The following is a 219,534-nucleotide window of genomic DNA, read 5'->3' as shown; positions in this document are numbered from 1 at the left end:
CCCCCGGCTGGGCGCTTCCCCTCCCGGGCTCCAGCTGCGCTGGGGAAGCGCCGGCCGGGGGCGCAGGGTCTGGGGGCTGCCCGGCAAACCGTGAAGCCGGTAGCGCTCAGGCTTTGGGCAGCCCCTATGCCTCCGAACCCTGCGCCCCCAGCCGGGCACTTCCCCTCCCGGGCTCCGGCGGAGCAGAGCAGCTGGAGCCGGGGAGGAGAAGTGCCTGGCCGGCGGCTCGGGGTCCGGAGGCAGGGGGGGCTGCCCGAAGCCGGTAGCGCTGGCTCGGGCAGCTCGGCTCTTAAAGTCTGAGAGGGGAGGAGCGGAGCAGAGCAGCCGCGGGAGGGGAAGTGCCCGGCCGGCATTTTCCCGGACATATTTGGCTTTTCGGCAATTCCCCCTGGACGGGGGTTTGATTGCCGAAAAGCAGGACATGTCCGGGAAAAACTGGACGTATGGTAACCCTACCTCTCCCCCTTTACAACTAACGAGTGCCTCAGGGGCACTCAGTGGGAGCAGAACCTGCACCTTCCAGCCATACCGTGAGCAGTTCCTTGCAAGAGTGCAAGAGAGGATCTTTGTGTCCCCACCCGGGGCTGACAAGGGCGACCCTTGGTTATTCTTTTGATTCTGTTAATGAGAACAATGCTTGCTTTGCAATAAATCTATCACATCCTGATTTTCTTTCCTCTGAATACATTTCAACAGTGAATCAGATTTTTTTTTAAACCACCTTGCCCTGTATCTACATATAGAAAAAGCTTGGGGTAAAAATACAAATGAAATCATTATTGCTATAGAGAGGAGGGGGAAATATTTTCACTTTGCACTAAGTCCTAAGCAGTTGGCACTCTATAAATCATACATTAGCATCAAGAGTAATTATAGAATTTGAAGCTGCTTCTTGTAAACATTCAAAAGTAGCTGCTGTTATTACAAGGTAAAGTCTAAAGTCACAGAGAAATTGCAGAAGTACTTTATAACACCTGGCCTTGAGGATATAGGTATTGTCATAGAACAACAGAAAAACAATCCATCTAATCTGGTACCCTGCTTCATGCAGCTACCTATTATTGTTAAATCTGTACTGTATTCTAATCTATATAGGTCTTATGCTGCGCTCATCATTGTAGCATCTGAGCGCCTTCCAGTAGTGCATTAAGCAATATGACTAACACATGTCACGTGTCTGTTCTCTCATCCCCTCTCCAGGGGGAGAAGTACGTACAGTGAAGTGGTCTAGATTTATTTTTTTAATATTTACACACACACACGCGCACGCATGTGCGCGTGTTGGTATATGTTTATGTTAGGGAAAGTCAGGTCAAAGAGATTCACCTTGCATAGGTTTGTGAGGGTCCTTAGTTCCTGGGGGAGTTCATTCCACAGTCTTGGGCTGCCCCCAAGAAAGCTCTGTCACCTGCACAGGTGAGCTTTACCTTTATTGTAGCAAGTTATGTTGTGCCAGTAGCACCAAGAAGCCCCATTGTGCTGAGCACTGAACAGATACTAAAACCCTCTTTCAAAGACTTTACAGTGCAGGACTAACTGTAATAATGTTTCAGGTGAAAGTGATTTCCCCACCCTTTTCCAAACATATCTGGCCAATTGTGCAATATGATAGGGATGGGGACATTCTTTTCTGATATCAGATTATGATCTGCTCATGTCCTGAAGCATGAGGATTTATAAAGCTTGTAATTTTTATTCTAGCTAGTGTAATTTAGTGTAATTCTCCTTATTTATGGCTCTAATCCTTTGACTCTTACTAAGCTATTTACCTCAATTATAGCCTAGGGCAATGACTTCCACTTTTTAATTATCCACCACCAAAAAAAAAAAAAGTTGACTTTTATTCATTGCTTATTTGTTACTAGCAACTCAAACCCAAATTCTAGTGGTTTTGAGTGCTTTTGAAAATTCCACCCTTTCTTAAAAATAATTACACAGCCATCATTTAGATAGGAGTTAGAATTGGAAATGTTTTAGGACCAAACAGCATGATCTGCAACCTCTTTACATGATCCTGCATGGAAAAAGTATTGTAAAGAGTGTAGCTTTTGTTACCAGGCAGTATATTCCTCACCGTGCTGTATAATTCCATGCTCCAACAGTCTACGGCCAAGTTGTTCTGCCTCAGTCCTTGTTGTGACTTCTCCTTCCTGGATCAGCCACTCAATCAACTCAGAAGCCATGACGGTCCGTTCATACTTGACTCCCTCCTCTTCCCTGGCTTGTAAAAGTGTGTTCTCAGAATTCATCAGCCTGCCACGGAAGGAAAAAAAATATATGGGGAAAGTAGTTCTTCAGAAAGCAATTCCTGATCCATTTTTCGCAGTCATTAGTACTAAGCACACAGATGCAACTTTTTATTATCCGACACAGTTCTTAATTATAAACAGTTCTTAATTATAAACTGGCATGTGGAAAACTAAAAACGAATAAAAACATGCTCAGGCTAATCACGAAAAACTGGGCATTGCAAGTCAGAAAGCCAAAGGGGCTATTAACAGACGTCTAAGGAGTCTTGAAACAGATATTGTGAAATAAACTTACAAAAAAATAACTGTTGCAGGGTTTTGGATACACATTTATAAAACTGAAAACACTTTTCCTTAGCAATACTTGCCTTTGCTATTTGAGGAACTTGTTTTATGAAGTTGAACTAACCACAGCTGTCTTTCTGTTAGGTCCTCCATTGCTTATTAGCGTCACTGAGAACATTCAAGGCACTAGTGTACTAGGATATATTAGTTACCTTGTGTTCTCTCTGTGAGCCAGCTACTTTGCTTGAAAGATATCAAACTTTGTTGTTCCTCTATTTTTAAATTACTTCCTATTTGTTATTATTTATAGCACAGCAGTGCCATGAGGCCCCAGACCATGACTGTGCTGGACACTATACAAATGCATGAGAGCCCCTACATTGAAACGCTTACAGTCTAAACAGTATTGGTTACAAAGTGGTGAGGGTTTTGTAACAAAACAAAAAGATGGTAATCAGAATCCAGAAAATGTTCCCCACACAAGGAGGATCATTTTAAATGGAGGCCAATTTATTTTTATATCAAAACGTGTACCCAAACATTCAGAGGAAAGCGTCCTACGATGTTGTGTTTTCCCCCCTTTGAACACAATCAAGTTAATACCATTTTCATGATTGCCTCACCCTACAGGAAATGTTTTCTATTTGATATTACTAAAAAGTTACAGTCTAGAACCTATTTGTAAATGAACTTATGACAGGTAAGACTGAATTTCAGCACTGTGTAAAATGCCATGCAGAGTGCACTGGAAACATCGACAACTTTGTTTATTAACTAAAGTGAAATGAAGACAGTGGCTGATCAAAGCGTAACTTCATCGCTCCATCATGGTGCCTCAGTGTTCACCTGAAAGTACTGGGCAATTCAGCACTTGGTCTTTTAAGGTATGTCCACACTGCAATAAAGACCAGCATAGCTGCAGAGGGCGTGGTTCAGCTGATTTGGACTCTCGGAGCTCAGGCTATGGGGTTAAAAACTGCAGCATTCAGGCTTGGGCTGGAGCCCAGGTCTGAAACCCTGCAATGGAAGTAGATCTCAGAAACCGAACCCAAATGTCTACATGGCAAAAATGTCTACGTGACTTTGTACTGCGGGTTATTTTACTGCAGTGTAGACCACAGGCACCCTTTAAAAACAATCCCTATACCTTTTTGTACAACTGCATAGTAAGTTGGGAAGGAAGGATAGCCCAGTGGTTAGGGCGTAGCCTTGGTATTGGATTCAATTGCCTGCTCTCCCACAGACTTCCTGTGAATTTGGGCAAGTCACTTAGGCCCAGATTCTCAAAGGTAAGCACCTAACTTCCATTGAATTGAATGGGAGTTAAGCACCCCTTTGAGCATGTGAACCTTTAACTCTCTGTGCCTCAGATCCCCTTATGTAACAAGGGGATAATAGCACTTCATTCATCCTTAGCTCTATTTATGCAGGTGTGCATTGCAGCATGGACTGCCTGATAACTACATGATCTTTAAAGGGACTTGTGGCCTGATTTTCGAGGGCCAAGCTAAGCGTGTGCAGCATTTCTCAGGATCAGCATAACAATCCTCCTGAATCACTCTACAACCAGCCAATTGGAGATGTTACAACACAATTATCCTGGAACCGCTTAAGCTTTTTGCCCTTCTGGTCACAAATCAGAATGAGTTTCATTTCTAGCTAATCTGAAGGGACACAACTATACATTAGATATATATTGATGTTACTGATTTTATACTCCCTTCAAATAACTAGGTCTAGATTGGTAAACAAGCTTAGCTCTGATATCATGTGGAAGATATCACTATGGCGTACAATAAAACTCAGGAGCGGTGAAAGCTTCCTAAGAGTTGGGGGAGGCCATCGGTGCCTGCGTAGTGGCCCTGCCCCCTATGATGCCCCTTCTCCCCAAGACACCACTCCCCACTCACTCCTCTCCACCCCGTCCCACCCATCGCTCACACTTATGGCCAGTAAAAGTGATGGGGCCCTGGCCCTCTGCCCCCTTCATTCCAGCACCCCTGATAACACTTGTGTTGGAAGGACACTAGATACATTACATCACCTCATCTGGGGAGATGTTTAGAATTAATTAATGGGGGCATCAAAAAGTGATGGCGTAGGAAGATAGGGAGAAAGCTCATTTAAAAACGACAATGGTTTAAGCAGTTGATCAGATGGACCCTGATCCTACTATTTCATGTCTAAAGGATTTATCCTACTGTCTTGAATGGGAGTTAGCTGGAACCCTTAATCTATTGGCCAGACAACCAGTCAGCAAAGCTATAGGTTAAGACCAGTGTTAAACTACATGGTCACAGTTGTGAACTGGTGGCAGATCAAGTGAACTGTTATACATTTTCTTGTGCCCCTGCCAAACCTTTTGAGCTGAGTAAGAATTGACACAAGAAAACTTAGCTGAATTCAGGGACAAACCCAAAAGCAGGTGTGACATTCCGGGGTGCAAGCCATACCAGTGAGGGGCGGAGTCATCACCGGCCCTGTAATCTGGCATGCCCTGCAATGCCTTGCTGCTGGAGCTCCCAACCTGGATGACTCACAAACAGCCACCAGCATGCAGGGGCTACTCAGTGACTATGTGTAAGTGCAGCCTGCCAGCAGCACTTGGCTTACCCTCTGGCTTTTACCAGCCTTGGTTACTTCTGAAGGGTGACCTCAACACGCTTCCAGTCCTGGATTTTCCCCAAACAATGTATGTTCTGTACTGTCCAGCCCTCTCTTGGATAGCCAGAGATATTAGGTCCACTGTCCCTTTAAGGGAGCAATACATAACTTGCCACCTTAAATGGAGTTACCCAGACAATTTAATTTAAATGCACAGGATTAGTTTCAATTAAAGCATCAAACAAGTTTATTTAACTACAAAGAGATAGGTTTGAAGTAAGTACAAGAAACGAAGCATAAAAGTTAGAAATGGTTACAAGAAAAATGAAGATAAAATGCTTCCTAGTGCCTAAGTTAACAAACTATACTTGATTCAAATTAAAGTCCTTATCACATCTAACAGCATTGCTGATCAAAATCTTCAGGTCCAGACTCCTCCCCCCAAAGTACAATGGCTATTTCTTTGATCTTCTTAGGTGCAAGGAGGGAGATGGACAGAGAGAGAGATAATTTGATTGCCCCTCACTTTGATAGCTCAGACCCCCTCAAAGTTTTTTTCAGTTGAAAGTAAGGAGACATGGTGTCTGGTGGGGGTGTGTGTGTGCTAAGTTGTTTATTAAGATGCAGATCTGTTTATTCCTGCCTCCTTTCCTTGCCAAAGAAAGTCACTTGATAGCTGATGACCCATCAGCTTTGATGACACCTGGCGAGATGTCAACTTGTCCTTTGACTTTGAGAAACAGGTTTACCCACTCCCCAGACTTGTCTGGTAAATGCACTTCAGACATGATTTCATCTTATGCTTATAAGTTCACATATAATGTTGTTACATGTTTTACCATCATATTATTGACCAATGAGTTATTAGTTTTCAAATGATACCTTACAAGATATATTCTGTACAAAGATTATGACAATAGTGTATAGGGGTGCATTCTGTCACAGCAGTAACATAACAACACAAGGAATAAGATGCAGAGCATGCAGACCACTTGTACATTTACATAGTCATTCTTCCTTGCAGGTATTTTGTTTTTTCAAATACAGTTAAGCAAGTTTTAGCTCTTGAACGCATAGTCTGGCTACATCCAGTACAGAAGGAACTCTGAAGGAGCATCTTCAGCCATGCTTTGCTCAGCCTATATATATCACACACACACACACACACAACAAGCAACCGAGCCTTTTCAAACCAGCTGTTGCATGGGAATTGGTTGCCCAGGCTTTGCAGGAACCAAATAGAAATTCTTTACAAAGTCTTTGTTAATTGTTCTTACATGTATATATAATTATTGTGTCTGGATGATTAAAGAGGCAGACAGAAACATTCCTGCAAGAGAGATACTAATGACTGAATTTACAGGGACACAAAAGAATCTGGAAAAATATCAAGTGAAAAAAACTCAGCTTGACATTTCACACCATTCTCCCTGAGCCCAGAATAGAACTGCTAAGGATTCAAATTTATGAACAAGCAGACATGACAAATTGACAGTTTAACAAATTCAGAAATAAGATTGTCAGCTAGTGTAAGTCACCGTAACTCCTCTGACTTCAAAGGAAATAAACCAATTTACAGCAGCTGAGGATATGGACCCTTATCAGCCAAATTTAAAATAGGTTTAAGGTGTTTGGAGACAAAAAGACATCTTTTAAAAATTGGAAGTCAAATCCTAGTGAGAAAAATAGAAAGGAGCATAAATTCTGGCAGGTCAAGTGTAAAAGTATAAATTGGCAGGCCAAAAGAGTATTTGAAGAGCAGCTAGCAAAAGACACAAGCACTATCAGCCTTCTTTTTTTAAATACATCAGAAGCAGGAAGCTTGCAAAACAAGTAGTGGGGCCACTGGATGATCGAGGTACTAAAGGAGCATTCGAGGAAGTCATGGCCGTTGCAGAGACACTAAATGAATTCTTTACATCCATCTTCACTGCAGATGTGAGGTAAATTCCCACACCTGAGCCATTCTTTTTAGATGACAAATCTGCTGAATTGTCCCAGATTGAGTGTCAATAGAGACAGTTTTGGAACAAACTGATAAATTAAATAGTAATAAGTCACTAGGACCAGACGGTATTCACCCAAGAGTTCTGAAGGAACTAATATATGAAATTGTAGAACCACTAACTGTGGTTTGTAACCTATCACTTAAATCATGTTCTTTACCAGATGACTGGCAGATAGCTAATGTGGCGCCAATGTTTAAAAATGGCTGCAAAGGTAATCCTGGCAATTACCAGTCAGTAAGCCTAAATTCAGTACCAGACAAATTGACTGAAACTATAGTAAAGAAAAGAATGATCAGACCGATAGATGAACAGAATATGTTAGGAATGAGACAACATGGCTTTTGTAAAGGGAAATCATGCCCCACCAATCTATTAGAATTATTTGATAGTGTCAACAAGCATGTAGACATGGGTGATCTAGTTGATATAATATACTTTAATATTAATATATATATATATCTCATAGAATTGGAAGGGACCCTGAAGGGTCATTGAATCCAGCCCCATCTTCACTAGCAGGACCAAGTACTGATTTTGCCCCAGATCCCTAAGTGGCCCCTTCAAGGATTGAACTCACAACGCTGGGTTTAGCAGGCCAATGCTCAAACCACTGAGCTATCCCTCCCCCTCCTGACTTAGACTTTCTGGAAGTTGTTGACAAGGTTCCTCTCCAAAGGCTCTTAAGCAAAGAAGTCATGGTATAAAAGGGAAGGTCCTCTCATGGAGCAGTAACTGGTTAAAAGACAGGAAACAAAGGGTAAAAATAAATGGACAGTTTTCACAATGCAGAGAGATAAATAGTGGGTTCCCTCTGAGATCTGTACTTTGACCTGTGCTTTTCAACATATTCATAAATGATCTGGGGGAAAAAAAGCAGACTGCGAAGCATTACAAAGGAATCTCACAAAATTGGGTGAATTGGTAACAAAATGGCAGATGAAATTCAAATGTTGATAAATGCAAAGTAATGCACACTGGAAAACATAATCCCAATTATACATATAAAATGATAGGATCTAACTTAGCTGCTACCCCTCAAGAAAGAGATCTTGGAGTCATTGTGGATAGTTCTCTGAAAACGTCTGCTCAATGTGCAGCGTAGGCAAAAAAACTAACAGAACATTAGGAACCATTAGGAAAGGGATAGATAATAAGAAAGAAAATATCAAAATGCCACTATATAAATCAATGGTACACCCACACCTTGACTACTGCATGCAGTTCTGGTCACATCTCAAAAAAGATATTAGAATTGGAAAAGGAACAGAGAAGGGCAATAAAAGTGATTAAGGGTACAGCTTCCATAAGAGGAGAGAATAAAAAGACTGGGACTATTCATCTTGGAAAAGAGACGACTAAGAGGGAATATGATACAGGTCTATAAAATCATGAATGATGTGGAGCAAGTGAATAAGGAAGTGTTATTTACTCCTTCACATAACACAAGATCCAGGAGTCTTAATAGACAGCAGATTTAAAACAAACGGAAGTACTTTTTCACACAATGCGCAGTCAATCTGTGGAACTCATTGCCAGGAGATGTTGTGAAGGCCAAATCTATAACGGGGTTTAAAAAAGAATTAGATAAATTCACGGTGGATAGGTCCACCAACGGCTATTAGCCAAAATGGTCAGTGATGCAATTCCATGCTCTGGGTGTCCCTAGCCTCTGATTGCCAGAAGCTGGGAATGAATGAAAGGGGATGGATCACTCAATGATTGCCTGTTCTGTTCATTCCCTCTGAAGCACCTGGCATTGGCCACTGTTGGAAGACAGGATATTGGGCCAGATGGACCACTGGTCTGACCCAGTATGGCTGTTCTTATGTATAAAAGAGACAACTAAGGGGGAATATGATAGAGGTCTATAAAATCATGACTGGTTTGGAGAAAGTGAATAAGGAAGTGTTATTTATTTCTTGACATAACACACGAACCAGGGTCACCTGATGAAATTAATAGCCAGCACATTTAAAACAAACATAAGGAAGTACTTCTTCACATAATGCACTGTCAACTTGTGGAACTTGTTGCCAGGGGATGTTGTAAAGGACAACAACAAAATAACTGAGTTCAAAAAAGAATTAGATACGTTCATGGAGGATAGGTCCATCAATGGTTATTAGCCAAGATGGTCAGGGATGCAACCCCAGGCTCTGGGTGTCCCTAAACCTGTGAGTGCTAGAAGCTGGGACTGGACAACAGGGAACAGATCACTCGCTGATTGCTCTGTTCTGTTCATTCCAGCTGAAGCATTTAGCATTGGCCAGTCAGAAGACAAGATACTGGGGTAGATGGACCATTAGTCTGATCTAGTATGGCCATTTTTATGTTCTTATGGAATGCAGACAGCTGACAGATTTCCTCACCAAATAGTTGCTAAACCAACAAGAGGTGATGCCATTTTAGATTTGGTATTGGTGAGTAGTGAGGACCTCATAGAAGAACTGGTTGTAGAGGACAGCCTTTGTTTGACTGATCATGAATTAATCCAGTTTACACTCCTGGATCCAGCCTTAGAGGTTTTTAAGGCCCAGTTTGACAAAGCCCTGGCTGGGATGATTTAATTGAGGCTGGTCCTACTTTGAGCAGGGGGTTGGACTAGGTGACCTTCTGAGGTCTCTTCCAACCCTAATCTTCTATGATTCTATGAAACTAAATGGAACGATAAACAAAAATAGACCTGAAACAAGGATCTTTGATTTCAAAAGAGCTAACTTTAACAAATTAAGGAAATCGGTTAGGGAAGAGGACTGGACTGAAGAACTCAAGAATTTGAATGTGGAGGAGGCTTGGAATTACTTTAAGTCAAAGTTGCAAAAGCTATCTGAAGCCTGCATCCCCAGAAAGGGGGGGGGGGGGGGGGAATTGTAGAGAGGGGTTGCAGACCAAGCTGGATGAGCAAGCATCTCAAAGCAGAAAGCCTACAAGGAATGGAAGATGGGAGGGATCAGCAAGGAACGCTACCTCTTGGTGGTCAGAAAGTGACAAAGGGATAAAGTGAGAACTGCCAAAAGCCAAGCAGAGTTAGACCTTGCAAAGGGAATTAAAGCCAACAGTAAAAGGTTCTATAGCCATAAGAAGAAAACAGGAAAGAAGAAGTGGGACCACTAAGCACTGTGGATGGGGTGGGGATTAAAGGTTTTCTAGGCGTGGCCCAACACCTAAACAAATACTTTGATTAAGTTTTTAATGAGGCTAATGAAGATCTAAGGGGTAGTGGCAGGAAGGCTAATGGCAATGAGGATATAGAGGTAGAAATTACCACATCCAAGGTGGAAGTCAAACTCAAACAGCTTAATGGGACTAAATCGGGGGGGGCTGGATAATCTCTATCCAAGAATATTAAAGGAATTGGTATATGAAATTGCAAGACCAATAGCAAGGATTTTTAATTAATCTGAAAATTCTGAGGTCGTACCCTATGACTGGAAAATAGCTAATATTGTTCCTATTTTTAAGAAAGGGAAAAAAAGTGATCCAGGAAACTGCAGGCCTGTTAGTTTGACCTCAGTTGTATGCAAGATATTGCAACAAATTTTGAAAGAGAAAGTAGTTAAGGATATCGAGATGAACTATAATTCGGATAAAATACAATAAAAAGGTAGATCGTGCCAGACAAACCTGATCTCCTTCTTTGAGGAGATAATGGATTTTTTAGACAAAGGACATGCAGTAGATCTAATCTACCTGGATTTGATAAGACATTTGATAGAGTTCCACATGGGAAATTGTTAGTTAAATTGGAGAAGATGGGGATTAATATGAGAACTGAAAGGTGGATAAGGAACTGGCTAAAGGGGAGACTACAATGGGTTATACTGAAAGATTGTCAGGCTGGAGAGAGGTTACTAGTGGAGTTCCTCAGGGATCAGTCTTATTTAACATTTTTATTAGTGACCTTGTCACAAAAAGTGAGAGAGTGCTAATAAAATTTGCAAATGACACAAAGTTGAGAGGTATAGCCAATACGGAGAAGGGCCGGAATATCATACAAGAAGATCTGGATGACCTGGTAAATTGGAGTAATAGAAATAGGATGAAATTTATTAGTGCAAAGTGCAAGGTCATGCATTTAGGGACTAACAACAAGAATTTTTGCTCTAAGCTGGGGACTTATCAGTTGGAAGTGACAGAGGAGGATAAAGACCTGGGTGTACTGGTTGATCACACGATGACTGTGAGCTGTCAATGTGATGTGGCCATGAAAAAAGCTAATGCAGTCCTAGGATGCATCATGTGAGGTATTTCCAGTAGAGACAAGAAAGCGTTAGTATCATTACACAAAGCCCTGGTGAGACCTCATCAGGAGTACTATGTGCAATCCTGGTCTCCCATGTTGAAGAAAAGATGAATTCAAACTGGAACAGGTGCAGAGAAGGGAACCTAGGAGTTACAGTGAACGAGAAGCTGGATATGAGTCAACGGTGTGCCCTTGTTGCCAAGCATTTTGGGCTGTATAAGTAGGGGCATTGCCAGCAGATCAAGGGATGTGATCATTCCCCTCTATTCAACATTGGTGAGGCCTCATCTGGAGTACTGTGTCCGTTTTGGGCCCCACACTACAAGAAGGATTTGGGAAAATTGGAAAGAGTCCAGCGGAGGACAACAAAAATGATTAGGGGTCTGGAGCATATGACTTATGAGGAGAGACTGAGGGAACTGGGATTGTTTAGTCTACAGAAGAGAAGAATGAGGGGGGATTTGATAGCTGCTTTCAACTACCTGAAAGGGGGTTCCAAAGAGGATGGATCTAGACTGTTCTCAGTGGTACCAGATGACAGAACAAGGAGTAATGGTCTCAAGTTCAGTGGGGGAAGTTTAGGTTGGATATTAGGAAAAACTTTTTCACTAGGAAGATGGTGAAGCACTGGAATGCGTTACCTAGGTAGGTGGTGGAATCTCCTTCCTTAGAGGTTTTTAAGGTCAGGCTTGACAAAGCCCTGGCTGGGATGATTTAGTTGGGAATTGGTCCTGCTTTGAGCAGGGGGTTGGACTAGATGACCTCCTGATGTCCCTTCCAACCTGATATTCTATGATTCTATGATACTAGGATGATCCGAGGAACGGCAAACCTACCTTAGGAGAGGAGGCTCAAAGAGCTTGGCTTGTTTAGCCTAATCAAAAGAAGGCTGAGGGGAGATATGATTGCTCTCAATAAATACATCAAAGGGATAAATATCAGGTAGGGAGGGGAGTTATTAAAGTTAAGCACCAATGTGGACACAAGAACAAATGGCTATATACCTGCCATCAACACGTTTAGGCTTGAAATTAGATGAAGATTTCTAACCATCAGAGGAGTGAAGTTCTGGAACAGCATCCCAAAGGGAGCAAAAAACCTAACTAGCTTCAAGACTGAGCTTGATAAGTTTATGGAGGGGATGGTATGATGGGGCTGCCCACTATGGCATGTGGCCCATCAGCGACTGCCAGTAGCAAATATCTCCAAAGGCTGGAGATGGGACACTAGATGGGGAGGGCTCTGAGTCACTACAGAGAATTCTTTCCCAGGTATCTGCCTGGTGGGTCTTGCCCACATGCTCAGGGTCTAACTCACAGGCACCAACTTTCATTTTACTGGGTGGGTGCTCCACCCCTCACCCCGTGCTGACCCCACTCTGCTCCTTCCCCAAAACACTACCCTCGTTCTGCCTCTTCCTGCCCCCTCTCCGCCCCCTCCTCTCAGCACCTCCTGCCCACCATTGAACAGATAATTGGTTGAGGTCAAATTGGTTGAGGTCAGATTGGCTGAGACTGGGGGGTGGGGGGGGAGGGCGGGTTGCCTTCCTCTGCAGCATGGAGCATGGATCACTTGCAGTTTACACAACTGTGAATGGCGAATTCTCTGTACTTGAAGTCTTTAAAGTAACTCAGCCAGAGGTTAGGGGTTTATTTCAGGAGTGGGTGAGGTTCTGTGGCCTGCACTGTACAGGAGGTCAGACTAGATGATCACGATGTTCCCTTCTGAAAGTCGATGACTCTATGAGACTCCCAGTCTTAAGTTTAAACCAGGCTTTATTTCCCCTTAGAACAAATGAAGAGCAGCACACACTTATAAGAGGAATGCTACATAGAGGAGTGGTTTTTCAGTAGAGCTGGCCGAATAATTTGGTGTGATTATGTTTTATGATGAATTTAGACCTTTTTTTCTGTTGGTAAATTGTTCATGAATGGTCTTTAATTCTGATACATTATGATTCACTATAATTGTCCAAAGAGTTTGTGCAGACAAGCTTCAGCACTCTCCATTATTTTCTTCCAATATTCTGTTATTTGTCGTGTAAGATTGGTCACTTCAGACTCATTAAGTTGTTTCTGCTCCCTGATTGGAGGACTGGAACTTTGTAAACAAGAAAGCAATGAATGGCTAGCAAATAACCAATAGTGAATAATGAGTCCTTTTGTTCTCATCCAGATATATGTGCTCATACAGGATGAAATTTACTCCATCTCCTTCTAAGGATTGAGAGATCAGCTCTCAGTGCTTCTGTGTCAGATATAGGAGGTATTCACCTTAAATCAAAAGATACATCTTGAAACCTTCTTGCTGAATGAATCAATTTTGTTGTTCATGCAGCAACTTGCTTATCGTCTTAATTCACGTTCCTCATAAATAATCCACTGAAGGGACAAATCTGCATGTGATGACAGTAGATATTTTTTGGCAAGCACAAGCTGTCCAGGATTCTGAATATTAATGGTGCTCTCATTCAACAGAGGGAGGAGGAGAGAATAATATTTCAATGCACTAACTCCAACTAGCCAAATGAAAGTTAACCAAATACCAACAGATCTTTGACACTGATTTTTAAAAACGGTAATACTAAAATGTGCGTGTGACGCATGGCTAGAAAGGGTTAAACATCCTGCAAAAAAAATTATTTCCCCACATGTCTTCTGTGGGTTATTTATTTTGCAGGATGACGCAAGGGTCTGATGAAGTGGGCATTCACCCACGAAAGCTTATGCTCCAATACTTCTGTTAGTCTTAAAGGTGCCACAGGACCCTCTGTTGCTTCTTTCAGGTAGAGAAGACCTATGAGGTGATGTTATCCAGTCCATCCCCCCAGCCAATGCAGGACTGTTCCTTACAATATATTTTCTAGTGTGTTGTCCAGTTTATTTTAAATTGTCACAGGCACTGAGTTTCAGCAACCTTCAAAATTTTATATATGATATGTGAGCAGAGAAGCTGCATTTACAAATGACTGTTCTATATGTCAGTTTAACCCTTCTTCTGGTAATTTGACAATTCTGTCTTTTAAATATGACAAAACACTCATCATCAGCCTTTCAACTCATGCATGTCCTTATTTGTGTAATAAGGCTGCAGTAAAGAAATGCCTACACTACACAACTATTCATACTCTATATCTAAGCACTTATAATACCTCTACAACTCTAGAACTTCGCTTCCTGGGGGGATTCAATAGGTACATATTATTTTACAGCACCTCTCATCACAAAGCACTTTATAAACGTATCACCAATGAAATATATCTATATCTGTATTTGGGGTGGAGAGTGGTAGCTAGTACACAGCAGACAGTAGAGGAAGAAGAAAAAGAAATTTTAGCTAAGCACATTGCAGCAAAGACTATTTTAAAAAGTGCCATAGGACCTAGGACTCGGATCATGCAGACCAGCTAGGCCCTTGGTTTTTAAGTTCTCAGCTGAAACAGCCCACACAACTAACTGTAAGTATATCTGCTTATCTAAAGGGCTGAGCTAATTCTGCCAAGATTCAAATCTGGGACCAGCCACTCCAGGCACCGCAAAACTGATGCCAACTGCTAAGCCATTCCCTCCAGAAATAAGGTACCACCTGATTTTTTTTCCTACGGCACATAAGAAATAGTTGCCATTGCCAGGAAGTATTCTACAGAAAAAACTTAAACATTAAACATTATACCTGCAGTAAAACAGTCTTTGTAAAGCCGTGATACAGGACTAGGGTTGCTAGGTGCCATTAAAAGTCCGGTTGGCAGCGCAGCAGGGCTAAGGCAGGCTCCCTGTCTGCCCTGGGTCCGCGTGGCTCCCGGAAGCAGCAGGATGTCCCCCACTCTGGCTCCCACACATAGAGGCACCCAGGGGGTTCCGCACACTGCTCCCACCCCAGGCACCGGCTCTGCAGCTCACATTGGCTGGGAACCGCACTCAATTGGGGCTGCAGGGCGACACCTGAGGACGGGGCAGCACGCAGAGGCATCTGGCCATGCCTCTGTGTAGGAGCCGGAGGGGGGACATGCCGCTGCTTCCAGGAGCTGCTTGAGGTAAGCATCACCCAGAGCCTGTATCCCTCATCCCCTCCCACACTCCAACCCCCTGCCCCAGCCCTGATCCCCCTCCAGCCCTCCGAACCTCTCAGTCCCAGCCAGGAGCCCCCTCCTGCACCCCAAACTCCTAATCCCCAGCCCCACTGTGGAGCCCGCACCCCCAGCTGGAGCCCTTATCCCCCCGGCACCTCAATCTCCTGTCCCTGCCCGGTGGGAAAAAAAGCGAGTGAGTGAGGGTGGGGAGAGCGAGTGACAGAGGGAGGGGGTGGTGGAGTGAGCAGGGGAGGGGCCTCGGAGCGGGGTGGGGCAGGAGTGGGGCCTTGGATGAGGGGTGGGGCAAGGCAAGGGTGTTTGGTTTTGTGCGAGTAGAAAGCTGGCAACCCTATACAGAACAGAGGCACTAAGGCATTTTGCTAAGTCAGAAACTTTGGATCACTATTCAGAAAAAACATCTGCTTAGTCATATTTCTCCCTTAAACAGTACAATTCATATCTTTCCTTTTTGATCACCATAATTAGAACAAGGAAATGGAGAATCAAAGCACATTGCTTTGTTGTTGAGCAATGGCCCAAGAAGCTTAGGCCAAAATTTTCAAACTCTGTTGATTAAATAGAGGCCCCACAAATTGTATTTAAAGAACCTAAATAAATTTATGGTGCCTAACTTGAGATACTCGAGTTTCAAAATGTGAATCTTTTCTCTAACCAGTGAGCTTTCCTGTATATTTTCTAAATCTAAAAAGAGTCCACAGAATATAATTGGAACCTAACGACAAAGCACTGTTTCTGTGAAGAACACCACATCATATCGTTAGGCCTTTTGGTGAGGATTAAGAGTTGCATTGGCTTAGCATCTGATATTTTTTTCTGTCAGGGGACTGTGTGCTGTCCTTTATTATTAATTATTTAACTATTATTCAGTGCTTGTAATGCACTAGGTGATTTACAGAGCACATACAAGACAGGGGGCCAGATTCTAAACTGGTACAAATCAGCATCACTCCATTGACTTTGTACCAGCTGAGACTCTAACCTGTGGTCTCTGCCCTGAACAACTCACAATCTAGGAATAGGCAAAAAATGACAAGTGATGCCAGATGGGGCGGGGGAGAGGGATTTGGTGGATGGGTGAAGGGTAACTAGTACAATGTGATTGCATTGGTGCATGCTTCATGGAAGTTAGGTATTTTTTATTTATTCTGATACCATAATTTGGATCTGAAGTGTCTAGGCCACTGCATGACTTGTTTTTTGAGGGAGTAAAGAAGAGAAACCTTGATAGAGGGATGGATTCTGGACCTTTCCCAACTCTACCAACTATGATCCCAAAAATAATTCACATAAATGTTTTTATTAGCTGTTTCTGCTGCCCTCTACAAGGCTTTGAAGAAACAGAATAAAAATGTGAGCTTCTGAGGTGTCTGTATTCCACTGTTTTCCTGAGTTCCAAAGCTAAATTCCAAGTTGCAACTTCTAAATCTGGCCACAACAGTGAAATCTCACAGTTCTCCTCTATCTGAGAAAACAATCTCGAGTGGTCAATTACTGTATTCAAAATAGAGTTTGCCCTGTAATTTGCTTCTTCTTTCAATTAAAAATCAAAGACATTTCTGTTCTGGCTTCTGTATGTCAAAGAAGTTTTGACAAAAAGCAATAAAAGGAAGACATTCATAGTCGAAAGTCCTCCTCTAAATAGGAAAAACAGGACAACTCCACATGGTGCATAGATGACAAAGCATAAGGGCTTGTTTACAGGCTGCACCCCAAATTGTTCCCTCCACCCAACCCTGCATGCACATGTAGCCAGGGCTGGATTACCCAATAGGCAGACTAAGCACGTGCTTAGGGCACCAGCAAAGCAGGGGGGGCACCAAAAAAAATATATATTTTTAAATTTGATATTTCAAAAAAAGCATCGAAGTAGTCATCATGGGAAAAATCAGAACTTTGGTAGACTTCCTTACACTCCACTACACACTCTTCCCCCTTTTTCTGTTCTCTTTTTATTACTTATCCCCACCTAACCCAGGAGGGCGTCCTACTAACATAGATTGAAATAACGCGAGGAAATCAGATCCTGTCACGTACTGCAATAAATTTATGTTTTATTATTGATATATTCTTCTGAGTTATACCTACTTGATTTGTTTTTTTCTTTCTTTCATATTATATATATATATACATATATACATACATACATACATAAAAATAGTGTACGTTGTATAATTTGTTTTGTTTTTTATAAGTTCAGATAACTGAGATAAGGGGCAGGATGAAACATAACCAACTGAGTGGAGCACAGAAACCTAAACTGGCAGAACAAAAAACAAGTGAAATTTTCCAAAATCTTCCAAAGCTGACATCATTTTTCAAAGCGAATCCATCAGAAGCAACATCTTCTCTCAGTAGCACAGACATCGTTCCAAAACCTGTAGGAGTTTCAGAGACTGACCCTTCTTCTATTGGTGAAACAAACACCAGTCCAGAACATGTGGATGTGTCAGAGACTGTAACTGATCATCGTACTCCTGGTGGTAAAACAGATATTGTTCTAGAAGATGTGGATGTGTCAGAGACTGAACCTGCTCATGCTGTAAATAATAGGAGAAAAGATCCTGGTCTGTGGATTGATTTCAGTACCGATAATGTAGCTTACTGGATAGATCATGGACCAAATGACTGTCAACACCACACTGGACCATTTGAGAAATCACGTCGGACTTTTACCAATGGCAAACAAACAAGATATTGTCCACAAAAAATATTTTTTGGCATGAAAGCGAATGGTGAGAAATACACTCGAGAATGGCTACTGTATTCACCATCAACAGGGTCTGTGTACTGTTTTGTTTGCAAACTTTTTGCATATAAACCTTCGACATCCCAGTTTGCTGCAGATGGATTTAGTGATTGGCAGAATACTGTTTTAATTGAACAACATGAAAATAGCACTACTCACAGAGATTCAATGTTGACATATTTAAATCGAAGACAGGGCTTTGGATTGACACAAAAATGGGAAGAACAAATTAAAGGGGAGCGTGAATACTGGCAACATGTCTTGCAGCGTGTTATAGCTGTTATTCAAACATTAGCTGAATGTGGTCTGCCTTTCCGGGGATCAATGGCACATTTGGATCATTGCAGAATGGAAATTTCTTGGGATTGTTGGAGCTTGTGGCTCAGTTTGACCCATTTTTAGCAGGCCCTATCTCCAAATATGGGAATGCTGGCAAAGGTAACCCATTATACTTATCCAAGACAATATGTGATGAACTCATTGGTCTAATGAGTGACAAAGTTCGTTTAGCTATTGTGGATGAAATAAGTACTGCTGGGTACTTCAGTTTATCTGTTGACGCTACACCTGATCTTTCACATATTGAGCAGTTGAGTATTGTACTAAGATATGTGTCTCCCACAGATGGAAAAACCAGTTGAATGATTTATAACATTCCTCAATTTGAAAAGCCACACTGGTGAAGAAATGGCAAATCAAGTACTGCGTTATCTGTGCCAAGTTTGCAAAACAGATTTCTCAAAGTGCAGAGGTCAAGCTTATGACAACGCTGCCAACATGTCAGGGCATTATCAAGGATTGCAGAAGAGGCTTTTAGAAAGAACAAATATGCCATATTCATACCATGTGCTGCACACTCTCTCCATCTTGTGGGCTGCAGTGCTGTTGATTGTTGTCCGGTGGCAGTAAGGTTTTTCTCAACAGTCCAGTTACTTTATACATTTTTCTCTGCCTCAACACACCAATGGGCAGTTCTTAAAACATATTTGGGCAATGATCACGTGTTGAAATCTCTTTCTAATACTCGCTGGGAGGCACATGCAGTGGCAACAAGTGCAATTCTGGAGTCCTACTCAAAGATCGTGGATGCTTTAGAAAGTATAGCTGGAGACCAATCACAAAGGGGAGAAACTATACGAGAGGCAGAAAACATTGCAAACAAGATGCAAGAACTAGAGTTTGTATTCATGTTGACCATGTGGAATGAAATTTTACAACACTTTTACCACACAAGTCAAGCTCTCCAAGAAAAAGAATTGGATCTGAAAACATGTGCAGACCTCTGTCAATCATTAGCAGACCACTTACACACTTTGAGAAATGATTTTGAAAGATTTGAAGACATATCAAAAGATATCTTGCCTGATACTAACTACAAAGAAGCCCAGTCCCGCAAGTGAATCAGGAAAAAACAAGCAAATGATAGCAGTGCAACAGAAACAGCATTGAATCCTAGAGACAAATTTCGCGTATTTACTTACTACACTATAATTGATACACTTGAAGCTCATATGAAGAGGAGAGGTGAAGTGTACAAAGAAATATCAAGTAGATTTTCTTTTCTAAATGATATGAACTTATCTGACGAACAATATTCACAAGGTTCCCAAAAGCTAGTTGACTCATACCCTGTTGATTTGAACATGAATCTCTGTGGAGAAGTACGGCAGTTCCACTGTTATATGCGCGCAAAGTTTAATGAAACAGGAAAAATGAAATTCAGTCACATTGATCTTCATGACACAATATTGAAAGACGGAATACAATGTGAATTTCCAAATGTAGAGCTCGCACTTCGTATTTTTCTAACATTGATGATTACTAATTGCTCCGCAGAACGCTCTTTTTCTCAGCTGAAACGAATAAAAAACCCTCAGAGAACAACGTGTCAGGACAGACTTGATTCACTTTCCCTTTTGTGTATGGAAGCGGACATGCTTCATCGAGTCAGCTTCGATGAACTTATCCAGAATTTTGCAATTAGAAAATCTAGAAAGAAGCTATTTTAATTTCAGCATATATGTAAGTTTTGTGTCATTTCGAAAAATAAAATTTTATTTTATGGTATAATATTGTTTTTATTTTGAATTACATATGGGGGGGCACCATAATCCTTTCATTGCTTAGGGCCTCTAAAGGTCTTAAACCGGCACTGCATGCAGCTATGAAGTGTCTCCATGTCTCCTGTCTTACCTCTGGCTCGCAGCTGACACAAAGACCGTACTGCCCTCACCCGCCACAACCTCCCCAGTTCCCTGGTGGCTTTGCCTCTCTCCTGACCAAGTTCCTAGTCACACTTCACCTCTCATATCTTTAGGGTTTCTGTCCATTTACAATGTTAGCTGCTGTCACAAACTGCTACTCAGCATGCACTGCTCCGGAGGACGACTGCTCTGATACAAACTGTAGGGCAAGTAAGTGCTTCAGAGGAGTTGCCAGCTACTCTCCCTGCAGCATGGCAGTAAAGTTAACCTCCTACTGAGGATTTGGCAGGTTCTCCCATCCTTGTTGATCCTTTGCCTCTCCCTTTGGGTGCTTCCCACTACTCCTCCACTGCCCTCTTCCTCTGCAGGCCAAGCAGAAGGAGGGACAGCTATTTGGAGATTCTTTAGCCCCTTGGGCATGTAAGTACAGCTGGAGTTGCTGGAATGGGGTTTATGCTAATGGAGTTTTTGTTCTTGCCTTTAATAGCTTTCTCTGTATGAACTTTTCATTTAAAACTTTATTCTAGCAGGGAAACAATACTGATGCAACACAAAGTGAACACAAAAACAACAAGGAGTCCGGCGGCACCTTAAAGACTAACAGATCTATTTGGGCATAAGCTTTCTTAAGAAGTGAGGTTTTTTACCCACGAAAGCTTATGACCAAATAAATCTGTTAGTCTTTAAGGTGCCACCGGACTCCTTTTTGGTTTTGTAGATACAGACTAACATGGCTACCCCCTTATAAAGTGAACACAGTGGCTCACATGGCTGCTTACGCTTGTTCCTTAAAGGTATCTAGGCACCTAACTCTTATTGCAATTGAGTGCCTAAATACTTCTGAGGATCTGGGCCTTGCTGCCCTAGGTAATCACATGTATACTGCCTGACAGCTGGAGTCAGTCTGGAATAATACTTCAAGCATCTGAATAAATAAATCGTCTGTTCACACTTTCGCACAATCAATGACAACATTTTATTCATTCTGCCTGAAACTACCATGTTACAACCCCCTGTGCCTTGAATGAATTAAATTAATTCTACAGTGGACAATCTGGTTAAACTTCTCAGTTATTTGACCCAAGTAATCCAGTGGGATATCCAGAATCTCAGTGTAACCATCTGTTTCAACTCTTAATTAAACGTTCTGGACTGCTTTTGTAACTTGTTTTAATATAATCTTTCTTCTGTGGAAATAGTGGAGGCTGACTCAGTGAAGATTAGTTTTTCTTGTTAGCTAAAATTAGGTCTACTATTAAGGCCACAATCTGACAGTTTTAAGTCCCAGGTTTACACTTTTAAATGCCAAATCAGCCATTATTTATTATGTGATAGTGTGCAAAGGCTCCAGTGAGAATCGGAGCCTCATCATATTGGGGACTATTCAAGCATTTACAATTCAAGACAGGAGGACTTGCAATCTAATGTGAAACAAGATGCTACAAGGAAGCTAATACAGTCAACATGCTATGGTTTTGCATACAACATACTTCTCATATAGCCTCTGTCCTCTCATGAACACCTTCACCTCGTTATCCAGTGGCAATGTTCCATCATCTTTCCTAAACCGGTAGAAAAGTTTGACATCCTTGAATTCCTTATGCTCATCACAAACTGAAACATAAAATAAGTGACATCAGAAATGATCACACTTATGTTAGAGACCTAACACAATCAGAACAAGATACCAATCATCACTAGTGAACTTAAAAACAGAATAGGCATATGCAGAGCATAGTCCTGCCTCCTCCGCCCCAAAATTGTTTATTGTACAAATATGTCCCCACACATAAAAGGCTGAATGGTATCTCTTGGAATCCAAACTTTTAGATAATTATCCAAATAGAATCTCTAATATTTTGTAGCCTGCCAGCCATTCATTTCAATGGATGCTGCAATATCAATGCATAGCGAAAGACACCTATCTGGCAAAACCTTGTGATTTTGCACCCTCAGCAAGTTCGCGGATGACACTAAACTGCGGGGAGAGGTAGATATGCTGGAGGGTAGGGATAGGGTCCAGAGTGACCTAGACAAACTGGAGGATTGAGCCAAAAGAATCTGATGAGGTTCAACAAGGACAAGTGCAGAGTCCTTCACTTAGGTCAGAAGAATCCCATGCACCTCTACAGGCTGGGGACCAACTGGCTAAGCGGCAGTTCTGCAGAAAAGGACCTGGGGATTACAATGGATGAGAAGCTGGATATGAGTCAGCAGTGTGCCCTTGTTGCCAAGAAGGCTAACGGAATATTGGGCTGCATTAGTAGGAGCACTGCCAGCAGATTGAGGGAAGTGATTATTCCCCTCTATTCGGCACTAGTGAGGCCACATCTGGAGTATCGCGTCCAGTTTTGGCCCCCCACTACAGAAAGGATGTGGACAAAGTGGAGAGAGTCCAGCGGAGGGCAACAAAAATGATCAGGGGCCTGGGGCACATGACTTACAAAGAGAGGCTGAGGGAACTGGACTTGTTTTGTCTGCAGAAGAGAAGAGCGAGGGGGGATTTGTTAGCAGCTTTCAACTATCTAAAGGCGGGTTCCAAAGAGGATGGAGCTCGGCTGTTCTCAGTGGTGGCAGATGACAGAACAAGGAGCAATGGTCTCAAGTTGCAGTGGGAGAGGTCTAGGTTAATATTAGGAAACACTGTTTCACTGGGAGGGTGGTGAAGCACTGGAATGGGTTACGTAGGGAAGTTGTGGAATCTCCATTTGTAGAGGTTTTTAAGGCCCAACTTGACATAGCACTGGCTGGGACGATTTAGTTGGTGTTGGTCCTGCTTCTTACCAAAGGGTTGGACTAGATACCTCCTGAGGTCTCTTCCAACCCTAATCTTCTATGATTCTATGATTAAATCAGGTGTCTCCTAAAAACCTGAATCAGTAATTTCAGGATTGGCTAACAATGACTGTCACTTGCATTAATCCAGGCCTGGATCAAGCTAACCTTACACTTGTTGCAAAGACACATAATAAAGTCTAAGATTCACTGTATAATCTTCCTTCTCCACTTCTCAAATTGCTCTGCCATGCCAGCTGGGGAGTCAGAGAGGCAATGGGGAATGTATTGAGAGCTAGGAAACATTTTTAGGGGAATAGTTGATGAAAGTCTTGTTAAATTGGAGAGGGTGGACTGAAATGAGCTCCAACTAAGACAGAGATAAAGTGGGGGACAGTCCAATCAAACTGTTATCACCACAGAGCTCTCAGTCAGCATGCACAGACTCATACTCCACCCCATATGGCACTAGTGCATGAGCATTAAACATTACATTACCGTTTTAACTTACTACTGGTGGCATAAGAGGCCCCTATGGAACCTGGCTTACTAGGCTATCTGAACTTGTCCTACATCAGAGCATGCTTGAAACAGTTGCATTAACTTTGAAGCCAATGAATGAAAATCCTTGAAAATAGCAATTTTGTACTTAATTTTTTTAACATCTTTTTTTGTCAAGGACTCCTGCCATTGCTTGTTGACTCACCTGGCTGGAAGGAGCGGGCTGGGATTATGTTCTGAGGTGGAAAACATTTTAAAGTTTTATTAAAGATTTAAACAAACTTTCACATATTAAGTTTCCATTGCTCAATTAAATTAAGTTACTCTGACTTCCATGTAAACTATTCACTGACATTTCTTCAATAGAGGATAAAGCAATTGGCATTTGGAGCCCCTATAATTACTTTGTATCTGTTCTTTAATTATCTACCTCAATTCCCAGGTTCCATAAAGACCCAGAATTTTAATTTCTGAATCAAGCAGAATGTGTAGTAGTGGCACACATTTCATCTGCATACTATCCCTTTAATTAAGGTATTGTTTATGCATTGCTGACAGTTGCAGCAGTGCTTGCACACTTACAGGTGTCTCTGGAGAAAGTCAACTTGTCAATTACAAAAGTTCCTCTAATCCCTCTTATAAAGAGATGGGAAAATTGCAATTTCATATGTTGACTTTTTAACTGGACAACACTGTGCACTTGAAACAAAGGGCTTGATTTGCCACGGACTTGTACATTGTAGTCATTTTGCACTTATACTTTACACAGGTGTAAAATGAGTATATAAACATCACTATTGTGATTTGATAGTGGTTTGTGTCCACATTTCACAAATAATGCATGTAACTTCCAATACATCATTATTCTAGAACTGAAGCCACAGGGTCACCATGATACAGAACAAGAGAAAAGGTACAGAACAGCTTCAGTTTATAAAGAAAGGATGTTACATTTAACATGTCTCACTACAGTCACTTCATTCACTAAAGGAGAAATCCTCCCCTCCAGCAGCCCCAAGTCCAGGTAGTTAGGTGTTAGCATATAGAGGAGTTCTTACAGACAACAGAATCCCTGTCTGCTGCAGGAAAGTATGAGGTGCAGCCGCTCTTTAGCCACTAAGGCAACAGTGTTGTCTGAAGCAACTACATCCCACTTTACAGAGGGAGATGGACAATGGACCTGAGTAGTCATGGCTCTGCAGGCTGCACCCTTACATCTCTATTAGTGACCCTGTACACTGGCATATATGGGAGTCCCCATGGAGCAGAGATATGCAGGGCACAGGGTGTAAGGACCCCCTTTTCCACGGGAATGCCCGAACCCTGCCTCACTCACATAGAGCAGAATAATCAGGGGCCTTCTTCAACTGCAGAAGCAGGGTCAGGAGTTACCAGGGCCGGCTCCAGGCACCAGCAGAGCAAGCACGTGCCTGGGGCGGCACATGCTAAGGGGCGGCATTCCATCCATTCTTGGGGCGGAGAGTCTGAGCAGCGTTTTTTTTTTTTTTTTTTTTTTGTGCACTTTGACAGTTCGGGCGGCAGCAGTCCAAGTGTTTTTTTTTTTTTTTTTTGCTTGGGGTGGCAAAAATGGTAGAGCCGGCCCTGGGAGTTACCCTTGATTGCATCACAGTTATCAAGAAAGAAATGAAAATAATTGTGGCTGCTGCTGTTTCACTCACCATGATGGATAATGCTGCGATCCAATAATTTCTGCACCAGTTTAATCGCTGTCTCTCTGTCTGAGGCCTCTTTGCGATCAATCAGCCAGTCAATCAATTCTTTGGCAACAAAACAGTTTGGATATGTCTTGAGATGATGCCTTCGATCTTTAATTACCTTTTCTTCATGCAGTCTGAGCCTGTGGGGCAAATCACATTATTAATAACCTTTGCAGAGAATCTATATAACCAGAGGAGGAAAGGACTCCTTCATATGTAACATGTTAGGGTCTGACTGCCACACAATTCACATATACCCCAATAAATCTTATGCCTAATTATAAAAAGTTATAGTGGCAAGTCTGTTGAAAGGCAGAGAATACAAACACAAATTGGCAACTGACCATTTTCATTTTCAGCTGGGGAAAGAAAGCAAAGCAGAAAAGAAACAATATCAAAGATCATTTTAAACCCAGCATATGGAGAATTTTCAGTTCCAGTGGAAAACACACAGGAGGAGAAGCAGATGTAATTCTCAGTATAATCTGCTAAACACATGAACGCATGCCCTAGTGTGTCAATAAAATTAAATGTTAACACTTTGGCGTGAGCTGAGACTAATTCTCGCACATTACCTTTAATATGCTTGACATTACTGTATTATTTTGGGAAAGCTCACTGCCAAAGATTCGTTAACCCCACTCGGTAGACTCAGCTGCAGTTTCTTTGTGGTGCCGTTCTTTTAACTTCCACTGGTTATGGAGCTACATTTTCTCAAAGCTACATACTAGGTACGGGGCTTGCCATTTAGAAGTCAGCATCTAGACCGTTTCCACACAACACGGTCTAACACTCAGCAGCTACTTTCTTTTCTATGGGAAACTGATCTCAGCAACTGGCAATGGAGGAGCTTCAGTATCAGAGCTGTGACAGCTGCAAAATCCCACCCACCATTTTGAAAGCAAACCCAGCAATTGCTTCTTACACATTTCGTATGGGTGGCAAAAAGCCCATGTGGGAGTATCTGGACTGACCACAGAAAGTAGAGGTTTTTAAGATCAGTAGCTTTATGATTAGTCATTTTCCCAAATTATCGTAACTGATCATTATTTTATATTTATCTATTTTATTTATTACAGAACAACAGGCAGAGATTTTGTAGAAGTTAACTGCATTTTTATTTATTACGTTTTACTTTTAATGAATAATTTTACTGATAACTACTGAATTTTTTATAGTGCCATTTATCCATAACAAATATGAAGAAAGCACAGGAACCACTCTATAGAGCACATCACGGCGGGGGGAGGGGGGGGGGAGAGGAAATCTTGAGCTCCTATTGCAAAGACTTACACACATATGTAACTTTATGTGCTATGAGTGAAATTCTGGTTCCACTGAAATCAATGGACGTGTTGCCATTTACTTTGATGGCTCCAAAATTTCACCCTAGGAATAGTCCCATTGACTTCAGTGGGGCTCTGGGCAGGCACAGAGGGGCTGTCCTCAGGAAACAAGTAGCCTAAAAAGACAGAATAGTTTAAAGTACTGCCGCATGTACAAATCAATGCTATATGAACAACAGTTATTCCTGACTAACTAATCTAGTCTAAAATATTTATATGGCCCCCAGTATAGCAGGACATCACAACCTTTAACGTATTTATCCTCAAAATGCCCCTGGGAGCTAGGGCAGTGCTATTATCCCTATTTACAGATGGAAACTGAGGCACAGAGAGACTAGGTGACTTGTCTAAGGTCACACAGGAAGTCTGTGGCCAAGTAGGGAACTGAACCTGGGTCGCCAGAGTAGGGCCCTAACCACTAGTACATCCTTCCTCTCAGTGTGATATTAGTATGCCCTAGCATCACACTATTTCCTTTTGAAACCCACAAAAGGCAAGTAAGTCAGCTGAGGATGTTATTGATGCCATTACTGGGTCACAGACAAGACTTAAATAAGCCTTTTACCTAAAACCATCCACAAATAGTAATGTAGCAACTTTTCTGATTTGCAGTATTTATCCTCAAACTAGATTGCTCCCCATCCCCCAACTACACAGTATGGATTAAAAGGCAACTTTACAAACACTATCAAAATGAATACTTTTAAGTTAAAAACAACATACAAATCAAAGTAGCGTATTTATAACAAAACCCACTGACAGTAAATACAGTAAGCTACAATATGTCTTTGCTTTCAGCTATGATACTTTCCAGCTGCACAGTAACAACTGTCATCTTGCTTTGAAGAAAAAGCCTGCACTTTTTATTTAAAGACCCTGGAATTATCAGTGTTCTTTGTCCATTTTGTAAGCTACATAGTCATCTGAAAGTACAATACTGAAACAGCATCAATATATCTATATGTACAGAGTGGGTTTGATCACCCTTTCATTTCTATTGATATCAAAGTAAATGGACGGAGTTACACCGGCATAAAAGGAGAATCAGGCTCTGACAATTCTTTGCACCTACATAAGGTTTGATATGAGTTAAAAGGGCACTAGTATCAAGGTTGGTACAGTGTTCCCCAAGCAAGAGTCAGCATTTACCCACAAGTATCAAATGGGAATGGGAAATAACTGTTATTCCAGACATCACATTATGTGACAAGTGTCTCAAACCTCTCTTTCCCAAGGAGGGGGTGGGGAAATTATTTGTACTACTTCTGGGCCTAATTGGCTTGGGGTGTGACACCAGAAAGGGAACCCAACCCACCTGCATAGCAATGTATAGCACTACCATTAAGCCACAGAGTAGCTAGCCCACTACTCTGACCCTCCTATATGCTCCTAACTGAATAGAACAAAATAAAGACATTTAAAAAAAAGACCTAGTGTTAATCATGATGTATAAGCCCCATATACATTTACTGCATCTATTTTTAATTACACAGAGCAGATGTTTGGACTCTGGCATTCTGAAACTGTTTCAGTGTTCAGCCCTGTGGATCAAGAACACAAGCATGGTTTCTCTAGCTAAGTAGCTATAAAAAGAATTGCTCAAGACCTACTTAGCAACAGGTTTGATTCACAAAGCAAAGCTCACTCATCAAACTTAATGAAGGTGGGGGAATCTTGATTCCAGAGGCCTTTGAAGAGTGATCTAAGAGTCGCGTACGGTCTAGCCACTTATACTTTGCAACTCGACTGTAACTACCACAAGAAACCAGCCTTCCTCATAGTATTAGAGTATCACACAAATGTAATTCCTCACATTACTCAAGATGGCATTAAGGACATTTTGTACTGGGGGCCACATTCTGCCCTATTTGAAGAAAAAAGTGAGAGCATTTCCGCAGATCTCTGAAACTAACAGGACAGTAAAAAGCATATACTATAGTCAGCCCTTTGAAATTCACATCTGTATGCATTTATCATAGTCAAGCTTCCAGCAAATATACACTGTATTTAACATTTACATATTTGCACGTATAAGTCTTTGCTTGCACATTTGTCTGTCTTATGCTAATCCAGAACAATCTGTCATTTCCTTACCAGGCAAAACATGGACTGGCAGAGCAACCATAATTAGCATTACTTAAAGGAAAAACTGAACTTTTAGGTTGAGAAACCAAAAACTAGACACTAACTCCCTGGGAAGAAACCACTCCTAGTAGCATTTGTCCATTAAGTTTTCTATTAGGGAAATTGTCCATTCTGAGGTTGTCACAGTTCAGGGCAACTGCACCTGTATTCCCCCCTCACTTCCCCATGATCCCCCAAGGGCACCTACTCTAGGCTCCCGACTCTCCAACTGTCAGCTCTCTTGGGCAGAAAACTGCGTCTCTCTCCCTCCTGACCAGGGTTTTTTCAGATGCACAGCTCCCTGACTATACAGTAATATCCCCAGCAAGCCCGACTGCTTAAAAGGCCAGCACCTGCAATTTGCCTTCTCTCCAGAGACTATGAATTACAATTCATCATAGAGCTCTTTCTAAAAAAGCACATTTATTCTTAAGGTGAAAGGATTACAGAGAAAGCATATTAAAAACAATAAAAGAACCTAGATGCATGCTAAAAAGCCTACCAGAGGTCATTCATCAATCTTATGAGGTTCCTTCCAACCCTTCCACAAGGATTGGAGCGCTCCCCCACCCCCTTGAACAGAAGGTCCTGTCTGTATGCTGTATCAGAAAGAAGGCTCTGAGTCAGTTTAAACCCAGGCTATTTATCCAAAAGTCATAGAAACATAGAAGATTAGAGTTGGAAGAGACCTTAGGAGGACATCTAGTCCAATCCCCTGCTCAAAGCAGGACCAATACCAACTAAATCATCCCAACCAAGGCTTTATCAAGCCAGGCCTTAAAAACCTCTAAGGATGGAGATTCCACCACCTCCCTAGCTAACTCATTCCAGTGCTTCACCACCCTCCTAGTCAAATAGTTTTTCCTAATATCCAACCTAAACCTCCCCCACTGCAACTTGAGATGATTGCTTCTTGTTCTGTCATCTGGCACCACTGAGAACAGCCAAGCTCCATCCTCTTTGGAACCCCCCTTCAGGTAGTTGAAGGATGCTATCAAATCCCACCTCACTCTTCTCTTCTGCAGACAAAACAAGCCCAGTTCCCTCAGCCTCTCCTCATAAGTCACGTGCCCCAGCCCCCTAATCACTTCCGTTGCCCTCCGCTGGACTCTCTCCAATTTGTCCACATCCTTTCTGTAGTGGGGGCCCAAAACTGGACACAATACTCCAGATGTGGCCTCACCAGAGCCGAATAGAGAGGAATAATCACTTCCCTTGATCTGCTGGCAATGCTCCTACTAATGCAGCCCAAGGGCACACTGTTGACTCATATCCAGCTTCTCATCCACTGTAATCCCCAGGTCCTTTTTTGCAGAACTACCGCTTAGCCAGTCGGTCCCCAGCCTGTAGCAGTGCATGGGATTCTTCCATCCTAAATGCAGGACTCTGCACTTGTCCTTGTTGAACCTCAGCAGAGTCTTTTGGCCCAATCCTCCAATTTGTCTAGGTCACTCTGGACCCTATCCCTTTCCTCCATTGTATCTACCTCTCCCCCCAGCTCTGTGTGGAAAGTCCTTCCTTTGTCTGCCAGTCTCTGGAGAATCTAGTTTGAACTAGCATATGTGAGCATCCCCAGGAAGCGGTACCTTTTTGGGGGAGGGAGGAGCACACAACTTTGCTGATTTGCCTTTAATCCCCACCCACTGTTTTTAGTTCCTGGAGGAGCTGTGGTAGCCCTCCCCCATGGAGTCGAACACAGTCATACATAAAACATTCATTTAAAACAGTGGACCCCAAAGATACTGAATAGGGTTGCAACAGCTGTCACATCTCCCACCTAGAGAGGCTACATTTAATCCCAGACCACAATAATACATAAACAATACAATAAGGTCTTTCAAGGATATTGCAGGAAAATTGCCATATATGTCGCACAGGTTTCTTTCACCTTTCTTTGAAACAACTGGCAAGGAGGCTGATTGGTCCTCCAGCACTTCCCATGTTGTCAGTGTAGCACTTCCTACATAGTCACTACACTTATCCCAGCAAAGCTCTGGCATTGTACAATTTGGTTCTGATATGCTTATTTCAGACAAAAGCATTTGAGGAAGTTTTGTATCATTCTGACCCCACTTCATTTTCACCAGATCAGGCCTCTTTTGCAGACATCCCATCACATAGCGTAAGACCTGTGTGTGGCCGTAGAACTGCAAACTTTTTAAACAGCAAAAACCCCAGTGAATGAATAGTTTACTGCTCAGTCTCTTACTAATTATTAATTATTTCCTAGTGTTCACCAATGTGCTAGCTAGGAGCTTCAGAGAAACTGCACAGAAAACAGGTTCCTGCCCCAAAAGAGCTTAAAATCTACTGACCCAGACCTGCAAACACTTACTGCTTTGTGTAGTGCTTACTACAGTGAATAGTCCCATTGGTTTCTATGTGACTACTCATGTTAGCAAGTGTTTGTAGGATGAGATTCAAAAGACGGACTTGGCAGAAAAGTGAGGACACAAGGAGGGGAAGGGATTATTCATTATTCATCATTTAACTCTTTATATGCTTTTGTAAACTTAAAATTGGCACCATATAACACCATGTCTTCCTTAGAAATTAACAGATAAATACTGGGTGGATCAGGTTTGCTCTGGGATTGCACCAGCTTCTCCTGTCATAAAACCCAGTGCAGGTTTCAGAGTGCTAGAATGTCTGCCAAGCAAAGAAGCTGCACTGGAGTAAAGCAGGGTCAAAATCTCTTTTCTGCCAGGGATGGCTGGGTTTTGGGAACAAAGCTGCCCAAATAGTGGGACATGCTAGACAAGAAGAGAAGAGGGTGTAGCAAGGGCAGCCAGAGACACTGGTTCAGCACCCTCCCTCAATGACTCCTAAACAGCAGTGCAAGTAGGGCGGTACGGTACGCCTTACCAGCAAGGTATTTATAGCTGGTATGGCATACCAGAAAGACATAGGAGGAGCAGAACGTGGGGCTGAGTGGCCTCAGGCCGGCAGCTCCTCCAGTGCATCTGTACCGACCCCAGACCTTCCATGTAGGGTCTCCTCTGTCTCTACAGCAGCCCCGCCGGAGGACAGGGCTGGGGGCGGTACAGCCACGCTGGAGGAGCTGCAAACATTCTGCTCCTTTCCCTGCTGCATTTCCTGGAAGAGCCCTGAACCACAGAGCTCTCCCGGGAACTGCAACGGGGAAAGGAGCAGAACATGGGGCCACTGGGCGGCCCCACACTGGCAGCTCCTCCAGCACCGCTGTACCACCCCCAGCCTTGTCCCCCACCCCCAGTCCTGTTCTCTGGCAGGGCTGCTGTACAGGTGAAGGAGACCCTGCATAAAAGGGCTTGGGTGGTAGAGCCACGCCGGAGGAGTTGCTGGCCTGAGGTCACCCAGCAGCCCCACATTCTGCTCCTTTCACCGCTGCAGTTCTAAAGTCTCCAGTGCAGTAGGAGGAGGACAGAGCCCCTCTTCCCCCCCCCCCAGCCCCCGGTAAGGGGGCTGGATCATGGGGAGGGGACGGGGAGAGCATGAGGGTCCCAGGCTGGGGGTGGGGAAGGGAGGAGTCACGTGGAAGGTCATGTGAGGAGGTCACATGCCTCCCATTAGCTGCTGCCCCCCTCATACTGGTAAGAAATAGATTCCACTTGCACCACTGCTCCTAAAGAGCCCCAGTGAAAGACAAAACTGCCCCTCTCCAGATAGAAGCAATACCTAAATATTATAGTTTTAGTCTATTTAAACCCTTACTCTCCCTCTCTCTTCCCAGCCAAAAAAATGTCGGTCAGTGAAAATATAAACATTGCACATAGAGGCCTAGGTGAAGGTATTCTGGAAATGCAATGCTTATCGCCTAGGACAAGCATTTCCACACAGGCCTGCCAATTCTCAGCAACTAACCACTGACACTTTCCAGCTACGTGTTCGTCTTTCTATTTATGCCTCAGCTATGAGACTATGTAGTTCTGATACCCGATACTCATAGCAGCTAGAACAGTCTTGAAACCAGTGGGTTACACTAGAAACTGGACGAAGATATTTCTGGTAGTATGTGTGGCAGGGAGGAAATTCTGTCCCCTGAAATAAACATTTTAAAGGTTGTCTTTAAAGCACCTTCTGAAATCAGTTCCGCTCATCATGCCTGTCTCTAATTTATGTAGGTAGCCATGTCGGCAATGTGGGAAGAAGGTGCCACGATACAGAGACAACCTTAGAGGGACTTTAAATAAGTGGCCTCAGGGGACACTAAAGAGGAAAAGACATTCATGTCTCCTACCAAAAAAGCTGCAACGTACCAATGCTTCTGTGACCTTAAATCAGTCACTGGTGTAGGGTGACCAGAAGTCCCGATTTTATAGGGACAGTCCTGATTTTGGGGTCTTTTTCTTATATAGGCTACTATTACTCCCTACCCCCGTCCCGATTTTTCACATTTGCTGTCTGGTCACCCTACACTGGTGTGGTCTGTTTTGGGGCGGGGAGTGGCCTTTTGGAGGAGGGGTGGAAATTAGTAAATTCTTTAAGTTTAGAAGATAACTAAGCCTTGATCCTCCAACTGACTGTGCACAATTACACCCACATGGTGCTCTACTGACTCCAACAGACTCAGTGCAGGCTCAGCGCCCAATCAATACGCAGTTCCGAGCCTAGACTTGGAATCACACAGTTTTCTCCTCGAGATGGGCTCAGACTAGAGCCACAAATTCAGTCTCACAGATTCGAATCTGAGCACCGCCACAAAGTAAGGAGATTTGGACCTGGGGTTTTCATTTGAGCCATTATGAAGCTAGCTAGAGGCCACTTACAAAATCTGGATCCTGAGCCAGGTTTGGATTTTGAAGATTTCCAAGGTAACAGAGCTGATTAATTTGGGCCCAATCTCTGCTTTTTACTTATGACAGTCGAGCATAATGTTAACCCGCAAGGCTGACCTATTAAACAACTAAAGTAACTAAGTCTTCATATAACTTTTATACCTGCTATGTAGACGTCCTGGGCCTGGGTAGGCACTGCATAGGGCTTGGTGCTGTAAGGGGAATGAGTGCGCTTGGCTTCCACTAGAGTCAATGGGCCTGTTTCTCCACTGCCTTTCACTGTGCACAGTCATTTGCACCTGTGCAAAGTGAGCATAAGAAGCCATCAAATCAGAATTATAGTGTTGATCTCTCTTTTCCACAAGTGTAAATGACCAACCACACAAGGGACAAGTCAGTAGAGAATCAGACCCAGTCGAATTAACATCGTTGAGCAGCTGATAGGAGGTGCTCAACACTTGCATGATCAGACAGAGTTACATTTCTAGTTATTTTCTCTTGCTTGCGATCCTTCCATGTCAGTGAAGCTAATGATCTCCCTGCCTACCACTATGCCAGTACATTTTCATCGTTTTCTTAAAGAAAATTTATGCTGAAAACTCAACCATCTCCAACTTGGTATTGGGAACCGTAGCCTAGTCTCGTTGGGGCACAAGAAGTTATAATACTGGCTTTTACACAGTGGGCCACATAGGAACCACAAAATGCAGGCAATTTTTTTTTAACCTACCCCTTGTCAGAAGGAAAATGGAAGCTCACCTGCCTAACTCCTCTTTTTTGTGTGTGTGTGTTAGTGAAAGTTATCAGGTGATGGCAGAAATCACCTGAAGTTCCCTTCCTTTATTCACAAACCAGGTTCGTTAGATGGTAGTACCTAGTCAGTTGAAGCCTCACTGAACCTTGCTTGTGGATGGATAAAGGAAGAGACCTACATATGGTTCCTATGTTCCCCTGATAACTTTCACTAGCACCACACTAAAAAAAAAAGGGGAATTTTTATATATATATATGAGAGTTGAGCTAGGTGCAATAATGCATCTGGATCAAGGCCAGGATCACACTGCCACATGGATCCCTGGACAGGATTGATAAATTGTTTCGTTGAGGCCAAGGCTGTCTTTGTTTATGTCTCATGCAACACTGAGCAGCTCATTCTTGGTGCTTAATAAATAGTATTTATGGAAATTAAGCTCTGGCTTGCAGTTGCAAGCAGAGATATTTTAGAAGTCAGACCAATCAGGAAGCAGGGAAGTCTGGTGTATTTTGTCAGACAACAGCCAGCTCTTCAGAGCATTTTTACAGCTATTCTGTGTCAGGTGTTGTCATAACTATAAAGGGAAGGGTAACAGCTCTCCTGTGTACAGTACTATAAAATCCCTCCTGGCCAGAGACTCCAAAATCCTTTTCCCTGTAAAGAGTTAAGAAGCTCAGGTAACCTGGCTGACACCTGACCCAAAGGACCAATAAGGGGACAAGATACTTTCAAATCTTGGGGGGGGGGGTGTGAAGGCTTTTGTTTGTGCTCTTTGTTTGGGGAGTTGTTCACTCTTGGGACTGAGAGGGACCAGACATCAATCCAGGTTCTCCAAATCTTTCTGAACAAGTCTCTCATATTTCAAACTTGTAAGTAAACAGCCAGGCAAGGGTGTTAGTTTATCTTTGTTTTCTAAACTTGTAAATGTACCTTTTACTAGAGTGTTTATCTCTGTTTGCTGTACTTTGAACCTAAGGCTAGAGGGAGGTCCTCTGACCTCTTTAAGTTTGATTACCCTGTAAAGTTATTTTCCATCCTGATTTTACAGAGATGATGTTTACCTTTTTCTTTAATTAAAAGCCTTCTTTTTAAGAACCTGATTGATTTTTCCTTGTTTTTAGATCCAAGGGGGTTGGATCTGTATTCACCAGGGAATTGGTGAAGGTCTCTCAAGGCTACCCAGGGAAGGGAATTAGCTTTGGGATGGTGGCAGCGGACCAGATCTAAGCTGGTAGTTAAGCTTAGAAGTTTCATGCAGGCCCCCACATTTGTACCCTAAAGTTCAAAGTGGGGAAGCAGCCTTGACAGGTGTGCAAAGAGAAAAAAATATTCTTTGTCACTCAGGCTACGTCCTCACTACGGGGGGCGGAGGGGGTGTCGATTTAAGATATGCAAATTCAGCTCCGTGAATAGCGTAGCTGAATTCGACGTATCGGAGCCGACTTACCCCGCTGTGAGGATGGCGGCAAATCGACCTCCGCGGCTCCCCCGTCGACGGCGCTTACTCCTACCTCTGCTGGTGGAGTACAAGCGTCGATTCGGGGATCAATTGTCGCGTCCCGACGAGACGCAATAATTCGATCCCCGAGAGATCGATTTCTACCCGCCGATTCAGGCTGGTAGCGTAGACGTAGCCTCAGTCACTCTTCGCCTCAAAGAGCTGAAGTCATTGGCTGGTTACAAATTAAGAATTCTGTTAAGAATTACTGTTGAAAAAAGAAAAGATAAGCCACAGAAAGTGTGTCTTTCTAGTCCAGCGTATGAAAAGAAGCAGAAATTCAGATGAAGACTTCAAGGGCCTGATTCCCCACTCCATTACACCAATTTTATTCTGGTGTAACTTCACTGATTTTATTAAACTGATATAACAGAGTAGATAATCAAATTAAGTTCAGCCAGCTCAGGGCAGAGTCTGCCCTGGTGTAACACCAACAAATTCAACTAAGTTACACTTGGAATGAATTTGGCCCCTTATTAACAAAAACATGGACAAGATATTTAGGCCCTGATCCAGCAAAGCATTTAAGCACACGCTGAACTTCTAGCACAGAAGTAGGTCAGTTGAAGTCAATGGGACTACCTTGTCTCTTTCACCAACAAAAGTTGGTTCAATAAAAGGAAAAGTATTGTAATTTTAAAATGCACACCTAAAAAAAATAGGGAGCAATCTTATTCACAGACTTTTCTATGACGTTCTTCACCACAGTATCCGGGCACCTCACACACACAGATGGATTTAGTGTAATACCACTGCTGTGATAGAGGGAAACTGAGGCACAGATGGATTTAGGGGCTAGACCTCTCCCCCGGACTTAGGAAGCCCATGAAAGGGCAAGGTACAATTGAATTCCCTGCACCTAAGAGAGTGGTTTTGTCTCCGGTGCCTTCCCCTCCTTTCACATCTTCCCCATCAACATGGCTTTTCCTGTTGCCTCACATACAAATGCATCTCCCATTGTGTTCTGGCTTTCCCAATACTTGATTTACATCAGAGAGATAGGTGGGGGAGGTACTATCTTTTATTGGACCAACTTCTGTTGGTGAAAGAGACATGCTTTCGAGCTTACACAGAGCTCTTCTTTGGAAACTGGAAACATACTCAGACTGCTACAGAGAAATACAAGAGGTGGAACAGATTGTTTAGCATAAGTAGTTAACACATATTTCAAGTGGACCTTGAATGGTCCCTTGAAATATGTAACTACTTATGCTAAACATTCTGTTCCACCTCTTGTATTTCTCTGTAGCATTCTGTATAAGCTCAAAAGCTTGTTTCTCTCACAAACAGAAGTTGGTCCAATAAAAGATATTACCTCACCCACTTTGTCTCTCTAATATCTTGGGTCTGACATGGCTGCAACAACACTGCATACATCAGAGACATAGGCAGACTGGCAAATCAACATTCCTTTGTCTTGAACAAACTTGTTAATCAACTGTGCCTGGTTACATGGTTTAAACATTTTTAGTATAGAAATATAACAATTTACCTATCAACCATACATACAACGTGCAAAGCTTATAATAACCAGTTTAATATAAGCTTTCATTTGATACCTCCCACAACATTATTCATAGGTAAATACTATGACAGCAATGTGATAGGTGTAATGAGTTTGTCAGACCTGATAGCAGTTCACTACTCTGTGTCAGCAGCTAATGGGCCTCTATGTCACAGGGTCCATTCCCACATCAGCCAGTTTGGAAGAGGGTGAGTGTGTATATGCTACATTCCTGAAGGGTGAGTAGCAGGCTGTGTATTCCCTCAGGCAGCGGGAGAAAGGAGTGGATGGAAGGTGTCTCCTCCCACTGTCTCTCTGTGGAGAGGTGCAGCTCCACACTACCCCTAAAGCAGGGCTGTGTTGAACAGGCACAATCTAGCCCTAAGTGATTTGCCCAAAGTTCCATAGGAAAACTGGTGTAGAACTGGGATTAGAATCCCTATCAGGTCTTAATTGCAAGACCATCCTTCCTCTTTAAATACACTTCTGTCTGAGCAAGAGGTAAACAATAAAAAGACCACTGCTAGTACTTGCTCCTGGGCAGAAAATGAATGATGGAAGAAGTAGCCAGATCTTCAAAAGCATGTTATCTAATTTGGGGAAATGTTTTTTCTCCCACCCAGTTTCAAAGACTGTAACAACAGTCAAAAGATATTCATATTACAACAGTAGTTAAGACTAGATTATTTTATGTCAGATTTACCTTTATACCCAGGCAGAACTCTATTTCATGTTTCATGACCTTCTCATAAACAAACTACGGAAATGCAACTTAGATGGAGCTACTATAAGGTGGGTGCATAACTGGTTGGAAAACCATTCCTAGAGAGTAGTTATCAGTGGTTCACAGTCATGCTGGAAGGGCATAACGAATGGGGTCCCACAGGGATCAGTTCTGGGTCTGGTTCTGTTCAATATCTTCATCAATGATTTAGATAATGGCATATAGAGTACACCTATGAAGTTTGCAGGTGGTACCAAACTGGGAGGGTTTGCAAGTGCTTTGGAGGATAGGATTATAATTCAAAACGATCTGGACAAACTGGAAAAATGGTCTGAAGTAAATAGGATGAAATTCAATACGGACAAATGCAAAGTACTCCTCTTAGGAAGGAACAATCAGTTGCACACATACAAAATGGGAAATGACTGCCTACGAAGGAGTACTGTGGAAAGGGATCTGGGGGTCATAGTGGACCACAAGCTAAATATGAGTCAACAGTGTGACACTGTTGCAAAAAAAGCAAACATCATTCTGGGATGGATTAGCAGGAGTGTTGTATGCAAGACACGAGAAGTAATTCTTCCGCTCTTCTCCATGCTGATTAGGCCTCAACTGTACTATTGTGTCCAATTCTGGTCGCCATATTTCAGGAAAAATTGGACAAATTGGAGAAAGTCCAGAGAAGAGCAACAAAAATGATTAAAGGTCTAGAAAACGTGACCTATGAGGGAAGATTGAAAATATTGGTTTGTTTAGTCTGGAAAAGAGAAGACAGAGGGGACATGATAACAGTTTTCAAGTAAATAAAAAGTTGTTACAAGAAGGGAGAAAAATTGTTCTTATCCTCTGAGGACAGGACAAGAATCAATAGGCTTAAATTGCAGCAAGGGAGGCTTAGGTTGGACATTAGGAAAAACTTCTTAATTGTCAGGGTGGTTAAGCACTGGAATAAATTGCCTAGAGAGGTTGTGGAATCTCCATCATTGGAGATTTTTAAGAGCACGTTAGACAAACACCTGTCAGGGATGGTCTAGATAATACTTAGTCCTGCCATGAGTGCAGGGGACTGGACTAGATGACCTCTCAATGTCCTTTCCAGTCCTATGATTCTATGTTAGTAAACTACTTTATTATACAATGAGTATTTTTGTTTAGCAGAAACATTTAATCACCACCTGACAGACAGGAGTACTAGTAATAAAAATAATTATTTGATGTACTACAGATAGCAATTAGGACTTTATAGGTTTTATATGAGAAACTATAATTTGAGGTTTTCTACTCTCATAACAGTACAAATGATTCTTTTAAAAAAGCGTTAGTAAAATGGTAGAGATATCTTAAAATGATGGTATGTACAATATTCTTACAGCAGGTCACATGTTGCAACAAAACCATCTATTGACGGTGCATCGTATTTTTGTTTGCAACTGACATTCTAGATGAAATAGTTATATTTTCCATGTTTAATTTGGCTGCAGTTATTAGATTTTATATTAATTTCAGAGGATACTGTTAAAGATGTAAAGCAAAGAAATTACCTACCAGGACAACTATTCTATATTAAAATACTTGTATGGGACAGATAATGCTGAGTGCCTCTTGCAAGATGCAAAGCAATCTCATCTCTCATAGACTTTTACACCTTGCATGGTTGGATCTTATGTGTCTAAACTTTAAAAAGAATGTTGCAAAACTGGAGGCCTCTCAAAGAAGAGCCAGAAGAATGATCTAAGGTCAAGAATACATTCCTGGCTGTCATAGACCTAAAGACCCCCATTTAGTTAGTTTAGCAAATTGGTGACTTGATCACATTCTTCAAGTACTTCCACAGAGAAAAGATCTCTTATTTTAGGGAGCTCTTGAAGTGATCAGATCCAATGGCTGAAAGTTAAACTTAGGGGAAACAAGTCAAACTGAAAATATGATGCAACTTTTTAAGCAGTGAGGGTAATCAGCCATTGGAACTGATTACCAAGGAAAGTGGCTCACGCATCACCACGTTGAACTAAATTGACATGTGGAGTAGAGTGCTATTTAATGGGGGTATAAATATTGGAATCTGGCCTTTGAAAGCTTTACATCCAGACTGGATACCTTTCTATAAGCTATGCTGCATGTCCTCCTCAAGTTATTGGGCTTGGTAGTGTCCTTATAGTAGGGAAGAAAAAATCCTTCCATTGCATGATTTACTGGGTGAAATTCTCTGACCTGTGGTATGCAGGGCTCAGACTAAATAATCACAATGGTCCTTCTAGCCTTAAAATCTGGGCATTTATGCATATTAATGCTATCTCTTCCCACCTTAGCTCATATGCATAGCCACTTATTTTGCATGAGGACTGAAAATTTGTTTTTAATTATTCCTGCAGCAGATTTTGACCTGAATTATTAACATAAAGGTTGGTGCTGATTGGACATCTAACATAGTGAATGCCAAAGAAAATGAGGTAGGATCAGAGGCTAAAATAGAGAAAGAACAAGTTAAAAATTACTTAGACAAATTAGACGTCTTCAAGTCACCAGGACCTGATGAAATACATTCTAGAATACTCAAGGAGCTGATTGAGGAGATATCTGAGCCACTAGCGATTTGGTCTGAAAAGTCATGGAAGATGGCAGAGATTCCAGAAGACTGGAAAAGGACAAATATAGTGCCAATCAGCTTAACTTCTGTACCCAGAAAAATAATGGAGCAAATAACTAAGCAATCAATTTGCAAACATCTAGAAGATAATAAGGTTATACGTAACAGTCAGCATGGATTTGTCAGGAACAAATCATGTCAAACCAACCTGATAGCTTTCTTTGACAGGGTAACAAGATTTGCGGATGGGGGAAAGCGATAGACGTGGTATATATTTACTATAGCTTTAGTAAAGCTTTTGATACGATCTTGCATGACTTTCTCATAAACAAATTAGGGAAATGCAACCCAGATGGAGCTACTATAAGGTGGGTGCATAACCAGTTGGAAAACCGTTCCCAGAGAGTAGTTATCAGTCATTCACAGTCATGCTGGAAGGGCATAACGAGTGGGGTCCCACAGGGATCAGTTCTGGGTGTGGCCCTGTTCAATATCTTCATCAATGATTTAGGCCTTGTCTACACTACGAGAGTAGTTCGATTTTACTTAAATCGAATATTTGGAATCGATATTGCAAAGTCGAACGTGTGTGTCCACACTAAGGACAGTAATTCGACTTTGTGAGTCCACACTAACGGGGAAAGCGTCGACATTGGAAGCGGTGCACTGTGGGCAGCTATCCCACAGTTCCCGCAGTCCCCGCTGCCCATTGGAATTCTGGGTCGAGCCACCAATGCCTTCTGGGTAAAAAAATGTGTCGAGGGTGCTTTTGGGTAACTGTCGTCATCCATCCATCACTCACTCCCGCCCTCCCTCCCTCCCTGAAAGCGCCGGCGGGAAATCATTTCGCGCACTTTTCAAGTCATTGACAGCGCGGACGCCACAGCACTGTGAGCATGGAGCCCACTGCAACCATCGCTGCAGTTGTGGCCGCTCTCAACGCCTCGCAGCTTATCATACAGGTTGCCCTGAGGCAGATGCAGAAAAGTCAGGCGAGGAGGCTACGTCAACGCGGTGATGGCCTGAAGTGTGAGAGTAGCACAGACCTCTCAGAAAGCAGGGGACCCAGCGCCGAGGACATCACGGTGGCAATGGGTCATGTTGATGCCGTGGAACGGCGATTCTGGGCACGGGAAACAAGCACTGAGTGGTGGGACCGCATAGTGCTGCAGGTCTGGGATGAATCACAGTGGCTGCGAAACTTCCGCATGCGGAAGGGAACTTTCCTTGAACTTTGTGAGTTGCTGTCCCCTGCCCTGAAGCGCAATGACACCCGGATGCGACCAGCCCTGACTGTCCATAAGCGAGTGGCCATAGCCCTCTGGAAGCTTGCAACGCCTGACAGCTACCGGTCAGTCGCGAGCCAGTTTGGGGTGGGCAAATCTACCGTGGGGGTTGTTGTGATGCAAGTAGCCAAGGCAATCGTTGATGTACTGCTGCCAAAGGTAGTGACCCTGGGAAACTTGGAGGCGATCATAGATGGCTTCGCAGCGATGGGATTCCCAAACTGCGGTGGGGCCATAGATGGAACTCACATCCCTATCCTGGCACCGGACCACCAGGCCAGCCAGTACATTAACAGAAAGGGCTACTTTTCCATGGTGCTGCAAGCACTGGTGGACCACAGGGGACGTTTTACCAACATCTACGTGGGATGGCCGGGCAAGGTTCATGACGCTCGTGTTTTCAGGAACTCTGGTCTGTTTAGACGGCTGCAGCAAGGTATTTACTTCCCGGACCACAAAATAACTGTTGGGGATGTGCAGATGCCTATAGTCATCCTCGGGGACCCAGCCTACCCGCTAATGCCCTGGCTCATGAAGCCCTATACAGGTGCCCTGGACACTGAAAAAGAACTCTTCAACTACCGGCTGAGCAAGTGCAGAATGGTGGTGGAGTGTGCTTTTGGACGTCTCAAGGGGAGATGGAGAAGCTTGATGACTCGCTGTGATCTCAGCGAAACCAATATCCCCATTGTTATAGCAGCTTGCTGTGTGCTCCACAATCTCTGTGAGAGCAAGGGGGAGACCTTTATGGCGGGGTGGGAGGTTGAGGAAATTAGCCTGGCTGCTGATTACTCACAGCCAGACAGCCGGGCGATTAGAAGAGACCAGCGGGAAGCGCTGTGCATCCGGGAGGCTTTGAAAGCAAAGTTCCTGAGTGAGCAGGGTAACCTGTGACTTTCTAATTTTGTGTACAGAGAAGCCTTCACCCCACTTCCAACACACGTTTCAAAATAAAAATAGTTCTACTTTGTTAAAGCACACCGTTTTCTTTAATACTGTTTTCGCGGGAATTTTTTAAAACTGGGACGCAGACTGTGGTGCGGAGCGGGTGTAGTGTAGTCGCGCGAATGCAGCTTCTAAACTGAAGGACTGACAGGCTCCGGTGCGGTGGGATGGTTCTTTCAACGGAGCCTGTCACCCCTCCTGATAGGGACTGTGTGTATGGGGGTACTATGTGACTTTGTGGCGGGGGGGGACGCTTACAGATCCCCTGCTGTGTGGCTCTGTGATCCTGCCTAAGGACCGCCGCTTCAGATCTCTAACTGCCCTCCCGTGCCACAAAGTCACAGAGCAACCCACCTCCCACCACATAACATGAAAAGAACCTCCCAGACTAACCAGGGTAAGTAGTCACTGCATCACTGCACTATGTATGTGCCCTGCTGCTGTGCCTGCCCCCGACTATGTACCCTGCCAAAGGTGACTGTCCTGTCCAATTACCAACCCCCTTTCCCCCCCTCCTCCAAAAGAACATGATGGAAACAGTAGTTAACAGAAACATATTTTTTATTAACAACTACACAGGGGACTGGGAAGTGAAACTTGGACGGGGGCTTGTGTCAGGCGGGAAGGAAAGAACTTGTCAAACTTTGGGGACTGAGAGCCTTCTGCTGCTCGAGCTCTCTGCAGGGGTGCAGTGAGAGTTAGCAGGGACTCTGCCGCCTCTCCTTCTGTGCACTTTGGGTGAAGGGAGTATGGGACTTGGTGGCGGGGGAGGGCGGTTAGAGATGGACTGCAGCGGGGCTCTGTCCTCCTGCCTCCGTTCCTGCAGAACATCCACAAGGCGCCGGAGCGTGTCCGTTTGCTCCCTCAGTAGTCCAAGCAGGGTTTGAGTCGCCTGCTGGTCTTCCTGACGCCACCTCTCCTCCCGATCCATGTTGGCTTGGTGCATTTGGGACAAGTTCTCCCGCCACTGGGTCTGCTGTGCTGCCTGGGCTCGGGAGCAGGCTATAAGCTCTGAGAACATGTCCTCCCGTGTCCTCTTCTTCTTATGCCTAATCCTCCCTAGCCTCTGGGAGTGTGATGACAGGCTAGGTTGTGAGACAGTCGCAGATGGGGCTGTGGGAATGGGAAAAAGGGAGTGAATTCCTCAGAAAGATAAATGTAGTTGTGAACAAAGAACATAGTCTTTCTCTGTGAACAGGACCATGCACAGCACCTATCACATGCGCACTCAGCACAAGGTCGAATTCTCGGCCTTCGCATTCACTGTCTGTGGTTTTGCAGAGCACTTTTGAGAACCCTGTCAGGACAACGGAATTTCTGTTGCAGGCAGACATGGTAAGCCGTAGATTCGTGGCAGCTTAAAACTTTAATATTAGCAATGGCCTCATTTCACATTGAAATCAATGTCGGTCCCTGCTGCCAGCAATCCGGCAAGCAGGAAGTTTGCTCCTGTCCCACACCCTCGCGGCTGTCCCCGGGAACGATCCCTTTCGGCTGACCCTTTCCCGCCTCCACCGCGTGGCTGCAAACCAGCCAACACTAATAACATTCCCCTACCTCATTCAAAGCAGGTCTTCATGAGCGACATCACCCTCATGAGGATCTCTGAGAGCGACAGACAGAGAATGCTCCGGGAAAGCCTCCAAAGACCAGGGCCGTATGCCGCCATGCTGTGCCAAGCAATGATTCCGGAGTACTTGCTAGTCTCGTGGCGCGGCAACGTGTCCTACTACGGAGGACCCAATAAGGCCGCTCTCCCCAAGAACCTAATGCAGCGGATTTCAAATTACCTGCAGGAGAGCTTCCTTGAGATGTCCCAGGAGGATTTCTGCTCCATCCCCGGACATATAGGCCGCATCTTACTGTAGCTGCAGTAGCAGGGACTACACAGTAGAGCGGCTTGGGCAGGACAATCATGCAAAACCGGACATTGCTAGATTTTTTTGAAATACTTGCACTGCCCATGACTGAACCGTTAAGTTATTCAAAGTAATCATGAGAAACCCATTTTTTACATTGTTAATAATCATGTTCTGTTACAAATAAATGTTTAGATGTTTACAACACTTACTGGATGATCCTTCACCAGATTCTGTGTCCGGGGTAACGGCTGGGGAGGGTTGGTAGGGGATCTCTGTAAGGGTGATGAAGAGATCCTGGCTGTCGGGGAAATCAGCGTTGTGAGCGCTGTCGACTGCCTCGTCCTCCTCATCTCCTTCCTCATCTTCCCCGTCCGCTAACATGTCCGAGGATCCGGCCGTGGACACTATCCCATCCTCAGAGTCCACAGTCAGTGGTGGGGTAGTGGTGGCGGCCGCACCGAGGATGGAATGCAGTGCCTCGTAGAAACGGGATGTCTGGGGATGGGATCCGGAGCGTCCGTTTGCCTCTTTGGTCTTCTGGTAGCCTTGCCTCAGCTCCTTGATTTTCACGCGGCACTGCGTTACATCCCGGCTGTATCCTCTCTCTGCCATGTCTTTAGAGATCTTCTCATAGATCTTTGCATTCCGTCTTTTGGATCGCAGCTCGGAAAGCACGGACTCATCGCCCCACACAGCGATGAGATCCAAGACTTCCCGATCAGTCCATGCTGGGGCCCTCTTTCTATTCTGAGATTGCACTGCCATCAGTGCTGGAGAGCTCTGCATCGTTGCCAGTGCTGCTGAGCTCGCCACGATGTCCAGACAGGAAATGAGATTCAAACTGGCCAGACAGGAAAAGGAATTCAAATTCAAATTTTCCCGGGGCTTTTCCTGTGTGGCTGGTCAGAGCATCCGAGCTCGTACTGCTGTCCAGAGCGTCAACAGAGTGGTGCACTGTGGGATAGCTCCCGGAGCTATTAACGTCGATTTCCATCCACACCTAGCCTAATTCGACATGGCCATGTCGAATTTAGCGCTACTCCCCTCGTCGGGGAGGAGTACAGAAGTCGAATTAAAGAGACCTCTATGTCGAACTAAATACCTTCGCGGTGTGGACGGGTGCAGGGTTAATTCGATGTAACGGCGCTAACTTCGACATAAACGCCTAGTGTAGACCAGGCCTTAGATAATGGCATAGAGAGTACACCTATAAAGTTTGTGGACGATACTAAGCTGGGAGGGATTGAAAGTGCTTTGGATAAGATTATAATTCAAAATGATCTGGACAAACTGGAGAAATGGTCTGAAGTAAATAGGATGAAATCCTCAATAGGACAAATGCAAAGTACTCCACTTAGGAAGGAACAATCAGTTGCACACATACAAAATGGGAAATGACTGCCTAGAAAGGAATACTGTGGAAAGGGATCTGAGAGTCATAGTGGACCACAAGCTAAATATGAGTCAACAGTGTAACACTGTTGCAAAAAAAAGTGAACATCATTCTGGGATGTATTAGCAGGAATGGTGTAAGCAAGACACGAGAAGTAATTCTTCTGCTCTACTCCATGCTGATTAGGCCTCAATTGTGTTCAGTTCTGGTCGCCACATTTCAGGAAAAATGTGGACAAATTGGAGAAAGTCCAGAAAAGAGCAACAAAAATTATTAAAGGTCTAGAAAACATGATCTATGAGGTAAGATTAAAAATATTGGGTTTGTTTAGTCTGGAAAAAAGAAGACTGAGAGGGGACATAACAGTTTTCAAGTACATAACAGGTCGTTGCAAGGAGGAGGGAGAAAATTGTTCTTCTTAGCCTTTGAGGATAGGAGAAGAAGCAATGGGCTTAAATTGCAGCAAGGGAGGTTTAGGATGGACATTAGGAAAAACTTCCTAACTGTCAGGGTGTTAGGGTTAATAAACTGGAATAAATTGCCTAGGGAGGTTGTGGAATCTCCATCATTGGAGATTTTTAAGAGCAGGTTAGACAAACACCTATCGGGGATGATCTAGTTAATACTTATTCCTGCCATGAGTGCAGGGGACTGGACTAGATGACCTCTCGAGGTCCCTTTCAGTCCTATGATTCTATATGATTCTATTTCAACATGGGACAGCAAACTAGGTAGTCATGTTATGGTCCTTTTAAATTTCACTTAGCTATTATGTTTGCTTATGAAAGAATTGTTTTGATAAGTTACAAGTCAGAATGGTTTTTCTGTGAAAGCCTTACGCACCTACTGAAGAGAAGAGATCAGCCAATGTCCCTTAATGTTTCATTATAAGTGCTAAATAACAAGGAAGAAAATTAATCACTTTCTGTAGAGAAACTGAGAAATACCTTGGAGAACTATTGATTGTACCAGACTACACTACATTGCTTCCAAATGCATTTATGCTAAATGGCAACAATGACTTGACTCAGGAGATTCTGCAGCATCAAATCTTTTGTTTTCTTTTTTGGTAGAATCACTTTTTCTCTTTCTTCAAATACTTCCAAACGACAAAACCGATGCTATCTGCTTTACGTGGGTTTCCTTCATCAAGCCTTGATCCTGCAAGCACAAAAGCATGTGAAGTTGAGAGGGACTACTCAAGTGCATGAAGTTACTCACATGCTTGGGATGCACAGAATCAGGGTCTTAACTTACACAAAACTTCATCTTTGAGAAAAAATGTGTTAATAAAAATTCCAGTTAAGACTTTGAGGTTTTCAAACCTACTTAAAGGTTTTCACTTTAAATCACACACAAAAAACCCCAAACAGGCAAGGTTGTGTGCAAGCTCAGCACTTTCCCTTCACCTGATTAGTGATATGAATGTGTACACAACTGTTGAGTAACCACTTATGAATCATGACAGCTTCCCTTTGCCAACCAGCTATCAAGGATTTTGTCTGGCTTGATCAGAACTTGTTAAATGTTCACAAGAGGACTAGCTTTAGAAAGATAAGAAGCATTTCCCCACCACTCCTTGTAATTAAATGGAAATGTTCCTTTACAAAAGCGTGCACAGAAAAATTTTGCCTGTTCTATTGAACAACGTGCCCTCCTTCTCCAGCAGTGTCAATGGAGATGTTGTCTAAGGCCAGAGCTAAACTACAGACCTATAACGGTATAACTACATCACTCAGGGGTGTGAATAATCCACACCCCTGAGGAACACAGTTATACAGACCTAACCCCCCACCCCGTGTAGACGGGAGAGCTTCTCCTCCAAACATAGCTACCACCTCTCGGGGAGGTGGATTAACTATACCAATAGGAGAAGCTCTTCTATCAGCACAGAAGTATCTTCACTTAAGCACTGTGGTGGCACAGCTGCATCAGTGCAGCTGTGCTGATGCAGCATTTTAAGTCTAGATCTGCCCTAAGCCTATGTCCTTGCCACTCATCATTCTGGGTGAAATGGACCCTCCTCACACACAGGAGAGCTAAGTGAGTAGGTGTCCTATCTTGGGGAAGTAAATGCAGAAACAGGTACACGGTAAATGTAAATGCAGAAACAGGTAATGCTGTTTTATTAGCAGAACTCAAGCATCCCGCTTCTTACTCTGAGTCCCAGCACCTGAGTCCCATCCAACAGTGTCGGGGTGCTTAGATTACAAGAATATGCTGGCCTTAAAGGGAACATCATTACAATGGATTTTCTGCCTGGAACTATGGAGAGGTCTGAATTTACTCACCAACATATAGGCAGGTCATGGGGCACCTCTGCAGCTGCTACTCCAGTCCCTGCACTAGGAAGGGGCAAAAAATTCACTTTACATATTCACGGTCAAAGGTTTGTGGTCGGTGACGGCATGACCCTGCCCCCGCTCCTACTTCTACCACGTCATAAGCAGTGATGGTCTAGAGCCTCTGAATACAAGAATGCTCACTCTCCTTTGCGCCCACTCGGCAACTGCCCACCCAGAACTGTTAGAATTCCTCTGCTTTGGGACGTTTCCAGGGCCCCTACATGCTTGAGTGAATTTCTCTCTTGGTGCTTATTTTACTTCCTCTTGAATGTGTTGTGCAATCTCCTCTTCCTGCCTCTTTGCCTAGTACTTCGATTCCCAGGAGTACAATAGTTACTGGCCTTTTACTTATAACTCAGATGTTCCAAAATGTAACAGAAACGGAATCAACAAGAAGGCTATTATTAGCATTTTATTCTACACAATTTAAGCTGCTTCAGTTGTTTTTTGAGTTAGAGATGAACGAAAAGAAATCCTATAAAACTGTTAATTTTTTCATTTAGTGCAACTCCATCCCCTTTAAGTCACTTATTTTCCAAACATCAAGTATATTCAAGCAGTTTGTCTTTCAAATGCCCCTTTGATCAATTTACAAAGATTTTCTATAAAATCTAAAATCAACAGAAAAATCCTATGATTTTATTCCCTGCTACAAACATGTGGCCTCCTCCTGGGCACCTCCTCAGGGCAACCCTGCAGGTGGTGCCTCACCTCAGTTTCCCTCTTGATTCCTCAAATAAACTCAGTACAGCCTTCAGACTATATAAATAGCCCTATTTGCAGGGGAATTCATTACCAAAAATCACACTACCATAAACCAGAGCTGCTGTCCCCTACCCAGTCCAAATAGTACATTCATCCCAACAGCAAAAACACCAAGTTCGGCTCCAGCATCTCTCACCACAACTCACCCCAGTGTCTCTCAGCATACCTCCCTCCAGTTCCCAGGTAGGCTCCAGCATCTCTTGCCACACCTCACTCCAGTTCCCAGGTACAGCTCCAGTGTCTCTCATCACACTTCACCCCAGTCCCAGTGTATCTCACCATACCTGACCCCAGTTCCCAGGTACTGCTCCAGTGTCTCTCACCACACCTCAACTCAGCTCCTCTCTAGCTGAGGTGTTTCACTACACTGTTTCCTCCCCACGTATGGTTACAACTTTTGCAGAGACCTCACTGGGCTCATCCCTGCACCATTCCTCAGTCTTCAGGCCTCTCTGGCTTCAGCCCTCCAGCGCAGAGAGCCAGCAGGCATCTCCATCTGCTACTCTCAGCCTTCAGGCCTCTCTGGCCTGGGAAAGTCTGCAGGTGACCCCCTTCCTCTCTCACCATCTTGATCTGGCTCCATGGCTCAACTAGGGAATTTTCACCACTCCTTCCTCCTTAAAGCTCTCAGCCCGCCTCCGCCCTTTCTCGGAGCTCTCATGACTCTCCATTTCTTAACCGGGAGTAATAATCTCTCTCCCCCTCTCTTAAGATTCTGGACTCTGGATTCTAAACTTGACTTCCAAGCTTCTGAATTTTCATTTATCAATCCCAGGGGCAGCCTCTCACCCTGCTCACTACATCAAACTAGCTGCACCAAACAGGAAAGCTGAGTCCAATTTCATGTAAGAGGCAAGCTACCCTGTTACACCTAGAAATTCTAAAAGATACATTTAAAAAGGGGCCTTGTTTCAATTTAATCATTCTTCTTAAGTGTTTGCACCCCAACCACTGCAGCATTATGCTAAGGGTTGACAGCCAGAAAGGGAAACTGGACTAGTCTAGTTGTACTTTGCAAGCTATGAACAAAAAAACAACATAATAATAGGCAGAGTCTCATTTTTAAATTTCTCTCAATAATCTAAGGCTCCCTCCCAAATAGATTATGTGATGTGTCTTTTGAAGTGGGATAACACGTTGGGTAATTCAGCCATCTCCTTCCCACAACAGTAATAGGAGCATGAACAGCAGCTACTTTTCATAGTATATTTTACTAAGCAGTGCGTGGAATACTTGAGATTGTGGTTGAAAGTCACCTCTCTGCACGCAAAGCCAGATCTGCAAAGTTTTGAGAGCAAAGGATTTCCCATACCAACCTGCTGCAGTGCAGCCCCTCTGTGACCGCAATGTCCTTCTGTGGTGATTTTGGGCCCTTGGATCCATTGGTCTTGTAGTGCGGGCAAGAGCAGTGGTTACAGAGGAGCAGGTGGGTTGCACTGAGGTAAGTGCTCTATTTGTAATAATAAAAAGTGACACAGATAGTCAGCACTACTTCTGCCTGTATTAAGATCTACAGGCCTTCCAGCACACATCAGCCCTCCCCGCAACAGCTCTCACTGTGCTGGACTTTGAGGACTGGCACAAAGCCCCTCCCTAACGTGGCCACTTTGCCTTAGATTAATAGAATCCAAGGCCACAAGGGACCATTGTGATCATCTAGTCGGACTTCCTGTACAACACAGGCCATAGAACTTCCCTAGAGCATACCTCCTTCCTCCTTGATCCCTTTGTCTTCATGAAATGGCATTACAGGCCTTCAGTGACATGGTGGACCTTTCAAAAGCCCTCCGAGGACTGGGGTGAGCTGCAGTGTTGCCACTTCTCATGATTTTATCATGAAACTCACAATATCTGGGGTGAAATCCTGGCCCCATGGATGTCAATGAGAATTTTGCCACTGACTTCCATGGGACGAGGATTTCACCCTTGGTGTTTTTCTTAAAGCTCCAGCTTCTGGAATCGAGCGATTGCATAAGAATCTCAGCTTTCATTTAAAATAAATAAATAAGTTTCTAACCCTCATGGTCACAGAGAAAAGCCTGAAAATGTGAAACAAGTGCACTCTATCTTCCTACCATAGTTACATGGCTCCTATCACCATAATATCTGAACACCTCATAATCATTATCATTATAACACCTCTGTGAGATAGCGAAATACTATTATCCCCATTTTACAGCTGGAGAACTGAGGCACTGAAATGAAATGACTTGCCATAGATCACACAAGAAGTCTGTAGCAGAGCAGAAAATTGTCTCTCGAGTCCGTGGCTAGTGTCCTAACCATAGTACCTTCCTTCCTCTCAATCCTAAAGGCTGAGAATCAGAAGGCAAATAAAAATAACGCAAAATTTAGTTTTAAAAATCTCATGATTTTTAATCCAAGATCATGATTTTAGGGCCTGACTCATTATTTTTAAATAATGGGTTGCGAATACTAGAGTTGCATTCTACGGGGATAAAGTAGGGTTGCCAATTCTGACTGAAGCTATTCCGGGAGATTTTTTCCCCCCCCCCAACATGACAATGTAATTTTCTTAAAAAATCCTATTAAAATCTCCTGGATTGCTTTCAATAGTCACCAGGAGATCGATGGCGATTCTGGGAAACTGCAGGTCAATCCTGGAGGGTTGGCAACCCTAGGATAGAGTCATATCTCGTACCAGGGCTCCCATTCACTGCTCAAATGTATATATGGGCAAAATTGGGCTCTTTCTTTTGTTCACTGTGAATTTTAAGTTGACATTTTCATCACCTTGACAGCTTAGAACAGGCAACAGTGATGATGGTAGTTACCTCATATTATGGAGAAAATAAAAGATGTTTCTGGTCACAAAAATCCACTAAATAATTTAGCCTCATCTATTTTTCCTGAATGACTTTATAATACTCTTTTTATGTTACCCAAATGGTGCTAATTTTTAAAGTCGTTTAATTTCTATGTCAGTTCCTTCTTCAGGCTTCTGTACTCAATGTTCCCACACAATGCATTCGGTGTGTGTACGATTTAATGCTACTTTTCGTTTTTTATACCTAAGTGTCTCTTTTTGCACTGACCAGGCAGCAAATATATCAGCTCAGGTTCTCCCTTCCCACTAAAGTAAATTACTCACAGCCAGCTGCTGAGCTCATTCAGTTGAATCCTTAGAAGTCAAGAAGCAACTAACTGCTTCCTATGCCATGAAATTATATTCTACACTCAATAACAAATGTGGGTAATAATCAGCTGGATGGATAATTTATACAATTATTATGATCTTGATTGAAATTGTTCTACATACTTGCAGAATCACTGCTGTGAATAATCATTGGCGTATAGCTCTTCAAAAGCAATTGACATTATTTGATATTCTAAATTTGAACAACTTTTATTGGTTTCTCTTCCCTGACTGGGTTAGCACAAAGTCTAGAATCAGGTTTCTGAGGCAAACACCATTTCAAATTCAAAATTTGCTTCCTCTGAATATTCTGTAAGTCATTTAAATTAAATTAATTCAATTAAAATTCACTGTTTCCATGATGTGTATTATAATTATGTGTTAGGTTTTTCTGGTACAGCTGCACTGACAATGTGCAAGGCTCTGTGCAAAACCAGGAATACACAGTCCCTGCTCCAATGTACTTGCATCCCTTAAAAACAAGAGATACTTACAAAGGGAGAAAGAAAGGAATACAATATGCAAACACTATTTTAAAGAAATCTTGTCAATACATTCACTTGGTAGACTATAAACAGGAGGGAAAAGGCAAAAGGGATGCAAACATATACAAAGCAAATGTGGTTACAAATTGAGATGAACACTAATGGAAATGTTGTGACAGAATTCACCAGCTCTAGTGGCCTTAACAAGAGGAGACAGTGAAATGTAATAAACAAACAACTGTCTTGGATCCCAAGACAAATGTGGCACTAGAGAATGGTTTACACAAACCAAGTAAAAACCACATAATAACCATAAAGGGTAAATATGTCAAAGCTGATCATGTTGAAACTGTTTATAAAGTGAAGGATTCCAGGGGCCATGTGGATTCTTCCTGCATAACATCTCTGACAGAGGAAGAGCTTTTCCTCTCCATCCACCCCACTAAAATTCTGATCTAGATGCTCATCATTTGATGTCTCAAGGCTTTTCTCTTTTCTACCCTTGAGAAACGCAAACTTGCCCAGCTCACAACCATTCAAAGACAAAGATAATTTCCTGGCTAGTCATTTTGACCATGTCACCCCTCTGTTTACATCCCTCCACTTGCTCTCCCTGCTCCCTCCCATCAAACACAAACTATTTATCTTCACTTCCAAAGCCATTCACAGCCTATCCCCACCTTCGCCTATTATCTTTCTATTGCCGTGATACCTACAAAAAACTTAATAACAGGCAACAGGTGTGCTGACATGCTGAGCAGCACTGTCTCCGAGTTTCCTTATTCCTTCTCCTGTTTGTCTGTATCTACCAGTTGTTTCTTGTCTTCTCTACTTGTAGTCTCTCTGGGGTGGAGACAATCTTTTTGTTTTGTGTTTGTGCAGCACCTAGCAGTGTCCGGGCTACACACTACCACAATACAAATTAATAATAATAAATTTCAAGTAGAGACAGAAACAATTTTAAAAGTAGCTAATTTGCAGAAACACATTTTGCTGAATAATCCATGTTTCCTTCCCTCATGCCATTTCTTCTTCCTGACTTTCTACCTCCTCATTCCCAGCATTGCTGTGTTAGACACAAGAAAGAGTTTTAATGCCTAAAGTTTCACTACCAGTAACAGACATGGATACCACACTGTGAGTGATTCTAGCACCTCATGTTGTCCTGAGGATGGCTAAAATTGCTTACATTTGTGCATTTGTAAAAAGTGCCAACATTTACAGTTTAATTATGGCTTTAACATCTGTGCCTCAGTCTTCCCATCTGTAAAATAAGGAAAATAGTACTTACTTATCTACCAGAGTTATTAGGATGATTAACTAATACTTCTAAAATACTAATGAGGGGAAAGATACTATATAAGTGCAAAGTATACTGATATAACATAAACCTTCTGAAAGCCTGAGTCTGTGATCAGTTTCATAATTTTTGAAATTTAAATTCCAGGAAAGGGTCACATATTAAAGACCTGATTCTCCACTGCCTTGCACTTTGTACAGCCATTTATACATGTGCAAAGTGAGTGTGAAATGTTATCACTTTGATTTGGTACACAGCATTGAAGAATCAAAAAAGAATCAAGCCTCTGATATTTAAAACTCAGCCTTCCTATTTGTGCTTCCTTAATTTTCAGGCCTAGTCAGGTACTTTTTCAGTTATTTGAAAGTACATTTGTTGTCACTGGGATGGCCAAGGATCTGAATGCACCTGCTGGGTGAGGCATTGTTAAAAACAGGCCAGAAGTCATTGCAAAATTATATTGTTAGAAGTTCTGAAAAGAATTTTACACTTTGGAGTTGTGTTTTTATATGGATGGAGGCCTCTGATGAATCAGTTACGTAGTTTGTACAACATAGTTTTCAGCACCTATGAAATGGAAAAGTCAATATTTGCCCCTCCTTTTGTATTATATCCTGGAAAGATACAGTAGAAACTTTGACTAAGAGAGATGTTAGACTTGTTTGTATGTAAATAGCTTTGCTCATTGTGTCCTAAGGGCCAACCTATCTTGCCATACCACATGTTGGATTTCAAGATCAACTTTATTTTTAAAAACTGTTGGACTGGAGTCTGAAAATGCTTTATGTTTAAGACTGGACATCCTCATGGTGCCATGGTGCCACTGTTTTGCAGTGTAGCCACATCCTCGGAACCAAATCCTATCTATCCCCAAACAAGGAGGGACCCATCTGAGGCAGCAGGAATAAGATTTGGGGTGCCCACCCAGTGGTGCAGATTGCTTAAGCGTCCCTAAACCCAGCTCTATGAGGTCTCCTTCATTGTCTCTGCTGGGTTGTGGTGGGAACAAGGAGCCTTACTAAGGCAGAGGGGCAAGGCTAGTGGGTCTAAATGGCAGAACAGCCACAGGATATCGCCCTCTGAGAAGTCGGGTGTAAAAGCAGCAGTGGTGAGTGAAGCCTCAGAGCTGCTTTGCAGTTATTGCTCTAACCCTGCCTACCCTTCTGGGGCCCAAACGGTGGATTCACCAAGCTCAGCCAGTCCAGTATGGTGTGGGGGAGAGAGGATTTGTCTTGTAAATGAGACTCTTGCACCTTTAGTGCAGCTATTTTCATATATTCATTCAACTATTAAAACTTTGCTCAATGTTACAGAAAGCCAAACTTTGGATCACAACTCTTCGATTGGTTATTTGCATAGAGTCTCTGCTGAGACAGATTTTAACTGTAACCCTGCTCTAAATTGATGAGATTTCTCTCTTGGGTGAGCAGGGCTAATTTCATTTCTCTCTGTTGGAACCTTCCTTGCTTTCCCTCCTCCACTCACTCTTTCTGTGCAGAGTTCCCAACTATTGGAGGGTAAGAGGTATCTATGTTATGTCAGTTACCAATCCAAACAGCAGCAGCACTTCTTTCCTCTCTGGGTTGCCATCTCTTTTCCTACCCCAAATCTCTCTAATTTTACATAAATCTCTCTCTTTCCACAGTTGGATAGTCATATCTTTCTTTATTCTCAAACCTCCTTGGATTTCCTGTGTTTCTCCCTGCTGACACCCTTAGTGTCTGTGTGTCATCTTTCCCGTTTCCCTTTGTTTCCATGCATCTCATTCCCCTTCCTTGTTTCAGAGTTTCCCAGAAATGAAGGAGCATGATTGCATATTATTATCCCCATAATATCGCACAATAGCACTTTTCTGGCAGCGCAGGACTGTCTAGATTAAAATATTTTATTTTTCTTTAGATCTAAATTCAGTTTCACTTGGCTGTGGCCACTGCTACTGTGCAGGAACATAAGCATAGTCATGCTGCAGATATTTATCCTCAAGGGCTTTGGAAAATATGGGATTTCAATACACGGTTCAAACCCCTCCTCTCCCAAGTTAGTAGCAAAACCTGACTTTATTTTAAGTATTCATGAATTTGATTAATATTTAAATTTAAAGAAAATTGCAGAGACCTTGAGAGAGAAGCTAAATATTTAAAGAGTAATATATACAAAAAGAAATAAATTACATAAAAACGATGGTAGGATTACACAGTTACAGTTTTGGGAGAGCTTTAATATAATGCAAAAATTAAAGTCCCTAAAGCAAAATAATCTTGGCTACGTTATCCAGTACATATTGAAGTAAATGTGGTTACAGAGCTATAACTAGGAATGCAATTTAGATCATGTTTAATTTGTAGTACATACACTATTTAAAAGCCTAAATGGATAGCTTGAATTGTATATTCTTGTTTACAAAGAAAAATATGAATAAAAGGTAGTGCACGTATGGAAGTTAGTATTTCTGCAAAGATCTTAACTGTTGCATTTCCTGACATTATTAACATTGCAAGCTAATGTTATGTTTATGTAGGCTTTTTTGGCATTCAATCTTCTAGGGTGCTATTATAGAGTGTACAATTCCTGGAAGCTCAGGTACACTTCTTGAAACCACCACATGAACTAATTCTGCCTTGCTGTTGGCTCTTAACTTTGGCCCTCCCGTTCCCTGTACCAGCCCTCCAATAACTCAGTCTCCCCCACAACAGTATTTATTCAAATGCATAATTATACATTCAAAGTGCTTGGGCTTTGCACTCCAGAACAGACTGGGGTCTACAGACACCAGGATATTTGTTCCAAAAGGAGGAAATGCCCAGACTAGTCCCGGACAACTTTCAGCCAATCCAGGAGTGGAGGCCAATCCACCTCCTTCCTAGTTTCATGGTGTTCTCCTCACCTCATCCATTCAAAAAAATTCTACCATGGTCTCCAGCTCCGGTGATGTGAAAGGGGGAACTGGGAGAGGGAGTTCTTGTCAGAGCATTGCGCACAGAGCTTCCCCACCCATCCTGATACCTATGAGACAACCTCTGAAGTGCTACACCTGGGAGACCCACTCTGCTGTTTCAGACTCCCACCTAATTAGGCCTTGTGTGCCTGTTTCTATAGGGTAAAGATGGGTCTACAATCAGTGAACAAGAGAGGCTGCTGGACACCACCACAATAAGGTAATGATAACGTGTCATATGCCTACCTCTGCAAACTGCCCACGCCAAAAAACACTGCAGTGGGAGAATGAGTAAAGAGCCCAGCATACAAGAAATGGCAAAGCCAGGCTGCCTGAGCAGTGTTACTTCTGCCCTCAGTGCATGGGCATGATTATTACTTGATCTTCAATTCCTTGATAATAGGGTATTTCTCAAACAAAATATAAATAAATATACATGCATTTTAACAGTCTTGCTACACACATGTAGCTTCCTGTAGCTGTGTTGATTGAAAGAAAATTGTTGTTTTCTACATGGTGGCTGTAATTATTAAAACACATGTCTTAGCATATTAAAGGTCTAATAGCGTGAGCTACAGAAGTGCCGAACATTAACTCACTCCATTTAAGTCAATGAGAGCTGCAGACCCCCAGGACCTTTCAAAATCAAACCATACATCAATAAAGACATATGGAACCATAATGTTACTAAAAATACTATAAGTGTACAACAAAGAAGAACTTGAAAAGGGTGGAAATACACATACCTCCTTCATGATGAATATTTATGCCACAAACTAAATGTTACCCTTTTCTCTACTATGGTGCATACATGCTTGCTCAATAGTGCCCTGGCTCTGGAGACAGTGGCTTCAGGATAGCTCAAGAGCTTATAAATAAGAGGAATATAAAAATTTAGGTCACCACAATGTCATAGAAGGAAAGTGGTTAAATGTTATTGAAGTTACACCTACTCCAGAGTTTACTTTTCTAGATCATTGGCAAATTTTAGTAAGCAACCAGATAGGTGTGGGTTCAGATATTCTAATGTTTCTCATTACTCCGTGGGCCAACTATGGCCCACGTACACTAAGGACACAAAGCATGAGAAAACAAGGGGCCTGTGGACTGGAAAAAGACTACCTGTCAGGGATTTGGCAATGGTAAACCATTATTGAACTCATCCTGTGCAGAAGGGCAAGACAGCAGACAGGTATGACTTGTCAGAGAGCGCATGTATGCAGCCAGGGAGCAATATAAGACCCCAGAACACGTTCACTAAAATAAAGGACCCACCTATTGAAGCAGCTTTTTGTTGCCAGAGGAAAGGTAATTTGTAAACTAAGTTATCATGAGGATAGCTATATTGTTGGAAACAAAAAACTCACAGCAACCGTGACACCCTAATCCCTTCTCAAAACAATGTTGAAATTAACATGATTCATTGCCACCTACTGGGACATACATAATTTAGGACCAGATCCTGAAGTTCTTATTCAGGCAAAACTCCCATTGACTTCAATTGTATTACATATTAATACAACTATATATTCTGATTATTAAATTTCTTTAAACCTGACTAACACTGTCCAAACTATAACTAGTAAAGGCTATGATACCCTCCCCCAGAGAAACCCATCTTACTAGGAAATCCGGTGACATACACTTCACATAGTTGCCTACCCGGAGATGCATTGGGACCCTAGTGAGGAGGCAGGTTTGCAGCTTCCAAACCCCAGTCCTGTAGAAGGCTGGACCCTCTGCACTGCTCCTCTGGGCCTCCTTCCAACTGAGATCATGGTTTCTTCAGGAGCTATGCTCCCATTGGTCATGCATTCTTGCAGCAGTAATTTAGTCAGATATTTGCTTAGATAGCCACTACTTCTAAAAGTAGAAGGAACTATTGGGTCCTAAACGGTTATTATTATAGCTAATAAAGGTACGTGGCATGACCCACCATCACCTTATACATCCACAAAAATTTTTAATGAAGTTATTTCAAATATGTGAATAAAGTCACACACACTGATCTGGTTTACAAATAAACCAAGAGTATAATTATAAACACCTAATTTTCATAGGGTTTTTTTTGCATACCTGTACCCTGTACCCCTCTTGTGTTTTCCTTTTATTCTGTCACGCCTGAGGTATGCAGTCATCTAAGTTCCTGCTAAGGTGCACGCCTGTACAGCCACTCAGGATGCCATGACAGGCCGCGCACTTAACTCCTCCAGCCCCGGAGCGGCTGCGGCAGGGAGAGGCGCCCCTCCTGCAGCCCCAGCCCAGGTGTTGCTGTGGGGAAAGAGGTCTGGGGGGGAGGGAGTCCTCTTTCCCCAGCCCCACCCCAAAGCCCGCAACCCCAACCAGAGCACTCGCCCCCTTGCTCCTCAACCCAGCCCTGAGCCCCAGCCCTCAGCCCCCTTCCACTCTCCAAGCCCCTCCGCCCTACCCCTGCCACCCATCATCTCCATATTGGTGCACATAGCAAAATTAATTCTGCACACGGATGCGAAAAATCAGAGGGAACACTGGCAGTCATCCTGAAGTATCCCATGCATCTGAAGAAGTGAGGTTTTTTACTCACTAAAGCTTATGCACAAATAAATCTGTTAGTCTTTAAGGTGCCACCACACTCCTTGTTGTTTTTGTGGATACAGACTAACACGGCTACCCCCTGATCCTGAAGTATGTAGCACTTACTCATACACATTTTATCCACATAATCACTAGTCACTAAATCATCTCCTCTAAGATCTTATGTAATGTTTGTAAGCATCACTAAGAATTGACTACAGTATGTTTCTTCAGAATCTGTTTTTATTGTAATTTTCTAGCATCAGTTTGTCTGTTCTATACACATCTATAATACCTTTATTGTAATATCTTCCTCTTTGAGGCAACCAGGCAAGTTGTTTATATACTTCTCTTAGATGGGAAAAGAAAAGGAAACCACAAATATACCATTGGCCAAAACTTGTCTACCACCCCGTTTGCTACCATATATTGGCGGCCCTTATTTTCTGAAACAAAACGTGCAGCTAACAAACTTATTCTGTTGCCCAGATGATCTAGACAGTGAAAAAATAAGACACAAATATTTGTATCAGAGGGGGATACAAATTCAGAGATAAACCTAGGCCCGAATCCTGGAATCAGATTTCACAAGAGTGGATCCTTCCATCCATGTGGATCCCCATTGATTTATAGGGGTACAGACTGTCTTTATTTTCTCTGGTAGCATCATGTAAAAATAAGTAACATATTATTACTATAGCAGGATGGCTTGCCCCATGGGCTGGAGAACCTGCAGGTAAGCCAGCCCTGATTACAGAATGAGCCCCATCTATATAGATGCTACAGGGAGCAAAAGGGCTCCTGCAGGACCCCAAGTCAGCAGGAGGGAAATTCAGGAATCTGCAGGGAATGTTTATTTAAGAAGCCCTTTGAGGGGAAAATCATTGGCAGGTAGGGTGACCAGGTGTCTGTTTTTTGACTGGAACACCCGGTCGAAAAGGGATTCTGGAGGCTCTGCTGACCAGGCCATTGACTGTCTGGTTGGCAGCGCTGCAGAGTGGGGCTGGCAGGCTCCCTGCTAGCCTCCATGCCGCGCAGCTCCTGGGAAAAAGCGGCATGTCCCCACTCCAGCTTATACACATAGGGGCAGCCAGGGGATTCTGCACGCTGCCCCTGCCCTAAGCACCATCCCCGCAGCTCCCATTGGCCAGGAACTGTGGCCAATGGGAACTGTGGGGGCAGCGCCTGCAGACAGGGCAGCACACAGAGCCGCCTGGCCGTGCCGTTGCGTAGCAGCCAGAGGGGGGACATGCCGCTGCTTCCAGGAGCTGCCTGGGGTAAGCTCCCGGAAGGACCACTTTTCACACACACCCCTGCGCCCCAGACCTGATCCCCCTCCTGCCCTCCAAACCCATCAATCCCAGCCCAGAACACCCTCCTGCACCCCAAACTCCTCATCCCCAATCACACCCCAGAGCCTGCACCCCCAGCTAGAGCCCCACCCCATATCCCAACCCCCACTCCAGCCCAGAGCCCCTTCCCACGCCCTGTACCCCTCAGCTCCAACCCCCCAGCCCAGAGCCCCTCCTGAACCCTAAGCCCACCCACCCCTGGCCCCACCCGAGAGCCCACACCCCCAGCTGGAGCCCTCACCCCCTTTTGCATCCCAAGCCACTGCCTCAGCCTGGAGCCCCCTCCTGCACTCCACCCCCCCTCCCCGCGAGCCAGCCCAGTGAAAATGAGCAAATGAGTGAGGGTGGGGAGAGTGAGTGACAGAGGGATGGGGGAATGGAGTGAGCAGGGGGCAGGGGAAGGGTGGTCGGTTTTGTGCGAGTAAAAAGTTGGCAACTCTATTGGCAGGGCACCACCACAGCAGCACCCCTGGCCATAATGGGTGCATGGGAGGTGGCTGACCCCACTACAACTTCTGCAGCAATGGTGAGGCGAGTCTCCAAGGGCCAGATTTTTAAACATATTTAGGTGCATAAAGGTGCAGAGGGGTGCCTAGTGGCATTTTCAAGAGAGCCTAACTCAGTGGTTCTCAAACTTTTATACTGGTGACCCCTTTCACATAACAAGCCTCTGAGTGTGACCCCCCTAATAAATTAAAAACACTTTTTTATATAGTTAACACCATTATAAATGCTGGAGGCAAAGCGGGGTCAGAGGTGGAGGCTGACAACTTGTGACTCCCCCATTTAATAACCTCGTGACCCCTGAGGGGTCCCGACCTCCAGTTTGAGAACCCTGACCTAACTCCTATTGCCTATCTGCCTCTTTAAGCACTTAAGTACCTTTAAAAACTTGGCCCCAACAGCTGAAGCTAAGATTCCTAAGCTAATTCCTAAGAAAATGTATACATACCAGTTTAGAATAAGAACCAAAACCCATGAGCCAGATCTTCATCTGATGCAAATCAGCAATGCTTCACTTACTCTGGAACTACACCAATTTAAACCAGCTGAGGATCTGACCAGCATAAGTAACCTAAAAAAATAACTACTAGCTATGAAAATGTCTTCTGAACTAGCATCTTAAAACTGAAGAGGATTCCTAAACATTCTGCTTTAGTGGTAATTACACCTCTACCATGATATAACGCTGTCCTCGGGAGCCAAAAAATCTTACCGCGTTATAGGTGAAACCGCGTTATATTGAACTTGCTTTGATCCACCAGAGTGCGCAGCCCAACCCCCCCGGAGCACTGCTTTACTGCATTATATCCGAATTCGTGTTATATGGGTCATGTTATATCGAGGTAGCAGAGTATTTTCTTAGTTTAACTGCCATCGACATACAAATTTAAAATACAAACTGATCTTAGTAATAACCATTAGTCTGAATATTTGACTTCGATTGAGATGAAATCAAGGAACTTTGGTTCTCATCTGAACAGCTCCCAGATCAAGCAACGTTTTCAAAATTATGAATGAAAAATGTTAAACCAGCATTTTAAATGATTTGCTGAAAATTTGAAGAAAACTTCTGGCATACTGCTATTACGTCTTTCTGATTATACCACTATCATACAATCGTCTGTATTTCCTGAATCACAAGTTATATTAACAGTGAGAATTGGGAAGCTTTACAATTTTCTTCTTTATTGCTCTGTGATATGCATAGGAATTTGGTCAACTGATCCAAAATTTAAAAAAAAAAAAAAACCCTATAAAAAACGGGCTGTGTTAGACCCAAAGTCTTTCAGCATTATTCAAAGAGACTAAAAAACCCTGGATCTTAATGGAGGTTTATTCTATCCATCTAACTTAATCATTTTATAGTGCCAATCATATTTGACACACTGGACCAGAAATCTATTAAAATCTGATTTTAATTATTATTCCTCTTCTGGTTTTGCCTTTTAAAACCTCTTGGCTGACTTGCTGTCACCTTCCCCAGAGTCCTCAGATAGTACAGCTATGACCAAATTAGAAGACCCTAACCAGAATGGAATAGAAAGCTGCCCCTGGACTGTAGCAGTCTCAGTAACTATTACAAGGAATGATAGATAACTCATTATCCCAGGCCTGCAATACTATTTACATATAGCCCAATTCCTAGCTGAAACAGCAGAGCTGAGCAGCTGTGACAGGCTGAAAGCAGGAGTTTGTAAGAATCTAATTGAAGCACACACAAAAACCCTTCATTTCCCAAATGTGTGTGGTTTAGCAGGTCTGACAGAGGTATGTGTGTGCACCGATAATTTGGGTTTAGAGAGGGTGAGGCACACAAGTTCACAGAGGTTGCAGTTCTGATTCTACCGTCACTTACGTCAGGTTTACACCATTGACATCAGTGGAGTTACTTCTGCTTTACACCAGTGGGAGACCAGAATCAGACCCTACAGGATTGCACCTGTGCAACCGACAGCAAAATTTGAGCCATTGATTTAAATGGAGTTAATCCAGATTTACACCGCTGTGAAGTAAATGCTGCCCATTTAACAGCAATTTCCTTAAAAACAGGGGCAAAGGAGTTTCCCCTTTTTAGGGTGACCAGACAGCAAGTGTGAAAAGTCAGGACGGGGGTGGGCGGTAATAGGAGCCTATATAAGAAAAAGACCCCAAAATCGGGACTGTTCCTATAAAATCGGGATATCTGGTCACCCTACCCCTTTTAGAGTCTGTAGCAATGTTTGAGCGGGAGGAAGGAGCCATCTCCTACCGTAGCTGCTCCCCAGTGAGCAGGACCTCAGCCATGTGCTCCAGTTCAGCCGCCTTCTGCTGCATGCTGCCCATGTCCTCCTCCATCGCTGCCAGCCTGCCGGGGACATACAACACAACAGGGCTAAGGGAGGCTGCAGCTCTCAGCACTGGATGACGGGGCTGGTTTATTATGCTTGTTAAATGACAACGAGGTTAGGTTAAATGACAACATAAATACATCCCAACCCCTCCCCCACCCCTGTTAAAATCCCCTTCCTTCCCTAAACAGATCCTTAATCTGCACCGCACACATCTTAAAGGGAACATTTCAGCCCAGTTCCAGTCTCCTGCAGGCTATGCCCCGTTTTAATTAAGTCCCATCGATCGGTTAGTTTGATTGCGTTTCCCAGCGCTGCAAAGCGGCATGGGTGATTTTTAGTTTGCAGCACATCGCTGCATGGCTACTGGTCTGGCTTCTCCGAACAGCGAGCTGAGCTTTTAAACTCCCGCATGCAATTTATTTTTGACAGCTCAAAGGAAACACGCTTTCTACTCAGCTTCCCGACCCTTTGCAAAAAGCCTTTCTGAGGAGACGGACTTCCCCGTCTGCTTATTTCCAGGGACACTGCGCCACTGCCAGTTGCTAACAGAAGAGCCACGCCTCACTTTCGCTTACCTTTGTGCGGGTCACCTTTCCCTTGTGGAGATAACGACAGATCCCACCAATTTCCTTGTTACTGTGTCACAGCCAGAGAGAGAGACACATGGTTGCAGCAGCAGCAGCAGGTCCAGCCAAGGCAGCAGCGTCCCCCTCTGTCTAGCACATTGCTCGCTACTACTTCTCCAGCATGGAAGAGACTGAATGTCACAGCCAAAGCCGTAGCAGCCAAGGTTGGGGGGCGGAGGGGGGAGAGAGGGGAGGCCCTATGCTTATCACAAGCGACCTTTGAGACAGCAGCGTGCAGCCCAAGCTGCCGAGCAAGAGCAGAGGTGCTCTGAGGACTCACGATACAGCTAACACAGCCTCCCCTGCTCCCCACCCTCTTGCAAGGAAAACTCCAGCTGTTCCTGTCCTCACTCCACACAGAGTTTTTCCTTCCTGCATTTCTTTCTCTACAACAATTAAAAATAAGTGTGTGTGGGGGGGAGAGCAGAAAAAATAGATTGATCCTTTAGAACCAAATTCCCCCTGCCCTACTCTAATTTTGCCTTGACCCCTTGTAGTGAGTGCAGAGCTCCCAGTGTGATCCTCCTCCTAAATCACCCTAGACTTTTCCTTCTGAGGCTCCCGCAGCTAGTGTTTCTTTCCCTTGCTCAGTATAGGGGTCTTTAGTGTCAGAAGGAAATGGAGAAAGAAGAAACCCAGCCAAGAGTGCAGAATTGTGCTAGTCTGTGCTGCAGTACCTGGCAGAAAGTACAGCCCTGCTCCGGTTGCACAGAATGTATCTTGGCAACTGTTCTTGGGTATTTGCAAAGAGGAATCGGAGTCCAAATTCTGAGCACTTCGGCCTAAAATCTCTAGCACTTTGTATTCCTGGTCACCTGTTAGGTAAACTCTAAGTGGGGTATTCATCAGAAACAGCTCCCCACTCCCAGTTCTTTGCATCCTCAGTCAAAAGAGGGTGCTAAATTCCAACAGGTACAGAGAAACCCACAGAAACTTCCCACATGGGAAACAGATTTCAAGTGCACCTATAGTGTATCTTGCAGAGTTTGCTTTCACCCCATTCACTTAGGGTTGCCAACTTTCTAATTGCACAAAAAGGAACACCCTTTCCCTGCCACCCCGAGGCCCCACCCTCCATCACTCGCTCTCCCCCACCCTCACTCACTTTCACTGGACTGGGGGCTGGGGTGAGGGCTCCAGCTGGGGGTGCAGGCTCTGGGGTAGGGCTTAGGGATTTGGGGTGCAGGAGGGGGCTCCTGGCATGGGCCAAGGGGTTTGGAGTGCAGAAGGGGGTGCAGGCTCTGGGAGGGTGCTCAGGGCTAGGGGAAGGGGATGGGGTCTGTGAGGGAGTTTGGGTGCAGGAGGGGGTTCTGACCTGGGGTAGGGGGTTGGGGTGCAGGTGGGGGTGTGGTATCTGGAAGGGAGTTAGAGTACGGGGGGTTCTGACCTGGGGCAGGGGGTTTGGGGTGCGGACTCCAGCTGGGCAGCGCTTACTTCAGGCAGCTTCCAGTCAGTGATGCAGCAGGGCTAAGGCAGGCTTCCAGAAATAGTCGGCATGTCCGGCCCCTAAGCGGAGGCACAGCCAGGCGGCTCTACGCTATGTGTGCTGCCCATGCCTGCAGGTGTTGCCCACACAGCTCCCATTGGCTGTGGTTTCCAGCCAATGGGAGCTGCGGAGCTAGCACTGGGGCAGCACGCTGAATCATAGAATATCAGGGATGGAAGGGACCTCAGGAGGCCATCTAGTCCAACCCCCTGCTCAAAGCAGGACCAATCCCCAACTAAATCATCCCAGCCAGGACTTTGTCAAGCCTGACCTTAAAAACCTCTAAGGAAGGAGATTCTACCACCTCCCTAGGTAACACATTCCAGTGCTTCACCATCCTCCTTGTGAAAAAGTTTTTCCTAATATCCAACCTAAACTTCCCCCACTGCAACTTGAGACCATTACTCCTTGTTCTGTCATCTGGTACCACTGAGAACAGTCTAGAGCCATCCTCTTTGGAACCCCCTTTCAGGTAGTTGAAAGCAGCTATCAAATCTCGCCCCCCCCCCTCATTCTTCTCTTCTGTAGACTAAACAATCCCAGTTCCCTCAGCCTCTCCTCATAAGTCATGTGCTACAGCCCCCCCCCAATCATTTTTGTTGCTCTCCCCTGGACTGTTTCCAATTTCTCCACATCCTTCCTGTAGCATGGGGCCCAAAACTGGACACAGTACTCCAGATGAGGTCTCACCAGTGTTGAATAGAGAGGAATGATCACATCCCTGAATCTGCTGGCAAGGCCCCTACTTATACAGCCCAAAATGCCATTAGACTTCTTGGCAACAAGGGCACACTGTCGACTCATATCCAGCTTCTCGTCCACTGTAACCCCTAGGTCCTTTTCTACAGAACTGCTGCCTAGCCATTCGGTCCCTAGTCTGTAGCAGTGCATGGGATTCTTCCGTCCTAAGTGCAGGACTCGGCCCTTGTCCTTGTTGAACCTCATCAGATTTATTTTGGCCCAATCCTCTAATTTCTCTAGATCCCTCTGTATGCTATCCGTACCCTCCAGTATACCTACCACTCCTCCCAGTTTAGCGTCTGTTGTCAGTGGCTACCGGTGTGATGCTCTGCTCTTGTTCGATGATGATAACAGTTGGCTGCGTCCATGTTCCCTCTGTGTGCTGCCCCAGTTCTGCACAGATAGCTGACATAGCAAACCCCAGGAGAACCCCCAAACACCACATACTCTAGTAAGGTACGAAGGAACGCGAGCCAGGTTTATTGTCAAACGAAGCACAGTAATAGTTTCCCGTGGACTCTACAAAACATACTATGAATTTGTGCTCCCTTGCAATGGACCGGCTCAGTCAGTGGCGGGACTTTCCACTGCCCCCTATGCCTGACAGTCTGGCCCCTACTTTTATACAGTTACAGGACAGATTACTCATTCCTATTGACGTATTGAAGTACAGCCTCTTTACTCATTGGGGGCTGTCTCCCTCTTTGATTATGTTGGTTCAAACAAACCTATCCATCATGTTGTCCTTTTGACCCTGTCTTTAAGATGCACCTGCCTGTTCCTTGTTAGCTCTGTGGAGAGTCCTGATGCCATCTTAGCACAAGTTCCTCTTATTAGCACTTATGTGTGGATGCACCTGCTTCTAACAACTCTCTTCTCACCAACTTCTGTGAGTAGGGCCTGCCTCTGGCTCACAGCCCAACTTTTGCTTAGCAGTGCCTGGAAGTACTTTGCTTCAGGCCTCAGACTGGGCCTTTGATACAAGAGTTTATGTTTCCGGGCCTCATCTTATTACAGCATCATCTGCAAACTTGCTGAGGGTGCAGTCCATGCCATCCTCCAGATCATTAATGAAGATCTTGAACAAAACCGGCCCCAGGACCGACCCTTGGGGCACTCCGTTTGATATTGGTTGCTTCCCTGGTTGCCCCTGTGCCTAGGGGCCGAACATGCTGGCCACTTCCGGGTAGCTGTACAGAGCCAGAACAGGCAGGGAGCCTGCCTTAGCCCCCCTGCATCACCAACTGGACTTAACAGCTGCTGTCGAAAACCAGACAGCTGGCAACCCTACACTCACCCAGTAGTGTCCATGCCCCAGAGGGAGACATGACTTTGGGAATTTCACCATTGAAGCCTGACAATGCTTCATATGTAAATACTCTATACAAATTTCACCTGAATGCTCTTTAGTTACATGATGATATTACTTTTTATTCAAGCCCACTTTGGGAAGATGAACTGGGCAGTGTATATTTTGGTTTCTTACATTTTCATAAATTCATAGAGTTCCAGGCCATAATGAACCATTTTGATCATCTAGTTTGACCTCCTGCATAAAGAATTTCACTCCGTAATTCCTGCATCAAAGCCATATAGTGTGGTTGAGCTAGAGCATATTTCAAAAGAATATTACTTATTCTAAATTACAGAGCATTTCTGTGTAAGATGTGTATTTGGCTGAATTCTTTTTTTTTAAACTTAGAAATCAAGGAGAACGTCATTTTCTGTTCAGTAGTTGCATTTTTGTGTGTGTACACCTGACATCCAGTTTATCACTTGTTAGACGTGTAAATTGAAAATTCTTACACTACATATAGAATATTACTGCATGGATGGGAAAGGTCTGAGGATATCATGTTAGAGTGCATCCTACTAAATATATATTCTAACATTATGCATTTGTGTAATTTCCTCAAAATTCTAAAAGGGTAAATGTTTAAGTAATATGTGACACTGGGATTAACCAACTAGCTTCACCCTGCAAACAAGAAACTCAGAACACTAATTAAGAATCAAACTTTGATTAAGAACTTGAGTATCACCTATCAAAGGAGGGGGTTATTTTCACACAGGCAGTAGTGGATACTGCTTTGCACTCTTTCTTACTTTCACCATCAGCTCTAGGGGTTGGCGTGAGTGGGCATATGTACAATCAGTCTTGGGGAAAGCTCAGAATGATGAACACAAGTTCCAGGCACATAGATAGAACAGGTAGAGATCCACAGGTGGCACTGTGGCAGAAAGTGCAACAGATGGGAGTGGTGTGATAAGTAGAGCAACTTTTTTTAAATACTGTTCAAGGAATACCGTTTTGCAAACATTTGTTAGTCTGTGACTTTCTCACAAAGTGATGGTTACAAATATTCATGTATTTGTCATTTCTGCTATGTGATTAGTCATGTGAGTCACATAATATTGTTTCTCTTTCCCCTGAGTGGATGACTACAGCTACATCAAGACAATGACAGAACAAACCATTAAGGCCTTGATTATTTAATGGAAAGGATGGGAGAGCTCTTTAGAGAGAAAAGGCATCAGATAAGTAAGGTTGAGGAATTTTTAAACCATTTTAGTTTTTCCTCTCTTCTTTTTCCACAAGAGCAAGCATTATGTGGACTTCAGATTTTTAAATACCTGGTTCCTCCCTCATCGAGGGAGACAGAAAAATATAAACCAAATGTGTGGCTTTTCAGCTTTATTTTTATTTTAGCACTGATAAAAAAATCCCCAAAAACCACACAAAAAAAAACCCACACACACAGGCTTATTTGCAAAGAATACAGTCACCTATCATTGTCTCATAGCTGGCTAATTTTTCAAGTTCCAGGGGTCTGGCTGGGTATTGTCAACTCTCCCCTCCTCATTTCATACTGAATATAATACTTTTTTCCCCTTGCTCAGATTGCATTTATTGGTGTTCATTTGTTATAACCTCCAAAACATTGTTAAGACAATATAGTTTTCCCACTAAACAAGTCCAAACTAGTCAGACACATCAGTGCCTATGTGATTAAAAGAATGGAACAGATCAGGTTTTTAGGCCAAGCTGTTTTAGACATGTGACAAACCACAGGAAAAGTTAGGAAACTTTCAAACCGAGAAACTGGCTCATTTTAAACTTCCCTATCTCTAAAATATACTTTATAAGATCAAAGTTCTTGCAAAGTTCATCAATAGCAGATGACAATTTAAATCTTGTGCTGATTTGTTATCTTTTTGCAAAGTTAGAATTGGGGTCCTAGTTATTTAAATTCTTACACTTCACCCCCTCAGCATGGTAGTATCTGAGCTCTGATTGAAATAGAGCTTTGACAGGAAAGATAGTTTGATCGCTAGCTGTGTAGCAAGGAGTGTCTAGCCATAAAATAGATATGTATGTATATTAGCAAGGCATGTACTTTTTATATTATCAATTAACTAGTATTATATGATACTTAATTTTCACAGAGGCTGCAAATGGTGATAAATTTCAGAAAAGTGGCAAAATACTACACGTTGATCCAAAATTGCAGGACAGAGATACAGAGTGTATATGTATGTTTTATACTGATGCTCTTGAACTTTTAGAGGCAGATTGTCAGCTGATTACATGCTATTTTCATATTAACATGACTTCACAGTGTTTATATTGTTGTGAATATCACTAATTAGATTAACTGACAGGAAAATGTGTTTAATCTATTAATAGGTTAGAAAAAATAATGGTTTAGTTGGGATAAACCTGATAGAGACTTCTTAAAACTGAATATGCTATAAATATGATTTCACTGCTATTGACTGCTTTGCAAAGTAGATGGAAGGCTTTTCCAATGAAGAAGAAAGCTACATCTTTAAGTGTGCAAAAACTAACCAATTTGGTTGATCCAGTACATATTCACTGATCAAGGTAAAGGATTTTTTTATGAAGCAGCATTATAGAAACCTATTCTAACCTTATAGTAAATTAATAATGTGGCTTAGCAATAATACATCATGTAAAAATCATGTTTTGCAGACATTTTCTGAAGTGACTGCTGGTATCTGACATTTTATTACAAAACAAACTCTATCCTCCTTCCCATGTTGATGAGTGACACGCTAGTCCATGCCATACCGATTATCTTGACTACTATGACCTCTTCATCACTAGTTTTCCTGATACTCATATTTTTACCCCTCTGTCAATCCAAAATGTAGCAGCCACATATTCCTGGCCTGTTTATAAGATAGTTACTTTGCTTTTTGAAGCATTCCACTGGACTCCCCTTATCCATAGACCAAGTTTAAATTACTACTCAGCCTTGCCTTCAAGCAGCTGTGTCCAAACGTTTCCATTCTCTCTTTGCTCTGCCAATTATACGACTTGTTTCTTCCACTCATGTCTTCATACCACACTGCATTAAAAATGATCTCCCAAATCCAGAAAGTCAAGGAAATCAGACACATCAGAAAGCAGTCTGCCAAATATTGGGGAGATGCCTTAGAAATAGGGCCCTACCAAATTCACAACTCTTAAAAAAAAAAAAAAAAAAAAAAACCACACACATCATGGACCATGAAATGTGGTCTCCCTCGTGAAATGTGGTCTTGTGTACTTTTACCCTATACTATACAGATTTCATGGGGAGGACCAATGTTTCTCAAACTGGAGGTCCCGACCCAAAAGGATGTTGCGGGGCGGATTAGCCACTGGGTGGAAGGAGCATAGGCCGAGAGGCCCTGGCTACCAGGGTGGGGGAAGCCCCTGCGCCCCAACTCGGCTCTGCGGCAGCAGTGCTGGGCTGTGGAAGCCCCCCCCCCCCCAGTGGCCTCTGTTCCTGGCAACAGCTGCAGAATGCAGGAAGCGCTGCCCCTTCCCCAGTGGCCCCCAACCCCATCTGCAGCCATGGAATGGGGAAACACCCCCTCTCCCCATGGCCCCAGATCCCCTCCCCAGCAGAAGCCAGCTAGATGGGGACAGCCCCCCCCCCCCGTGACCCTCATCCCCACCAGAGCAAGCCCCTGTGCCCAACCTGCTCTCTGGCAGAAGTGCTGAGTGGAAGAAGCCTCAGTGCCCCAACCCTGGTCCCCCACAGAAGTGTGGGAGGTGACAGGGGAAGTCCCATCACCCAGACTCCCACTGCCGCCCTGGGACTGGAGAAGCTCTTACTCCCTGCTGCGGCCCTGGAGCCATGGTGTGGTGACAAAGCTTCTCTGGTCTTGAACCCACTGTTGGGGGAGGCAGAAAGGAGCAAAAGGGGTGTTGGGGCTGCAGTGGGGGGATGGAATGCAGGGCACCCTGGAAGAAACAGGGACAGGCCCCGGGGAAAGGGATGGGACGGTGGGTGGGGGCACAAGCTGAAGGGAGGAATGGGGTCAGGGCCACAGGCAGAAGGGATGGAATGGGCCCCCCACTTGCTCCACCCCACAGCCCCAGGAAACCCTAATCCACCTGTGTGTATGGTGGGAGGAGGGGGAGAGAGAGGGTCACAATATTATTGTCGGGGGGCCATGGTATTGCTACCGTTACTTCTGCACTCCCTTCAGAACTGGGTGGCTGGAGACCAGTGGCTGTTGGCTAGGAACCCAGCTCTGAAGCAGCGCCCTGCCAGTAGCAGCATGGAAGTAAGGAAGGTGATAAAGGAGGCATCGTAGGGTATCACCTTCCTTACTTCCATGCTGCTGCTGGCAAGGAGCTGCTTCAGAGCTAGGCTCCCGGTTAGCAGCTGCTACTCTCTTGCTGCCGGCTCTGAAGGCAATGCCACCTGCAGCAGCAGCCCAGAAGTAAGGGTGCGTAGCAAGGTGCACACTCACTGCCACAGCACCTCCTGCTGGTTACCTCAGGAATTAGCTCTTCCAGCTCCAGAGCACTTTCTGCTGGCCGGTGTCTGTCTCTCCTGCTGTCACTACTGGTCTTACCATTGGCATCAGTGTAAGCCCCATGTCCCCCCTGGCCCATAGTGCCCCTTCTCTGGGGTACTGCCCCACAGCAGTACCTCCACACTCAGGGGTTCTTCCCTCCCCAGGGGAACCCCCAATCCCACCTTGCCTCAATGACCTACTGCCAGTCTTCATTTAGCCCCATCCCTCAGGGGCAAACTGCAGTCTAAAGTGGCCACTCATCAGCAACAAGAGGGTTGGACCAGCTGCCTCTTCCTTCCTTGGCTGCTTCCCCACAGACCCAGTACCGCCTCAGGCCTTGGAAGCAAAGTCTCAACCTGGGAGTATGCCAGGCTGGAGCTCCTTAGCTCTTCCCAGCACTGCTTTGTCCAAGGTACCCCCTTCTGCTTGCAGGCAGCCAATCTTTCCCTCTTCAAAGCTGAAGAGAGACTGGCAGTCTTTTGGCCCTGAAGCCCTTTTATAGGGCCCAGCCTTGCCCTGATTGGCTACTTCCCAGCCTTCTCTGATTGGCTCTCAGCCCCAGCCCTCTCCAAGGGCTGGCTTTTAATCCTTTCTGAGACAGAGCGGGGTGGCTGCCCTGTTACAGCATGGCTGTGATGGGTTGGGTCACAGAAACCGCCTTGGGACTGCCACCTGATGTGCTGAAACTACCTCTGAGCCTGTTTTTCCTGCCAGCTTGGGACTTCAGTACCTTGCCTGGTTGTGCCAGACAGGCAAGCCTGCTACAAACTCAGACCCAGGTCTGAACCACATCCCCCAAAAGCTTCAGGCTTAACTGAAAACAGCTTAAGAAGTGCTCCTGTCTCCAACACCCAGATACCCAGTTCCCAATGGGATCCAAACCCCAAATAAATCCGTTTTACTCTCCATAAAGCTTATACAGGGTAAACTCATAAATTGTCCGCCCTCTATAACACTGATAGAGAGATATGCACAGCTGTTTGCTCCCCCAGGAATTAATTACTTGCTCTGGGTTAATTAATAAGTAAAAAGTGGGCAAGTCACATGTCCATGCATGACTTAGTTCTCTATAGGAACGTTCCCAGGAAAGCTCAGATTTGGATAGGCGTCTATCAAAGTCTATTGTCAAACTAAGTGTTTCTTGATTGGGCAGTTACTGAGAATAGTCTTTTCTCAAGAAGCTGACTAAATGCTTCACTGAGGCTACTTAAGATCAAACAAGTACACAGCCAATATTCATAATTTCGAATACAAAAATGATATATGCATACAAATAGGATGAATACATGCAGAAGAACATAACCTTTGCAAAGATATGTTACATGGCATATCTAGCATAAAACATATTCCAGTTATGTCATATTTACACTCATACGCATATTTCTATAAAGCATTATGGGGTGCAACATCACAGTGGCAATAGTAAGACCCCCCTACAATAGTAAGACCCCCCCTTGCGACCACCTCCACACAACGCCCTTTTGGGTCAGGACCCTTACAGTTACAACACCGTGAAATTTCAGATTTAAATATCTGAAATCATGAAATTTATGATTTTTAAAATCCTATGACTGTGAAATTGACCAAAATAGACTGTGAATTTGGTAGGACCCTACTTAGAACATTTGAGGATATTGTACAATTGCCCAGATGTGTTTTTCTCTGACTATGTTTATCTGATAGTGACTATATTCAATCTGTTATGACTTGTTCAATCTGGATATACAATTTTGGTTTTTGAGGAGCAGGGAGCTTGGTGGGATGCCAGCCAAACAGCTGCTGCCATGATATGTGAAATCACAGTCCAGCTCTTTTATTAAAGAAAACGATAAGCGACAGCCATAAGCAAACAGCATTCCACAAAGCTAGAGTTTCAGCTTTGTCTCCCTAATTTACCAAACAGGGATCATTCCCTGTCTTTAACTCTATTCAGCACAGAGACATCTAGAGGCGGAATAGTATGCTAGACATAAAAATATCACTAGTTGCTAGTGGCATCTGGTGGTACAGCATAGTCTTGCAGGATGTAAATTTTGTCACCAGGTTGTGGGGAGAGGTTAGTAACTCTTTAGTTACTCCTAGTTCCAAGCGTAATTCTGAGCTCACTTGCACATACTCATGTGTAGCCATGGTAGCACGTCTGTGTGAAGTACATACCCACAGGGTTCAGGGGGGTTTATACCTGGCATGGCTAGTCCATGTCACTGCTGATTGTTCAGTGCTGCCCGTGCTACCCTGACTACACTACTATTTTTAGCACACTAGCTCATTGAGCTAGTGTAGGGTTACCATATTTTGAGCGTCCAAAAAGAGGACATTCCACGGGCCCAGGCCCTGCCCCAACTCCACCCCTTCCCCAAAGTCCCCGCCCCAACTCCGCCCCCTCCCCTGCTTCCCGCGAACATTTGATTCGTGGGAAGCCTGAAGCAGGCAGCAGGTAAGCTGGGTGGGGGGAGGAGGCGCGGCCCAGTCTGGCCCCCCCAACCAAGCGGCTCCCTCCGGCCCTGGCCCCGGCCCCGGCCCCGGCGTCTCCAGCCTGGCTCGGCTCGGGCCCTGGGGTGCAGGCCTGGGCCAGCCCCCGGCCGAGCACCCCCAGCCCGCCCAGCACCCCCGGCCCAGCCCAGCACTGCCGGCCCGGCCCCGGCCCCCGGCCCAGCACCGCTGGCCCGGCCCTGGCTCCCGGCCCAGCACCGCCGGCCTGGCCCCCAGCCCCGGCCCCCAGCCCGGCACCCCCGACCCCCGGCCCAGCACCCCCGGCCCAGCGGCCCCGGCCCAGCACCGCCGGCCCCGGCCCCGGCCCAGCACCCCCTGCCCCGCATGTCCCTATTTTCCCGGACATGTTTGGCTTTTTGGAATTTCCCCCAGGACGGGGATTTGAGGCCCAAAAAGCCAGACATGTCCGGGAAAATCCGGACGTATGGTAACCCTAAGCTAGTGCAAGTATTTCCATGGAAAGTGGGAGTCACACCTCCAGCTCCATGTGTAGACATACCCTCAGAACGAATGGGGTCAGTCAATGCTATTAAGACAATATCCACCAGCGTCTATTCTTTTTGGCCTATGGTGCAAGTTTGTGTCCAGGTCTGGGTGGGCAAAACAATTATAAATGTCCAGCTGTTTATTTGGTCAAAAGGTAGTTTAGGGTCAGAATAACTGGTCATAGCCAATCCTTTACCACAAAAATTACAATTTCATCCCTTCCTGTTGTTGCTATTATCTGTTTAAGGTTGGTAACTGAAGTTGTAGCCTTATAAAACATCCTTATTTTATGAGGTATCTTTTTTTCAAGTGGCCCCTGGGGATACATCACTGTGCATAATTTAAAGTGCTAAATATAAAAAATGCTCTTAGCAGCAGCATGCATACAATTTGTTATCACAAGTGTTTATTCAAGTATGTACAACCTACTTAAAGAGAGGGGTTACTTGTATTTGCACCCCCATGGTCCAAAGCCATCTTATTGGATGATGGGTAGGAGAAAAGGGGCATAATTAGGAGCTGTCTTTTAGATTGGCACCTGTCTGCCAGGAGGCCAGCAGAAGAATAGATCTTCCCCAGAGGGAAATTAAAACAGCCAGGGAGGGCTAATAGGCTTTAAGCCACCTGCAAGTAGTAGAACACTGGGGTTATTTACATTAAACACAAGTGAGCACTTATATTAGGTGAGCTTTTGCCCCAATTCACTGAGTTGCTTTTTAAAAAAATATATTTGTCAAATAAATTGTTTTTACTACGTATGTGTTAAATCAGTCTGCCGCCATGTAGTTATTTTTAGAAGCTAGCTAGGAAGGGAAATGTAAATTAGAGATTTGTTATTTGATGTTCAAAGTGGGGCAGAGGGGAAGGATGGTGGTAAGTGAGGTTCTTTTATGAGAGGAATCTTTAAGAAACATGGAAGTATTATGTTGGGAGTTCAGTGAAACCTCATTGAAGCTAATGGGCTTAACAGCCACTCTTCATTCAGGATAAATGTAAGAATCAAATAAGCTCCTTTTGGAATAAGATAGCTGAAACTCAGGAGCGACCACACAAAACACAGGGCACATGCAAAGCTAGTTAAGAATTGAGCTATGTGGACAGAGGGGTTTCACTGGAGGGCTGAATGCAAACGCAGAGGGCTGCGTATTGTTTTTGGTGGAACTGTGTGCACGCGCACAGGCAGCGAGAAGAGAACACAACAGAAGCAGACAAAGAAGGCAGGCAGAAGCCAAAGACAGCCAAAATCACACTTGTAGCATGATGCTAGGACAGACCGCTTTTGGGATAGAGTGCGGGCTGGCTGGCAAAGAGGTTTGGAATATTGAGCAAAGAAACTGCCTCCTGTTGATTGATTCCTAGTGCATTCAGAGAAACATGACTTTTTACATTCTTTGTAAATAAATAGGATTGCATCAAAGAAATACCTGACTCCATCATCAATAGGGCCCTACCAAATTCAGTCCATTTTGGTCAATTTCACAGTCATAAGATTTTAAAATTTCAAAATTTTATTATTTCATCTATTTAAATTTGAAATGTCACAGTTGTAATTTTAGGGGTCCTGACTCAAAAAGGAGTTGGGTGGGGGGGTTCCTCAAAGTTATTGTAAGGGCGGGGGTTGTGGTATTGTTCCTCTTATTTCTGCAGTGCTGCTGGCGGTGGCACTGCCTTCAGAGCTGGGCAGCTGAATTGCTGCAGGCCAGGAGCCCAGCTCTGAAGACAGAGCCACGCCAGCAGTAGCGCAGAAGTAAGGATTGCATGGTATGGGATAGTATTGCCACCCTTACTTCTGCACTGCTGCTGGCGGGGTGCCACTTTCAGAGCTATGCACCCTGCCAATAGCCACCATCTCTGGCCACCAGCCACCACACTCCGGCCACCCAGCTCTGAAGGCAGCGCAGAAGTAAGGGAGGCAATTCTATAGCCCCCCTAAAATAACCTTGCAACCTCCCTGCAACTCCCTTTTGGGTCAGAGCCCTCAATTTGAAAAGCATTGGTCTCCCCCATGAAATCTGTATAGTATAGGGTTAAAGCACCCAAAAGACTAGATTTCAAGTTGGGAGACCAGATGTGTCCACGACACATTTTTCATGGCGTATAACCATGAGTTTGGTAGGGCCCTAATCATCATTTTTTCCTAAACTCCTCCTAAAGGAAACAAGCTGCAAGATACTGAACTGGCTAACTGCTTGGGTCACAACGGGTAACAGAGGCTATAGAAGACTGGAGTTTCTTACCTGAATAAAGTTTCCTATTTCATTGTATCTTTTCTGTTCTGAGAACAACTTGCAACTAGGAGTGTTTGGCCAGCACTTCCTGGTCTCATAGCCCAGTTAGAGGTTTACTGGGGAGTTACAGACTGACAGAAATTTAATAGAACAAGCCTACAAAACAAGATTGGTACTGCATTGTGTTATGCTTTTTCCTTTAAAAAGGATCTGATCAATCCTTCTCTCTGTTATTTTTTTAGTATCACCCTTAATTTGTGTGATGATCTATTACAGTGGTTTTCAACCTCTGGTCTGTAGGCTATGTCAAAGGGGTCTGCGTCTCCATTTGAAATTTTGTAGGGGTCTTCAAATGAAAAAAGGTTGAAAATCACTGATATATTACAACACAGTGTTGGTGTCATTAGGCATAACCCTAGGTAACTTGGGAGGGTGGAAGACCACGAGTGTCAATGAAGCCTTCCTGCACTAGGCCTAAATGAACCAAACATCTTCCATGTTTAAACTCTAATCGACCTCAAAAGCCAGATGCAGAAATTGGAATGTGTAACTGCCAGTTATCAGGTGCAACAGGCTGCATACCAGTGCCAAGCGGTAATAATGAGGCCTGCATACTTCTGGCTGAAAGGCAAAATAACAAATCAAAGGAAAGGGACAAGATAATAATTCCAAGAGAAGTTACTAACAAGCTGGACTTATAGCTGCCAAGATGATTTAATTGCTTAAATGTAATTGTTTGCTAGTTGCTTAATATAAACTATTATAGGAGGAGGGGGGGGGGATGAAGGGAAAAGCCTAGCTGCAAAAAGAATAAAAAGGGAAAACTGCTTGTCTCAGTGTGCTTGATCTGAGACGTGCCAGTCTCCTTGCACTGCTTTGAGATCTCAAATAAACTTTGATTGCTTCTCCACGCTGGTGTGTTCATTGGCACGAAGCACACCGGGCAACAAACCCCGCTGTTGCTTTCCTCGGGCACTCTGTGCCAACAGCAGTCTTGGCGTCCCTGGGTGGGCTCGAGGCTGAAATTTAGCCTTGCCCGGACCCCTCTCGGAGGTCGACGGATTGCGGCGACGACCGACGCCCAGCACGCACCGGTGACTTCATCGGGGGCCTCGGCGGAGACGCAGTTTGGTCGACCCCAGAGGGCACAACGGTGCAACGCGCTCGTACAGTGGAGAAGCAGCTGCGGGTGACGGTGGGGAACCGATCCCGTGGATAGGGCAACGGTGTGAAAACGGACCCTTGGATAAGGTAGGAACAGTCCAGTGGGGACTTTACCTGTTTTGATCTGGGGACGCCCAGTGTCTTCCTAGGGTATGGGGCAGGGACAGAGTACTTTAGGCAGGGCATGGTGTACACCCTTAGAATGCATTCTGGTGAACTGGAAAGTGTTTGAATCGGATCCATTGACTAAAAGTAAACTGAAAAGGTTCTGTACAGTAGACTGGCCTCAGTACCAGCTGGAGGACCAGGAAAGGTGGCCACCGGAAGGATCACATAATTATAATACGATCCTTCAATTACTTCTGTTTTGTCAGCGAACGGTAAATGGAATGAACATATGTATGTACAGTTGTTTATGTTGCTAAGAGATAGGTCAGATCTTTTGCAGAGGTGTAATTTAACCCCGGCAGGACCGGCAGTGGCTAATGTTAGTCCTTCGAACCCCTCCCCGGTTGTGATGGCAGAGCCGGTGTCCCCTTCGGCTCCAACACCCCCACCCTATAAAGACAAGGTGCCTCAGGTCCCAGAGATTGCTCCCTCAGTGGGATTCTATCCATTGATTACTGAGACTCGGATAGCCCGTCCTGGAACAGACAACCGCCCGGCCACTACTATGCAGGTCTATACACATGTACCTTTTAACCCAGTCGACCTAGCAGCCTTTAAGGCACAGGCAGGGGAATTCTCCACGAACCCAAGCAAGTTTATCCCGGTGTTTGAGGGGTGCCTGGCTAGCCATAAGCCTGACTGGGATGATTGTAATGTCCTTATGCGGACCCTGCTGTCTGAGGTGGAGTGTAATCAGGTCATGTCAAAGGCACGGGAGGAGGCACAGAATGCGTGGATAATGACCCTTGCAATTGAGCCCTCAGCCATGCAAGCCCCAGAATGGAGCCAGTGGGAGGAGCAGGTATATTCTCTGGTATGGGCATCCAGGGTCCCAGGAAAAGCAGCCCATCAACCCCCCGTTAATGTTCAGCTCTTGCCTGGAAAAGGTCCGGTGTGAATTAAGCAGTATCTGATCAAAAGGGAAGCCAGAGAGGGACTGCAGGAGACTATAGACCAGTTCCTAAAGTACGGGGTACTTCGAGAATGCCAGTCAGCTTGGAACACTCCCATCTTGCCTGTACAAAAGCCCAATAGCACATATCGGCTGGTCCAGGACCTGAGGGCGGTTAATGAACGGGTTAAGACTCTGCACCCCCTTGTTCCCAACCCGTATACACTGTTGGCCTCTATAGGGGGCAGTACACCCATTTTTCGGTCCTAGATTTAAAGGACGCTTTCTTCACGATTCCGGTTGACACCCAATCTCAGGAGATTTTCTCTTTCGAGTGGGAGGACAAGAGAAGGGTTAAAAAGCAGCTTTGCTGGACAGTGTTGGCCCAGGGATTTAAAAATTCCCCCACCCTTTTCGGCCAGGCCCTGGCCAGAGACTTGGAGGAGTGGGACAATGAGGACAAGGTCCTCCTCCTGCAATACGTAGATGACTTGTTAATTGCCACTGTGGGTTTAACCCCTTGCCTTAAAGCCACTGTGAGCCTCTTGAACGTTGTTGGACTCAGAGGATATCGGGTAGCACAGAGTAAGGCTCAGATTGCCCTCCCAGAAGTACAGTACTTAGGATTCCACATAAGGCAGGGGGAGTGTCAGCTTTCAAACGAAAGGAAGGAAGCTATCTGTCAAATTCCTATCCCAAGCAATCGTAAACGGCTCAGGGCATTTCTGGGCATGGCAGGTTTCTGCAGAATATGGATCCCAAAGTTTGGACTGTGGGCTAAACGCTTCTACGAATGCATTAAGGGAGTGGATCACGACCCCTTTCACTGATCCTCAGAAGCCAACAAGGCATTTAAGGTTTTAAAAAGGAAACTGATGGAAGCCCCAGCCCTGGGAGTGCTTACTCAGTTATTAGGCACCTGGAAACGTCCCGTGGCTTCTTATCTCAGTACATGTGCTCTCTGTCTGCTGTCCTCTGTTCTCTCCACAGGTATACCAGAGCTTTGCAGCCTGTCCTGCTGGATGCCCTGTCCACTCCCTGCAACCAGGTGACTCCGTTCTCGTTCGTACCTGGAAGGACGAGCCTCTCCAAGAGAAGTGGAAGGGACCCCACACCGTCCTGCTGGTCTCTCACACAGCAGCAAAGGTTGAGGGACACAAAAACTGGATCTATCACTCTTGTCTAAAAGCAGTGCCCGCTCCTGAACAGTGGACCATCCAGCCTACGGAAAAGACTGCCAGCGATGACCTGGGACTTAAACTGTTATTCAAAAGACAATAAGGTCTGCTGGGAATGCCCTGTGACCTCTTTGGACAGTCGCAGCACACTCCCCGCGAAAACTCTGAGCATTGGTTGTGTTTACTTTCACAGGGCCGGCCTAACCTGGTGGCCTGGTCCCTTTTGCTTTTAGTCTGCCTGCTATTGGTAATTGTTATTTTGTGGGTATTTGGGGAATTGTAATTGTTAGACTCCAGGATCAAATGCCCAAAATGGAAACAGGTCCAGGGTCTGCCACTGTGTTACTCTTTGCCATAGGGGCACTCCTCTCATTGACTCCCGTTTCCCCCCAGGCACATGCGGGATGGAGAAAAATCCCTATCAACTTAGAAACAAATACGTATGAGGCCCTGAAGGTTTGCTTTGCCCAAGAGTTTAACCTCTCTAACTGCTGGGTAAGCTCCCAAATCCCGCACCACGCGGCAGGGTTACCTTGGAGGGTGGTCCCCCAAAATTGGTCAGATATCTGCTGGGAATGGTTCAGTAGAGGAAAAAAATACCTCGGGTACCCCCTTGTTGCAAAACTGTACCACTGAATCCTAGTATGCATTAAGGGACGACCCCTGGAAGCCGCAGGCCAACTCAAGGGGAAAGCAGTGGATGTGTTATTCCTTGACTTTGGCAAAGCTTTTGATACGGTCTCCCACAGTATTCTTGCCGCCAAGTTAAAGAAGTATGGGCTGGATGAATGGACTGTAAGGTGGATAGAAAGCTGGCTAGATCGTCGGGCTCAACGGGTAGTGATCAATGGCTCCATGTCTAGTTGGCAGCCGGTTTCAAGCGGAGTGCCCCAAGGGTCGGTCCTGGGGCCGGTTTTGTTTAATATCTTTATTAATGATCTGGAGGATGGTGTGGACTGCACTCTCAGCAAGTTTGCAGATGACACTAAACTAGGAGGCGTGGTAGATACACTAGAGGGTAGGGATCGGATACAGAGGGACCTAGACAAATTAGAGGATTGGGCCGAAAAAAACCTGATGAGTCCTGCACTTAGGACGGAAGAATCCCATGCACTGCTACAGACTAGGGACCGAATGGCTAGGTAGCAGTTCTGCAGAAAAGGACCTAGGGGTCACAGTGGACGAGAAGCTGGATATGAGTCAACAGTGTGCTCTTGTTGCCAAGAAGGCTAACGGCATTTTGGGCTGTATAAGTAGGGGCATTGCCAGCAGATCGAGGAACGTGATCGTTCCCCTTTATTCGACATTGGTGAGGCCTCATCTGGAATACTGTGTCCAGTTTTGGGCGCCCCACACTACAAGAAGGATGTGGAAAAATTGGAAAGAGTCCAGCGGAGGGCAACAAAAATGATTAGGGGTCTGGAGCACATGACTTATGAGGAGAGGCTGAGGGAACTGGGATTGTTTAGTCTCCAGCAGAGAAGAATGAGGGGGGATTTGATAGCAGCCTTCAACTACCTGAAGGGGGGTTCCAAAGAGGATGGAGCTCGGCTGTTCTCAGTGGTGGCAGATGACAGAACAAGGAGCAATGGTCTCAAGTTGCAGTGGGGGAGGTCCAGGTTGGATATCAGGAAAAACTATTTCACTAGGAGGGTGGTGAAACACTGGAATGCGTTACCTAGGGAGGTGGTGGAGTCTCCTTCCTTGGAGGTTTTTAAGGCCCGGCTTGACAAAGCCCTGGCTGGGATGATTTAGCTGGGAATTGGTCCTGCTTTGAGCAGGGGGTTGGACTAGATGACCTCTTGAGGTCCCTTCCAACTCTGATATTCTATGATTCAACACATCTCCCTTCCCCTATTAGGCTGCGGCCAGTGGCCCCCGGGTTGGTGTGCTATCGACAGTTCAAGTCTACCAATCACACCTGGCCCGCTGGAAATAACACCTGTCAGTATTATTTATCCCCTGACAATGACGCTTCCATCCCTGTCTATGTTAACGGCAAATCCGACTCTACCGCCCGGTTCGTACCATTTAGTGACACCCAAACAAGTAGGTGAAGTAGCGGTTATAATGGCTTGGTAGGGAATGGCCACTCCTTTTACATTTGCGGTACCTCTGCCTGTAAGTGGCTACCGCATCAGTGGTATGGAAGCTGCTATCTAGGATATCTTGCCCCTCCCCTTCGTGTCCTCCCTAAACTGCCCCCTGGCCGCCCCAGACAGCGTAGATCTTTGTATGCCATCCCAGAGCCCATTACGGAAGGAGACAGGTTGGGTATGATCCTCCTCCCATCCTATGGGGTGGGACGGCTGGCTCAATTTTATCGTAGGCTCTCTATGTTTCTCACCAAGTTCACCAATTAAATCTTGGCCATAGAGAAAAGCCTTAACTCAGAACTTTACCAGCTCTGGTTCCTGTCCCTGCAAAACAGACAAGCCTTTGATTATGTTTTAGCCTCCCAGGGCGGGGTGTGTGCCCTTATTGGGAGTGAATGTTATATTTATGTCCCGGAAAACTCACAGGACATTAACAAGCACATCCTGTCGGCCGAACAGGCTTTCGAGCAGTGGAAGGCCCAGGAAAGGGAACCCACGGTTTTCGATTCCCTTTGGAGTTGGTTGCCTGACCTGGGAGGACTGGGGGTGGCCTTGTGCGTCTCCTCCTCACAGGTGTGGTACTGTGCCTGGTCACCCTCCTCCTGATCGCTTGTTTTAAAATGCTCCTCCATAAGCTTTGTGCCCCCCATTCCCCAAAAGTCCCGACATGCCCTCTCAGAACCTGAGATTTCGCTCACCACGGCCTTTCAAAGGAGATGTTGGTGTTAATGACGACAGCAAAACAACTTCTGTTGTTTGTTGCTGGAAGGGCCTCACCAGTGTCGTGGTTATTTTGCCTGCTTTGTAATTTTGATTTTCAGGGATTCAGCCCATCAGAGCCATGACCGCTGCCCACGGTGATCAGAAAATGTCTCCACCTTGCTACCGTTAATTGTGGTTAGGTCCCTCACATGGCGTGTGACTCCAAATAGGAATCAAAAGGCAGTCAACAAACAGCTGCTCCCCTTGTACAGGAGTCTAACAAGGGGACAGGGGGGGGTTGTACCAACTCCCCTAAGCTCAGGGCCCCCCAAAACATCTGTGTCAATGAAGTGCAATGGGAGGCAGTGAGGCCAAAGGGAACACAATGGGTTGGGGGCCGCATTTCTCTGGTGCCCTTTTCTGTTACAGATTATGACTTCGCAGGGAAACAGGAGCTCAGGGACAGAGCTAGCTTGAGAACCATCTGCATGTACATGAGAACAGCCATACTCGGTCAGACCAAAGGTCCAGCTAGCCCAGTATCCTGTTTCTGACAGTGGCCAATGCCCGCCCGAGAGGGAATGAACAGAACAGGCAATCATCAAGTGAGTCATTCTGTCACCCAATCCCAGCTTCTGCAGGGAACCTCCCTGCAGCTAAAGGGGAAAGCCGGGGAGATGAGCACAGGGCAGCACTCCTCTTAGGGAGGAGGCAGCAGGATGGGGGAAGCTCTTTCCCCTTTACTCCTCACACCTCAACTCCACCGCCCGCACCTGCTCTGCAGGGGGTATTAGTGCGTGAACCAGAGAATCGCTGGAATCCAAGTCGCGCACGCGCGTTTGTCCTTCCCCAACCAGAGGCTAGGGGAAGCGCTCGCGCTCATTCTTGCACCTTCTCATCTAGACACTGCCTCACGCCTCTAACCCCCTTCTCGCGCACTAGGGGTCACGTGACTCTTCGTAGGGCTCTCTCCCTCTTCATGGCCCCGCCCAAGCGCGGCGCGTGGAGGGGGTTGTGTTTTAGCGCGCGCGCTTTTGGAAGCGTTTGCCGCGCGCCGCTGGCCCGTCCCTTGGAGCGGGGAGCCCGGCGCTGGGCAGGATGCGGAGCCGCGAGGAGGTGGAGGCCACGCTGCATATCGCGAAGCTGAACCCGGCGGAGCTGCTGCCGCCCGTGCACTGCCTCAGCTTCGGCCCCCGCGCCAGCGCCGCAGAGTGCTGCCTGCTGCAGCTGGAGCCGGGCCTTTGCGCCGCGCTGGAGGCGGGGCACAGGTGCGGAAGTGGCCCGGCCCGGGACTGCGGGACTCACGGGGGACCGGGCTTGCAGCGCCCCCTGGCGGGCGGGCAGGAACGATGGGGATGGGGAGGTTGCCGGGCCCTTGTCATTCGATCGTGCAACCGGGGGGGGGGTGATGAAGGGGCAGATCACAGTTAAAATGGATCTGTACAATTTGCCGAACTGAAAGCCTCCCTGCGCCCCCTGCACATCTTGGCTGGGCGGAGTTTAAATGTATATTTTTCATTTATATATGGGTTAAAATGTGAAATGATCAGTTTTTGGATCCCTAGAACATATCTGTTTCCCATGTATAGCACAATTAAATAAAACGTGGCTCTCAACTTCTAAACATTTCTGCCTGGGAATAGTTCTTTTGAGCGCAATAGGACTGTTCATGAAGCGCATACGTGTGTGAACCACATTTGTTTTTTGTGGTTCTGGGTAGTTTCTTTTGGTTGAAACAATGGGATGTATTCTGGTTTTAGGGGTCATAGAGGACTCTGGAGCATGGAGCCCTGGGAGAAAGTGTGAGTGACTTGGGGGTTGTGGTTGGTAAAAGGTTTGAAAACCCCTTCATTTGACTACAGTTGTCCTCTAAGGCAGGGGTTCTCGACCTTTTTCTTTCTGAGAACCCCCCAACTTGCTATAAAAACTCCACACAGCCCAGCTGTACCCCCACCCCTGTTTTTCTGTATATAAAAGCCAGCATTAGGGGGTAGCAAACAGGGCACTTGTCACGGGCCCCATGAAGCTAAGATGCTCAGGCTTTGGCTGAAGTGGCTTTGGCTTTCTGCCCTGGGCCTCAGTGAATCTAATGCTGATCCTGCTTGGAGGACCTCCTGAAACCTGATCGAGGCCCCCTGAGAACTGCTGTTCTAAGGCAAAAGTGTAAGAAAATGTTAAAAATCATATGTAAGCAGAATTTTTTTCTGAACAACATTCAAAGTTACACTGTTAGTAGGTCTGGGATTTTTTTTAGAGGAGTAGTTGTTGTTCCATTACCCAGTGGCCTGAATTAAGCTGGGAGTGATTGGGACTTCAGTGTGGCCTTGGTCATGTATATGAACTTGCAGGATCAAGATTTAAAAGATAAGAAAGTGGGTGAAATGAGCAAGAGGTGTGGGAAGAAGGAAGGGGTAACAGTAATGTGATTAAATGAACTGTATGTCACAGCTTGTAGATCTGATATTCCAATTGGTAGCAGTAGTCATAATAACTGCAACTTGCCACCTGGTTAGCAATACTTTTAATGTATTTGAAATGTTATGTCATCTGTAAATAAAGATGAGTATTCCTTTGCTATTTTTGCATTTAAAAACAAGAACTTTTTTTTTTTTTTCAGCCTAGTGATCCGTGGTGAAAAAGATGAACAAGCTGTGCTGTGCAGTAAAGATAAAACTTATGATATGAAAATAGCAGATACTTCAAATATGTTGCTGTTTATCCCTGGCTGTAAAACTCCAGAACAGCTGCTTGCAGATCAAGCATCGTGTAATATCATTCACACCCAGGTATAGTCTTTTGTTTCCTTATCGTCTGTTTTTCACATTAGTGTTACATCTAAGGTGCATGTTATTATAGTGTCTTACAATTGCAAATGATCAGCATGAGTGTATTAACATAAAACTTATCTATCATGGCTTCAGTTATCTGTTTAATAGATCCACGCATAAAGTCTATTTTTGGTGGTGCAGTAAGTACTCATGGTGCTTAGTAACTTGAAAGAATAGATATATTCTTCTTCACTCAAGTGAGCTGTCTTAAATATAAGACACAAAGAGCAAATTGACACTTTTTACATTAGTAGAGTGCCTGTTTAAATAGCCTACCCTGAAAGGCAGATTGTGCTGCACTTTCTTAGTTCCATAGTCTAACAAAAAATCTTGAAAGATGACTCTTCTATCCTAACTGTTGCATCTCAAAAGATTCTGTGGGATGGAGGATTTTAGAATTATGAGTTTAAAGAATTCATTGTTTCTGCCCCTTTGAAGCAAATATAATCAAATTTTCCTAAAAATGGTTAGGAAAATATTATCATTTGCTCTTAATTTTGTGCAGTGGGTATAATGACATCACTAAGGAGGAGTCACCCTCCTTCTCCAGTCCTAGAACAATCAAAAACATCATTTATTCCACAAAGTCCGCAGTTCTGCTGGTAGGAAAAAGTCCATTCAAAACAAAGTAGATTAACAAGAAAGTAATATTTCTCCTCCTTCAGTCTTGCTATGTTCTGTAATTATTTAAGTCACATGCACCAAGATAACTTTCTGTCAAATCACTTTTGGTTTTTTTGGGTTGGGATCTTTCCTAAGACTCTCCCAAACATGTTGTAGTATATAGTTATATTGCTTAGATAGCAAACTCTTTGTGGGAGGTACTTTCTTTTTGTTATGTGTGCATAGTGCTAACCATAATGGGGTTGGGGCTGGTAAGTGCTACCATAATACAAATAAGAAGATAAATTACCTTTCTTCTGGAAGCAGTATGGATAGGCTTATGCATCAGTCCAAAGAGATGATCACTCAGGAGCAAGCACTCCCTTTCAAAGGGTCTGAGCATTCTGCTATGTTTGTCCAGGGTGAGCAACTAGCTCTGGCTATGAACTCACATGTGTTAGCGTATTTTTCTACTGCTAAATGACCAGGAATATCTTCTTCTTTGAGAGATTTGAAAAGAAATGAAAAATAAGCACAGAAAAAAGACCCAAATGTTGTAGTTATTCTGCTTGTGTAATTGCCATTGCATGTGAAAAGAGCTGGAGAACAGAGGTCATAAACTAATATTTATTTAAATAAACTAATAGGGAAAAACTATAAACAAAAAAAAAAAAAGGTCTAAGATTTCCAAACAGAATTTGGAGACAGCATTTTGTATCTAGGCTGCTTTCTTGAATAGTAGTGTTTTGGGTTTTTTAATTGACAATCTAGCTTCAATAGTTAAAAGGACAATTTAAAAAAAAAATTTTTTACTTAAAAATCAAATTTGATAGAACATCTTTAAAATCCTGACTTTTTAAAATACATTAAAAAAAAAAATACTGAGCTTTTCTGTTACTCCAGCTGTTAACTTTTTCATATAGGGGTAGGGGCTGGATCTGAGAGCAATACCACTAAATGAGCTTGCAGCCTGCTGTGCCTTCCCCATTCTGTGCTCACACCTGTCTGATGGCCTCTTCACAGCAGAGCATTGACTAAGGCCGCCTATCAAATGAACTCTCAGTAGGACTTTTGGGGGATGCCCAAGGTATGCTTTAGAGATGTACCAATGCACCCTGATCTTCCTCTGAAGATCCTAGTGAGTTTAGAAGATTGGAGGCCTTGTATCAATTACACCTTTGCTTTTGGTTCTCTCTCTGTGGTAGATTAGGGAATGAAGGCAGTTCTTCTGTCGGTTGCCCCATTCAGCTTCTGTCATGTCCTGTCTCTGAATAGATATCTTGGCTCCAAACCCTGCCATGGTGTCACTGGTAAACCTCTTTTCCAGGGCCTGGGGAAAATAAGTGAGCAGTATTTTTAACAATGACCTCTGGGCACACTTAGTGCATGTACCTGGCTTACATAGCTGTGTAGCGAACATCATCTTTCCCAAGATGCATGTTTAATGAAGTAATGAGTCATAGCTCCCTTTGTTCCTCATTCATTGTGTAGTAAAATATCGATTAACTAGGAGTTCAAGAATATGGGAAATAATTGGAAAGATGAGAGAAGGAGAATAAAAAGATGGCTTGTGGAGAGCAGCAAGACTGAGCTATTAAGAAGAAAAGAACAGATGTTGGAAGGGGTGAAATTGACAGGTCTTTAAATTATCCTGCCATTAGCAGGTATTGTCCATATGTAGAGACCAGCTGGTTTCTTTCTCATGTAGATAGGTATGCTTTTATTACTGAACTACAGACTTCTAACTCTTATTACCAATAATGGACTTCAGTGCAGAGAATATTTCTGCCTACTCTTCTTTAGAAAAGAGAAATAATCTCTTAATAAAAATCTTGATTTTATTTTTTTTTACGTGACCTCTGTAAAATTCATTGCCAATTATTCTTTGCAAGTTACTTTGGCTGACAGTGTTAAATTAAACAAGTCACTGAACATTTAATTTCTTTTTGTAGGTTGCTGGTTTCTCCAATAATTACTGGGAATTAAGGAAATGTCGACCTAAACTAAAGAAACTAAAGAAACTTCTAATGGAAAATCCTTATGAAGGGCCAGACAGTGAGAGAGAGAAAGCTCTGACTGACTCAAAGGTAAGCCTGTTAAGTAAATCACTTCCTTATTTTTACTTTTCCTTTGTAATTGGTAATGATCTAAAAGTCTAGTAAAGCTACATTCTTAACTAGAAAAAATACCTTTGCTCCCAGTTTCACTTAATTATGCAGAACTGTGCACTTGTACACAGTCCTGCTCTGAGCTGCTTTTTCTCCCTGCTTGAGACAGCCTGGCATGCTAGCCTACTCAGGAATTGCTAGCAGTGTTACTGGCTGCAGTCAGTAGGCTGTTTGCCTGATGGTACACAGAAGAAAAACAAAAGTAGTGAGAAGAGACGAAGTCTTCCTTTTTTGTGTAGACTAGAGCGTGGTTTTCAAACTGTGGGTTGCGACCCAGAACTGGGTCGCGGTGGCTCTGGTCAGCACCGCTGACTAGGCCGTTAAAAGTCCCGTTGGTAGTTGTCACGGAGTATTGGGGGACTCAGGGCCCTGCACCCCCGGCTTTCTGCGATTCACCATGACTCTCAGCCAGCCAGTAAAGCAGAAGGTTTATTTGGACNGCTTTCTGCGATTCACCATGACTCTCAGCCAGCCAGTAAAGCAGAAGGTTTATTTGGATGACAGGAATACAGTCCAAGACAGGTTTTGCAGGCCCAGACAACAGGGCCCCCCTCAGTTAGGTCCAGCTTGGGGTCCCAGGGCATGCCAGCCCACCCCCCTTTGGGGGTCAGAGCCATCTCTGCCTCCCAGCCATCTCTCCAGCCTGCTTCCAGCACTCCCCCTTCAGCGACCCCTCCCACAGCCTTTTTTCAGTTTCCCGGGCCCCGGAGTCACCTGATCTCCAACCCCCTCCTGGGTTTTCATGTTACAAGCTTAGGTATGTTCCCTTGGGCCGACTCCCATCCTCCGATGCAGACCATCCTAGTCACACTCCCCTGTCAGCATTCCCACACCCCAGCAAGAACGGTACCAGTTCGTCACAGTAGTGCTGCCCATCTAAGGCAGGCTAGTTCCTACCTGTTCTGACACCGCGCTGCGCTCCGGAAGCGGCCAGCAGCAGGTCCGGTTCCTAGGCAGGGGGGCCATGGGGCTCCGCACACTGCACCTGCCCCGAGCACCAGCTCTGCACTCCATTTCCCGGCCAATGAGAGCTGGCAGGGAGGGTGTGCCTGCAGGTGAGAGCCTTGTGGAGCAGCTTAAGTGTTTCGGCCTAGGAGCCGGACCTGCTGCTGGCCACTTCCGGGGCGCAGCGCGGTCCACAGTGCCAGGATAGGCAGGAAGGCTGCCTTAGCTCCCATGCTGCGCTGCTGACCGGGAGCTGCCACAGGTAAGCCCGTGCCCCACCTGCGCACCTCAATCCCCTACCCCAGCCCTGAGCCCTTCCTCCCCCCAAACCCAGAGCCCCTTCCTGCAAAGCCCTCATCCCTGGCCCCATCCCAGAGCCTGCATCCCCAGCCCAGAGTCCTGACCCCCCTCCCACAGCCCAGCCCAGAGCCCCCTCCCACAGCCTAATCCCTTCATTCCCAGCTCCACTGGGTCATGGGCATCAACAATTTTCTTCAACTAAAAAAGTTTGAAAACCATTTGACTAGAGGGTGGTGAGAAGAATTACTGTCCCCTTCCTGCAGGGGAAAGACTTCTGCACTAAGCCAGCAAAATGAAGCCAGAAAGTTGGGGAGCGGGCTGACTGGCAACGTCCATTTTGAAGTTTTAAGGAACTGGCTCTCTAAATCCCCCAAATGTTATGTGCCTATCAGGTGTAGTGGCTTTCCCCAGTTACTTGTGCTTCTTGTGACTTCATCTCTTACCCTATGTAAAAGACACTCACCACTAAGGAAAGGGAAGTAAAATGATATAGGAAGGAAGAGAAGTAGAATAGGAAGGGTGATACGGTGGAAGTGGAGGGAGAAATGGTTGAGATTACTCCCAAGGCAAATGTAATTACAGATCTGTCCTGCCACTGATGGGTTTTATTTTGTTATTAACATGCAAGTTCTGCCTTCATAAAAGCCAGTTCAGACATCAAGAATGAGATATATGAATCATCTGACCTAAAATATAAGGCAGGTCTTGAGGAAATATTAAGTAAAGATGGAGTAAAATACAGTTTCTGAACATTTACATATGATCTATTAGCTTCAAAACTAGTCAGCTAACTTACATTTGCATGATAATGCAAATATCCTTTCAAATACTAATGCTCAAAGGTAACATCTAAGACTTCTCTGCATTTAAAAGAAAATACTTCTAACATGTCTGTTTTGTCTATCTTCTGAATTTTGGTCGGAAGATAGAATAGTAAAGGAATGAAAATGTTTTTTTTTTTTTTTTTTTTTTTTTTTTAAACATAAGATTCTTAACTGTTACAGATAACACTGTGGAACTTTAAATTAGAATCTAAGTTCCCTAGGAGGAGAGGCTACACCTTGCTATGGGCGCTGATTCTGACTGGAGCCCCTAGATGCCACCACAATAGAAGTGATGATATGAATTTTTGCTATGCTCCTTGTTTACTCATTGCATTTCTCTTGGCATGGGCAACTAACAAGTGATTGTTTGTTTGTTTGTTTTGTTTTTTTCCCCCTCTGCATGAAAATGAGCAATTCAGTAGATTATAGGAAACTCATGTTTTCATAACACAGTATACTGCTAAAGTGTTTGTTACCTATATTCACTCAACATTTAAATATTTCACTGCTGAAGTAAAACAGCGGATGTTTAGTATCCAAGTACAGCAGCACTAAACGAGTGTGAGGCAGAGAGTGAAGAATACTGTTGCCAGTGAAATTACAGTAAAATTTAGACAGAATAAATGACCTAAGATATAACTTGCTTAAAACACTTGAGTTAATATATCTACTTTTACATAGAAATCCCAGACTTCTTAACGAGCATTAGTGGTCTGGATTTCGGTGTTGCATCTCATCTGAAAGACAGCATATCCAGCAGTGCATTGCTCTCAAACACCGTTTTATAGGACATTTATTCAATTCTAACTCTGAGAGTTTTGTTTCATCTGCTAAACTGCCAATAACATTTCCTGAAGTGCCTGGGCGTAGCTTGGAGGTCACCTATTGAAGTATTGACATAGTCCCAACACTGCTGAGTTTGTGAGATCTCATGGTACTACAGCATGCATCCTAATAGAAAAGGAAGGAAGCATGGAAGAGAAAAAAGCAATCACCAGGAAAGAAGAGAAATATAGAGGAAAAGAGAAAAAATTTTTATCCCAAAATTAAGATGGTGTCCACCAAAGTTAGTGGTGGTTTGCTATTTTGCCTTCTCATAGTCTGCCAGATTACTATACTTAAGATGAATCAATTCATTCCTGCCAGGAATTTTTTTTAAAACAAAAACTTAAGTATTAGCTTAAATATTAGATGTGCCTTTTAAAAAAAATGTAAAGGCATAACAAAGACAAACCTGGTGAGGTGTGTTTTGGGGAATCAAGTAGAACATGTTTGTCAATTATTTGGACCGATGTGAAGCAACTTATTTTGCTGACAACAATAATTGAGATAACTCATTCACATTTCAGAATTTGTTTTGCCTAATTTAAACCTGCTTGAATATTGTAAATTTCAAAGTGACTGTCCTCTACAGAGGGGGAATGAAAAGCAAATGGGTACCTTACATAGGATGCCCACTTGAGCTAGTCTGACTTCTGGAGGTAGTCTTATATCACTAGTACATGGTGCAAAGGCTTCCTTTAATTAGAAAGAATGTTATTTTTTAAAAAAATTTAATGATCTTTGGAGAAACTAGTTTAAATTGCAGGAAAAGATTATTTGCAAATTTGAATTAGTGTGGTAAATTTAAGAGACTTCAAAACTCTGCAAAACCCAAGCCTCCACTGTGTTCTTCCATCCCTGTTCTAAATAATGTTTATCTTCATCATAGTTATACAAGGTAATATTTACTTCAATTTAGCTTTAGCAAGGGTTGAAGGTAATGCTCTTTTTCTTCTTGCATGTTGCAGTATACAATGGAAGACTTGCTAGATCGGATTCAAGCGAGTGAGGAGGAAATACTGCATCAGTTGCAGGTTATAAATGCCTGTAAAATTGAAGGTATTTGTCCCTATAGGTAGGATATGTATTATTTTGTAGCATAATACATGGGGTCAACTTAGTGAGGAATGCATGAAAGTAATGGTCTCTGCAGTGCTTTGTATAGCTTTCTCCTGAAATGTCTATAGTATCTTCCAATGTTTTATGTGGGAGTCAAAGGAGTTAATTGCTTTATTTGACTCCAAACAGTCACAACATGAAAGGCAGGCAGATAGGCATGTATAGTGGGTTGAGAATACCTGCCACTATTGTTAGTAGTTCTCAAATGCTTTAATATTTTGGATCACAGAATATTAAAAATTCTTATTAACTACATCCCTGTTCAATGGTATAACATCTCTGTAACAACTGTGTAGTAGTTGATTTACATAGAAAAGTAACTAAGTATTTTGATCTCCTTGAAAAATTTAATCACACTGGTCTCTGCTCCATTCTACTATTCTGTTCCTTTTTCTCCTCTTGTTAAATGTTATTTAAATAACCTTTTAAGAGCTTGGTGTTCTGTTTGTGCCTTGAAAGGGAGCTGAGACTCAGGTATGAGAATCCTGAAAGATATTTTCAGAGAAGCAGAATTACAAAGTATTATTACGTATTTCTTCTGTTTGGCAGGATATTGGCGGGTTCTAGAATTTGATTATGAGATGAAACTTCTGAATCATGTGACTCAACTAATAGATTCTGAATCTTGGTCTTTTAGCAAGGTTCCTTTAAGTATCTGTCTTCAAGAACTTGGACCCCTGGAACCCAAGTAAGTATCTTTTTGTTTCTTTGTGCTTAAAGCACTAGAAAACAATTTACTGTTACCCATATTCATCATCATTAGTATTTGCACTTACCATACAGGAGTCCTATAATATAACTATATTCAACTAACAGTGCTGAAGATTAGAAGTTCTTTGACTCTGTAAAACATAAATCCATTTCACCTTCAAGGTACAGCCCTGCTCTGAGGTCAGTGTGGAGCTGCACTGGCTCATAGTTTGGAACACATTCATTGCTACAACCTACTTGGGACGGAAGGGATGCACTTACCCTCATGCCCACTCTAAATGCTTCTGGCCAGCTTTGTTGCCTGGTATGTAGGTGGGACAGGGCTATGGCCTGTCTCCTCATGTTTTGCAGGAATCTTTTGTCCCATAGAGGAGCAGTCCTTTTATAAAGGGAGTATGTGGGCTGCACTTGTGTCCCTTGCTGAGCATGGGGCACAATGAGGGCTTCTTGTACCCTTTTTTCCCCTCCCACCATTTATGTGCTCAAGGGGAGCATAGCATGGGCCTGAGTAATTTTATGCAGTAAAGGTGTGACATATCAGGTCTGGTTAGACTAATCTCTGTTCCCTGATCACTGTCACATACCATGGGTCAGGATTACAAAAGATCCTACTCCAGTCTCGTGGCAGGCATAAGTATCCACTGATTGCAGTGACTACTGTTAAAATATACACTGACACAACAGCTAAAGTGCTGTTCACTCTATTGTACGTGCTGCTTGTACTCATTACTTAAGTGGCAAACGGCTGCCCATGGTGGAATACCATTCAGGAAGCATGGCAAACCAAAAATGTGTGGTGGGTACCTCCTGCATAATCATTTTGTATTAAGCACTGGTACTTCTGGTAGTATAATGCTATATTTGAATAAATATCAGTGATCATATTAATAGAATAGTATTACAATATTTACAGGCCATTCCATTCAAATTACAAGGCTATTGAATTGTGCTTAACGACTGAGGCTTTATAAATTTTTGTTGAACTTCATTTAGAGGAAAAAAACCCATACTGACATTTTGCTTTTATCCAAAATCTGCAAAGTAGTACAAGTTAGGCTATAATTTGATGCAACCAGTCCATAAAATACCTTTTATTAATACGTTATACATAACTGCAGTGCTTTGTGAAACTCTGTTTGTGATGCTTTTTACCAGTGAAAAATGAGGGAAGGCAAGAGTGTATCTTCCTTCCTTCTGCATCTCCTCAAAGCACATGGGGAGTGGGTACTAGGGAGGCAGGGGAAGGTGAAGTTGCTGGGGTAGTGGACTGAACCACGGCACATCCCATCCCCTATTGTCTTTCCTGCTTTTGCCTTGCCTTTCCCGTCCCTGTTTCAGTGTGTTAGTGGGAGGGAGGAAGGTATTTATAGTGGTTTTTTTTAATGATTGTACGCTAATTAACTTTATAGAATACATTTTTTTCAAACTGTATTCCTTTGCCATGAATCTGAAATGCATAAAAGTAGATTTTAAAGTTTAACTTTTTCTTTCAGAGAAATGATAGAACATATTCTTTTAAGTTATGGAATGAAATATACTGATGAAGGTAAGTTATGGCACTGATGCATTTATTAAGAAAGGAAGGTTAATAATTAATAAATTATGTAACTAAAATAACAAAGTGTAGGAGAGTAGGGAGGCCAACACTGAGCTAAGAAATGTTTAGGCTGATTATCGTGGAAAATTTCCATAACAGTGAGGTCTACTAAACTGTGGGATAGGGAAACTAGTGTCATTAGAGAAAAATCATGAATTAACAGAGAGGTACCTGAGATAAGCTAGTAGATCTTTCCAATTCATAATTTCTGTGATTGAGTTTAAATGTGTTGCACAGCATTAAAGAACTTTTTTTCTGATGAATTTTGTTATCCAGGCATTTGAATTAACTTGTGTAGTAGGGTACAGTGGCTCTTAAAGGGCTCCAGGCCCAACATGAGTGTTTCTGATTTCAGACCATTATGTGGGGTTGGAATGAGTGTTGGGAAAGGCAGAGCTATAGAAGGCACTCTACTTGCGTAAGCTGAGACCAGGGAAGTAGCAAGACCTGGTGTGGAGCTCTCCACTAAAGGCGTTGGGAATGGCGCTATGGCAGCAGTGACTGTTGGGATATCTCTAGACAAGGAGCATGGAAGGGGTTGGTTGGTTTGAGCCCAAGGAAGTGGCTTGGAAGTCTGTGAGAGGACCTGAATGCAAGAGGAGCTTGGGAAGGGAGAAGGTGAAGCAGCTAAGCTTGAGACCCAGGGTTTGCACGTATTCTTTTTTTTTTTTAATGGGCTTTGGACTAGGTCTTTCAGAGATGGGAGAAAGTGCACCTCGCCCTCTTTGCTACCCTGTATCAAGGGAGAAGACCAGGTGATACAGACCTTGGGGAAGTGAAAGGACTACTGAACTGTTTAGCTCAGAGAGTGCAAACAGCTGTTTTGATATCAGACTTGCATAAACAAGAGTGAAAGAGATGGGGGTGGAGGGTAAAAGGACTGTTTCACCTGAGGAGGGTGCAGGTCTATTGATGTTAGTCCTGATCAACAGGGCTAAAAGCTGCGGCCAGGAGAGGACTAAGGATGCACTTGTTTCTGTTCTGACTCTTGTTTACCTGGGAAGGGAGGGGACTTTAGTTTAACCAGAGGGTAAACTTAGGCACAAATTACCCTGCCAAGAGGGGGAGACTGCAGAACAGCGGGGAAACTTGGGGCACAGAAATATCCTGATACCAATGCAGGTAAGAACCTGTAAGTGTAATTTTTTTTCCCTTTACAGATGAAGTTTATTTTGAAATGAATGCAGATAAAATATGCACAGCTACAGCACAAATGCTCTTGCAAAATGCAGTTAAATTCAATCTAGCTGAGTTTCAAGAAGTATGGCAACAAAGTGTCCCTGAAGGGCTGACGACAAGGCTGGATCAGCTCAAGGTAAAAACTAAACTAGTGGATTTGGTTTCATGTATTAGCAGGATGTTCTTACTGCTACATTGTGTAGGACTTGTATATGAATCATGAACAACCAGCTTATTTTTTATTTCAACAGTATTTGCCAGCAGCTGAAAGAAGCATCTTGGTCCTGTATTAAAGCATTTATGAGGTGTTTCCTGTAAAGTGAAACTGCCTAAGACCTCCGCAGTGTAGGAGCATGAGTGTGCTCTTCTAGCTGTCTCCCTAAACCTGATACGCATAGCTATAGAGGAAAAATTTCAAATCTAGAGTCTATTACTATCAATATGGACAGAACTAGAAGTCCAACATACTGTAGAACAGCCTTTAATGATGCTAGCATGCTGCAACCAATATAAATTTTGTTGACGATGGTAGTGGGATATCAAGTCGTGTATGTTTACACGCTCCTCTCCCTTAAGGGATGTGAGAACTACCTCCTTCATGATGGGCCCCATTGTGAAGGCTTCCATTTTGCTTTTAGTATTGCTACTCCTTGTACAGTTTTGGGATTAAAAATACTGAAATAAATGGCAATAGTAACACAAATTGATATGCCAAGAGATGGGAGGTTTGATCATGTTTTCTGTGTTAAAATTTGTATCATCTTATTGTTGTCCCTATAGGGTTTGGCTCTGTTGGATAGACACTCAAGACCAGAGACTATCTTCTTGCTAAAAGTAGAAGAGTTGCCTGAGGATAACCAGGAAAGGTTCAACAGGCTATTTACCATTCGGGAAAAGTGGACAGAAGCAGATATTGCCCCATATATTCAGTAAGTAGTTCACTACTAAGCATAATACTGTTTTAAAGTACAGTAAGTACATAAAGATTTGCATAGCACTTGTAGTATATACTTGGTTGCATCATGGACAACTATAGCTGATAAAACCTTAAACTGCTAGATTTTTCTCGCAAATTCTACATGAGTAAAATATACTTACAGTATAGTCATTCAGAAGTATTATCTGTATTTCGTGAATGTGAATATTGAGGGTGAAATCCTGGGCCCCATTGAACTAAATGGAAGTTTTGTATTGATTTTGGACAATTCTACCCCACTGAAGTCAAAGGATAAAAAGCAAAAAGTTAAACTGTCTTCCAGTAGACCTTTTTTTTTCTCCCTTTAGTAACACTTTGTGACCCATACACATGAGCTGTCTTGAAATCAAATTCTTAACTGGAAGTTATATAACTCAACTTTTCTCTTGCAGATTATTAAGAGAGTGAATTCACACTGGGTGTTGAACCACACTCTGGAGAAAGGACAGCCAGGCTAGTGGAAGATGAAGGGATCAGAAGAGCATAGTCAGGAAATATTTAAAATGAGGGGAAATTGAAAGAAGATTATCAGCAAATATTTATGACTTTAGAGAAAAGGCTAAAAAACATCAACTTTCCTTTATACGTCATATCTCCCAAATTAGTTTTTTTTTTTAAAAGTCAGTAAAATCAGACTTGATTCCAGAACCATACTCCAGTAGTACCTCTCATGTTTCATCCTTTCCCTTGTTCAAAATTGACTTAACACTCACATAATCCAGTCAAGTTTTGGGCCTTGTTGGGCTAAGCAATGTACAAGCAGACACGCTTGGTTTGACATGATCTTTGCCTCAGAGCTTTGAGCCAAATTCTGCTGTTCAGAGTAAAATTTAAGTAACTCCATTGACTCAGACTTGGTCTAAACGTATCAGTACAGCTATGTCCATGAGGGGTGTTGAAAAAAACCTACACCCCTGACCAACATAGCCATGCCAATTCCCAGTATAGATACAGCTATGTCAACGGAAGAGTGTTTTTTGTTGACATAGCTAACATAATTCAGGAAGGTGGTGTATCTACATTGACAGAAAACCCCAATGTCATCTGAGTTTATACTATGGGACTATGCTGATATAGCTATGACGGCATGGACTCTGGAGTGTAAACAGCTATACTGGTGTAATGGAGAACAGAATTAGGCTTTTGCCTTTTTAGATTGTAAGTTATTCAAGGTAGGAACCATCTTTGTGTTTTGTAAAGCACGTAGTATACTTTTGGGAGTTACATAAATGCAGCAGCTATGCCGAGGTATGAATTTTAGATGATTGAAAGCATTTTGGGAGAAGCACACCAATAGCTTATTAACAAACACTCTAACCAGGCTGATTGCTACGTTAGGAAAACCGGTTACTGAAACAGTTTGTACTCAATCCTGAAATAGTTTGTTCTGATAACCTTTTTTTTTTTTTTAAAGTTGAAGCATGTTTTCACCACTATTTTTTTTCTCTCCAGAGACTTATGTGCAGAAAAGCAAACAGTAGCTGCACTTCTGACCAAATATGCTCGCTCTTCCATGCAGAATGGTGTCAAAGTTTATAACTCTAGAAGACCCATCTCATAACAAGAAACAACCTTATTTAAGAATCAAGAATATGTCAAGGAATAACAACTGGTGGTGTTCATACCAAAATTATTTGTAATTATGTAGCAATATCAACTAATTTGAAATGTCACTGTTGTGAAAGATCTGTCAGCTTAAAAAAAAAAGTACAGTACTGTACACCAAAGACAGTGGAATTCTTTATTATTTTAGATCTTTGTGGAAATAATTACTGTACCAAAATCTAAAAACACACATTGCTGGAATCTAGTTTCCACCATTTAACCAGAAAGACTTACAAATTTGTTTATATTGAACTGAAATTTGTAGTTTGTCTTAAAAATCTAGAAGCAAAATAAACTCTATCCTTACTTTACTTGCCCTTCGTTTGTGCAAATATTTGCACACACTTTTTTCTTAAGTCTGCTGATACGTTAGTGAAGTCCAATAGAAAATTACAGAGAAGACTATTGCTTCTACACAGCAGTCGTTTCCCCCACCCCATTTATCTTGTAAAAGCAGTCTACGTCCAGTGACAGTACTGAATATAGTATTTCAAAAACAAAGTGGAATGCTTGGTTTGTTTGCTATAACAACTGAACTGTCAGAGCGTATTAGTTACCAACAAGCAATATTAGTGTTTTGAGCTGTGTGTGTAAAATGAGAAGTTTGGCCTTATAGGTGAATTACTCATTTCCACTGTGGGCTACAAGTCAGGCCTTTGGAAGGTGGTCCTTCTGGTTCGTGTCTTTGAATGTGGATAACATGAAACAGAATTATGAGGCACTTAATGTTCTGGGTTCTTGACAATTTAATAGTATTGGCAAAATTGCCTTAAGTTACATAATGCTAAGAGGATGCCTCAAATTACTCAGACGTCTTATGGACTCAGCAACTTTTTCTGTAACCTGCCCTTCACCACTGGAATATTGTCAACCTAAAATTAATATACCAGAAGGCTTACATTTTTAAAAGTGGTAAATTAAACTGTTTGTAGTAGTATACTGCACATCTAGCATACGAGAACCCTAAAAAAAGTTTCTGCAACATTTCCACCCAAATGTAAATATTTTTGAAATGTAGAGCTGTGAAGCACATACTCTTTGTAATGTTGCCAAATTAAATTTTGTAAAGGCTTTTTATAACTGGATTTCCATTTGTCATTTATTAGTAACCCTGTGCACCCCAGTTTGCTATTTGACAGCTTTGCAAATCTCACTCTTAAATGGAAATATTATTGTAATACTTTAGGTTGCTTGCTATTTAAAATTTGAATGCACATAAGGCATTACATATACATGTGGAAGACTACCCGATGGTTAATGTGCCAATGAGTGGGGAAGGAGGACAAAAGAGGAACAAACATGCTATAAAATAACCTGGTTTAACCCTTAAAAGAGGGTATACTTAGCCTTCGAATTCTAATGTAAGAGCTGAAACTCCAGCGCCACCACCTTGCTGTTGTCAGCTTGTTTTTTTTGTTTTTAAATTGAAGGACAGTCTTTCCATTTTGCTAGAATATCCCCAACATAATATGGATGCCAAAAGGCCTTAGTGAACAATAAATCACATTCTCCACAAACTGAGTCTTCAGGGCAGAATTTGGGGACTCTGTTTCAAGAACTATATACCCTAATTGTTAGGCTAGTGAAGCAGGAGTGTGGGCTTTTTTTTGTTTTTTCTTTCCATCAGGGGCTGAGCAGTGTGTGCCCCAGGAGTCCCAACTTTTGTTCCTTCCTCTCAGGAATATATTCATTCAATAATATTCATTGTCAGCTGACTTTTTAATAAGACTATAATGTACTTGCTCATCAGTTTTAGCAGACTGCCAAACAGGAAACAAGCTGTGTTTTGGTGTCAAAACAATCCTGGATTTGGAAAGAGGAAGTTGAAGAGATGGTAGAATAAAGATTTCAGTAACACCTTAGGTCAGGGCTGGTCAACGTGCGGCTCTTCAGAAGTTAATATGCAGCTCCTTATATAGACACCGACTCCAGGGCTGGAGCTACAGGTACCAACTTTCCAATGTGCCGGGGGTGCTCCCTGTTCAACCCCTGGCTCTGCCCCTTCCCACCCCCGAGCCTGCTGTGCCCTCGCTCCTCCCTCCCAGAGCCTCCTGCACACCACAAAACAGCTGATCGGAAAGTGGGGGGAGGGGGGAGGCACTGATCAGTGGGGCTGCTGACATTACTGTGGCTCTTTGGCAATTTACACTAGTAAATTCTGGCTCCTTCTCAGGCTCAGGTTGGCCACCCCTGCCTTAGAGGCAACAGCTTTCATCCTAAACTCATGGAAACAGACAAAGAGCTTACTGGGAACGTAACTAAAGTGTGAAGAAACTTTTAGTGTCACTTCTAGGAAAAAAAATAAGGGGGACATGCTTTTAATGAACTCCTTTTGTACTTTAGCACAGCAGCTTTGTCCAGTAGCATAATACTTAATATAATGGAGAGAATTTCACATGTTCACAAATAGACCACACACTACACTGCTCACTACTGCACCTCAAGGACTAGATGTACTATTACATGAGTAGATGAAGACTGGGGCTATGCAGCAGGGGCTTGAATGAAATCCACAATACATGTATTTCTTTTTTTCAAATTTAGAGATAAGTGAGCTGTATATTACACATGTAGATGTTTGTACAGCTTCCTATAGCAATTTACCTAGTCTGTCTCAGCCCTCATATACAACAGTCATTATTCACATGTGGGGTTTTATTTGAATCAAATATGTACACTAGATTTTGGTGATTAATCCACCATTCTCAAACGTTAACTATTGCTATGACTGCAGGAAAATCAGCTTTCCATTGACTACTCATCAGTTTGTCTTATCTTTCCTTGAACACTTCCAGTGATTGCTATTATATAGCCTCCCTCCTTGAGTTATCCTCTTAAGTACTTTTTAGACTAAGTTCCCCAAACCCACTCAGTTATGAGGACAGCATATGATAGCAAAAATACATACGCAAAAGCCATTCCCTTCCTTGTCAATTGCATTTGTATCTCATTCTGCTGTGATCACTTGATCCACTCTTTTTTGCTATAGTATAGGCTTACTTTAAAAATTACTCAAATGTTATACGACAGAATTCTATTAGTAGGTTGGCTGTAAAAAATAGTCAACTATGTTTCTAAAATTAATTGCTTCCATGTATTTTAAGGTGGAGCAAGTATAAAGAAAGACAGCTACCCAAGTGAGATTTGTACATTTTATGAATTGTAAGGAATTGTGAACATTTTAAAAAATTATCACTTGTAAATAAAGGAGTTGTAACTGAACATTGCACAATATAATACTTCCATGAACTGTTGCTAAGATACTATAATACAATATATAATATAGTTTATCCATGTAACACAGCCAGAGGCTAACAAGCAATCTTTGTGACATGACTGCACATGGATATACCTATAACCGGAGATTAAAATGGCATTAAATACAGTGGTAGGAATTTGTTTCTTACAAACAAGGTTTGGCAGTCATATGCTCAGATACGGATTTAGTTGCCAAACTAAGCATCCTAATTTGACAACTCTGACTATTTGATGTACATGCTATCATGACAGGCAGTTTCGTGAATTTAATTCTGTTAAGTAAAACTTGTCCCATTCAGTGTAGTGGGATAGTTCCGTATAATGCGATCAGCACAGAAAAATGCACAAACCAGACGCTCCATTCTTTGTGCAGGCTAAACTCCCTATGGAAGATGAGTTAGTTTAGACCTTTTTGAGCATATCAAAATGATAGTTTCAAAGTTACAGACTGAAAGTGAATAAATACACAAGTTAGTCATCCTAGAAATAATAGGTTCCTCACACTAGTTGAATGTCAGGCTCTGAGTGCCTTTCTGAGTGGAGATGGGAGTTAGGCGAGGAGGAGGGTCTGTCACTAAGTTATGCATATAAAACACAGCATTGGGAGAGTCTGACATTAAGAGGATGGGAAGAAGCAGCCATTGTCATTAGGCAGGATCAGAAGGGAATGAAATTGTTCTTCTTCGAGTGCTTGCTCATATCCATTCCATTAGGTGTGCGCGCGCCGCGTGCACGATCGTCGGAAGATTTTCTACCCTAGCAACACCGGCGGGTCGGCTGTGGAGCCCCCTAGAGTGGCGCCTTCATGGCGCTGAATATATATATACCCCAGCCGACCCGGCGCCCCCTCAGTTCCTTCTTACCGCCCCTGACGGTCGTTGGAACTGTGGAGCGCGGCGTAGCTGTTCTCCACTCTCCCTAGCTTACTTGATCATTCAGAGTTATAGTTATAGTTGTAGTTCTAGTGTTTATAGTTAAATAGTTTTTAAAGTTGTTATAGTTGTATTGTAGTTCAGGGGGTTAAGGGGGTCGTCTCCCCCTTTCTCCCCCGGCCGCGGGCCCGGGCTCATGCCCAACGCTCCCGGCTTCAAGCAGTGCGCCTCCTGCGCTAAGCCTATGCCAACGAGCGACCCGCACGACTCCTGTTTGAAGTGCCTGGGAGAGTCCCACCAAACAGACAAATGCAAGATCTGTAAGGCCTTCAAACCAAGAACCAAGAAGGAGCGGGACTTTCGGCTCAGGCAACTCCTAATGGAGGCGGCACTTAGCCCGGACACTCCTTCCACGGGCCAGACTCCGGCGCCTAGCACTTCGGTGCGCAGTGCCCCGGCGGCACCGGCTATGACGACCACGCGAGTGGCGTCAGACAAGCCTCCCCGGCACCGGACCTCGTCGGCACCGCAAACACAGCAAGTGCCGCGGCGCCGGTCATTATCCCCAGGGCATAAAAAAGCCCATAAGACGGGGACGTCCGCGCCGAAGACGCCGGCTCCCCCAGTGCCGGGGGTAGAGCCGCGTCCGCCGATGGAGCATCGGAAACAGGCTCCTCCAGCACCGTCGACTCCGGCGCCGAGGCCGTCGAGTCCGGTGCAAATAGCGTCTCCACCGAGGCCGGCGGTGATACAGTGTCTCCCGTCGACTCCAGAGACCTTCGCGGCGGCGAGAGACTTGATAGCTCTCACGGAGCCGGCACCGCCTCAACCACCGGCACCGACTGCACCGTTGACTCGCCCGGTACAGTCAAGAGGGAAACCTGCCTTGATGCGCCCTCCATCACAAGGGCTGGAACCTCGGCGCCGATCCAGGTCCCGAAGCAGGTCCCCACGCCGCTCGCAGTCCCGGCACCGAACGTCTCGGCACCGGTCGTACTCGCGGTCAAGATCTTCTTCGCGGCACCGCTCTACGTCTCGGCACCGATATGATCGTCGGCACCGGTCAACGTCGAGACGTAGTTCTCGGCACCGCCACGCTCGACGCTCGACGCCGAGGGGCCGATCCCGGCACCGGGCATACTCTAGGTCCTCGTCGAGGTCCAGATCCGATTCCCGGCACCGACGAGGTCATCGGCACCGGTCGCGGTCCCGGCACCGATCGCCGGCACCGCACAGAGATAGATCATCTCCGGACCGGCACCGTGCGGCACCGCAGACCACGGGGATCATTCCATCTTTCACGGCACCGCCATGGCCGTCAAGATCAGCGTCTCGATCCTCAGAGGACCTGTCGAGATCGGCATACCCCCCTCAGGGGCAGGCCGAGGAACGAGACTTGGGCCATTGGCAGGAGAGGGCAGAGGACCACCCTCATGGACCATCTCACTGGTCGTTTTGGACCCCGTGGGCGTACCACCAGGAGCAAGGGGCTTCGTTACCATCGACCTCTCGCTCGGGTCACTCGGTCAGAAGGGCCCCAGAATCCACCATCTCTCGGCCTCCGCCTGGAGGCGTAGAGGCTTCTGTGTCCACACCACCCGACACCGTGGACCCAAGTGCAGGTGACGCTCCGACCCAAGACCAGGGGGACCGGGACCCCCCCTTGGATCCACTACCACCGGAGGCGTCCTCCTCCTCCTCTCCGGATGAGGCAGTGGCGGGCACTTCATGCACGGGTCCCCCTCCGATAGATCTTCGGGCTCACCAGGATCTCCTGCGCAGGATGGCCCGTAACATGGACCTGCAGACGGAGGAGATAGTGGAGGTGCACGACCCGATCGTGAATATCCTTGGATCGGATGCCCCATCGAGGGTGGCGTTACCCTTGATCCGCACGATCCAAACGAACGCGGATACGATATGGCAGACTCCTGCCTCCATTCCACCCACAGCGAGAGGGGTGGAAAGGAAATACTTTGTCCCATCTAAGGACTATGGGTACTTGTACACACACCCCCAACCGTGTTCACTGGTGGTGGAATCAGTGAATGCACGAGAGCGCCACGGCCAGCAGGCTGCAGCGCCAAAATCAAAAGAGGCTAAGCGGCTTGATCTGTTCGGCCGTAAGGTTTACTCAGCCGGAGGGCTACAACTTAGAGCGGCGAATCAACAAGCGCTACTGAGCCGCTACAATTTCAACTCCTGGAACTCTATGGGGAAGTTTAAGGAGTTGATTCCCCAAGAGTCCAGGGAAGAGTTTGGAGCCATGGTTGAGGAGGGTAAGAAGGTGGCTCGGACCTCCTTACAGGCCTCCCTGGACATAGCGGACTCGGCCGCAAGGACCCTGGCCACAGGTATCGCTATGCGCAGGACCTCCTGGCTCCAAGTTTCGGGTTTGCCCCCTGAATTACAGCAGACCCTACAGGATTTGCCCTTTGAAGGACAGGGGCTGTTCTCGGAGAAGACGGACTCTCGATTGCAGAGCCTCAAAGACTCCAGGACAATCATGCGCTCCTTGGGGATGCATGTTGCGGGTCCCCAGCGCAGACCATTTAGGCCCCAGCCTCAACGTTTTTACCCCCCTCCACCTCGTCAGAGACAGGACCCTGCCAGAAGGCGAGGGCGAGGTGGTAGGAGAAGATGGGCTGGCCCTCAACCCGGTCAGAACCAAGGGCCACCAAGACCACCTTCAGGTCCTAGACAGAACTTTTGAAGGTGCGGTCGAGGACGGCGCCCCAGTCATCCCCCAGGATCCAGCTCCCTCCTTTCGGGATCGCCTCTCCCACTTCCACCGTGCTTGGTCCCTTATAACTTCGGACCGTTGGGTCCTCCGCACGGTGGAGAGGGGATACGCTATCCAGTTTTCTGCTATCCCCCCCTCCCCCCCCCCTTCCCCGTCCCTCTTCAGGGACCCTTCTCACGAGCAACTTCTTATACAGGAGGTTTCTACGCTCCTGGCCATGGGGGCCATAGAGGAGGTTCCGATAGAGTTAAGGGGCAGGGGATTTTATTCCCGTTACTTCCTGATCCCCAAGTCCAAAGGAGGTCTGCGGCCCATCTTGGACTTGCGCGGACTCAACAAATTCGTAGTAAAGTTGAAGTTCCGCATGGTCTCTTTGGGGGCCATTATCCCTTCCCTCGATCCTGGAGACTGGTTCGCCGCCCTCGACATGAAAGACGCATACTTTCACATCGCAATTTACCCGCCTCACAGACGCTTCCTGCGATTCGTGGTAAACACGGTGCACTACCAATTTGCAGTCCTTCCCTTCGGCCTATCCTCGGCCCCAAGAGTGTTCACGAAATGTATGGCTGTCGTGGCAGCGTACCTTCGTCGGCAAGGGATACAGGTGTTCCCGTACCTAGACGACTGGCTGGTGCGCGGTCGCACCAAGGAGCAAGTTCAAGCTCACGTCCACAGAATAGTGCACACATTCAACGAGTTGGGCATCCTACTCAACAAGGACAAATCCACTCTAGAACCTACCCAGAGAATAGAATTCATCGGCGCAGTTCTAGACTCCAGACGTGCACAAGCCATCCTGCCAGACAACCGCTTTGGCACCATCACGAACCTCATTCAAGGGCTCAAGGCCTTCCCAACTACCACGGTGAGGTCGTGCCTTACCCTGCTGGGTCACATGGCTTCCTGCACGTACGTAACCAGGCATGCCAGACTTCGGCTTCGCCCACTTCAAACCTGGGTGTCATCAATATACCGTCCACATCGGGACAGCCTGAACATGGTGGTCACGGTCCCGAACTCGGTCCTGGCCTCCCTCACCTGGTGGCTAGATCACAATGTGGTCTGCGAGGGGATGCCATTTCACGCCCCACAACCCTCTCTGCACCTGGTCACAGACGCGTCATCTCTGGGTTGGGGCGCCCATCTCAACGAACACCATACCCAGGGCCTGTGGACTGCATCCCAGTTAGCCCTGCACATCAATGTTCGGGAACTGATGGCGGTACGCCTGGCGTGCCAGGCATTCCTCAATCTCCTACGTGGCCGCTGTGTGTTAGTTCTCATCGACAACACCACGGCCATGTTTTACATCAACAAGCAAGGAGGAGCACGTTCGTCAATTCTATGCCAAGAGGCCATTCGCCTGTGGGACTTCTGCATCGCCCACTCAATCCATCTCACGGCATCGTTCCTCCCTGGAGTCCAGAACACTCTAGCGGACCGACTCAGCAGGTCCTTCCAAACGCACGAGTGGTCTATCCGTCCGGACATCATACATTCCATCTTCCAGAGGTGGGGGTTTCCCCAGATAGACCTGTTTGCATCTCGAGACAACAGGAAGTGCCACGTGTTCTGCTCCCTACAAGGTCGAGCTCCGGGCTCCCTCTCGGACGCCTTTCTGCTTCCCTGGAAAGACCACCTGTTTTATGCCTTCCCTCCGTTTCCTCTGGTCCACAAGGTACTGCTCAAACTGCGCAGAGACCAGGCACGGGTAATTCTGATCGCTCCTGCGTGGCCGAGACAACATTGGTACACCACACTGTTGGAGCTCTCGGTTCAGACACCGATCCCGCTTCCGTTGGATCCGGATCTCATCTCTCAGGACCACGGCCGGTTGCGTCACCCCGACCTCCAATCACTCCACCTCACGGCGTGGCTGCTCCATGGTTCACCCAGGCAGAGCAGCAATGCTCGCACTCTGTGCAACAGATTCTACTGAGCAGTAGGAAGCCCTCAACACGGACCACGTACCTGGCCAAATGGAAGCGGTTCTCCTGTTGGTGCGAACAACGAGCCACATCCCCGTTGCAGGCACCCATTCCCCTCATTTTGGACTATCTCCTCTCCCTAAAACAACAGGGGTTGGCGATTTCCTCAATTAGAGTTCACCTGGCCGCTATATCGGCCTTTCACCCAGGGGAACTCGCGTCCTCGGTATTCTCTAACCCGATGGTCGTTAGATTCCTCAAGGGCTTAGACCGGACGTACCCTCAACAACGTCAGCCCGTCCCGACGTGGGACCTCAACCTGGTTCTCTCCAAGCTCACAGGTCCTCCATTCGAACCACTAGCCACCTGTTCACTTTTGTACCTGTCCTGGAAGACAGCCTTCCTCGTAGCCATCACCTCAGCAAGGCGAGTTTCTGAACTCAGGGCGCTTACATCCGAGCCCCCTTATACAGTTTTCCATAAGGATAAAGTGCAGCTTCGTCCACATCCTGCCTTTCTCCCTAAGGTGGTTTCTCCATTTCATATCAACCAGGACATATTTCTCCCGGTCTTTTATCCCAAACCACATGCCACTCGCCAGGATCAACGTTTGCATTCCCTGGACGTACGAAGGGCCCTGGCCTTCTATATTGACCGCACAAAGCACTTTAGAAAGACGACGCAACTCTTCGTTGCAGTGGCCGACCGAATGAAAGGCTCACCGGTCTCCTCACAACGCCTATCCTCCTGGATTACGTCTTGCATCCGGACTTGCTATGACCTGGCAGGTGTCTCAGCACCGCACCTCACCGCTCACTCCACGAGGGCCCAAGCCTCCTCGACTGCTTTCCTGGCACATGTTCCGATACAGGACATTTGTAGAGCGGCGGTTTGGTCATCAGTCCACACGTTTACAGCTCACTATGCACTAGTGCAGCAGTCCAGGGACGATGCTGCATTCGGATCAGCGGTTTTGCACACAGCAATGTCTCACTCCGACCCCACCACCTAAGTTGGGCTTGGGAGTCACCTAATGGAATGGATATGAGCAAGCACTCGAAGAAGAAAAGACGGTTACTCACCGTTGTAACTGTTGTTCTTCGAGATGTGTTGCTCATATCCATTCCAAACCCGCCCCCCGTCCCCACTGTCGGAGTAGCCGGCAAGAAGGAACTGAGGGGGCGCCGGGTCGGCTGGGGTATATATTCAGCGCCATGAAGGCGCCACTCTAGGGGGCTCCACAGCCGACCCGCCGGTGTTGCTAGGGTAGAAAATCTTCCGACGATCGTGCACGCGGCGCGCGCACACCTAATGGAATGGATATGAGCAACACATCTCGAAGAACAACAGTTACAACGGTGAGTAACCGTCTTTTTTACAGCCTTGACTTAAATGTCCATGATGAAGAGGAAAAAGCTGCAGATACGACAAGGAATTAACAATACCTTTTACTAACTATTGATCATGAGATTTTACACAAACTATACAGCCGAAGCCAGCTCTGGGAATTAAGGTTAGTGTTTGTCCAAAAACGTATTAGGAGCCAAGTTTCACTACAGGATTAGTTCCCATCAGGCTCCCTGTGGAGAGTTGGCCACTACTGCAATTTTATCACATCTTACCATTAGAGCTGGTCAAAACAAATGGAGCCTACCCCCTTCCCCAGTGGAAAACTGCAACAAACAAAACTGTTTCATCTAAATCTTCAATGGAATATTGATAATTTAGCAGAAATACAAGAACAAATATTTCAGCTAAAAATCTAAAACATTTCAGTTTGGTGCCTCATTCTCCCATTTAGGGTGACCAGACAGCAAATGTGAAAAATCGGGACGGGGTGGGGAGTAATAGCAGCCTATATAAGAAAAAGACCTCAAAATTGGGACTGTCCCTATAAAATCGGGACATCTGGTCACCCTACTCCCATTTGCCATAGGCCAGACGCCTGGTCAGATTACATCTTTCATGATACAACAGCAGCCTCCTCTCTTGGAGGGGGAGGGCTGCACACCATGGAAGATGCAGGTCAGCCAACCAGCCCAGAGAAAACAGGACGTGAAAGGTCAGAACTACAACTCCCACGAGGCAGTGCGGCAGTAAGTCCAAATATTTCGTTTTTCAGGTGTTCATTTTTAAGTCTTCCCCGCAACGCAAAGCCAACACCTTTTGCAAAAACCAAAACCAAAAAAACAACCACAACCCACCCCGAGAAAAAAAAACAAATTTAGTAAAAAGAGTCACAAAATAGTTCTTCCCCACTGCAAACGTTTTTGCTGAATAAGTCACCCACCTTACTTGGACGGTGGAAATGAGGCATCGCCTAACACAGATTTCCACCCTCTCCAGTGGGGCACAGCCAAGCTGCCCAGTGCTCGGTGGATAAGGAACTGGGCAGGAAATGGTGTGAGACGCGCGTGGGAGGAAAGGGGGAGAGGGGTCCCACAGCCTGTCCCTGCACAGCACATTCCTGCTTCCCTGCCTCCATCCCTTACCAAGCCACCACCAGGCGCGCGGGGCACAAACACTGCGCACGCGCCTCCCCGAATCTGCTCACAGCCGAGCCGCTTTGCGTTGCCACGGCCGAGATGCGCATGCGCATTCCAGCCGAAACGCTCACCTCTATAATTTTGATTCCCAACCACCCTCCTTTTCTCTGTCTCGCTCAGATTCCTCCAAGCCGCGCGGCACAGGGGGCAATGGAAGAGAGGGATTTTTAAAAGCCTTAAAGCCGGACTTGACCTTTCAACTGCCGGAAGGTCAAAGGTTACCAACAAAATGGCGGCCATAGCTGCTGCCGGGTTTACTGGCAGTGTGGAGCCGGTGGACGCCGGACGGGCCCAGGCAGCGCCTCGCCCGCCCTGCTGAGCCCTGGGACGGAGTTACATTGAGGGTCCCGAGCTGCTGTGTACGCGGGTTAGCGCCCAGCCGCCCCTACTGCCCCCGAGACACGCTGCCGGAGGGCAGCGGCCGCCAGCCCAGCCCAGCCCGTGCTCCGGGAGCGGCGGCAGCCAGGAACCGGAGCAGCTTCCACGCGCGTAGGAGCCATAACCTCAGCGCTACCAAGTCAGGAGCAGCTCCTGCTCGCCCAGGGCTGCAGCCGAGCCGTGCCCCCACCGCATCCCACCCGGCAGGAGCCGCAGAGCAGCCCCCGACCTGCCCCATCCCTTCCTGGCAGCAGCCGACGCCGCCAAGCAACGCCCGCCGACTCTCCTACCCCCAAGAGCGGCAGCCTCGCTCCCGCCTAAAAATAGCAAACGCCTTAGTAGCCCCCTCCCACCTACCTATTAGCAGCAGCCCCTGTTGACCCAGCAGGAGCATGAACCCCTCACCCCAGTCATCACCATCAGTAGTTCCCAGGCCTCCCCCAGCAGAGTCCATCACCCGTTGAGCAGCAGGCCCGCAACACCTATTTCCCCTCCGCATTTTGCAGCTCAGATTGTGTGAAGGAGGCAGGAGATTTGTCCCCTCCTTGTACCTTCTGTGGAAGGGAATTGTGTGTCACACACATACATATATACAAGAAGACTGTATATTGTTGACTTTATAACTGTGCAGCTTCTCTGGCTGAATCTTGGGTGTCTTAGATCCACTGATGAGAGAACAGTAATGAAAGGGAACTTGACAAGGGGAAAAATCAAACCACCCATCCAAAGACCGCTAATGAGGACGATGTTGATGCATATTTGACTCTCAACCGTTCAGTGCTGCTGTGCAGGATGAATAGGAAGAAAGGAGACAAGGGATTTGAGAGCCCAAGACCTTATAAATTATAAGTATTAATTTGTATATTTCTTTTATGTGCTTGAGATTAGTGTTTGTTCTCTTTATTGTGTAATCTGAAAGCTTTATCGTGTAGGCTCTACGCTGATCAAAAGTTGACTGTTAAGGTTGGTTTTAGGTAAAGTCAGATGAAGCCATACAGGGGTAATTTAGGGATGCTTTAAAATTATTGCTGAACATTCAGTTATACTCTGAAATCTTACTCTTTAAAGATGAATTGTGGGTTTCCATGTTCCAGTGATTCCATATCAAATGTTCACAATTTTCATGTAAAATATTTTTTTTCTATCTACCAACTCTTCAGACTCAGCATGATATCTGGAAGGAAAGCTGTGTGCTTTCCAACTCATGTATAAAGCTTTTTCAGCTGGAACTTACTTAACAATGCTACTTATGATGCATGAACCAGAATAGAATTCTGTTAATTGTTCTATAGCTCTATGCGGTCTGTAGTACGAACCAAAGGAAAAAGTGGTAAAAATTATTTCAGGCCTCATTCCCGCATGATCTTTGCAGATGTGCAAAGATCTGCCTGCACAAAGTTTGTGGAGGTATGCCATTGCTTTAAATGTTTATTTCTCAGGACCTTCCAATGCTTGAAGCAAGTGCTGTTTCCCAAAAGACAGCTGGCTGTCTTCCTCTTTCATGTATGGGATGTGTATATATGATGAGAGAGTCAACTTGCCAGAGAAATGTTTACTCCTTATGCCCTCTATCCATTCACCCCCCTTCTTCCCCAGCAATTACACCTCTTTGAGGTCCATAGCAGGCAATAGCCAGTCCTATTCTCTTGCAGCCTGGCAGGGACAGAACTCAGTCAGTTTTTATATAGTTGGTGATATTGCACTCTAATAATTGACATTTCACGTATTGAAAAGCTATTTAGGTAATTGTTAGCGCTTTCATAACTTCCTGTGAGCCCTGCACTATTGTATTTGGGGTAACAGACAAAAAGATTCAAAAATAATTCCAGTGTAATATTTTAAAGCTGTTCAAAACAGTTCAAACTCTATTTTTCCTTGTAGCATATGTGTGTACAGCCTATATGATGGTGTGATACGTTGATGGTTTTAGTGACCTGCACAATTCCCATGGCTTGTATTTGGCCATTCATGCAGATAAGACCTTCATACCACATCACACAGTCATGAATTCTCTCCTTATGTTTATGTATATATATTTACACACTGAGTATAATATGTATACAGTATCTGTGTATATAGACACACATATGCTATAAAGATTGTTCAACTAAGATTTTCTTTTTATTAGGTTAAAGAAACATGAGAAATGACATTGACATGTTATTTGTCTGAATCCTTATTTTAAATGCTTTTGTTTTTTCCAGCACAACCCACCAGGTAGTCTGCATCAACAACATAAATTTTCAGAGAAAGTCTGTTGTAGTAAGTATATTTACAAAAATATTAAAGATCATGTCCAAAACCAAGATTTTTTTCTGTATTTTTGAGGAAATATAACTGCACAAAAGCTGCATATGCTCTGTAACTTCTTTGCGCTATCTATGTTCTGACCAGGAGCCTGTTACAGGACTCTTTTGCCCAAGAGAACGAGGCTAAACAGAACTGTGGTTTAATATGAATTTCAGATATACAGATACAAGATGGACAGTAATTTGTGCCTGAATTTATTTGGAATTAGATTCAAGTCTTTTTAATTTCATTTGGACTATACATGCCAAATAAAAATGTTACCTTAAAATGTTTTAAGAGATTATAATAAGGTTATGCCTTAACATATTTTGTGGTAAATTCATATTTCATTTTACACAGGCTTATTTAAAATTATAATTTAAATAACAAAATAAAAAAAAATCTGATTTATGTAAAAAAAATCTGCCCCCCTCCACCCCAAAATCATTTCTATCCACCCTGGTTAAAATTGGCTTTTATACCTCTAAAAATAAACAATCACAATTTCAGCTAATGTCACTGTTTATTTAAGGGTTAAAGTAGTAGAGATTTAGGCCCTGATCCTGAATCCATATGGACTAATAGCCAGACTCTGACAGCCATGAGGAACACTGTTGAAGTTAATGGAGCTCTGAATGAGTTCACAAATTTGCCTGTGTGGATCACCTTGCAGGATTATCAAGTCTTTAGGTTATGGAATCCAGTTTTATTATGAGTTAGGTACAATCATTTCAGTTTGAATTAAAAGGGACACCATCGAGTTGAATTCTAGTCCATTAAAAATAAGTTAAATGATCTCCAGTAATACACCTACTCCTGAATCATACTGCCAACTTCATTAGTTTTACAGCTGAGAATATTCACATTTCAAAAATTATGAGCGAGAACCCATTTTTAACTTTTATGAAACTTTGTTCTTTCTTTTTTTTTAAACAAAAAATTGGCATTTGGATCTATTGTTTGACTATGGTGTCCCTTTTAAAAATATGAATAGAATGAATGAATAGAAAGGAATATTTTTATATTGTGTTTTTGAATATGACTGTATAATTAAATGATATTGGTTTACCTATTTATAGGGTTATGTGGAACTGACTATATTTCCCACGGTTGCAAACCTGAATAGAATCAAACTGAACAGTAAACAATGCAGGATATACAGAGTAAGAGTCAATGATCTGGAAGCAGCTTTTATTTATAATGATCCAACACTGGAGGTTTGTCACCATGAGTCAAAGCAGTAAGTAACTTGTTTGAAATTCTGTAAATGAGCTGCCCTATGTTACTGTGATAGTAAGTTGTTTTTTGTTCACTGGCAGATTTCAACTGATGATTTTCTTATAGTAACATCAATCTTAGTAAGAAAGAGTTAGCCATTAACTAAATCATGGTTTCCTTTGTCAGTTCCTTTTGTATACTGAATTATTTCCTGAAAAATTCAAGAGAATTTGTCTAGCTTGGGCCACTACTCGAATAGTTTGACTATAAAGTAAAATATAATCCTCAGTCTTTGGTCTGTTTTCTTCTATAGTGCTGTGCTAGAGAAATTTCATTACTGATTCTTGAATTAACATTTCTTTGTTTTACTTTGCCATGATATCAAATGTTTTTTAAATGTACTTTGTTAGGCAAATGTGATGAACTCAGAGGTTCACCTTCAATGCTTCAGGTGTTTTAGTCTTTCTCACTCATTGTTTTCAAATGAATATGTTACTAGAAGGCTAAAAGATGTCATATCATCTGGGGAACAATTTTAAGATTTAGGGCTTATCTACACCAGGGTTTTTCAACTTGTGGGTCGCCACCCAAAATTGGGTTGCCAGAATGTGTCAAAGGGGCACAGGGGAGGCCCTGAGGGGAGGGAAAGAAGGCTGGGTCCTGGAGTGGGGGAAGAGTTGCACAGCCGTCCCCACATTCGACCCGCAGCAGTGGCTTTTGTGGCACTGGTTCTGCAGAGCTGGCTGGGCTTGACTTCCTGATCTGAGACTTGTGACGTGGTACATGGGGTCACAGCCCCACTCACGTTTGGCCCAAGTGCCCCGTTTCAAGATGAGAGGACCAACTGGGCCAAACTTGTATGGGTAACCCCCATGGGCCAGGCCACAGCACCACTCTCACAAATTTGGCTGGACCAGCCCAAACCTGAGTGGCATTGCAACCCTGGAGATGGCAACACCTGGAGTGGGGAGCTGAGCCGAGCCTATCCAACCCCGTGGAACCAGTGCAGTCACTATATTATGCATGTGTACATACCTGTTATATTAATATATAAATTATATATCGTGGGTAAGAAATGTATAGTAAGCGAGTTTTTTGTACTAAAGCTATTTACTGGCTTGTGACAGGCCATCAAGGTTTACATATATATGGAGATATACCTATCTCATTGAACTGGAAGGGACCCCGAAAGGTCATCGAGTCCAGTCCCTGTCTTCACTAGCAGGACCAAGTACTGATTTTGCCCCAGATCCCTAAGTGGCCCCCCTCAAGGATTGAACTCACAACCCTGGGTTTAGCAGGCCAATGCTCAAACTACTCCCGCCCCATTTACAAATGGGTCCTGAGCCCAAGAAGATTCACTGGTTTATACAAAACATTTGCACCACTTTAACTAAAATCAGAGGAAAAAATAACATAGATTGTTTATAATTATATTGGTATGCCATCTTTGTACTGGAATAACTGTATCCACCCAAGGGTTGCGCTGATTTAATTTAATTGCTTCTTCTACCAATTTAGTTAAATCAGTGCAAAACTGTGTAGACAAAGCTTTAGTCATCCCTATTTAATCCCTTCTAGGTGAGGTTCTATGGCCTGTGTTATGATAGATGTCAGAATAAATCAGTGGTACCCAAGCTGTACATGATGGTTTGATCAAAACATCTTTATTCATCACCCTGTATCCTAACCTTATCTTTAAAAGGCGGTCAGTGTGTCCTTGTATCATCTTCGGGGAGTGTGTTTACACCATAACCCTGTATCAGGGTGTTCTGCTAGCCCTGTTCTCGCCCTATTCTGTGAACTTGCAAGCAGGCATGTTTTGTAACAGGGCCTGACTTCTGCTCACAACCTGACTTTTGCTAACTTTGCTTTATATCAGCAAGACTTGATTCCTACTTTTGTCCAGATCTCTTCAGGCCTCATGTTTCAGGCTCTCTTTCTACTACAAGTTGGTTTAGTGGAATGCTGACAGTTAAGAGGCTAAGTCCTGGTCTACACTACAGACTTAGATCGACAAAAGCTGCCTTACGTCAACCTAATTATGTCCGTGTCTACACTACAGCCTTGCCCCCATCTGATGTAAGTGCCCTACTACACCAACATAATAACTCCACGAGAGGCGTAAGGCTTATGTTGGTGTAGTTAGGGAGAGACAGTGTCTGTGAAGACACTGAACTACTTACATTGGCTGTTTGGCTGTCATTCTTGTTGATTTCATGACTCTGCATTGGAGCAGTGAAGTTGGGTAGCAGTGGGGAATCAGACAGCAGCCCCGGCAGCATCCAAACTCCCAGCAGGGAGCTCTGTGCGGAGCTCAGAGCCTGGACTCTTAGCCCCCAATATTGCCCCCTTAGCTTGGTAGAAGCACTCCACCAACAAAAGGAGGGTAGTGTGGATATGAAAAACCACAATAATTACTCTGGTGGCTGTAAATCAACCTATCATAGGTTGACATAATTTTGTAGTGTAGACATGCCCTAAATGAAGATTCAGGTAAATGATTTTTTTTAAGTACCAGTAGTGTTCTATGAAGCTTAATTTAATAATCTGTCAGGTTTATTAGTCTTGATCATTACCTGTGCATACATTAGAACTCTGCATTTCTTAACTATTAGATTTCCATGATGAATCTGGGTTACCTCAAAGCCCAAAACTATAAAACTTAACTTTAAACTTCTCCTGACATGGGTTAGGAACTAGCTGTTAGAGAAGGATTAGTGCACTTCCTCTCCTTTGCCTCAATTCCTGAAGCACACATGCTGTTCCCTAACTTGAAATTGTCCTTTATTAACTTCATGTTCAACCTAGCTGTTCAGTTGGGGATCTAATTTATATGGAGTATGAAATCAGAAGGAACACTTCAGCCTATGGTAGATCAGCTCCTGTTGTCCAATCCAGAACTGCTTTTTACTGTCAAGTCTTTTCACTGATGGCATAAAACATGTACAAATGTTTTCTTTTTGTTTTTAATGTTGAATGTGAATTTACTGTGGGGTTTTTTTACGTGTACGACTGACATCCCTGGATTCTGTCTTCTATTTATCCACAGCATAGGCAGCAGCCTACAGGCACCATCTTTGGAGAGTGCTAGACTAGTTCTGTTTTTCATGCCCATTCTGTTCTTGGCCTCTCTGCTGAGGGGAATGACACCAATTGTGGTTATTGTAATGTCATCACCTAGATACTAGCATCTGGACTAAGACCTCCAGAAGCATTTCACCAGGCCTGGGCTGTATTTGAACTTGTATTCTTGAAGCTATAGGCTCTGTATCTCATTGCTAACCATCTGTGCAAAGGCTTGAAAAATCCACTGTGCCAGATGCGGTCCGGTGGATAGGGCACCAGAGTGGAAGTCAGGAGACCTGAATCTAGTCCTAGCTCTAACATTGACTACTGTTCAGTATCTTGTGAGCACTGTAAAACTGACAAGAATCATGTTAATTTCATAGTGCGGATGCTTGGCAAAGCTCTGTACTTCAGCAGTTGCAGTCTATGGAATTATTTTTTGTGTATGGATGACCAAAACAAATAGACACGGGGGTCTTGTCTACACAAGCAAACTTTTCTGTCATAATGCATCCTTTTAAACTAGGATTAGACCACACACGGTGAAAGTGCTGAAGTTTCATCTACCCTGTAGAATGCACCATTGCTGCCAATGGTAGAATGTTTACTAGTGGTGTATTAAGTGAATGAAGTTTGCTAGTATAGATAGTGGAAGTGACCCACCTCCTCTTACTGCTTTGGTGTTACAAAGGAAGAGGGTCTCTACTCCTTTTTCCTTTGGCCAGGCTTTTGGCTTCTATGAAAGTGGGGTGTGTACACTACTCTCTTTCTTCACACACCCCCTTCCAAAACTCAAATTTTTGGGTCCTCCTCTCCAGTGAACAGCTCCAGTGTTTGCTCCTGCTGCTGCTGCTCATCGCTTTCCCAAGCAGTGACAAGGAACTGGGATAGTTCTTTACAATTTGTCCACAGGATTTTGAATAGCACCTGTGAAAACTGACAGTATTCTGTTCAGTTTTCACTCAGCTCTGGCTTGGGAAAAATATAAGCAGCAGCGGTATGATGAGCTGTCTTTCTGCATAGCAGAATGCACTCCATTTCTTCACAAGATGAACCAAATGTGAAGTTTATCTTTACAACCATAAGAGTTAGAAATTTAATTTTCTTTACAATTAAAGCTTAACTTCTACAGTAGTTGATGGCATTGTTTCTCCAGCTGAGAAGGAATTATTCCTAACCAGGGTGGGTAAGTAAACAAGCAAATTTTTTCAAGACTCTGGCTAGTAAGTTGTTTAATTTTGTAAGCCCTGTCCTGAGGCATCCAGTATCCCAAAAATGTAATTCTGAGACACAATCATAACTGTTCTTAGAAAATGTTCTGGAGGATAAAATCTTAATACTAATAGATTTAAGAAGTGATACTGTCTTAACTTTGATTTCCCCATGGATGGCCTCTCCCTACTTTTTCCTAAAATCCCAATGTAGTCTTTGTATGACCTACCCAATAAAGATAGGAAGTCTGAAGCCCCAGGTTCTGGGGACAGGGTCATACGTTGTTCTGCACTGACCTCTCTGTATTTATGAGCCAGTGAGGAAGCCCTCCAGATTGCTACATTTGATCTTTCTCAACTGGAAGGATCATCATTGTACCAATCCTTAGACTTTTATAGTGGTGGGGTAAAACAGACGACAGAATTAGAGGGGAATATTGTATCTCCCAGTTGGTTTGAAGTCTTCCCTTGGAAAAGAACATATTTTTATAGTTATATTAAATATATAAAAGATATAATTTCATGTAAATTCCAACTTCTTAACACACCGAAGCCAGTGTTTTAATTTTAAAATTTCAAAGCATTGTGTCTTTGCCAATGCCCCAATGATTTAGCAATTCTGCTATGCCTGGCTATGCCCTCTTTCACACGCTTCCTTACCTTGCCCTTACTGCCTCAGCCAAAGGATCTGTCTAGTGGATATTTTATGAACTGCCACTACTATAAGGATTGTTTGCTTTTACTTGTGAAATGAGTGCTGACATGGGTGTCTTGAAATCTCTTTCAGACATGTTAGCATGGGTGTGTACATAAACATTAGTGAGGAGAGCAATGATGTGTGAGTTTCAAGCAGGGAGAGGAAGATGATTACAGAATGTGAAACTTATGTTGATTTTCCAAAACATTTTGTAATTACCTTTAATCTTCCAAAAAGTAAATGACTTGTCTTAACCCTGCAGTGTCTTAAGTTGCTTAAATGAAGGAAGGACAAAGCAATTATTGGCAAAAAGATTGAATGCAGTTTGCCAATTTAGATGGGTTAATTAGAAATTATTACCTTTATAAATATTTGCAGCCAGAAGACATCACGGCACAGCTCAGCTAGCTGTCAGTAAGCTGATGACACTATCATACACATCTGTAAAGAGCTTTGTTTCTCATAAATCCTGGGATGATACGCAGCCAGGCTAAGAGAGTAGTAAGTATATGTAGAGCACATTTCCAGGGGTAATTGCTATTGAGAAAAATACTTGTATTTTAGAAAATAAAAAAGCAGCTTTCCAAAACTGTAAATGATACAGATTGGTTGGTAAATGAAAGTTCCTGTTTATAAGGGATGATACAGTTTAAAAAACAACCTGAAATACTTCATGACAGTTCAGTGATAGTATTTTATAAAAGTTAACAAATTAAATTTTACCCTTTGCGAATAACCTGCTTTCCTTAGGACAGAATCAATGAGTAGTCAAATATGGGGGAATGGAAGGAAGGGAGAATATTTTTAGACTTCAGGACAAAAAAGGTTCATGTGGTAATAATGTCTCAGTTAACAAAATGTTTATTAATTTGTTCAATTACTTTCAGTGGCAGAAACCTTTTTGAGATAAACCACTTTGTTTCCAAAGAGATCCTGTTGGCTGTAATAGTATCATAATAAGTGTATTAAGGGCATTAGAAGACTGTATTTGTAAGTGAAATTGTCAGGGTTTGGAGATGCATTTAAAGACTATGGTGAAGTAGCAGAAAAGTAAAATAAATTGTTTGAATAAGTCCTATTCCTAAAGCAATTTTCACAGGAAATTAGAGTGAAGTCTTTAAGGAGGAAGTTATGGAACACCATAAAACTCAAGCACTCTAAATCACCAGGACCAGTGATGTTTAGAGGGTTGGAAAGTTGCTAAACTGGTGCCTATATTTATAAAACAACAACAAAACCTAAACAAAACCTATTTCTCTATTCTGAGAAATACTGACCAGTGAGTGTCTCACTTCTGGATCTAGGAAACTGAGTCTAATGATAGAATAATGGTATCAAATCCCCATAGCTTCTTAAAGGGAAGAAGATTTGTACCTCTTTGACCTAATAAAATATATTTGAAAATGTTAATGGTTGATGAAGGTCATCTAATGAATATGGTTAGTGTGGATTTTCAAAAAGTTTTTGATAAAGTCCTCAATAAGACGCTTAAGGAAAATAATCACAAAATACAGAGCAAAATCTTGTTATGGATTAAAAACTGCTTAAAGGGCTTACTCTGATTGTTTTTTCTTAATCTTGTGATCAGTGTAGCACAAAAATATTTCCTGGGCTATATGGCCTAGCAGCAGCAGAGTAGAATGAACATGGTCTAGGAGGGTGGCCGGCCGAATGCAAAACCCAGCCGCTAGGTAAAAATAGAAAACAGCTGGTGCTCTTCCACTTTCCAAAGAGCAAAACTGGGAGGAGAAAAGTTGAATTTCCCCCACTTTTGGCCTCTGACTAATAGGTTTGCTCATTGAGCTTGTGTGTACAATTTTCAGTTTCTTGTTTTACATATTAATGATTTATGAGAAGGAAGTGAGCAGCAATCTTACTGATGGCACTATGTTTTAGTTAGCAAATCTGTGGAGGCCTTTAAGCAATTCTGGTTGTATGTAAACATACTGGAGAGTCAAGTTGTAAGCAAATAAAATATAATTTAAATAAACATTGGCCAATACTTTCAAATGTGAGTGCCTCTAAAATTAGACACCTAAACAAGAGTCTTCTGGTTTTCAGAGGTGCTGAGTTGCTGCAGTTTTCATTGACTTCACTGGAAGTTGAGGATGATCAGTACCTCTGATAATCAGGCCACTTATTTAGGTGTCTGTCTTTACTTCGGAAATTCTGGCTGTTATTTACATTGGCAAAAATGTGTTTAATATATCCTTATTAGCTCTGAACTTTCAAGATCCTCTGAGGAAAAGACTCGAAGTCATTATAAATAACTTGGTGTAGCTGTTACTAGCCACAGCAGCAGTGTAGGCTGGCATGGTCATCCCTCCGCATCCATGTCTGAGGGAGACCATGCCTCCTCGCTGTTTGGTCTGCTAGAGTATTCTCCCAAAGGAATTAAAAACAAGGGGGGAATTAGCGGTTCTTAATAGGTCCTGGCCTTCAAGCAGGGCATGGCCATAAACAATCTGGGCTCTGGCCTGCAACCAGACAGAGCAGTAGCAGTTTATTTGCCCAGGCTTTAAACAGGGTGGGGTGGCAAGCAGTCAAGGCTCTGGCCTGCAGTCAGGCAGAGCTATAGCAGCTTATCCGCTTATCCAATCTAGGGGCTCCTGCAGAGTGGAGCATCAAGCAGTCTATGGGGCTCCAGTAGAGGGGAGTGCCAAGCACAGTCTATGAGGCTTCGGTAGGGATGCCCGAGGAGCGAAGGCCTCCTGGCTTACGGAGGGGGAGTACTGCCACCAGTATTCCCTCTAATTTTTCCCACAGGTGTACAGAATGAATTTTGTTCTGGGCACCAATATGGAGGTGATGTGTGACACGTCACCTTCATATTGGTGCCCAGAACAAAAATTCATGCGATGAGGCCGAGGGATTTGGCATGTGGGAGGGGGCTGGAGGGGAGAGGTGCCTCTCCCCTCCACGGCAGCTCCAGGGCTGGGGCTATGGGATAGGCGCCCCTCCCCCAGCCACAGCAGGTCTGGGTCGGGGCTAAGTTGGGGCCAGGACAGGGGAGGGGCGCCCTGGCCGCAGTGGGTCCAGGCTTGGGCTGCGTTCGGGCTGTCCCTCCCTTAGCAGGGCTAGGGCAGGGGCACCCTCATAGGCCCCAGGGCTGGAGCACCCACAGAGAAAAATTAGCGGGTGCTGCTCAACCTCACCCACTGGCAGCCAAGCTACCCCTGCCCCCCAACACCTCTAACCTGCCAGCGGCCCGCTGACCAACTCCTCCTCCTCCTCCCTCCCAGTACCTCCCACAAACAGCTGTTTCGCAGGGTGTAGGAACAGGAAGCTCTGAGAGGGAGGAGCAGGGACAGGGTACGGTTGGGGGAAGAGGAGTGACAGGGCCGAGGGGAAGTGGGGCGGGAGCGGGGAACTCAGGGAAAGGAGGGGGGGGTCGAGCACCCCCCGGCTAGACGGGAAGTCGGGTTGGGCTAGGTTGAGGCTGGAGGAGAGGCGCCCCTACCCCAGCCGCAGCAGGTCACAGTGGGTGGGTTCCCTGAGCACCTGTGCCTCGCTAAATAGGTTGCTGTGCGGCCGTGCAGCTTACAGGGAACTTAGACTGCTACCTAGGGGAGGGGTGGCGAGGGGCTGCCCAATTCCATTGCATCACAGCCCACGGCCCCAACAGTGGCAGAGTGGTTTGCCACTGGATCAGCGGGAAATCCACCCGCAACACACTGACCGTGTTTCCGACATCACCACAGCCAGACAGTAGTCTGGCTCCCCTGGGTTGCTTCCTACTCTCCCCCTTGGTCGTTCTCAGTCTCCCCAGGATACTCTGCCAAGAGTAGCAGTAGTGTCTGGAGTGGCAGGGCTCTCTGGAAGCTCAGGCTGGTCGTCAGGGCAGCAGCGGTTCTCTTGGGCATCCCACTCCAGCAGTGGGGAAAGAGTGTCTGTCTCCTTCCACAGCTCCCTCTCAATTGAGCTGCTGGGCTGGCCTTTTATGCTTCCTCTTCCTGTCACACCCCTCTGCTTCTGGCTTGCGGGGCATGGCCCTCCTGGTTCCACCCACCAGGCGGCTTGCGGTGTCCCCTCCGTGTCCGCATCTGAGGGAGGCCATGCCTCCTTGCTACAAGCAGTTAGAGCAATAGTGTATTCAGATATGTTAATAAAGGGATTAAAGAGAATACCAATAATAGTATTATGCAACAATATATACTGTTATCTGTATTGAAAGAAAAAGCAAGCAGGTGCTCTAGGGCAACCTGACTGTGCTGGAAGTTACACAGTGAAGGGAAGGTAACTGACAAGCCGGGAAATACTCTGGTCAGAATGGAGAGAGATGTGTCTCTCCACCCAAGAGAGGCGCCAGCTGTGGAGCTGAAAGCCAAGTGTGGGTACCCTTGCTGAACCACTGCAGGGAAATGCAGATGCAGTTGCCCTGAACTTGTCTTGTGATGTTTCCTTCTGTATTCTAGGAACTGGACTTAGACCATCAAATTGTTTTGAACAGGCCACTGAATGGACATCAGATTTTCTATTTTTACTATTATGGTTATAATGATATTCCACATTTGTACTATTTCCTGCTGTAACGTGTCCTACTAATGCCATTTAGAATCAAGATGTTTCCTCACAGCTTAGCTTGCTTTTTTAAAATAAACAATTATATAACTTTCCCTCTCCCATCATATGCCATGTGTATCAGACTCAAGACACCACTATTTAATACAGTTACTAGGTTTTACTTTACAAGACTGCCAATTTTCTGATAATGCTTTTGTTTTGGTAAATATAGGTTTAGAAATAGAACTTCATTGTATAAAGTATGTAGAAAAAACAATTGGCATTTAGTGGACTCTGTTTCTGTCTTTAATGTGGAAGGTAATGTTTTAATGGCTTTATATTTTGTTGGGGGGGGGTTAAACATTGGAGGACTTCAATTTTAAAGCAGCTGAGTAAATACTGCTTTTTTGTACAAGACTTTATTCTGCTACATCTGCAACCTGCTATGATGTACTCATGGATTACCATAATTGTATCATTCTTTATTGTTTTTAGTAAAATGGCAAAGAAATACTGTTTCCTCAATAGTTTGTAAACTTGATGTTGCTGTTTAAGGACTTGTAAGTGTAGGGTCATGGAAAAATGAAGCCATGTTTTCAGCGTTCATGTATAGTGTTTATTCATATCCTAGAAGCATATTTAAAACAATGTTAAACTGAGTATTTTGTTACAGAAAGTTAAAATGGGAGGTATGGTTCCTAACTGTGTCATTCGGGGAAGCTGGAAAGTGAATATATATTATTCTCTCTCAATCAGTCCACAGTTGGTAAATTAGAACAATTTATCATTATTTCTTGACCTGTAATTTTTGTCTATAACTGTGGGGGTTTATTTTTAAACAGCCATATCCAGTTTATAGAGGGCAATTCAAGCCATGAAAAGATTGCTCTATGGTTCTAATCCTCTAATAGATTCCTTTTATAATGAATCACCCATTTGATTTGGACCACTATACATCTCCACAATAAAAGGAACAAAATAAAGACTGATTTTTATTAAAATGTTAGGCTCTATTGATCTTAATAGTCTACCTTTCTCGTTACATAATAATAACCTTTTCCTGTCTGTAAATCCACTGGAATTTAAAATGTAACCACAATCTCACCACGATTCCTCAGAATTGAACAAATTCTTTGACGTACTGGAAAGGAATCCCCTGCCAATAATTAGAGACAGATTTACATTAAAATGAGTTAAAACAAAAAAAAAATCCCAAATTTAAAGCTAATATTAAAGTTGACTTGTTAATTTTTATTTTCTTTTGATAGTGACTTGCCATAATTACTAAATCAAGCCATGAGTGAATTAAGGAATTATTTTCATACAGTGTTTGCTTTTTTCATTCTCACCCCAAGTTCTGTGAAGACTTAAGCATTTGAGTAACTTTATACACCTCTACCTCAATGTAACGCTGTCCTCAGGAGCCAAAAAAATCTTACCGCGTTATAGGTGAAACTGCGTTATATTGAACTTGCTTTGATCCACCAGAGTGCGCAGCCCCGCACGCCCTCCTCCTCCCCCTCCCCCCCCCCCGGAGCACTGCTTTACCGCATTATATCTGAATTCATGTTATATCCGGTCACATTATATTGAGATAGAGGGGTACATGTGAATAGTCCAAATGAACTCGCTGGTACTGTTCATGTGACTGATTCTTTGCGGGAATCCTACCTTTTAAAAGCACTTCAACTACAATACAGGAAGAATTGATCATGTTAACACATGGGATTTGGGAGTTTCTGTAATCAGATGCTTGCATTTTCTGCTAATGTTCTATGATGAGAAGATTTCAAGCAAACTAGTCTAGTTTACTGTTCCTAATGTTCTCAGTCCTACTGCTGATACTGTTCTCAGTATACCTTAGTTTATTTTTTTTAGCCAAGGCACAGGTGGGGAAGGCTGAGTAAGCATCAAGTTTGACACCTGGATGATCCTTAGCCCTTCTTCCTTCCAAGTAAGATACAGTAAATTGAGTTTAATGCAGTTTGTAGTTTACTCTGGATGGTGGATAGGGATTGGGTTCAGATGAAAAGAAAGTAATGATTTAAAATGAGGTCATGTCTACTTTGTGTGGACTTTACATTTCATGGCCCTCTTACTAGTGTGGAAGTTTGCTTTGATATCTATGGTCAAAACTATTCATCTGCCCACTGTTGTACAACACATTATGAACTGGCTTTCTGCCTGGCTGCAGCCCTCCATCCCCACAATGACTGGATTTCATTGGCAGTGAGCTTTTAAATGCTTTAGATACTTTTGAGATGAAAGGTAATTAATAATTTAAAATATACTTTATGGTGTGATGTTGCACACCCAATCTTCAACAAGCAAGATTTAAAAAAAAAAAAAAAATCTGTAGAAGATTTACATTGGAAAAGTGTTCTTGATCTTCAGAGTTTAGAATTCTTTTAAAAGATTTTTTTTTAAAGGTATGTTGTAAAACCACAAAATCAAGAAAACTCTCAAACTTGCCCATAAAAATTCCAGTATTTACGGGCAACAGGATGCAGATGAGATAGTGTTAATGATGGGATAGTTATAGCTAGGTACTACTGGAGAACTGATTCTTAACTATGATTTTCTGTGCTTTTGTGAATTAAAGCCAGAGCTCCAACATTGAATACAGTATGTGGTGTGAAAAGCATAGAAAGTATAACAATTTGTATCCAGCAACCAAAGCAGAGAAAAGGACTACCAAATTAAAAACATGTTTAATTCCCAGAAATGTAGGGCTGGAAGGGACCTTGAGAAGTCACCAAGTCCAGCCCACTGTGCTGAGGCAGAACCAAATATACCTAGACCATCCCTTATCGTTGTTTTGTCCAACCTGTTCTTAAGAGCCTCCAATGATGGGGATTCCATGACCTCCCTTGGAAGTCTATTCCAGAGATTGATTATCTTTAGAGTTAAAGATTTTCTTATTAGCTAACCTAAATCTCCATTGCTGCAGTTTAAGCCCATACATCTTGTCCTTCCTTCAGTGAACATGGAAAACAGTTGATCATTGTCCTGCTCACAACAGTCCTTAACATACTTGAAAAATGTTATCAGGTTCCCCCTCAGGCTCCTTTTCTCAAGGCTAACCATGCCCATTTCTTTTAACCTTTCCTGATAGGTCACATTTTCTAAACCTTTTATCATTTTTGTCACTCTTCAATGGACTCTGGAATTTGTCCACTTCTTTCCTTAAAGTGTGGCACTCAGAATTGGCCACAGTATTCCAGTTGAGGCCTCACTAGTGCTAATGAGAGGGGGGCAGTTACCTGCTGTGTCTTACATATGACACTCAAGTTAATATACCTAAGAATGATGTTAGCCTGTTTTGCAATTGCATCACAATTGTTGACTCATATTCAATTTGTGATCCACTATAACCCCTAGATCATTTTCAGCAGTACTACCATCCTACCAGTTATTCCACATTTCGTAGTTGCGCATTTGATTTTTCCTTCCATCCTAAGTAAAGTACTTTGCACTTGTCTTTATTGAATTTCATCTTGTTGGAAGGGCCGGCTCCAGGGTTTTTGCCTCCCCAAGCAGCAAAAAAAAAAAGAAAAAAAAAAAAGTCATGATCTGCGGCACTTCGGCGGCAGCTCTACCGCTGCCACTTCAGTCTTCGGTGGCAATTCGGTGGCTGGTCCTTCGCTCCAAGAGGAAGTGAGGGACCCGCCGCCGAAGAGCCGGAGTTGCTGGGCTGGTGCCTGGAGCTGGCCCTGCTTGTTGATTTCAGACCAATTGTCCAATTTGTCAAGGTTGATTTGAATTCTAATTCTGTGATCCAAAGTGCTTACAACCCCTCCCTGCTTTTTATACGCATACTCTCCAGTCCATTACTCAAGTCATTAATGAAAACATTGTTGGTTTCCCACTTGAAAAGTCCTCCCAGTTTGACAGTGAACCATTGACAACTACTCTTTGATTATGTTCTTTCAACCACTTTTGCACCCACTGTAGGAGCAAGAGAGAGCCTGGAGCACTGGGCCTGGTGTAAGATCTGAGGTCTGAACCAGAGGCTGTGAACCAAAGTTAGGCCATGTATTAAAGTAGATGTTTACAAGTTCACTGCCCAGTATATGACCTTGGCAAAAGTATTCCTAGCACTGCTAAAACACAGGCATTCCTAAGAAGCAACAGATATTGTATGAGAACACATTCCAAAATATTAGTTTAGGAAGATACTGACCTAATACTAAATAAGAGGATGTTTTGCACAAGACACCTGAGCATGATACAAAGGGAGGTAACAAGCAGATGTCATGAAACACATGAGGTGGTATGTAAGTTGTTTTTCTTAATCTATAAATTTTGGGGTTCTTTGCCTTAACCCTTTGTGCAGCCAAGGGGACAACAGAAATTCCTGCTGCTGACTGAACTGTTCCTTGCTATCAGGCACTCGTGTTAATGTACCTGTAACCATGGAACTGCGACACTAGTACTGTGCCTTGAAGGCAGTAAACCTGGCCGATTGCCTTCATCACCGAACCATGCCAGTGGTCTTTCTTTGTGAATAACATTGAGGTCTGTTGAATTAACAAGCTGCATTCTATGCTTGTGTTAATAACATTGGCATTCCAGAGAGAGAAACGCTGAGCAGCTGTAACAGCTCAAAGCAGCACCTGGACAGTGTTATCACAGCAACGACATTCCAGTTTTCAGCACTTAACAACATCCACCATATAATAATTTCATCTAAAACACATTTCTCTAGTTAGCTATGAGAATGTCATGTTGGACTATGTCAAAAGCCTTACTAAAATCAAGATATATCATGTATCAGAGGTGTAGCCGTGTTAGTCTGAATCTGTAAAAAGCAACAGAGGGTCCTGTGGCACCTTTAAGACTAACAGAAGTGTTGGGAGCATAAGCTTTCGTGGGTAAGAACCTCACTTCTTCAGATGCAAGAACCTCACTTCTTGCATCTGAAGAAGTGAGGTTCTTACCCACAAAAGCTTATGCTCCCAACACTTCTGTAAGATATATCATGTCTACTACTTTCCCCCAGCCACTAAACCAGTAACCCTGTCAAAGAAGGAAATAAGGTTGGTTTGGCATGATTTGTTCTTGACAAATCCATGCTGGCTATTCCTGATACTCTATTTTTAATCTTCTAAATGCTTACAAATTGATTGTTTAATAATTTGTTCAAGTATCTTTCCAGGTATCAAAGTTAGGCTGACTGATCTATAATTCCCCGGATCCTTTTTGTTCCCTTTTTAAAAGATAGGTACTATGTTTGCCCTTCTCCAGTCCTCCGGGACCTCACCCAACTACCATGAATTCTCAAAGATACCAATGTTGCTTCAGCTTAGTTCCTTAAGTACCCAAGACTGAATTTCATCAGGCCACGCAGACTTGAATACATCTAATTAATGTTCTTTAACCTGTTCTTTCCCTATTTTGTCTTTAGTTCCTTCTCCTTGTTGTTAATAGTAATTGTGTTAATTTTTAGTGAAGTCTGAAGCAAAATAGGTGTTAAACACCTCAGCTTTCTTGATGTCATCAGTTATTAGCTCTCCTTCCCTGCTAAGTAGGAGACCTACACCAGTGGTTCTCAACCAGGGGTACGTGTATCCCTGGAGGTAGACAGAGATCTTCCAGGGGATACATCAGCTCATCTATATTTGCCTATTTTTACAACAAGTTACATAAAAAGCACTAGCAAAGTCAGTACAAACTAAAATTTCATACAGACAAAATGAGAAAGTAAGCAATTTTTCAGTAATAGTGTGCTGTGACACTTCTGTACTTTTATGTCTGATTTTGTAAGCAAGCAGGTTTTTATGTGAGGTGAAACTTGGGGTACGCAAGACATATCAGACTCCTGAAAGGGGTACAGTAGTCTGGAAAGATTGAGATCCACTGACCTACACTATCCTTTCTTTCTCTTGTTCCTAATGTATTTAAAGAACCTCTTCCTATTGCCTTATGTCTTATGCTACATGTAACTCATTTTGTGATTTAGCCTTTCTGAGAATGTCTCTACATGCTTGTGCTATTATTTTTTACACCTCTTTAGCAATTTGTCCATGTTTCCACTTTTTGTAGGATTTCTTTTTAATTTTCAGATCATTAAAGAGCTCTTGATGGAGCCATATTGGCCTCTACCTACCTTTCCTTATCATTGGGATAGTTTTCAGTTGTGCCTTTAATATTGTTTCCTTGAGAAACTCAGCTCTCTTGAACAGTTTTTTCCCTTAGATTTTCTTCAGTTCGGAGTTTAATATCTGCTTTTTTAAAGTCCATTGTCCTTATTTTGCTGCTTTCACTCCTTCCTTTCCTTAGATTCACGAAATCTATCATGATCACTTTCACCCAAATTTCCTTCCACTTTCATATTCGCAACCAATTCCTCCCTGTTGGTGAGAATTAGATTTTTAAATCGGGTTTCTGAGAGCACTGTATACATGTAGGCTGATATTTTCCAAAATGGTACCTAAAATTAGATTTCTACAACAATATTTAGTAATATTTAATATTGAGTGAATTTATTTTCAAAATGCAGAGCACCCTGTAACTCTCATTAAAGTCACTGGGAACAGTTATGTGACTTATTTAGATGCCTAAATATTAGTTTGGAGCCTAACTGTAGGTTCCTGCTTTTGAAAATTCTGGTCTTAAAAACATACTTTTCACATGGTTCAACATATTGACTTTAGATATTCACATATGCCAGTAAGTGCGTTGTCAGATTATTTTTTACATAACATATGTTCAGATTCTTTTAAGAATAGACATTTTTTTGTTTCTGTGTTTTGCATACTTGTTAGTAAATGTTTATAAGCCTGATTTTTCCAAGAAGCAGTATTGTTGTTCGATACTTCTCAATTTGTTATATGTCTAAATTTCTCTGTTTAATGCTAATCCTATCAAGAATGATATAAATCACTACTATAACAAGAGACAAAGCAATCAGAGAGCATAATCTTAAAAGTTGCGCTGATACCATATTTGAATGTGCATTTTAAGAGTTGAAATGGGTTTTACTTTCTTGTAGGAGAAATCTCAACTATTTTTCCAATGCTTATGCTGCTGCGGTCAGTGCTGTGGACCCAGATGCTGGAAATGGAGAACTCTGCATTAAGGTTCCTTCGGAGCTGTGGAAACACGTTGATGGTAAAGTGTAGAGACCATATTGATACTTAAATTAAGGTACTGCAGATTTGATAGCCAGGGCATTTTATATTGAAAGACATTAGATTTAAGTAAACATAAATAATATATTAAATTCTATAGATTTAATTAGAATGACTCTTTCCCCTTCCCCACAAAAAACCCCCACCAACACCTTTTTGGAAAGAATAAACAGCCCAGATTCACAAAGGGACTTGGGTGTTCCAGCGCTCAGTGCCGCATGGTGTTGGACAACTTAACATGGGCTACAGGGGAGATGCATATCTGCTTGCAATTCAAAACCAGGAACTCCTCTACTGATATCAGATGGCTTAGGCTTTTTTTGTTTTTTTAAAGTGTAACAAACTAAGGAAAGGGGAAGTTGATAGTAGTGAATATAAATAAGAAGTTAGCAATTGTAAAAAAATTGGTAAGGGAAACAAAAGGACATAAGGAGAAATCTATGGCCATCAGGGATAAGGACAACAAAAAGGAGTTTTTAAAATATATTAGGAACAAAAAGAATCCTGACAGTGCTATTGGTCCTCTACTAGATGGAAATGGTAGAATTATCAATAATAATGTGGAAAAGGCAGAACTGTTCAATAAATATTTTTCTTCTGTATATGTGGAAAAAACATGATATAGTCTCATCATATGGTGATGGTAACACTCTTTCCATTCCACCCTCATCTCTAGAGAACGTTAAACAGAAGCTATTCAAGTTAGACATTTTTAAATCAGCAGGTCCATGTGTTTTAAAAGAGCTAGCCAAGGAGCTCACTGGACTGTTAATGTTGGTTTTCAATATGTCTTGGAGCACTGGGGAAGTTCCAGAAGACTGGAAGAAATCTAATTTTGTACCAATTTAAAAAAGGGAAAAGGGGCTGACCCAGGTAATCATAGATCTGTCAGCCTGACATCCATCCCAGGCAAGATAATGGAGCAGCTGACACAGGACTCGATTAATAAAGAATTAAAGGAGGGTAATGTAATTAATGCAAATGTACATGGGTTTCCGTAAAATAGATCCTGTCAACCTAACTTGATATTTTATTCATGAGAAGAGCCATAAGAATTAGTAAGAGATTAAAAAACATGCCTTCTAGTGATAGATTGAAAGTGTTCGATCTATTTAGCTTAACAAAGAGAAGGTTAAGGGATGACTTGATTAGGGTCTGTAAGTATCTACCTGGGGAACAAATATTTAATAATGGGGTCTTCAGTCTAGCAGAAAAAGGTCTAACATGATCCAATGGCTGGAAGCTGAAGCTAGACAAATTGAAACTGGAAATAAGGCATACATTTTTAACAGCGAGGGTAATTAACCATTGGAACAATTTACCCAGGATTGCAGTGGATTCTTCATCACAGACAATTTTTAAATCCAGATGGGATGTTTTTCTAAAAGATCTGCTCTAGGAATTATTTTGGGGAAGTTCTATGGCCCATATTATACAGGAGGTCTGACTAGATGATCACAATGATCCCTTCTGGCCTTGGAATCTATGAATTTAGGTGCCTAAGCTGTTTTTTTCTGAGAATGAGTTAAGCACCTGCCTTGCTAAATGCAAAATGAGAGGAAGAGGAGGAAGAGATGGTGGTGATGCCCACCTTTATAACTTTTAGTCCAGTGGTTAGAAACTCACCTGGGATGTGGAAGACCCAGGTTGAATTCTTCCCTCTGCCTGAGGTGGTAGAGGATTTGAACAAGGGTCTCCCATACATCTCAGGAGATTGCTCTAACCACTGAGCTGTGAGATGTTCTGTTAAAGCTGTTCTTCTTTGGATAAATAATCACAGGAGCAGGGGGACTAGTACCTGGGTCTCCCACCTCCCAGGTGGATGCCCTAAACACCAGGCATTAGAATCATTAGAAAAGGCAGAACTGTTCTCTCTCTTTCTACCTCTTATTCAATGACTCTGATTATTTATCCAAAATGGAACAGCTTCAACAGGAGCAATTGAGGGAGCAGTACTTATTCTTGGGTTTAGGCACCCAAGTACTTTTGTGGATATGGACCACACATCATCACAAGAGCTTTTAAAAATAGCCCTTTTGCCTTAAATGCACAGGCTTTTGGGGTAATGCTTTACCTGTCAATGTCAGTCTTCCGACGCTATCCATTTTCACAAGGATAATTCGAAAGGGCGTTCTGACTCATGGCTTCGAGGTTTCCTTGTGATAGTTAAGAAAATGGTTCAGTTACCCCTCTCTAGTGAGTTCTATTTTTTAAGTCTATTGGTGAAAGCCAAATATCTTGCATGTTAAAATTATTTTTGTAAACTAAATCAAGGTATATGGGAGCCAATTAGGCATATTTTTGTAAGGATATGTGTATTTTCATATCTTCATCTATTTTTAAAGTTACATTTCTCTTTTGACTGTCACATTGTGGGAGGTTTTATTTTATTTTATTTTTGTGGGTGGGTGGTCTGATACATATTGTGAAGGAGAAATATAGATTTATGTGTAGACTGGAATAACTGTGCTGGAACAGTATAACAGTTAATTTATATTTTCTGGGATGTATTTACATCAATCTTTCCTAGATTAAGCTTCTGCAATGATGGTGTCCTTTAATAGTTGACACTTACTGTATTTACTAGCTCCAAAGCCCTGGTAAAGATGTTTTAGTATTGGGGCGTTGGAAGGTGAAAAGGAACCACAAGTGAAGGTTTTGCTTAATATAAAATTTTTAATATAGAAAATAGTTTGATAGCTTGATGGTACATTACAATATTTAAGCTTTAAATGGCCCAGTTGTGTGAGTTGCTGAATGTTCTCCACTCCCCCTGAAGTTAATGAGAGTTGAGGGCACACAGTACCTTGCAAGATTGAGCCCTGTGAATGTTTCCTGTAAAATAAATGTTATATGAATTGCTTTCATACACACACTAAACACATGGTTGCTTTCTTACTGCTGTAGAGTTAAAAGTCCTAAAGGTGCACATAAATTTTTCTCTGGACCAGCCAAAGGGAGGCCTTCATTTTGTGGTGCCTAATGTAGAAGGTAGCATGGCAGAGAGAGGGGCCCATGTCTTTTCTTGTGGATATCAAAATTCTACAAGGTAAGAATCTTAATCTTCAAATGTTATATTGCATAACGTATCTTGAGTATCTTACAGAATCTCAGCATATTGGAAATACTCGTAGTAATAATTCCATGGTTTTCTAATTTAGTTTCTTGTGGAAAATGTCAGTTATTTAATCTCAAACTTCTGTTTGGAGTGAATTCAACACAGTCTGGCACAAAATGAACCACTGGAGATTTCTAAAGTCTGCATGGCATAATTTAATGGGAAACAGTAGCAAAGAAGCTTCCACTGCTGGCAGACTTGTGTGAAGTTGGTGCATAGTGAGAGATATAGAGTGGGGTTGCCTGCATGCCAAGTACCAAAGTATTTAGGAATATATATAGCCTGGAATTGGAGAGGAAAAACTTGTCATAAAAAAGAAAAGTATGTAGTGTTTTCTTATTCTTTTCTTTTTTAACATCCTAATCTTTTTCCTAGGTTTTGGTTTCCTTGTGTTGATTCATACTCTGAACTGTGCACATGGAAACTAGAATATACAGTAGATGCTGCAATGGTGGCTGTTTCAAATGGAGATTTGGTGGAAACAATATATACCCATGATATGAGAAAGAAGACCTTTCATTACTTGCTGACTATTCCAACTGCGGCTTCTAACATCTCTCTGGCCATAGGACCCTTTGAAATCCTTGTTGATCCATACATGCATGAGGTAATAATCTTCAGAGGACTCTCCTTTTTAGAGAACTGGTAACTTTATTTCATTTTAGTGCCTATAGCTAGATCCAGCAAGTATCAGTCCAAGAAAGATATATGATTAACATACCAGTCTCTGCTAGTACAATTATGGGATGATACTGATCTAGTGTTACCTTTATAAATCCTGGTAATGTTTTGTATCTCTGAAATAAAACTCTAGGTAGAAGTCAGGGAACTAGATTAGTTGGGATTGGTAAAAGGATACCTTTTCCAATAGATTTAAATACAAGCCAGTGCTCATAGTGACTACAAGTTGTTACCACATAGTTCAGTAGCTTATGTAAATAAATTGGTAGCAAGAGTCTCTTTCATTGTGGCCTGTTGTGTTGTCCATGTCCACAAAATGAGCCATTATGATTTATACTCTTGTCTATATTCTCAGAGAGACTGAAGATGAACTAGGCAGGCAAATTAAACTACCTTTTCACCCCAGGAAGTGGCCCATCTATGTCCCTCTTGGTTGGAGTTCAAGCATGGTGGGGGTATTGATGGCAAACCTACACTACTGATGTCTATGCTGTATTTGATCTGTGGAAAAATTGAAGACTTTAGTCTCCAGTACTGACAGTCTGGTATCTTTCACAGGAATACATTAACTTTTCAAAAAATCTGGTGGGAAATATAATATCCATTATAAAAATTAGTGGAAGTGATCTGAAAAATCCAGTGATAAAGAAACAAAAATGGCATTTCTGCAGTGTTTTAATGGTTTGACGGCTACCAATGACATTGATCCAAAGACTCTCATGGCTGATGTTACTTCACAGAAATCAGTGGTGTTAGACCTGTCATAATTCTTAATAATTAGGTCCCTTGTTACCAATTGCACAGTAACCTTTGGGGAAATAACAGTAACAAAAAGGTACTTACTGGGATGAGGATATGATGTGGTTGAAACTAAATAACAATAGCGACATTTGATTCACTTGCTTCTGTCCAATATAAAATAATGCATTATTGCGTAAAGGAAGATAGTGTTCAACAAGGTCACTGATGGATTTAAAAAAAAAGTTATGCCTTTGAATGGTAGACATCCTTTGTAATGCTTCCCAATCTCCTGGTCCAAAATAGTCTCTGTATGTTGACCTGTAATGCACACTGGTGAATGGGCTAACTTTAAAAGTTTAGTACTGCATACCTGTGTACCTTGACTCGTTATACAATACCTTTCAAATAAATTATTTTTCTGTTGCAGCTCTCACAATTAAGATTGGCATCACTGTGTCCTTTCCTTCCATGATACCTATTACCACAGCTGTACAAATGTTGGTTTCTGTTACATTGCAGTGGCCTCTTACATAGGGACAGCACTGTTTTTCTTTTGACTTTTTTTTTCTTTGTTTTCAATGTTATGTAATGTTAAAATTTGATATTTATATATTTAAATATTGTTAAGTTTCCTGTTAAATTAATTTTTTTTTTTTTTAGGTGACTCATTTTTGTTTACCACAGCTTCTCCCATTGCTCAAACACACCACGTCATACCTTCATGAGGTCTTTGAATTCTATGAGGAGATTCTTACCTGTCGCTACCCTTACTCCTGTTTCAAGACTGTTTTTGTAGATGAAGCATATGTTGAAGTAGCTGCTTATGCTTCTATGAGTATTTTTAGGTTAGTATTTATGGCACTCATATGTCTAAAAATTTGTGCTGAGAGAGAACCCTAGACTGCATCCCTTTTCTGGTGATGAGAAGATTAGGGCCAAAAATTTCTAAGTTGGGTGCCTAAAGTTAGGCACTTAAATAAGGGCTTGATTTGCAAAGGTGTGGAATGTCCACAACTCATATTGGCTTCATAGCCTGACTTAAGGCACCCAAGTTTTAAAATATTGGCCTTTGGCCATACTGCTATCTTTTAACGTAAGTTTCTAGTTTCCTACTTTTTACAAAGACATTTATATTTAAAATAGCAAAACAAAACCCAGCATTTGCAAGGCTGCATTTTGCTTTCTGTAATCAGAATTGCTGTCACATAAAACATTTAAGGTTGTGTTAAATAAAGTGCAGCTGTCTTACTGAAGTTTATGACAATTTGTTACATTTCTTCAGCTGGAAAAAGATGCCATGTATCCATAGAGTTTCACCAGATAAAACATAAAAAGCAAACTAGCATTAGTTCTGCATTTGGGACAGAAGCATTTTATGCATGTGAAAACAGCTGGAGATCTTTAGGTTATTTAAAGAGTCTATCTTTAGGTTATTTAGAAGAAAAATAGAAATTAAGTTCTGCATGGCAAAACAGTGAAAGATTCCCAGATGATAGTATCACATCTCGTATTTTGTTTTGATTGTGTTTCCTTCTCTTGTAGATTGTGCTTATGTTCTTTTTTTGTTTTGATCTAGCACAAATCTTTTACACAGTGCAATGATTATAGATGAGACTCCACTGACAAGGAGATACTTAGCTCAAGCTCTGGCTCAGCAATTTTTTGGCTGTTTTATATCCAGAATGTCCTGGTGAGTACCATAAAACAGTACTATATACAAAATGGTAATAGGATATTTTGGAAGTATAATTTGCATGTTGCATTTTACCCTAACGGTAGGCGAAACAGTATCCTTAGAAGAAATAATACAAATCGTTAGGATCATCAGTGAATAAGAATTCAAGAGAAATTGTTTGGTTTCCCACTGAAAGAGAAATTAAAGAAAAAACATTGTTCCCACCAGCTACTAATTACTGAAATTATATAACCTAATGTATGCAGTCGTTGTCAAATAAGGTAGGGCAAAGTGAGTAAAAGAACTAAATCTTAGATCAGAATCTGACATTAGAGGTTGATTATAATAGTCCATAAAAAAAAATTTAAGGGTTCTATGGAAAAAATGATGAATGAAGGGTCCTAACTAGACTTTTGAGACCTGTAGCTGTTGGACCCATGCAAGCTGATCAGGGCTGTGAGTTCTGATTCTGGAATAGGTTAATCTGTTGAGGAGAAAAAGTATCTCACGGGTATGGAAGACAGTGGTTCTGGGCATTTAGATATGCACAAAGAAGATTAATCTCATGTTATAGGCAGAGCTATTAGTGCTGCCTTTAGTTAAAGTTACCCAACGCTTTCCATTAAGATTTTTTTTTTATAAAGTTGAATATCATTTTGCCAAATCTTAACTATTTGGGCTGAAATTTTCCATGTCGGCTCTCTGCCTCAGGTTGAATTTGAAAGTTTTAAGAAAAATAGCTTAGTTAAAATATTTTTTTTCCCCCATGCTAAAAAAATTCTTACAGCTGTTTTGTTGAGAAGCTGTAGTGCCTCTATGCTTTGGAGCAAAGACTTGAAATTTGGCAGAGGGATTGCCTTTGTTCGAAGGATGTGCCTTTTGCTGTTCCCGTGAAAATGTGCCCAAATTTGGCTAAGTTATAAACCTTTGAAAAATTACACTATGCACATATTCTTAGAGTTTGGCAGGTACATTTTCTGAAGATTCCACCTACATTAGAGCTGCAGGGGCTGATCATGACTTTCCCAGTGATTGTTGCTCCCGGCTACTGCAGGCTGCTGTGGTACGTGGCACTAGAACTGATGGCACGGAGACTCTCTTTTGTGCTCTCAATATTGCCATCTGCTGCCACCCAGGCAGTGTGGAGGAGGAAGCAGCCTGACTGGATTTCAGAAGGAATAACAGGGTACTTGTAGAGTGGGAGAACTAGTAGATTATGACAAGGAGCCTGGTGAGGGTGGATACTGGGCCTGGGAGCTGGCAGGGGGAGGGAGAAGTCTGGGAGCAAAGAGAATGGGATTGACTGGGCAAGTTTACTAGGATGGGGGAGTGCCTCACCTTCATAACTGTACAACTCTAGCCATCAAAAATCTCTTGCAGTTTCTTTCTATTCTTACCCACCTGTCCATCAGCCTGTTAACATTCATGTAAAGTTCTGTCTACTGTAGATTTCAGCCATCAGTGGCCTGCCACTGGTTTAGTGGCACCAGTTGAAACTCCTATGTAGACTAGGCAAAGCTACTCTGAACTATTTGTCCTGATGTATCTTAGCTGTGCTGAAGACTCGACTGGTCACTAATAGCTGTAATTGGGGCAAATTCCTGGTAAAGACAAGGCCTTAGTGCACCTTACAAGGGCCCCTTTTGTGCTCTTTCTCCCACTCACATCTTTGCAGCCTTCTGTGCCACTCTTGTGCTTGGAACTGATGGTATTGTTCACCAAACAGCTTCCTTCTGTAGATTCATATCCCTCCTCAGAATGCACTTCTCAAAGTCATCTACCCAAGCATGAGATGGTTGGGGTGGCAAAACTAAAGATATTCTCTAGGAATTATTTTAAGGAAGTACTGTGTGGTCTGTATTATACAGGAGAACAGACTAGATGATCATGATGTCCCTTCTGGCTTTGGAATCTGTGAATCAATGAATATCACATAAATCGGTTCACAGCTCATCAGGCTCCTATTGACTTAGACTTGAGAAGTTATATAACCTGCTGAAATGTGTGCTTTAGTGAAGCATGAGCTGCCCTTGGCTAGTTCAAAATACCCTGCAAGTCAAGGAGACAGAGTTCATAGTTGTTTCTTATTGCAGGTCAGATGAGTGGGTGCTGAAGGGAATCTCTGGCTATATTTATGGCCTTTGGATGAAAAAAACCTTTGGTGTCAATGAATATCGCCACTGGATTAAGAAGGTAATGAGACAAAAGAAGTTTGTTCTTGTAAAGCATGCATACATTTTAATATCAAGATAAGGTAAGGTAGAAACCAAATAATACAGTTTTGAATTACAATTTAAAGGGACACTGTCAGGTTAAATCATACTTCTGACAGAACACTTTTATCTCCTGTTGTTGCAAGTGAAATACCTAATGGAAGAAATCTAGAAGCAAAATATTTTTCTTAATCTGTTTACTTTGTGCACAGTCATTGTCGTTGCTTCCCCTTTATAGACAGTTTCCTCTGCTTTGGGTCTTTTGCCCAGTAACAAGGAAGAAAAGAAGAATGTGATTTTTAAACCTCAGATATTGATATTGTAACTCAGATACAGGTATATTACTTGAATCTGCTTCATCATTCTGTGGTGTCAGAGCTACCACTGGATCTCTCCTTGAACTATGGCGGTGATCCAATAGGGGCTCTGGTAACTTATCATAGAGTCAGGGCTGGCTCCGGCTTTTTTGCCGCCCCAAGCGGTGAAGCGGAAAAATAAATAAAGCCGCGATCGGTGGCACTTCGGCAGCCGCTCTACTGCGCTGCTTCATTCTTCAGTGGCAATTCGGCAGTGGGTCCTTTGCTCTGAGAGGGACCCGCCGCTGAATTGCTGCCGAAGACCCGGATGTGCCGTCCCTTTCCATTGGCCGCCCCAAGCACCTGCTTCCTTTGTTGGTGCCTGGAGCCGGCCCTGCATATAGCATCATTTTGCAAAATATTTGTCTGTTATTCTTTTAAGGCTAGATTCATAAAGGAACTTAGGCATGGCAGTGCTGAGTGTTACCATGCTTAACTTCAGGTTCTTAGAAAATCACTGGGATCCACAAAGCCTGAATTAGGCATTCAAGCTTCCTGTACAATGAATGGAGAGGGATAGGCACCTAAGAATGGGATTCACAAAAGTCACACACTATGCAGCTCACCGCCTAAGCTAGCCAATGGAAGATGCCAAGGAGAGGGGTGTGTCTTAAGACTTCCCCTCCCTCCCCCCTTTTGGGAGTTTGGCACCTAAATCCAGCCTGGAGGGAGGCGCCTCCATCTGTGCAAACCCTCTTGACATTAGGCATCTACACCATTTTTGCAAGAAGCAGCATAGGGAGGAGGAGGAGGTGGGAGGATCTTCCTTTTAACTTGTAGCCCAGTGGCTAGGTACTAACCTGTGATATGGGAGACCCCAGGTTCAAGTACCTGATTGGGAGAAAGGCTTTGAACAGGGATCTGCCACCTCTCAGGTGAGTGCCCTAACCACTGGGCTAGGGGATATTCTGATGTGGGGCTCCCAGAGTTTCTCCTGTTGAAGCTGTTCCACTGTGCGTAGATAAATAAAAAAGTCATTGGAGCAGCGGGATTGGATCCTAGGTTTCCCACCTCTTAAGTGAGTGCTCTAACCAGGCTATAGAATCATTTTCCTTCTCTCTCTCTTTCGCGCCCAATGACTTTTTCATTAAGATCCCTGATCCGGTAGGAGAGCTGTGAACCTGCTTGCTGGATCAAACTCTGCAGGCAAGTGAAGCAGAGGAACACCTATCTTCCCACGCTTCATTTATCACAGTGCGGTGTCTGGACACTGAGACTGCAGCTGAAGAGCACAGAGGCAGAAACAGAAGCACTTAAGGAGCTTTTACTACAAAAACTTAGGTGTTGAGTGAGTTCTGGAACTGACAGGGTTCAGTGGTAGCTGAGTGGTGGGTTTGTGAATCCCAGTGGGGCCTAGTTCTGGGATTCAGGTGCCTAAAGTAGCAATTAGGTGCCTAAATCCTTTTGTGAATGTAGCTCTTAGGCTGTAAAATTAAGTTAATAAAATGTCTTTGGTTTTGTGTTATAGCCTGTGTTTTGCAAAATACTTGTGTTTTAGACCAAAGCGTCTAAAATAATATACCACCAACTTCTAAAAGTGTACTTCATAATAAAAATGCCATTGACTTGCTATCCTGTGGGCTGCCTCCATAATCCCAGAGGGATCCAGGTTGATAGCTTTGACTTCACTGAATGATGCATCCTGGGGCAGCACAAAAATGTAGAAGTTGGCCAGTGTGAATCCAGGGTGCTAAGATGAATCAAGGCGGACATTAGGATTTGTTATGGACTAAATAGTCTGACCATGTTTCCTCAAAACTGCCTTAGCATCTTTACAGGTAGAAATATTAGATTTTGGTTATGCAGTAAGTTCTGCACAGGGTTCTGCCTAGATAGAGCTCATGGTGAGACTGGCCTTAGTAGTTAAATTTTTGGAGAGAAGGAATCACTTCTCACATAACTCATTTACCCATGTTTAACTCTCTCTCTTTCGCAGCTCCTTCTCAATACTCATTACTGTTTCATGTTGAATAATCATGTTTGCAAAAAGCTCTGAAGTTGTAAAGCAAAATATATGTGCCTAATAATAGTACACAAGTTCAACCAAGAGTTTTTGAAATGGTTATGAACCCTTGGACTTTAGGGGATAAGCCAACCTCTAATTAATGGGGGCTAGAAAGAAAATTTCCCTGAAGATGTTAATTCTAGTTTTCTTGTATCTCTTTCTGAAGTAGCTGGTACTATGTACTTTCAGAGACAGCATGCAAGACTAGATGGACTGGTCCAGTATGGCAATTCCTATGTTCCTTGTGCTAGTAGTAATCACAGGTGATAGATTATTCTTAGTGGAAACGCAAAACCAATCTGCCTTGGAAACAAAATCACCTCTCACTCCCAGATGTTGGTGAAGTCCCTTGCTTTTACTCATCAGGGGATCAGAGGAAGTTTATGCTCTAGCAAAGTGAAAAAGCAAAGTTCCTCTGATATGTTATCAACTGAATATTAAACTTTAGCTCTGTTATTCAGTTCTACTGCTTTATTTCTGTTTGCCTGGATGATGAACATCTGTTCTTCATTGTAATCCTGTAAATATTGCTAGCTCTCTGGTGCTAAAATATTGATTATGATTTTTTTTCTTAAACAAATTAGTAAAATTACTTCAAATACATTTCACTTGTTGTTCAGGTCTGATCTCTGAGGTTAAGAAATGATCACTTTATAGAACACTGGAAAGCCCACTAATTAGCCTCTTCTGCTTAACAATATATACATTTTTATATATTGTACTTTTTAGGAGCTAGACCAAATAGTGGTATATGAACTGAAGACTGGCGGAGTTTTACTGCATCCAATATTTGGAGGAGGAAAAGAGAAAGACAAGTATGTTTGTTTAAACTATAAGTCATTGTAGGGTGTGTTTTTATGAGGCCATTAATATTTACTTTGGGTATGTTGTGAGGCACAAGGCCAAAGGCTGGAGGACTTCAGCTGCCTAAGGCATGTATTAATGGTCTCATAAAGTACATCATGGATGTAGTTTATCACTATTGTTTTATGAATCTCTAATTTTAAAACTTAAAGACAGTTATTTTTATTGAATGTTTTTAATTCTGCTGTAAAAACCAGTTTTCATTACAGGGACAGGAGAGGGAAAGGGAGTTAAAAACTTAATTCCTGTTACTTTTACAATGATTTTTAATCATTTTTAGATTTTTAAACAGCATTAATGGTGAATTTGGTGGTTGGATTTGTTTTTCTTTGCTCTCTTGTTTCTGATACCACTTCTTGTTACATTCACTCTTTTGATGTTGAGCTTTTTGTCCTGTTAATTAGAAAAATGAAACTTAAAAGTAGACCAGCTGTTAAGAGCCATTGAGAAAAGTAGATGGGCTGGGCCGGGCCATCTGCAGGAATGCTTTTCTGCTTTTGAGTATATGCACATCCAGATTTTAGTTTGGTTTAAAATCAGAACTCATAGCCTCAGAATACCCATTTAATAATTGTACACTGATTTAAAAAAAAAAAAAAAACAGAGAAGGAAAGGACTTTCAGAATGAGAACTGGAATGTAACTAACAACCAATTTCCCACCTAGGTGAATCCTCAACCACACAAGGCTGTATGGTTGTTGACCGTTACAGAATCAGCTTTCATGTGCATTCCAGGCCATTACTCCACTTTACCTGCCTGCTCATGTTGGATTTTGCTTTAATTCAGTGCCCTGCTCTTTCACAAATAGCAAATCAGGCAAAGTAATGAGATGGCCTTGCTGCGCATGCCTCTGGAAAACAAGGCATAGCTGGTACATCAAATTTTAGGCCTCCTGGCCTGGTTGATACCTTGTTAAACTAAATTGGGTGTGCTGAGTTAGGACTTGATTTAGTGTTGGGGTTTTTTGTTTTGTTTTGTTTTGTTTTTGGCTTTTTGTTAGCAGCTAAAAGTATAACAGCAACATATTCTCCACTTCAGAGAAACTGACTTTATATGAGTTGTGTTGGGGAATGCCACAGAAAAATAGATCAAGTTTTTTAAAAGCCAACAAACTAGAGCTACTACAAAAATGCAAGTAGATTCATATGGTCTCACATTTCTTGGGGTAGGGAATATAAGAAGAAATTCCAAAAAGGAGTGAGTGTGTGTGTGTGTGAGTGTGACACACACACACACACACACACTGTACATTTATTAGGGGAGCTGGTCAGACTTTAAGTCTGACCGGCTGGTTTCCATCCCAGGTCCTCAAAGGATATGGACCCCTGTTACTTATTAAAAATGAATGTGACTTGGTATCAATTGTACACATTATTAAATTTTTTAAACTAAAATCATGACAACATATCATCAAAGGTAAGCTGTTTTATATTAAACTAAAAATAAAATGTTATAAGTATCCAATCAGATAAGTTAAGATCAATATTGGATTGAAGTTAAATCATCAAATTAGTACAAAAAACAGTCAATTGCTATACTTTCTGTAAAAGAGACTAAGAAGGTGGTTGTCTGCATGTTTATAGATCCCAATTAAAGATTTTTACCAAAGTCAATCAAATCAATAATGTAAAGTTTGTTAAATAACTTGTTTTTAGTATTAAGCTACCTACAGTCCTAACCAAAACCTTGGAGCCAATTATAAAACTTTCTTCTCAAACTTCAGTTTTTTATGTCCTAGCTAACCTTTTTTCTCTCCTTCTCTCTCCTCAACAGAGATTATAATACTAACTTTAGCAGAGCAACCTTGATAAACAGAAGTTTAACAAACGTTTATTTACCAGAAATTATAGATGACAAAATCAAGTCTCTCAATACTTTCAGGTTCAAAACACAGTTTAATAACTGTCTTTATGAGACAATATTTAGGGCTGTTTAAACTATGAGCACTTTTTCTCTCTTGGTACCTTCTCTGGGTGCTGCTAAATCCATAGGGTGTCCCTGCCTGCATAAATGGGAGTCTCTCCAATACTAATTTAAGACACACAGTCTGTGTGCATTTGAAGGAGATGAGGATTCCTGGCTCCCCACTCCACAAGTTCTTTCAGTATAGTTCCTTATTCACTACTTGTGAGAAGGGCAGAAGGTTGGAGCACAGAACATTTCACAGCTAACTTAGGGGCTTACCAAATCTATTCTGCCTGGTTGATATAACGGAGTCTTCTACCTCCTTGTAGGCCTAGGAAATCGGTGAATGAACTTCTTGAGGGCAGTTTCCTTGACGCTTTCCAGGAGATCTGCTTGAGGACTGTAGAGCTATTGTCTGCTCTCTTTCAGAGCTGCCCACCAACTGCCTAGGAATTCCTGCTTTTAAACCTTTATTCCACCCATGACATGACTGATGGAGGAAGGTCCGGCCAGGCACACTGCAGCTCTCTAACACCTTATCACTGGCATGTGGTTTATACACCCTGTCGCAGGACGCTCTCACACACATGCGTGCACGCAGCCACGCTTTCGCTTTCCCATCTTAAAAATAAAGCAAATAAAAAGGCTGGGGTGTCTTCCTGTTAAATTCAAGGCAAAAAATAGGGACAGGAAAATAAGTTACTTAAGATAACAGGAAGTTTGGGAATTCTTCAGTCCTCACAGTATTCTGTGCTTTTGTAAAGTAGGAGCTGAAACAGCAAACAAGACGCCAGATGATATTCTGCTGGCCCAGCACTACTTGTTAGTGGGCCTCCTTCAGGTGCAGGGAGAGACTGGTCAGAGGCTGCAGTGGCCTGACTTTCCCCAAGGTGAACAGCCTAGGAGATTCTGGAAGGTGAATTTTTCCTCCGATGGATGTTGACCCAAAAGGCGAGGCTTCTAAACCTAGTCCTTGATTCTTAAGGTTTATGAATTTTGCTCACTCTGCCTTGCAGCTCCTCCTCCTCTGCCTCACAAGTCCGGAAAAAACAGGTGCAAGGGCCTGCCTTGAAGCCATGCAAGTTTGAATTAGGTCATTGCTGGCGAGCATTAACTTGGGAAAGTTTAAAGCAGCAATTTTAAAATATTCTGTGTTTTTCATATCACAGAGTTTGTTGGTCTATGACCAAAAAATAAAATAATAATAATAAAAAATCCAGATATACGACCACTTTTGAGGAAGTTGGCCTGATCTCATCTGGGTCGAATGTCTTAAGACATGTCACCAGTTTATGGAAAATTCAATATAAAACACCTATAAAAATAACTAAAGGGAAAAACTCTAGCACAACAAAACCAGTCACTGAACATTAATTCATCAGCCAAACAAAAATAAATTCAGACTTATAAAATTTATCATCTCCAGTTTCTTCTCTGCTAATGGAAAACAGGCAAATGTTCTTATTTTTCTCATGAATAAGGCAATTACAGTAACTTTTCTATTTTTGAACTGGACTATAGATCAGGCAACTTTTAAAAATAAGTTATTTTAAATCTTATCAAGAAGAAGTCCATTTAAAATATAATGTCTGTATGCCATACAAGCTATTCTCCTCACAGGGAGAAGCTTCAGATCATGTGCATTATGATTTTAAACCCAACAGACACTGTGAAATTCAGAATTAGTTATGAGAACTTTTAACTCTGTTTCTTGCTTGTAGATACTATCATATGGCCTTTCCTTATCTGATCATATAGTGAGGCAAAATATTTTATTTTCAAATATTTAATTTGCAAGTATGATTTAATTCAGATTTTTGTTTAAATCCCTCCTCATCTTCAAGAGTAGTGTCAGTGAGGGTGATTAATTAATAAAATGTTCTAACCAAAAAGTACACTGAAAATTTTAGGTCTGTCTCAGAGCAACTTAAAAGCAAGTGAATTTGAAAATATGGTGATTACTGACCACCACTGTTTTGGGACATATGATATACCTTGTATAGGAGATGCCAGTGTGCCTAAGTACTGAAGTTGTTTTTAGGTTTTGCTATGCTTTGATTAGTAAACTTTTATTTGTTTTTAAGTAGTTTAAAAGGATTACATTATTATTTTTTAATTTATTTGTACTATCCCAGCGCTGAGGAGCTCTAGTCATGGACCAGGACCCTGTTGTGTTTGGTGCTGCCCAAAAAGTCTTTTAGTCAATCTTTTTTTCATTTTATTAAAGTATAATAAAATTATATTCTCTTGAAGCATATTGAAACTTCCTCCATGAAAGCATTTTTTAAATTGGATCTTGTGCATTTGAACAAACATCAACTTTTCAACCTAAAAATAAATGCAAAACAGTGGACTTAGAAATGGAAGAGACCTTTTATACTAATTTCTGTTGACCAATTAAATTACGTTGTTAATACAGTATGTAGCTTGTTCAGGTTCATTTTAGCTATTTTTGACTGTAAAATCTACCTGAAACAGTGTATAGGATAAGGGAGGTTTGCTGCATTGTGTAATTCAAGACTAGTGAAATTTTCTTTAGATGTTAAACAAAAACCCTTTTTCTATCCATTTTACTATCAACAGCCTTGCTGCAGAGATTGGCTTTCAAATGAAACTGAAATAAAATAAGTAATATCCATAGAAGGTCAACTAAGTTGTTCTCATTTGTAGAACAATCAATTGTATGCTTTCCAAATAAATGTTTGTTTAAATATATAGTAATTGCAATCAAATTGCTTTTAAATGAAGGGGGACCCCTCCCCCCAAAAAAAGCTATGAGCAGTTCTCAGTAGTCTGATGACATATACCCTTTCCGCACTGATTTTTATAGATTAAATTCTTACTAGACAACTTCATATTTGTAATATTACTATATAACTGTAGAAGAAACTGTAGTTTCTTCTAATTTATTCTCTGTACTCCTCTATGTAATATACATGCACCTATCTCTACATTATAAAAATTGTATACTTTTTCATGAATAAATACATGATGCATTGTTGTCTTAAATAAGTAGAAACAATTTGAATGTATACTGCAATCATCTTGTTACCAGTAACTGTTGTGGGCTTTTTGCCATAATATTCAGAACAGAAAATACATTAAATTATTTTGATTTAATTTTTCAGCCCTGCATCACATCTACATTTTTCTATAAAACACCCCCACACGCTCTCCTGGGAATATTACACTATGTTCCAGTGTAAAGCCCATCTTGTTATGAGATTGATAGAAAACAGGATCAGTATGGAGTTCATGCTACAAGTAGGTGTTTAAATTCTTATATGAGGTATATTCAACTTTTTATCTTTAAGTACAATTATGTTCCGTAAGTTACTTTTTAAAAATCATCTTGGGGTTTCATGTTTGCTTGTGTATCAATAACTTCGATATAAACTGTGCTCATAGTACAGGTAAACTGGATTATAATGCACAGGTTGGTTATTTCCTTCTCAGACATGGCTAGTAATAAAGGTTCTGAACCCAAATTAGCTCCTCAGTGACATCTTCGTAATTTTATTGCCTCCAGTAGAGTTATTGTTTGAAACTTAGTAAACAAAATTTTTTTGCACTATAAAGAGAACCAGCAGGATTCTGGCCTGTGTTGGGCTCCTAGCATTATCATAACTAAATAATAATTAAAATACGGCTTCTTTGAAAAGTTAAATACTTGTGAGATTTCAGTTTCTCTTTCTATTTTATGATTTCGTAAGAAAAAATGTGACACTTAATAAAGGGAGACCCAGAACTCTGAAAGCAGTATTACTCTGTAAAGATGTAATGTTCTTAATTGGTATAATGATAAAATATAGGCTAAAACATGCAATGCTAATGGTTTTTGTTTAAACTCGAATCACAACAGCCTATACTATGTTCCTTCACACAGTATCCAGATGGTAACTTGTCCTTTGTAGTCCATGTAAAAGAAAACTGAACCCCGATATGCACTTTAAATACAACAGTTTACTGTCCTGAGGAATAAATTGAGTGACTTGTTTTTTTCTTTTATAACAAAGTATAATAGAGTTTTTAATAGACTTTGACTCGTAACACAGTAATGTAGTACATGAGTAGGGCCCTACCAAATTCACGGCCATGAAAAATGCTGCGCGGACTGTGAAATCTGATCTCCCGCCCATGAAATCTGGTCTTTTGTGTTCTTTTACCCTATGCTACACAGATTTCAAGGGGAAGACCAGCATTTCTCAAATTGGAGGTCCTGACCCAAAAGGGAATTGCAGGGGGGGGGTTGCAAGGTTATTTTAAAGGGGTCACAGTATTGCCACCCTTACTTCTGCGCTGCCTTCAGAGCTGGGTGGCCAGAGAGCGGCGGCAATTGGCCTGGCACCCAGCTCCGCCAGCAGCAGTGTAGAAGTAAGGGTGGCAATACCATACCATGCCACCCTTACTTCTGTGTGGTTGCCTTCAAAGCTGGGTGGCCGGAGAGTGGCGGCTGCTTACTGAGGGCCCAGCTCTGCAGGCAGCAGCGCAGAAATAAGGGTAGTAATATCATACCACACCATCTTTACTTCTGCACTGCTGCTGGCGGTGGCTCTGTCTTCAGAGCTGGGCTCCCGGCCAGCAGCTGCCGCTTTCCAGCTGCCCAGCTCTGAAGACAGAGCCACTGCCAGCAGCAGCGCAGAAGTAAAGGTAGCAGTACTGCAACACCCCCTACAATGTCTTTGTAACCCCCCTAAAACTCCTTTTTGGGTCACGACCGTAGAATTACAACTCCGTGAAATTTCAGATTTAAATAGCTGAAATCATGAAATTTATGATTTTAAATTCCTATGACGGTGAAATTGACCAAAATGGACCAAGAATTTGGTAGGGCCCTATATATGAGATATAATCATGAAGAATTTTTTTTATAAAGATGCACATATTAGTAGTAAGTTAGTTATTGGAGAATGCATCCTTAGCTGTAAAAGGGAGGTAAAAAAAATCATATGTATTATCATATTTGTGTAAAAGAAAATGATTGCTGTTGATAGTTAACGTCAACTGTAAGCTCTCAAAGTATTTATAGTCTTGTGCTTTAGAAATGCTTATAGCTAGATAATAGATACTGAAATACATTTCTGCATTCAACTCCATGTAAATTTATTAGAAAACTGCCTGTTAAAATATGCCTGGTGATGAGTGATGAGCATAGATAGGAAAGGGTGAAATAGTGTGTAGCTTCCTTTTGTCCCAGGGTTAAACATTTTATTTGTCATTAAGATAATGCTGGTACTGCAGCTGCCTTTGAATTAGGCCTAACCTCTTCCCAGCACCATTGTTTTTAGCCCATTGTATCTGCACTCTATCTGCAAATCCCAACTTCAGATAGCGACAATCTAATGTGTTTCTGAAATTCCTTTGTTTTGAAAAGGATCTTTTCTTTCTTTATTTTTTTAAGATAAACATTACAGAACGAGCTGATTGGCATTGCCTGAAGACAATCAAGATAAAAAATTCATATAATTCAATATTCAAAATATGTAAAATGAATTTTTCTATCATTTTAGGTTTTCAACAAACTGTTGAGTCTGGCCAGCACTGCCTCGTCTCAGAAGTTCCAGTCTCACATGTGGAGTCAGATGCTGGTTTCCACATCTGGATTTTTGAAATCCATCTCTAATGTCTCTGGCAAAGACATCCAGCCTTTAATAAAACAGTGGGTGTATCCTTTTCATTCTAGTTCTGAATTGTTAAAGTGGAGAAGAAATGTAGCTTTTCGTTGGCACTATTACAGGAATGTGCAGGAAGATATGAAATGCCTAAATTTTTAACAGAGTTAGAAACAAAGGGATTCATATTAAAAATAGGAACAATCTACCTATTTAGATTCCTTTCATAGTGACTTACAGTTCGCTGGCTTTTTCTGGGTGCTCTTTGCTTTTCAAGACTGGAAGGAGTTGCAGTATTTGTCAGTTTTACCGGTAGTGAAATTACTATAAAGAAGCTCAAGCACTCTCATGGAATTAAAGGTCAAACTATACTACAGAGATCCAGGGGACACTGCCATTAGAAATATGCTAAAGTCTGACATGGAAAATGCTATAGTCTGGTGCATTTTCAGATGTGATTTCCAGTAAATCACTGTGGCATAAATTACCTGGGGTAGCAGATTGATAGTACATTTTTTAGATCAATGTGAGCCCTAATACTAGCATCAGAGGGGTAGCCGTGTTAGTCTGAATCTGTAAAAAGCAACAGAGGGTCCTGTGGCACCTTTAAGACTAACAGAAGTATTGGAGTGTAAACTTTTGTGGGTAAAAACCTCACTTCTTCAGATGCAAGTCTTGGGTTTTTACCCATGAAAGCTTACGCTCCAATACTTCTGTTAGTCTTAAAGGTGCCACAGGACCCTCTGTTGCTTTTTACTAATACTAGCAGAAATTTGAAAATAAATTTTTATCTATTTTCATTGGTATTTTAAATGAACATTTTATGGCTGCAGCAAAATCAGAGAGATATGGTAGTTGAGGTAATATCTTTATTGGTCCAACTTCTGTTGGTGGAAGGGACACAGTTGTAGGCTTCACAGAGCTCTTCTTCAGGTTTGGGGATGGTAACCAGAGTGTCTAATCTAAATACAAGTTGGGACAGATTGTTAAGTGTAAGGGGATCACACATGCCATATGGTTGTACTGTTTCAGTAGAGAAAACAAAACTCAATTTTATTCATGTATGTAGGGAATTATTCATTTGTTCTGACTTTTCCTGTAAGTAATATTTTATATAACTCTTAGTGTGTAAAAAGGCCTGAAAGCAAGATTACTATTCCACAATACTAGAACAATACATAAAAATCAATGTGCACCAAAGAAATTTTAGAATGTACCATATTTCTGGAGTGAAATATTTCATAATGGATAAACACGCATCAAATTTTTTTTATGGGGCATGGTAAGGAAACATCTAATTTATTAATTCTTCTTTCCATACATAGCTATGCAAAAATACTAGTAATCAGTGGAGAATTCCATGAACGTGATCTTTTTTTATAAAGTGGGTAAAGCTGGTAACACGCTAATAACAGGGTAACTTTGAAAGAGACACTCCTGAGAGAACATGACTTAAAGAGAACTTAATCGATCCATAACTCTTCAGGATTATTTGATTTGGTAATCCCTGTCCTCTGTGCTTTAGCCACATTATTGTTAGATGAAAATACTGCACTTCAGTGAGAACTCTGTTCCATTTCAGTTGTGACTAAAATAAGGCAATAATTGTCACACAAACTAAAACTATTCACAGAAATGGTTCAACCAGTAGCTGCCTGAAATACAAAACTGGTGGAGATCACTATTCGTATTCAATTTTACTGAAGGTGACAAACCCAAGATCACTACCATAATGACCCAGATTGAAAAGCTTCTAGAAAATGGATGTTTTATGTGAAATCTGGTTAGAAAACAGTAAACTATAATCTCTAGTCATATTTCTCTGAGTTTCACTTAGCCAAAACATACAAAAAAACAAACATACTTACTGGTGGTGCTCAAATTAAGAGTCTGGCCTCTCTGAAGAAAGACCCAGTACTGCTAGAACAGCGGTCCCCAAACTTTTGAGGGTCACACCCCCTTTTGCCCCTCTCTGTGCCCCCCCATTCTCCCGGGGTTGGGAGTGGGGCTACGGCTCGGGGGGGGAGGGGTACGCGGTCAGGGGGCTGAGGCTGGGGCCTCAGCTGGACGTGGTTCTGGGGCCGGGAGTGGGGCCACGGCCAGGGGCCAAGGCTGGGGGCAGGGGTGAGAGCAGTGCTGCAGCTGGGCTGCGATGGGGGCTGGCAGCCAGGCCTGTGGCCAGGTGCAGCTCCACTCCCAGCCTTGCCCCCAGCCTCAGCCCCGGGTGGCCAGGTGCAACTCCACTCCCAGCCTTGCCCCGGGCCAGGAACAGAACCGTGGCTAAGGCAAGGGGCTGGCATGGGCCCACGAGCAGAGCCACGCCAAGGCTGGGGCCAGGGCCAGGCGAGGGGATAGGAGCTGGGGATGTGGCTGAGGGCAGGACCAGAGCAGAGCTGGGGGTGAGGAGGGGCTGGGTGGCGCTCCCTCCCCACCCCCTGTGGGGGCTGGTCTGGGCCCCACTGTGCCCTCCGTGCATTCCTCCATGCTCCCCTGGGGAGAGGGGGTGCCCCACAGTTTGGGGACCTCTGTGCTAGAGGAAGTGCGCAAGGACACCTGAGGAACATGGTGTGAAATAATACAGCTTTTCATTATGACTTGTTTTTATTTTCAGTGGAAAAAAATTACTGCACTTCACAGTACTAGGTATTCTGTCTACAGTTCTTTTTGTTGAGCTTTCTGTAATCTTGTTTTCTCTACCAGCATATAAAAATCTTCAATAAGACTATTTTAAAAAATATTCCTGAGGTGCTCCCTTTGCACACGGCTTTTGTCTCCCATTGATGGGACTGAAAGGAATCCAAAATATTTTTCCCTCTCCGCTTTTCTTTGAACCTTTTTGTGCTGTGACAGTCAAATACAAATCTAGTTCAAAATGTGAGACTATTTACCTTATAAATGTTATTTTTATTTATAAAACACTATCTTTTGTCCCTCAAAATTCCTATACAATTTATTAGGGATCAGAGTGGTGTGGTAAAATTTTATGGCAGTTTTGCGTTTAATAGAAAACGAAATGTATTGGAATTGGAAATAAAGCAAGACTACACTTCTCCTGGGACCCAGAAATATGTGGTAAGGTCCATTTTCCATAGTTTGTTTACAACACTGTTGATGTGCATTTATCTCTGTACACACATTTATAAACATTAGGTTTATATTTATATTAGACAAATTCGTTTTTATTACACTAATAATTAAAGTATCTTAATTTTCTTCAGGGTCCTCTTAAAGTAACAGTGCAAGAACTTGATGGATCTTTCAACCATACATTGCAGATAGAAGAAAACAGTCTTAAACATGATATACCTTGCCATTCCAAAAGCAGAAGGTAAGAATTAGAACTACAGAATGCAGATGTTTATAGAATGTATGTATAATAATGTCCAGTGCAATTAATGGGAAGTGTGAAATCTAAATCTTTTAATACTTCTTTTTGTAAATGTTGATAATCTTACTGTATAATTTACCAATTTTGTGATAATAGAGTCATAGGCCAGAAGGGACCACCAGATCATCTAGTCTATCTGTATATTACAGGCCACCTACAGCAACCAGCACCAATTAACTCAATAACTGAAATTAGACCAAAATATTACAGCCCACAGGAGACTATACTGTTATGTACCACAGGCAGAGAGCAGGAAGGACCAAGGTGCACTAATGCCTGAGGCCTTCATAGTGGCAGGGAAATGATTATGTGAGATATACCAAGATAATCCTGGCAAGTGATCTGCGGTAAGTGAAAAATCCTAAAGGTCACTGCCAGTCTATCCTGAGGGAAAGTTCTTTCCCAACCTGACATATGGTGATCAGTTAAACCCTGAGCATGTGAGCAAGAACCAGCCAGTCAAGCACTTGAGAGAGAGCCTGCTCAGTGCCACCTCAGAGCCCTGGCCTACTCCATCCAATGTCCCATCTCCAGCCATGGCCATCATTGATGCTTCAAAGGAAGAAGATTAAAAAAGAACAACCCAGAAAATATTCCGGTGAGGGGACATCCCTTTCTGACCCTGTAGGTGGCCAGCTGAAACCATGAAGTATGACGTTTTAGGAAAATAAGACGACAACCAGACGTGAGCCCTATGGCTGCCAAGTCCTGCCCCCTACCAGCACAAACAACCCCGTCATACAATCACATTCATAAATTTGTTTAGCTCCTTCTTAAAACTAATTAAGTTGTTTACCCCTACAACTCCTATTAGGAGACTGTTCCAGAACCTCACCTCTGATGGTTAGAAACCTAATTTCAAGTTTGAATTTGTTCATGGACAGTTTATACCCATTTGTTCTTGTGCCAACATTGTCCTTTAGCTTAAATAGCTCTTTGGTAAATATCCTTCCTGGCATTTACTTCCCCCTATATAGAGAGCAATCATATCTTTTATCAGCCTTCTTTTTGTTAGACTAAACAAGCCAAGCTGTTCCAATCTCCTCTCACAAGATAGGCATTTCATTCCTCTGATCAGCTTAGTAACTCTTCTCTGCTCCTGTTCCAGTTTAAATTCATTACTCTTGAACATGTGTGACTAGAGTTGTACACAGTATGCCAAGAGGTCTCAGTGCTGTGTACAATGGCATTAATACTTCTCTATCTCTACAGGAAATGCCTTGCCTGATGTAGCTTAGAATCATATTTGCCTTTTTCACAGCCACGTCACTTTGGAGGCTCATAGTCATCCTGCGATGAACCCACGTATCCAGATCTCTTTTCTCCTCTGTTGCTTCCAACTTATGAGCCCCAGCTTGTAGAAGAAATTCTTATTATTAGACCCTTGGTGCATGACCTTGAACTTTGTGCTATTGAATTTCATCTCATTTCTGTCACTCCAGTATTCAAGGTTATCTGGCTCTTCTTGTGTAATATTCTGATCCTCTTTTTTATTGCGATTGCCTCCTAACTTTGTATCATCAGCAAAATTTTATTAGCATGCTCCTACTTTTTGTGCCAAGGTCATTAATAAAAATATTTAATAAGATTGGTCCCAAGACCTATGTTTGAGTAACTCCACTAGTAACCTCCCTCAAATCCAGTAATTTACCTTTCAGTACAACCATTTGCTTTTTTCCCTTTAGTCAGTTCGTTATTTACCTGATAGTTCTAGAACCTGATCCTCCTCATCTCTAATTTTACTAATAATTTCCCATGTGGCACCGTGTCAAATGCTTTACTGAAGTCCAAGTATGTTAGATTTACTGGACTTCCCTTATCTAAAAAATCAGTTATTTTCTGAAAGTAGGTTAGCCTGTCATGGTAAACCCATGTTGCATTGCATCCCTTTACCTCCATGAATTTAATTATTCTTTCCTTCATAATTTGTTCTAATTGTAAAGGAAAGAATAATTGCATAGTAGTGAGGTCAGACTAACAGGTCTGTAATTGCCTGCATCACCTTTTTCCCCTTTTTTAAATATAGGTACGACATTATCTTTCTCCAGGCATAGGTAGATGTATTAAAACCCTTGCTACTGGACTAGCAATCTCATGTGCTAGTTCTTTAAGTATTCTGGTATGGAAATTACTCAATCCCCCTGACTTGAGTGCATTAAGTTCTTTGAATTCTTCTTCCACCTCAGCTGTGGTAATTTTCATTTCTAGATGCTTATTTCTATCAGCCATACTGACTTCATGCACATGTTCCATATTATCATGCTTATTGAAAATGAAGGCAATAATAATATGTTATAATATAATTAGCAGACATATCTACAAATGTATAAGAGAGAAAATTCAGAGGAAAAAGCAGAATCGGTTATTAGCACTACATTCACCAGTAATCAGATATTAAAACTTAACAACAAATTTCCAGTTGTTCATAAAGTTCCTAGGAATTGTGAAAATCTAAACAGAAACTTGTTTGTGTAATATGGAATAGTTTTTAGTAAATTTTAATTCCTTTTGAATTGCTCAAGGAGAAATGCCTTTGAATGGGAAATCTCGCCAAGAAAGAAGACCAGAAACAACAAGAAATAACTCAAATCAGGCAACTGGATTAAAAAATATCATATTTTCCCCTTCCCTAAAAATACCAAGACTGTATTGATTAAACTTATGAGTAAAACAAACCAAATACTACCTCCCTATTCAGATTGTCTCAGTCTCCTAAAAATTTTTTTTAAAATCACTTCAGCCTCAACTTTCCAAAGATGTATGTGTGTACTTAATTTTAAGCATGTAAGTACTGTAGTCTTATTTAAGACAGTGGGTCTCCTCACGTGCTTTGTTATGTGAGTAAGGGTTTGGAGGATCTTAAATGAGTCAGAGTGGGAGCGAAGGGGAATTAAGTACCTAAAAATAGACCCTTCCCAAAAATCATTTATTTTGGAGTTTTACAAAATCTACCAACATGAATTTGAACACCATGATGTTACCCCCACCTTCAGCAAAACATAAAAAATCAAAATACACACTGAGCATTTTTAATAAGCAAAGCTAAAATACTTCTTCATGGAAGTGGCATCACTGATGGGATGTTGTCAGGACCACGGGCAGAGAGGACTTCAGCAAGATGAAATATAAACCCATAACACAGTGGTTCTCAAACTGTGAGTCGGGACCCCAAAGTGGGTCGCAGCCCCATTTTAATGGGATTGCCAGGGCCAGTATTAGACTTGCTAGGACCCAGGGCTGAAGCCTGAGCTCCACCCCCTACCCAGGGCAGTGGATCTGGGGCTCTGGTCTCATCTTCCCCCACCCGACATGGTGGTGCTTGGGCTGCGTCCCCTTCTTCTCCCACTGGGGCAGCAGGGCTCGGACTCTGCTCCTCCCTATCCCCTGGGGTCATGGATTAATTGTGTTGTCAGAAGGGAGTTGTGGTGCAGTGAAGTTTGAGAACCGCTGCTATAACATAATTGTATTTTTAATCAGTACGTGTACTTTATCCCAGTATTCATAGTGATCACATATTACACTTAATCCTGATTTAAACATGTTATATGTTGTTATATATATAGAGAGAGAAAGAGTCAGTATAGTTATCTGAAAGTTGTATTCTTCATTTTGAAGGTATAACTTAAATTGTATTACTTTTTTAAAAACACAGAAATAAGAAAAAAAAGATTCCATTAATGAATGGAGAAGAGGTGGACATGGATCTTTCTGCAATGGAGTAAGTTGGTTTGTTGAAGACAAATGGACATTGTCTCCTCCATGCTTATATATAATTCCCTTATTAGTATTAATGTTTGCCCTAAGCATGTTTTAAGGTTTTGGGTGATGATATTTATCTTTCAGTTCATAATTGCTGTTTATGCCTGTAATCCGTCATTTTTATATTTGCCATTGTTTTTCAATATCTGAGGTTTTATTTTCCTAGTTGGGGATAGTTTAGGAAATTCTGATTATTGTACTATAAATGCGTAGAGTAGTGTTTCTGAAACTGGGGTCGCCGCTTGTGTAGGGAAAGCCCCAGCGGGCCTGGCTGGTTTGTTTACCTGCCCCGTCCGTAGGTCCGGCTGATTGCGGCTCCCACTGGCCGCGGTTCGCTGCTCTGGGCCAATGGGCGCTGCTGGAAGTGGCACGGGCCAAGGGACATACTGGCCGCCGCTTCCAGCTGCTCCCATTGGCCTGCAGCAGTGAACCGCGGCCAGTGGGAGCTGCGATCAGCCGGACCTGCAGACAGGGCAGGTAAAGAAACTGGCCCGGCCTGCCAGGGGCTTTCCCTACACAAGCGGCGACCCCAGTTTGAGAAACACTGGCATACAGTAATATGAGCTGTTTTTGAAGAAAGCTCAAACTGGGCATGATAATGTGTTGGAATAAATGAAGATGTTCATTCTTGTGCATTTCTAATCATATCTCTAAGGTTAGTTTAAAAATAAAATTTAAACAAGTAATTAATGAAGAATTATTAATTCAGAATTTGTTGCCCTTGCATTAAACTTAGGGAAATATTTGATGGAGCTCAGTGAATGCTATGTAAGTACCTAGATGGATGGATCCATCTTAGATGAGTTCCTGAAATCCTGAAATTAGGGTGATCAGACAGTAAATGTGAAAAATCGGGATGGCGGTGGGAAGTAATAAGAGCCTATATAAGAAAAAGACCCAAAAATTGAGACTATCCCTATAAAATTGGGACATCTGGTCACCCTATCTGGGATTCATTTATACTTAATTCATCTTGATTGCAAATTAATTGTATACAAATGTTTTGTACTGAGACCTATATGCTAAAAGTATATTTATAAATTCTTGTATTAATTCACTTGGAACTATCTTGCTCCATGGAAGCAGGGTCAATTCTTGCTGTGAACAAATGCCCACTGTTCTCTCTATGAGTTTGAACTGGTGTTGCTCTCTGAACTGCTGAAAGTGTTGGCAGCTTTCATATACTCCTGTGCTGATGAAGGCCAGTGGTCCATTATTGGTAGGCATTGTCATCACCTCCATGAAGGAGGGCAGCTTGCCTGTTTCTCTTCAAGAGAATTAGGGGTAAAATAATCTGATAAATTAAGCCTCGTTTATGAACATGTGATCTAGTAATGTAAATTTATAGAGGACATTTTCATTGGTGAAATTTTTAATGAATAATTTCTACATATTAAATACACAGAAATAATTTGACAAATAGTACAAGTATCATGTACAAAAGAAGAAATGACCACAATTAACTGTAAGTGGTTCTGGTCATTTATAGTCAGGTGGCTAGGGCACTGCACAGGGACTTGGGAGCCCTGAGTTCTATTTCTGGATGTACCAGTATGTGTGCTTGGGCAAGCTACTTTACCGCTCAGTGCCACTGCTTTCCCTCCCGCAAGAAGTTTTGCCAGTTTTTCTCTCTTTTGTACTCGTGGTCTCCTTTTCTCACAAGTGACTGCATTTTTTCCTCCATATCTTCCCCCATATGCCTAGAACATCTTCCTTGTCTCTGTATATCATACAAGCTCTTTCTTTCTCTTAATCCCTCTTAAAACTTCCTTCTTTTGGTTATTCTTTCATATCAAGATGCATACATAAAGAGCATGAGATATGCTTATGTTCATTATTGATAACTCCTCCTCCTCCTGTGCCCTCTCCTTGTCCGTTGTTTATCATTGAGTGTCATAATCTTGCTGTGTTATTGACTTTTACATAAGCTCCTTGGAAAAGAGGTCTTTTTTTGCCTGTAAAGCATCATATATGGCTACAGTGCTATATAACATTGTATTGGAGGAAAACACCCTTTTGGAGGACATCACTGGAGAATTTAATTTTGGGGAGTGAAATGATGGTTAATGGAACCTTTCGATTCTAGGTCACTACTTTAAATCCTGTATAGTAGTACTTGTAACTTGGATCTCCTAATAGCTATTAGGTATATGTGAAATGAGCTGGTGAGCCCTGTCAGTTTCCACCATGATAGCTCACCACGTTAAAAAACATCAGCTCAATGGTCTCTAATTGGTCATCTTGTGGGTAGTCTAAGCATTGTTCAACCATGCCAGATACAGTCTCTGAGGAAAGAGAATTAAACACATCAAGACTATTACTTATTTTGCTGTTGCCTGTCATATGGCTGCCAGTTTAGCATGTTTAACAGTGGTTTAGCTTTTTTTTTTTTTTTTTGTTAATTTACAATTAGCTGAGACATCTTTTTATTTACTATTGTAGGCTTATAATGTTTTAAGTTGTGAATGTTTTGTGTATCTTTTTTTAGTGCTGATTCTCCTTTACTCTGGATTAGAATAGATCCAGATATGTCTGTATTGAGGAAGGTAGAATTTGAACAAGCTGACTTCATGTGGCAATATCAGCTTCGGTATGAAAGAGATGTAGTTGCACAGGAAGAATCCATTTTGGCATTGGAAAAGTTCCCAACTCCAGCATCGCGACTTGCCCTGACTGATATACTAGAACAAGAGCAATGTTTCTACCGAGTGAGAATGCTGGCCTGCTTCTGTCTTGCAAAGGTGAGATCACATAGCACAGAAATAATGAGAGAAATCTGCTAGACATTGTAAACATTTGAAAATGAGTCAAAAATCATCACAGTTCTTAAATTGGCTTGATATCTGGCCTGTTTAAAGTAGTTTGCCAAGTATTTTTAACATGACTGATTTGAAAGGAAAGCTTTATTATTTTAGTCTGTAAATGGAGACTGCAGAAAGCTTTCATAATAATTGTCAAAATTGAGATGTCAGACATTTAAACCACAAGGGATTTTTCCAGTTTTCATTAAGTTGAAGAAATAAAAGAACTTTTGTTTAAACAATTTTCAGAGAGCCAAAATGTATTTTATTTTGGTGGGAAAGTCCTTGTCCCTTCTTCTGAGAAATCTGGTGAAGTGGTGAATTTCACCTTTATAGCATGAGAGAGACTACTATGTGCATTCAGATTGTTGCAGTATATCTCTTTAGGTTGAGTGGTACAAAAATAAATGTAACGTTAGTCTGCATTTGAAAATTAAGAATCAAATTGTTGACTTAAAAAGGGGCGGGGGAGAACAGTTTGGTTACAAAATTAGTAAGTCCTAAAGAAGTTCAAATGAAAAGCAAATTGGATATCGCTGGAAACTTACAGGTGGAAATGTCAAAAGAGTGAAAATTTAAAAAAAAATCTTAAGGAAGCATAATCAAGGAGTAGCTGAATGTTTTCTGGTGTGCAATAGATTAATCTCTCTGAACTTCCTTTCTGTCATTACGAGGATGTATACAATATATATCTGTTTGAAAATATATTTAGAGTAACGTTATTTTCAAAATCAAAACACTTGTGGCAACATATTTAGCATTACAAAATACTAACACAAAAGATAAAAGTACACTTTCTCCATTATGTGCTGGCATTGATACTGCCTGTTTGACTCAACAGTGACATGCATATTTATTGGAGTGCTCTGTATGAATTCATTATGAAAAACTCAGTAAGTGTCTTGCTTAAAGTGAATATTAAAAAAGAACAGCTTCGCTAGCATCTCCACTCATTTCATTTTTCACTCTGAAAGCTGCTTATTATACTGAACACTTTTATCACTGTACTGTTTGCTCCTGGTAAACAGAGTAAATTCTGCTGAGTGTAGCAATATGAACAAGGTGATGTCCTTGCAAGTGGTAGGTGTTTCATAGAAAAGACAGATCCCAGCCCCCAAAGAGATTATAATCTAAATGGTTTGACAGACAAGTGAAGCTATAACATAAACCAGACTGGAGCATGGAAGAATATGATTATGGGTATTTGGTTATACAGTTACTTCACAGATATTGATTTGTTTGTGTATATACACTCACACGTATATACATATAAATATGCATATCCTCATATTTTTAGGGGATGTGGCAGAAGTGGTTTTTTCATGAGTTACTTGAGTTAGGCCAGGGTGAAGGCTTGACATGTAGATTTTGAAAGGATATTCCAAGTATAAAGAGACAAAATGGAAGAAGGTACAGATGTGTGAGATGAAAAGCACTTTCAGGTTGGCATCCTTGGTAGTGGAAAAGGCAAAAGGAGACCACATCAGAGATGTGTAGGGACTTAAAAACTGGGGAAAGAAATTTGAACTTCCTGTGCAGCATAATGAGAAGTCTGTCAAATGGAATATCGAGAGGGAAGACATGGCTGAAGCAATGGTTGAGAAAGATTTTGGCTTGAACATTTTTCATTGAACGATTGGTGATGGTGAAGATAATCAATGTTGCAGTAGTTCCCAGAGTATTCCATTGTGCTAGGTGCTATACAAAGACAAAGGTAGCCATGGTCCCTGTTAGTCCCAAGAAGATTGTTGTCTAGTAAAGGGCCAAATTTTGCCAGCCTTAAATTAAGGGAGAGGAGGTGATTTCTGTAGTTAAGGAAGAATATGCTTAGGGATTGACAGCAGGAACAGAAAGGTCAATTCTTGTTAAAAGTTGTGAGGAAAATTAAACCGGATTTGGTTGCGGTCTGGAAGTGTGAGGAATTCAAAATGAACCCCAGGTTCTGAGCAAGTCCATAAAGGGTTTTTAAAACCCCACAGTGGTAATTTTGGAATGAATAGTTTCTGGTGAAACAGTTTGATGCAACTCAATGTGGACAGGATTTTTTTCCTTTCATAGGGAAATACTGTGGGGAGAAAGTATAATTTGATGCATTTTAGTGCCAATTTTACCTTAAGGTGGATAGTAGGAAAACTGTTCTCACTATCAGAGAGACAAAGTGGGTGAGGTAATATATTTTATTGGACCAATTTCTGTTGGTGAAAGAGACAAGCTTTTGAGCTTACACAGAGCGTTTCAGCTCTGGGACTGATGCTCAGAGCTCTGTGTAAGCTCAAAAGCTTGTCTCTTTCACCAACAGAAGTTGGTCCAATAAAAGATATTACCTCACCCACTTTGTCTCGTTAATATCCTGGTACCAGCACAGCTACAACAACACTCTCACTGTCAACTCACTTTAATTTTAACAAAGACTAAGGTGTTCAGTTTTTATTAACTTTATTGAGCAAAATCAAAATTTCCCCTGGTTATTTGAAATATGGTTGGCTCCTAACTAGCAATGTGATTATTGTTGTGAAATGTTGGGTTACAGAACTATGGATTTTCATTTTGATGCACAGAAGTAGTATGTGATATTCTAGGATAAAACATTAAGTAGTAACTAAGTTGAATTAAACATCTGCTTAAGATATTGCATTCAAAACTATTAGTAGCAGAAGCAGCCAGATGACACGTTGAGCTGTAATGGTCTGAGATTTTAACAGTGGTATGAATTAATCTTTTGGACTTTCTAGCCATGCTGGTTATTTAAATACAATCTTAGTTGATGTTAAAATGTACCACAGCTGGCCTAGAAGCTGATACTATCATCAACCAGGTAATGATTTTTCAGCGAACCTATATCAAAAGTGAAGAAAATGCAATATCAACTGTACAGCTTCCTGAGTAGGTGATTCCTGGGGAAATGACCATGAAGAGAAAAGAGAAAGCAGGGTTCTTGAGTAAAATTAATTCTTTTTTGAGAGGGACACTTAAGCTTTGGGTCCATTCCCTTCTGCCAAATGGACAGTGATGCTGTTGTGCTGTAGCATCACAATTTAGCATTAAAGATCCTCCATTGCTATCTGATCATATTTCAGGAGGAATGAACAGCCAACTTTTTTATTATGACATACTGTATTAGGGTACGTTAGAACTCTTAAAAATATATTGTTGGATGAATATGATGTGAACAGTGTAAGTTAAATGGGAACATTGACGCTGTCCTAGAGCTTTTATATACACCTCTACCTCGATATAGCGCTGTCCTTGGGAGCCAAAAAATCTTACCGCGTTATAGGTGAAACCGTGTTATATCGAACTTGATTTGATGCGCCAGAGTGCGCAGCCCCGCCCCTCCAGAGCGCTGCTTTTCCTGTGTTCTATTCGAATTCGTGTTATATCGGGTGGCGTTATACTGGGGTAGAGGTGTATTCGCTAAAAGTAGACATAACTCAAGACAAGCTTCTTACCTTGTGGTTTGTAAAACTGGGTCATTCATTTAATTCATGCATGCATGGAAGATCTCCGCCAAAGGCCACATACAAACTATAGCATGTCAATAGAATAGAGAAACAGAAAAAGTGGCTAAGTCAATGATTGAGAAGGTAAGAAATTAATGTGACTAAGTTAAAAAAAATATAAAAAGATACTAAAGATACTGCTGTTGGCTCAATTTAATATAGATGATCTTGGCCCTATATATCAGTGGTGGCCGAACTTACTGACCCTCCGAGCCGCATACAACAATATTCAGAAGTTCGAGAGCCAGAGTCACCTGCTGGGGCTTGGGACTTCAGCCCCGCTCCTGCTGAAGTCATGAGCCCTGGCAGGTGCGTCCCATGGGGCTGAAGCCCCAAGAACCCCTCCCCACTGGGCAGAAGCCAGAGGAGATGTGTGGAGAGGGGGCACGTATCCCTCCAGATTTTTGCTAGGGTTTGCTGGTCCCGGTCAGTCACAGGCCCTCTCCCTGCATGGCAGCTGCTGGAGCCGGCAAGCTGGGAGCTTCGGACATGGGGAGAGACAGCGGCAAACAGCTGGGAGCTGCAGGGAGAGCAGCTGCTTTTGCTGCTGCCTCTCCTTGCGGAGCTAAAGCAGCGTCCCCTCCCTGAAGCTCCCAGCTGTTTGTCCCTGCCTCTCCACAGGAAGCTAACACCTGAGAGCTGCAGGAAGTGGCCACTGAGGGTACGAAGGTGGACATGCGGGGGGGGGGGGGGGGGGGGAATTCAAGCTATTGTGGGAGGGGTGAACCTTTAAATTGTGTCCCCCAACTCTCAGCAGGCACCAGTCATCTCTGGCAGAAGCCCCTATCCCCACCACCCTACTGCAGGGTAGAAGCCCTAAGTTCCCTCCTCCCCCCAGCCTCGTAGGGGAAGAAGTGGGGGGTTTCACGAGCCGCACTTTAACTGTAAAAGAGCTGCATGTGGCTCGCTGCAGTTTGGCCACCCCTGCTATATATTTTGCAGCAAATTGCTTAAAATAAATGGAAACTTAATACAAACACTTTTTTAAAAATTATGGTATGCATTCTTTATTTAATTAACAGTTTATACTGTGTTGATGTTTTAATCTTTGGTAATACAGCTTCCGAATGTGTTTGTCTTACACTGCTACAGAAATTTCAGAATTGAGGATATAGCTCCCATTTTCATAATAACCTTTGTCTCAGGAAAACAGAAGGATTTGGCAGTCATGGGCATGAAGATGGGAGGTTTCTCACTGGGAGAGGATTTGGATCAATTTTGGCTTCTTGGGTTAGAAGCACTGGAACTTCTGTCATTGGGAAGGGAGCTGCCAACCTCTAGAGAGGCATTTTCTCTCTTTGGCTCCTTCTCTCTTTGCCTTTCCCCAAGAAACTGAGCAGTTCCCTGTTTGCTCAATGCTTCTTGCTCTGTTTGACTGAAAATTGTTTCCTGGAAAAAACTGTCGCCCTTCTAAACAAATTAGAGGGAAAACATTAATGTGGCTGTGTCAGGACTTGGTCAGAACACCATCATCACACATTCCATTCAGTCTTGCAGTATATAAGGAATATTTTTTCCTTACTCTTCTGTTGAGTGTCCTTTACCAAAGGCAAACTGCTCCTCTGTTGCTGCCGAATCATAGAATACATGGAGTTCTGCTGGTAACATTAAAAATTCTATCAATAAATATCATATACATATTAATTTCTGCAGACATTTACTATTCTATACACTAAAGATCTCAGAACAGGATGAAACAGATCTCAAGAAGATTTGCCTGACTGTGGTCCATGACTACAGCTAGACAGGAGCCTGAATTGCCTTTTACTCTTGGGGTGGTCTTTTACTCTTGGGGTGGTTGACGCGTGGTTGAAATCTAGGTTGAGGTTATTGGCAGGGTAAATTTGGGAAGTTGTTATTGCAAATGCCTCTTCCATAATTGGCTTCTGTAGAGACAGAAAACTTGGCTTAATGAACAGAAAATATTTGTCTAAAATATAAAAGGAGGAAATAATTAAAAACAGAAATTGATCGTGCAATGGTAATTAGTTGCAGACTTCCTATAAGTAAAATGAGTTCCACACGCTTTAGTTCCAGTGCATAGAAGGTATGTTGGAGATGAGATTATGTTGATAAAAATATGTTTCTGTTGAAAAGAGTAGTTCATTCTGTCCAATTGTATTTTTTTTAATTCATGGAAACAAATATGTGTGCTTTTGTTCAGCGTATGATACACTTGCATAGGTGATGATAATGTGCCTTCCCTTCCCCCTAATTATATAGATTGCAAATTCCATGGTAAGTACATGGACAGGACCACCAGCCATGAAGTCACTCTTTACCCGAATGTTTTGTTGTAAAAGTTGTCCAAACATTGTGAAGACCAACAACTTCATGAACTTTCAAAGCTACTTTCTGCAAAAGGTAAAATATGTTTTCTCATTGTACTTTTTAAAGATATGTCAGAGGAAGCAGTTTTTTTCTACAAATGACAAATTCCACAATATAAATAGTAAGAACACTGTCTGAGCCATAAGCCAAAATCACTGGTTCTCTCCACAATCTCAGTCTGATGATTGTATCTAACTTTGTTATGCTGTGTCTGTTTGTTCCATTCTTGTCAGTAGACAGTAAATTGAAAGTTATAACAGTTCTTTCTGAATAGCTAATAGCGAGCAGGAATCATTTAAATTTAAAATATATTTCACTATTAGAACCAAGTATACAAGCATAATAGAGGAATATGCCTTGCGAATATGTGCAAACGTAATCTTACACAGAACTTATTATGTTAGTTACCATTGTTAAACAATTTTTGTTCCTCTTACCTAAAGTTAAATATTCATATTATTTGTCAGCTGTTTTTTGAATTAACTAATGTACAAGAATCTCTTATGATACAAATATTATTCAAATGTCATTATTATTGAATCTGAAATCATAAAGTTGTGCACTAGTTAGCCTGTAGAATGCAATAATCTTATCACTGTTGCCCTTTGTTCTCCCTCCATCCCGCTCCATCCTATGGTTTGTCAAACCCACTTGTTGCATCTAAATATATATTCTAAACTTCTCAAGTCAAGGACTGTCTTTTATACTGTATGTGTACAGTGACCAGCATAAAGGTGCCCCAATCTTTTGAGGCCCCTCCGTGCTTTTGTGATAAAAAATAATAACAATTGAAATGATTGACAATGATTTTCTGTCAAGCTCTGTTTTTAAAAAATTTTGGGTTATTGAGTTCTGTCCTAACTTTAGTTTTAATCCCTCTTCTTCCACATCCTTCTCCCACTCCTCCCTTCCAAAAATACTCACCGTTTTTTACCATCTCTCTCTCTCTCTCATCCCAGCCTTCTTTCATATTCTTGCAAATGCTTTTGATCTTTGTTTATTCTCTCCGGCTACCTTCAGTGTTGTTTCTCTTCCCACAGCATGTTAACCCTCAGCTTCCTAAATTTTAGATTCTGCTTCTCATGTTTCATTTGCCATGTTTAGCCTTATTTGCCTGGCATCAACTTCCTCTCCTGCATACTCAGAGCCATTTCAAGTCTGTCTCCGTCAGAGCTAACTGTTTTTAGAAAATAACTTCACAATATTTTCAACTAAAAATTGTGCAACCCTTTGTATATAAGGTATGAAGTCTGACTTTCAAAAGCCATCTAAAAATGGACTTTTCAAAGAGTAAAACTGTTAATTTCTCATTTTTTAATTTAATATTTAATGTTTTTGTTTTTCCTGCTAATATAATAAGAATTTTATTTTAATCTTTACACAGACTATGCCTGTTGCCATGGCCTTGCTGAGGGATGTTCATAACCTCTGTCCTAAAGAGGTTTTAACATTTATTTTAGACCTAATCAAGTACAATGACAACAGGAAAAATAAGGTAAGGAACCTTCCTACAAATGTTTGATGATCTATTTTAATGACTCTCTCTTGTTATAGGCAGTATATAGAGCAATAGTCTTTTCAGTACAATGCCCTGTGCTACTAACTTATATGTATATGAACATATAATGTGTAAATATACACACGGATTCAGCAAAAACTGGTAGTAGATAACTTGACCTCCATCATTTATTCCCTGGATCTGGGAGACTGGTATGCCGCCCTCGACCTGAAAGACACTTACTTTCACATATCGATATTTCATGGACACAGACGGTTCCTACGTTTCGTAGTTGGGACAGTCCACTACCAATTTGCAGTGTTCCCTTTTGACCTAGCAACGGCACCAAGGGTGTTTTCGAAATGCATGTTGGTGGTGGTGGCATACCTCAGATGTTGGGGCATCCAGATTTACTCGTACCTTAACGACTAGCTCATCAAGGGCCACTCTAGGGTCTAGGTCCAGTGCAGCATCAAGATGTTGCGAACCACTTGTCAAGCTCTGGGCCTGTTGATAAACGAACAAAATTCAACATTGATCCTGACAGGGCCGGCTTTAGGGCGATTCAGCCAATTCCCCGGAATCGGGCCCCGCACCCCTAAGAGGGCTCTGCAACATCCCAAAGGAGCTGCTGCCGAAGTCCCACCACTGTCTTCGGCGGCAGCTCAGTCGCTGCCACGGAGGAAGGTCCCTCCGCTAAAGTGCCGTCGAAGGCACCAGCAGCCGATTGAGCTGCCGCCAAAGTCCTGGTGGGACACTGGCGGGACTTCGGCGGCAGCTCCTTCGAATTGGGCCCTGTGGTGCCTAAAGGCGGCCCTGGATCCTGATCCAACAGATAGTCTAGCACCTCTCTGATAAACTGTACCCGAGCCAGAGCATTCCTGCCAGAGGCCAAGTTCAGGGCAATGTCAGCTCTGATTGCCATCGTCACTGCCCATCCACTCACCACTGCCTGGGTCAGTTTCAGACTATTGGGGCACATGGCAGCATGCATCTATGTTTTCCAACATGCGAGACTCAGGCTGCGTCCCCACCAGATGTGTCTGGAGTTGATCTACTCCCCGGGCAGACATCACCTAGACAAGGTCATCACAGTCCCTCCATGGGTACTTACCTCTCTGCAGTGGTGGTTCGACCTGATTCTGGTGTTGGAAGGTGTGCTGTTCATGAGCCCACGACCAATGGTCTCCCTGATTTCGGATGCATCTGACCTCGATTGGGGAGCGCATCTCGGTACACTGCTCACTCAAGGGTTATGGTCTCGAAAGGAGCTCACATTGCATATAAACATCAGGAAGCTCAGAGCCATCTGCCTGGCCTGCAGTGTCTTCCTTCCCCAACTGTCTGGCCAGGCAGTGCAGATGTTGACGAACAACACGGCCTCTGTGTTCTACATCAACAGGCAGGGGGGAACTTGATTGTCAGCTCTGTGCCAGGAGGCCTTCTGTCTATGGGACTTTTGAATCCAGCATGCAATCCACCTGGAAGCTTCGCACCTCCCCAGCGTATGCAACACGCTGGTGGATTGCCTCAGCAGGTCCTTCTTCTCTCACCACGAGTGGTCCCTTCACTCGGAGGTCATCAGAATGCTCTTCCAGAAGTGGGGAGCTCCCCGAGTGGACTTGTTCGCCACTAGACAGAACAGAAAGTGTCATCAGTTTTCTTCTCTCCAAGGGCTCGGCAGAGGCTCGTTATCAGATGCCTTTCTCCTGTCTTGGTCAGGAGATATGATGTACGCTTTTCCTCCAATTCTGCTCATCAGCAAAGTCCTCTAAAAAATCAAGAGGGACAAGGGTCATTTTGCTCGCCCCAGCATGGCATCGCCAGCATTGGTTCCTGGCAGTTGCAGCCCCGTGGCCACTTCCCAGCTGCCTGGATGTACTCTCACAGGATCACTGTCGACTCCTGCACTCAAACCTCGCCGCTCTCCACCTCACAGCTTGGAACAGCTTGGTGAATCCAGAGGTACAAGCCTGCTCTAGTCAGGTACAGCATATTATCTTGGAGGGCAGAAAGCCCTCCACCAGAGCAACTTACCTGGCAAAGTGGAATCGTTTCTCCTGCTGGGTGTTAGAGCGGAATATCTCCTCGACCCAATTGTCTATGCAGTCCATCCTGGATTACCTGCTTCACTTAAAGCTCTCGCCTTTTCGATCAAGGTGCACCTGGCAGCCATATCGACCTTGCATCCAGGGTAGATCGGTGTTCTCTCATGAGATGTCAATCAGGTTCCCAAAAGGCCTTGAAAGACTCTTTCCGCCAATCCGGGACCTGGTTCCCCAATGGGACCTCAACCTGGTCCACTTCAGACTCACGGGTCCGCCCTTTGAGCGTATGGCTTCTGGTCCCCACTTGTCATGGAAGGTTGCATTCTTTGTAGCTATTGCCTCAGCGAGATGTGTTTCCAAAATTAAAGCCCTCACTTCGGAGCCCCCGTACACGATATTCTACAAGGACAAAGTTCAGCTGCGGCCCCATCCGGCCTTCCTGTCAAAGGTGGTATCACACTTCCATGTCAATCAGGATATCTTCCTCCTGTTGTTCTGTCCAAAGCCTCAAATGACCAATGAGGAGAGGTGGCTGCACGCTCTAGATGTAAAACATGCCCTGGCGTTGTACCTGAAGCGAACCAAGCCCTTCTGCAGATCAACCCATCTCTTTATCACGATAGCTGACAGGATGAAGGGCCTTCTGGTGTCCTCTCAGAGGATTTCCAGTTGGATCACCACCTGCATCCATACTTGTTACGAGTTGGTGCAGACTGTACCTCCACCAGTAGTGAAGGCTCACTCGAGTAGGGCTCAGGTGTCTTCAGCTGTCTTCCTGGCACATGTCCCTATCCAGGACATCTGCAGGGCCACAACATGGTCTTCAGTACACATGTTTATGATGCATTACGCTATCAGCCAGCAAGCCAGAGATGATGCTGGATTTGGCAGAGCTGTGTTGCAATCGACACATCCATGAACTCTTACCCGCCTCCGATGGTACTGCTTGGGAGTCACCTACAGTGGAATGGACATGAGCACGCACTCAAAGAAGAAAAGACAGTTACCTTTCATAACTGTTGTTCTTCGAAATGTGTTGCTCATGTCCATTCCATGACCCAGCCTCCTTCCCCTCTGTCGGAGTTCCGTCACAAAGTAACTGAGGCAGGGGAAGCCGGCGGCACCCCTTATACTGGCGCATACATACGCAACTCCAGAGGGTGCCAGAGCCCAGCTCTTACGGATACCACTGAGGGAAAAACTTCCGGCACCAGTGCATGTGGCGAGCACACACACCTACAATGGAATGGACAGGAGCAACACAACTTGAAGAACAACAGTTACAAAAGGTCTTTTCATGCCCCACTCACCAAGAGGACACTAAATAAAATGTGTCATTATTTAAATTAAGCAAAATGAGCACAGTTAGGAACCAAAATTTCAAACCTGGGTGTATTGAGGAAGAGGAATGGTCATGTGTTTAAGGCATTAGATTGGGTCTCTGAAGACTGAGGGCCAATTCTCAGCTGTGCCACAGACCTTCTGTTTGATCTTGATCAAGTCGCTTAATCACTCAATGCCCCAAATCCTTACATGCAAAATTAGGATGATGCTTCCCTACTTCACAAGGATGTTGCAAATGTACTACATTGATGAATACCTTAGAAGCACCAAGGGAGAGAGCTGGACATGGAAATCCATATGTATGCACCTGAATAAAAAGTGTCCTGACTTTTAGAAGTGCTACAGCACCCATTAACACCAGTAAGAGTTTGAGTTTTTACTATCTCTGAAAATTTAGGCATCTAAATGCGAATTGAAGTGCCTAATGTAAGATATGCATGTTTGAAAGTGTTGGGCCTTAGTTCAGAGCTAATAAATGAGAAAAACATTCCATTCACAGATTTGGGGGAGAAAGGGTTGGAGTGTGACTATTAACAGAATATTCATAGATTTTTACTATATTCTTCCTGCTCTATTAAGTTCATAAGTATGTGCCCTAGCAACTAACTCATTCAGTTTAATAGTGAATGTTTTATTTTTTGATACAGAAAGTGACTCTTTAGACAGCAATTATCTAAACATTTAGTACAGGAGTAAACTGAACTAAGAGCTTTAGCATTGTTTGTTTTATTGTAAAAAAATAAATGGTGCAATGTGCTCTGCCTCTCTTTGTTCAATTGATGGTCCTTTGATTCAGTTTTCAGACAACTATTACCGTGCTGAACTGATTGACGCACTAGCCAACTCTGTAACTCCTGCAGTCAGTGTGAACAATGAAGTTCGAACTCTGGATAATTTAAATCCTGATGTTCGACTCATACTTGAGGAAATTACCAGGTTCTTAAATATGGAAAAGCTTCTGCCCAGTTACAGACATACCATTACAGTCAGGTATGATTTAATAATTTCTAAAACTTATGCAAATGTAAAGAGAGAATAGACCTAGTCATGTTTAATGTTGTTGTTTTTTTTAATTTCCTACATCCTGCTGTTAACACTGATGTAATCAAATTGAGCTTACTTTCCCTAGCCTTAAGTGATGTGTTCTCTTTATTTTAAATACACAAAAAAGGGCATTAACAGAATGCAGGAAAATATTTTTGGGCATAAGGGACACTAAAAGGCATGCAAAAAGCATTCTTTCATTTAAAAAATATTGCAAAGTATGTAAGGTATTTTTAAAACCATAGAATTAAGAAAACTTGAAAATATCAGGAAGAAAATTAAAACCTCACAGAACAAATACATGCAAAAACTAGTGTTAATGAAACTTTAATGTAGAAAAATTAAGCACTCAAATCATCAAAATCTAAAAATATATATTTTTAATGGCAATGTTAAATGATCACATTATGTATCCCATATTTATTATTCACAGTAAATTTATGAAGGTTATGCAAAAGAAACAATTGGGAGAATATATAGAGTACAAAATGCAATGGGCCAAATTTTCTGCTGGTGTATGTTGGAGCAGCTCCATTGAAGCCAAGAGGAGTGAATTTGCTCTGGTAGGGAATTTGGTCCAGTGTTTCTATCTACTGTATAAACTCATCTTTTATTAATTTTGTGTGCCTACAGTCCTGACAACTATAAAAACCCATGGTGGTATAGTAATTTGGATAGTTTTATCCTAGAAAATTTGCAGTGAAGTTTACAAATTAATATCATAATATTGAAGAAAATAGCTTTATTCACAGTAATTGATATTCCAGAAACTCACTGCAGATTGTCCTCCCTCTTCACCCCCACCCTCATCTAGCTGTCTGAAAGCCATTCGTATACTTCAGAAGAATGGACATGTCCCCAGTGATCCTGCTCTCTTTAAAACATATGCAGAATATGGACACTTTGTGGACATCCGAATAGCAGCTTTGGAGGCCGTTGTTGATTACACAAAAGGTAATTTTAAAAAAAACTTTCGATCACTGCATAAAATTCACACACCAATGCAAAACCTGAACAGTGACCTCAGTAATGTTAAATAGAATAACTTTTCAGATGAAGTGACGCCATGACAGTAGATGAGCCAATGTGTGGATAAAAGAGAGCACAGGATTACTAATAAGGTTTTTGTCCTTACGAGCATGAGTTTCATGAAGTTCGGATGAATATTGCTTTTCAGTATCTCCTGAAGATAGAAACAAATGCCTTATGGAATGTGTTTTTGATGGTATGGTAGGTGATATAGAAAGCTGAAGAATTCCCTTTACTTATTTTCAAGATTTAAAGAATTTGAGTGAGTGGTGTGTTTCTTGATGCAACCTTAGTTTTTGTTTTTGCTAATAGGTTACAATTTGCCATTTGCAGGCATGTTGGGTTATGAATTGGAAGGCAGAGGCTCGGCTTGGCTGGCTATTTGGTTGATTGTGTTTTTCCACTCCCTTATGTGGCTTATTTATAGCATGTTTCCATTTTGAAAAGCTTATTTGCTTTTATTTATTTGTTTCTTTGTTTAAAGTGCCTATAATAGGTCTGAGGTAAGGATTCTTTACTGCTTGAAAAATATTCTGTAACTTTCTTCTCAACCATCATTTGAAATTAAAATTCCACACTAGCAAACTTTCCAGAGGCTATTGGAAATTAAGGCTTTAGTGATTTATGCAAATGCATAGTTAGTACTAGCTTAACCTGTTCATTAGTCAATATTGCTGGGATCTTGTCTTTCTCTGTGCACAGATTGGCGCAGCTGTAGTATTTGCAGGTTATTCCCGCCCAACTGGCAAACTCCCTGGAGTTCTGTCTCTGCAAACAAAAGTGGTCAGGGGTGTTCTAGGCCCCCTAATTATTCCTTTATAAATTTAATGCTTCATTTTTTTTCAGGTAATAGTGAGCTTCCCTTCTCTTTTCTCATTTGCTTTCTCCTTCTGTAGAGTGCATTTTGAGGTATTTTCCCCCTCATTGACCTCTGAGTGGAGTATCTTGTTTAATGAAGGGTGTAGAAAGCTTAGGCTCTCAGGTTCCTGGTGCCAGAGTGAGACTAACAAACTTTCAGAGCTCTTGAACTCTTGTAATTTGAGGTACCTGCTTTGGAAAACAACATTTTTAGTTGTTACATCTGCCAGGAATGTGAGGATCTACTGGGTTGTTGTTTGGGGTTTTTTAGACTATTAAAAGATGTACTGTATCAAAGGCCAGACTTGTCTTTGTTCCTTATAGTGTCATCTAGTTAGCATGTAAATTTCAAGAGCAGATCAAAAGCATTAATATCAGTCATTTAAGTCTGGCATAAACAGATTACACTACATGGCAAATGTCAGAAGATCCCTATTATATTTCAAGCACAAGAGCCTTTAGTTGTTTAGTAAATAGAATAGACTTGTTTTTTTACCAAGAAAGATGGGGTTCTTTATTTCTGTACCCTGACACTATTCATATAGAGAAGTTGCTTTTCAGACAGTCCACTCCATAATAAAAGGTCATTTACAAAACTTGCTTTATTAGCAATCCTAGGAATTGCAACTTAAATAAGTTTGATTTAAACTGCTCAAAACCATTGTGAGCTCCTGCTGCACAGTTTTATTTGCAATGATTTATATATTCCCTTAATGTTTTTTAGAAACTGAATAGCATGTTTTCATCAATTTGCATAGGTATTATTTTTAGATAACCCTGTGATTTAATGCTAAAGGAGACAAGGAAAACTACGTCTCTTAATTAAGCAGTATTAATTTTTCTCCATATAAAGCTATCCTCATATGTAATGCTCCATCCATCCTCTACTCTACTTCAGTCACTTATCAAGCAGAGTGCCCAGAACGTGAGCACAGGATGCTGAGGAACCTATGTGGTGTTACTATTTAGAGTGATAGGCTGAAGTCTACCTGACATGCAGACACAAGACCAAATTATCAGTGCTTAAAGTATTCAAAAGTCTTAAAGGAGCAACCAAAATTAATAACTCCTTTGTGTAAAAGGCACTGTCTTCCTTTGAATATGTGTCAATGTGGATCTCACTCGGGGTGAAAGTAAGCTGGAATGGTCCCGTATGGCGTACTGGTAAAAAGTGGCCGCCGGAACTGGCCCGTAGCAGCCGATGTTAAAGCTTTAACGTCGCTGCCCCTTTTCCTCCCTGCCCCCCGGACCACTGACAGTGGGGGGCAAAAGGAGCATCTGCCAGCGATTTAAAAGTGCCAGGCAGCGCGGATAGGCTGGCTGGGGGATGCTGACTGGAGTCAGCCCCCGTACTGGTAAGAGTTGAGTGTTACTTTCACCCCTGATCCCACTGTAGGTGTGCGAGTGTCCATCAGAGCCATGTGTGAGCCCTGCTCTTCTTTGAGTAGTGTCCCTATGGGTGCCTCACTTCAGGTGCACATGCACCTGTGATCAGAGATTTTAGGTAGCAGTGCCCCTTTGGCCCGTGCCTGCTCTTTACTCTACCTCATGCACTGCACCGTGGCTATATAGAGCTGCACAAGTAAACTGCCCTCAGTTTCTTCTCCGCTGCCTCAGCCTGAGACGGAGCCTCAACAGTGTCTATGTTGAGCTTACCTCAACTATAATTTTTTTTCATAATTTTACTTAACTTAGTTGTAGTCGTTAATTATGATTAGCTGTAGTTAAATCACACACACACACACAAATCTTGTGAGGATCGTTGTTGTTTCAGTTTTTTTTCCTTGTGGGGACCTTTCGGTTGTTGGGAGGGTATGCCTGGCTATCTGGGTTTTAAATGTTGCCTTTTGTTCTGGGAGGCTGTCCTGTGAGCAATGGGTATTCCTGATGTACCCGTTCCTTTAGAGAGTCACAATTCCCCAAAAGTGTAATTTTTACCTGTCCTTAAAATCAAGAGTCAGAAAGAACTGGGAGATTAAATTGTGCCACCTCATGATGGAGAGCTCCTTCCATCCCGCTTCTGACCCAGGCCAGAGGACCCCGCCACCTTGTATACCAGTCTCCAAGGAAGTCGGCTGCCTCAGCCACTTCGTCACAACACTCCCCTGGAGTTTCTAAGAGGAAGATTCAAGAATCTTCTCAAAAAGACTCTTGGAAATAGAGTTCAGGTTCCTCAAGTAGTGAATCTACCTCAAAGAAACCCTTGTTGCTGATTGAGACAACTGCTTTGATGCCCAGCGGTTCCCTACTCAGTACCCACGAGGCTGCAGATTCCTCAGGTACTGCGACCACCATTAAACCCAAAGAATCTAAGGGTTCCAGCTCCGGAAGATCATCGGTACCATCTGGGAATCAAGGTGGCAAGGAGAAGACAACCACCTTTAAATCTGTTCCAATAGAATCACTCAGGCTCTTGGTATCTACCATTTTGGTACCACAGAAGATCAGACTATCATCTGGCAGGCACTTCTCAGAGTGCATAAACCCTTTGGTACCATCCATTCCTTCTGCTACAATCACCTCTACTCATGCTGCTGCCTTGGTACCAAACACCATTTTGGCAGTGTTCCCTCTAATTTTTCCCACCATGTGTGGAATGAATATTGGTGCACATAACAAAATTCATGTGGCAGGGGTGGGGCCGAGGGGTTCAGAGTGTGGGAGGGGCTCAGGGCTGGGGCAGAGGGTTGGGGTGGAGAAGGAGTGAGGACTCCGGCTGGGGGTGCAGGCTCTGGGGTGGGGCTGAGGATGAGGGGTTTGGGGTGCAGGCTGCCCCTGGGCTGTGGCAGGGAGAGAGGACTCCCCTCGGCTCTCTTCCTTCCCCCCCACCAGCTCTCTCTCCCCGCAGCAGCACCTGGGCTGGGGAGGAGGGGTGCCTCTCCCACAGGTGCGGCAGGTCCCGGCTGGGTTGGGGCCGCAGGAGGGGTGCCTTTCCACAGCTGCGGCAGGTCCGTGCTGGGGTTGGGGCTATGGGAGGGGCACATCTCCCACAGCTATGGCGGGTCCAGGCCAGGCTGGGTTGGATCCAGGGCTGAGGGAGAGGAATCTCTCCCTGCCACAGCCCTGAGCACCTGCACAGCGCTTAATAGACGCTGCATAGCTTAGCATGTCGGTATTGCAGGAGTTTAGATTTTCATAAGACCTCTTGTGATAGAGATGCCTAGCTGCCCTTTGTTCTGTACTGGTCTGTTCATGGTACTGAAGACCTCTAGGTCTCCAGACATTTACCCGGTACTGACGGAGTCATCACCTTTTTCGGCCGATTCTCCACCTCTATAAAGTGATGTTGAAGAGGAGGATGGGAATTTCTCACCAGTTTCTCAGATTTAAGTTCAGGGCTCCCCTCCTCACTGTCAGAGGAGTATTAATATGGAGACTTCTAGGGAGAAGGAGCATATTCCAGAAAGACACCTTCAAGATCAATCCCAGTGGTATGAGCACTCTTGGATGCCCCCACCTATACCATATGGGCCTCCTCATTGTCCATACTGGAAGCCATGAGAGGCATACTACTAACAATTCTCTAGGACCCCCACCTGCCAGCATCACTCGTCAGCACAAAGGGGTAGACTATCTCCCCCTCTCCCCCCCATCCCTTCTCTCAAAAGCCCGAAGTACAAGAAGAGACTTTCAAGGAGCAGGAGGCAAGAGTGGTCAAAGAAGTCACTATGCCAACCAACACCTTTCCTTCATCCCCAGATGAAGCAATCATGCCTGCCCCACCAGTCCTGGCTGATGACTTCAAACAGTTCCAGGACTTATTAAAATGGTAGTGGCCTCCTTACAGATACCATTTGATGAGGAGGTTAAGGAGTCACAACATAAACTTCTAGATAGTCTGCCTACAGCGTTATCTGCCTGAATTGCATTCACTACCTATTGATAAGGTTCTGCTCTGCTGGATCCTCCAAAAGTAATATCCCAGCGACAATATCGCCCACTTGTAGAAGGGCTGAAAAAACATATTATGTTCCATCTTTCCCAATTAACGTGGAAGTTAGCACCACGCTAAATCAGTGTTGTACGAGAGAGATCAGAAGCATCTTGATTTATTTGGTCACAAATCATGTTCGTCTGTGGCTCTGCAGTTTAGGATCACCTACTGTCAGGTGTTGATGATATGATTATATTTCACCAGTTACTCAAAGCTCAATTCATTGAGCATTTACCACCAGAACAGAGGGATCAGTTCCAGGCAATCATTACAGAGGGTCAGCCTCTGGCCAGAACATCTCTGCAGACTTCTCTGGATGCTGCTGACACAGGTGCTTGCTTTATTTCTATGGCGGTAGTCGTGAGAGAGGCCTGCAGGCTTCAGCTCTCAGGATTTTGGATTGAGAACAAGAATACAGTTAAGGACCTTTCCTGCAATGACTTAAAACTGATTGCAGAGAATACTTAAGTCTCTGCATACTTTGATTCCAGGGCCATGCTACATTCCCTGGGAATTTAAAAATGTGCACTTAAAAAGAAATTTAGTAAGTGCCAGACAGCGCAGAGATCTTGTCCTGTTCAGTTCTCTGACTCCCAGAGACCTTATGAACCCCAACAAAAAAGGCAGAGATTCCAGAAAGAGACTGTCTGCCACACAGGTATCAACCTCACAACCCTCATCATCAAAACACCAATTTTGATTGTTTGGTTGAGGTTCTGAATTACTCCCCCTTTCTCCTTACCAGCTACAACAGTTCGCATACCTTCCTTGCTTCAGGGGCCTTTCTCACTTCCAACAAGCTTGGAAGCATATCACTGTGGACAAGTGGGTTTTGGAAATCGTATCAGCAGGATACTCCATCCATTTTACTTCCCTGCCACCATCCCACCCCCTTCACTGTCCTCCTTCAGGGACCTGCTGTGGGGACAGAGGCTGAGTGAGCCAGAGCCCCTCTCCTCCCACATCCCACCCAACCCCGGCAGCCTGGCCCAGGCAGGGAGCGGGCTATCACTGCCTCCTAGCTAGGCTCTCAGGCAGACGCAACTCCTTCCCAAACCCCGCCCGGTTGCCAGGGAGAGTGGCCGAACGTGCCGGGGGAGCGGGAGAGGGGGACATGCAAGGAGAGAACAGAACACAACTCCCTCCCCACAGGTAACATACGGCTTGGAGAGAGTGGCAGCCCTGGGCTGGATGCAGGGTGGGGTGGGTGTCACTGGGCAGGGGAGACATACGTGTCCTCCCCGTTAGATTGAGCCCCCCCTCCCAGTATGGGGATGCACCAGTCGTCTGTGGGTGTCCCACCATATACTTGTTTGCCACAAAGGACACCAAACATCTGAATTTCTGCTCCAGAGGAGGCATGACGCCAGTCTTCCCATCAGACACCTTCCTCTTCAGTGGCCTTGGGGATTGCTGTGTGCTTTCTTGCTGACTCTTCTGATCTCCAGAATAACTTCCAAGATTGGACAGGATAACGCTTCGTCATTGTGACAGCCTTATACAGTCCAAGTTTGGCTGCCAAACCTGGTAGAGATATCAAAGAAGCCTCCTATGCACCTTCTGGTTTGCTCAGACATAGTATCCTGGAACCTCAGTCAGATAAAGCACTCAGTCATTTTGGCTGGCTGAGCACCGCTGACAGAAGCTGCTCACTACAAGTTCAGGAAATTCTTATACAAAGCAGGAAACCATCCACCAGGAAGACATACTTTCCAAAATGTAAAAGGTTCTCCATATGAGCAACTCAGAATAATATTGACCCAGTGCAAGCCCCAATACTGAAAAATCCTGGACTACATTCCCTCCTGAAACACACAGAGTAGCATTTAATTCCTTAAGGTTCACCTTGCTGTGAAATTGGCGTGTCATGTTCTAGTACAGTCATACTCTGTCTTGTCACACTTTGATACTGAAATTCCTCAAAGGCCTTCTTCATTCTTGTCTTCCAGTAAGGACCTGACTCCCACATGGGATCTCACGTTTTCCTTTTAAAGCTTAGCGAGTATCCCCTGGAAGCATTCTCAGTACACCACATTGCCATCAATATGGTTTTTCTCATGGCAGTTACCTAATGCAGAGTTAGTGAACACCACGGTCTTATGGCCAGTCTGCGTTACTTCTCCTTCCATAGGGATGAGATGGTGATGAAACCACACTCTTAAGTTCATCAATTAAGGTGGTCTCGAAATTCACCTGAACCAACCCCATCACCTTATCAGTCTTCAGGTGAAGCTGAACTAAGTGCCAAGAGAGAAGAAGGTGCATGCTTGGATGTCTCCAGAGCCTTGCTATATTACCTACCTGTATTATTAAAGGACCAAACGTTCCTGGCTTTCTCCGCCTCTTTGTGACTATATCCAGTATCGAAAGGCCAAGCTCTCTCATCATAGAGCAACTTGAAATGGATCATGCAGCATATTTCCACCTGTTAGCAGTTGGCTGGTGAGTCACTCCGTCCAAACATCAAGGACTACACCCCGGGGCTCAGGTGGCATTGTCCACCTGCTTCAGAAAAGTTAGTCTCTGTGATCTGCAAGGCAATTATGTGGAGCAATTCACTAGCTTTTGTTGAACATGTGTTTTGATGTGGCAGCCAGATCAGATGCCAACTTTAGAGTGCAGTACTTCTGTCTGACTGATACAGCTGAAACTTCTCATTCCCACTCTCCGGGGGTCAGTCACCTCTAGAGGGATCCACACTGACACATACTCAAAAAAGAACAATTTCTTACCATACAGCAACTGAGGTTAGTTAAGATATTGTGGATCCCATAACCCCACCCTCTGTCTCCACTTTTGGGAGTCCTGATCAATGCAGGCTTTGAATTGAGAGGGAACTGAGGGAGGGCTGTGGCCACTCCACCCTTTATGCCCTCGCACACGAAAGCACAGGCACATGCATAGCCTGATGGACACTGCTAGTAATTAAAAAAAAAAATAAAAAAAAATCCAGTCTCTCACACATGAGGTGCATGCGTACCTATAGTTGGATGCACATTGACTAAACGCCTTGAAGAATCACAATTCCTGTAGGGTTTGTAACCATTCTTTCTTCTAGTAGAGCTATTAAAATATTTTTAAGGAGAAGATGCTGATTTTCTGTAGATAATTCTCAGTATAATTACCTGTTCCATTAAAACCGAGTTGCCTTATATTCAGAAGTGTATAGGTCATTTCAAAGAGCAATAGCAACTATTTGTTGGTGTAGATTAGACTTGAAAAGCTAAATAAGTTATAGTCCAAAAACTGCTGAAGTAGAGACCAAAACTGAAGCAAATCAGAAGGAAAAGCTGAACTGAAGTGAATAAAACAGATGAAAATTAGATAAGGGAAATGAAATACAGAAAATGGAGAATGTTTCTATAAAGTAGAAAGAGAGCAGCAAACTTTTTTGTTGAAGGCATCTGCACAGGAACAATTAGTAAATGCAGTTGAAATGTGGAGGATGCTGTCTTGATAGATAAGTAAAGCCACTGCTGAGCAAGTAACTATATATTGTGCGTGGTTGCGAATTAAATAATGTTGTGGCACCCCACGAAAATGAAATGAAGAAAACAGTTGAATGAAGATTAGCCTCTTTGAATTTGTGTATTTTCATATGTTTACTTTATCCGATACTATTGTTTTTCTTTTGTAGTATTATAGGGTAATTAAAGGGATACAGTCAAATGATTTAGGCCTCTACCTAACCTACTAATTTAGTGCCTAATCTTAAACCAATCCATGTACAGTATTTACTCTAGGGGCACTCGCTAACACATTCATGATTGGGTCACTGACTTTTGAAATATTCAAAAACAGTTTGATAGAGAACAGGTTATAAGCATATGGAGAAGAGTATGTTCACAGTTTTGTGTATAAGTAAGGCCTGTAGTCCATGTGAGTATTTTCCTAGCATTTTTTACAGCTAGACATCTATTACAAAACTTAATGCATAGTTAGTGTCAGGATAATATTTTCTATACTCTTCTGAATGAAATATACTACAGGATTATATTCTCTACATACTATTCACTTTTTAGTGTGTAGTGTCGAATACTGAAGAATTTTTGCTCCTTTTAAAAAGAAAATGTCATTTTAGATGTATCACTATTATTAATCTATACTGACATGGAAATGTCTGTTTCATCATTTGTGATGCATTCCAATCATACTACAGCTACAGATAATCCCTGGTGATTCTATGTAACACATATAGAATAATTTTCTAATTGGTCTTTGCTTCTCTCTTTAGTTGTCTCTGCATACTATTAACAAATCATTTAATTTTTGTTATAGTTGATCGGAGTTATGAGGAATTACAGTGGTTGCTTAACATGGTTCAGAATGATCCTGTACCTTATGTAAGGTTAGTATGTCTACAAAGACTCAAAGTCAGCACTTTTCACTAATATTAGAATTAGTGCATAGAGTTTTTTGGCCTGTGTTATGCCAGAGGTTAGGCTAGATGACCATAACGGTCATTTCTGGCCTTAAAATTTATAAATATTTTGTGAAAATTTGTTTCCATTAATTTGTAAAATACAACCAAAATTCATCTTTGATGTTTATGGTAATTTATACTTAGCAATGTGTTTCTCATTGTTTAACAATCCATAACTAAAAAAAACAAAATTTGATCAGTTTTTAGTCTCAAACTACATGTATTTTCTGTTTTGTCCTTTGATTTAAGAGGCTTTCCTACAGATAATCGGCATATGTAAATCTAATATTGATCTGTTGCATATAACAATTTTTTTTTTACTCTCAAGTGTGTATAAGTGTGTTAGGACTGAATGAACATCATTATGTTTGGCTACCGAAGAGTGTAAAACAGTTGTTAGACTGTAGATGGGGTGAAAGGATAACAAGTCAAAATGTTGTGGTTACTTGATAATTTTATCTGATTTAATTTATATTTAGCCAATGTAATACTGTATATATTTTAGCATGGCAGCCTCTGATCTTCGTTTCCCTGCTCCTCAATTCTGTCTGTTCCTGATTGCCAGTGTAGTAGTACTGTTCTTTAAGATGAATAGACTTGGTATTTTTCCTATTTATCTTTTAGGCTTCCTGTGCAAGTATAGTTGCTAATTTCCCTATCCTGAATATATTGCTGTTGTTCTTTTTAAAGAAAGTTAGGTATAATGTGACCCATTAGATCAGAGATAAGTAACAGGCAACATCAGCTGAGGAAGCAGAATATTTTTAATTGTCTCTCTCGAAGAGATGCTGTCAATTTGCATTTTTTATTAATTTTTTAAATTCCAGTTTCAGATAGAGCACCCACTTTAAAAATTATATCCTTAATATAAAAAAATCCCTTCAAACCTTAAAGGTTTTTCTGTTCCCATATTTATAAGGGTCTTTTCAACAAGGGAGAAAACTGATTATTTAGGGGAAATGGTGAAAATTACTATTCACAATGTGTTGTCAAAAGCATAGTAAACAATCTGAAAAATTACAGTGTTTTTTTTGTTTTTTTTGCTCTCTGCTGGCAGGTATTGGGGTCATAGGTGTTGCATGCAAAATATTCAGACAGTAATGTAATTTCTAAATTGTTGGCGTCCCTTTAAAAAGTGAAGAGTGAGTCTTAAATGTTTTTACTGATTCCTGTCATTTTGTAACAAGTTTAATGTTTAGACAAGTTTAAAAACAAAACTGAAAATAAATATTTATTAGAATGTGAAGAGAATATTGACTCAGTACAGTTCCGATTAATCTCCCTTAGAGCATAACATGGCCTTTCAAATTGTCATGAAAACAAATCAACCTCGATACAAAATCACACTTTCCCTTTACCATAGTGACAGGTTTCAGAGTAGCAGCCATATTAGTCTGTATCCGCAAAAAGAACAGGAGTACTAGTCTCTAAGGTGCCACAAGTACTCCTGTTCTTTTTTTCCCTTTAACATGATGAGTGACGCCATCAACTGATGTCCACCCTGGTCATGTCCTATTTATTATCTGAAAACTAATTAATTTGGGGATGAGATGTGCATATATGTGTGCATATACAGACAGAAGAAATACATAAAAGGAATTAAAATATATGTATATATTAGGGGCTCACAAATCTTAATATTTGTATTCCTAATACAAACTCCAGTGTCAAAAACAGAATTGCAGACACAAAACAGTAATTTTGGAGTCTCAGTTCATTTGGATTAAAAAAGGAATTTTTGTTTCTCTTTCAGACATAAGATTTTGAACATGCTGATGAGGAATCCACCCTTTACTAAGAACATGGAGTCTCCCTTGTGCAATGAAGCTTTGGTGGATCAGCTTTGGAAACTTATGAATTCAGGTTGAATCTGTTCTGTATTTTAAGAAACTTGGCGTGGTTAGCATTCTGCATATTCTCTGGTATATAAAATGAGCTCTCTTTAGGTTTGTTGAAGCTCAAAAATTGAGGCTTTCCATTCACACTCGCATCGTCTTGTAGTGATACCCAGCATATAGGATTGTCCTTTGGCACCCTGTTTTTCTCCATCCTCTGCAATTACTGTACTTGTTGCAAAGTACATTTAGCATAGACTCACATCTCGTGTGATTCTTTGATCCAAGCCAGCAAAAGTAATATTTCTTGTAGGAGGGCCAACAGTTTTCACCTTGTGTTGCTACTTCACACATTGTGTCTTTTCTATTACAAAATGTTGGAATGTAATTTTCATATATATAATTTTTGAATAAATCCTGAAATGAATTTTTGAATTATTTTCAATATTCAAATTGATCAAACACTTCAAGTTCTCATTAGATTAAGCACCTCCATCCCCAATCTAAATGAGTAAAATAGATTTTAGAATTTCTGTGGATAAATTAGATCTTAAGAAGTTTTTACTTTAAAATTAAGACTTACTTGGCTTTGACTAGTAAAGATCCTAATGTGAGAAGGATTTGTATCTTTTGCTATTGACTTGTTTTTCATTACTGAGGCAGTTTTATCCAGTACTCACGAACTGCTCTTTAACATTTGGCACAGTACGGATTACATATAAACATTTACATAGTCTTTTAGGTCATTCAGAGCTGACTGTTCTCTTTGCATCTTTATTTTTAGTGCTTGAAAGTTTACAGCTGCACTCCAGGGGTTAAAGTAGGGAGACAACTAGTAGTTCAGTTTTGTAAGATTTGCCAAGTGTCAGACTCAGGAAATAAACATTTTGATGTTATCTCCAGAGAATTTGTGTTCCCTGTTTCTCAAGAGAAGTGTGTGTGCAGTGTTCACTTATATCCATTACCTCCTTTGGCAAATAACAGATAAGATATAAATTTTCGTTATATTTGGGACTTAAAGCACTTACTCTCTATGCATGAAGATGACATTCTGGTTGAATTTTATTTTCTGTAAATAAAAATACAAAGATAATTGCAAAGTGTGAGTGCCAATAAAAATGTTTGTTAAAGGCAAGATGAATTGTTAATCCACCAGATATATGGCTGCATGGTCTTAAAGCAGTGGTGCATTTACATTTACTAAAACCTAAAATAATTACATTGTGGGGAAACAAATCTTTGTTTTTTTCTGTAATCTTTCGTTGATAATGCTACTGAATTCCAAAGAGTGTAGTGTTGAGCTATATTTACAGGGGTTCACATATTCTCCCAGCAATTGTATTTAAGATTAACAGTTCTGCCGACCTACTCTGTGAAAGTGGGACTGATGCTAAATATTGATGATCTTTTATTGAATATTAAATGGCCAGATCGTTTATAAAGAAAAAATAAGTATAGTTCATATCTCATCAGCAGCGTATTTTCTTGTTCAGTTTGAATGTTAGATCTGTCCAGATTTCATTGCTCTCCCTGCCACCAGCCAATTGTTCATGCAACTCTCATCAGAAAAGAGGTGCCTGAAAAGGCATAAATATATAAAACTAAGTCTATTCCAAACACTGTTGGCTCCCATGGTACTTGTAATCCACAAGAATACATCTTGTAATTTTCCCTCTGCAAGGTCTTGCTCAGCCAAATCAACATGGCAGTTGGCTCATCCTTGTCTTGTTTACCAATTTAATTTCTATTCCTGCTAGGGAACACTAAGTTTGATGAACTTGTAATCAGTCAAGTGCTGGCCGGAGTTAGCACCAAAACCATTGTACTTACATTGTGCCAGATGTTAGATGTTTTTTGCTTTGGGTGGTGCCAAATGTGCTTTTACCATTAGTGTGTGATGATGTCAATGCAACGTGGAGTTTTTAATCATTTCATTTTTCATAAAAGCATTTTTAGTGTATTAAAACATTTTCTTAAATTTAATTACAAATCAGAATATTGGATTCTAGTTGAAACATACAAGATGGTAGCCAACTTAATTGCTCCTTTTGAAGTATGTCAGTGACATTTCCAGAGCGTGTGCAGCAGTTATACCCCAGTCATGATTGGGGTTCCTCTTCTGCTAAATGTTATATAAAACAGAGGAAAACATGGTTCCTACCCTAAAGACTTTTCAGTCATGTCTCTTTCTCACAGACTTAGCACTATGGTTGTCTTGGACCATAATGCTTCACGAGTAACTGGAGTCTGTTGCTGTTGTATGGATGCAAGAATGACTGACAGACAGAAGTAACAACTCATTTTACTTATGATTACAGACTGCATCTCAGTCCCTTGCCTAGAGCTGACCTCCTTCATGATGGTATTCAGTAACATACATTATTTTTAAAAAGAGTATATGTAGGCTTGAGAGACACGGTGAGTGAGGTAATGTCTTTTATTGAACCAACTTCTGTTGGTGAGCGAGACAAGTTCTTCTTCAGCTCTGGATGGCTCGAAAGCTTGTCTCTCTCACAAAGAGAAATTGATCCAGTAAAAGATCAATTTCTCACCCACCTTGTTTCTCTAATTTCCTGGGACTGACACAGCTACAGCTACACCGCATATGTGTAGGCTTATAACAAAGGCAAGATAATAATGATCATACAGTACAGGAGACAAGACAGGGTAGAAACATCATGACTCTTGAGTGTATAGCAAAACTGAATTGCAGGATTTTATTGATTTGTACTACAGAATATGTGATTGGTTGAAGCTAGTTTCTGGTGTGGCAATGATTGCTGCTATTTAAGATTCTTGCTTAGTTTTCCAATTTTACAGCTTCCGCAGACTGCTAGTTGTGCTGGATTTTATAGTTTTGTGATGTAGACAGTTAGAGAATAGGTTGAAGCAATAAAATTCAGTTTATTTTTCATGTAACTCATTTTCACATCCAGACTTGTTGAGGTGAAAGGCTAGTTTGTCAATGTGTTGTTCCACTTACCTGCTAATTGTCTTTGAAAGTAAAATCTAAAATGAGATGTTAAATATGAAAACTAGTGGCATGTGTTTTTTTATTAACATTATTTAGCGTTGTTGTGATATAGCACCCAAAGATTCCCGTTGTGATTGGAGTCCTGTTGTGGTAAGCATTGTACAGAACATAGAGGAAGACATGCTCCCAGCCTCAAACAGCTTACAGTCTTTATTAAAAGCAAACATAACAAGTGAGTGTAACAAATAGGAGGGAAGGAGGAAGGATGAGGACAGCATAGGCTAAAAATGTGCACAGTGTGATGGCTCCAAATCATTTCAACTTTTTTTGTTTTTTTTTTGTTTTTTTTAAGATTATCTCTACATTTTAATACTTGCTCCTCCTTGATTTTTAGGTACTTCACATGACTGGAGGCTCCGATGTGGTGCTGTGGACCTGTACTTCACACTTTTTGGCCTCAGTAGACCTTCTTGTTTGCCATTACCAGAGCTTGGACTGGTCCTTAATCTGAAAGAAAAGAAAGCTGTACTTAATCCTACCATCATCCCTGAGTCAGTGGCAAACAGTCAGGAACCCATGAACAATCCTAACAATCATGGACAACTGATAGGATTCCAAAGCACTGTAAGCACTGACCATCTGCACATGCCTCCCCCACCCTAATTGAATACTTCTGCTGGCTCCCAATTGTACTGTGTAATGAATTCAAACTTCTTGTCTGAACTTCCAAGACTTAACCCTCTGACCTTTTTGTTCTGTGTTACTCTCAAGTCTTCCAATATAATGCCAGCCTTAATACCCTCTGTCTTTTTCTCTCATTCCACCTTTGTGCCTTTTCCCTAATATGTGGAATGACCTTCCAGCTAGTTTCCCGAGCCCACACTCACTCCTCATTTGTATCCATTCTAAAACGTAACTGTTTCTGTATCGTTTACAAGAAGTAAGCTTTATTCACACAGAACCTGTGTGGTATAAAGATTTTTATCAACATGAAAATGGGATATATTGAGATTTTTTTTTTTATATTTCCATCTAGAAACCAAATGCCTTAGTTCTCATGAGTCCAACTACACCTGAATACATGGCTCCAAGAGACTCATAGAAGCATCTAAAAATGTCAGATTTAAAATCTGATATTGTTTGCCTTTCAATTGCGTGGTCCCACTGGGAAGCTAGAAAAGTCCTCTTCCCAATGGTATGAAGATCCCATTTCTAGGCCTTTGAGGATGCAGGATGTTGGATTTTAAAGTCATGTATTTTTAATATAAAAACTGCCACTAGTTCAGAACTAAATCTTGCCTAAAGTGGTCCTTGGGTAGATGTAATTATGGAAGGAAAAGTCAACATTTAGTAGAGAAAGAGGAAACTCTTTTTGTGACAGGTTAATTTTTTAAAAAATCAACTGTTATAAGAGTAAGTGCTAGTGAGAGAACTTAGTAGGCGGAAGGTAACTCACTGGTCATGTATAAAATTTGATTGTAAGCAGGTTGGGATAGTAACCTGTTTTTTTACTCCCTCTGAAGCATATAACAGACTTAGGAGTAAAAATAATATATACATTCAAAGTAATGGGAAATAAATGCAGAATTTTTTCTCACTAAAAAGTCCATCTTTTCTCTAGTCCTTATCTTTAGAGTAAGAGTTGTGCTCAAAACTTTTAGAGAATAAAAATATAAGTGCAGAAATTTAGTGTTAATGTGTGGATCATCAGAGATTCTTTGAATTGCCTCTGAAAGTTATCAACATTTGTGCAACACTTAACTTATTCACGTATAACTAGTTTTTGTCCTCAGATGTGCATCATGAATGTCCTTATTTATAAACGTCTCTGTAACATTTTTTTGCTTGTATCTGAGCACCTGACAGCAACTCATAGGCAGATAGCTATGTGTATTTAAAGGCAGATGTGGCCATTAGCTTGTAATATACTTGGAAGCAGCATACTCTGAAGAATGTGTGAGCAAACAACATCATTTCGCTATATCTATTGTTTGTGAAACTTGCTTAAATATGTGTCTTTGTTATTAGATGTGCCTACATCACACACAATACCTTGGTTTCTGGGTGTTTATGCGTTTTCCTGCTTTAAGAATCTAGGTAATCTCTTTTCAGTTCCCAGAACATGGCTGTGTTCATTTTCAAAAAAAATCACCCTAAACTGATGCTAATTTAGTTTTCCTTGTGAAATTCAAACAGAATAATACTGTACGGAAGTTGGATAGCACCTCAGGCAAACTTTCTTCCAGAATGTTTCACAGACTTAAATAGTGTTAGGAGTAATAATAGAACATGAAATGAAGAGGCCTGACCAAGGATAAAAATATATTTTTGTGAAGTAAAAAGAATTTCTGATAGATGCTAGAGCATATCTAGGTTGACTAGATTGTCTTTTGAGGTTGCATGTTCTGTGAGCGTGAGTTTGAGAATGAGAATTGTTAAATTATTGTTCTGGAATCTGCTGTGGGAGGAGGTAAGTTTCAAAGGCTGAAGTTTTAATTCTAGAAAGCATGCATTTATAGCCACGTGATTGGTGTGGGACACCCCTGATTCCGAAGTGGTACACCACCTTAATATAGTAGTAGAGTCTTCTAATGGTTTGGAGAAAAGGCTATGGTAGGCCTTACTTTTGTCTAGGTTTTAGAAAGGGCTAGTGTCTGTTTCTGTAAGTACGTTTGTCTTTTCCTGTATTTTATTTTGTGTTTTCATTGTACTTTGGAAAGCCTTTCTCCTTTTTAATGCCTATAACTTTGTAGTTTGTAACTCATTAGACTTATACATTTATTTTCATGTTCCTCTTACCTTTATTTTGGTTAATCTAAGCAATAATTTTCAAAGGGGTCTTACACACCTCCTTTTTGGAGAAAAGCTAGTATGACATCTAAAAGGAAATCAAGGGCATAACCGTTATATTTGACTTTTATTCAACAAAATTAGTGTTAAATTTTAAATTTAACCTCTGAAGAAGATTAATCTAAATCCCTTGTTTAGATCAGAAACTATGATAATTTTCAACTGAGATTTGAAATGAGGAGAGTTAGTGAGGCAGATATATAGAGAAAGGCTTTTTAGGAGCTGCCGAGATTTGTTGCACACCAACAGTACCATGATTGTGAGAAGGGACAGAAGAGAGGCCAGTTCTAGATATGCAGAGGGAGCAAGGATTGAAGTAAAGAGAAAGTATGTTTGTAGGAGAGGTTGGCACAAGTCCATGAAAGGCTTTAGGGAATATTTTTTGCCTCAACTACAGGGAAGATTCTGTTCAACTCAAGTGTGTTTTCAACCATTATGTCACTTTTAGATTTAAATATGCTTTTACTGTCTTCTAATTTTAATCTTTAAATGCTGCTTCAGGAGGATGATCATCTTGTTAAAGAAACAGCATCCAGCGTTTCTGTTCATCAGCAAGGGGTGAAGAGGAAGGCTGATATGCCACTTGGATCCCCATTGGAGCCAGGGCAGATACCGGAGAAGAATGAAGACAGTAAAGTCAAACTAAAAATCAGAGTAAGAAAATGGCAATTCAACTTTAACATATTTAGTATAACAGTAGAGTCTTTTGCTGAGTTTTCTAACAGCTGTAGCCTAACAAAAGGCATGCTGTGCATATGTGTAAGGTAGTTGTTGTGATTACTTTGGCAAAATTATCTCCCATCAGATTCTTTATTGGCTGGCAGGGAGTGAAGCTGCCAATTAATGTTCTAAATGTACATGCTGTTTCCACTGTAAATTAGAAAGAAGGATAATGAGCAAGACTTCTATATTATATATTCCTTCATTTTTGTTCATTATCAGTGATAAAAAATTTGCTTCCTTTCCCAGAAAAATAAGACCTGTTAGAGTTAATTATTAATATTATCTTATTTTTACATATTTCTTGCTGGTGTTTTAGTTCTCAAATTCTCAGGAAGAGGAGGAAATTGATATGGACACTGTTCATGATAGTCAAGCTTTTATCTACCATCATTTGAATATGTTGGAGAGACCATCAACACCAGGTATGAATAGGTTAATTTGCAGATCACAGATAGTATATGAGTCTCAACCAGTGAAAGTGTTCTTCTTCTGCAGCTTTTTCCCCCCTGAATGCACTTTAGTAAATGTTTGAGTGTTGATGAAAAGCAAGTGTAGAATGGTTTCTGTGAGTCTTATATGTCATTAGGTATTCAAGAATAGTTCATATAAATATATATTACTGTGTTCTGGTTGTATATTTTTGATACATTTCTTAGTAAGGAAATATGTTATGCTTAGAAAAAAAATGCAAATTAAAATAATAAAATAAACCGAAGCCAGAAAAACAAAGTTAGGGAGAAGAAAAATAGACCCAGTCATTGATTTGGAAAAGTTGGTTTCTGACTGTATTAGGTTACAAAAAACATTTTTAAATAGAAGAGAACAATAAAGCAGAAGCAAATCTATTCTAGTACCAAATATATAGTGTGGCCAATCTGAATAAGTTATAACTGGATTAATTCTAGTAATAAAGACACTCAAACTGGCCTCAGAGATACTTATTTCAGAGTAGCAGCCGTGTTAGTCTGTATCCGCAAAAAGAACAGGAGTACTTGTGGCACCTTAGAGACTAACAAGTTTATTAGAGCATAAGCTTTTGTGGGCTACAGCCCACTTCTTCGGATGCATATAGAATGGAACATATATTGAGGAGATATATATACCCACATACAGAGAGCATGAACAGGTGGGCGTTGTCTTACCAACTCTGAGAGGCCAATTAAGTAAGTGAAAAAAAACTTTTGAAGTGATAATCAAGCTAGCCCAGTACAGACAGTTTGATAAGAAGTGTGAGAATACTTACAAGGGGAGATAGATTCAATGTTTGTAATGGCTCAGCCATTCCCAGTCCTTATTCAATCCTAAATTGACTGGGCCCCCCTGTTGGAGGCCTCGCAGTCCTACCACACCCCGCCCCAGGAAAGGAGCAATAAAGGTGGGTCCTCAAGGCCTGCACTCCCACTTGATATGCTCTTCCATCTTGAGTGTGAACCACTCATAACTGCTCTCTGGGAACAGTTTTCAAACCAGGTATGCACCCACCTTATAATAGCTCCATCTCAGCTATATTTCCCTAGTTTGTTTATGAGAAGATCATGTGAGACATATCAAAAGTCTTACTAAAGTCAAGATATACCATGTCTGCCACTTCCCCCCATCCACAAGGCTTGTTATCTTGTCAAAAAAAGCTATTCGGTTGGTTTGACACTATTTGATCTTGACAAATCCATGTTGACTGTTACTTATCTCTTATTATCTTCTAGGTGTTTTGAAATTGATTGCTTGATTATTTGCTCCATTATCTTTCTGGTTACTGAAGTTAAGCTGACGCAGTTCCCAGGGTTGTCCTTATTCCCCTTTTTATAGACTGACACTATCCATCCCTCCTTTTCTGCTGTTATCACAAAGCATTGTGCATGCTGGGGCATGTCAGCTACCACCGATACTCATTAGCGTAAGAAGCTGATCTGTTGAGTGTTAGTATTTATAACTTCTATGTGATGTTTTGCAATGTTTCATTTTTTATTATTTTACTTACTATGGGGTATAAAGTCATAAACAAGAAACTTTGCAAAACTGTGTCAAATTGTTCACAAATGGGACTTATGGGACTCTCCGTCAGCCAGCTCCATGCTCTAATGTTGTTCCACATTAAGTATGCTGAGGTTCAGAATGAGAGTGTTCTGAATCAGAGTAGAATGGGGGCCAGTTGGCCATTACTTATATAGATCTATAATGGACAGAAATGTTAATCTGAGATTATGTGCTGAATGACGCATTTATCCCGCTATTTATATATTTAGCACAGATGAAATACACTTCGTTTCTTAGGTCACTGAGAAATCAGACATTATCTTTGCCTCTGAAAGTGCATGGAACTCACTTAAAAGCCTTTGAAAATCAATGTATTTTGAGAGACAAGGTGGGTGAGGAATATCAGAGGGGTAGCTATGTTAGTCTGAATCTGTAAAAAGCAAGAGAGGGTCCTGTGGCACCTTTAAGACTAACAGAAGTATTGGGAGCACAAGCTTTCGTGAGTAAGAACTTCAAGGTGGATGAGGATTACCTAACTCACTTTGTATCTCTAATATCGTGTGACCAATGCAGCTACAACTACACTGCATACAATACTGTATTTTGAGACAGTTGGATCTTAGCATATTTTTTCTTGTTTTTTCTTCCTTGATTTATACTGCTATTTATACTGCCAGGGACAGTTTTATTAAAAATATTCTTTGCTTTTAAAACTTCACCTTTTTCTTCTTTTTGGTACAAATAGAGAAATATGAAGTTCAGGTGAGCAATAAGGGCAGATGAGCTCAAATAATAAACAAATGAGGAAAAATCATACCATATCTAAATAGAATTGCTTTCAAATGCAATTTTCTCAGTTTTCCAGAGATATCAATGAGTCTTTACAGCCAAGATTTTCAGGGGACATTCAGAATTATTTGAATTATTGCAGGACTGGCACAGAGTAGGCATACTTCAACCGTTGATGGTGTTGAAGTGGCTTTTGATGGAGGTGATAAAATAGAGCATCTTATTAGTAGATATCAGGGCTCTCATGTCATCTCCAAACCAAGGTACCCTGAAAAAATAGTGAAGTCTTAGTCCATACACAGCCTCTCCTCTCAGAGCTGTGGGTCAGACTCACATCAGCTCTTACAAAACGTTAGGGAATTAGCCAAACACAGCTCTAGCTTTGTAAATAGCAGCTGGAAAGAGAGTTCATGCTGGCTTTGAATGCTGCCATGTCTATTTGTGAATAATATTCAGCATGCTTTTTGATTGATTTCCCCACAGGATAATAAATTGGACTCAAACACAAATTTCTCCATCTTACTGTGTCTTACAGAAAACCATGTAAATTTGATTTTCTTTATTATATTACTGTTTTACAAGCTTTCTGTTGTATCCTTTTACCCATAAAGGTGGCCCTACGAGGTCAGGGTTGAGACCCACACCCAGGATAGTAAAGGGAGGCTTGCTGGTTTTTCTGTGAAAAAATAGGATTTCAGTGTTCAATGCTGTAATTAATTACAGCACCTTTCATAGTTTAGCTTCACTTGGAAAATGTTTTCAAACATATGTTAAAAATACAATAATGAATTTCTTTTATGCTGTTCAAACCATGAATGCTTCTATGCATCTTACAAAAAATAATTAAACCCAGAAAATTCAAGTATGTGAAGTATCTTTTAAACTTGCTGTTGTGTTAATTATAGTTCTTCCCTAAGTACAGCAGCTTTGAGAGAATCAACAGAAGCCTTTTTTGAGCATCTGAAGCCATTCAAGATCAGATTTCTAATATGAAAAACAGAATTTTTATTTGCTATTAAATCATCAAGAACGGTGGCAATGTTCCACCGTCAGTCTTAAAAGATCACAAAAATTTCAAGACTTTGCACTCTTTCTTTCTAATATAAACACCAGTCTTCATGTCACATTTAAGACTGCAAAGTGACTAATACACTATATTGCACAGGATGAATTTGGTGAAACGGGTTTATTCCATGTGGAAAAGTGTCCTTTGTATTAGGTAGTCCTTTCAATCGGATTAGCTTTTATATCAGACAAGCTTAAAATAGAATCTGTTTACTTTCATATTTCACTTCTCTTAAAGTGTAGTCATACTCTAAAATCAGACACTGTAAAAATTGTATCACAGGATTGCACGTTTATGTCAATGATTCCAGACTAATTTTTTTTCACTTTACTTATAAACTGAAATAAATAAGTTTATAAGTAAAACACTTTTTTCCCCCTAAATGTGACCCCTGTACATTCAGTCTGGGTTCAGCTTTTCTGGCTCAGCACATCATCACCCATAATAATTAGAACTTTAGTTAACCATCCTTTTCACAATGTACAATAGTATGCAGTTCAGTTTCTCTTAGTTGTATTGACTCTGCAAAAATAAAAAGTAAATAAGCAGATGAGACTCTGAAAGCATATAAGGAGCATATCTGTTGAGTAACAAGATGTAATTTCTATGTACTGGTAGTTACTCTCCTGACATCACTGCACTTTAAGTTGGTGTAGCAATTATTAGAAAAGGCATATCCTGTTGGAAAAACGTCATAAGTTCTATTGACTCCCTCACTTCTCCAGAATAATAAAAATGGCCACTCTGCTGTTCTTGTAGACCACTGTTTTCCTATCCAGTGGCCCACATAAGTTCTACCTGCAGGCTATGTGATAGAAACCTACTCACCAGATTACATTTGGTGATCTTGAACGTTCATTTATATTTTTCCCCATTCTCGTTTATCACCGGTATAACAGTTCAAAACATGGTTCATTTAGCCAGAAAGTGAAAAGTTGCTGGAATTATTTGAAACTTGTGACAATGAGTGGAGCAAATATTGCCTCAAAGTATAGAAGGAAAATACTTTAGCTATATTTTTAAATAATGCATTTATGACAAATTTCTGCACCGTTACAAATTGTCTATTGAAGATCAGTTTGATGTACAAATTCAACATAACATGGCTGCATGTGTACAGACACCATGGTTATCAGTGGAAATTCAACCTGGGACCTGTATCAAGAGTACAAATCCCTGCTACTTGAGCAAAATTAATTCACTCAGGGCTTCCCTTAACAGTATGTTAGTGCACACCAACTGGGGCGTAAATTCTAGTGGGTGGGCACCAGCGTGTCACACGCTTACTGATTTGTGTGGACCCTACTGGCATGCACTAACAGTTGCTTAGTGCATGTTGATATAGCCTGTACTATCTTAAGTTTCAGAGTAGCAGCCGTGTTAGTCTGTATCCGCAAAAAGAACAGGAGTACTTGTGGCACCTTTAGAGACTAACACATTTATTAGAGCATAAGCTTTCGTGGACTACAGCCCACTTCTTCGGATGCATATAGAATGGAACATATATTGAGGAGATGTTTATGCTCTCTGTATGTGTGTATATATATCTCCTCAATATTTATTCCACTCTATATGCATCCGAAGAAGTGGGCTGTAGTCCACGAAAACTTATGCTCTAATAAATTTGTTAGTCTCTAAGGTGCCACAAGTACTCCTGTTCTTTGTACTACGTTAAGGTGCACTAGAGAACTTTAGTGTACACTAGCAGTGTCCACACAATACACTGGTGTGCACAAGAACTTACACCCCAGTTGGTGTGCACTAACACACCATGTAGACAGACAAGCCCTCAGTCAGCTGTGAGTAAATAGCATGCTGTTATAGTCACAAGGATCAGCCACTAGAGGGAGACAGGATCACCTGCACTATACCAATGTACTTAACAATGCAGGTAGATATGTGCAGTAATTCTTGTTTCTCAGAACATGATAGCAGCATTGACAGAGGCTTGTTTTTGCTTAGCCTTTTTAAGCTGGAAACATTTTCTGTAATTGTTGTGGTAGACTAGCTTTAATACATATTATCTAAGTACGCAGTATGCATGGGATAATTTTATTATCTAAAATATGCTTGTTTCCAATCTGGTGGCTTTTAAGTTTTGAGATTCTGTTGGAGCCAGTATAGCACTGAAATAGCATAATGTATATTGAGCTAATATCCATTCTGTCCTTCATGAAGAATGGCATTTCCAGGTACTTTAGAAGAAAGTGTGTGAAAGTTGCTATAACAATAACATAAACATTGAGATAAAAGTCACAATATGACTAAGACATTCATCTGTGGTCTTACAGGGAGTCACAAATGCATTGTGCCAGGAAAACATATAGAGATCTCATATTCTGTTGCAACTGCTAATTTCACTGAGAGAATGATTTATTGTTCTAGGGTAATTAGGGGGGACTGGTCGGGCTTTTAGACTGACAAACTAATGTCCACACAGGTCCTCAAGGACTCTGGACCCACTTGGCTTATTGAAAGAAATATGGCTCATTATCTTTTTATAAATTTTAATAAAGCTATTAAACAAAATATAAACAAAAATCAAGCAAACATATTACCAAACTTCTAAACTATTGTTAATAATACTAAACTAAAATTAAAGAAATACAACTTATAAATCGAGCTAAAATTACCAAGTTACTATCAATAGTGGTTTGGAAATAAATCATCAAATTAATTAAATCACCAAATGAATACAACAAATAATGCTTATAATATTCTAAGACAGGCTCTAAGGATGTGGCTGTCTGTTTGGTTATAAATCCCAACTAAAGAATTTTACCAGGTCAGTCAAATACTGAAACCGAATGATCTAATGTCTGAACCACAATTTTACAGTCAATTACAAAGCTTCCTCCTTAGATTTCAATTCTTGTCTGATGAGTAACCCTTTTCATCCCGCTCCTGTGCAGAGAAATTACAATACAGGCCTTAAAAGAGCCCTTTGATAAGCAGAAGTTTGACAACTCTTCTTTGACAGTTCACAGCTGCCAGCTTTGAATTCTTAGGACCCACTGAAGACGCTTTATTTAATGAGTATTTTTATGAGGCTTTGTTTTATGGCATGAAGAAACTTGGGGAACTCTCTTTCTGATGTCTTTCTTGTGTGGACTTTATGGGTGATGCTACCCAGTTGCACACATACAACCACACCCTAAATTTATAGAATAAAAGGGTTGGGACATATTCCAGCTAATACAAACAAAAGACAAGAATGAAAATGGAAGAACACGAAAACAGGGGAATTATGAACTCTACAGCTTTTGTGGTCTTCTCGGCTCGTATGAAATAGGAGCTGGAACTGTGGTTGAGGAGCCAGATAGTGATATTGCTGACACAGCACTTCTTGTTAGTGGGTTTTCTTCAGGTGCAGGGAGAGACTGTCCAAAGACTGGCATAGCTTTTTTGTTGATGACGTGAGTGATCAGTTTCAGGATTCTGGAAGGTCAGTCTTCTCTCAGGTGGCTCATTGACCCAGAAGGCTTCTTGGCTCCACCCTTGATTCTTATGGTTTTCAGCATTGCTCACTCTGCCTTGCAGTGCCGCCTTCCAAAGCATTCAGAAAAATGAGTTGCTAATTAGATCATCTTCAGCAAACATCAAACGGGAAAAGTCTCACTTAAGCCAGCAAGTTTAAAAAGTCTGTAGTTCTCCCCAAAATATAAAAATACAGAACAGGAGACTACTTTTGAGGAAGTTGACATGGCCTTTTCTGGGTGTAGAGGTCTCTTGAGATGTATTATGTCACCAGTTTACAAAATTTCAGCACAAAGTAAAATAAAAATTTATTTAAATAACCCTAGCAACCTAACAGCCCCTCAACATTCATCCATCAGGAAAATTAAAAATAAGTTGGACAGCTTATAACTAGATGTTGTAATTATTTCGCAAACAAGACAATTTAGTAATCTGTGTATTTAGGAGCTAGGACATAAGACAAACAGCTTGTTTCTGAAAGTTTTCATTTTGATGGAAAAAAGATTAAAGCTTATCAAAATAAAGCTTACCCACGTAAAATAAATATTCAAGTTTAAAATTAAGTCTGTATTCCCATCTGTGCTACTTCTCTTGCATCATATCTCTGCAGTCTTTGTAACATTCTGTTTGACTAAGTAGGTGTTCTAGAAGAACAACAAGGAGTCTGGTGGCAGCTTAAAGACTAACAGATTTATTTGGGCATAAGCTTTCGTGGGTAAAAACCTCACTTCTTCAGATGCTTATGCCCAAATAAATCTGTTAGTCTTTAAGGTGCCACCAGACTCCTTGTTGTTTTTGTAGATACAGACTAACATGGCTACCCCCTGATACTTGACACCATGCTAGGTGTTCTAGGAGTCTCATCTCATTTGGCAATTTCATCTAATTCTGCACACCTACCCAACTAGCTGGAACAGAGAAAAGCTAATAATTATGTTGGAAGCTGCACATCCAGAACAAAGGAAGATGCCAAGTGGATTCTGAATTTGTATATTCTGCTTCAAGGAATGCTAGTAACCACTTCAGAAGTGAATTCATGAGCTCTCCCGCTTGTTACTGTTTTTTGCTATTATGTGGGAAACACAGGTTCAGATTCTTATTCCATGAAAGAAGAAATTGCATGGTCTCCCTGCAGCAATCCCCCTTTGACCAATGTAGAAATGAAATTGATGGCCTTAGAAAGAATTATTATTTAGCCCTCCTCACCCAGATTGGCAGGTCGCTAATACAGGCCTTCTGTAAGCGTTAATCATAGGGAATCCTGGGGATGAAAAGGTGATCTCTTTGTGCAACATTGATTTCTGTCTAGGGAGGGTCAATGCCTAACGTAGGTGTAGTCCTTCTAATCACTCACAAAAGTCCATTTTACAGATGTCTTACTTCAATCACCTGGGCAGGCTTCTTATGACACATTTATGATGCCTGTATTGACTTCAAAGCACTCTTTGGCAGTATCAAATATCATGTCTTTTGGGGAGTTGGTGCTGTTAGAATTTTTGAAAAACATCTGTTGTCAATGAAGCAGCTGTGTGAAGGAAGTGAATGTTGTCAGATTCAAGGACTGCGGCACAAACTGGCTCAGTTTTGAATATATTTAAAGAACAGTATATGAAAGGATTTGAGCTAGTCTAATCAGCCTTGATTTCCTTTTTTATATCACAATATACAAAGCTTTGGTGCAATCTGTGCCGTCTGTGCTTATTTCTATAGTAATAATATTCCCCAGTTGTTTTTGCTGATTGCATTGTGATCATATTTTGGGGTTCCCTTAAGTTGTTGGCAGATAAAACCATGAATATATAGGATTTTGGGTCAACTGAAGAAGAAAAAAATTAGTGATGCCATTGATTTTGAAGTCTAATACTTAGATGGTCAGTTCAGTGATCAGTTTAATGAAGGTCATTTTGTCTTAGTGTTTTCTAGACTTCTGAAAGATGAGCCCCTTTCTCTGGAAAATGAAGCCAATCGTTCACTACCATGTGGTTTTAAAGGCATACAAGTTTTAATATATACTGTGATAGACCCAGACCAGTTGGGAACAGCAGAGTAGCAGAAGGGAGATATACTGGCCACTGGATAAGTAGTTTTCTGTTCCTTGAGTGACCAGAGCAGGGGCTGCTCCAGGCTAATAGACCACCTGACTCCAATTAACCTGCTAAGAGTCAGGTGAGGCAGTTAAGCACCTGACTCTAATTAAGGCCCCTCTGATGCTATAAAAGGCTCACTCCAGTCAAGCCAGGGGAGAGGAAGTGTGTGAGAGGAAGTGGGAGCAAGAGGTGTGCAAGAAGCTGAGAGTGAGTATGCGTACTGCTGGAGGACTGAGGAGTACAAGCGTTATCAGACCTCAGGAGGAAGGTCCGGTGGTGAGGACAAAGAAGGTGTTGGGAGGAGGCCACGGGGAAGTAGCTCAGGGAGTTGTAGGTGTTGTGCAACTGTACCAGGAGGCACTCTAAACAGCTGCAGTCCACAGGGCCCTGGGCTGGAACCCGGAGTAGAGGGCGGGCCTGGGTTCCCCCCATACCTCCCAACTCCTGATCAAACACAGGAGGAATTGACCTGGACTATAGCCTCTACCAGAGGGGAAGGTCTCTTGACTGTTTCCTGACCCACAGGGTGAATCTGTGAAGCGAGCAAATCTGCCAATAAGCGCAGGACCCACCAAGGTAAAGGAGGAACTTTGTCACAATACATTTTCTGTTCCTCCTTGGTTAGTCCTTAATTCTTCCTCTGCCCCTAAGGGGCACAACCCATACTTTGGAAAATGCTGGTGTAGATCTTTTCTTACGTGCTCTGAAGAGCAGTGATACAGTTAACAATGTTGATATTTCAAGTATCATTGACATCTGTGTTAACATCACTGAAATAAATGTCAGTTCACACTTCAGGGCTATTGTTATAGGATAGGCTCTTTGCAAACTCAGATATTTGTTTCTGCATTGATTTTACTGGCTTCATGTTTTGAAGGCTTTCTTTGCAGTCATAAGAGCTTGAGACCTACTATTTTGAAATAAAAACAAACTCAGAAGAATAAGACAGAGACCTGAGCATGCTGCACCTTTCAGCTAGTTTTTCATGCTTCTCTCATAGGGGAGCACTGACCTATCATTCAGGGACATTTACCATTGGCTTATCAGTATTAACATACTACCTCCGGTACTTGCTTTGTTCCCTTCCCCTTCCACATTTGGAAGATTCAGAAGTATGCTTTGGCATCAGAGAAACTTTGTATGTTGTGCCATCTAGCCCTCTGAAATGCAGCAGTATTAGAGGTGAGCCAGAAACAAAATCCTGGATCTGAAAATCTCTCTCCCCTACAAGTTAGTCGGAGCTGAAGTCTATAGATTGGGCTCATCTGATACCCTCTTTATTTTAGTGTGTACTGTGATAATAGAATTGTTCATATAAATAACCTTTTACATACATGATATACTTTGCCACTGTAACATGCAAATAAAATATTTATATACAACATTGTGTCCATGTAAAATATTTGTGCACTGAAGGCAATGGAAACAAAAACGTAATCTTCTTTACCCATGTTTCATGAACTAATTGGGACTGAGCAATTTTATAAAGTTTTTGATTTTATGAATTCAATATCTCAAAATGACAGTAGATATGGTGCATAAGTTGCAGTATGATGCGCCATTTTCTTTTTGTCCTTCAAACCACTGTAAAGTGATTATTCTAATGCACTGAAGGCATCAGCATGTGAAGGGATGCCACTGTTGTTACATGATTCAACCACCTCCTGCTGGTTGGGAAATCTGGTTCATTTAACTCATTGTTCATAACATTGGTGTTCTGCTATATTCTAATATCTTGAGCAGACGTGTTCATTTTTCATTGTGCTAAGGTTCATAGGTTCACTACAACGGGTATTTCAGCATGCTTGCAGCTTGGGGGCAGAAACCATGCTGTTCTAGATGCCTAAAAAGTAGCTAGAATTTAAAGGAATGGGTTCAGGAAGTGGAAGTAGATTCAGAGGGGAGGTCTTTTGAGAGATTTAAGATTATTAGAAATAAAGAATTGTTACAAGTATAGTCATGAAGAAGTCTCTTATATTTTTGCAATAAACTTGCAAGTGGCCTACAGATTTGGATTACACCTGTCCAGGGTAGAGTAAAAAGTGATGTGGCTAATATGCATTAAAGTCAACGATTGATGTCTTAGTTAGCATGTGCATGTCATGTATATACCATAATAGAGTTAATAGTACATCAGAAATTAAAGTCGCTTTGAATTGTGATGTTAAATGGTGTTATTTGATAACAAATATAGTAAAGCATATATTATTCTGCTGAGTTCAGGATTAAATTTTGTAAAATGTTCATAGAATTTAAGCCCAGAGGGACCACTGTGGTCATCTGATCTGACATCCTGAATAGCATAAGCAATTTAATTTCGCCCAGTAATTCCTGCATCAAGCCCATATCTAGGGGTTGAGCTAGATCATGCTTTTTAGAAAGACATCCAGTCTTCAGGTAATGGAGAATCAAATCATAACCCTTGGTAAATTGTTCTAATGGTTAATTATCCACCCTTACTGTTAAGAATTTGCACCTTATTCCTAGCCTGCATGTAAGCTTCAGCTTCCAGACATTGGGGGGAGGGATAGCTCAGTGATTTGAGCATTGGCCTGCTAAACCCAGGGTTGTGAGTTCAGTCCTTGAGGGAGCCATTTAGGGATCTGGGGCAAAATGAGTACTTGATCCTGTTAGTGAAGGCAGGGGGCTGGACTCAATGACCTTTCAAGGTCCCTTCCAGTTCTAGGAGATAGGATATTATTATTATTACTATTATTATTATTATACATTAGATTTTATGGGCTTTTTTCTGCTAGATTAAAGAACAGTATATTATCTGTAATCTTCTCTCATGTAGGTACCTATAGGTGGTGATCAAATCACCTCTTAATCTTTTCTTGGATATACTAAATAGATTGAGCTTTTTTTAAGTCTTTCTCTATGATTGTCAGTCATATTGAGAGAAAATACAAAGTTGGTTCCTGAAATGTTTTGACTTCTAAGAAAACAGGAGTACCAAGACAGAGGCAGTTGCACTGAGTTTTGCCTTTGCAGTGGATAGAGAGCAAATCATGGTTCCCTGGGAAGACCAATCTGCAATATTTCTCCAATTCTGTAAAATGCTACAGATAAAAGAAAAATTCAGAATATAGAACAGACTTGTTGTGTTGATGAAATAGGCCTATATCTACTTGGAGGTCTTATTCCTGTATTGCTTAAATACGTAAAATCCTGATGTGTAAAGAATATTGGTATCCTATTAGTATAATTTGGATTTCTGTTTATTTAAGATGACAAACTTTGAATGTCTGTATTATTCAGAAGAGCGAGGAAATGCTTGAATGTTAAATATTTTGAAAAATCAGCTTATTTCCACAGTTCAGCATCAAAAAATTCATGTTTGTATACAGAGCCTAATGTTTGACATCAGCCTGTACAGGAAATTTAACTTCTTAATAGTACCAATCGTTGGTTTGATTATTGTTGTCCATTATCTATTGTTATATCCAGAATGTTTCACACGCACCCTAGTTGTTCACTGCAAACATTTTTATTAAGTTTTTGAACTTTTATGTTGGAAAATTGGTGTCTTGAAATTGGTATGTTTGCAGTTCCTTAGCTGTATAGTCACTAGTCATCTGGGATAAATTTATACCATTTGAAGCAAGGAGTAGCACATCCCACCTACACTGCTAAGAATCAAGTCTACAATATGGAAACTGTCAGTATGCTTATAGGCTTGTCTAGGAATACCAGAAGGTAATGGCACCAGTGTACTAATAGAGTCTTTATTAGAATACTAAATATGATGGGAGGCATGAGAGTGTAGATACTAGCTTATATTTCAGCAACAGCTTTTTTGATGTTAAATTATGAGTTAATAATTTATCACAATGTAAAAATTGAAATTCCAATTGTATCTTTGTCTTAGGTAAAGAACAGTCTTCACTAGAGCTGAACATGCTTCCAGTGCCAGCAGCTCCACTCTCTGTGTTCAGCAAAGAATCCAATTCCTCAAAACACAGTGATCATCACCACCACCACCACCATGAGCACAAGAAAAAGAAGAAAAAGCATAAACATAAGCATAAGCATAAACATAAACATGACAGCAAAGAAAAAGAGAAGGAGCCCTTCACTTTCTCCAACAGCCCAGCCAGTGGACGGTCAATTCGCTCTCCATCACTTTCGGACTGAAGTGAGCACTTCTAGAACTCAACCCAGAGCATTCACAGAGCATTTAGAAGGATGTATATAACTATAGCCTCTATCTTTTTCTATGAAAATAGGAAAGCATGAATTGCCTTAGCAATTCAGAAGCTGTGTCACAATCCATATTTGAAACATTCTATTTGTATATTCAGTAGCTGAACTGAATTGGATTCAAAAAAATATTTTATGGTTCTGAGTCAGTTTCTTTTTCCCTGTTCTTTCTCCCCACCTCCCACTCATTTTCCCTTTTAAACAAAGAAAACAGCTCTTTATATAAGGACCCCATGTCTACTGGCAACCCCCTGAACATCATGCTGTCCATGTGTACTGCCAGACTCAATTATGTTTTATGCCTTTGATGAATGTTACGAGGCAAAGTATGTTTTAAACAGAAGCCAACTGCCAGACCTCTGATGAAGCACTGTTTCCAAGACAGTATTGTATAACCAAGCATAGACCTCCTGAGAAGACAAAGGCTTTCCCATAATCTTCTTCAGTTGAGCTATTTCTTGATTTAACCATTGCAGTGTAATGTCAGAGTTTTAAAAATAGTACATAGAATATTTGCCTTTTTCAGATACTAAACTCTTAAAGTTCCAAGCTTCTTTTAAGCTGCAGATTTTTATTATGGACACGACCCTTCGAATATAATCGCATTCTGCAATTATGTTTCCGTAATTTTAGCAGAAAAACTTAATGCATGTTTTGCCCTTAATCAGGCTTTTAAAATACAATAAAATTTGTAAATTATTTTGGCAAAGGCAGTTTTTTCATTAAGATGAAATTGGAAAAAATGACTTTTGCTGAAATGAAAAACATTTTGGAAATCTGTATACATTAAAAAATATACTCCTGTTAAAGTGAATTTACTTGGAAGTATTCTACAATGTCAGTTCATGAATCTACAGGAAACTCTATATTACTGCATTAACCTAAGTCTGAGACTTTAAAAGGTGAGTGAATTCAGATGTCTTTAGCTGTGATTTATGCAGTTTGGTTATGCCAATTCACCCAGCCAATATTTTGTTTTAAAACTTCAGTTTTTAAAATTTTTGGCAATACAAGTAAAAACATCACTGCTTCTTTTTATATTTTCTCCTTATTTGTACGTAGAGGTAGGGGTTTTTTGTTTGTTTTTATTTTCATGTACCAGTTTACTACTGTTGGGTGGATTTTGCATCTTATTCAGCTTTCTGTTATAAAATGGTTGTATTTAGGTTAAATACTATATTTTCAAATGTTTTTGTTAAAGGACTCCTGAGAGAATGAATGATGCTACATCTAGGAAAAAAGTGTTCAAAAGCGCCCAAGATGGATTTTTTTTTTTAAAACCAGTCTGTTTCCCCCCTACCTCTCCTGCCCAATAAACACTTTTATATGAAATACCTGCTGTTGGATCTTGTCATACTTTTGGTGTGTACCATTGAACAGAAACAAATTATCTGCATTCTATAGGAAAACAGTGCATCAAGAAGCAGGGGGTAAGAGGGGAAAAAAGCAGACAGTCCTTAATGTGGGTTTACTTAGATTATTCTGTTGCTTTTAGGCCTTACCTATGAGATTTTAAAATTATATTGCTGTTACAGGCTTTGGAGAGCTGGTGTTGTAAACATCAATATATGAAAAGGGATATGTTTATTTATATTGCCACTAGCATTGAGGAACCCTAAGCAAAGACCAGATCCCCAAAAATCTTATAATATTGGTTAATGATATGACACAGCTGGCAGCAGGAAAAAAAACAGGTGAGGTGGGGAAGGAAGGACACGGTAACAGTAATACAAGCATGATTTGTACAGTTTAACATAACACCTAGCCACTGTCGACTGATATTCTGCTGGCATCATGAATTAAGAAGGAGAGATTTTGAAGTGGCTTGATGGAATTTTTCAGATGGTTTTTCCACAGGTTAAGAGTTGACCCACAAAGTGGAAAGGTATTTGTGGGATTGTGATTACATTTAAGGGAAGCAGCACTCTAGTGATATGAGCACAGAGTTGAGGGTCAATAGACCTGGGTTCTAATCCCAGTTGTGACATATTTATCCGTTTGAGTCTGATTAAATTGTTTAACATCTATGTGTTTGTTTTCCCTTCTTTAAAATTAAATTGTGCTTGCTCCCCAAATGTGTTAGACACTGTATGCAGACATAGAAAGTCACAGTCCTTGCTCCCAAGAGTTTGCAATTTTGTAATTTATAACTATTCAGTGTTCAACTGTTTTGAAGTTTTCTCCTTCAACATTAAAAACTGAATGTGTAGTTATTTAGTGCAATGCCTGGTTGTTGGATTATTTATCTCCTGTAAATTCAAATCTTACAGGTTACCTGCAATGCATACAGTTCATTTTGTACAGTCTGGTTCTGATATTCAAAGTTGTAAACTGTCCTAATCCATAGGGCTCTGCTACCTGGGCCATATGGGAAAATGCTTGACTTGGTAGGTTTGCATTTGCTCAAGCACTGTGAAAATGTGCGTGCGTGCATGTTGCATATATATGTATATAAATATATATGTATACAAATATATATGTATACATGTTTGTGTCTGTCTCTTACGTGTGTAATATATACATGAACATGAGAAACCGTGTGTGTGTGTGCACGCACATAAACACAGCGAGAGCAAAGACTACACAATTCATTTCAATGTCTGATGCTAAGATAGTTGTTACCTTTTCTGTCTGTCCTGTGGTTGTGGGGAAGGGATTCCATAAAGCAAGCTCTTCTCTGAACTCTTGCACAAGACTTGATTCTTGTCTCTGTATAGCAAATTCGTATCCAAGCCCATAAAATACTCCAAGGTAAACTTCTAAGATTAATATTGACAACAACAGTAAACCATCTTACATTATCTAGCTCAGGGGTCGGCAACCTTTCAGAAGTGGTGTGCCAAGTCTTCATTTATTCACTCTAATTTAAGGTTTCGCGTGCCAGTAATACATTTAAACGCTTTTAGAAGGTCTCTTTCTATAAGTCTATAATATATAACTAAACTATTGTTGTATGTAAAGTAAATAAGGTTTTTAAAATGTTTAAGAAGCTTCATTTAAAATTAAATTAAAATGCAGAGCCCCCCGGGCCAGGACCCAGGCAGTGTGAGTACCACTGAAAATCAGCTCACGTGCTGCCTTCGGCACGCATGCCATAGGTTGCCTACCTCTGGTCTAGCTCCTTAGGGCATAAGACTACAATATTTTAATGACTACTTACATTTATTTCATATTCATAAAAAAGTCATAGGTTATTTTATGTGACCTGTACATGAAGGCACTTAAGTCCTATCAGTATTTCCATAATTTCTTTAACACGGTTTATCCACTCAAAGTAAGAACGTGAACATTGTTTACACAATATTAGACATCACATATAACCCTTAAAATACTGAAGGTGAATATTAATTATTTGAATACAATTTTAAACTAAGTTATATACTGTTGTCTCATTCAGAATTTAAAACCACAATAATGATTTTTCATTCATAATAACCATGGACACTTAATATACATTTTGTATTCTTATAAGGTCCTCTGATATCCTCAATAAGTGTCAAGATATTATTTAAATAAATTGTTCTTACATTGTTTGTCTTTGGCATAAAACTATGACATATTAAAAGTCTATATTGATATACACAAGTGAGCCAGAAATCAATTTTAGAAAAAACTTTGCATTAATGTATTACTGTGACCTCAGCTGGCTCCCCGGTCACTCAGTTAGAGTGAACTGCAAAGAATGGGGCAGACAATCCCCAAAGCTGGTGAATTTCCAATACTTAGGTTTTCCAAACCAGCACACAACAGCTTCCATACCTTATAAGCCAACAACACAGTTCCCTTAAAGTAACCGAGCCTCAGGCCTCCACCTAGACACCCAAGTTAGATAGGATGAGGATTAATGAAAATCTTATTCATCATATAAAAAAGGTTCTACCAATCCCAAAGGATTGGAAACATTACCTCCCAGGTTAATGAATATTCCAGACCTCTCCCAAATACACCCTTACAGCCAATTCTTATTAACTAAATTAAAATTTATTAAAAAAGAAAAATGAGAGAATTGGTTAAAAGAACAGTATACATACAGACATGAGTCAATCTTGAGATTCAGATTCATAGCAGAGATGGTGAGCTTTGTAGATGCAAAGAGTTCTTTCAAAAATAGTTCAAAGGTTATAGTCCAATGTTTCTATTCAGGGCGGTCCAGTCAGAACTGGGATCTCAGTCCTTGTGGCTTAGGCTTCCCCTGCATGAAACCTCAAGCAGATCTGAGATGACAGGATCAAGACTCAAGAGTCTGTTATACAATTCCAGGCCTCCTTTGACAGGGCAGAGTCCTTAGGCCAACAATAGGCATTCAGGGCGACTTTGAAGTAGGTCTATTTCTTGAGCTCTCTGTCACATGGGATGCACAGTTGCTTTAAATATTCAAAAACAGAAGCCTAAATTTGGGCTGCTAAGTGCATCCTTGGGCACTTGCCTAACTTCAAAAGTGCTGAGCACCCAACTCCTCCCATTAACCTCAGTTTTAAGGCCAAGATTTTTCAAAATAGAAACTTTTTTGATTTATATAGCACCTAAAGCGTGGCCCAGATGCTTTACAGAATATAGAAAGATAGGGGGCCAGCCATGCAGAGTTTACACTCTTAAATTAAGACAAAGGAAGGCAGGGGGAAGGGAGAAAAAGGCTTACAGTTAAAATAATTGGGATTGCTTGTTTCTGTAAGCTTGTTAGCAAATACAAGGTTGAGGGAATGGCCCTTGTAGCAAGTGGGGAAATTGATAGGATACATTTCAGGTGTTTGATGCTCAAATCCTAAAGCTACAGGGACATATAAAAACTTAGAACAGTACAGAGTGAACAGTTGAAGCTTCTTTTCCACAAAATTGTAACAATTTAATTACTAGAAAAACACCTTTGTGAATAAGAACAAGGTTGTGATAGGCTGTGCTGCACTGTAACAACTATTTAGTATCTTTTTTTTTTTTTTAGAACTGACAGGGTTTTTTTCAGAGGATGGAAGAACTCTGATTTAGCAAGGGGTGGTAAAGGTTAAATAGCTCTGAGTGACCGTATAATAGGGTGACCAGATGTCCCGATTTTATAGGGACAGTCCCGATTTTTGGGTCTTTTTCTTATATAGGATCCTATTATCCCCTACCCCCTGTCCGGATTTTTCACATTTGCTGTCTGGTCACTCTACAGTATAAGAAGAGCTCTGCCACTTGCAGAGCAATGCCCTGATTAAGTTTAGGGATCTATCCTCCAAAAGTTGAAGCAGTTCATTAAACAGTTACAGCTGGGTGTTTTCTTTTTTTCCCTAATTACTTATGAAGAGATGTTAGGAAGTGGGCAAGCTGACAAACGTACATGAGTTAGGATTATATTGAAAAAATCTAATGAATTTTCCACTTGGTTCACTAATCCACAACTGCTTATGTAATAGGTGCTTTTGCTACACTAGTCTCACCTCAAATCTAGCTAAAACGTAACCAAGGTTTTGCTGTAATGTACATGGAGAGATCAGACTCCCATAAATGGTATACTTGCTCAGGGCTCACCCAAATCCCTGCTCCAGTAGGGGTCACCAGACTCCCAATCCATATCCAAGCGATAAACACTGGAGGAACTGGAGAGGCACGCTCCTGTTTATGCCCCCGGTTCATAGCACAAGGAGGGCGACTGCGCAAGCACGAATCAGTGGACGCTACTTGCTACAAATACCCAGTCTCTGGCGCGTGAAGTGCACGCGTACCCACATGTGGAATACACATAGGGACCAGCTCTTGAACAACAACCTATTTCTCTATTCTCCGTTTCAAAAATGCATGAACTGCTTGAGCTGAGATTTTTCCACAAAAATTCTGCTCAAAGTAGAAACCTGGTAAAGAAAATTTCAGACCAAACAGTGAAACTTTGGCAAAGTTACAAGCAATTGAAAACAGTCTTATTATTGGAAGTGAAGGGGGAGGTCTTATAAATGGAAGTGTAACAAAGGGCAGAGATACTAGCCCGGCCTATAATAATGTTAATTAAATTTGATATTGCAATTTTTCTGAAAGAAACTTATACTTCAGGAATTTAGTTCTAAGTGATCTACCATGCCTGCAAAACCCAAATAATTACCTCATCCAATAATTAAATAGGTTAGCCTATGTATAAGGACAACCGTTGCTTTGCCTATAATTCCACTGTTGTCTAAATATATACTGAATGCCTGCTAACTTCAAATGCATTTGAAAGTATTGTGGTTTCTCTCAACCTGAGTGGTTAGCCTACAATAGCTGTCTTACAGATTGTTTCTGTTAAAAGGAGAAATCAGTGATGGAGTCAGGTATTTCTTTGATGCAATCTTGTTTATTTACAAAGAATGTTAGGCAGTCCTGTTTTCTTGAACACTTCAGGAATCAAACAAGAGGCAGTTTCTTTGCTCATAGTTTCCACCCAGCACTCTTAACGTTGAAGTTTACATTCAGTTCACTAATAGGTACTCTGCAAACTATGATAGACACCCTGGTGGTCAGATGGCTAAGACAAGCTTATTTCCCAATAAACATCATGGATTTAAGCTTTGCACTTGTGACGGGTTAGATCACAGAAACCCCCTTGGGAGCTGCCACCCAATGTACCAAAACTACCCCTGCTCCAGTTTTCCCTGCCAGCTCAAGACTCCAGCACCCTGTCTTGCTGGGCCAGACACTCCTGTTTGCTCCAGCACAGACCCAGGGTCTGAATAACTTGCCCCAAAGCTGCAAGTTTACCCGAAAACAGCTCACAGAAGTGTGCTTGTCTTTAGCACTCAGATACCCAACTCCCAATGGGGTCTAAACCCAAATAAATCCGTTTTACCCTGTATAAAGCTTATACAGGGTAAACTCATAAATTGTTTGCCCTCTGTAACACTGATAGAGAGATATGCACAGCTGTTTGCTCCCCCAGGTATTAATACATACTCTGAGTTAATTACTAAGTAGAAAGTGACTTTATTAAATACTAAATACAGAAAGTAGAATTTAAGTGGTTCCAAGTAGTAACAAACAGAACAAAGTAAGTCACCAAGCAAAATAAAATAAAATGTGCAAATCTATGTCTAATCAAACTGAATACAGATAATCTCACCCTCAGAGATGCTTCAGTAAGCTTTTTCTCAGACTGGACACCTTCCAGGCCTGTGCACAATTCTTTCCCCTGGTACAGCTCTTGTTGTAGCTCAGGGGATTCTTCATGATGGTTCCTCTCCCCTTTTGTTCTGTTCCACCCCTTTATATATCTTTTGCATAAGGCGGGAACCCTTTTTCCCTCTGGGTTTCCACCCCCCCTCACTGGAAAAGCACCAGGTTAAAGATGGATTCCAGTTCAGGTGACATGATCACATGTCACTGCAAGACTTCATTGCCGACTTGCCAGCACACACATATACAAGAAGACTAACAGGTAAACGTAGCCATCTGCAGAGAATGGCCCTTGTTAATGGGAGTCATCAAGATTCCAAATCATCATTAATGGCCCACACTTTACATAATTACAATAGGCCCTCAGAGTTATATTTTATATTTCTAGTTTTAGATACAAGAGTGGTACATTTCTACAAATAGGATGATCACACTCAGTAGATTATAAGCTTTGTAATGATACCTTACAAGAGACCTTTTGCATGAAACATATCCCAGTTGCATTGTATTCACTTATCATATTTTTATAAAACTATTCCAGTTACGTTATATTCACTTCTTATGTTTTTATAAAACCATATAGACTGCACAATGTCACAGCACTTATATGGTACTTTACATTTCCCTGTCCCAAGCCAGGGAAATTAATGATCCAACCAGCAGACCAAATTCGGTGAGGAATCCCGGTCACATGCTACCTGAGGCATGTTGCACATTCGCTAAGAAGCACTAATGATGAAGAATGAGGGTTACACAGTAATAAGATTGCGTGGTTACAATTGCAGTCTGTACATCTTGATGTTTCTTTAAGGGGTCAATGAACTCACTTGTAGGCAAGTAGCAAGCAATGGGGCTGGAGAGGTGGTGAGGAATAGCAATTTGAGAAGAGGGTGAGGGCTTGACATGTAAGAAGTGTCCATCTGCTGTATAGTGTGGGAAATGGTACAAAGACAGTGAGGAAAGGAAACCCAGGGAACTCAAGGCTGAAGTTGCTAGTGGGGAAGAGAAGTGAATGGAGAAATCCTTTTTCAGTGGGAGAGTGTCAATGAACTAAAATATATTGGGACATTGTTCAGGATCAAGCTAAGTGCAGAAAACACCAGCCTGCACTGTGAAAAAGACACTCCCCTGAGTGACACAAGTTACAGCGACCTAAGCTCTGTCCATACCAGTGCTATGTCGGTGGGAGATGCTCTGCTGCCAACGTAGCTTCCATCTCTGGTGAAGGTGGAGTAATTAGGCTGACAGAAGACCGCTCTCCCATGGGCATAGTACGCCTTCGCTAGACGAGCTACAGCAGTGCAGCTGCATCGGTGCAGCTGTGCCAATGTAGTGCTGTAGTGTAGACTTGCCCTTAGTCTGCTCACTGCCATTAATGCCAAAAGCATAAAAATATTAAGTAATTGACATAGTATGGTTGATACTCGCCACTTCTTTTAAAACATCATTGTCCATACCACTGCTTTAGATTCATTTAATCTCTACTTCAAGGATTTGCCATGAAGGCCTTGAAGCTCGTAGCTCCCCATCCTGAGAGCTTTAAACAGAAAAGTGGCCAGACAACAGTTCAGCAGAATGCACCAACTGAGGGAGGCATATGCTCAGCCTGAAAGGATGACAGCAGGGCAGACTAATTGATCTTGTGAGCCATAAGTGGAGCCTCCATTAAGTGCCAGGATAAATGGTGAATCTAGAAAAGGCAAAGCTGAAGCTGGGAAAGTTGGGAGGGACTGTTAATGATCCAGCAACCTCTCCTCCTGTCTCCTACCACTGTATGACCTGAGTTGGAATTGTCTGTGTCCGTTACAGTTCTCCTTTACTTCAGAATCTGTAAATATATCTATTGTAAATAGTTTTTAGTAAACTTAAACTTAGTGTTTAGAGTTTTCAGTGTTTTTAGTTTTTTTTTTTTTTTTTTTTTTTTTTTTTTTATAACTAAGATAGTTGTTTAGTTCCTCACCATCTCAGGTAGATTCTCTTTGCAGAGGACTATACCCAGAATTCCAGGATTTAAGAACCGTATCTCTTGACCCCATTCCTTCTCCATCAGTGATGAACACCAGTGCTGCCAAATGCAGCATCTACCACTCCTTCCCTCCCTGCACCTGTGAGGGATGAGAGCTCCATCTGCAGAAACACCTCCTGGTGAAGGCCGTGAGACCCCAGTCAGACCTGGGCAGGGGAGACCACCTGTACAGAGACCTCAGAGAGTGAGCAGCACCTCTGCGAACTCAAGCTCTGGAGCAGAGACCACAACCGTAAAGCCTAAGAAACTCTCTCATGAAAGTAGGGGACATGAACATAGGCATAAAGATAGATTGCTATCCAGATCTACCTCTAAGAAAACGGATCCTTCCCTTTCTTGGTCCAAGTAGGGTAAGTCCTCATGCATGGGTCTTAAAGAATTAGGCCCTCATAAATCTTCCATCCAGGAAGGGAAGGCGCAAGGAAGAAGGATCTGATGGTACCATCTATGGCTCCATCTCATAGACCAAAAAATCGGCTTCCACTGGCTCTGACTGGGAATTGCACAATGGACCTCCATTCAGCGGTTCCAACATCTTCCAGATGGGATACTATGCATGCCAAATCACTGGGAAACACCGGTCCATCGGTCCCAACCTCAGAGACTCCTTGAACTCTGGGAAGGGCAGATACCTTTATCTCATCAGAGGATATTGTTGTCCTCTCCTATTGGCCCTGGTCCTCCTCAGAGATATTTTAGCACCAGAAGAAACAACCTTGAGGAGAAGAAGATCCTCCCCTACCATGTCTCCTAGCTGGAGCATTATTCCACTGGTAATTTGCCCCCACCCTCAATGTGGAGGGAGATATGCACAACTTCTTGCCCCCCCAGTTAGAAATTACATAAACTGGGTTATATTATAAACAAAAAATAAATTTAACAACTACAAAAGATGAATTTTAAGTGAATATAAGAGATAACAGATAGAACAAAGCAGATTACTGAGCAAATAAACCAAAACACGCAAGCTAAGCTTAATATACTTAAGAAACAGGTTACTAACTGTAATTTCGTACCCTAAATGTTGTTTTAGGCAGGTTGCAAAGTTTCTGTGGTTCAGAGTTCCAGTTATATTTCTTTTTCAGACTTATCCCTGTCTTAGTCTGGACTCCCCCCTTGTCTTCCCTTCAGGCGCCTTTAGCAATCTTTCTTCTTGGGCGGACAGACCATGGAGAGGAGGAGGAGTCCCGTTTGCCTTTCTCCCCTCCCTTAAATAGGATTTACACAAGGCAGGAATCCGTTGTTTCCCAAACTTGACCCCCCTTCCCTTCCAGTGGAAAGTTACAAGAAGTCCCAGGTAATGTTTAGTATCAGGTGACAAGATCACCTGACTCTGTAGTCTGGCTGGAGAATCTTGCCTACATGCTCGGGGTTCTACTGATTGCCATATTTGGGGTCGGGAAGGAATTTTCCTCCAGGGTAGATTGGCAGAGTTCCTGGAGGTTTTTCGCCTTCCTCCGCAGCATTGGGCAGGGGTCGCTAGCTGGAGGATTCTCTGCTACTTGAAGTCTCTAAACCACAGGATTTGGGGACTTCAACAGCAGAGTCAAGGGAGAGGGGTTGGGACGGCTTTGTGGCCTGCATCATGCGGGAGGTCAGACTAGATGATCATAATGGTCCCTTCTGACCTTAAAGTCTATGAGTCTATGTAGTATCACCGTGTCCATGAGTCAGTGGCAGTATGGAGGTCTGCAGGAAGGCCAAGTCTTTTCACAGTCCATTGTTCTCACTGATGGGCCATCAGCCCTGTCTGGCTTTTCCATTGTTGTACCTGAAGTGTTAGCAGTGGGTGTCACCCAAAGTAGCATAGTTGAAATAAGATACATAGTCAATATTCCTAACTTCAGATACAGAAATGATACAGGCATACAAATTGGATAATCATATTCAGTAAATTATAACCTTTCCAATGATATCTTACAAGACCCATCTTGCAAGGTACATCTCAGTTATGTCATATTCATATTATAAGCATATTTTCATAAAGAATATGGAGTGAAACGTCACAATGATGACTATCATTTATGTAAACCAAGATGGTGGAGTGAAATCTCTCTGTGTATAGAGGCAGTGAATTTATTGAATTGGTGCATCAGGAATCATCACACTTAGCAACATACCTACTAGGTGTGCTGAATTCTCTGGTGGACAATCTCAGCAGACGCTTCTTCACAGACCTTCCATCTTGAACAAAATTTTCACTTAGTGAGGAACATCATCTTGGTGTTAACAAGTTTAACAAGAAGTTAAATGTCTACTATTCCAGAATAGCATTAGGTGATGTCCTTCTGTTATCCTGGACAGACAATCTGAGGTACATCTTTCCACTCATTCACCTTCTCTCTCAGGTTCTGTGTAAGATTCATCACAACAAGGCCAGGGGTATCCTCACCACACTCAATTAGCTCAGACAATTTTGGTTTCTGGACCTCATACAAATGTCAACCCATCCTCCCATCAGGATCCAGCCCTTTCTGGCTCTGTTAACTCAGGAGAATGGCAACATCAAACATCTCAAACTAGACTCTCTGCATCTTAAGTCCTGGTATTTGGTTGGGCATCAGACCTGGAATGTTCATGTTCAGTGACACTCCCAACTATCTCAGTCACAGCAGAAAGATCTCCATCAGAAAGTGCCAGGTAGCTAAATGGAGGCATTTCTCATCCTGGACACAATGGGAACAGTATCACCAGGTATTCCTATTTTAGACTCTTGTCCCACAAGATGGCAGGACTTTCCATTAGCTCATTGTGGGTCCACCTGGCAGTGATTAGTGCCTTCCACCCTCCAATGAAAAGCCATTCTATCTTTACACACTGTGACGAGGTCCACGGAGTACAACTGGACTGTGGGACTGCTACACCCTGTGTCCCACCAGCCTGGGGTATCCCTCTCTCACTGTGATGCTGTTGCCAAGCTACAAACCTCTGACTGGTAGTGCACTTATACAGACATTCACAGGCAGGGACACACCCAACTGAGTTACATGAATGCTTCTCCCAGCCACTCATGAACCAACAGTAAAGAGGCTCCAGCCAATTCCCCCCAACTCCTCAGTCTTGCACCCCAGAAGCCTAACCAATAGAAGTTCATTACCCAGTCTGCCCCTCCCTCGATGTGGAGAGGACACATACTAGCCTCTGTAACCTGAGGTGAGATTTCTCAAACACTTCAGCCAAAACACACTGGTTTAGGTAAAATATAAAGCAGACTTTTTTAAGTACAGAAAGGCAGATTTTAAGTGATTATAAGTAGCAAGTGTAGAGATCAAAGTTAGTTACCTAAGAAACTAAAATAAATTTGTAGTCTGAGTTCTATAAACTAAACAGGATTTGAATCAAGCAGCGTCTCACCCTGACAGATGATATAGTTCCTCAGTTCACAGACTGGGACTCCTTTCAGCCCGGGACCACCCTCCCCAATTCAAAGTCTTTGTCCTCTAGACATTTCTTCCAGGTGTTGTTGGGAGGGAGGGGAGACAGAGGCCAAGTCATGATGTCACTTTCCCTCTTTTATAGTTTCTTCCAGTTTGCTGGAAAAATCTATGCTTGTGACATGGGGGTCTGCTCCCATTGATCAAGCAGTCTCCATTGTCTATGTGCTCTTTCTGAGAAGTCTTCTGGCATGGCTGTTGGGAAAATGGATTCCCTTTAATGGGCCATCAGCATGTCTGGCTACTCCACTGTTGTACCAGAAACGCTGGTTGTGGGTGTTCCCTACCTCACAACATATTTCAGTAACACACAGATAGCAAAACTTCATAACTTCACATACAATGATAATAAATACAACGTTCAACAGATCAAGACTTTTAAAGTGGTATCTCACAAGGCAGACATATAATACAAAACATATCACAATTATGTGACAGTGGTGAATATGGGGGCTCCAGGGTACTGCTTTGAGGTACAGAGTGCCACACACACTCAACCACAATTCGTTTCCTGAAAGATCTCATTAGGACCTCCCCGCAAGTGTTGAACCCCACACTGCAATGAGGCCTCAGCATGGTACTCTCAGTTCTTACCGGATCATCTTTCGAACCGATGGTAATATGTTCCATGTCACATCTTTCCATGAAGGTTGCCTTCTTAGTTGCCATCACATAGCCCAGACAGGTAAGCAAACTGGGAGAGCTCATGGCTGATCCACTGTACACCATATTTGATAAAGAAAAAGTCTCTCTTAACCTCCATCCAGTATTCATCCCCAAGGTAGTTTTTGAGTTTTGCCTAAACCAACCTATTCATTTACTGGTATACTTCTCAAAAACCTCATGCTTCCAGTAAAGAAAAAGAGACTGCATTTCATAGACTCATAGACTTTAAGGTCAGAAAGGACCATTATGATCATCTAGTCTGACCTCCTGCACAACACAGGCCACAGAATCTCACCCACCCACTCCTGTAACAAACCCCCTAACCTATGTCTGAGTTATTGAGGTCCTCAAATCGTGGTTTAAAGACCTCAAGGTGCAGAGAATCCTCCAGCAAGTGACCCGTGTCCCATGCTTCCTCAATGTCCGATGGACTGTGGCCTTTTATCTGCAAAGAATGAAACTATTTAGGAAAACATTGAGACTTATTTGCCACAATAGCTGAGTGTGAGAAACATTATCTGCCCAAAGACTCTAAGTGCATGTCTGGAAGCATCATTGTATGATGATTGTATGTATGTTCCTTCCCCAGTGGTGAGGACCTACTCTGCAAGACCACAAGTAACCTCAACTGCATCACTTTCCTGTGGAACCAACACTAGACATTTCTAAGGCAGCTACTTAGAGCTCTATCCACACCTTTACAAAACATTATACCCTAGTCCAGATCTCTTCATTAGATGCAGCCATGGGGACATCAGTATTACAGACACGCATATCAACTGCATCCTCATATTTTCCTCCAGTTTGAATACTGCTCACCAGTCACTTATGTGTGGAATACACATAAGGACCAGCACTCAAAGAAGAAATGGCAGTTAGGCAGGGCCGGCTCTAGGCACCAGCAAACCAAGCAGTTGCTTGGGGCGGCAGATTTGCAAGGGGCGCAAGAATCCAGCATGGGAGCTGAGAACCAACAGGGGGCCCTGGAAGCTGTAGTTCCTTGGTTAGCTCGCTGCCTATAGAGCCAGCCCTGGAGCAGGGAAAGAACTACATTTCCCAGCATTCCCTTGGCCACTAGCAACAGGAAAGGGTGGGGGAAGGAGCATGGAACTGAAATCTGCAGCTTGCTGTGAATGGTAGGAACAGAGCCAGCTCTAGGTTTTTTGCTGCACCCCCCCCCCGGGCTCCCCCTGCACCCCTGTATTACCCCAGCCCTGGACTCTCCCCCGCCGCCCCAGTTCTGGCCCCCACCTGCACTCCCCTGCTGCCCCAGTCCCTTGGCTCTTCCCCCACCCCCGCATTCCCAGCGGCCCCAGCTCTGGCCCCCATCTGCACCTCCTGCCACCCCAGCCCTGGGCTCTCCCCCGCCCACACCCCCTGCCGCCCCAGCTCTGGCCCCCATCTGCACTCCCCTGCTGCCCCAGCCCTGGGCGTCCCCTCCCACATCCCCTGCGGCCCCAGCTCTGGCCCCCACCTGCACTCCCCTGCTGCCCCAGTCCTGGGCTCTTCCCCCACCCGCACCTCCTGCTGCCCCAGTCCCTGGGCTCTTCCCCCCCCCCCCCCCCCCCCCCCCCCCCCCCCCCCGCCCCCCCCCCCCCCCCCCCCCCCCCCCCCCCCCCCGGGCCCCCCCCCCCCCCCCCCCCCCCCC

At 42.3% G+C, this 219,534-nt stretch overlaps 3 protein-coding genes across 9 annotated transcripts in view; 2 read left to right on the top strand and 1 right to left on the bottom strand.

The window, feature by feature from the left end:
• The window catches only part of DEPTOR (DEP domain containing MTOR interacting protein), a 114,227-nt gene extending 49,484 nt beyond the window's left edge, over nt 1–64,743 (bottom strand). Inside the window, exons 1-5 of one of the 4 annotated variants that reach the window (XM_034763527.1) lie at nt 64,506–64,743; nt 63,849–64,022; nt 25,386–25,564; nt 21,921–22,044; nt 2,075–2,256 (exon numbers count right to left, since the gene is read on the bottom strand). In XM_034763527.1, coding sequence (XP_034619418.1) covers nt 2,075–2,256; nt 21,921–22,044; nt 25,386–25,564; nt 63,849–63,934 — 571 coding nt within the window. In that variant the 5' untranslated portion in view covers nt 63,935–64,022; nt 64,506–64,743. The other 3 variants (XM_034763526.1, XM_034763529.1, XM_034763528.1) reach the window with 3 other exon arrangements.
• Nucleotides 64,744–82,954: 18,211 nt separating this feature from the next.
• On the top strand, nt 82,955–100,767 carry DSCC1 (DNA replication and sister chromatid cohesion 1). Of its 2 annotated transcripts, none has more exons than XM_034763524.1 (9): nt 82,955–85,278; nt 86,628–86,796; nt 89,394–89,528; nt 93,469–93,575; nt 94,257–94,307; nt 95,824–95,876; nt 97,088–97,242; nt 97,887–98,035; nt 99,535–100,767. In XM_034763524.1, exons 1-9 carry the CDS (start codon nt 85,109–85,111, stop codon nt 99,641–99,643), a joined length of 1,098 nt encoding a protein of 365 aa, XP_034619415.1. In that variant the 5' UTR covers nt 82,955–85,108; the 3' UTR covers nt 99,644–100,767. The 2 variants fall into 2 exon arrangements, with proteins under 2 accessions (XP_034619415.1, XP_034619414.1); XM_034763523.1 differs by having other exon boundaries at nt 82,957–85,278; nt 93,469–93,559; nt 94,169–94,307.
• Nucleotides 100,768–111,107: 10,340 nt separating this feature from the next.
• TAF2 (TATA-box binding protein associated factor 2) lies at nt 111,108–206,864 on the top strand. 3 transcript variants are annotated; one of them, XM_034763521.1, is made up of 26 exons: nt 111,108–112,260; nt 113,623–113,677; nt 114,784–114,944; nt 131,397–131,515; nt 134,443–134,584; nt 135,029–135,260; nt 136,736–136,920; nt 137,652–137,765; nt 139,844–139,943; nt 143,054–143,139; nt 148,223–148,358; nt 150,605–150,759; nt 153,664–153,778; nt 153,925–154,034; nt 157,747–157,812; nt 160,369–160,594; nt 166,378–166,518; nt 167,870–167,980; nt 172,172–172,365; nt 173,234–173,373; nt 182,519–182,588; nt 184,417–184,526; nt 187,867–188,096; nt 190,824–190,976; nt 191,362–191,467; nt 204,310–206,864. In XM_034763521.1, exons 1-26 carry the CDS (start codon nt 112,208–112,210, stop codon nt 204,573–204,575), a joined length of 3,576 nt encoding a protein of 1,191 aa, XP_034619412.1. In that variant the 5' UTR covers nt 111,108–112,207; the 3' UTR covers nt 204,576–206,864. The 3 variants fall into 3 exon arrangements, with proteins under 3 accessions (XP_034619412.1, XP_034619411.1, XP_034619413.1); XM_034763520.1 differs by having other exon boundaries at nt 160,342–160,594; XM_034763522.1 differs by lacking the exons at nt 111,108–112,260; nt 113,623–113,677; nt 114,784–114,944 and having other exon boundaries at nt 131,397–131,551; nt 160,342–160,594.
• The last annotated feature ends 12,670 nt before the right edge of the window (nt 206,865–219,534 follow it).

This window comes from Trachemys scripta, chromosome 2, assembly GCF_013100865.1.
Source record: "Trachemys scripta elegans isolate TJP31775 chromosome 2, CAS_Tse_1.0, whole genome shotgun sequence".
Lineage (NCBI taxonomy): Eukaryota > Metazoa > Chordata > Testudines > Emydidae > Trachemys > Trachemys scripta.
The sequence above is the reverse complement of the archived record's forward strand: the minus strand, read 5'-3'. Positions and strand labels throughout refer to the sequence as shown.

Bases quoted from the DNA above. Each gene is read 5' to 3' on its own strand.
- DSCC1 (XM_034763523.1), top strand. From the start codon at position 85,109: ATGCGGAGCCGCGAGGAGGTGGAGGCCACGCTGCATATCGCGAAGCTG. The intron at 89,529-93,468 runs GTAAGCCTGTTA...TGCATGTTGCAG, and splicing joins AAGCTCTGACTGACTCAAAG to TATACAATGGAAGACTTGCT. The intron at 97,243-97,886 runs GTAAAAACTAAA...TTGTCCCTATAG, and splicing joins CAAGGCTGGATCAGCTCAAG to GGTTTGGCTCTGTTGGATAG.
- TAF2 (XM_034763520.1), top strand. From the start codon at position 112,208: ATGAATAGGAAGAAAGGAGACAAGGGATTTGAGAGCCCAAGACCTTAT. The intron at 131,516-134,442 runs GTAAAGTGTAGA...TTACTGCTGTAG, and splicing joins GCTGTGGAAACACGTTGATG to AGTTAAAAGTCCTAAAGGTG. The intron at 166,519-167,869 runs GTAAAATATGTT...ATCTTTACACAG, and splicing joins AAAGCTACTTTCTGCAAAAG to ACTATGCCTGTTGCCATGGC.